General features: G+C 29.2%; 60 protein-coding genes across 62 annotated transcripts; 35 read left to right on the forward strand and 25 right to left on the reverse strand.

The window, feature by feature from the left end:
- Nucleotides 1-1,378: 1,378 nt before the first annotated feature.
- On the forward strand, nucleotides 1,379-8,590 carry OCT59_010472 (uncharacterized protein; the record flags this gene model as incomplete). Its single annotated transcript, XM_066133033.1, has 5 exons — nucleotides 1,379-1,436; nucleotides 1,512-1,730; nucleotides 1,817-2,117; nucleotides 2,196-2,469; nucleotides 2,546-8,590. 5 exons carry the CDS (start codon nucleotides 1,379-1,381, stop codon nucleotides 8,588-8,590), a joined length of 6,897 nt encoding a protein of 2,298 aa, XP_066000620.1.
- A 10,039-nt stretch (nucleotides 8,591-18,629) lies between these two features.
- On the forward strand, nucleotides 18,630-24,992 carry OCT59_010473 (uncharacterized protein; the record flags this gene model as incomplete). Its single annotated transcript, XM_025325741.2, has 2 exons — nucleotides 18,630-18,930; nucleotides 19,004-24,992. The coding sequence occupies 2 exons, from the start codon at nucleotides 18,630-18,632 to the stop codon at nucleotides 24,733-24,735; spliced, it is 6,033 nt and encodes a 2,010-aa protein (XP_025179768.1). The 3' UTR covers nucleotides 24,736-24,992.
- Nucleotides 24,993-25,392: 400 nt separating this feature from the next.
- Nucleotides 25,393-25,930, reverse strand: OCT59_010474 (uncharacterized protein; the record flags this gene model as incomplete). Its single annotated transcript, XM_066133034.1, has 4 exons — nucleotides 25,393-25,495; nucleotides 25,576-25,675; nucleotides 25,755-25,801; nucleotides 25,869-25,930. 4 exons carry the CDS (start codon nucleotides 25,928-25,930, stop codon nucleotides 25,393-25,395), a joined length of 312 nt encoding a protein of 103 aa, XP_066000621.1.
- Nucleotides 25,931-29,447: 3,517 nt separating this feature from the next.
- Nucleotides 29,448-29,792, forward strand: OCT59_010475 (uncharacterized protein; the record flags this gene model as incomplete). The annotated part of the gene is made up of 1 exon (XM_066133035.1): nucleotides 29,448-29,792. The coding sequence occupies one exon, from the start codon at nucleotides 29,448-29,450 to the stop codon at nucleotides 29,790-29,792; it is 345 nt and encodes a 114-aa protein (XP_066000622.1).
- Nucleotides 29,793-31,463: 1,671 nt separating this feature from the next.
- OCT59_010476 (uncharacterized protein) lies at nucleotides 31,464-33,561 on the reverse strand (the record flags this gene model as incomplete). The annotated part of the gene is made up of 7 exons (XM_025325740.2): nucleotides 31,464-31,924; nucleotides 32,013-32,074; nucleotides 32,140-32,359; nucleotides 32,430-32,764; nucleotides 32,837-32,972; nucleotides 33,045-33,308; nucleotides 33,394-33,561. 7 exons carry the CDS (start codon nucleotides 33,559-33,561, stop codon nucleotides 31,598-31,600), a joined length of 1,512 nt encoding a protein of 503 aa, XP_025179767.1. The 3' UTR covers nucleotides 31,464-31,597.
- A 2,238-nt stretch (nucleotides 33,562-35,799) lies between these two features.
- On the forward strand, nucleotides 35,800-37,234 carry OCT59_010477 (uncharacterized protein). The gene is made up of 5 exons (XM_025330317.2): nucleotides 35,800-36,089; nucleotides 36,163-36,460; nucleotides 36,567-36,789; nucleotides 36,871-36,946; nucleotides 37,031-37,234. Exons 1-5 carry the CDS (start codon nucleotides 35,909-35,911, stop codon nucleotides 37,183-37,185), a joined length of 933 nt encoding a protein of 310 aa, XP_025179766.1. The 5' UTR covers nucleotides 35,800-35,908; the 3' UTR covers nucleotides 37,186-37,234.
- Nucleotides 37,235-40,307: 3,073 nt separating this feature from the next.
- Nucleotides 40,308-42,781, forward strand: OCT59_010478 (uncharacterized protein; the record flags this gene model as incomplete). Its single annotated transcript, XM_066133037.1, has 5 exons — nucleotides 40,308-40,355; nucleotides 40,543-41,580; nucleotides 41,690-41,804; nucleotides 42,210-42,644; nucleotides 42,735-42,781. The coding sequence occupies 5 exons, from the start codon at nucleotides 40,308-40,310 to the stop codon at nucleotides 42,779-42,781; spliced, it is 1,683 nt and encodes a 560-aa protein (XP_066000623.1).
- Nucleotides 42,782-45,229: 2,448 nt separating this feature from the next.
- On the reverse strand, nucleotides 45,230-46,842 carry OCT59_010479 (uncharacterized protein; the record flags this gene model as incomplete). 2 transcript variants are annotated; one of them, XM_066133039.1, is made up of 1 exon in its annotated part: nucleotides 45,230-46,842. In XM_066133039.1, the coding sequence occupies one exon, from the start codon at nucleotides 46,840-46,842 to the stop codon at nucleotides 45,364-45,366; it is 1,479 nt and encodes a 492-aa protein (XP_066000625.1). In that variant the 3' UTR covers nucleotides 45,230-45,363. The 2 variants fall into 2 exon arrangements, with proteins under 2 accessions (XP_066000625.1, XP_066000624.1); XM_066133038.1 differs by having other exon boundaries at nucleotides 45,230-46,824.
- A 601-nt stretch (nucleotides 46,843-47,443) lies between these two features.
- OCT59_010480 (uncharacterized protein) lies at nucleotides 47,444-48,931 on the reverse strand (the record flags this gene model as incomplete). Its single annotated transcript, XM_066133040.1, has 1 exon — nucleotides 47,444-48,931. One exon carries the CDS (start codon nucleotides 48,929-48,931, stop codon nucleotides 47,444-47,446), a length of 1,488 nt encoding a protein of 495 aa, XP_066000626.1.
- A 434-nt stretch (nucleotides 48,932-49,365) lies between these two features.
- OCT59_010481 (uncharacterized protein) lies at nucleotides 49,366-50,874 on the reverse strand (the record flags this gene model as incomplete). Its single annotated transcript, XM_066133041.1, has 1 exon — nucleotides 49,366-50,874. The coding sequence occupies one exon, from the start codon at nucleotides 50,872-50,874 to the stop codon at nucleotides 49,366-49,368; it is 1,509 nt and encodes a 502-aa protein (XP_066000627.1).
- Nucleotides 50,875-62,010: 11,136 nt separating this feature from the next.
- Nucleotides 62,011-63,435, reverse strand: OCT59_010482 (uncharacterized protein; the record flags this gene model as incomplete). The annotated part of the gene is made up of 1 exon (XM_066133042.1): nucleotides 62,011-63,435. The coding sequence occupies exon 1, from the start codon at nucleotides 63,421-63,423 to the stop codon at nucleotides 62,011-62,013; it is 1,413 nt and encodes a 470-aa protein (XP_066000628.1). The 5' UTR covers nucleotides 63,424-63,435.
- An 8,444-nt stretch (nucleotides 63,436-71,879) lies between these two features.
- OCT59_010483 (uncharacterized protein) lies at nucleotides 71,880-72,698 on the forward strand (the record flags this gene model as incomplete). Its single annotated transcript, XM_066133043.1, has 3 exons — nucleotides 71,880-71,994; nucleotides 72,069-72,203; nucleotides 72,295-72,698. 3 exons carry the CDS (start codon nucleotides 71,880-71,882, stop codon nucleotides 72,696-72,698), a joined length of 654 nt encoding a protein of 217 aa, XP_066000629.1.
- Nucleotides 72,699-76,520: 3,822 nt separating this feature from the next.
- Nucleotides 76,521-77,499, forward strand: OCT59_010484 (uncharacterized protein; the record flags this gene model as incomplete). Its single annotated transcript, XM_025310697.1, has 3 exons — nucleotides 76,521-77,102; nucleotides 77,173-77,233; nucleotides 77,318-77,499. The coding sequence occupies 3 exons, from the start codon at nucleotides 76,521-76,523 to the stop codon at nucleotides 77,497-77,499; spliced, it is 825 nt and encodes a 274-aa protein (XP_025179758.1).
- A 1,909-nt stretch (nucleotides 77,500-79,408) lies between these two features.
- Nucleotides 79,409-80,755, forward strand: OCT59_010485 (uncharacterized protein). Its single transcript, XM_025316787.2, has 3 exons — nucleotides 79,409-80,147; nucleotides 80,216-80,276; nucleotides 80,350-80,755. The coding sequence occupies exons 1-3, from the start codon at nucleotides 79,542-79,544 to the stop codon at nucleotides 80,571-80,573; spliced, it is 891 nt and encodes a 296-aa protein (XP_025179757.2). The 5' UTR covers nucleotides 79,409-79,541; the 3' UTR covers nucleotides 80,574-80,755.
- Nucleotides 80,686-82,557, reverse strand: OCT59_010486 (uncharacterized protein; the record flags this gene model as incomplete). The annotated part of the gene is made up of 1 exon (XM_066133044.1): nucleotides 80,686-82,557. The coding sequence occupies one exon, from the start codon at nucleotides 82,555-82,557 to the stop codon at nucleotides 81,097-81,099; it is 1,461 nt and encodes a 486-aa protein (XP_066000630.1). The 3' UTR covers nucleotides 80,686-81,096.
- Nucleotides 82,558-84,457: 1,900 nt separating this feature from the next.
- On the forward strand, nucleotides 84,458-89,145 carry OCT59_010487 (uncharacterized protein; the record flags this gene model as incomplete). Its single annotated transcript, XM_025329850.2, has 10 exons — nucleotides 84,458-84,507; nucleotides 84,599-84,684; nucleotides 84,764-85,091; nucleotides 85,159-85,210; nucleotides 85,375-85,683; nucleotides 85,758-86,358; nucleotides 86,430-86,804; nucleotides 86,908-88,130; nucleotides 88,195-88,668; nucleotides 88,738-89,145. The coding sequence occupies 10 exons, from the start codon at nucleotides 84,458-84,460 to the stop codon at nucleotides 88,780-88,782; spliced, it is 3,543 nt and encodes a 1,180-aa protein (XP_025179756.1). The 3' UTR covers nucleotides 88,783-89,145.
- A 75-nt stretch (nucleotides 89,146-89,220) lies between these two features.
- Nucleotides 89,221-90,812, forward strand: OCT59_010488 (uncharacterized protein; the record flags this gene model as incomplete). Its single annotated transcript, XM_066133045.1, has 1 exon — nucleotides 89,221-90,812. Exon 1 carries the CDS (start codon nucleotides 89,292-89,294, stop codon nucleotides 90,810-90,812), a length of 1,521 nt encoding a protein of 506 aa, XP_066000631.1. The 5' UTR covers nucleotides 89,221-89,291.
- Nucleotides 90,813-92,635: 1,823 nt separating this feature from the next.
- On the forward strand, nucleotides 92,636-93,262 carry OCT59_010489 (uncharacterized protein; the record flags this gene model as incomplete). Its single annotated transcript, XM_066133046.1, has 2 exons — nucleotides 92,636-93,039; nucleotides 93,139-93,262. The coding sequence occupies 2 exons, from the start codon at nucleotides 92,636-92,638 to the stop codon at nucleotides 93,260-93,262; spliced, it is 528 nt and encodes a 175-aa protein (XP_066000632.1).
- A 924-nt stretch (nucleotides 93,263-94,186) lies between these two features.
- OCT59_010490 (uncharacterized protein) lies at nucleotides 94,187-96,165 on the reverse strand (the record flags this gene model as incomplete). The annotated part of the gene is made up of 3 exons (XM_025316785.2): nucleotides 94,187-95,573; nucleotides 95,738-95,792; nucleotides 95,877-96,165. The coding sequence occupies 3 exons, from the start codon at nucleotides 96,163-96,165 to the stop codon at nucleotides 94,307-94,309; spliced, it is 1,611 nt and encodes a 536-aa protein (XP_025179754.2). The 3' UTR covers nucleotides 94,187-94,306.
- A 2,226-nt stretch (nucleotides 96,166-98,391) lies between these two features.
- On the forward strand, nucleotides 98,392-100,040 carry OCT59_010491 (uncharacterized protein). The gene is made up of 2 exons (XM_066133047.1): nucleotides 98,392-98,416; nucleotides 98,525-100,040. The coding sequence occupies exons 1-2, from the start codon at nucleotides 98,414-98,416 to the stop codon at nucleotides 99,872-99,874; spliced, it is 1,353 nt and encodes a 450-aa protein (XP_066000633.1). The 5' UTR covers nucleotides 98,392-98,413; the 3' UTR covers nucleotides 99,875-100,040.
- A 2,068-nt stretch (nucleotides 100,041-102,108) lies between these two features.
- OCT59_010492 (uncharacterized protein) lies at nucleotides 102,109-103,467 on the forward strand. Its single transcript, XM_025316782.2, has one exon. It carries the CDS (start codon nucleotides 102,130-102,132, stop codon nucleotides 103,255-103,257), a length of 1,128 nt encoding a protein of 375 aa, XP_025179751.2. The 5' UTR covers nucleotides 102,109-102,129; the 3' UTR covers nucleotides 103,258-103,467.
- Nucleotides 103,468-107,475: 4,008 nt separating this feature from the next.
- On the reverse strand, nucleotides 107,476-109,380 carry OCT59_010493 (uncharacterized protein; the record flags this gene model as incomplete). The annotated part of the gene is made up of 4 exons (XM_025316781.2): nucleotides 107,476-107,503; nucleotides 107,603-107,620; nucleotides 107,796-107,868; nucleotides 108,276-109,380. The coding sequence occupies 4 exons, from the start codon at nucleotides 109,378-109,380 to the stop codon at nucleotides 107,476-107,478; spliced, it is 1,224 nt and encodes a 407-aa protein (XP_025179750.2).
- Nucleotides 109,381-114,221: 4,841 nt separating this feature from the next.
- Nucleotides 114,222-118,975, reverse strand: OCT59_010494 (uncharacterized protein; the record flags this gene model as incomplete). Its single annotated transcript, XM_066133049.1, has 2 exons — nucleotides 114,222-118,715; nucleotides 118,823-118,975. The coding sequence occupies 2 exons, from the start codon at nucleotides 118,973-118,975 to the stop codon at nucleotides 114,252-114,254; spliced, it is 4,617 nt and encodes a 1,538-aa protein (XP_066000634.1). The 3' UTR covers nucleotides 114,222-114,251.
- A 1,883-nt stretch (nucleotides 118,976-120,858) lies between these two features.
- OCT59_010495 (uncharacterized protein) lies at nucleotides 120,859-122,897 on the reverse strand. Its single transcript, XM_066133050.1, has 3 exons — nucleotides 122,625-122,897; nucleotides 122,471-122,531; nucleotides 120,859-122,389 (listed from the first exon to the last, which is right to left on the reverse strand). Exons 1-3 carry the CDS (start codon nucleotides 122,877-122,879, stop codon nucleotides 121,170-121,172), a joined length of 1,536 nt encoding a protein of 511 aa, XP_066000635.1. The 5' UTR covers nucleotides 122,880-122,897; the 3' UTR covers nucleotides 120,859-121,169.
- A 1,091-nt stretch (nucleotides 122,898-123,988) lies between these two features.
- Nucleotides 123,989-127,218, reverse strand: OCT59_010496 (uncharacterized protein). Its single transcript, XM_066133051.1, has 2 exons — nucleotides 124,779-127,218; nucleotides 123,989-124,685 (listed from the first exon to the last, which is right to left on the reverse strand). The coding sequence occupies exons 1-2, from the start codon at nucleotides 126,920-126,922 to the stop codon at nucleotides 124,319-124,321; spliced, it is 2,511 nt and encodes an 836-aa protein (XP_066000636.1). The 5' UTR covers nucleotides 126,923-127,218; the 3' UTR covers nucleotides 123,989-124,318.
- Nucleotides 127,219-132,460: 5,242 nt separating this feature from the next.
- OCT59_010497 (uncharacterized protein) lies at nucleotides 132,461-133,400 on the forward strand (the record flags this gene model as incomplete). The annotated part of the gene is made up of 5 exons (XM_066133052.1): nucleotides 132,461-132,478; nucleotides 132,567-132,575; nucleotides 132,737-132,869; nucleotides 132,966-133,060; nucleotides 133,314-133,400. The coding sequence occupies 5 exons, from the start codon at nucleotides 132,461-132,463 to the stop codon at nucleotides 133,398-133,400; spliced, it is 342 nt and encodes a 113-aa protein (XP_066000637.1).
- Nucleotides 133,401-134,774: 1,374 nt separating this feature from the next.
- On the forward strand, nucleotides 134,775-137,756 carry OCT59_010498 (uncharacterized protein; the record flags this gene model as incomplete). Its single annotated transcript, XM_025310696.2, has 3 exons — nucleotides 134,775-135,337; nucleotides 135,427-135,779; nucleotides 135,885-137,756. The coding sequence occupies 3 exons, from the start codon at nucleotides 134,775-134,777 to the stop codon at nucleotides 137,567-137,569; spliced, it is 2,601 nt and encodes an 866-aa protein (XP_025179745.1). The 3' UTR covers nucleotides 137,570-137,756.
- Nucleotides 137,757-138,873: 1,117 nt separating this feature from the next.
- OCT59_010499 (uncharacterized protein) lies at nucleotides 138,874-141,658 on the reverse strand. The gene is made up of 6 exons (XM_066133053.1): nucleotides 141,455-141,658; nucleotides 140,875-141,323; nucleotides 140,632-140,813; nucleotides 140,334-140,561; nucleotides 139,828-140,255; nucleotides 138,874-139,747 (listed from the first exon to the last, which is right to left on the reverse strand). Exons 1-6 carry the CDS (start codon nucleotides 141,518-141,520, stop codon nucleotides 139,181-139,183), a joined length of 1,920 nt encoding a protein of 639 aa, XP_066000638.1. The 5' UTR covers nucleotides 141,521-141,658; the 3' UTR covers nucleotides 138,874-139,180.
- A 1,429-nt stretch (nucleotides 141,659-143,087) lies between these two features.
- OCT59_010500 (uncharacterized protein) lies at nucleotides 143,088-143,599 on the forward strand (the record flags this gene model as incomplete). The annotated part of the gene is made up of 3 exons (XM_066133054.1): nucleotides 143,088-143,215; nucleotides 143,446-143,471; nucleotides 143,550-143,599. 3 exons carry the CDS (start codon nucleotides 143,088-143,090, stop codon nucleotides 143,597-143,599), a joined length of 204 nt encoding a protein of 67 aa, XP_066000639.1.
- A 557-nt stretch (nucleotides 143,600-144,156) lies between these two features.
- Nucleotides 144,157-146,100, forward strand: OCT59_010501 (uncharacterized protein). Its single transcript, XM_066133055.1, has one exon. It carries the CDS (start codon nucleotides 144,766-144,768, stop codon nucleotides 145,309-145,311), a length of 546 nt encoding a protein of 181 aa, XP_066000640.1. The 5' UTR covers nucleotides 144,157-144,765; the 3' UTR covers nucleotides 145,312-146,100.
- A 1,870-nt stretch (nucleotides 146,101-147,970) lies between these two features.
- OCT59_010502 (uncharacterized protein) lies at nucleotides 147,971-151,792 on the forward strand. The gene is made up of 5 exons (XM_025316776.2): nucleotides 147,971-148,135; nucleotides 148,214-148,320; nucleotides 148,405-148,619; nucleotides 148,699-149,061; nucleotides 149,146-151,792. Exons 1-5 carry the CDS (start codon nucleotides 148,056-148,058, stop codon nucleotides 149,881-149,883), a joined length of 1,503 nt encoding a protein of 500 aa, XP_025179742.1. The 5' UTR covers nucleotides 147,971-148,055; the 3' UTR covers nucleotides 149,884-151,792.
- Nucleotides 151,793-154,311: 2,519 nt separating this feature from the next.
- OCT59_010503 (uncharacterized protein) lies at nucleotides 154,312-156,947 on the forward strand. The gene is made up of 3 exons (XM_066133056.1): nucleotides 154,312-154,638; nucleotides 154,713-154,946; nucleotides 155,043-156,947. The coding sequence occupies exons 1-3, from the start codon at nucleotides 154,428-154,430 to the stop codon at nucleotides 156,632-156,634; spliced, it is 2,037 nt and encodes a 678-aa protein (XP_066000641.1). The 5' UTR covers nucleotides 154,312-154,427; the 3' UTR covers nucleotides 156,635-156,947.
- A 660-nt stretch (nucleotides 156,948-157,607) lies between these two features.
- On the forward strand, nucleotides 157,608-159,376 carry OCT59_010504 (uncharacterized protein). Its single transcript, XM_025316773.2, has one exon. The coding sequence runs from the start codon at nucleotides 157,644-157,646 to the stop codon at nucleotides 159,168-159,170; it is 1,527 nt and encodes a 508-aa protein (XP_025179739.2). The 5' UTR covers nucleotides 157,608-157,643; the 3' UTR covers nucleotides 159,171-159,376.
- Nucleotides 159,377-159,904: 528 nt separating this feature from the next.
- OCT59_010505 (uncharacterized protein) lies at nucleotides 159,905-161,598 on the reverse strand (the record flags this gene model as incomplete). Its single annotated transcript, XM_066133058.1, has 2 exons — nucleotides 159,905-159,947; nucleotides 160,028-161,598. 2 exons carry the CDS (start codon nucleotides 161,596-161,598, stop codon nucleotides 159,905-159,907), a joined length of 1,614 nt encoding a protein of 537 aa, XP_066000642.1.
- Nucleotides 161,599-162,942: 1,344 nt separating this feature from the next.
- On the forward strand, nucleotides 162,943-163,956 carry OCT59_010506 (uncharacterized protein). Its single transcript, XM_025316771.2, has 5 exons — nucleotides 162,943-163,125; nucleotides 163,194-163,278; nucleotides 163,356-163,376; nucleotides 163,452-163,638; nucleotides 163,717-163,956. The coding sequence occupies exons 1-5, from the start codon at nucleotides 162,970-162,972 to the stop codon at nucleotides 163,856-163,858; spliced, it is 591 nt and encodes a 196-aa protein (XP_025179737.1). The 5' UTR covers nucleotides 162,943-162,969; the 3' UTR covers nucleotides 163,859-163,956.
- Nucleotides 163,957-165,495: 1,539 nt separating this feature from the next.
- On the forward strand, nucleotides 165,496-166,382 carry OCT59_010507 (uncharacterized protein; the record flags this gene model as incomplete). Its single annotated transcript, XM_025316770.2, has 5 exons — nucleotides 165,496-165,651; nucleotides 165,717-165,801; nucleotides 165,870-165,890; nucleotides 165,977-166,148; nucleotides 166,241-166,382. 5 exons carry the CDS (start codon nucleotides 165,496-165,498, stop codon nucleotides 166,380-166,382), a joined length of 576 nt encoding a protein of 191 aa, XP_025179736.1.
- Nucleotides 166,383-166,785: 403 nt separating this feature from the next.
- Nucleotides 166,786-168,884, reverse strand: OCT59_010508 (uncharacterized protein; the record flags this gene model as incomplete). Its single annotated transcript, XM_025316769.2, has 5 exons — nucleotides 166,786-167,361; nucleotides 167,472-167,879; nucleotides 167,962-168,162; nucleotides 168,248-168,667; nucleotides 168,750-168,884. 5 exons carry the CDS (start codon nucleotides 168,882-168,884, stop codon nucleotides 166,921-166,923), a joined length of 1,605 nt encoding a protein of 534 aa, XP_025179735.2. The 3' UTR covers nucleotides 166,786-166,920.
- A 193-nt stretch (nucleotides 168,885-169,077) lies between these two features.
- On the reverse strand, nucleotides 169,078-170,397 carry OCT59_010509 (uncharacterized protein). Its single transcript, XM_025316768.2, has 2 exons — nucleotides 170,031-170,397; nucleotides 169,078-169,891 (listed from the first exon to the last, which is right to left on the reverse strand). Exons 1-2 carry the CDS (start codon nucleotides 170,373-170,375, stop codon nucleotides 169,115-169,117), a joined length of 1,122 nt encoding a protein of 373 aa, XP_025179734.1. The 5' UTR covers nucleotides 170,376-170,397; the 3' UTR covers nucleotides 169,078-169,114.
- Nucleotides 170,398-170,522: 125 nt separating this feature from the next.
- Nucleotides 170,523-172,718, forward strand: OCT59_010510 (uncharacterized protein; the record flags this gene model as incomplete). The annotated part of the gene is made up of 7 exons (XM_066133059.1): nucleotides 170,523-171,003; nucleotides 171,069-171,124; nucleotides 171,210-171,420; nucleotides 171,489-171,525; nucleotides 171,593-171,628; nucleotides 171,697-171,752; nucleotides 171,828-172,718. 7 exons carry the CDS (start codon nucleotides 170,523-170,525, stop codon nucleotides 172,658-172,660), a joined length of 1,710 nt encoding a protein of 569 aa, XP_066000643.1. The 3' UTR covers nucleotides 172,661-172,718.
- A 78-nt stretch (nucleotides 172,719-172,796) lies between these two features.
- OCT59_010511 (uncharacterized protein) lies at nucleotides 172,797-174,324 on the forward strand. The gene is made up of 5 exons (XM_025316767.2): nucleotides 172,797-173,181; nucleotides 173,290-173,369; nucleotides 173,463-173,617; nucleotides 173,690-173,784; nucleotides 173,853-174,324. The coding sequence occupies exons 1-5, from the start codon at nucleotides 172,844-172,846 to the stop codon at nucleotides 174,007-174,009; spliced, it is 825 nt and encodes a 274-aa protein (XP_025179732.1). The 5' UTR covers nucleotides 172,797-172,843; the 3' UTR covers nucleotides 174,010-174,324.
- Nucleotides 174,325-175,305: 981 nt separating this feature from the next.
- Nucleotides 175,306-176,185, forward strand: OCT59_010512 (uncharacterized protein; the record flags this gene model as incomplete). The annotated part of the gene is made up of 8 exons (XM_066133060.1): nucleotides 175,306-175,317; nucleotides 175,457-175,486; nucleotides 175,562-175,576; nucleotides 175,665-175,695; nucleotides 175,776-175,810; nucleotides 175,884-175,914; nucleotides 175,995-176,031; nucleotides 176,125-176,185. 8 exons carry the CDS (start codon nucleotides 175,306-175,308, stop codon nucleotides 176,183-176,185), a joined length of 252 nt encoding a protein of 83 aa, XP_066000644.1.
- A 3,866-nt stretch (nucleotides 176,186-180,051) lies between these two features.
- OCT59_010513 (uncharacterized protein) lies at nucleotides 180,052-180,654 on the reverse strand (the record flags this gene model as incomplete). Its single annotated transcript, XM_066133061.1, has 3 exons — nucleotides 180,052-180,143; nucleotides 180,206-180,347; nucleotides 180,493-180,654. The coding sequence occupies 3 exons, from the start codon at nucleotides 180,652-180,654 to the stop codon at nucleotides 180,052-180,054; spliced, it is 396 nt and encodes a 131-aa protein (XP_066000645.1).
- A 2,799-nt stretch (nucleotides 180,655-183,453) lies between these two features.
- OCT59_010514 (uncharacterized protein) lies at nucleotides 183,454-184,102 on the forward strand (the record flags this gene model as incomplete). The annotated part of the gene is made up of 3 exons (XM_066133065.1): nucleotides 183,454-183,488; nucleotides 183,554-183,654; nucleotides 183,729-184,102. 3 exons carry the CDS (start codon nucleotides 183,454-183,456, stop codon nucleotides 184,100-184,102), a joined length of 510 nt encoding a protein of 169 aa, XP_066000646.1.
- Nucleotides 184,103-189,040: 4,938 nt separating this feature from the next.
- Nucleotides 189,041-189,477, reverse strand: OCT59_010515 (uncharacterized protein; the record flags this gene model as incomplete). The annotated part of the gene is made up of 2 exons (XM_066133066.1): nucleotides 189,041-189,082; nucleotides 189,181-189,477. 2 exons carry the CDS (start codon nucleotides 189,475-189,477, stop codon nucleotides 189,041-189,043), a joined length of 339 nt encoding a protein of 112 aa, XP_066000647.1.
- A 12,969-nt stretch (nucleotides 189,478-202,446) lies between these two features.
- OCT59_010516 (uncharacterized protein) lies at nucleotides 202,447-203,803 on the forward strand (the record flags this gene model as incomplete). The annotated part of the gene is made up of 5 exons (XM_066133067.1): nucleotides 202,447-202,567; nucleotides 202,662-202,813; nucleotides 202,871-203,041; nucleotides 203,098-203,469; nucleotides 203,546-203,803. 5 exons carry the CDS (start codon nucleotides 202,447-202,449, stop codon nucleotides 203,801-203,803), a joined length of 1,074 nt encoding a protein of 357 aa, XP_066000648.1.
- A 2,179-nt stretch (nucleotides 203,804-205,982) lies between these two features.
- Nucleotides 205,983-206,677, reverse strand: OCT59_010517 (uncharacterized protein; the record flags this gene model as incomplete). The annotated part of the gene is made up of 2 exons (XM_066133068.1): nucleotides 205,983-206,116; nucleotides 206,314-206,677. The coding sequence occupies 2 exons, from the start codon at nucleotides 206,675-206,677 to the stop codon at nucleotides 205,983-205,985; spliced, it is 498 nt and encodes a 165-aa protein (XP_066000649.1).
- Nucleotides 206,678-211,179: 4,502 nt separating this feature from the next.
- On the forward strand, nucleotides 211,180-211,539 carry OCT59_010518 (uncharacterized protein; the record flags this gene model as incomplete). Its single annotated transcript, XM_066133069.1, has 1 exon — nucleotides 211,180-211,539. The coding sequence occupies one exon, from the start codon at nucleotides 211,180-211,182 to the stop codon at nucleotides 211,537-211,539; it is 360 nt and encodes a 119-aa protein (XP_066000650.1).
- A 2,868-nt stretch (nucleotides 211,540-214,407) lies between these two features.
- On the forward strand, nucleotides 214,408-216,054 carry OCT59_010519 (uncharacterized protein; the record flags this gene model as incomplete). Its single annotated transcript, XM_066133070.1, has 2 exons — nucleotides 214,408-215,574; nucleotides 215,707-216,054. The coding sequence occupies 2 exons, from the start codon at nucleotides 214,408-214,410 to the stop codon at nucleotides 216,052-216,054; spliced, it is 1,515 nt and encodes a 504-aa protein (XP_066000651.1).
- A 323-nt stretch (nucleotides 216,055-216,377) lies between these two features.
- Nucleotides 216,378-216,848, forward strand: OCT59_010520 (uncharacterized protein; the record flags this gene model as incomplete). Its single annotated transcript, XM_025332552.2, has 1 exon — nucleotides 216,378-216,848. One exon carries the CDS (start codon nucleotides 216,378-216,380, stop codon nucleotides 216,846-216,848), a length of 471 nt encoding a protein of 156 aa, XP_025170462.2.
- Nucleotides 216,849-216,941: 93 nt separating this feature from the next.
- On the forward strand, nucleotides 216,942-217,292 carry OCT59_010521 (uncharacterized protein; the record flags this gene model as incomplete). Its single annotated transcript, XM_025327604.2, has 1 exon — nucleotides 216,942-217,292. The coding sequence occupies one exon, from the start codon at nucleotides 216,942-216,944 to the stop codon at nucleotides 217,290-217,292; it is 351 nt and encodes a 116-aa protein (XP_025170463.2).
- A 17,839-nt stretch (nucleotides 217,293-235,131) lies between these two features.
- On the reverse strand, nucleotides 235,132-235,698 carry OCT59_010522 (uncharacterized protein; the record flags this gene model as incomplete). Its single annotated transcript, XM_025327932.2, has 2 exons — nucleotides 235,132-235,426; nucleotides 235,511-235,698. The coding sequence occupies 2 exons, from the start codon at nucleotides 235,696-235,698 to the stop codon at nucleotides 235,132-235,134; spliced, it is 483 nt and encodes a 160-aa protein (XP_025168876.2).
- Nucleotides 235,699-237,114: 1,416 nt separating this feature from the next.
- On the reverse strand, nucleotides 237,115-240,014 carry OCT59_010523 (uncharacterized protein). Its single transcript, XM_066133072.1, has 11 exons — nucleotides 239,826-240,014; nucleotides 239,385-239,549; nucleotides 239,280-239,312; nucleotides 239,078-239,161; nucleotides 238,911-238,989; nucleotides 238,788-238,830; nucleotides 238,549-238,714; nucleotides 238,352-238,491; nucleotides 237,801-238,286; nucleotides 237,590-237,732; nucleotides 237,115-237,521 (listed from the first exon to the last, which is right to left on the reverse strand). The coding sequence occupies exons 1-9, from the start codon at nucleotides 239,886-239,888 to the stop codon at nucleotides 238,169-238,171; spliced, it is 891 nt and encodes a 296-aa protein (XP_066000652.1). The 5' UTR covers nucleotides 239,889-240,014; the 3' UTR covers nucleotides 237,115-237,521; nucleotides 237,590-237,732; nucleotides 237,801-238,168.
- A 553-nt stretch (nucleotides 240,015-240,567) lies between these two features.
- On the forward strand, nucleotides 240,568-243,792 carry OCT59_010524 (uncharacterized protein; the record flags this gene model as incomplete). Its single annotated transcript, XM_066133073.1, has 7 exons — nucleotides 240,568-241,648; nucleotides 241,733-242,039; nucleotides 242,108-242,528; nucleotides 242,596-242,673; nucleotides 242,756-243,134; nucleotides 243,208-243,375; nucleotides 243,539-243,792. The coding sequence occupies 7 exons, from the start codon at nucleotides 240,568-240,570 to the stop codon at nucleotides 243,790-243,792; spliced, it is 2,688 nt and encodes an 895-aa protein (XP_066000653.1).
- A 2,912-nt stretch (nucleotides 243,793-246,704) lies between these two features.
- OCT59_010525 (uncharacterized protein) lies at nucleotides 246,705-249,280 on the reverse strand (the record flags this gene model as incomplete). 2 transcript variants are annotated; one of them, XM_025327929.1, is made up of 9 exons in its annotated part: nucleotides 246,705-247,289; nucleotides 247,361-247,469; nucleotides 247,548-247,638; nucleotides 247,722-247,822; nucleotides 247,882-248,251; nucleotides 248,329-248,385; nucleotides 248,448-249,055; nucleotides 249,136-249,195; nucleotides 249,267-249,280. In XM_025327929.1, the coding sequence occupies 9 exons, from the start codon at nucleotides 249,278-249,280 to the stop codon at nucleotides 246,705-246,707; spliced, it is 1,995 nt and encodes a 664-aa protein (XP_025168872.1). The 2 variants fall into 2 exon arrangements, with proteins under 2 accessions (XP_025168872.1, XP_066000654.1); XM_066133074.1 differs by lacking the exons at nucleotides 247,361-247,469; nucleotides 247,548-247,638; nucleotides 247,722-247,822; ... (3 more) ...; nucleotides 249,136-249,195; nucleotides 249,267-249,280 and having other exon boundaries at nucleotides 246,705-247,265.
- Nucleotides 249,281-249,974: 694 nt separating this feature from the next.
- Nucleotides 249,975-251,018, forward strand: OCT59_010526 (uncharacterized protein; the record flags this gene model as incomplete). Its single annotated transcript, XM_025311720.1, has 1 exon — nucleotides 249,975-251,018. One exon carries the CDS (start codon nucleotides 249,975-249,977, stop codon nucleotides 251,016-251,018), a length of 1,044 nt encoding a protein of 347 aa, XP_025168871.1.
- A 6,218-nt stretch (nucleotides 251,019-257,236) lies between these two features.
- OCT59_010527 (uncharacterized protein) lies at nucleotides 257,237-258,405 on the reverse strand (the record flags this gene model as incomplete). The annotated part of the gene is made up of 4 exons (XM_066133075.1): nucleotides 257,237-257,341; nucleotides 257,412-257,777; nucleotides 257,853-258,002; nucleotides 258,265-258,405. The coding sequence occupies 4 exons, from the start codon at nucleotides 258,403-258,405 to the stop codon at nucleotides 257,237-257,239; spliced, it is 762 nt and encodes a 253-aa protein (XP_066000655.1).
- A 306-nt stretch (nucleotides 258,406-258,711) lies between these two features.
- OCT59_010528 (uncharacterized protein) lies at nucleotides 258,712-259,886 on the forward strand (the record flags this gene model as incomplete). The annotated part of the gene is made up of 2 exons (XM_066133076.1): nucleotides 258,712-258,822; nucleotides 259,122-259,886. The coding sequence occupies 2 exons, from the start codon at nucleotides 258,712-258,714 to the stop codon at nucleotides 259,884-259,886; spliced, it is 876 nt and encodes a 291-aa protein (XP_066000656.1).
- A 382-nt stretch (nucleotides 259,887-260,268) lies between these two features.
- On the forward strand, nucleotides 260,269-260,969 carry OCT59_010529 (uncharacterized protein; the record flags this gene model as incomplete). The annotated part of the gene is made up of 2 exons (XM_066133077.1): nucleotides 260,269-260,894; nucleotides 260,963-260,969. The coding sequence occupies 2 exons, from the start codon at nucleotides 260,269-260,271 to the stop codon at nucleotides 260,967-260,969; spliced, it is 633 nt and encodes a 210-aa protein (XP_066000657.1).
- A 2,954-nt stretch (nucleotides 260,970-263,923) lies between these two features.
- OCT59_010530 (uncharacterized protein) lies at nucleotides 263,924-265,229 on the reverse strand (the record flags this gene model as incomplete). The annotated part of the gene is made up of 4 exons (XM_066133078.1): nucleotides 263,924-264,369; nucleotides 264,438-264,776; nucleotides 264,870-265,136; nucleotides 265,214-265,229. The coding sequence occupies 4 exons, from the start codon at nucleotides 265,227-265,229 to the stop codon at nucleotides 263,924-263,926; spliced, it is 1,068 nt and encodes a 355-aa protein (XP_066000658.1).
- An 18,004-nt stretch (nucleotides 265,230-283,233) lies between these two features.
- On the reverse strand, nucleotides 283,234-283,660 carry OCT59_010531 (uncharacterized protein; the record flags this gene model as incomplete). The annotated part of the gene is made up of 3 exons (XM_066133080.1): nucleotides 283,234-283,237; nucleotides 283,361-283,430; nucleotides 283,528-283,660. 3 exons carry the CDS (start codon nucleotides 283,658-283,660, stop codon nucleotides 283,234-283,236), a joined length of 207 nt encoding a protein of 68 aa, XP_066000659.1.
- Nucleotides 283,661-288,358: the final 4,698 nt, after the last annotated feature.

Consider the following 288,358-nt stretch of genomic DNA (forward strand, 5'->3'; position numbering starts at 1 on the left):
ATTAAACCGAAAATCCGGATGAAAATCCGCAATTTCGGATAATCATTAACAATTGCAGTAGGTAACTCAAAATATTTCTGAAACCAATGATCTGATTTAACAGTTGATAGTTTTTAATGTTGCGCATATAATAGTAGGACAAATAATTTTTTTTTTATCCGGATTTTCATTAAATTAAAAGTTTTCATCCGGATTTCATCACACGGATTTGAAGTACTATCTACTCTGTTAAAACGTGACTTACTTTTTTTTTGAAGACTTACTGGGGTTACTTCAACAACAGTAAGGGAACTTAATTTTAGGAAATGTTAAAATTATAAATTCTGGTCGGCATTTAAGCCTTTTACTAATTTTCCAAAAGGGAAATGTGTAACATCATCTTCCACGTCCCTTTTTCCCCAACAATGGTTAAGAAATCATAGTTGGGATATAGAATATGAACAAATAACGGGATTTATCAAACTTGCTAATATTTGTATGTAGACGGGTGAGTATTTGCGAAATTATTAATTTTAATAATTCAAAAAAAAAAAAAATATTTTTAACAGATTTCTCAGTATTAAATTAATTGTTTCTATCCCAACAAATGTTTGACCAAGATTTCAACGTCATGCGTGTATCCACAGCATTTTAGGAAAATTTTAGTAAATTTTAAATTTATCATAAACAGTAAACAGTAAACAAAAATTATTTTATGCACCAATTAAAAGTTTAAAATTCCGTCATTTGTGCAGCAATAATTGGTTATCAAAGATATGCGTTTGTTTATCAAATTAACATAATAGATAAATAATAATAATAACTATTGATATGCATCAAATTAATTTATTGAACTACAGATTGCCGTTGAAAGTTTAACCTTAAAAGTTCTTGAATTTTATTGGTAAAAGTTTTAATTAATAGTTTTTGACAATTTTTACGTTGAAAATTTCTCTAATAATTTTTTTTTTATTTTATTTTCATTCTTTTTCCTCCGCATTTTTTTATAGAAAAAAAAATAATAAATAATACTACGCATACCTTTTTTAAACTTTACCCTTTCAATTAATCTCATATTCCATATTTTTCAATAGAATTTTAATTTATTTGATCTAGACTTTATAGAAACCAATAATAAATTATTTATTTTAAACCCATTTTTTTTACCAATATCTTTTTTTAGATTTGTTGACTTAAAATCTTTTTCTACATTTCGGGCAGGTACCCGGCATAAATCAAATAATCATACAAACTGGATTCTGTTTTGAATAAAATTTTAATCCCATATTCCCAACTTGTAGTTACCTTACTATTAATCCACATTCCTTTTTTTCAATATCTACTTTCCTTTATAAATTGTATTTATCCTTCTACCAAAAAGAATATTGTTCGTATTAATATGTCCAATAACAACACAGATAATATTAGCGAAATTAAAGAAATTAAAGTGCAAGTTGGTAAGTTAAAAGGAAATTTTTTTTTGAATATTTAGGCAAGTAATATATTATTAACAATGAATCTACTACATAAAGCTCTTCGTATAAGACCCTTGTCCGCTGAAGAGTTAGTTAGGATACCATCAAGATTACAGAGAAATGTTATTTCCACAACACCTTTTACGCCGAATCAAGTTGTTATCCAAGGTGAAAAGAAACAATCATTCACCTTTGATCATGTCTTTGGTCCGGAAACAACACAAAAAGAGATTTATGACAAAACTGTCATGAAATTAATAGACCAATTCTTAGAAGGTATGTTATATAAATTTATAAATTTTTTAAAAATATTAATATTTTTTTTTTTTGAAGTATTAATCGATTATTTTCGTGTGGCGCAGGAAACAACGTGACTGTACTAACATTTGGACATACATCATCTGGCAAATCATATACGATGGGAACAACAGAAAAATCAACTCATGAATCAAAGGGAATAATTCCAAGATCAATTACAACATTATTGTCTTGTGTAAATTCAACTCAATATAAAACACGTAAACCTTTCATGAAAGTTTCTTTCGTGGAAATATATAACGATGAATCAACAGATTTGCTTTGCGAAGGCGGTGATAGAAAATTAAACACTTCTTTAACTGGATTACAAGAAATTAGAGTTAATAGTGCTGAAGAAGTTACGGGGTAAGTATACTTTATGAAAAATTATAGGTATATATTGTACTTGATTCATTAATTTAATTAATCTTTTTTTTTTTAAAGCCTTTTATCCTTAGGACAGTTGAATCGAAGATCAAACGCGCAAGATTTAAATCGACATGATCCTGATAACTCACACGTAATTGTTACTTTCACCTTGACTCAACAAAAATTCATACCAAATAATGGACCTTCCACGGGTTCTTCAGATACACCTCCGTCAACTCCGTCAACTCCAAATAAGGTTTTTTCTCCAAAATTAAATAAACAATTTGATGGTGAATGGGTTACGGTAACAAGTAAATTTCATTTCGTTGATTTAGCTGGTAACGAAATGGTACGTCATAATTATTATTTTATTTTTTTTTTATTCAAAAATTTGTGTAACAGTTTTTTTTTTTCTTACATTATAGGAAAAAGGTAGCTTCGGGTTAGAACATAAATTAAAAGAACATTTTACGTCAACCAATGAATTAACGACCAAAGTCGCGATTGGTAATGCAATTTGTGCTCTTGGAGATCCATCAGAAAATTCAACATTTTTACCTTATAAAGGCAGTAAACTTACTAGAATATTACAAAATTATCTTTGTAATAATATTCAAGCTTTAATTATAGCTTGCGTTTCACCAATAGAATATAATATTAAAGAAACTGTTAATACATTAGAATACGCTAAACATGCTCGTAAAATAAAATATACTCATATAAATCATCAAGAAGATCAAGTAGAAGAAAAAGAAGAAGAGGAAGGTTGGAATAATTTGGAACATTTACAAAATTTAGTATTAAAATTAAGATCTGAAATCAAAGCCTTAAAAGGTGCTTTGACATTTTCATTTGATAATGATTTGGAATCTGGAACAATTTCAAATGATCAATCAAGTTTATCTTCTTCAAATAATGAAAAAGAAATCAATTCACTTGAAAATAAATTTATTATACTTAAACGTTCTTTTAATGATCTTTCAAAAGAATTTGTAAAATCAAAGACTTCGGATTCGATTACTGAAGAAAATATTGACGATTCTAATTCGGAGGAAGATGCTGATAATGTTACTTTGGTTCAAGATGATAATAGTTCTACTCATTCAAAAGATGAATCAAGATCAAAACAAAATAATGATAAATCTTTTATTAAAAATGTTTGGCCAAGTTTTCAGAAAGCTGTTGGACCTCTTATTCAAGAGTATGAAAAATCTATCTCTTCCCTTGAAAATCAATTATCATTGGTTCGTGCAGCTTTAACTCATTCAGAATCAAAAATGCAAGTTCAAGAACGTAAACTTAATGAAGCTGAAGAATCTAATGAACATAGTAAAACGAAGATAGATGATTTAAAACATAAAATTTCAAAACTTCATGAAAGAGAAGAAACTACCGAAAATTATATTAAAGATCTTGAGGCAAAATTGAATTCCGATTCTAACGAAATAAAGAAAGATAAATTAATTATTAATGATTTAAAAAATTATGTAGAAAAATTATCTGGTAACGAACAATCTGCCGAGAGTTTTATTAGAGATCTTGAATCTCGTATAGAAGAAAATGAAAATAAAAATTTAGAAATGAGTAGACTTGATTCTCAACTTGAAAAAGAATTACAAATTAAAGAAGAGAAATATCTTGCCCTCGTAGAACAATTTAAAAAGCAAAAAAATGTTGATAAAGAAGAAAATAAATGGTTATTAGGAGAAATAAGAGTTCGTGATAATAAAATTTTACGACTTGAGAAAAATGTTGAAAATCTTATCAATGAAATTGAAAATATGAAAAAATTAAAAATTGAGGTAACTTCACATTCAAGAAATAATCATTCAAAATCTTCTTCTATCTCTTCTATTATGGATACTCCTTCCTTTTTAAGACCGAATAAAATTAGGGAATTCCCTTCAGTTACTCCAGTTTCTCCAATTTCCGTTTTCGATCAATTTGATGATATTCAAATAATGCACGAAAAAACACTAACAGAATTAGATGAAGTTAAGAATAAATATGAGAAATCTCTTGCCGAACTTAATGAACTTCGTTCCAAATTATCAGATACGCAATTAGAAAGAAAAGCTAAAATCACTACCTCTTCAATGATTCAAAATCTTCAAGTTGAATCAAACAAATTAGAAAATGTGCACGCTGATAAAGATTCTGATTTAGATTCCATCAAAAATGAATTTAATAATCTTAAAACAAATTATTCTGAAACTCTTGAAATCGTTGAAAATCTTCGTGAAGAAATCAAAAGAAGAGATACGCTTGCGCAACTTGAAGTTATGTCCGGAAAAGAAACTGAATTCTCTTATGAAAGTAGTTCAGTAGCTGCAAATGAACAACAAGACGAACTTGTACAAAGACTTCGAGAAGAGGTTAAAAGACATAAAGATAAACAACGTAAATTATTGGAAATTCTTGCAGAGAAAGAAAAAATTCCAAATATCCATTTAATTACGATAATTGAAAAACATATTTCCGGTCTTAAATATGAATTGAATCAAGATGTGAATAATGAAACTATTCGTGATTTGCAAATCATCATAACAGCGCTTGAGGATCAACTTATTAAATTCCAGAAAAGTTCTATCGAATCTTCAAAGGACGAAATTTCTGAATCGGTACAAACAGAACAAAACATGATTTCAGAACTTCAAAATTTGGTCGATAAAATTCAAAAAGAGATGATAGTAAAAAGTCATATAATAGCATCTTTATTATTCCCTTCAGTTAATTATGAGGATTCCATACAAAAACTTGAAAACGAACTCGAAGAAACAAAACAAGAATTCAGACGTAGGTCTCAAGAAAGTATAAGATTTTCTGGTGTTAAAATTGGTGAAAATACTAGTGATCGCTTAGTACAAAATTCTAATGATCAATTAAAAGAATTGGAAGATAAAGTTAAAAGTCTTGAAGATCAATTATCAAAGGCAAAACTTGCTCAACAAGATACAATTATACAAATTCCTTTATCAGATCTTTCACAAAAATCTATCAAAGAATTCCAAGAAAAACTCGATTATCTACAAAAAGAATTATTTAACAAATCCGAAACAATTGAAAATTTACAAGTGGAACGAGATATTGTAATGATGCTTCAAGAACAACTAAAGAATCTTAAAACCGAAATAACAAATAAACATGAATTGATTGAATCCATAAAAAAAGATCTTACAAATGATGTTACATTAGAAAAGAAATTAAGACAAAAGGAAGCGCAGACTTTAAGTTTGAAAATGAATCTTTTCCAAGTCCAAAAACAAGAAGAAGCTTTACAAAAAGAATTATCTGAACTTAGAAAGAGCCTTGAGAATGGGGAAGCAGATCAAGTTCGTCAATCAGAATTGGATAGATTACGAAAAGAGCTAAAAATTGCACATGAACGAGAAATTATGGCTCTTGAAAGAATTCGCGTATTGAAAGCAAGATTAGGAAACGATTCCGAAGAATCGCAATTACAAGAACAATTGGATTATTCGCATTATGTTGAAATCATACAAAAAAATAAAATTCTTGAACTGGAAAACCGAATTTCTGAAAAAGGAACTCGAGTAGATGAATATTTAATTCAATTAAAATCTGATCTAGCTATAACTAAAGAGTCCATGACATCTCATATAAAAATCATTGAAACATTAGAAACAAAATTGAAGAATGTAGAGCATAGTTCTCAATTATTTATTCTTGAACAACAAATACAAGATTTGAAATTAAAAGAATCTGAACAACTTCAAAAAATTCAATCTCTTGAAATTCAATTGAATGATCAAAATTTTAACGATTTTGATCAGATAAAACATTCGCTAGAAGAAGTTAAAAAAGTTATCGAGCAAGAACAAAATCCGGAATATGAATTTGACACAATTACAAATTCCTTAGAAGAATTTAAAGAAGATTCTCTGATCAATTCAATAAAGAATGAAGTTGATGAGTTAAAATATTCAAAAACTGATTTGTGTAAAAAAGTTCAAGAATTGCAAACACAACTTATTATTTCAGAAGAAAAACTTTTAATAGTTGAAGGGTTGCAAGAAGAAATCCTACACTTAAAAAATTTGAATAATGAACAAAAGATATCAATCCAACAATTACACCTTCAACTTAATCAAATGCGAGACTCAAAGGAATCTACTGTTAAAGAATTAATGACGTTGAAAGAGAATTTTAATCTTCAAAAAGAGGTTGTGAAATTCCTTGAAGATGAAATGAAAAACATGAAAGAAGAATTAGTTGTTGCTCATGAAACTCATACTTCTTTAACTCAAGAATATGAAAAAGTTTCAAGTTTATTAAATACTACACAAAAACAATGTGCGAATGAAAAGAAACAAAAAGAAACATTAGAAATTGAAGTCGAAACTTTCAAGCTAGCAGGAAATTCTGGGGATAAGAATGTTAATTCTTTACGAGAAGCTTTAACGAAAACTAAACTTGAGATGGTCGCTCAAAATGAAATTTTGAACGAACTTGAATCTGAAATGATGAACATTGAAAAGGACCGTGATCATCATGTTAAATTATCAAAAGAACTTACCGCAACTCTTGAAGAAAATGAATCGAAGCATCAAGAAACTGTAAAAGAACTAAAATCTAAAATGTTAATTTTAGAAGAAGAACTTGCTTTAGCTAAAGAATCATCAAAACTTAATGGTGATATCATTACAAATCATAAAGAAAAACTTTTTGATATCCAAACTCAACTTGAAAATACAAATAATTCTGATAAAGATCAATCCAAGATTATTAAAGAAATGGAGGTAAAATTAAATAAAGCAAATAGTTCCTTGTCACGAAGAGAAGATAAATTGATGAAACAAAATCTCCAAATTAATGAATTAGAAGCTGCAATTGAGAAATCTAATCTTGAATTACAAAAAGCTATAACGTCTAAAGCTGAGGCAGAGAAACGTATAAAAGAATTAGAATCAAAAATTGCAGAAACTGAGATAGAACTAGTTAAAGAAACTAATGAAAGCCAATCAACACGTGTTAAAGAACTTGAAGGATTATTATCAAAGGCTCAACAGAATGAAAATCACGAGAATAATACTGCCGAATTAATAGCAGAATTGGAAAAAGCTAAAGAAGCTGAAGCTATAAGAATTAAATTCATTAAAGAATTAGAAACTAAATTGGAAGAGAAAAATAATTATGTGGATGAATTGGAAGAAGCAGTAGAATTATCTAATGCGGAACTTATGAAACTTCAAGAATCCGAGAACAAGCATATTGAGCTTGTTAACAAGTTAGAAAATAAATTAAAGAATATCCAAAAAGTAAAAGAAATTCCTAATACGAGCAGAGAAATTAAACCACTCAAAGTATCGCAAAAATCCTCGAATACTTTCTTCGACGCACAAGATTCCGGAACCAAAAAATTTGCAATTGATGAAATTAATAACTCTAATGAATTGTTAAAGAAAAATAATGATAGCTTGATCGCTGAAATTATTGAATTGGAAGCTCGTGCCACAATCTTGACAAAAGAAAGCGAGAATTTACATGATGAAATATCGAAACATAATTCATATGATGCCGATTCATTAATGGAAATGAAGGTCAAGATCAAGGAATTACAAACCGTCAAAGATGAATTAGAAAATAAGAATGAAAATTACTTTGAAAAATGCAGTAAACTTGAAGAAAAAGTTCAGTCTTTAATGAAACAATTATGGGCACTTGGAAATGATGGAAATACAATGGCACTTCAAGTTACCGATCTTAATAGCCAGATAATGGATCGTGAAAAAGAAATAACTAGTTTGAAACAAAAATCTACGACAGGTCATAAAGAAATTTCACGACTTTCAAAAGAAAATGAGTCCTTGAAAGAAAAAATCAAAAATCTTTCTGCACAAGCATCTAGAGGAATAAATGATGCTTTAGTACGTAATTTATCTAAGGAAACTAATTCGGATAAAGACGAAAATTTAATTCCAAAATTATTACAGCACGAAAGTAAAATCAAGAAACAAAATGATCTTATCAAAAATCTCCAGGAACATATTTCGGAGTTAGAACAGTTACTAGATGAATCTTGCAGAGATATTGAAGGAGTAAATAATGCTAATAATAATCAACTCTCAACAGAAATACAAAAATTAAATAAGAAGATAATGAGTAAAGAGGGTGAGAATTTGAAAAATAAACAATTTATTAAAAATCTTGAGACTAAATTTAAAGAAAATGAATCACATTTACAAAAGACTAAGGAAGAATTGAATGAGGTTTTAAATCAAAAACAAGAATTATCTAAATATGTTAGTGAATTAAAATCCATATTAGATGATGCTAGAACTGAAATAGAAAATACTAAATCTTCAGTCGAAAATCAAAAAGTGCATATGGAAAAAGCATTGGAAGAAGAAAGGAAAGCTAAGGAAAAATCCGAAAAAGCTAGACTTGCTCTTGAAAGCCGAGTTGAAAGACTTATGGCTAAGAAAAATAATAAATTTATGTGCTTTTAATAGTTTTTATTTTTTTTAAAATATAACTGAGATATAATATATATATATATAGATAACTTTTATATTTATAATTATTTTTTCGAACACTTTTTTTTTATTTTTATTATTTATTTATTATTATTATTTTATATATTATTTATTATTTATTTGTAATTAATTAATATTTCACCCGTTGCAAGACAATGGGTTCAAATTTACCATTGCACAATAAAATTTTCGAAAACTTTGCTTTGAAATTGTTTCGCATTTCCTTAAAAAAGTTATTCATACAAATCACATGTCACGAGGTGCGTTATATTTTAGACTCCGCTATAAATTCTCGACGTGGTGATACAAAACGCCTGCTCGTAGCATGAGTCGATGGATGATTGGTTCAGTTATGGTTTGATTTATGCTCCGGACATAATGGTCTTCGTCTCGTGGTAAGAACTGTTACATTATACAAAATAGGTAATCTAAATTCTAAAAGTTAACATTTTATTAATTTATGATATTATCAAAGTAAAAATAAACAAGATAAATGAAACTCATGGGTGAATATGCATATAAAGTCGATTTTTACAATTTATAATGTAAGATACTTGTTTTAGATACACTAAGAATGGGTTAAGGTGTAAAGTTTGTTCCCATGTATAACAAGAAATAATGTTATTTCAAAATCAGCCTAAATAAATAAATCTTGGAAAGTTCTGTGAATTAGAGAACAATTGGGAACAACAAAAATTGATTTCTTAGAATCGAAACAATAAGATGTATAATATTTATTATAATTAATAAAAGATTCATATAAACTGAGACAATAAGAGAAAGTGAATACTAAGAAATTCCATATTTCCTTAGCAGTAGGTTTGATAAAAATGTATTCTAATAATTAAATATGATATGATGAGTAGATTTAGAACTAATAATAATCTATTAATCTATCTAATACTAATCTAATATAGTAATATGTAATTTTAGCTTTATTATAAGCAGTATCTGGTATATAACAGATAATACATATTTCGAATTAAATAAACTAACAATAACGTAAACGATTAGTCGTTAATGATATCAATCGACAATCGGTGTCTAAAATTTCGTGTGCTGGTACTAATTTAAAAATGAAAAAATTTATGATGTATTATTTTTTGAGGTCCTGTCTTCGATTAATATTTGCGGCTGATAAATTCGATAAATTGAATCTTTTAAAAAGTATTTCTTTTTAATTGAAATGAGATCCGTTAAATAATTGTTGTACATATAAATTATCAGAATTCTGAAAAGTGAGTCGCGAAATTCTGAATAAGGTATCATTGTAATTTCTTCGATAAATTTGATTAATAATTCTTTGACGGCGAATTTTCCTTCTATTAAAAGAATGTTGTCTATATTGATTTGAGAAAGACATTGTACAGTATTTCTCGTGTTTAATGTCTATTGGTTTTGTTATTATTGTTTTTTTTTTTAACATCTTGATAGAAAAATTGCCATGTCTTTCTTATATATATATTTTAGATCGTACAAAAAATATTTATTCTGCATAAATCTCGAATCACATTCTAAGGTGGCTGGAAGATATTATTTGCCTTTATCTTCTTTTTAGCTGATTACGGACATAAAAGTAAATAAACATTAGTATCATTCATTCCTATATTCGGAAAAGTATAAAAGATTGAGTTTACTAAGTAATTCTGTAGAGTAAAAGCTTTTAGTAGTAAAATATACCGCGATTTTTGTCAGGATTTTAAAATGGAGTATTCATTTTCAATGAAACAAAGGTGCATCCACAATTATCTTTGAAAACCATTCCTTTGGCGTGTACCTATTTTTAGAAAAATTTCTCCAATGACGTAATTGAAAATTTAAATTTTTTGACAAAGAAATGTTTGTGTATATGTGTGTGTATGTAAAACATGTGAAAAATTACGCGTATCATTATCGTCCTTTTTTTTTTGTTCGATAAATAAATCTTTATTATTTTATGAGTTACATATATTTTGATATATTTGATAAGGATAATAACCGATTTATATGATTTGTTAACCTAAATAATCATAAATATCACCGACTGCGGAATAATGATTATCATAAATTTGATTTCCCCTGAAAGAACAATATTAATGTTCGTATTCTTTATTAATTTACGATAAAAAACTGGGAAATTTCTTCGATTTATGACGATTTATGATAAAAAAGGTCAAAATTTACATAATAAATACTATATATATCTCGAACGATCCTCTTGTTAATCGTTTTGGATAATATTTTGGTAACAAGATCGAAATCATAAAATATTCATTGAATCATTATTCATTGAATCATTTGTGTTAAAATCATGTGAAACAAATAAATGTGTAATTTAATGTTTTAGCATTTTTGTATAGTTTTATTGATTTATACGAAAAGAATTTTTGTAATACCCCTTTGTCATACCAAATGTAATCATTATATTAGCCGCGATTGATATGGTTGATATGATGATGCATATTACAGATTTATATGAGGTAAAGTGCTAGAATATTGTTGATAATGAATGATTTGGATTTAAATGTTTAAATTGGAATTTCTGTATTGATTGTATTGATTGGTCACAATGTTATAAAATTTGGTTTTTTTATCCCAGCAACTTTATGTAATGATCAGGTCATATGACGATCTTGTTATAATTTTGTTTGAATTATATGTAAATATTATATTAATATATAAAAATATACCGTGATTAAATTTGAACAAGCATTAAAGATTCAATTTTAAATCTAAAAAAAAGAACTGAAAATTTTCGCTTCAATTTCCTAGCAAATCAAAATGAAATTCAGTTTGATGTTGGAAAAAAATATGGCTGATGTTTTTTCAAAATATTATCTAAGCATATCAAGTGATTTATAGACGTCACCTCGCATCAATCCAGTACAAAAAAAGTTACGGACTAAAATCATGAATTTCACACGTCTAAAATTATTATTTGATCGACATTCAACTACCTTTCTTAGTATAGTAAGGAAATTTCTAATATTTAACGAATACCTTTCATAGTTTTTGTTTTTGAATTGTAAGATTAAATTATTTAAATTAAAATTATAGTCAACTCTCCATAAATGCACCCTCTATAAATGCTATTTACTCTATAAATGCACTCTCTTTCTAAATGCATATATTAAATTAAAAAAATCAATTATTTTAATATCCTTATATTATATCCATTACCACTGATGGATTACTATTTTGACCATTATTAAAAATGACATATAAACACGTAAACACGTTTCTACGGTAGAATTAATGCATCTCGTATATCTCGTATTCTCTAATGTTTCCGAAACACTAAAATATGTATTACCACAAAAAACGATCTAACTTTTTATGTACAATCAAAAAAATTTTTGCGCACCGTAAAGGTACTTTAATAATTAGTTTAGATGAATAATTATAATATTACAGTATATTAATCTCCCTCGTTCGTTTTATGATCATAGAATAAGCAGTTAATCACTTAATGTTTCTATTTATATCGTTTCAAAAAAAAAATAATGATGATTTTATTACAAATTCTTAAAAAAGATCGGATCGGCAGACCACTAAAAGAATTCCATGTAGCCAAGTGGAACACATCTTACTTGTAAATTGCATTTGCTAACTTTTCGTATTAAGTATCTTAAACCAAAAACAGATTAAGTTATTTTTTTATTATCATAACAAATATATGAATTTCGGTACGGACCGACTATCGAGTCACCAAAAATCTAAATTTAGTATTTTAAATCGGGTTCAGAACGAAATATACTGAATTGGTCATATACACATACATTATACATACATATATATATATATTAACCATTATTAAATCAGTAAAAATTGCCAGAAAAAAAAAACGCGTTACAGTACTATATAATATACTATTATACTGTATATACTATATAGTATTTAAGAGATAAACACGGTTCATTGTAGAACTAAACATTCAACAAAATGATAGTTGTACATATTACGCGGCCTACGAATTATTACACCTGCATTACCTGCATTAAATATTAATATAATAGAACGGACAATAGCGACATATATTCTTATTTTAAGATCAGATCCGAGCACGTTGTGTTGAATCAATGTCGAGTTACATATAGATGAACGCCATCTAAAGATAAACCTTAATTTTCTATTTAAAAGTAGTATGATTCAAATATGGGAATGAATGATTATTGAAAGAAAAAATTTTTTCTAAACTCTTTATTATATTGCCAATTTAATATTCACAAAGATTAAAGTAAAAGAAAGATTTTAAAGATTTTTTACTTAAAATATATGGCTCATATTTGTCAATAAAATTTAATAAAATGTATAATCCACGAAATTATTCTTACCATGCTAATTCTGTTGTCAATCAAAGAAGACTAAGACAAAGGAGGTACCTACGCCAACGTTTAAATTTGTATAGAACTTGTCATGGTATACGCACTCAAACTAATGATGCAATTTTTTTGAGTATGATAATTCGTCTTCCTCCTCAGTCAAGTAATGATCACTATGTGAACGAGTTCTTCAATGGTTCTTCGTTTCCTTGAATAAGAAGAACAATAGAGAATGTCAAGATTTGGCATATTAAGCATATTATTAAGTGCATTTCTATAAAATATATATATATATTTTTATATAATTACTCTTATTATTATAGATATAAACTTGTTATTATAGATATAGATTCAGTTTATTTATTACAGATTGTTCTTACAAGAGAAACTATTTACAAAATCGAAACGTTTCGCCCTCATAAGTCCGAAACTATCGTACAGTATTTGACTATCCGAAACCTCCGAAACCTTAATTTGGAAATACTTTTGTAGATCAAATTGGACGAAACCAACACTGTTAATAATTGATAGATATAGATGTATTTTAGTTTTAAATGTATAAATGTACAATCTGTAAATATAATTTTTTGTTTTCAATTTTATTACTTTTATATAGTTAGAAATGTAATAGAAAATTTCAATAAAGTTTAATGCTTTTAATGAAACAAAAAAAAAAAATCTTTTTTTTTAGATCGATTTGTTTTGTCACACCCTCACACAACAACCTTGATACTACGTGAGGATGGAGTAAAATAAACACACGTGATGTCGTATGTTGCACACTCCAAACAAATAAAAGGAATCACACAAAGCCGACAAAGGTTAAAAAAAGTCCTATTGTCCTTTGTCCTTGTCCGTAATGATAAAATTTTTATCTCAATTATTTGCTACTAAAGATTAATATTTCGAACAAAGAAAATTTAATAAAAATATTTATAACAAACATAAACAAAATATTCATTTCCTTTAAATAAGGGTGCATTAGTTTTATTAGATGCATCAAGTCGCAGAGTTTACAAGCCGCCGTAAACGTTAAATTAAGTTAGAAAATTTCCCTTTTATGATAAATTATTAATTTAATTACAATATTAAGTAATTTATTAAAAATATTGAAAAAAATTTAATGATTTAATTCTAAAAATCTCTTTAGATAGAAAATTAAATCTCAAATCCGGTAGGTTTTTTCACAAATATTTATATTATTCAACTATTTAAAGGATAACGGGTGGAACAGATTACAATGCAATTATTTGAACACAATTCAAAAATTGTAACACGTATTAATATTAAAAGAAATAAAACTAAATTATAAAAGTTTTAATTAAATGTAATAAATCGGCAAAAATTGACCGTAACGCCCAGAATGTTTCGGCAGATTTCTTTTCTGGAAACGCGGTACGGGCAATGTACATACATAATAGTACAAATATATTGTCGAAATATGTATGATACGGACATCCTCTTTTGAAAATTATGAATTACCGTATTGCGGGGATATAGTACCCGAGTATGAGATATATACATATATAATACCCTGCAAAATACGGTAAATTACCATATTTTGGATAAGATTAAGCATATATTGATATATTTAATATATCCGATGACTGAACGTCCTTTAACATAACTGAATCAGCTTATTAAAACTGCCGAAAAAGTAAAATAGAATGGGATGTCATAACCTGTGTAATCCTTACCTAATTAAGTTAATCAAACATGGATCATATGCAATTTATGCATTAGAATGTTTTTAGCGATTGGTATATTTTAATCACTAGCAAGATAATTCGGATATCGACCATTAGCGTCTGATTTGGATTGATTTTCGGCTTAAAACAGAAGACAATTAATGATCAGCATGTAAACAAAAACAAAAAGACATTTCCATGAAAAATCCAGATTTCTTTTAGTTTTTAATTATTAAAATATAAAGTTATAATCTTAAAAGATTTTATAATTTAAAATGAATAACAATGACATGTTAGAACATATTCAAATTCTTATAAGGTCTATTTCTAAATTACTTATAAGAAACCTAATAAACGAATTAATAAATACCTTAATTAATTCAATTTAACTCTTTATTATAGCAAGGTGATGATCCGGTTGGAGGATCAGGATCTTTTATATACTATGACAGTAAAAAAAGCTTCCTTTCTATATATACTGTTTAATTTATATTGAATTTAATTTCATTCATTTTTTTTAGGTGTTGATGCTGATAGAAACTATTCTGAAAATGGTGTACTTTTGTAAGTTTTTAATTAACAAAATTTATCGTCAAATTATTGACTTTTTTAAATAATTTCATTCCTTTATTTGTAGTATTTGCAGTCATTATCGTCGTTATCGCCGAGACCTTTATGAAAATTTTTGACCGGATTTGGCCGATTGTTATTATTATTGTTGTTCTAAAGTTTCTCAATGCTAAAAAATAATACTTATAAAATAAAATTACATTGAGTTTTAAAATAAATTCTTGTTCCGAAAAAAATACCAAGTTGAATATACCACTTCAAAAAGAAATTGTCTAGAATATAACAACAAATTTTTAATACATACAATATTTTATTTGTCCAACTTTCAATGCTGAATATGCTGAATGTAATCATTTTATTTATGGATGTTCTGTGGCACCTCTATTTGAAGACAATTATCATCAGGGATGGAAAAAGTTTCGATTTTGGAGTGTTGGAACCATTTTCGAGCTGAACCGAGCAGCTCGAGTAGAACAAACAATTCCATGAAAGTCGATGTTTCGAAAATGGTTCTCGACTTATTTTACCAAACAATAAAACTAATTTCTTTTGTTTAATTATACATAATTATGATATATTGATTGTATGTGCTTGATAGTAAAAGTTAATAAATATAGTTAAATAATAAAACAACAATCAATATTAATAATGTAATAACAAACAAACAAACATTTAATGATAATAAAAATATCAATTTACTAAAATTTATTGAATAATTTGACTAATTTATTTAAATAATAATTCATTTTTTAAATAAATTAAAAAATTTAATATTTTATTTCATATCAGAACCAGTTCCTGGTATGTTCCTCGTAGAACCGGAGCCGAACTGATGGAGTCGTCCCACATCATAGACATGTACTGTAAGTTACTCAATTTAGTGACTTTATATATGGAAAGTTAATTAGATAAGTTGTTAATACGCGACAAACTAATAAAATTATGTCACATCATGTGATTTCTTTTGTAAAGGAGGCGCGTGATTATATTCACCCCTTCGTCACATACGCTAAATTTATCGTTTATTCTTCTACTAGGTATATGTAAAAAAGTGCCTAAATTTTGTTTCTTAGTAAAAATTACTTACAATTAAAATCGGTAGTCTATATATCCATTCCGTTTAATGGTTTTCTTTAATTGCTACTTATCATTATTATATTAATGACAAAGTACTACGGCCCTACCACAGAGGGACTTCCTAAGAAGTGTACTATGCTCCTCCCATAAAAATTACGCATAGCACCATGCCGTTCCACAACCAACCGGTCCTATCGCAGGACTGCAGCAATAAGCTGGTACCCACGAGCTTACTGAAGTAAGCGCCTATGCTCCAACCCTCGCATAGTACTATACCGCTCCAAAAAATTCCCAACCAGCCCTACTGTGAGACTGCAGCAAAAGCTGGTACTCACAGGCTTACAAAGTAAGCATGCTATGCTCCCGCCCATGCATAGCATCATGCTGCTCCAACAAAAGTACCCAAATAATAAGGAAAGAATGGATATGAATGAGATGTAGGGAGGGAAGTGTGTAAAAGGAACAGAAGGATATATTAACTATAAAAATATATATAAGAAATACTATATAAAATATATAAATAAAAAAAGGATATAAGAGAAGAACGAGTGATAAAAGAAATAAGGGAAATGAAGTGAAAGTAAGAGAGAAGGGTAATGATACGAATATACTAAAAATTTTTGGAAAGGCTATTTATATAAATTTTAGTTATTAGTCCAGAGTATTTTTTCCCGCAAAAGAGATGACTCATGATTATTGATCTTGAGTATATTTACCAATTTTATAATTAAAATTTCACCACACGTGACCGGTGACATTTAAGGGAGTGTGAAAAAATAAGTGCTCAGCCGATAAATATAAACAGGTGAAAACGCGGTGGGCGGTGATGAATATTATTAGGTCACGTGTGGGTGAAAAATTGGGGAGTTATATAAATACACGTGAAAATTTCAAAATAAAGGCCCGCTTATAAGATTTTTAGTTATGATAAATATAATGAAAAAACAGTCTAATTCTTATGATGGAAGCGGTGATATATTGAATTGGTGTATGACTAATTTTATATTAAAGAGTTTCATATTTGTTAGCTACCTTTTGGCGAAATCAATCAGCGTTAGTTTTAGAAATTAATTTTTGCTGATGATGATTATAAGCTTCTTTAACTCGGTTGGCTACCTGATAAGTTTTTAATATTTATCCAAAATTGTGAGGGATGGGTGATCATCCTTCGTCAACAATTTCCTCTTCGTTATTAAACTGAAGATCAGGGTGTTTCATAGATTTAAGTTTTCGTTTCTTGGATTTTGATGTACCTCTAGGATGTTTGATATCGATTATGTCTACGATGAGCTTTTTTCCGTGAGAATAAGTTATGAAAGTATGCGATTGCATTTTAATTTTAAGCAATTAATATGATGAATATATTTTTTTAAAAATTGAGTAACTGTTCAGATAAATGTTTATGGGTTGTAAGGACGTCTTTAGGAAGGTGTTGTTTCCTTTATGGACATTTGACAATATAAATTCAAATAACAAAATTTAACATTTTAACTAAGTTATTTTGACGAACAAAAATTAATTGATAATATAAAGCTGTAAAGAAATCATTTTAACTAAATTTGTTAACCAGTAATTTACTATTGTAAATATTTTATTAAATTTTAATTTAAATTAATTGTTTTATTTACTAGGGAACAGTAACCATTGGGAATCCGGAGCGAAAGCAAAATCTTAATTAAACTTAATTAAACACGGTAAATTTAATTGAAATATCAAAAAAAAGGATGTTTCGTCATTATAAAATTCAGTTTAAACAAAATTATCATTTATTTTCGTTATTTTTCGAATAAATAGGTTTTATTTTTATCATGCATAAACAAAGAATAACGTATATCAGAAGAACCAATACGAATGGATGGCCATCGACTCACACAGTGAGCGGGCGGACAACGGGACATTTGTGAAACCGACACGAATAGTATTTAGTCCGGAGCGAAGCGAAGGACTAATAAATTGTTAGGCTGAAAGATTATCACTGATTATCACTGGAGTTACTTGAAATGTTTAGACCGATGACAGCCACCATAGCTACAGTCAAATCACTCGAATAACGCGGAATAGTAATCGAATAAGGATTTTTAATATCCGGAAAACTTACAACATTTTGTTTACTGCGATGTACTGCGTGCTACTGCGTATAATAATGAATAGATTTGCATTGTTTTTTTTTTGTTTTTCTTCTATACTGTATAAATTAGGTTTAGATTTTGTAGATTTTGTGAAATGTAAATAAAAATGTACATCTTTTTGAATGAATATTATCATTTAGATCGTAATATTTATAAATGAGGACTGTACTTTTTAAACTTGTATGAAAAAAAAAAGAATTTTTTTTTTTTTAACTTAAACTATTTGGAGTCCTACAATACGTTATAAATGGATGATACAATTGATGTGTCGGGTTCTCACGGACATGATGCTTCAGATGGATATGGAAATGGCGCAAATGCGGGTCAAGCCGGTATAGGTTCAGATGGTGGGAATATAGATGTTACCTTATCATCTGTTCCGTATTCAAATGAACCCGGTCTTATTAATATTTATGGCACAGAAACTTATTCAAATGGGCATGTGGAATACATTAATAGTAATTATAATCTTGGTACAGAAGGATTAATTCATTTTACGTCTGTTGGAGGTAACGGAGGAAATGGAGGAAATGGTGCAAATGGTTATGGTACGTTTAAATTATTATTTATACTTACAAATTTTATTATTGCGAAACTTAATATAATTATTTATTATAATAGATGGTTATAATGGGAGTAACGGAATTGATGCAACCATGTCTACAATTGGCACAGATGGTGAACGAGGAGGTGATGGTGGTGATGGAGGACGAGGAAGTTCAGGTGGTAATGGTGGTAATGGTGGTCATATTAAAATAAGTGTGAATGAATATGATGCTCATTTACTTATGCTAATTGGTGAGTTTGAAGTATCAGGAGGTATTGGTGGTAACCCTGGGTATCATGGAATAGGTGGAAAAGGTGGTAGTGGTGGGATGGGTGGTCAATCATATTCTTGGACGGAAACTATACCTGCAGTATATGAATATCCAAGTAACAATGCCTTAACCAGATATGATCCGGACACTGTTGATGCTACTATCCATTTTCGTGGAATTGAAGAAACCAAGTATAGAATAAGAAACACAGGAGACAGCTGGGAGCAATCATGTTATTATGATGCTAGAATTTCAATTGATTCTGGTGATTCTAATGCATTAACAAGATATAATGGACCTCCTATCGAATATTATAGTACCGAAGAAACTTATCATTATGATAGAGGATTTGGAGAAGCCGACATCTATCATCTTAGACAAGATGATATCTATCTACATGGTACAGTAAATGCTAATTATCATGATAATTTTAGATTAATCGAGCCAGCTGAACCTCCTGAACCTCCCGAACCTATATTAATTATTCCTGAAGAAATTATCACTCATACAAATCCTGGAGGGATTGATGGAGATAATGGGTGTGATGGGTATACTCCTACAGAATTTTTAAATGGAGGATATATGGGAACAAATGGTAGTTTTGAATTTGGTGTTATAAATGAATATGGCAAATGGCAACGTAGAGATGAAAAATTTTGTAAATTAGAAATCAATTCGGTTGAATGTGTAATACAAAATAATTCTGGAATCTTTGAACCTGGAAGCTCTATTAATGTTGGTATGGAAATTTTTAATACAGGATGTCCAACACCAAAACATACTCCTATTAGAATTGAACTTGATGAATATAATACTTGGATTGTAAATAATCCAAAGGTTGATGCACCATTAAATTTGCTAGACTATGATTCAAAAAATATTGGAAGCGATCAAGGAATGACGATAAAAATTAATGATCCAAAAATTGTAACAAACGGAATACCATTGTCCGTACCTATAAATTTAAATAAATTTAAAGCAACAATGACAAAAATTGAAAGGCCCGTACCAATCTTAACTCATTCATCAATTTCTTTTGTTATTCAACAACCGATTAATATAAGTGAAGTAATATCCATACGTTCTCCTGGTAGTTTGCAATATGAAGTATTTTGGTTCGTTAATAATATTAGTTATTTAAGCTTCGGACAAGATTCAACATTTAAACGATTAATCAGAACCAAATTAACTAGAGGGGAATCAACTGGTATTGAAATTGATAACCAAGAAATTAGATATATAGAAGCATATCAATCTATTCAAATTACAAGTAAACTTTCACTTGATCAAGATTATAACGGAATTCAACAATTTACCGTAACTTTACAGATTGGTGATAATGACGATCGACCTAATATTCTCAAATCCATTCAAACTCGTAAATTTACGATTCAACCACCATTAGCAGAAAATATACCACATTTATTTCTTGATGTAACAAAAAATGAATGTATTAATCTCGCTGGTTCTAACATCTCATATTGTAAAGATAATGGATCGATTAATTTAACTTTATCAAAAGAAATTCATTATTCTGTCAAAGGTTCAATCAAATTTGGGGATGGTACATTAATTCTGTTAGATCATAATTTTAATTTTGATAAAGATGCTTTTATTTATATTACACAAAAAACTTCTCCAATGAGATGTGATGTAAATCTTATCACAGACGAAAATGAATCTCATATATTTGCTTTGATAGCAAATACATTTGAAGATAGAAGCAACAAAATTGATTGGAAATTTCAAACAATTAATAGAATTAATAACAATATTAATACATATTCTACGCCTTTTAAACTTCGGGTTGAACATATTATTCATTATATTGATCATGGTACAAAAATTTTTGAACCAAATTGTAAAGGATTTATTGAAAAAGTCATAGTATTTAATGAAGGTGAAATGCCTTCACCAAATAATCAAGATATTATCATTTCACTTTCACAAACGAGTAATATAATTCCTGATAATTCATTTTTTAGAATTAATAAGTCAATTCCTTATTGTGGAACGTTTGAATCAGAGAACATAAATTTGAGATTTTCTATCAAAAATAATGAAAATGGATTTAATAATATTATTCCTTTACGTATTAAAGATCATATTAAATTCAATACTAATATTAAATCAATTAATCATACAATACAAAATTTTGATAATTTTCCAATACAAGAAATTACCATTCAATATCCTATTGAGATGGGAGAATATTTGGGTTACAGAAATCCTTCTGCAACAGAAGAAATTTATAGTTTATATTGGAAAATTAAGAATATTAGTAATGTAGAATTTGGTAAATCTTCAAATATTGGTCGTCTTATAGTTACTTCAGTAGATAATAATATTCCAAATAATGTCTTACATATAAAAGAAATTGAATCTTTAATGAGTGAAAACTATTCATTAGAAACGACCAAAATTAAAATCAGTGATGAAACCTTACTCGACCCATTTAATTTTAAATTATACTTAGGTTCAATAGAAACACCTGAAACATTATTGCCGATTCAATCATATCCATTCCATTTATTACCATTATCACGAGAAGATACTTATAAAAAATTTGATTTGGTATTTGATTTAAATGAAGGACGGTTAGCTTTGAATAATCAACAATTAAATGATTACATCCAACCTGGAAATTTTAAATTTACAATATCTACACCAAAATCAAAAGATGTTAAAGTTGGGGATGTTGAAATTCAAGGAAAATTACAATATACGAACGGTTGGATGATTAAGATTAATGAACGGTTCACTTTGGACATATCCGGTTGGATATACTTGTATACAAATGGAAAAGACAATATTTCCACCGGATCAATTAATATTAAGGTCGCACAAGAAGATACACATCTTCTTTATTTAATTGATAAATCTTGTTTAGAAAAATGTGATGATCAATTATATCGAGTGATAGATAATAATAGAAATCTCGAATATAATAGAATATATCAATTTACTTTAGTTAATTATGATTGTACTCCAGCAGATGATAGTGGAATATATGAACCTGGAGGTCGAATAGTTATACGTAAAATTGAAGTTGAAAATACTGGTGGTATGCCAACTCCAATCAGTCATGATGTTGAAATCTCCATTAATCTTTTAAATTCAACTGAAATTTCTTTACCAAATGATAATAGCTTAAAATTACCTAAACCTATTGAAAATTCTGTGAAAAAAATATTAAGTCCAATTAAAAGTGACGATGAATTATGCTTGGAATTTCAAATAAATCAACAAAGTAAAGCTTCGAGGGATAGACCATTAAATATAACAGGAAAGATAAATTTAAAAGCCATAATGTTTGGAATTAATCGGGAAATAAAAAATTTTACATTACCGAAACAATTTAATATACAATATCCGATTCAAATTTGTCCTGATACTAAAATTCAAGATATTCCATATAAAAACATAACAAGAATTACTTGGAGATTAAATAATATTAGTCGAATTGATTTTGGATCAGAATCAAAATTAAAAAGGGTTATTAAAGTTCAAGTTAAAATTGAAAAAATGTCACCAGAAAATAGTTTGAAATTCAAAACTGACCGAGGTTTAAATGATATTTTTGAACAAGAAATTTCATTATTAGAAGCTAAACAATCAAAAGATACGTTTTGTGAATTGGTTAGAACATTAAAAAATCAACATTCAACGGTTATAGATGCAAACCTATCTATTACACTTTTTATTGGTTCCATACAATTACCTGATAGAGAATTTGATATTGAAATACGAAACAAATATATTGAAGTTTTTCCAAGTTATGAATCAAATAGCGATTCCGACGTTTTACTTGTAGCAAATGCTAAAACCACTAAAAAAGATACCATTTATTGGGATGAGTTATGTCGAAAATTTGGATTATCAATGTCTATTTGGAATATTAAAAGAGAAGGACATTTTGATTTATTTGAATCTAGTATAATTAAAGATTATTTAGGGAAATCTATAGTCATACTTAATGATGAATTAAATGGGAACAAATATATAAATCAAATCATAAATTATCTTGATCCTACCCAGTTTTATCAAACTGTTAAATATTATAATATCAAATTTTTTGTAATCGGAATGAATGTTAGTGATCAAAAAATCAAAGAATTATTTATACCAATAGAGATGATTAATAGCAAACCTATAGCATCATATGAAAGAGTTAAACGTTATATAAAAAGTACGAAGAAGTTGATAATAAGCGAAGATATGAAATATGAAAAATCCGAAGAAAAAAAGTTTCAAAATCTTAAAAGAACGTTAGATTTGGAGTGTATTAATACTCATTTATTACCAGGAGATATGAATTGTTTTGCATCAGAAGAATCATATAGAATGAATAAATTACGAAAATTATCAAAATCTTTACAAAAACTTTATCCGGGAGATCAACATATTATTTTATCAACTATCAGTAATAATAGTGATTATGATCAAATTACTTTATGTAAAACCACCAATAGGACAAAACAATATTTAACGTATAATTCCGTTCAACTAGATGATATCGATGATCATCAGATTGAAAGGATGTCTATGATTGGATTATTATCTTGTATTCCATTTTCGAAAAGGCTTGAAAAATTACGACAATTTTTATTTGACCCTATACAAGATGCAGATCAGAAAAAAGTGCTTAAAAGTTTGATTGAAGCTGATCTAGCAATGGAATTAAATGGGTTATGTGGATCGAATATAATTTCAAAGAAAATGAGATTAATGATATCAGATATTTTATTAATACAATTAGAATTATTTGGAAAATTTTGTGAATTTGTTAAATTTATAATTTCAAAAGAAAATTCATTTTCTGGTGAACATACAAAATGGGCATTAAGTGTTTTTGCAAAATTAAAAATTTTGCTTCATTATTCTAATAATATATTATTTTTTAGAAATAATACTCGAATTTATGAACTGAAACAAATTATTTATGATGGTTATTTAAAAGCTTTTGAAAAATGTAATAATCAATATTATCCTTTATTACATTATTTAAAAATTAAGGCTAAAAGTATAAAAAAGAATTGGAAAAATAATTTTGAATTAAAGCATGATAAAAAAGAAAAATTGAAGCTTTTTAGAGGTTATATGATAGGAATTTTAATATCAAATAATTTAAAAACTGACAATGAATTATTTAATGATGATTTAGATATTATTATATCAGATGATGATTATAAGATTATTGAACAAACCCATAAAAATACTATTAATAGAATCGGAAAAATAAAAACAAAACATCAAGAACAGATTGAATTATTAGAACATCAAGCTAATTTCGAAAATTTGAGATCAGATTCTAATCATGGAATTGAAGTAAATAATATTGGTTCCGCTGAAGATTTTACTGAAACTGCAAATCAAGGATTAGAAGCATCTAATTTTGGGTCCGAAGATATTACCGTGATTACGAATCAAGGATTAGAAGCATCTAATTTCGGGTCTGAAGATACTACCGTGATTATGAATCAAGGATTGGAAGCATCTAATTTCGGGTCTGAAATTGGGACTGAAAATTCATGATATTTTTTATATAGCAATTATATGTCGTTATTGTTCTAAAAAAAATATTATTCTAATTTTCTTTCATAGAAAGTTTATACATTAATGTTTTATGGAAAGATGTTGAAATTTTAAAGAAAATGCCACTTATATATAAAATATAACAACGAATTTTGTTTCTGTTTGAAAGGTAGCCATAATTTGTTAGCCAATTAATATATCCTATTTCATAGTGGATACGGACGAAATCATAAAGGAGTTAAATTAAAATAATTTCATTTAGTTGTATTGTTTTCGTCTCATTCTTATGATTGATATATAATGCTTCCCAAAACTGTTTTACAAATTACAAAAGCAGGGCGGATATTTTTAAAATATCCGGTAAAATTTTTTATTTTTCCGATTATATTAAAAATAAAATCAATACTCAATTATTATTGATTTTCATCAAAATAATTTCGACTTGTTAAAATTGACTTAAAGGCTGAAAGGATGCTCATCGTATTGTTTACCTTCACCTTGAAACAGAATTATAATTGAAATAGTTTTAACTTTGTTAAATCACTAAGATCTGAGTAATTGTACTCTACTAAAATCATTTTATATATAGGTTGTCATAAGTAAATATATTATTCATATCAGTCATATAAATAAAAGTTGGAAAACTCTCTTGCAGTATTAACAGTTAAAGAAAATGTCATTGCTTATTTGAAAACTTCTTCCTATAGCAATCCAGAAACGATCCGTGTCAGTGAGAATATCGACATTTTGCAACGTGATGCTATAGAAAGAATGGAAGAAAACAAACGGTTAGCATATGATTCTGCAGATCGTGATTTCTCGAGAGAAAAAAATATTTACTAGAAGCAATGACAATTATGTTCTTTCAACTGCTGCATGGTTCGATATACTCTGGTAGTCTTTTCAGATGCACGTGGACCATGTAGAGCTACGTGTTCATCTTTCAAGAGATTCTCTCCACAAAATTCGCGTTAGTTTCCTGCATAATAGACATTAGTTCTTTGTTCTGGAGCAATCACTCCATTGACTCTCTATCTTCTGACAACGGAATATGGTATTATATTGGCTATCAAATATTACAAGGGTGAGTACTGGAGAAATGAATAATAAAGTTTTATATTACACGTTCTTACAATCTTCTGCAGCCTTCCTTTCCAAGTGCTAAGATAGTAATATGTAAATTAAGATTTGGCATTAATAAATATATTACAATGCCGATGACAATGAGACAGCGGCTAATGAAAATTAAGACACATTAACTAAATCTATTACGACTCACTTACCAGTAGCACCAGGTTGCTCTACGATAACATGAATCTATCTACGATAACGTGAATGTGATTTTTGGGTGGGTTTGACGATAAGAAGCAGAAAAGAAAAGCACAAGATTAAGTAAGTATTCAGCATTATTGACAAATATGACAGCCTTCTTCGATATTGCCCTTAAGTATAAAAGCTTAGCATTATTTTGGGTAGGACATAAGAAATTTTTCCTTGTTGGTGAGATATTCAAACAAACGAACCAGTTCATTTCATTTAATGCATTAGTTTCTTTAGTAAGACTGTGGACAATATTAAGAATTCTATCGGTTGAAAAAATTAGTTTCACAAGTGGTTCGAAAAAGAAATTGATATTTTTTTTGCAGGATATACTGTATATACAGTATATGAAAACCGATTGTCGCACAGATTTGATCTGACTCATCATGATCGGCAGCGTAGTTGCTATACCACAATTGCGAATTTAAATTTATTGCCTGAACTGTTGCAGGTAAGACAATATTCTGTTCCATTTCTATACCACTATTTCCTCTCTCTTTCCCCTCACTCTTTCACTTTCCCCTTCCTTTCCTTTCCCTTATTCTCTTTCACTTTCCCCTTCTTTTCCTTTCCCTTATTCTCTTTCACTTTCCCCTTTCTCTTTTCCTTCCTTTCCTTTTCTGATCTCCTTTTCTCGCTTCCCTTTTCCCCTTTCCCTTTCCCTTATTCCCTCGCTCTCTCCCCTTCCCCCTGATCAATGTTGCTGCACCTCAACGTTGGTGATCAGGTGACTACAAGTTTTTTAAAATAACTTGGCCAAGTTAGCAATAAATAGTTACGATTTGTTTCATTTTATTAATATAATTATAAAATTAAGAATAAATTTTATGTTTAATTTCTCATCTATATGATTATTCGATTTTAATTTTTACAAACGTATTAATAATATAGTCCAAAGATTATTAATTAGTATATTTAAAATTTATTGTAACTTTAGTTAAACATAGGTCATTTATACTTTATTGTAGCTTTTAACAATTGTAACAGTTAGTTAAAACTAAAATAATAAATGTTAAAACAATTTTAACATTTGGTTTCGGCATCACTAGACGTACTCTTGAATTTGTATTATAAAAAATGCGACGAAGAGATCACTATTACAGGATGATTATAAAAGTTGCATTGACTGTCTACATTCCAGATGATTTCGTTCACTATCGTATGCTAAGTTCGGAGATGGAGAGCACCCCACGAGGCCACTATGAATTTTAATAATATTTTTGATGGAAACAACAATCTCTCCTCCTTTTAGTCTTTTCAAGTTTCATTCATAATTTTCATTTATTATTGCGAAAATAAGGAAAGACTTAAATAAATTTATATCCGCTACAGATTTTTTCATTCATCAAATTTATTTAAGGAACTAGTAATTGTGGAACAATAGTAAGCTAATGTTATTATTGCAACCGAAATTATTATGTTTCATCATTAGATCCGCTTTCGATATCGGTCTATTTGGTCATACTTACAAAATTGGCTACTATATATTTCTTTGTTGGTTTGCCCCTTTTGGTTATTTTATTATTGGCGTTTATTTCTTTTGGGAATTTTACTTAGTCCAATTTGGCTAACCATACTCCTTAGTAATACTAACGTATTTCGAATATAAATGGATAATGTATAATCGTATTCTTTTCATTCTTTTTCAAATCAATAAAAAAGCCGATGCTCACAAATATTTCTTATAGGGAAAACTATAAAAAAGATTTTCCATCAGAGTTTTCTGAAGAAACAAAAAAATAACTTACTTTATGGCATAATATAATTCTAAATGATGAAATTTTTATAACTATTATTAATGATCAAGTCTTGTCAGCCAAAATATCTCAGATTCGTCAACATCGTCGACATTAAATTCAAGTTTTTTTAATAATTTTTTTATTTTTATATATTTTTAGTTTAATATATTTATTTTTTTTATTTTTTTACATTCATTTTTATATTTTTATATATACATATATTTTCATACATAATGCCATATTTATACCACATTTCCTAATATTCGTCTGTGATTTTCCTTATTGATATTTTTTTGGGTGATGGATAAGCTAAAAAAGTGTACGGGACGTTAGTTTCTGTAGTTATTTCATGGATCAGCTTTGATATCCACTATTACATATTATACATCAAAATTTCAACCTGAGAACTCACTTAAATCGGGGTATGAAAATTTAAAAAGACTATTGGAAAGAATCCCCAGAAAGATTTCCTACACATACACCAACTCTTCATGATGAACGTATTCATGAAGAATTGTCAGATGAGTTCGGGCTGGCTGAACGTAACTATTTATTATTTAATTGATTTTTTTTATTTAATTTATCACATTTATATTTAACTAATTGTTTTATTTTAAGCACGAGTCTAGTCTATTTTAATTAGAAGAACTCCCAACTATATTCCTATCACATTTCCGAAGGTACACCCGCCACAATCAAATTCGGTTATTGCATTCAATAGTATGCAACCACTGGACGATGCTATTGTATGATTATTTGAAAGGTATAGTAATGACGGCAAGTTGGATGAGTATATGTCGTGGAATTTCGCAGGGCCAATATGTTTGATGTTTTTGAACGAAGACGTGGTTTTTGGTTGATATATTTACTTTTCTATCTTAAATGGCTAGTAATGATATGTTCAGTTAACTGACAACACAGCCTATATGTCAGGAGATAAAAATGGTGCAATTGTTCTTTTCAATAGATTAACTGGATCTAATTCAGTACAAATTGGTTGCGGATTACCTTTTCAATTATTAGGAATTTATAATATTTAGTAGAGGGAGTGCTTAAAATATTTTTTTTTGTATATTTTGAAAGTCAAGCTTATGCTAATATTTGTTAACCTTAGTATACTTAGTATATAAATAAAATAAGTGCGAACTGAATCATTTTTGTGGAATTTATGTGTGTTGTCTTACTATCGTTCATGAACAATGCGAATGAAGATTCACAAGCTTTATATATGTTTTTATTTATATATTGTTGTCTCAGCAACATTTTTTAAGGCCTGCCTGCTCAAAGTCAGAAAAAAAATAAAAAATATTTTTTTTTTTTCAATTTTATCTCTTGAAGCCTACGGCTGATGTAGTTATTCCAGAGCACCTTCGAGAATTTGTTCTTATTAAGTAAACTTAAAAATTTAAATACTTACGTAATCATTGTAATGCTAATCAGGTAATATTTTTTCAAAAAAAAATTTTTCCGACTTATGAGAAGAGTGTTTCACAAATGATCTAACATATTTTGCTATTGATCAGATTCATATAGGTATTTTCATCATGTTCCTCGTCCCATTCTAATTTTTTTCTCTCAAAAGCGGTGTCCAGTAATCGCCTCTCTAAATGTAATAGCTGTTATCTCTAGGGTGGGCTTATATCTGCTGATTTAATGCATATACAGTACATCAAAGCAAACAAGTTTAATTACTTACTTTACCGTTTTCTTTCATACCTGGAATATGTAGCCCAAAAGTTTACATCACTAATACGTAGAATTGACGAATTAGGATCAGGTGTTGATAAGTCATCTAATTCATCAAAATCATCAGCGGTTTTGGAAATGTTAATCTTAGGCGCGTTTGAAATGTCAGTCTTAAACATCAATCTTAGGGATATTGGAATTAATAGTCTTAGATCAGTTAGACGTATTATAATCGTTAGTATTGGGCACGTATCATTGGTGGAAGGAGTCTTGGAATTGATAGTAAGTATTGCTCATTTTTACGTTCCCTAAAATATAGTGTGGGCAACGTTAATGCTAACTCACCTTACGACCAAAACTTTCCTATTTATAATGTTTTATTCGCTTGACCAAACCTAGAAAGACAGGTCTTAAGTAAATCACTAGTCGATAAAGCATATAACGCCAGGCAAATGTAATTTAACCTCTTTTTGACGAACTCATGCAAGTGTAAAGTTAATCATCAAAAAATTTCCTTTATCGCTAGCAATACAATTTTCAGAAACAATATATTGCAAATATATGTTCCTCGTGATTAAGTATCGTTCAGGTCTGGAGTATACAAACAATTGTTTTGCTACATATTATAATATAGGATGTAGAAATGGTAATTATGATGGGGTAAGTTTTTCCCGATTGATAATATTATGCCGAATATAATAATATAATTTCCCTTGTCTGAATATATCATAAGAATAAAATATTTATTTCTAAGATCAAGATCCATATATAAATCGTTCGAATCCATTTTCGTCATCATGGATATTGTACTAACATTAACGTATGAAATTATTTGTACAGGTTTGAATCTTCGAACAAAAACAAAAACATGAAGAATACGATATACTACTATTGTGATGGCCACCCTGAATAGAGGAACGAAACTATAAAATCAGTTCAAGATCACGTGATACTGTAAACTCGGTTCACAGTTTATCTGTAAAAAGTACCAATATTTATATTTATGTAGTCATCTGTACCACTCACCTTGTTATATAACAAATATAATACCATTTATAAATATTGTTTTACCGTAGATCGATATCCAAGTAATTGTACACTTATTATGGGATTGCCTCTATTTCACAATGCTATTTCAGTATACAATATTCCTTTTATGACGGTAGTCCATTGTTACCGGCGTATAAGTATGGAAATGACATCATATCAGGAATTATCAATTGATATTTTAACGGAGCTTCTTCACCAACAATAAAAGAGTTGTACCAATCTTAGAAGTTGAATCAGATTCGTCGGTTAATCGGCAACCTATTTTATAAACGAAATAGATAATTTACAATATGAAATATTTTGTTTTGTTAATAATATTAATAATTTAAGTTTCGGTCAAGATTCAAAGATTTAAAAAACTAAATTAATTAGAGGTGAATCAGTAACGGATAATTAAAGAAATTAATTATTTAGAAGCAAAACATTCGATTCAAATTACAAAATTACAAGTAAACTTTTATTTTGATCGAAATAATAATGAAATTCAACAATTTACCGTACAGTTCCTTTACGTATTAACATCGATAGTACTTTTGAATCATTTAATCATACTTTACAAAATTTTAGTAATGGTTCACAGGTTCACAAGAAACTTATCATGCAATATCTTATTGACAATACATCTTGTAACGAATATAACGAATATACAATTCCACACCTGACAGTATTTACGTATGACACTTTTAGTGAAAAAAATACGAACTCTTTAATAGATTAAATTTCTTTTTCATTATCATCTGAGTGGTCTGATAAGCAGGACGTGCCTATCTAGCTAATAGAATAATTGGATGATAAACAATACTTTTGTAGTATTTGTATATCCAGAGGATATTACTTTAAGAGTCTTGTCTATATTATAAAACAATTGTCCGAACAATAAAGTCGATTTCTGTTCTAAGTTTTAAAATTATGATAAAAAGAACAATATGAATTATTTTATTAACGTAAAAATTTTATTTCCTGGCATTCTTTAAAAGAATTATGGGATTTCGAATAAAAAGAATTTAAAATTTTTAAAATTTTAAAATTACAATATTAAAACAATAAATAATAAATGTTGAGCATTATTAAGCTTCAACTTTAGAAATAACTAATTCCAGATGGGGATGAGGTTTATTAACTATATCATTTTTTCTCTTTATATGCAATCCTTCAACTGGCTGAAAGACGAAATTCCTAATTAACATACTCAGCAATATTTTAAATTCAGTCATAGCCAATTTATTGCCTATACAAGATCTTGGTCCAGTATGAAAAGGTAAATAGTTAAAATTTGTTACATTTTTAATTAAGGAAGAATTTAACCATCTTTTTGGATCAAAATCATCGGCCGTTGGTCCCCAAATTGATGGTAATCTATTAAGTGCCACAATTGGAATTACGACTATTGTACCCTAATAGGAAAAAAAAAAATTTTTTTATTATTAAATCTCGGTAAACAGTAATTTATTATCTTTTTTTTTTCAAATTATGTAAACATACCTTCGGAATGAAATAATCACCAAACTCCGTATCTTTTAAATTAGTTCTGAAAATATTTGTAGCTAAAATAATAAAAGATTTACATTAATAAAATTATTATTTTGAAAAAATTCTCAAGTAAACATACCTGGCGGAATCAATCTTAAAGTTTCTTTAGCTATACTATTTAAATATTCCAAAGAATTAATTACATCAAATGTAGGATTAAAATTTAATTTATCAGGAAAAGCTTTAACTAATTCTTCACGTAATAAATTTTGTTCGTCGGGATGTTGTGCAAGTAAGTATAAAGCCCAACTAATTGCAACACTTGTAGTTTCATGTCCTGCCGCTAAAAATGTCATAATCTAAAAAAAAAAATATGCATAAAAAAATGAATTAATTATATTACTAGAAAAGAATTTATATGTTTATTACCTGAAATTTTAATTCTTCATCAGTCATTTTATCTTCAATTGGTAAATCTTGATTGATCATGATTAATAAAGAGAGTAGATCTTTTCCAACCAATTTATTATCTTTAACTTCTTGACGTCTCTCTTCATACAATTTCATTGATATGCGTTCAACAACTTTAATAGCATTATTAAATCTTATATTAGTAGATATTGGAATTTGTCTAATAAATGGAATAACGGTTGATAAGAGAGTAATGGTAATGGCTAAAGGTGTTGAATTGAAATTCCAAATAGTATCATAAGCTTCAGCTAATTCATTCTTAGACGTTAGAGAGTTAAATTCATAATTAAAACCTAAAGAAGAAAAAAATTCTAAGATTATAAACACGTAATATGAAAAATTAACAGTTTTTTTTTTATTATTACCAACTAAGCCAATAATATCTAGAGTTGCTTTTGACAAATAAGGTGAAATAATAATTCTTGATTCTCCTTTATTTACTTTATCTTCAATTAAATCTTTTAACGTTGAAGCTACGCGAATAAAAGTTGGTACCATTTCCTAAAATATATATGTATAAATCAATTTTTAATCATTTATTTTATAATAATTATTATATTTAGGATAAAATACTTTAATATTATTATGGGAGAACGCTGGAGTCATCATTTTTCTTTGTCTCTTATGAGTTTCTCCTTCTGAAAATCCAATTCCTTTGCCAAGGATTCTCATGAGAGCATCCAATAAAGAAGGTTTAGGATAGTCATAGGTTTGATTTAAAGCAATATCTTGTATAGCTTTAGTATCTGTTACTAGAATAATGGGTTTATTTAATACCCCATAATATTTTAATATACTTCCATACTTTTTCACCCATCGGATTTGTGGTTCACCAGACTATCGAACAAAAAAAAAAAATAATAATAATAAATGATAATTATTTTTCATTAAGAAATACGTTTTAAAAAAGTTAAATATTAACCTCTTCTGCGAATAATTTAATAAAATTTCCAAAAATGAAACTTTCGGATGGTGGACCAGGAATTTTTCTTAAAGGAGAAATATAATACGGCCAAATATATACTTTATAAGTAAACCATCCTAGAACTCCAAATAAAAAGCCACTAACTAAGAAACTCGAATCAATCATTTTTTTTTAACGAGAGTGGGAAAAAATTGAAAGGGTCGATTATGGTCGATTATTATAAAAATAACCAAAATTGGACTAACGTAAATCATTGTATCAATGAAAAAATTTTTTTCTTTGTTTATTTAACATAAATGTTTACAAGAATTTACGAAGTTAAATCCTCGTAACACGAACGCGCAGTTAATCATAAACAAAATCAACGTGATGCACTGACACAAGCTCATCGCATTTCAATCAACTTCCATTGAAAAGAAATCTTAGGAGTATGCGAGATTTTATGACTATTTAGTCCATTTCAAATCCTGTTACAACATAAATGATAAACCTGACATTCAAATCATAATCCGACACTCCGACACATTATCTGAAAATATTACCGTTACATCAATCATGTGATTTTACAGAATTTTTGATTGGCTAATTTTTTCAAAAGAATAACTGAAAATAAAATTTTATTTAATTTATTAATACTAGCGACAAAATACACGATTACCAAAGTATCAAACCTGACCCGTTCAAAAAGGTGAAACCCCGAAAAAATGAAAAAAAAGATTGGTCAATAAAAATGACTGAAACATAAAACTTACCGTTTACTAAAATGTTGAACTAGAACTTTAAAATCTAAGAAAATAATTATGCTAAAATGTTGAACTAGAACTTTAAATCTAAGAAAATAATTAAGGAATTGAGGAATAAAAAACAGAATAAATAAAACAAGGTGCTACGGCAGATGTAAACAAATAATAAATGAAGGTGGCACATAATAATCGTAAACAATGTATGGCCATATTATATGTCATTATGTCATATAATTGTGTAATAAGAACAAAAGAAAAAAAGAAAAAAAGAAAAAAGAAAATGAAACATTTTTGCGAAATAACGTTGGGACAATGAGTATCGGGAATAATTATTATGGTATTGTCAAAGTCGGGTTGTGTTATTGATCGTCGGGACTTTGAATGGTTCCCTTCTGTGAGACATCCAATATTCTTGAGTCAATAGAGGATGAATAAATGCTTAAGAGAGATAAATTAACATTTTTAACGTTAGAAAGTAATTTACGAAAGGTAAAATTTTAAGAAATATAATAGTTGATGTCTTGTTCGTGCGTGGATTATCTAAACAACTTAACTATTTTGATTCTAATTTATCCTTCAATTAAATCTTTTCAATGTCAAAACTATACGAACTAGGTAGCATAGAATCTGGAGGGATTATTAGTAACTACTCACGAACAAAGTATTTTTTAGGTCCATCTGTCAACTGATATTTAACCGGCTGCCCATCAATAATCGTCGAAGATTTAATTGAAAACCTTAGTGGACCATATCATATTTAGTGTAAGAAACACATTGCTCATTGATTTCTCCTTCAACAAGTACAAGTTTTTATCTAAGAATTGTCAAAATGCATCACTGAAACCAATCATTTCAGACTAAATCTGATCGGTTCGCTCAATAATATCGGTTAGAAACCGAATAAGCAAATGATTTCAACATATTTTGATTTCGTGTTATATAATTAACAAGTTGATTCATAGAATTTCTTCAAATTAAACCGGTCCAATTAATTCTACGTTTAACAAATTCAGATTCTCTCTCTTTTTTTTTAATTGGTACGGCTAGGTTTGTTTCTAGAAAGTTTGTTTATGGTACTAATGTATAAGTTTGCAGATCGTTATAATTACGTATTTATTTACAAGAAAATATTAAAAGATTTTTCGGGGTACTAGTAAAATTTTATTTAATATCAGATATGCATAAATTATTACATACACGTGATACGAGGTGAAACCTTATGCAGGACAAAATCCGAACGCCCGAAGCTGTCATCCTCATAAACCCTTTGGGTTAATAAATAATATGTCGTGTCACGTGTAATTAATTTGAAAACGCTCGGGAGACAAGAATAAAGTTAATTTTGTTTAAGAGTTTTTTTTTTTTGTACTTTATTTTGATTACTAAATACGAAATCATTACGGTTAATTCTTTTCGCATTGCATGCGGATGTGATTTTTAAATTTATTGTTAAAAATATAACTTCTAAATGGACTTCTACTGTGTTCTTTTTTTATTTATTAGGTTAGAACATTAAGTCAATTTCAAACTTTACGGGTTATTTGTTTTTACATATATATACAACAATAACTACATAGATACAATTACTTTTAAGATCAAATTTGAATATTGTCTCTCTGAGAACTGATATAAATTTCACTCATTTACAATCTGGTCGTTTGTAATAAATTCCTTCCTTAATAAATATTATCTTTTAAACTATACAATCTGGTCGTAAAGCGTTAATAATTTTTTCATTATAAATATTATTTTTTTAAAAAAACTAAAAGATGCAATCTCAAACTGTTATAATTATTGAGAACAGTAACAGGTTTACTGCAGAATCGACAATCTCTTTGATTCTCACTTCCATTAACATTATAAGTTGTTCGTATGTTCTAAGTCGATTATATTTTATACGTCGATTAAAAGGTGTTGAAATCAAATATCCAACTTGCTTTGCAATTACATGTAAGTTACCCTGCACGTGATTTATTTTACTGAGACTAAGTTTTAATATGTTATCATTTTTTTTAATTTTTAGGTTTGATTTATTCTATAATACAAATTATAAATTTTTTTATAAATAATTCAAATTTTCAAAATTATCGAACTGGAATATTTGGCAGAATCTTTGAGAAATTTTATCCAACATTCTTAACTGCAAATCTGTTATTAATTGGATTCTTAGAATTAACAACTTTATCGAAAATGAAAAATAAAATTGATAATAATAATGATAAAACTGAAAGATATGATAATTATATGTGGCAAGAAATGTTTTTATTATCTTGGATTGCTTCCATCTTTAGAATAAATCGTTATGAACCATTGGAATTAAAGTACGTATCATTTTTTTTTTTTGAATTTTCTTTTTTTTTCACGATTGATAAATTTTCCTGCGTTATATATGCTATATATTGATCTAACTTTCTTTTAAAATCATAGTCATATACCTCCCAAACATGTAATATTCGAATATCATTTCAATGCTATTATAATATTCATTGTTATTATAAGCGCAATTTTTTATCTATCTGAATTAAAAAAAAATTTACATAAAGTTATTTCACGAGAACTTTTAATAAAAAGATTGAAAACCTGCGATTATATGAATCCTAATGTTATTAGGGCTTATATATTTTGTATTATCCCTTTTCTTTTTCAATGGGTGAGTAAATTTATTATTCGCATAGCATTTAATATTGAAATATATTAAATTATTTTAATTATATATTTATTTATTTTTTAGTCTTTGATCTTATTTTATAATATTATGAAATCAATTGGAATAAATGATTTATCTTTGAACATTCTATTGATAATTGGTAAGTACCTTATATAACTTATTTTATATACATATTTATAATTATACTGCATATACTCAAATTTTATGAAATTTTTTGTTTTAGCTGTAAATATTGGAGGAATTGGATATGGAATATCATACTTTATTTATGAACGAAAATATCTTTACACTAATTTCTCAAATGACAATCCAATAATACTTTCATATGGCACTTTATTACCAACAGACGACCAATTAATTTCTGTATCAACACAATAGACTCCCTACTTTAAACTTTCTTTTTCAATAAAAATCTTAAAATTATTCGTATCATTTTATTGATATAAATTTCTAACATGTACGATTAATTAATTTGAAAGTTGTTCGCTACATTTTTTATTGGTGAAACATAAATTAATTTAACACTGTGCATGATGATAGCCTGATAAGTTAAGGCGTAGTATGACATTCACTTAAATTTCAGTGATGAGCTCAATTTATTTATTATTTGTATTAATAACAGATTATTAAAACTCGAAAATCATTTATTTATTTTTTTTTAAAAAAAAAATCTCTTACCAAATCTCCTTTGTCAGAAAATATTTATAAAATCTTGTTTTTTTCGGTAGATACAGAATAGACGCCAACGCTTGTGAGCGTCAGGATAGGAATATCAAACGTTTGACATATGTTAGGGTTTAACTGGCTGATGTTGTGGTTACATGGATTACATATTGTATTTTTGTTGGCGTCGGTAAGATCCCCATATGTAGTGCCTATTTTAAATTTTAAATTTAGCTACACGAGCATCCCTAGATTATCACGATCATTTGATAATGTTTTTATTCAATCTTATCACATCGAATCGTTTGGCAAGTAACAAATTTTATAGTAATTATATATATAAAATATACATTCCAGTAAATAGAAATCTCATAGTTCTTATGTTTCATAGCCGATTCTAAGTGGTAAAAAATATTACAAGTAGTAGTATCCATTATAATGCTAATTTATAATTTATAATTTATAATCTACTTTTACACTAAAACGTTCATTCATGAATCTTAAAGCGTTATAGATTTCTCACAGGGAGAGTCATAAAAGCAATACTCCTCAATAAAAGCAATACTCCTGTGAATTGTGTAAGAAGACTAGTTATCACGAGTTTGGTGTAACCATTGATTTCCCGTATTTTTTTCTTGAGATTCATTCTTGCTTTACAGGTAAAATAGGGGTTACTTCCATTTGAACTATGATTGAAGTTTCTAATAATTTCTTTATAATAATACACATGTCTTTCGTGTCTTTCAGTGAATCCTTAATAATTATTTAAGATCAATTGAATAAAATATTTTTAACAATCATGATTCTTCGAATGTGATGTGGAAATTTGCGAGATTAAAAAATTGAATCCTGAAATTATAAGTTTAAAATTTTCTAATACTAAAAATATACTATCCAGTCGGATTTATCGGAATTTCATATAATTAAATTTGCCGACAATATAAAGTTTACAATAAGTCTATTGGATGAGTTTACATTATCATGCATAATTTTACATATTGACCAGGGGAGCGAAAAAATCTACATGGGGTAATTACTTATTAGGAGTAATTATATCCTTCTTTAGAATAAACTACTATATGTTGATAGAATTTATCACGGGAATAATAATATACAGCAATAATATTAATATGATCAGCATCGTAAAAATCATTCATCCTTAATGAACTTTTCCACTTTGATCCCTTTTTAATTTTTTTATTTTATTATTTTAACAATCTTACTTTTTAAAGATTGTCATCCGTTAAACTTATTTCACAATAAAAAACCTTAAACTTGATGTGATATATATATATATATTTTAACTCAAATGAAATTTAAAATAAAGTTTTTTTAGAAGATTTCGTTATAATTAAGATGCATCTGCGTGGCGAACAAGCTTTATTCCAATAAGTAGATCTTTTATATAGTGGCGTGAGAAAATTATACTTAGAAGGTTTATCTCATATTGAACTGCATAATTCTTATCTGTTGTGCATTTGATAGATTAATTCGATTCCATTTTAAATCGTTCAAATGGATCTAAAAACGAGAAAATAACAAGAAAAAACTAAATTTTTATTTTTTATTTCTTTTTTTTTTAAAAAAAAATCTCTTTTAATACTTTTTTAAATCATCTTTTGAATAAAACAAAAATTAAAATAGTGAAAGATAATCAGGATAAATGACTGATAATATTAAGCAGATACTGTATATACGATATCAGACATGTCAGTAGACAGCTGTATAATAACGTGCTCATAGAAATAATATCTCAGCCTTAAACTAAAACAAGCGATGATTAGATAAGCCGCAAAATGCAGACGCTATTTATTATTTAATACATCATAAACTGTTTCATATGATGTAAACATCCGTAAATACTGCGCCACACTTTAAAAATGGCGGGGAAAAGCACTTCACTAAAATGAAATCTTTCACGTTTTTATACATTTTTATAATTATTTTGAGTATAACAGATAATATATTTCATTGTGTAAATCCTTTGTTAAGCTCGTGCAACGTCATACTTTTGATGTTTGTATAAAAACCGAAAAGTTATTGATTATCTTTTTAGGGTTCATTGTGTTTTATTTTCTTTTAAAGTAAAAGGCAATAAGGTGACATAAATTTTTGAACGGGTGATGGTGATCTCTTACAAGTTTGTGATCAAGCATTGTGGCCGTGCGGAAAACGAAGTCTCATTTATGCCCTAGGTGATTGAATTTTATGCATGTGTTTAAACAAGAAAAAAAAATTATTGTTATAAAACCCCTGAAAGTTCAATAATGATTGGTTTGTAAAACGTAAAAAAAAAAAATTTTTTTTTTATTATAGAGAAACATTTACACAGCATTTTTCTTTGATAAATACATATGTGAAACTTATGTTTATTATTGGCTGTCACAATTATTTTTTCATAGTTTTTTCATTTTCATTTTTTTTTTTTTTACCAGAATTATTTATTTTGTTCAACATAAAAAAAAAAAACTGATGATTTATCTTTTTTGTTTAGTGATTTTCTATTAAGGGGAGGGGGGGTTGAAAAATTCTTTAAATCATATTATTTGCCTATATATATGCTAGTCAATCCCAAAATCTCAGTTTTTTCTTTTTTTAAAAAAAAAAATTTTCTGCCCGAAAAAATTTTTTTTTTCAACCTAGTTAATAATAATAATTTTTTTTTAGAATAGAATATTATAATATACACACACAACACACTCATATATATATGTATATATATATTTAGAAATATAAAAAAGAAAAAGTCAAAAAAACCTAAACTAACGAAATAAGTAACAAAAAATTCCGACGAAAAAGAATCAACAAAAAAATTATCCAATAAGAATTTTCGTGTCATGACAATTAACGAAGCAATAAATACTCCAAAACGAAAGCAAACTATGGTATATATATTATATATTTTTAATAATGATATATATTGACGAATATCTTTTTTAAGAATGATATATATTGACATATATTGACAAATATCTTTTTAAGAATGATATATATTGACAAATATTTATATTGTTTATTATTTATTCCGATATTAAAAAATTTGTTTATCTTTTTCTTTTTATTTATAAATAGCAGGGGCAAGTGACAGCTAGTAAATCTTTAAAGTCTAAAAGTGCAATAAATACACCAATGTCTTCAAGTCCTCCTTCACCTAAACCTAAGCGTACTTATACACATAATCCAAGAAGTAAATCATTAACATTAAGAACTTCACCAAAAAAAGATTTAGAAAAATCAGAATTTATGTTTTCTTCCTCTCAATTTGATGATAAAGACACTACTACTACCACAACAACAACAACAGCAACCGAATCTATTGAATCCTTAGCGTCACCCGTTCATTCTGATCAAACTAATTTAGAAGAATCTGACCCAAATTCTGCTAGCATCATTACATCTCCAACGCAATCATTAGGAAATCATGAATCAATTGAACAAGCTATAAAATCATTAGAAGAAAAAATAAAATTGGATCAACAAGAACATGCTATACGTATTTTATCACGTCAAATACAACAACCTGAGTATAAAGATGATGTTAATGATCCAAACTCTTCAGGAAAGAAATCAATTCGATCTAATACTGTATCACCAAGACCAGTTGAAAGAAAACCACTCATAAAGCCAAAAGCTTATTCATATGGTGGTAGTGGTGGTTCACAATCATATGGTAATCCACAAAGATCACAACCAGTTAATAACGAATCACAACGTAAAGCTTCTATTTCTTCTATTAAACCAAAAAATCTTTGCACTTGTGGTGATGCTGATAGTTTTTGGTGTCAAGTATGTGAAAATCGGAGATTTAAATCTAGTTTTCCGAAATGGACAAGCGGGAATAAAATTATTGATACTTTTATTCAAGAAACTCAATTAACTACGGCTGGTCCGTTTAATTATCTTGAGTGGATACCGTTTGAAAGATTTCGTCATGTTAAAAGTTTTGGTGAAGGAGGTTATGGTACTCTTTCTACAGCTACTTGGTTGGATGGCCCAAGAAGTTTACGAGATGAAAAAATTCAAACAAAATGGAAACGAGATTCTAGAAAGAAAGTTATGTTGAAATTTTTACGTGACTCTGAACATATAACTCAAGAATTCCTTAATGAGGTATGTAATATAAATAAACGAGTAGGACATTTTTTTTTTAAAAAAAAAAATAAATTCATTTTCAATTTTTTATTTATTCTTTTTTATTTAAAGTAAACTTCTTTTTTAGTTTGCAGCTTATTATAAACGAATTGCATGGGATAACTGTATGTTACAATGTTATGGAATTTCACAAGACCCTAGCACAAAGAATTATATAATTGTTCAAGAATATGCGGAACATGGTAATTTAAGAAAATATTTATCAGAAAATACAGAAAATACGAGTTGGAAACTAAAATTAGCATTAGCTTGTGATATTGTCAAAGCATTGAAAACCATTCACGGAGCAAATTTAATACATCGTGATTTTCATTGTGGAAATATAATGATTACAAATGATATATATACTGCTATGGGGGATCTTGGATTATGTCATCCAATCGTTGAGGATGGAACATTTTATGGAGTCTTACCCTACCTCGCTCCTGAAGTTATTAAAGGGGAAAAATTTAGTAAAGCTTCAGACATTTATAGTTTCGCTTTTGTTATGTGGGAAATATCTTCTTGTGTGAAACCTTTTAATGACAGACCACATGATTCCGAATTGGCTTTTGATATAAGTATGGGAACACGTCCTAAGCCCGTAGAAGGAACTCCGCAAAGTTATATTAAATTAATGGAACAATGTTGGGATCCGGATCCTTCCAAAAGGCCAAGTGCGGAATCATTACACAGGACTTTATACGATTGGGCAAAAAAAGTTGTAGAGACACCAAAACTTCCTTATAAAGTTAATACAGAATTTGCTTTTGCTGAACAATGGCGGGTTAGAACTCATCCTCATCCATCTACCTCAACTAAAGATCATCCCGAAGCTAAATATACAAGCCAAGTTTTTGATTTTCATGATTTGGGTATTCCTGACATGGAAGAAGTAGCTTGTGATCCACCAGATTCCGAACATGCTCAATCTGAACTATCTCAGTCACCTTCCGCTGAAAGCGTTGGTAGTAATACTTTAGTTGAAGATTCTATCCAAAAATGTAAAAGTCCCGATAAACAATTAATGAACGATACAATAAGTATGTAAGGTATCTTTTCCATAAAAATATATTATTTTAAGGTCTTTTTTCTTTTTTTGAATACACGTATTAATTTAATTTTATTGATAGGTCAGAAAATTCTTCCGAATGAAAAACAAATGGAATTTGAATTTTAATTTTTGGACTAGTTACGTATTATTTATTTGTGGGATTATTCCTTCAATAAATTTATGAGACTTATCATTGAATGGACTTTGTTGATATAATAATTTTATTTTTTTGTTATTTTTTATTATTATTATTATTATTATTTTATTTTCTCTTTCTCTTTCTCTTTCTTTTTCTTTTTGTTCTGTTTTTGGCTTAATTACTATTGTTGATAAAGAGGGACAATTAATGACAATTTGTGAAATGATGAGGAATTTGTAATGGAGAGGATATTTCACGTTTGAATGTTTTTAACGATTACTTAATGAACGTTTTGTACAGTATAATAACACTTTACTTCATCGATGTAAATTACCTACCTTTTTTATTACATATTTTTTTTTTAAAAAAAAAAACCCCCACTTATTTTGAGAAATATTTTGACAATATTTTTTAGAATAAAATTATGAATAATTTTTTACTTATATAAAAAGAAAATTTCTTAAAAAAAACGGATTACTGTATATCAAGGTTTTTCTGGAAAAAAATTTTAAGTTTGTGATTGGTAGCGAGAAAGTTAGATTTCTGTATCATTGATTTATGATATTGAATTAGTATTGAAGCAATTACATCTTAATTTCGGGTGGAATTAAGATTAATTTTAAGTTTCGTCATTTATTAATGAATCAAATTGACTGATTTATTAGAATGGTTGTTTTGTTGTGATAATTTTAATCATAGAAAATATTTTCGCTGGATAATTACAAATTAAATTCGGGAGTAATGAATAATAATTTGTTAAATTTACAAAAATAATAAACTTAACGTATTTAACATTGTTTATAACATTAAATTAGATAGTGTTATGACTTAAATAATATTCATAATAGTTATAAACCTCATTTTTCTTCATGTTTTGCTAATTAAAGATTTTATTTATTTTAGGCGTATAAAGATTATCTATCAAATTACAATTCATATCTGGAAAAATTATAAAGTAACCATAATTGACGATATCCTTTAATTGGTACAATTTTTCTGGTGAATTGTTTTTCAGAGAATGTGTTCCAAGGGACAGCGAAATTAATGAAGTTATTTTATATAACAAATCTGCACTGTCCGACGTCTTTACTTCCCAAATTTCAAATGTGTAATGTATTGACCATCCCATCTGAGATCATCTGTCCTCGCGGTGTTATTTCATTATTTATGGAGCTTTGTAAACTCATTACAATGGAGAATGATGAACCGACGTTCACGGGTTAAAAAAGAATGTCTTTCTTTGCTTCCTAACAATTGGCAAACATATATCTGTAAGACTGTTAGCCACAAATTTTAATCTAAATGTTGTAATGTTACTATAATATAGTATACTAAAAATATAATTTTACATGCCATTTTTTTTATTCGTATGAACTTAACTGCGCGAGAATGAAGACCAGGCCCATGATATTCGGCATTTCACATAAAACAAAAATTCGTGATTAATTTGATCGCTACAAAATTGTACATATGCCAAAATTGCACGTAATTGGCAAAATTTACTTCAATTGAGCTCTTGTACTTTCTCTTTGACCTCTTGTATTGCATTCTCTAATACATTTAGATTATTCTCTACTTATTTTTAATTTTTTGAATGGACTCATTCATTTTTTGTAAAATTATTCAACTGTAGAATTATCTTTATACGATCAACGTTGAAAAATTATACACGACAAATTATCAAAATTATGCATATCACGTGATTTTTTTCGCATAGACGTAGTTTTATTCGCGTTTTAATTTAACTCTCATTTATTTTGGTGCTCTGTATAAGTAATCCCCTACGTAAAATTTTTGAATTACTCATTCAAAATACTTTAAATTGTTATATTTTTGCAAAACTTTCCACATACGATATAAATAATTTTTTGTATGAATCCCTTTTGAGTCATGTGGCATATTGAAGTTATACTGTGAACTTTTGTGATGGTTACGGTATATTTCGCCAAAACATTTCGCCGAAGAGATGTTTCGCCGAAAGAAAGTTTCACCAAAAGTGCATTTATCGAATCCATTTCACCAAATCGTCACCAAAAGTGCATTTATCGAATCTATTTCACCGAATCGACACCGAACGTCCATTTCACCGAATTCCATTTCACTCGCCGAATGGATATTTCGTCGAAAATGGTAGCGATTAACATATTTATTCATCGCGCAATGAAAATAAAAAATATTCTAGAAAAGATTTCATGTATTTAGTATAAAAAAAATAACATAACCAAATGAAATAAATAATTGTTCGGCGAAATGGAATTCGGTGAAATGGTATTTTGTTGAAACGTTCCTTCGGCTGAATGGGCTTCAGCGAGATGGGTTTTGGATGGATATCGGCGAAAAATCCCATTACCTTTGTCTTTAAGGTTATTATCTTCGATAAATTATAAATATTATAATTAATTGTATAACCCACAAATAGTATATAACCACAAATAGACAAATGCAAATGTTAATTAATGCTTTATTTTACGGAAATGTATAAAATAATAAATAATAATATTAATATTATTAATATTATACAAAATAAATTAAATAAATAAAATCGAAATTAAATTACTTTAATTTCTATCTAATCTTCTTCAAACTTTTTAGTTTTAAATTTCTTAATAACACCCATTTTAATATATCTTTCAATTATTTTCATATTTTCAACTTTTAATTCTAAACTAATACAATCATAACTTTTAATTACAATTAATGAGAGAGGTTTTTGTGATAACCGATTCTTCCAATTTATAAAGAATTTTTCTAAATCTTCAAAAGATATTTTTGATCTTGCTTTATAAGCATAAAATATTTCTAATTCATAAAAATTTTTAGGAGAATGTTTTGCAAAAATTTCCAAAATTTCTTTTTCATTTAAATAACCATCACCACACCAAATATTAATAGTTTCTAAATATTGACAATTATTTAAAATTAATTTCAATGTTCCTATTTCTTCCTCTAAAAATATTGAAGATAAACTTTTAAGATTTGGACAAAATTTAGCAATAACTAAATTTAATGAAGCATCATATTCCCCTATATATAATTCATTCAAATTTTTTCCATTAATTTCTAAAAATTTAATTAACATTTCAACTTTTGGAATTGCATATAAAAATTTTAAAATTTTTAAATGAGAAAAAGTAATATATTGTAATTGATTAAAATCATCAAATCCATTTAATTCCAATGAAAAAATAAGTTCTTGTAAATTTATGTATAAAGATATAAATGATAAAGGAATATAAGATTCTTTTATTTTTAATTTAATTAATGTTAAAGAAAATTTAGTTAAAGAAGTTATAATATCTGAACCATTTTCACTTTCATAAGAATAATATATTAATGTTACACTTTTTAAATTATTTTGTAAAGAAATTAAATCTGTTAATCCATTTGAAATAATATCTCCAAATTCTATAGTTAAAGTTCGTATATTATGACATATTTGTGATAATTGATAAAAAAAATCAGAATAAATATCTGAACTACATCTCAATTCTGATAAATCTTTTAAACAATTTTTTGCTTCAGGTAAATAAGTAAACATAACACTTTGAACTTTTTTTGAATATCCAGTATCATAATCCAAAGATTTTAAGGTTGAAATTTCATTCATAAACATTTTTAATATTTCTTGTGATAATAAATATTTATTATAATTTAAACTTCGTGCAGTAATGGATCGTTGATTTTCAAGAACATGTTGAATCATTCTATCAATTTCATAAATTGAAAGAACTTTACAAAATGATGCATAATTAAATAATGAAGGTTTCCAAGTTGGAGTTGCAATAAAAATTCCATTTTTATATAAAAGATTTTTTGATTCATCAGGTAAGCAAGCAATTAAAGTACCAATAATTGCTAATGGTACATGCGTTCGATATGGATTATAATTTACACTGTATTGAAAACTCCAAACATTCCTCCATAAAATTCTAACTGCAATTTCACACCAAAGACGATTAACTAATAAGCATGAACGTAATGTAATTTTATCTTCATCTAAATATTCAAATATTTCATTAAGACAATCAGTAGGGAGTTGACAGGGCATACTGTTTAAATTTAAATAGGATTAATTAATAAATAAAACCATGCTTTTTTTCAAAAAAAATAAAAATAAAAAATAAAATGAAATTCAACGTGTTTTTTAACTATTGTTCAATTTATATTTGAAACTGTGTAACAGTTGTTGTTTTACATATTTGGTTAATACATGAGTCAAACTCTGCGAAGATCTTGTCATTTTGCAGGAATGTAATAAAACAGCATATATATATTCGGTTAAATTATGTTTTATTTTGGCTTACGAAAAAAAATGTTTTATGATATTAAATAAATAATAATGCTATTCTAATCATTATTATTTTTTTATGTTGCTCTTTTAGTATTAATTTTTTTAATAAAACAAATTTTGATTAAATATTGCATATGCAGCGCATAATTAATATATATATATATATTATAATTAAAAATTCTATAATATTTTGAAATAGAAGAACCGATAAGAGAAAATTTATTTATCTCTGATATCGCTGATCTATCCTATAGATTATCCTAATTTCTTAAATAATTTCCCATTAAAATTAATTTTAATCAAAAAAATTCGTCGTCAATACATAAAGTATCAGCGTACGAGCGAATTATTTATTTATTCAGTCCATACTCCAAATTCCTAAATTCCTTGATAAAAATAAATCATTTAATTTAAATTTCTTAATAATTCCCATTTTCATATATTTTTTAATTATTTTCATATTTTCATCATTTACTTTTAAACTTATAAAATCAGAATATTTATCAATTATTATTAATGAAAGTGGTTTTTGTGGTATACGAGATTTCCAACTTAAGAAAAAATTTTCTAAATCATCAGAAGGTACTTCTAAACTTACTTTATAAGCATAAAATATTTCTAATTTATAAAAATTTTTAGGTGAATATTTAGCAAAAACTTCTAAAAAATCCTTTTCATTTAAATAATAATCGCCACACCAAATTTTAATAGATTCTAAATATTGACAATTATTTAAAATTAATTTTAAATTTTCTATTTCATCATCCATAAATATAGTAAATAATGATTTTAAATTTGGACAAAATTTAGCTATAATTAAATTTAATATTTTATCATTATTATGCATATATAATTCATTTAAATTCTTTCCATTGATTTCTAAAAATTTAATCATCACTTCAACTTCAGGATATTCATCTAAAAATTTTAAAACTTTTAATTGAGGAAAATTAACATATTGTAATTGATTAAAATCATAAAATCCACTTAATTCTAATGATAAAACAAGTTCTTGTAAATTTGTAAACATAGCTATAAATGATAATGGTATATAATATCCTTTTATTTTTAATTTTGTTAATGATGAAGAAAATTTAGTTAATGAGGATACTATAATTTCTGTTCCATCTTTATCTTCAGATTTTAATGTTACATTTTTTAAATTATTTTGTAATGAAATTAAATCTATTAATCCATTTGAAATAATATCTTTAAATTCTATAGTTAATGATTGTATATTATGACATATTTGTGATAATTGAAAGAAAAATTCAGAATAAATATCTGAACTACATTTTAATTTTGTAAGATCTTTTAAACAATTCTTTGTTTCAGAAAGATGAACAAACATAATATTTTCATTTTTTGAACGTTCTGAATAATATTCCAAAGATTTTAAGGATGAGATTTCATTCATAAACATTTTTAATATTTCTTGTGATAATAAATATTTATTATAATCTAAACTTTGCGGTGAAGTAATAGCGAATTGATGATTTTCTAGAACACGTTTGATCATTTGATCAATTTCATGAATTGAAAGAACTTTACAAAATGATGCATAATTAAATAATGAAGATTTCCAAGTTGAAGAAGTTGAAATAAAAATTCCATTCTTAGATAAAAGTTGTTTCGATTCATTAGGAAGACAAGAAATCAAAGTATTGAAGATTTTTAATTGTATATCTGATCTGTGTATGAAACTCCAAATATTTCTCCATAAAATTTTGACTGAAAGTTCACACCAAAAACGATTAACTAGTAAACATGAACGTAAAGTAACTTTGTCATTCTCGAAATATTCAAAAATTTCACTAAAACAATCAGCGGGAAGTTGACGAGACATATTTATTTCATTAAAATATTCGGGGAGGGGGAGGGATGTTTTATAAATACAGTCATTTTTATTTTAATGTACCTCGGATGAAAACGGGTAGCCCGAATGTAAGTCAAATTTGTGCATCTATTTTGTAGTCCAGGATGATCCACCTTTAGGGCCGGTGTTATCCAAAAAAGAAAGATCTTCGAAAATTTTTCGTCCATTCTACCTTTTTATGTATATTTCGGATTTAAATGAACCAATAGGAATTATAACTTATTCCACATTTTTTACAAAATTTGAATTCATATTCATTATCATTTATTTTTATTATTCGTAAGCAAGAACCAGTAATCCATAGAGACCGGATAATTTTTAAACCGGGATTAAAATATGACACGTTTTCTAATTTTAAGAAAAATATTATTGAATTATGATTGTTGAAAAAAATATGATATTTATTATTTATTAAAATTATAATCATCATCATAACAATGCATTATTTTAGTCTTAAATTTTTTAACAAGACCTATTTCTAAATATTTTTCAATTATTTTCATATTATCTCTGTTTACTTCTAAACTAATACAATCATCATAATTCTTGATAATAATTATTGATAATGATTGTTGTGGTTGACGATTTTTCCAATTTGTAAAAAATTCTTCTAATTCTTCAGGGAGTACTTCTAATTGTACATCATAAATATAATACATTTCTAATTCACGAAAATTTTTAGGGGAATATTTCGCAATAATTTGTAATAATTTTTTTTCATTTAAATATTCATCACCACACCAAACATTAATACCTTTTAAATGTTTACAATTATTTAAAATTATTTTCAATGTTTCTATTTCAGAATCCATAAATACAGTAGATAATTTTTCAAGATTTGGACAAAATCTAGATATAGATAAATTTAATGAATTATTATTATTCCCTACATATAATTCTTTTAAATTTTTTCCATTAAGTTCTAAAAATTTCATTAACATTTCAGCTTTTGGACATTCATCTAAAAATTTTAAAACTTTCAAATATGGAAATGTAACGTACTGTAATTGAACAAAATCGTCTAATCCATCTTTAAAATCAAATGATAAAATAAGTTCTTGTAAATTTATGAACATAGCTATGAATGATAATGGTATATAATATTCTTTTATTATTAATTTTGTTAATGTTGAAGAAAATTTAGTTAATGAGGATGCTATGACTTCCGTTCCATCTTTATCTTCAGATTTTAATGTTACACTTTTTAAATTATTTTGTAAAGAAATTAAATCTGTTAATCCATTTGAAATAATATCCCCAAATTCTATAGTTAAGATTTGTATATTATGACATATTTGTGATAATTGATAATAAAATTCAGAATAAATATCTGAACTACAATTTAATTCTGTAAGATCTTTTAAACAATTTTTTGTTCCAGGTAAACAAGTAAACATAATATTTTCAACATCTTTTGTTCGTCCTGAACAATAATCTAAAGATTTTAAAGATGAAATTTCATTTATAAACATCTTTAATATTTCTTGTGTTAATAAATATTTATTATAACTTAAACTTCGTGAAGGAATTGTTGTTGATGGTTTTTTTTCAAGAACATTTTGGATCATTTTATCTAATGAATAAATTGAAAGAGCTTTGCAAAGTGATACATAATTAAATATTGGAGGTTTAAAAGTTGGCGAAGAAATAGAAATTCCATTCTTAAGTAAGAGTTTTTTTGATTCATCAGGTAAACAAGCGATTAAAGTACCAATAATAGATAACGGTACGTGTGTTGGGTATGGATTATATTGTACGTTATATTGAAACCTCCAGATATTTCTCCATAAAATTCTAACAGCTACTTCACACCAAAGTCGATTGACTAATAAGCATGAATGTAACGTAATTTTATCTTCTTCCAAGTATTCAAATATTTCATTAAGACAATCTGCAAGAAGCTGACCAGGCATTTTTATTTTTCAATAAAAAAAAAAAAAAAAATTTAGACTGATTTTTAAATGAAAGTGATGATCTATATTTATAAAGATTTATGCTGTATCACAAACATTTTTTATAGGTTCGTTGTTTTACATATTTGGTTAATGTAATATTAAATTTTTGTGATTATTATTAGACAGCATACATAAATTATGAACGGGATAATTACCAATGATTCATGTTGAATGCGACCTTTTCTAATTATAAGGATGATTTAATATCCAAAAATTTAATATGGAAGAAAATTTCTAATTTGTTTTTTTTAAAAAAAATGTATTATCCAATTAATAAATTATATATATATATTATATATATATATTGATCGCAGTAATTCTTAATAATATGACTATATTACCATTAACTAATATTAATTGTTATATCATTATTGTTCTTTTTTTACTATTTATAAACATAGTAGAATTCTTTTAAGATTTATGTTTCAACTTTTACAAAAATTTTATTAAATTTAACAAGCTATGATTTATTTCTATTCTTTTATTTTTTAAGGTTAGTTAGGTAATTTTAATTAATGACAATTATCATTCCCGTCCCATTTCTTTGTACTTAATGTTACATACTTTAAATTAATATTTTGAACATCCATTAGATTTCCTAAATTATTATAATATAAAGACGGTTATTAGTCTGTGCTTCGCAAAGTAATGGATTGTTGTTCTTCAAGAACAAGAACATGCTAAAACATATTATGAAACTTAATAATTAAAAAACCTTGTAAAGTGAAACATATTTAAACTGTTTAGGTTTTGAATTTGGAATCGAAAGTTCGAAACATTTTTAATATTATAATGATAAAGGTCTCGGTCTTTCTAATGAATAATAATTGCAGACTTTTATTAATTGTGTATACAATTGATAATTCTCTCTAAAATATTAATGTTATCTTTCGTTGAAATGATCATCGGGAAAATTTATTCTTAAGGTGTTACTAACCTTCAAACCTTGTCCACCATATTTGTTGACGTAAATCAGTTCTTTGGAATAAATCAGACGATGATCCCGGATAATTGTTGATTTTACGCACCACGTATCTCTTTAACTTATGATTCCGATACACAATACTTTTTTTAGGGTAACATAAATGAACCAATAGAATCAAAACATCATCAAAAAGAAGAAATTTCAACGCGTAGATTTCTACATAAAGAATTTAGCTTTCTGCGATTTATAGAAAGGATTTACAGTGTTTTGTATAAAAAAAATTTTGTTTATTTTCGTGATCGGGATAAATTTTAGCATATATGATAATCTTTTACGTTTTGATTGTGGAACAGATAACAGATTTCACGTGGTGGATTGAAACATGAAACCTGGCCGGGATTCTGGATCTCTTCGTTGTAAGACAACATAAATGAATTAATTTATTTTATATATACTGAAATGAGAAAAATAATAACAACACCAACAACAATAATAATATAAACTATAATTCTAAATTTTGCACTATAGTAAATTTTCAATTGCTGGTGTTGCGAAACTTTTTTTTTTTTATAATTCTTTCATTCAAACCATCAAATTTTAATTATTTCCTAAAGTTATTTAAAATAATTTAAATATTTCAATTCCATATTTTAGTATCATAATTATTGACTTTCTTAAAAAATGTTTCATCACCATAAAACTTACGAGAAAGATTCTTCCTCACTTATGACGTCTTGTAAAGTATTAACTTTATCATTTTCATCAATACTTAAACTAAGAAGTTGAGTAAAGCATGACTCCTAGGAATGATAATAAAGGTTTTCAGATCAGATTGGCAATCTATATAAATCATTAAAGAAGTAATTTTACCATAATCTCAACTATTCAGGACGATAATGCTGTACATATTGCTAAAAGCTTTTATTTATGGGTATAATGAATGGAATCCATACCACTTTTTCTGGTATTAGATTAAAGTTTATTAGATATCTAGAAAAGGTAAAAAAAAAAAATACCGTTAGTATGGTTGGTACCAGGTGGAGAAGCGCCCTTATACATTGATAATAATAGAAGCTATAAAGTAATAAAATGAGAAAGAAGTGTATTTCGCAACGAGAGAGCACCGAAAACTTCAGCAAAACCTCCGGATCGTACTATACCGTAAATTTAACTACGACTCAGAAGCGCCTGATAATAGAAGCTATAAAATAATAAAATGAGGAGAAAGTCTATTTTTTTTTTAAAAAAAAAAGAAAGAAGTTTAAAGTAAGTTTGAAGCTTTGAGGTACTTGAGAGATTTGAAGGTGCGTATACTTGTAAATATAATCACAGACTAATAATAAGATAGATACTTGATCGGTGACCTGTTATGATGACGATATAAGTACTTTTGAAAAAAGTAAAAAATGTAATATAACAGTAAAAAAAATTATGTGATTAATAATGTTGTTTGCATGAAAAAATTTTCGTAATATTTATAAGAGTATATGGATCGAGAGTTACATTTATCACATCGATCGATTCCTAATTTGCTGAAACTAATAATATATTGCGTAATATCATTATATCATACCATAAAATTATAACGATCATAATACCGTAATCGTTAAATTTTTCTTAGCATGTAAAAAAAAAAAATAATTAGTTAAATTATTCCAACGCGAAGTACGCACGATAATAGACTAATATTGATAGGACAGATATTACTACGCTTGCTACTACTCTTGCTACGTTTACGCTTCGGACAATTAGCTGCAGGTAACTCCGCGTGACCATTTTTTTCAGTAATGACACGGTGACCGTAATGTCTGAGTTACGAGTTTCAATCTTAAATTTTTTTTTATTGTGAAAAAGTAACATTGTAATTTATAAAATCAAATTCATTAGTATTAATAAGTTTGAAAATACAGTAGCTATAATAATGGTGATGTGTAAGATCTTTTGAACGGTATCGGGACTTTTCGCTGAAGCCATTTCGCTGAAGGGATGTTTTTCCGAAGGAATATTTCTCCGAAGGGACGTTTCACCGAAATACCGTTTCACCGAAACCCCATTTCACCGAATTTCATTTCGCCGAAGTCATTTTACTGAAGAAAGTTTATAGAGATGATACGATTAGTGTTGGATGATTATTTTTAAAAAAAATTTTCAAAAATTATTTAATGAATATTTTAAAAATCCTCTAAAATTCTTTTATTTAATATCCACTACCACAAGATATTAATCCTACGTTTTTGATTCGCTGTCTAAGATTTGAACAAAACTATATTCAAATTTAATTATTATTTCTTGGTTCTTGCCTAAAATTCTTTTCTATAAATTTGATAATATCTTTTTGAATTATATTAAATAACTCTTAAAACTTTAGTAATCCTTGGCTAATCAATTAGAGTATACTCATACTGAATGTGTTATGTAGATTACCATTATAAATAAATAGTAATATAGTAAAAATAATATAATTTATCTATAAATCAAAAACTAAAAAAAAATTCACATTTTTTAATAATTAAATCGATTAAATTTTATAAGCTACGCGTTTAATTTTTAATTTCATTTTATAATCGAGGAACAATGCTCAAAAAACATTTTATCTAACCAATCCAATTATATATAAGATTTACACAACTTGTACGCCTAATTTTTTTAATTGCAGTAAAATAGATGGAATTGCAGTAAATTAGATGGATAGTCCTCAAAATAACAAACTGTACCTACTGATGCTAAGTTCAGCGCAATAATTTAAAAATATGATAATTATATTGAGAGAGATAAAGTTCTCCCATACTGTGTATAATGAATGAATTGTTGTAAGATAATGCATTTGTTGTAGTCGGGTACGACGGAAACATGTAGTGTAAGTAACCTAAATTACTCTATCTCTGGCATCATCTATTAACACATGTAATCCATTCATACAAACATTAAAACTGCGGTAAAAGACATTTATTTTTGTCAGCTGATGATGGCACATGGCTATTTTATTGATACAACAGGTATGAAACCAGCTACAAATGTACTACTTATCAATCAGCATGTGATAATCTTTATAATGCCCCTTTTATGAAGTCTTTTATAAACTGGGCGCTACTTCTCTTTGGTGAGAACAATTTTTTTAAAAAAAATATATAGAATGGAGACGGGAGAAAATGTTGTATGGGAAGGTTCTTCTGTAACTTCTATTCAACATGAGACAAAAATTGGTACTTCTAATGATGAAATAGCCGTTCCAAATAATCTATTAAATAATTTAGTCGAAAATTTGGAAGAATTTGAAGAACGAATGAACTTTGATATAGAACAAGTTTATAAAAAATTTGAAGAAAAGATTGTTACTCAATCAAAGTTAATTGAATCTTTGAGAGCTCGTATTGAATATTTGGAAATTGATTCTGTTGCTAAAGATGAAGATATTAAGAAACTTCGACATGAAATTCATGAAACAATTATAATCGCAAAAACGAAAAATACTATGAATGAAAATGAATTAAATGTTCAATTTACCGAACCGTTGAATGTAGAATCTCATTATAATATTCAAAATAAATCAGAAACAACAATAGAATGTAAAAAATGTGGAAAAAAATTTCAGGATTACGCAAAATATCATAAACATAATAAAGAAAATCATAATAAATATAAATGTATAGTCTGTCAACAAGCGTTTCCAACTAAAAAGGGACGTAAAAGGCATATGAGAAAAAATCACAAAAAAGATTTTCCCTGTAATTTATGTAAGAAGAAATTTTATTTAATAGCTGGGTTAAGAGAGCATTTTCGTGCGAAGCATTCAGGTGGAAAATTTTTTCCAAAAGCTCCAAGAGCATCACATCCACCATCAACATCAGTGACATCACCACTCGCTGTTGTAGAATTTATTCATGAAATTTTACCTTACCAACTTCCAACAAACAAAATGCCTCCTTATCAATTGAGATGCAAAATTTGCAAAGAAATATTTGATACTCATTCAAAATTTAACACTCATGCTAAAAGTTTACATGATTGTAAATTCGCATGTCCCGACTGTTCTCAAGTATTTCTTTCAAAAGGTTTGAGGAAGAGTCATGTGAAAAAATCTTATAGATGCCAAGTTTGTAATAAAAGTGTCATTAGTGAAGGAGGTTTGATAAGTCATTGTAGACAAAAACATGGTCAAATGAGTATAGTAGACATTTATTACGCAGCAATGGGAATTCAACTTTCCACTTCGCAAAGTCTATTTTCCGAACAAGAAATCATTTTGAATGAATTGGAGATTACGCATGAAGGAGGTGATAACGGATCATTTGACAATGATCATACAGATGAAGAATCTAATGATGATGATTATGCAGAAGAGGAGGAAAATGAAAGATCTGATGATACTGAAGATGAAAATGATTATACCGAAGAGGAAAACGGAAGATCTGATTACGATGATACTGAAGACGAAAATGAAAAATCCGATGAGAATGATAGAGGATTTTGAAATTTTGACGCGAGAAAACCTTAGAACCCGTACTAAAAACATTTCATTAAGATATAAAATTGCGCAAAACAAACAATGTATTTATTTTATTTTTAATTACATTATATTTGTATAATATTATTTCTCTGATAAATAAATTTATAATTCTAAAAAAAGATTCTTCGTAAAAAAAACTCAATCTAGTAATTATAATATTCGGGAAATTTGGTAGATGCCTAATATTAATTATATTATGTAAATACTAAAGATAATCGGATTAGCAGTTGATCCATGTTTCTTTGCATATTCACGGAATTTATGACGTCAAATCGTGGAATTATTTTCCTCTCCATAGTTTGTCATGTGAACTGGACATATGACACCAATTTTGGTTGCTGGATCGAAGATGACCTAGAAGTAGTACTAAGAAGGACATTAAAAAGCATAAAGATAAATGTTCTGGTTTTCGGATAAAAAAAATTGTTGATTTATTTTTATTATCACATGTAGTGAATTTGAAAAAGGAGGAAGAGTATTGTTAAGAATAAAAATCCTGACGTGTTTATATTTTATTAATTAAAAAAAAAGGGGTAAGATTAGAGGGATTTAATATGAAAAAATGTGTCTATATATGTGTTCTGTAATTTTTTTTTATAATTTCTTAATAAATAAACAAAACGATGATTTAAAAGCTAACGATAATACCGTATATTACGGGCCATAGTAGTATAGTACACCCCCATGTATTAATGTACCCTCAAAAAAGAAGTCACTTTCTCCATTGATTTTATTATTTAAATAATCCAACAAATAAATATCTTAGGTGTGACGACTGTGACGTGTAACAATACTCTAATTATTTTATAAGTCCTCTATTAATAGGTCGGTGGGTTGTCCCTCACATAAATTATGAATCGGTCGAAGTAATCGGACTGCAATTGTGCTTCGTCATAATGGTCCAGTAATGAGAAGAGGTTGAGCTCCTCCTCACCCGATGTCCATCGCCCAGGCTTTCAATTTTCGTAAGGAAGCTGGATTTGGAACTTTTTGTCCGGAAATCGGGCTTGGAGTAAAAATTCGCGTAAATGGGGGGGATACAGGGCCAAACCTCCGAAATTTGCAAGATACCCGGCCCGCGATATACGGTAATAACAATATAAAATCGCTGATATGCCTATACACCTAATTGTATAAGTTTTTAAATTCGAAAAATTTTTTAAATATCCAGAAATCTAACGAGGGAAGATCACCGGTAGAAGAGTTAGATGAAAGAGAGTAAAGAGGCAGTCCATGTTATTGTGTGCGCTACTAATTTCAAATATAATTGTATTTTTTTAGTATATTTCTGTAATGTATGAATTGTCTCACGTCTCCAATAAAAAAAAAATTCAGATATCTAATAAATCGGGAAATTTTATACATATACATATCATTAATAAAGCAGTGAGAACGGAAAATATTTTTGGATTTAACAATTGTTAATTAGTATAGATCTTTGTTAAACTTCGAGTATAGTAGTATGTAATACCGACGAATGTCAGGAAATCCGGATATACGATTCTTAAAAATGACAGATTGGTTAATTATAATTTTTTCTTTACAATAAATACTTATCATATTTCCATAATATAATATTTTGGGGGTTGTTAATTGTGGCTTTTATACAACAATCTGAGAACAATTAAAAAATTGCGTGACACGCAAAAAGGGGCTTATATATTTGTCTAAATTTAACGAATTGACTTCCTTTTTCCTTTTTTCCTTTTTTTTCCTTTTTTGTTTATTCAATTGAAATATTCTTTTATAAATATCACATTTAAATATTCCTCTCACTTTGAGATTTGGTGTAATTACTGTATAAACATATTCTTACAATATTCTAATAAATAATATAATTTAACTGCTATTGTGATATGGTTGCTACCTCTTTGAAGAAATTTTCTTTCTTTTATACTTATTTTATATATATAAATACTGAGTTAGCCTAACTAATAAATATTACAAAGATACTATTGATATCCTAATACAGTATAGTATATCCATCATTTTCACAAGAGCCCCTTTTTCTAGTATTAACAAATTTCATATACAATTCAGAAAAAGTTTGCAAGTAAAATGTGCAAAATCACTTTATTTGATGAAAGATTCTGAAATTTTGAAATATGGTCGGTAAAGAGGGTTTACTGAAAATATTGAAAGAACAAAGGTATTCATTACTCACTAAAAATTAGTGAAACAGATGATGATGACAATCTAAATGTCTCATATGTATATATAATTCAAGTACAATACCAACTATTTAACTTATTGTTAAATTAAATATATACAAAATAAAAATCTACAGTTTTAATTTTCATTATATAATTAGAAAAAAAATCTAAAAATCAACAATTTTTCTGAAGAATCTGAATCAGAGATTAACACAAAATACTTATATATTTAAAATAAGAAGTTTAAAGAATAACTGATAAAAAAAAAACCAATAATTCAAAATAATAATATTACAGATATTATGAATTAAAAATTACTTTAAGAATATATAGATCTTGGAATAAAGCTAACATTAATTCTCAATCTTTACTTTCTCAATAAGAATAATTACTTTTTTTTAAAAATAGAAAACTTAAAGTGATTACAACTTATAGCCTTTCCAATTATTTTTAAGTTGAAGATGGGATTGATCAAAGAAAAATAATTTTATTCTAGTATAAAATCTAGTCTCACTTATATAAAATAGTTTTTGCCAATTCCAATTTATGAACAAAAACAAATTTGGAATCAAATATTTCAAAATATAAATGTTAACCATCCAAACTTCGTCTCGACTAAAAAACAATGCAGAAATAAGTAAAATTCACTAAAGTCAGAATTTGAAAATTTAAAAAGAATACTATATATTTAAAAATAAGAAATCTAAAGAATAACTGATAAAAAAAAAATAATAATTCAAAATAATAATGGATATTATGAATTAAAAATTACTTTAAGAATGTATAGACCTTGGAATAAAGCTAACATTAATCCTCAATCTTTACTTTCTCAATAAAAATAATTATTTTTTCTAAAAATAGGAAACTTGGAGTGATTACAGCTTACAGTCTTTCTAATTATTTTCAAATTAAAGATGGGATTGATCAAAGGAAAATAATTTTATTCTAGCATAAAATCTAGCTTCACTTATATAAAATGGTTTTTGCCAACTCTTAACTAGTATAATCAATAGAATTAGAAATGAATTTAAGTATTAATGAATGATAACAAATTTTTGAGAAATGCAAATAGAACCTTTAGTAATCTGCCAGTTATGGTTACTATAATGTTAATAATACACATTAAATATCTATTAAAACTCTTTTATTTTAGATATGAGAGGTACTAATTACTAAAGGTGCAAAACATGCAAAAGGTGCAGAAGGTGTAGAAAGTGCAAAAAGTGCAAAAGGCTTAAAAAAAGTAAACGTGTTTTAGATCGTTCTGCTACATATTATTAATAGCCAAACTATTTAGAAGGAATGAAAGATAAATATTTAGCAAGATTATTACAAATAGTAATGAAATACATTATAAAATAAGATTTTACTGTAAAATCAAAAATGTATTTCATGAATGAATTTTTGAATTCATTATATATTTGTTTTGGCATTAAATACCAATTATTAACTGCTTATAGATTACAGACCAATAGATTAACAGAATATTTTAATTGAATATTATATGAAATTTTGGTTAAATATTTAGTGAAAGATTAATTGAATTGGAATTTATATTTACCATCTACTTTATTTGCATATAGGATGGTACTTGTTATAATATTGAAATCTAGAGAGAAAATTTTTTTGATATTAGCAAAAAATGTATCATCAAGAACAAAATGCTAGTACTGTTATAGAAAATATTTCTGGTGTTTTCTGAAGAGATATAAAAAATGAAAGTAACTTTACTCACAATCAGAAGTATCTTAATTCAAAAGGAATAGTTAAGCAAATTTCTTGGACTAACATATATTAATTGAAATTATTAGCAATTCATATAAATTAATTCATTATAAATAGTTCAGATTAGCGTCAAAATACATGATTGAAATAATTGAACAATTAGAAAAATGATACAGAAATGATATATTAGTATTTTAATTAAACTATTAACATGTTTAATTGAATACACAAATACTTGTAATTTACTTATAAATATAAAAAAGTTGGAAATAAAGATTTATCAATAAAATCATCTACTACATATATCAAAGTATATATATATGTAAAATTTAATTAAATTTATTTTTATTTATTATATTTTGTATAAAACTTAACAAGGGATGATTTAAGTTAAAAGATATAGAATAAAAGCTGGTAAAAAATTATTGACAAAATTTTGCTTTAAAAATATTTAATAGTCAATTACACTACTGAGCAGTATAGAGAAAAATTTCAAAATTAAATCAGAGATCATATGGTAAAAAAATTACAGAAATGTTGGATATATTTATGAAAGACTGCAAAAAGCAGTTAATATATTAGAATTTTATTTAGTGAATGGTTAACAGAAGATGAAAGGTATGGTTAAATAATTGGAATATCAAGAAATAGTGGTTTTTACTTTCAATGCTGCTAATATACATTGGCCAAAGCTTTATAAACTTATACTATATAGTGAAAACCTGTTATTAACTACATTTTTATTGACACTGACAGTAAAGATGAAATAAATGAATTTGAAATTAATTCATATAATAATTATTACATATATATTTCTTTTTAATAATTATTAAAAAATATATTCATTAATTTATGATTTTATTTAATTTCTATATTATATACAAATGATTTATAGGATAAATAGGGGTAATTTATTTATTTTTTCTATAATTTGATTTCCTTTTTTCATTATTTTTTATTTGATTTATTATTATTAGGTTTTGATTTTCTATATCTTTGATTTTTTTTTATTCAGTTTATTTCTTTTGAATCTAATCTTCTTTTTTTTACATTTTACTTTTAAAATTTATTTATTTTATTTGATTCTGTTTTTTATTTTCATTATATATATAATATTTAAAATAGGTTTTAGTTCATATAACTTTGCCTTTAAATAAGGAACGCTATTTCCTTTAAATATAATATAATAAAAAAAAAAATTATATACAATATATTGTAAGAAATGTAATATAATTATAAAGGCAAAAAGATAACATATGTTTTTTAAACAAATTTACAAAATGTCATTACAAAGAATAATAAATAGAATGTTATCTACCAGAATTAATATTGGTAACAAATAAACATAATAAAGTTAAAAGTTTTTTTTGCTATCCAATATAGTGTGATTTTTTTTTTACTAAGCAATCTGTTATGCATTTCAAGTAAGGGTAATGATATTGTTCCAAATTCTTATACTGTATTCTTTTCACATTTAAGAAACTGAACTTTACAGAGAAAATTCATCATGAATGTGGCCTAAAAATGTTTAAAAAAAAAATGTAGCAGATTTTTGATTGAAATACATGCTAATGACATATAATATTATGGTAATCATTATAGTATTAATATTCAGTTTTGCTTACAATGATTTCTTTACTGATTCAGTTAATCATTTTTTATTGACTAAAATTACATTTTTTGTAAAATTCCTTGCCTTATAATATGGAATATATACATATATATATGTGTAAAATATAAATGGAATAAAAATAAAAATTAAAAATGAAATAATCTAAATTTTTCTAATCTTCTTTTTCATCATAAATTTTAATTCTAAATTTAATAAGTTTCATTTCAACATATTTTTCAATTAATTTCATAGTTTCTACATTTACTTCCAAACAAATACTTTTAATAATAACTAAAGAAAGTGATCTTCGTGGCATATGAATTTTCCAATTTATAAAAAATTCTTCCAACTCATCAGGATGTATTTGATCGAAAATATAATAAATTTTTAATTCAGAAAAATTTTTTGGTGTATTTTTTGCCAAAACTTCCAAAAATCTTTTTTTATCAATATAATTACACCAAATATTAATACTTTCTAAATATTGACAACTTTTTAAAATTATTCCTAATGTATCTAATCCAACATTTATAAACATAACAAATAAAATTTTAAGATTTGAACAAAATTCTGCAATAGCTAAATTTAATGATCTATCATATTCTCCAGTATATAATTCATCCAAATTCTTTCCATTAATTTCCAAAAATTTAATTAACATATCAACTTTTGGTATCATATATAAAAATTTTAAAACTTTTAATCGTGGAAATTTAATATATTGTAATTGATCAAAATCATTAAGTCCATCATCATATTCATATGATAATATAAGTTCTTGTAAATTAATGAAACAAGATATAAATGATAATGGTATACAATATTCTATTATTTTTAATCTAGTTAATGTTAAAGAAAAATTAGATAATGAGGAAGTTATTATTTCCATACCAGAAGTTCTATTTAATAAAGATATATAAGAATATATTAACGTTACATTTTTTAAATTATGTTGTAAAGAAATTAAATCTTTTAATCCGTTTGAAATAAAATCACCAAATTCTACAGTTAAAGATTGTATATTATGACATATTGGTGATAATTCTGAATATTTGTCTGTTGAACAACAACTTAATTCTGTAAGATTCATTAAACAATCTTTTGCTCCAGGAAAATTAATTAATTTAACATTCATAGGACATTTTGAATAATCCAAAGATTTTAAGGATGAAATTTGACTCATTAAAACCTTTAATATTTCTTGTAATATTAATTCCTTATCAGAGTTCAAGTTTTGTAAAAAAGCATTTTGAATCATTTGATCAATTTTATTAATTGAGAGAATTTTACAATATGATGCGTAATTAAATAGTGGAGGTTTCCAAGTTGAAGTTTTAAAAAAGATTCCATTCTTATATAAAAGATCTTTTGATTCATTAGGAAGACATGCGATTATAGGTGATAATAATGATAGTACAACCCTTGGACACGGAGTAGAAGAACAAAAGACATCCTTCCATAAAATTCTAACTGCAATTTCACACCAAAGTCGATTAACTAATAAACATGAATATAAAGTGATTTTATCATTTTCTAAATAATCAAATATTTCATTAAGACAATCAGCAGGAAGTTGACGAGGCATGGTTTTTTTTTTAAAAAAAAAAAAAAAAAATTCACTTAACAAAATTAGTAAATCATTTAATTATTTATATTCGAAAACTCGTGTCACAATATCAGATCTTTTATACCAATTCGGATGATATTTTGTCCGATCCAATAACCGGTGTTAATCAAATGCTCCAAAGTCCAAATGTTTGAAACATCAAAAATACAGTATCAAAGATAGCAAATATAAAGTAATTTTTTATTCAAATGTTGAAATATTTAACGCAGTAAGAAACTGATTAACTGAGCGTTGCATTTTTATAAAATAAAGTAATACTAAAATATCGATATTAATTTAATTCAGCGCTGCGATATCATAATAGTAGGATCAATAAATATATTTTCATTAAAAGAAATTATCTCTAAAGAAACAGAGGCGAATTAGAAAATGCAACTAATTCAATCAGGTTCGTTCCCATTGTATGTAATTAATTCTTTACCTTTTTTAATTATTTCCTGACAAAATTTTACGTGAAATCAAGAAATCCTCTAATTTTTAAAATTTTCTATCCCCATTTAGAAACCCCACCCCTTGATTTAGTTTCGCTATAAAAATAGTGACCCGGTTCTCCATTTTTAGATTCAAGAATCAGAAAATGATCTTTGTTATTTGGTGATGGAATATGTTGACAGTGGTACCATTCGCCCAATATTTGTTGAAGTTACTGGAAAAAAAATCCATTTTTAATAAGTAAATCAAATAATATATTGGAATCATATTTACCAGAATAAATATTATTAGCGAACAAAAAGAAAAAAAAATATGAAATCAAAAGACATTTCGAAAAATTCTTGAAAAAAAATGAGAATAGGAAATTTATTTGTTGAAGAGTAATAGTTATTCGTAATTTACATGTAAATTGCGATTCTAAAAATATCTTTCTAACAAATTTCATATTACATAGGATTCCTATTTAAATATATTAATCCTTCACAAAAATATTATATGTATACGTCGACTTCTTTCATCGTTAGAAGATATTTTGGTAATGGTATTTATTGTGATTTTCTAATTGTTTATTATCTCTAAAATAAAGTTGACATTCTTCACATTTAGGAAAATTAACTCCATCATCTGCGTCATCTCCATTGTCGGCAGATTTTTCATCGTCAATATCATCATCATCATCAAACGAATATAAGTCACTATCATCATCTGAATCCTTTTCAGTCCCATTTTTCATATTATCCAATTCGTTCTCCTCTTGAATCTGATTTTCTTTCACGTTATTTCCGTTAGCTGATTCAATTATATTTTCTATATTAAGATCTTGTAAATTTTCTTCTTGGGCGGAATGATATTCTCTTAGTTTTGAATAAACAGAATGAATAGCTTCTTCCACATTATGCTTTTTGGCTTTGCAATGACTTATTAAACCATCTCCATTACGGAACTCTTTATCACAAGTTTGACATTTATGAATATGATCTTCTTTCATATGTTTATTCCTAGGAGCTTTCTGGTGAAATAACTGACAACAGTAGATACATAATAATTTATATCCATGTTTTGATTTAGCATGCTTAATAAATGTTGTATAAGTATTAAATAAAGCTCCACAAATTTTACATTTCAATTGAAAAGGAGGTACATGTTTTGTTGGAAATTTGTAAGGTATAATTTCATGAATAAATTTTCCAAATGTGGTTTGTGGTGTTGTTAATGGAATTGACGATTGCGATGGTTGCGATGGGATGGATGATTGCGATGGTTGCGATGGGATGGATGATTGGGATGGGACGGATGTTAATGGAACGAATGGTTGTAGTCGTAATGGAAAAGATGATCGTGATAGAATAGAAGGTTGTGATGGAATAGATGGTTGAGTTGGTGGAAAGGTCGAACCAGGATGTTTTGCACGAAAATGCTCTCTTAATCCAGTTATATCATAACATGCCTTTGTACATAAAGTGCAAGAATAATCTTTTTTATGATTTTTTCTCATATGAATGCCACGATCCCTTCCAGATAAAAATACTTGATAACAAACTAAACATAACCACTTATATTGATGTTTTTCTTTAGCATGATACATAAATCTTACATGATTTCTAAAGTTTTTACCACATTCTTTACATCTTAAAATTATTGACCCAGATCTAGTTTCAATAGTTTCATGCAAGAAAATTGCACCATCTCCATTTATTTCATTAATAGAATCGTTAAAAGATTCCAAATTTAATATTTCGCTAAATTGATCAGTTAAAGAATCACGTCTCTGATATTTTTCATTATCTTGTTCTGATAAAGTTTTAACAGATTCATTAAATTCATTACGAAGAATTTTAATATCTTGATCTTTTACAATAGAATCAGTTTCTAATTCTTCAATACGAGCTTTAAGAGATTCAATTAATTGTGATTGTAAAATAATCTTTTCTTCAAATTCTTTACAAACTTTTTCTATTTCATTATAACCATTTTTCACTTTATTCATCCCTTTTTGTCGATTCAAATATTCTTTATAAAAATTTTGTAAATCCAAACTCATTCTTTTTCCAAATTCTTCAAATTCTTTTGCTTGTCTTTCAATTAAATCATAAAGAGGATTATTTGGTGAAGCGAAATTATAATTAGAAGTTTCTATTTCCAAATTTTTTTTTGTTTTATCATTAATAAAAGATTCGGTAGAATCTTCTACTACCACATTTTCTTGAGTAGCCATTTTTTTTTATTTTTTTTTGTGAAAAAAGAAAAAAAAGTACCTAAATTTTCATAAAAAAATTCCCAAAAGAAAGGGGTATAATGGGATATCACATGTTGACTGATGCTGAGTGCTTTTAAATGTATTTATGGTTAGTCTCGCCGTAACAAATGGATCATATGGTTCATATGATATGACTTTTTTGTCCTTGTCACCGTCAGCTGATTAACCCAAAAATTCGGTAGTTTTTTGTCTGACAAAAATACGTGATCTCGTTTTATTTATCACACTAGATTAAATATCACGCCACTGTTAGTCCAAAATACGTGATCATCGAAAGTGTAGTTCTTTCAAAAAAAATTCTTTGGGAATAGAGGCGTGGGATAACGATAATCTAGAAAAACATATTAACATAATATTATTATTAATATACTTTTATTTACATACATTTTCAATTAAAAATTTAAAATGCTAAGAGAACACGATAAAATTGTTAACATTGGATTAGACACATAATAACAGAAAGATTGAAGAAAAAAATGTCAAGATACTTTTATTATAACAAGTTATAACAAGAATTTAGAACTTTAACTTAATACATTTTATATATATAAACAACAATTACTTACTTTACTGCGCCAAGTTCAACGATCTTCGTAAAGCTTCATCGCACAAAAGCAAATCCGAATAGTAAAGGATTGGTTTTTTTTTTTGGCGTAAAAGGACAATGACTTTTTGTCGATCAAAATGATTGGCTTACTGACAGGTTATTGTTCAATTTCCGGTTTGACAATCAAATGATTGAGAATCGAACGATTTTTGAAATATTCCTGATTTAATGTTGATAATTAGAATTTTCAAAAGGGACATTTTTTGATTATGTATTTCATCATGTGCTAAATTTTTTTATTATTAATGAAAATAGGTTTAATATATGGGATATAGTTAATATGAAGAAAATACTTTTTCAAAATTGAAAATCCCGGAACGATACTTTAAAAAATTTTAAATAGTAATCCCTAAAAATTCGGGAGAACGCATCAATAAATAAATCTTGTGGAAAAAGAATGTTGATTTTAGAAATTGAATGAGTGAAAATCAAAAATAACAATCACGTACCATTATTTTTCTTATTCTGTAGCACCTTCTCATTTAACATTTCATAATTCCGAAAGAGTGACTCCCACTTCAAAGATCAGTCTAACTTAGTAACTTATAGCTGGAATGAAAACATATTTCCAACATTTGAATGAGAGATTTTGAATGTGAGATTGATAATTAATAATATAATTCAAACATTCTAACTTAGCTTGAGCAAATATATTCAATTACCAAATATACAATTATTCGTGCAAGCTTATAAAATGTATGAAATGAATGATAGATGAATTAATATATATTTTTATTATCGGAAATAATAAAAAATAATAAAAATAAATGAAATACAGAATTTAAACATATAAGTAAATTATCTTATTCAGGTTAAGGATTAATTAATAAAAAAAATATAGTTCTATTAATATTAAAATTTGTTTTTTATTAAATACTTAATACATTGAAGTTATCGTTAAACAAACCGGAAACATTCCATCATGATGATTCATACATAATCCTCTAAATTTGAATAAGGTAAATTATTATTATAAAATAGTTATTAAATAAAATGGGGATGTCATAGACTCCATAGTATCAAATAGATATCATTTTGTGTTATAATAATAAATTAACATTATTAATTAATTAGTATGAATAAATATATTTATTTTATTCGTTTCAAACATTTGTTTATAACCTTAAATTGAATTTCATTGAGATCAATAACATCCGCAGTGTACAATAGCGCTGACATCTAAAACTTTGATTAGAGACTTGAATCAGTTTTCATGCGAATCATCAATACACTTACATCTATAACTTATTATTATGATATCATTGAAACTAACCAATAATAACCAAGTTAATAGCGCAACGCCCCTAAAAATTCTAAGTATAGGCTGACAATGATTTCCATTATGATAATCGTTGAGAAATAAAATATTCTTTTCAATTAAGTTATAATAGATACTATTAAAGGGACCCGGGGCTTTAAAATGCTTAGTATGAACCTGCCTAATTTTATATATTGACAGATGTTGATCGATCACGCATTTCCTAATTTCGGTACCGGAATGGAAGTACCTTAATTGGTTAAATTTGACCTAAAGTCATAGTAACTATTAATGTTTCCGGTTTAGATTTTTTAAAAAGTAATTTGATAGAAACTATCGATTGAAATTTATCAAACTATGTTTAGTTAATGACTTTCTAAAAAAGTAAATATATTTAAGTATTCTTTCATCAATATATTAAAAAACGAAATCTGTTATGCATAATATCAAAAAATGTAGACCATGAAAACGAATCTTTTCCTTCTTTTTTTTCAAATGAATATTCTTTTATGGTTTAAATAATTTATTTATTTAAAAAACATTGATTCATGAAATTATTAGATATTAAACGTATATATATGCTCCCATTTCTCTTTTTTTCATGCTTAAAATTTTTTTTTAACGAATTTCATAATTTACAAAAATTCTTATATAAATAATATTTTTATATACTGTATACAATATATAATATATATATAATATATATATCCTTATATTCTATAATATGAATTCAAAAATTATTTTGTTTTTGATTGTATTATTCTTTACATTAACATACACATACGCTTATCCAGTATTTGAACCCGATCTTGATCGTAAGTATTCTTATTTTATCGAGAATCTTATAATAAAAATATAAATCTTATATTAATAATTTTAAAACAAATTTAGAATTAATGGGATCCATAATATTCTAAACGTATCAACTTATTAAAGATGTTAATCATGAATTCTTACAATTTTGATTCTTCAATTAATTTGTTTAACCTTTTATTAAATTTTTATATTTTAATAATTTGTGGAATTTTATTGTTAATTATTTTAAAAAATTTCGGAATTATTAAATTAGAAGATAAAGTAATTCATCTTTCTGAATTTAGGGTTAATGTAAAAAATCATGATTTTATGTTAGTTTAAGAAACATCCCTTATTTTCTTTTTTTTTCAAAATTTTGTAAATATTCTTTTATCTCATTAGTTAAATAAGAAATTAAATTATATATATTATCATTTTCTAGTAAAAAAAAAAAAAGTTGTTGAAAAAAATTTTTAAGGTGGGGGAGTGGCTTTTTTAAAAGCTTTTTCAGGTTACTTTCCCGTACACATCAAATATAGATTAGTCAACAATTTATGTAATCAATTAATGGTATTAGTCACTATAAAATAAATTAGTATTGTATATATATATATATATATTTTTAAATTTTTAAAATAACTACTGTATATATTTATGATTGTAATACAGAAAAATTACGCGATACCCGTTTATTATAACGGTAATTCTGATAATCGTTCACAATTATCAAGATTGCATGAGTTACTATTATAATTGGAGTAACCAACAGTAATTGTTTTTTCACAGCTGAATTAATATTTAAATTTGAATTTGTATTTTGAATTTAAATTAATTCAGCCGGAGTTAAGTCATAATTTCCAGCTATAGCATTTGATAAATTCAGTCACATGATTTTCAGAAAGTCGTGATATACAATATGCGATATTCCGATATACAACATACAATATACAATATGCGAAATGCCTATACCTCCCGCATAAATCATAAGCGATTATTATAAGGAGTAATAAAATAATTACATCTAAAAATAAGCTACTAGCTAGATAAATTCGGCTATATTTCCAGCACACTAAGATCACAAATAAATCACGGTAACTAAAAACCCTCGAAATCGCTGCTGCACAGTGTTATAATTATACGACATATGAAGTTAGACCTATACCACCATTGAAAAGTGTATGTTAAAATCCCGAAATTTGGATTATTTGTAATATGTATAATCCCTTTAAATTGAAATAAAATAAATAAGTTTAATACAATTATTAAAGCAAATGATTTAGAAATTTAATAAAAATATATTACAAATTATTCATAAATTTCCATTTATCTTTCCTTTGGGCAAATTAATTAAAAGCCTCAATCTCATAATCAAAATTATAAGGATGCTATTCCACGATCTCCCGATTATCAATAATCTTCTTTATTAATCAAGCTCTCATCACGAAGAATACATCAGCTTGAACATCTACTTGTTTCTATTCTTTTTGTGATATCACAAGCTCACAAACTTTCCTGTTTTAAAAAAATCGATTTTCTGACTATGCATACTTTAAAAAAAAAATACAATACAAAAATACATTAATTGGAATTGTAAAACTTTTAAGACTCGCATCATTTTTTAAAATATAATACGCTTAATTTAAGAAATTAAATTTTTTTTTTTTAAAAAAAAAAACTTCAGGATTTGACTGTCAGAATTATGACTTTTGAGATTTTGATCTGGGAGACTAGGACTGTCCCGATTTTAGTGTCAAGATTATTGACTGTAAAGGTTATGGATGTGGTCGTTTTCGTTATACTGCGTCAAAAGCATTCAATAACTGCAAAGCTGCAGATAACGTGTAAGAAAGAAAATAAGAAATTATTTATATAACAAGGAATCACTAACCAAGCTCTTTTTGTAGTGGTCCAAAACATCTAATTGCTGAAATATAGTCTTGACCATTAATTTACCCTATTAAGTATCGTTGCGGAAATGTGATTAACCAAATTAATAAATAACTTTAAATTACAAAAATTGCGAGCATAGCCCGATTGATGCATGCATGATACGTTTTTCTTTAACTTTTTATGCTTTAGTACCCAAAAAGATAGTTATACGATTGACTAGGAACAAAAATTTCCATATGCTAATTTCAAATGGGAGATAACGGCGGTAAAATTTAATAGAAAAATAAAAATACAATAATTGTAGCCTTTGAATATCATTAGACAGCTGATAATATCATTAAATAATTCAGACAACTAACTCGTGAATTTGATCAATAACTTCATACTTCAAGTAGATTCTTGTTCTATAAAATGTTGAACTACTTATAATTCGCAAAGATAGTATATTCATGGGAATTAGTCTGCACGTAGTTGTTTTTGATGGACGTATGCTAGGTCACTTAGAGTCGCGTGTGATGGATCAATACAGAGACCTACGTATTTGTGTATTACTAAGATGCGTATTAAAGGGTATTTGCCCTCGTTTTTTACACGATTCTGGAATTTTTACTAATTTTTAATGTTATAGATGACCGTGGATTTTCTCTTTATTGTACGTCAGAGGTTTTTTTGCAAGACAAAATTTATGATGTGAAGGAGAATATGATCAAAACCTGGGCGGGGGCAAAATTTCGAAACATAAGAATGGTAAAAAAGAAGAACAGAAAAATCCAAGTAATCATTATAATCAATGGCTTAAAATACATTAAACGAATCCAAACCGCAAAGTTAAGGGCTTAATTTCTAACCAAATGATTCAAAATTAAGTTAGTCATTTACACTTTCAAATGAAAGAATAAGCAGTACTACAAATTTGTTAGCCATATTCCTAAATTTTGGCCAGAGCTATACTTGCCGCCCATATTAATGGGATTGGGTGCCGAAAAATTTTGGAAACTCGAAATTTTGAAAATTTTTATACCGATCGTTTCGGAATTAAGGAATAATTGTGGGGTGGGATGGCAAAACAATTTGACACGTAATTACATAAATCATTTTTATTATAAATCATATTACTCATTATATTAAATTTTTAAATTTTATTGATATTTATTATATTTATTAATAACGTAAAAATGGATGTAAAAATGGATAACGTTAACTTTGGCTCTACTAGCTCTATTTTCGATAACGTAAATCTTCATGCCAAACCAATGGACTCCTCCACTAACGGAATGGACACTAGACGAGGTAATTTTTAGCTGTTTATAAGAAACAGGAAAAAAAAATTCTTAAGTAATTCTCACTCTAGATCTGGGAGACAGGTGAAATTACTTATCAGCACCAAGACCAAATCTGTCAATGGATAACTATAATAGAACACAATCGCGACAGGCAACCAACAACAGTCAACGTTTCCTGGAAATCAAACCAGGGAAGGATTATAAGCCCTGCATTTGGTGCATAAATTACAACTTGCAGTTTGGAAGACAGGGAAGATTTATGTGCACTCCGGCAGATGAACGACCATTATCTTCTTCCTCGGATTAGTATGGAAATGTGATTCCGAAAATAGAGCATTGGGAGTTCGGGAGCTGCTCGGAGATGAATGCCTGGACCTCTTTATGCCAGTGGAGACCAGATCTCCAAATCAAGTCTCGAACAATATCAGCATACAAAAGAGAAATAAAGGAACCATGCAAACATTGCAAAGCTATTCAGAATTGGTTGATGCATTAAAGAATGATCGTGAGTTTCATGAATTCCATAAATCTACAGATGAGTGGCTAATTGATCAAGAAAATAAAGAATACTTCAAGAAAACATATGATATCACCAATATTCACCCACTGTTTGTAGACCAATATGGAATGACTGTTCTGTTTTTAGATGATCGTGGTATTTTATTTGCATGGTGCGAAATGACAAAAGACACTGGATATCTTAAGAATTAATAACATGGAGGGTCTCGCGAACTACCTCTACCACCCAGAAAAGGTGCGTGCCATTATGGAGGACACCGGTGTAGAGTGGAACTTAAACGTCGCGTAAAGGAAAAGAGGGCAAAGGAGAAGTTGGAAAAGGAAAAGTTGGCGGAGAAAAATAGGGAAAAAAGGTTGGTAAAGAAAAAAAGGTTGGCAGAGAAAAAGCAAAAGTGATATGGGCGTTTCACTGTAAAAAATACATGTTTTGCCATTGATCTTTCTGATCTGTATGATCTTCAGGTTATTAAAACTATATTCTCGGTTGGTTATTACCATTATCACGTGATCTTATGCCTTGTTTTTTTACGTGTCTTGGATTTTTTTTTTGCTGAACATTATTGTATACAGTATATGTGAGATGTGCTTTGCGATTTTATTGTACTAAATAACAATATTAAAAAATAAATTAGCTTGTTTTCACTAAAAAACCTTACATTTTTATTTTCCGATAAAAGCCCGATATGGACAAAAAACTTTATTTAATGCTTTTTTATGTTTAAATAATAAAATCGCATTAAAGCCATTTTCTAAGAAAAATAAAATCATGTGTCCACATGTTTTGTCAAGAAAATTTTTATTAATACAGAAATAAAAGATTCAGGACTTTGCCCGTAGTACATGACGAAGTTTCTATGCTAGTGCTCTATCCTACAGAAAAATACAAATCCGGGACATGACGTCTATGCTATTGTACACGATTACTCCTGTTTTTCGAAATACCCTGAACCCGTTGTTTTTTCATTACCGGTTCTCTCTCAACATCCACCCTATCCTTCAATAATCCAACAATAACCTCCATCACCCGCTTCACATTTTTATGCAACTCCTTTTCTTCCTCCGAACCTTCTTTCAAAGCAGACTCGCTGAATCGGATATTGAGCGGATTTTTACTCGTGCATGAAATACCATCCGATGCAAATAAGATAAAATACCATTCCTAACGATCCCATAAATATAGTCGTAGTCATCCCAAGTGCTTCGCCCGACTTACGCTTTCTCTTATTTTTATTCACCTGTAATGCACTTTCACATTGGAAGCGAAACCCATGACCACGTTGAACAACTTTCCTTCCGTGATACAAATTAATTCCTCGAGGGCCCTGATTGCGAAATCTACACGTCCGGTGTTTTCTTCGAACTGGGGGACCAAGGTAAGTTCTTTTTTGTGACGATATAGAGCGAAGCGTGAAGAATGGCCGAAATATATTCACACCGCATAGCTTCGTTGCTATCAGCAAGTACGGTTCCCATATTCCCCAACCGGCGCTTTACACATTGTAGCAATTCCTCATCATCATCTTTGAGTGGATAGGTTGCTTAGAATGGAATGAAGAGTTAGCAAACACTCTCACATACTAATTCATGGTTAATAAGACAGACCTACTTGGTGAAAATTGACGGATTGTGCCTATCCCATTACCATCAACACCATGCTTCGCTAGCACCTCTTTCAAGTCATTCTGGGTCTTGTATGTGGAGAATGAGCGCTTCTTTTTCTCCTTACACTCCTTAGCCGCTTAGCGAAGTCCGCAAGCCTTGTCGCAAGTCCTCCCTTCATACCATATTCTCGAAATCTTTGCTTGTGGTCTTGAGAAAGTTCCGGCCATTAACCTCTTCATTTTCTAAAATTTTGAGAGCTTCTTCGCTAAGCCTTAAGTCCTGTTCCTGCAAAAAAAGAGATAAGTCTAAGCTGTATCATATTTTTTAACTTCGTCCAGTGGAGGCAGGTGTATTAGTTTCAGACATAGCGAATATTTATACGTGTTTTAGCTCGGATAAAAAATAGTGTTACGTTCCGGAAGGATAAAATTTTACTTCTGAAAAAGCGGAAAAAGCGTTAATATATGTTTTTATGTCGCACAGGCATTGCATCATTGCATGTGATCCGTTTCTCGATTAGATAATACTTTTATTTATGAAATAAAAAACGTTGCCCGAAGCGACAACTAATACATAAAAAAATGACACAGAGAAAACACTGCTTACTATTGAAGTGTTTGAATATTTAAATATATTATAATATAAATATCTTTTTTAGTAGGTTGCTTGGGGAAATGATCAATATATCATACATCGGAATCAACGCCCGTCCTGTCTACGCTTTGCAGTACTCCTTCAGCATTAACCGATGCTATCACTTTATCTGAATTTAATTCAATCCCACGGATTTCAAATCCAATAATTGGAATATCATCGAATCGGGGTTTATGTTCTTTTTAATTTGCGATCCGAGAAAATGGACAAATTCTTCGTTGTTAATTTTGATTGTAACAACATGCTGTTGTGTGATTCCCAACCGAATCGCTAGGAACAGCAAGACAATTAAGCTTAATTTCTGGCATTTTGCTTTTCCTAAATATAAAGACCCATAGTGAATAAAATTTCGTTCGTATGCAAAAATACTTCGAATATAATAAGTATACTGTATAATAAGTTACATACCCGTAAATTTTGCGGGAAAGTTGAACCGAAAACATAGGGATAAAAATAATCTCACATTAAAGAAATATTTTACAACTGAATATCCACTTTTGATATATTAAATCATATCTTAGATATTATAATTATAAAATTTATTTTTCCATTTTCTTTCATCTGCTCATGATCTTTTCTCTATCCACTTATACATGCTGATTTACTTTATAAACTATCAAGGAGTGGACTTGTCATTTTTCTATAGATTTCGCCCACGTTGAGCTCTTTTTATTAACTTTATGTATTTGTGTTATAAGTTTGGTGTGGGGTGTGACATGTAACCGTGTATCGAAAAAAAAAGCTATATTGATGTTTGCTATCAATTAGATATGATGTCATATGATGTCGAAGTATAAGAGAGATCTTGCAATAAAATGAATCGTTGATAAATTTAAAAATTAGATATATAATCCTTATGTAAATATAATATGTTGACGAATAACCCCAGAGCAGCAGTGTGTCACGATAAAGCGATTTTTTTATTAAGATTTATTTTATATATGAACATATAAAAATCGTTATATTAAACATAAAAATTTCGATATAGCGATTTTTTTTCAGTGAATCGGAGAGTTCGTTATATCGGGTTTCGGGTTCTGACTATAATCATATTTCTTTTTATAAGCGTCTCCCAAATAAGATATTTGGCTTAAAAGTGCATCTTTTGGATCAATTCGAGTCGAACACCTAAGTTGTTTAGCAGGCAGGATGATAAAACAACATATTCTTAATTTTTCGCGTGCTTTATATCAAAAAAGGTTACCACCCCTGATAATCTGCAAATAAAGTGATACTATGCGTGTCGATGTGTCTTTTAAATATTAAGATGAAATAAAACTCAGGTCAGATGCAAATAATATATGCTGTAACACTATGAATTCAGCCGCATGAATGCGTTCATGAATTATATATATTCCATTTTCAGAAATTTTTTCTTTTATAAAAAATTAATCTCTAATACTGTTAACAACCTAAGTACTTTTAAACCGGAAATCTATAACTTCACTTTTATAAAATTTACATTTTTATAAAAATGTATCAAAAAATTGGTTCGGCCGCGGGCGAATAATAATAATGTAAGCGATGGTTACATGTACTCAGTAACACCTAATTAACATTTACTTGGCAGTTTCTTATAAATACCTCCGTTGATTAAAAAAACGTAATCTTTCTAATTCATTATTGTTACCTTCATTGAATGCAACTATCCATTTCCCTGTCTGATTCTATATTTTACTCCACATATTTCATCGACCGAATTTTTTTATTTAAACAATATATATTTTTGTTGATTTAGAACCGGTGGTTTTACTTACAATGGGAGATAGTAAATGTAGATATGGTATATGCGAGTGTCAACGTTATAAAGCACAAGCTGGGAAAGATGTATGTTTATTCTGCAGTCACAGTATTGGATTTCATGAAATTCCATTCTCAAATATAAATATTGAGGAACATCCGTACGGACAATGCCAAGAATGTCGTTATTGCCAAATTTACAAAGAAGGTACTCCTGATAAGTGTGTCTATTGTGGTCACTATCAAGGTTACCATCGTAGTTGGCCAACTACTTCAATTACAACATCAAGTTCTTCCATACTCATACCACCAACTTCATCAAATACAAGAAATTTTCGTAATGTTGGCAGACCTGTATCTGATAGTGTAACAATAAATCATTTAGTATTTCTTGATAAAGAATCATCAAATAAGATTCCAAAAAAAGGAACAGATTTATGGAATATTATGATGAATAAAGGACATATCAAAGAAAATGTTTCAATTTCTAAAGCTGATAATATATTAGACAAAGTCCGTAATTTATATGGAATAAACGATCAAAGAGTGAAATTGAAATTATATAGTCCAAAAGGAGGAAAACCAATCGAAATTAATGATGTGAGTAACAAAATTATTTTTCAAATTAAATTTTTATTCATTTATTAAGTTTGAAAATTTCTCTTTTTAGGAACTCAGTTTTGATTTGATTAAATCAAGTATAACTAAAGCAAATCGAAGATTATATATTGGTATGTAAAGTATATATGAATTAATATATATATAATTTCTTTTTTTTATTTTCTTATATTAAATTAAAATTACTTTTTTTTTAGGTCCTGATATCAATTCATCAATAAATTTGAATTTTTCATCTTCGAGTAATACGGATAATCTTGTTAATGGTGGTACATCTAGTGAAGAATACCTTGAAATAATTGAGAATTTGCCGCCCCAATTATTAAATAATAACAGTTTTGAGAATACTTATACTTTCTTTAACGGCACTTATTTTTAATATTAAATATTACCGTATTTAATAATTAATATTTTTAAGCCACTTCTTAATTTAATTGTTTACTCCGAAATTTATGTTATGAGCGGATGAATTATAACGTAATAATAAATTATAGATTTAAGGTTTTTATTTTAATAAGGACAATAACATATTTTTTTTATTTTTATTTATTTATTTATTTATTTATTTTTAAGTATTTTTATTGCCTATAAAACGTGTGGAGCCGTGAGAGGAGTCTAACGACAAGTTAGACAAGTACCATTAATCCTATTTATTAGCTGACCTTTTGTATTTTTAATTCAACATTCTTTCGTGTATACGATTTATAAAAAATAAGGTGCGACTAAAGGTGATAAAAATCAGCGAAAGTGCTTTTTGGAGATGATGTTAAATTTTTGTATAATCCGTACTTTAATACTTTAGTAATTAGATTGAAAATAATTATTGTCACGCGAGATTTCACGACATAAAGAACAATTACTCGTTCTATATCTTATATTGTTAAAAAGTGATAAAATTTATTCATCTTGTTTTACAAGATTTATACTAATATTTAATTAAATCTCGCGTTTCACAATATCATTCATGTCATCCCAAAGATGCATTGATGCATTGCGATTTCTCGCATAAATCTTAGATAAAAGAGAACGGAAATGCTTGAATCGGGAAAATCATTATATCTGGTGTTGATGTACCAGCAATGGTATTTTTTTTTTTTGGTAAATGAAATACTTTATTAATTATATGCTGTAAATCTTCCGGAAGAAATTAATTCGCAATATATATTTACTGCAATATAGGCTAAAGAGAATTCTAGAAAGAGCTAAGTTGTACAATTATCTTTTGCAAATTTAAAATCTGCATCTATAAAATTTATCTAAATATATACTAAGATTATCCAATATTTTGGTTTATGGGCACCGTTTTACTTCTTATCACGCTGTAACTTACACTTTATCATTTTATATGGACGGGCAAATCCTGAATAGTTTTTGCTTAAATATGAGCCATCTTTAAATGTTCTTACTCCGTACAAAATATATTACTGAATTTTTAATGTTAATAATTAAAATATTCTATTCAAAATAAATGCCAATTTGGCGAATGGTAAGATCATACAGAAAGTTAATCTGATCATGTGATATACGTAACAGATTATTATGTATACTTTTAAGGACATGCACCCCTTCGTGTTACTTTCTTGCCCCCATATATTGAGTTATATATAGAAGGATCATGAAAGGATGTCGTACAGAATCAAAGAAGGTGATATTTGATACGATAACATGCAAAATGACATAATGTATGTTAATTAAATGTCTAAATATAAATCTGAGAAAAAATCAAATCTGGGATAAAAACACAGATTTGAAGAGTTTAATCCCAGATGGTGATCAGACAAAGTCTGGGGGTTAAAAATACATGCATAAAACTTGTCATCTTATTATCAAAAAAAATACATAAATAAATCTAATAAATCAGTTGGAGAATTTTTTTCCTCAACAAGTAGAAGAAATTTTAATATACCTCTAAAGCGAATGATTAAAAAATTCGAACCATTATATTAGTCTATGACATTTATTATTTATTTTCAATGGCCAATAGGCCAACGATGACAAATTCGATTGAAATTGTCGTGGTTTCAGTTTTCAGTATTTCTTAAGATTAATTTCATTTTTGATGTTGCTTTCAAAATTTAATAAAACGAATGGCTCGGTTCATTTAACCGAATTTTGTAAGCGAATGACATTGAAAGTTTCGATAATCGAAGTTCGTTTTTTATAATTTTGTGCCGTTATTAACAAATATAATAATGGTTTCAATTAACTCATATTAACTATTTGTTACCTGTAGTTGTAACACCTAATCAACCATTAAACCCCAGATGACGAACCTATGTAGTACGACAGTTTTTATAAATTTACTCCTCAGTTCCCGTTATCACTCCTTTTGAATTTTAGTTGACAAAACAAAAAACTAAATAAAATTACATAAACGCATTTTATTTAAGTATTTCATATTTTATATTTACTTTTAGTATAATGGATAATAAATGTAAAAAACGGGGATGTCCCTGTCTACGCTATCGAGCAAAAGAAAACGAAAAGGATGAATGTGTTTTCTGTAACCATAGCATCGGATTTCATGAATTTCCATCTGTAAATATAAATGAACATCCGTACGGACGATGCAACGAAGATGATTGCGATTGTCAACGTTATAAAGAAGAAACTTTATATAAGTGTACTTATTGTGGTCATCCATTAGGTTTCCATCATCGTTGGAATCATGATAATACTCAAATTACTTCAATTGCTGTTCCAAGTTCTACCATTACCACACAAATAACACCGCTTCCACACGCAAGAAATATTAGTCGTAATGCCGGTAGACCTAGAACTGATAGAGTAACTATAAAACATTTAATATGCTTTGATAAAGCATTATCAAATAGGATCCCAAAAAAAGGGACGAGCTTATGGCTTAATTTGAAAAATAAAAATCTTATTAAAGAAAATATCAAAATTTTTAAAGCCACACCAGAAGAAATATACAACAATATTCTTAATTTGTTTAGTGAAGAATTAAATGGCCAAGGATGGATATTATACAGTGCAAGTTCTGGACAACCGATTAAGGTTAATGGTGTAAGTAACAAAATTTCGTTATTTCGAATTATATATTAAAATTATTAAAATCAAAATTTTATTTTTAGGAAATTAGTTTTGATTTGATTAAATCGCATACAACCAAAGCCATGAAAAAGCTATATATTGGTATGTATAGCCTCTCTTAATTTTCAAATTAAAGATTATTTAAATTTAATTATTTACTTGATTTTAAAATTAGGTCCTAGTGATTATAATATCGCCAATGATGATTCGAATTTATTACTACCTCAGGTTAATATGGATAATTCCGTTGATGTCGGAAATGCTGGCACTTCCGCAAACATGCAAAACATGCAAATTATTAATCTCCCGCTTCAGTCAAGTTCTGTTCCCGAAGTGGACGATTTCTTCAATGGATTTGAAGACGAGTTTGATAATTATATCACACTTCCTTCATCGTAGTGATTATTACTTCCACAACAAATCTCTATATCATTCAATACGCTCGTCAATCACATTTATAGACATTTTAAATATTTAGAAATTAAAACTTGAGAAAGGACTATAATTATTTAATTATATTGATGTAATTCATATCTTCTAGATGAAAGGACAATTTAATTATAATATAATTGTAATAATTTAAAAAAAATATTTTTTTTTTCTGCTTGTAATTTAAATTTCCATTATTCAAATATATATAGAAATCTTAAATCAAATTTACAAAATTTTGCTATAGATGCATTTAATGAATTGTTATCATTATTTGTATATATTTGTATATATTAATTTCTTTAAATCATCTTCTATTTGACTAAATAAAAAATTCTTAAGATTTTAAGAATTTCTATATTAATGATATTCTATCCCATATTCGCATACTTGAGACTTTTGATCCGGACAGGAGCTGAGCCATCTAAGCCGTGATTTTGAAGCTGATCAACGATAAATACTAAGAATCGATCACAATCAACTGGCCACTATTTTATTCTTCACTAAAATTTTCGATTTCAAATTTCTTTATAATACCCAATTTTTTATATTTTTCAATTACTTTCATATTTTCTTTTTTATTCTCAAAACTTTTTACGCAATATCCCTTAAGAATGAAAGAAAGGGATTTTCTTGGTATGCGATTTTTCCAATTTATAAAAAATTCCTCCAGTTCCTCTGGAAATATTTCTGATGGTCCATCATAAACGTAACATATTCTTAGTTCATTAAAATTTTTTGATGAATATTTTACCAAAATTTCCAAAAAATCCTTTTCATTTAAATATTCACCATCACACCAAACTCCAATGCTTTCTAAATATTGACAATTACTTAAAATTACTTTTAAAGTTTCAACTTCATCATCCTTAAATATTGTATATAATGATTTTAGATTTATACACAATTTAGCTATATTTAAATTTAACAAATTATCATTATTCTCCACATATAATTCTTCTAAATTCTTTCCGTTGATTTCTAAAAATTTAATTAAAATTTCAACTCTTGGACATTCATCTAAGAATTTTAAAACCTTTAATCTTGGAAACGTAACGTATTGTAATTGATCGAAATTATTTAAAAATGCTTCTTCGGATTTAAATGATAAAACGAGTTCTTGTAAGGTTGTAAAATTATCTATGAATGATAGTGGTACATTTTCTAAATGTGAACATAGGTATAATGTTGTTAATTCGATAGGATGTTTTGTTAAAGAAGGTATAATTTCGGTCCAACATACACCATCAGGATCTTGTATTAATTTTAAATGTTTTAGTTTTTTTTGAGAAGAAATTAGATTTTCCAATCCATCTGAGATGACATCTTTAAATTTTATAGTTAAAGTTTGAATTTTTTGACATATCTGAGATATTTCATAAAAAAATTTGTAATAAATATCTGAACTACAATACAATTCTGAAAGATTCTTTAAATACTCTTTTGTTCCGGAAAAACTGGAAAAATAAATATAATAATCACGTTCCGGATATCCTCCTGAATAATAATCCAATGATTTTAAGGATATAATTTGATTCATCATAAACATTTTTAATATTTCTTCCAATAATAAGTATTTTTTAGATTTTGCAATCTGTTGATTTTCTAGAACATATTCAATCATTTGATCAATTTTACGAATTGAAAGAACTTTGCAATATGATGCATAATTGTACAACGGAGGTTTACAAGTTGGTGTCGCAATAAAGATTCCATTCTTACATAAAAGATTTTTTGATCTATTGGGAAGACAAGCGACTAGAGTACTGAGAATTCGTGAAATTACATCCACTCGATTACTATATTTAAAATTCCAAATATTTCTCCATAAAATTCCAACAGAAGCTTCACGCCATAAGCGATTAACTAATAAACATGAATGCAAAGTAAATTTATCTTCTTCCAAGTTTTCAAATATTTTATTAAGGCAATCATAAATAAGTTGACAAGGCATCTTGTTTATTTTTATAGTATAATATTTTTAAAGTTTATATAAAATTGTAGAAAAGAGAAGAAAAGCGATATCACTTATTTTAGGATGAAACAATGTATGAATGAATTTAGCTTTGCTACGGGTCTTTTTTTAAATGCTTACAGATTTTATAAGTTTATACCACTTTGTTGGTTTTTACAAATTTGGGTATGAAAATCTTTTTACATAAATAATGAACGTCATAAAAGTACTATTGTTGCGGTGGAGTTTACCGAAACAGTTCTCTCTCGAAATTACGATTAAAAATAGAACACCTTCCTAGATTCATTTTTTTTTTATGCATAATAATAGAAGAATTTTCCGAAATATTCCTTTTGATTTATTACATAACAACGTTAATTTTTATTAATAATGTTGAGTAAATTTGATTAATACTACGCGCATAGATACTGTACAAGATCTACACGTTATTTACAAATAATAGCTGCGCGCGTTCACTAAAATCGCTACGCCAATGGCATTTCAGCCAATCATTAACCTCCGTCTTTCCCAATTCCGAATTTTGAATCGGAGATTTTATCCCTCCCTTTCATCGTTGTTTAAAATTTGACGATGATTATTCTTTTTAGAAAAGTTTTAATTTAGTCTGATTAGAACTCCACATTTTTTCTTTCACATTTAGAAACATAGATTATTGTATAACATAATCTAGGCTATATTGTAATAGGGTCGATTCCTTTTTAAGAATATAAATATTTAAACCTTCATTTAAGTAATAAATTGTATAAAATATGTTTTATGAATCCTTTTTTTTTCAAAAATGGTATTGTATGATCTGTAATACTAGCCAACACTTTATGAAATTCGAATCCACTACTTCAAATTTTGAACCCTGATTTTAATGAAACAATTCATATTGCATTAAATTACGACTAACAGTAAAGAAACATCGCGAAAATTGCACTTCAAATACTTCAAATCTTAATTAATTTACTATTAGACTTTTGTGTCACCTCTTTAATTGGTTAGAACACATAAAAAATAGTCATTATATGATTATATAGCATTTATATCTATATGCTGATGTTGATCACGTTTTTCTTGCATAAGTTGATTACATGATTGCATTGAAATAATAACGTTTTTGTGACTTTATATTCATAATTTTTGTCTCATGCCTTGTGCAAATCTTGAAAACATTCATTAAAAATTACAATTTATCTTTGACAAGAATGAAACGAAAATAAATCACAAAATATTATTTTTAGTCCCCAAAATTTTTATTTATAGTCTATATGGGAGAAATTTACTGTCTATAGGAAAGGAATATGAATAAAGGATTTAGCATTAGATACAAGATAATGTGACTTCAATCTTAATAACAAGGGTTATGTAGGTTATGTGAAAAAATTTTGAGGTAATTACGCGGTCTTGGCTTAAATTCCCCATACTTCTAGGACCTCGCTCTCTTGAAATTTGAAAACATTATTTATTTATTTAGTTCGTCAACTCTGTACAAGTGCCTGAACAAATTTCATGACGCGCGTGACGTACGAGATGTTGTTTGAACAGTCAGATGACCCTTCATTGATTATCATATGAATTCTTTCCCTGGTACGTACTAATTGACATCTGTGATCATACCCCCTAAATCCCTAAATATGGTATGTGGCAAAATTTTGTAATCATATGTAATGAAAATCTTGTACCCAAAATTTAAGACTTTTGCTTTTAGATCCGAAATTTTTTTTTATTGATTTTTTCCTGATTTTTCGTATAATTAAGTTCCTTTTTTCATTAAAGAAATATGTTTGTGCCAATGGCTGAGCTTCCAAATAAAACGTGTATCATCTAATATCTATATAGTATAAAAGAGCATAATTTCTACGTTGCGAACAATAAAAAATCATTTTTACATACTATGAAATTTGGAAAGACTTTATTAAGAAATCAAATTCCAGAATGGTCAAGGTAAATATAAATTAATTATTAGTAACTTTGTTATCAATCGCGTTTATATTTTGAGAATTTTATTTTTTATTTTATTTTATTTAATTATTAGAAATTATATTTCTTATAAAGTTTTAAAAAAGCTCATAAATAATGCTGCTAAAGCAGACGAAACGGCTGTTGAGGATGTTGTAATAGGTATTATTATTTAATTTAAAATCTTACATGTTCCTTCTTTAAAAATCCTTTGATTTTAACAATAATTATCATCAATTAGGTTTCTTTTTTGAAGTTGACCGTGAACTTGAAAAAGTAAACAACTTTTTCTTGTATAAACGTACTGAAATGGAACGTCGGTTAAGAACTTTATCGGAAAAATATCGGTGCTTTAATATTTCTATTCCAAATAGTCCATCTATTATTAACATTAACCCAATTGACAGTGGAGTCAATGTACCTGGACTAAGCGCATATATCAACCCTAATTTTGATCCATATGCTGATGAAGAGTTTTTGGTTGTGATAAAGGAAACTAAAGATCAAATTCATAAGGTTCTTCGTTTTGCTGATATGAATAAGAAAGGATTTATCAAAATTCTAAAAAAGTAAGAAATATTAATATATATATTGTATTTTATTTTGTTTTATTAAATTGACTTTTTTGGTTTATAGATTTGAAAAGAAGCTAGGAAGACAGGTTAAAGATCGTTATTTAGAAACAAAGGTTTGTAATTATTATTGTTCGGACTTCGGAGATAAGAATGAGAATTCGGAGGAAAAGCATATAAATGAAATTTCGGATTTCATTTATGAATCTTGAAACCATATCATTAAATGCCTTATTATATGCAGAAAGAAAGATCTCATATTTTATTATTTCATTCGTAGGTAAATATACTTCCGTTTGCATCGAGCTCATTATTTACCGAAATGCTGGATTCCATCGAACATTGGATTCAAGAAGTTCATCGTCGAGTGGCAGATTATAAACAACATGTTCATCAAGATAACGAATTCACAACAAAAGCTCGTCTTCGTCGGATAAATTTGACCGAAGAACAAGATAAAATATTGTCGAATTCAATTTCTGATGATGATGCAGAAGCCCTTAAAGATTTGATAAATCAACTAGCATCAAACTTAAATAATAAAAAGGACTCAAATATATCGTCTATTCAAATATCACCTATAAAGAAGGTATATTCATATCTACATATTTTTTTCATTTTATTTTATTTTATTTATTGATATTTTTTTAATGTCATTATTAGACTTTAACATCGATGCTTTACAAAGCATGTAATTCTCGAGCTATGAGATGTATAAAATTACTTCTCAATTCCGGAGCCAGTATACACGAGGATGAAGATATCAATGAACGTTCATTGATTCATAAATTAGTGATTCATGGTGGTAAATTACCGAAGGATAAATCTTCTTCGACGAATAGCAACGTTATTGGTTTAGAAGGATCACAAATGACATATTTTGCTACAGTATTTCACATGCAAAAAGATTTCAAAAGTATCTATTCTAAAACAAACAATGTTAGTGAAGATGTAAGTTTAATATCCTGGATTCTTGAACATATTCCTCAAATAGAAAATTCAAAGGTTTCATTTAGAGATGCTTTTGGTAGAAGTCCTTTGCATTATGCTGCCATTAATGGATTTGAAAACTGCACCAAAATACTTTTGGAATTTTTAATTAGAACCGAACAATTTCCTTTACAACAAGGGTTCAACGATCCTTCCTGGTTCGATAATGATGGGTTTACACCGCTACTTTATGCAGTCTTATGTGGGCACACTACGGTGGTGAATTGTATTATTAAAGCGGGCAAAATAAAAAATGTCGATGCTATCAGTAACGGTATGTAAGAATAATAAGAATAATAGAAAACAGTCTTTCGTATTTAAATTTATCAACCACTTATTATTTAGCAGATGATTCGTCTTCGGTCACCACCGTTAGCCCTGCTTTACCACATAATATTTCGCATAGTCATACGCAGACTCCACTTGCTATAGCTTGTAAATTTGGTCAAACTGTAACGGCAAGACTTTTACTCGCATATGGTGCAGATCCTGATATCCAGGATGAGGAGGGAGAAACTCCATTACATTTGGCTACTCGTAATGGATTTGATGATTGTGTGAGATTATTAGTTGGTTTAGATGATTATAAAGAAGAACATTATACAGAAGAACATCAAATATTATCTGATGATATCAAAATTATTCTCAAGTCTAATTTAAAAAAAGCAAATACAGAAATCAAAGAAAATTTTTATGGATGGACTCCTTTATCTTTAGCAGGTGGGATATATTTATAATTTTTGGAAAAATAATTCATAGTAGTAATAATAATAATTACAACAAAAAAAAAAATCAAATTTTAATCAATTTAACATTTAAATAGCTGTGGAAGGCCATATTGCATGTGTCAAAACGTTAATACAAGCGGGCGCTGATCCTAATGTAAAGGATAACTCTGGCTGGACTCCACATATACACGCAGTGTTTCGAGGATATACTGCAGTTAAAGAAATTTTACGTCCTCTAACCGCGTTTCAAGAACCTAGTCCACTTTTTTCTACAGAGATTAGCAAGAATAATTCAAAATCATTTAACAAACCTGAAGGGGCATCAGCTGAATTGGCCTATGGTCATAGATATTTACAAGATCAATCTTTGATTCTTGTAACACTTGGAAATACCGATACGCGCAATAGCGTTAGCCCTGTAGACCTTTATAATACTTATATTTCATCAACTTCCATTCCGGTGACTTCAGTTTCACTTGTTGTTTCTACTAAGAATGCGACCGGGGAACCAGCAATTATTGACCTTCCAATTAATAACACATCCGCCATTGATCCGATCATGTTTTATTCATCTGATATAGATGAGGTTATTTTGACTTTCGACCTTATACCCACTTATGAGACAAAAAAACAATTTATTGGACGTGCAACTGCATTGCTTTCGTCCGTAAAAACTTCTTCAGGTCCACAACATAGTTCCTTAATGGGTTCCGTTACTGTTCCAATTCTTAGTAAAGATTCACTAGATGTAATTGGAAGAGTAGTTTTTGAGTTTTTAATTATAAAACCTTTCAAACACGAAAACCTTGCTGTTGGTAGTAAACACACGTACTGGACTTCCACAAAAGTTATTGGACATCGTGGATCTGGTATGAATAGAATGGAGACTCCTAATTTACAATTAGGAGAAAATACGCTCATTAGTTTCATTACAGCTGCATCACTTGGAGCAGAGTATGTTGAATTTGATGTTCAACTTACTAAAGATCATGTTCCAGTTATTTATCACGATTGGACTATTACTGAAACCGGATATGATATTCCAATTCACGCCATTACTCTTCAACAATACCTGAAAATCAAACAACAGTTTGTATCTGAACAATTTTTGGTACGAGAACATAATATTCGTAAAGAATTCCAACATCCTTCCGATAATAATGATGGTAAACGAAATGAGAATCGAGAAAAAAAGAGAAGATCTCATAGCGTACCTGTTAATACTTTTGTTCCTTCAGAAAAGAAGGAGGGGAAATTAAAAGGAAATAGTGATGGTACCATTCAGGCACCTTTTGCGACTTTAGTAGAAACATTTAAGGTAAATTGAAATAATTTGTATTTATTACAACCCAACAAATATTAAATAGGTTTTTTTTTAATAGCAAGTGCCGATTCACATCGGGTTTAATATTGAAGTTAAATATCCAATGATAGACGAGGCAGAAGCAGATAGTTTACCAGCATATCACACCGAATTAAACCTTTTTGTAGACACAATCCTTCAGTGTGTATATGATCATGCTCAGGAACGTAATATTATATTTTCATCATTTCATCCTGATATATGCCTCATGCTGGCTTTTAAACAACCAAATTATCCAGTATTTTTCTTAACTGATTGTGGTGAGGAAAAAATGGCGGATGCAAGATGCAATTCTCTTCAAGTAGCAATTAGATTTGCCAAATTTGCAGATTTATTAGGGATAGTGACTAAAAGTGTTCCTATAATTGAAGCGCCAATATTAGTAAAGACAATTAAAGAAACGGGATTATTACTCTTTACTTATGGGTCCATGAATAATGATGTAACCAATGTACGATTGCAAAGAAAAGCTGGTGTAGATGCCGTTATTGTGGTATGTATAATTGTAAAATTATTTTATTTTATTTTTTTTTTCTAAACTAAATCAATTTAATTTTTTTAGGACTCAGTGTTGGCCGTAAGAAATGGGCTTCAACAAAATGATTAAATCATTAAATATGTACATAATTAACATTAATGATGAAATTAGAATGTAAAAAAATAATTAATTTATTAAATAGATAATTATTTCTTATATTTATTTGTCCTGGTTTTTTTTTGGATTTATACATCATTTTCAATGGAACTACCTAAAAATCTATTGGGGTATAATTTAACCAAAATATTTTAGAAATATTTTAAATTAATCCATTTAAAATTCATTGACGCCACTTTAACACAAGAATTCAAATTACTAACATTTTTTTGGTTTAATTATCTTTGGTTCCAACTTAATGCCACGTTACAAAAGCACGTGATAAACTAATATAATTGATTACATGAATTATCACCAATAAAAACGAATAATTTCAGTGTAACTGAAGATTAATTTTTTTATTGGTATATTAAAATATTTTTATTTTGAAAACAAAATCAAATAAATTTCGCGCTCATTCTCTCTTCCACTTTTTTTTTTTAAAAAAAAAATATATACCCTTTAAATCTTTAATTCTAATAATGGAAACATTAGCATTACCTGTAGAATGTCTTACAATTATATTCGAAAATTTGAGTTATGAAAAATTAGGAGTAAAAAACTACAGTTTTACTATATTACATTCGTGTATTTTAGTAAATAAAATTTGGTGTGCTACGGCTATTCCAATTCTTTGGAGAAATCCTTGGAATTGGTTAATAGAAGGATTATATTTAAATAGGTTAACATTATTAACAGCAACATTTATATCATGTTTACCAAAAGAAATTAAAAATATGATAACAAAAAATCATATTAAAATGAAGAAATGGATGAAAAATGGAACAAGTTTTGATTACCCATATTTTATGAATGGACTTGATTATTCATGGTTATATTTTTCAATTAATATATTTCTTAAAGAAAATTTCAAAATTAGAAAAGAAATTTTTAAAAATGAATATAAAACAATTCTTTTAAAAGAACTTTGTAAATTATTTATGAAAAGAAGTTATAATTTAAATCAACTTAATTATAATAATCAATATCAAAAAAGATATGATTATTATAATAAAATAAGGGTAGATGATTATATAAATTTAATATATTTACCAGGAGCAACACAAACACTTTATAATTTAAAAAAATTTTATATAACAGGATGGATACCATCAGAAATTATTTTTGGTATATCAAAAATTTGTAAAAATATTGAAGAAATTAGGATAAATAATTTTCATATAGATGATGATGAAGAAATTATAATAACACTTATTCAAGAACAAAAATTTTTAAAAAAATTTAGTTTTGAAATAAAATTTGAAGATAAATTTATAGAATTTTCATTTTTAAGATTTGAAAAAATTTTAAAATCAAAATCAAAAAATCTTGAATTATTAAAATTATCACCAATTTGTTTTTGTATGGATACTTTTATTGAATGTTATAATCTTAAAGAATTAAATCTTATAGATGAAAGATTACAATTTAATGAAAATATTTTAGAAAATTTTTCAAAAAATTCCAAATTATCAAAACTTTTAAAATTAGATATTGATATAAATTTTATATCATTTAAACAAATTTCTTCATTAATTAGAAATACAAATCATAATCTTGAAATTATTACAATAATTTGGTTAGAAGGAATTGATGAAATAGAATATTATAAAATTTTTATTGAAACTATTATATTTAATTGTCCTAATTTAAAAGAATTTTATGGAAAATTTGATTATAATTATATTCCATTACTTTGTAAAAATTGTATTCATTTAAAAAAATTACAATTTAAAGATTTTAATATATTAGATTTTAGTAAGATATTAAAACAAATTGGTGATGTAATACCTATTAATTTATCAAAATTTTATTTACCTTTATGTTGGAATTTTAATAGTGATTCTTTAGAATATTTTCTCAAAAAATGTTTAATTAGATTAAATAATCCTTTATATTTTAATATTTATGAGGGTGAAAAACATGAGAAAATCATCAAAAGTTTTAAAGAATTAAATGTATTAGTAAAAAAGGATGATATCTTATATAGTATAATGGTATAAAAAGTAATATATTTTGATATAATATATTTGATATTAGTAATATTTGATATTTATTAATAATAAAACATTATAATCCGAAGCGTAAGCAGAGGACTTATTTATTAATTTATTAATATAAACAAAAAAATTTCAAACGAAATATTGAAAAATTATAAGTCATATGATAATATAAACTAATAAGTACATGCACTTTGGGTCCCCCCAGTTCCCGTTAATACATAGTTCGCGTGGCAAATTAAGAGATGATCCCAAATTCCCAAATTCGTAGCATTGATTAAAAAGTCAAATGATACCACTATTATTAATCTGACATAGTTTATCTTAGTTTGAACCATACATTTTCCGAAGTCTCTTTCATACACATTTATGTAATAAATGTAAACGATTTTCGAAATTATTGGGATTGTGGGCTAAAGTGTACGTATAATAACATACTGTTCAAATACTGATAGGAGGCGTAAAAAATTAACAAAGATAGATAATAATTCCTTCTTAGATTGCACCATACATTTTTCGAGTTCTCGTTAAAAATTCACACGCAATTATGTAATGAATTAAAATGATTTGTCCTATTATGCATTGTAATTCTCAATGTTCAATGTTAAAAGGAACTTTTATAATCGGTTAAACATTTTTGGAAAACAGGACTAAGGGAGGATTAAGGTATCAAAAATATAATAAAAATGTAATTTCCTTTTTAGGAAAAAAACCGGTAAAAAACAACAACGACGACGAACCTCACGCTTTGATTTTCTTTTTACAAAGAATTTTGATTATAATGTCCTTGTTAGTTTTGTTAGTTGTTGTTTACCTTTTTGCCACGCTTACCGCAATAGTGTTTGAAATGGAAGATAATCTGATTTGTTTCCGATCTTTTGACATCATGCATGAATTCGTTTGACGTTTTTGTTTTTCATTGTATTTTGAGACTTAAAAAAGTAATGTCTTTGTCTTCGATTTCTCACAAGCCACGGTAGTACAAATGTGTTCAATTTACCTGTTTAACATTTTTAACAATAATTTTGTCAATCAGTTATAAAAAATTTAAAAAATTAATTTTAATATATTTAATTTTCTTAAAATCGAATCATTCTTTTATGTTAATCAATCATATTTAAATGATATATGTAAAATGTATAAATGTGTACCCATTATTACTTGATTTGCAAACTAAAAGTAGTTACTGTAATTTCTGTAATTACATTTCTGTATCACAACCACTCGAAAAGTAAATAGTTCAATTCCCCTTATTTGGAAGACAGCATTCACTAATGATCATTTTCGGAAACTTATGGTAACAAAGATAATAAGGTTTATTTTTTTTTTTTTTAATGAGTGAAACGCCCAATTGTAATTTAGAAACGGATTTGCAAAAAAATTATATAAATGTACAGTACATGGAATTTTACTTTATTCTACGAACAAAGGATTAAGTTTCATTTTTTTTTCACTTTTTTTCGTTGTTGTTTGTCGCCATCCTTACCTCCTTCCCTCCCTATCATCACCTCTTCTCTACCCCTTTATTTCCTTAAAAAAGGTGTGATTTTATTTTATCCTTATTATTTATATAAGTTGGTTGTCTTTGAACTTTAATTTTTTCATCTGAGAGAATTGAAAGCTCTGGCAGCTAATCATTAATATTTTGATTCTCTTATTCAAATTTTCCATTTACTTTTTTCATTTTTTCTTCAATTTTAACGAGTTCAAAGAAATCATAAAACACACCTTTTCTCTTTGAAAAATACATTAACACTCATTTTTTTTGTATTTTTCTTTTATCCTACATTTTTTTTTATCTCTTCTATCAAAAAATCGAGAGCATAATGTATAAATTAAACATTATCATAATATTTTTCTTGTGTATAGCCGCAATTTTTACAAACGCTGCACCTCTCAATACAGTACCACAAAATCCCTCATCATCATTAACGGCACGTTCAGCGTTAAATCTTAATTCAGATGCGTCAGCTATATATCATGCTAAAAAAAGAAGAGGTATAATAATTCCTGAATTGGACTTATCAGATTCTGATACGATTAGACCAAAGATTATTAAGAACAGAATGATAAAAAGAAATCCCATTAATTATAATGCTGCTAATCATTCTACAAAAGATGCTGTTTCTCAAGAAAAACGAGCTCAAGACAAAAAACGAGCTCAAAAGAAAGAAAGAAGGTCTATCGTTTGGAAAGTTGATGAGAATATATTATTCAAGAGAAATGAAAAGTAATGGTTAATAATTAAGTTTCTCGTGATTTTATGAAAGGAAATGATATTTTCCTTTTGTATAGTAATGAATGAGATTACCATCAACAATACCATTAGTCCAACCATATACAATTTGGATTTAACGAGTCCATTACCAAACATCACGACTTTTGGATTTGGCGACAATAAATTACGACAACGACAACGACAACGACAACAACAACAATTTTCATATACATAGCATTTACATACACATCATTTTTGCATTTCATCATCATCATCATTCATCATTCATCATTTTGCATTTGTATCATATCCATAGATTTCTCTTCCTATAGATTCCATTAATGATTCTATACATTTTTAGAATTAATACATACATTGTAAACTTCCTGTATAGTTTTGTGATTACTGTTGTAAAGGTGAAGAATTTGTTCATAAGTTTTATGAATAGTTAAATAGTTGAAACTTTTTTCATTTGATTTTTTTTTGTTTTATAAATCGAGTAAATATCTTTTTATTTTTATTCTTCTTTTTTGATAAAAGTCACAAAAAAAAAATCATTATTTTTTTTCATATTTATTTTTTTATTATTTCTTTAATCTTGTATAAAGCAATCACAAAAAAGATTGAATAAAAATTAAGATTAACATTTTTCAAAAATATTGAGCGAGTATATTAACAGTATAATTAATTAATTAATGCGTGATTATCGTTTGATATGAGTGTTATTAACAGTATAATTAATTGTATATATGCATATTGTCGAGAGGAAATAATACGCATATTGTCGAGTGTTCTTAACATACAATTAATTGTATATAGGAAATAATACGCATATTGTCGAGTGTAGTATAATTAATTGTATATAGGAAAATAATCCGTGTGTTATCGAGTGTTATTAACAGTATAATTAATTGTATATAGGAAATAATACGCATATTGTCGAGAAGGAAATAAACCTCCGATGTCCGATACTGATCTTTTATTGAAGTAATCCAATTAATTGATTATTTTTTCATTAAATCATATTTGATAGAAGAATCTTATCGAATTCAAGTTCTTTTACACAAGATAATGTAAATAATGGCAAATATTTTTTTTATTATTGAAAATCCTAGTTTACCATAAACATTTCACATAATATTTATTACCTAAAAAAAGTATAAAAAATCAAATTGAATAGATTTTATTGGATTAAAAAAAAAATTTCTTGATTTCTATTTTTAGAGGGATTTACATATTAATTATGTATAATTACATAAAAAAATTTAAGGTTATTTATTTAGTGTATCGTTTTTATATAACTAACTAATCTATCAAGTACCAATCGAGTTTGTTCTTGATAAACACTATCTTTATAATGTACAGCATCACCTGAATATTCACATATTGGTTGGGTGGTTCCAAAAAAATCTAATAAATCTATATTATTGTAACCATCTTTTTGACTTTTATCAACATATTTCTTTAATAATTCATTAACTTTTGTTATCCTAAAATTATTTCTTATTAAATATTGATTTTTATAATATTCTGGTATTTTATTTATATTAACGACATTAGTGGTAATAAATGTAAGTTTTTCTCTATAATTCGCATCATGAATTTGCTGAAATATTTTTTCAAGATATTTATCATTACTCTCAACATTCCATCCTGGAGTATGAGATCCAATAGATATAAATGTATAATCTGCTTGTTTTGTTGAACAAATATTTTTTGAACTAATAGTATTTGAATCACATTGTATATTTTCCATACATTTATCATATTGTTTACAAGATTGTTCAAATGTGTTACTTAATAAAGTTTCCAAACTATAATTACTTTCCGGAAAATACCATTCATAAGTTAAATAAATTTCTCTTGGACGAGGATCTTTTTCTCCAAGAAAATCTGTTTGTGTATAATTTGCTTTGCAAAAGTATTGGGTATTTTTACTCTTATTTTGACCATCTTTTATCGCAATACATGAACCTCCTATTTTACCTTGAACTTTATTAAATAATCTTCTTGTATTTGAATCTCCCAAGAATCTTATCCAAGTATATCTAAAAGGTAAATTATTATAATCAATAAATTTTGGATATCCTTTGTTAAAAACTTGGATTTCTAAAAAGTTCTTATCAGGATTTTTTGGTATAATACAATTATATGGTATAAATTGTGAAAGATCTCCAGTCCATCTTCCTCTCAATATGGAAATATCAGAACATGAATCAGGTAATTCAGGTTTTAATCTATCCCATAGAGGAGATTGTTCAACTTTAAATGTGAAACTTCCATTTACAATAACACGATCAATTATTTTTACTTTTGGAGATAATCTTGGATCTGGTATTTCATCAGATTCGAAAGAATAAATTTCTGTATAATCATAAAATGTTAATCGTACTTGTACTTTATAATCTCCCTGATCCATTAATGGGGCTTCATATACGAGAACTGATGAATTTGAGGATGAAATTAATTGTGGTGTAAAAATTGTTGTTCCAGTTATTGTAACTCTAAAGAATGTTGATTCTAATTTATTTGCTAATGATGGATGACTATTGTAAAAAAGAAAGTTCATAATTAGTTAGAGCTTAGAGGTTTAAACGTGCTGATGCACTATACGTATACTTCTTTGACACTTTCGTGTTACTGTATATATTGTGTTACGTCAAAGTAATTTTTGCGTAAATGTTGTAAAATTTTACAATGTTAAACTTACCGAGGTTCTATTATAATTCGAATAATGTCCATAACTTGATAAACCGCCTTTATTTCTAATTAAAAATAAAAAAAGATAAAAATATGAATAAATTATTTTTTGAATTATCGAATATATATATATATATATATTTATATACCATCAAGTTTAACGCGAAATTTATATTCATGATTCTCAGTAAATAATGGGTCAATCTCGACATCATCATTTACATTTGTTATAGGAATAGTAGGAACAGGGGGAATAACGGGAACAGTAGGGATAGTTGGAGTATTTGGCGTAGGAAAGACTATTTCATATGTTATTTCAACAAAATATTTATAACATATTAACAATCCAATTATAAATAATAATGGTATAACTCTTTTTAATAAAGCTCCTTTTGTATTTTGATGAAATAATGGTGAAATTATTTTAGGGTTAAGCATATTTTATGATTGAAAAGAAGGAGGGAGAATATATATATATATATATATATACAGGGATATTCGAAAGTTTAAAAATAAATATGAATATTTTGTGTCTTTTCCTAATAAAGATTGTTAATAAAAAAGAGTGTATTGTTTTTTAACGAAAATATTTCAGCTAATTGCAAAACATTGATATTTTAAACGCATCTTATATAAATTGTTGCCCGACGAAATACACGTGACTTTTTGTTAAAAGCCCACTTGTGTAAAAATCATGAACTATGTAAAATGTACAGAAAAGTCAATTGTTATGAATTACACGAAATAACTAAACTAAACTTTATAATAGACAAGGAAATTATTATGCATTTTATGCATTTCTATCTTAGATATACTGTATCGTATCTATAAAATATTCTGTATTTGGTCGTTTCCTAAATTAATGCGACAACGTAAAATATCAAAAAAACTATAAATCTTTTATGCATATTGCCGAATACACAACGTATTTATTATTGTTCCCTTGTAATATTATTATGCATTTATGTGTTCGCTCGTTCGCTTATAAATTATTAAATTTTAATTTACTCAAATGAAAATGATTTTAAAAGAATTATCATGTAATGTAATACGTTATAGACGTTATCCAACAAAAGAAAATACTTTTTACTAGTCATATGGCGTTAAATCAAAAGAAATTCTACAAATAATACATCTATCCTATTAAAATGAGGTAATTATTTATTTTATGATTACGGAAAGTGTTTGAATAGCAAAAGATATTGTTATTTGGAAATGGATATTTCTCCCATCCAATAATAATTGCTCGAGATTAATTCGAAATATCTACAATCCAATCATGATAAAATAATTGATGTCTTAAAGTCCATAAAGTTTTAATGTTTGAACGTTAATTACGATAATTACGATAATTATGGTTGTTCTTGTTTATTTATTATATAAATTAGGAACCCAGAAACTTTTCCCCGTCTCCGTCTCCCCGTTAGCGATTTTCGATAATTAAATTTCGCAGTTAACAAATATGGTGAATAAAGTTTATGACGTATTATTTTACATTAAGTAATTTCCTATTTAGTCGAATCAATATTTAATTATTTGGTAAAAATTTTGAAACGCCTTTTCAAATTTCTATTAAGAAATTTCCAAATTTAATTAAGCTTTAAAAAAAAGCCATGTCTTATTATTATTAAAAAAACCATTTCCAAAATCGTTATTTAAATTTAATATTTAATTACATTGTTTGAACCCTTTTTTTTATTTTGATCATCTGTTTATCATAAAAATTAAATTTCTAGATTTCCATTTTACGAACGCCTGCGTGAATCTAACCTTTTTTTTTCTCCTTAAATATTTGAATATTAAAACTATTATATAATTGATTTTCCAGAATCCTCGAATCCCGATATTTTATAAATTTTACAGTTTCTTTTTTCTTCCTCATTTTGATTTCTTATTTTGACTTCTTATTAGAAATTTTTAATTTAAAAAACTTTCGTAATGAAGTACTAAAAGAAAATTTTTCGATAACCAATTTAGGTAAGTTCAATTACTGCGACTCGGATTTCGTGTAAATTACGTGGGTATTGCTGGTACTACTACGCAATTCGTACAACTTTGTACAACTTGACAGAGTCATATTATTGGCTAAGAATTGCATAAAAGCGAAAAAAAGATGTTATTATTGTTATTATTTTGCGGCGCAAAAAAAAAAAGATAGATATAAATATAGTTTAACCTTAAAAAAATAATTCATTTTTTGGGGGGAGGATCATGAAAATTGTGATAAAACAAATCAAAGGACAAAGGATTCAATCTCGCCTTAAAAATTTCTTTGATTACCTTTTCACAGTTATATTTTTGGTGATTCACATTGTTTCACTGATATACAATGTATTCTAATTTTGGCTTATCAAAGGTAGTACTCTTTTTTACTAAAAGAACAACGGCTTTTTTTGCGCATAATAAGACGACATAAAGAAAAAAAGCTTGAAAATCTACAACTAAATATATCAATGATATATGTTGCATCATTTGAACCCCATATGGATAGTGTTTCAAAAAGGGTAAATTCCACGTGAGAGGTATAATTAACCCAAATTTGAATTATTATTTTTTTTTTTTATGTAATAATTATTATATAATCCACTCCCTCATTTTTTTTTACAGATTTTGAATTTTATAAAATTACTTTTTTGTATTTTTTTTTTTTTTTTTTTTTTTTTTAAAATTAATTTATTATAACAAAATGGTAAGAAATATGGATATAATATTTACTCTATTTTACTCTATATAGTTTTTATATAAATTTCAATTAAATTAAATTACTTTCATTATAATGAATCATATTCTCTCTTAGCATGTTCACGATAATGAGTTAGGGAAAAAAACAATATTGGCTATCGGAGGAACAGGAACTGGTAAGAGTACGTTTGGAAGAATAGTTTTTGGAGTAAATGCTATACCAGGAGGAGGGTCAGATTCAATAACAAAACAAACAGTTTTATATGAAAATGATAAATATAGATATATAGATACTCCAGGATTTTCTGATAGTGGAGGTAGTGATGATTCAGAAATATTTCGTAATATGTTAACTTTAATGCAAAAGAATTCAGTAAATAACAAATTTAAGATTGATTTTATATTATGGTTTTGTTTGGAAAGTGAACGTTGTGATCAAACTTTACAACGTGGTGCTAGTTTTATACAAAATTTAGTTGAATATGCTGATTTAAATGAATTTGATGGTAATATTTGGAAAAGTGTTTTAATTATTATTAAAGGTCCAATGTTATCTCCAAGTTTATGTGAAGGTTCTAAAATAGCTGCTAAATTGGCTATGATGAAATTTATTAATGAAAAAAATCTTGATGTTGATGAATGTAATATTAAAGTTGATCATTTAGCTTGTTGGATTTTTGATTTAAATGATAATTCAAGTGATATTTATAAAACTATGTCTATTGAACAAAGATTAAGTTGGAATGTTTATTTAAAAGATGAAATTGGTGAAAAAGTTAGAAATAGAATCTCTTACTTACCTTTTGGTGTGGAAATTTTTTTTATACAAGCAAAATGTAAAAGATGTAATTGTTTAGGAGATCCTAGATTATTTGATAAACATTGTCATCCAAATATTAACCCTTCTCCAAGACATAATATTCATGTTGAACGTTATCATCCTAATAATTTAATTAGAGATCATTCAGGTCCAGTTATTCTTGTTCATTCTGATAGACCTAGATCTTCTACAGGAAAAATCTTACCTACTATGATTTCTGGTGCAATAACAGGTGCTGCAGCAGCTGCTAGGCCCGCATCTGCTGCCGGTCCGGCTGGATTAGCCGCGGGAACGATCGCTGGTGGTATCGTAGGAGCCGCTGCCGGTGTCATTTTATCATCTAATGAAAAATGTAGGGATTGTCATCGTTCTTTTTTAGAACAAGGATGTGTTAAACAATGTTCAGGTTGTAATAGATTTTGGGGTGAAAGTGGTTGTAGATGGAAATATACTTGTTGTGGATGGGAAGAAACTAAATCTGGTTGCGAAACGAGACATATTTGTGGAACTCCTGAATGTGATATAGAAATTGATCCTTGTATTTGTGGTGCTTGTGGAATGTTATTAGGAACGGAAGGTTGTACGAAAGATATCGAACATGATGTAGTTTGTAATGATGAAGGAAGTGATACCGAATCATTTTAAAAATATATATATATATATATAATATAAATTATAATTAATATATATAATTTAGTCTTTATTTAGTATACATATATAATTAGATAGCCCTAATCCTTGTTTCATAAAAAAAAATATATATAATTATTTATACTATTTAAACTGTATATCTGAACTTTATTTTAGATAGTATATATATATTTTATTTATATTTATAATTACTATTTTGTATAATAAATATAGTATTAATAAGCGTAATGTTGTTGCCACAATGGCACAGTAAAAAACTGCGTTCTATATGATCTATAATACCTAATAGGTATTATCGGAGAATTGGCTTAATTACATCATCGACTTGGCATTTTCTTGCGTATTATGTGTATTATGTCACAATTGTATTAATTGTTAAACTTTTTTTTTTTGATAATTGGACCACATCCGTGTATATTATTAGACAGATTCTCCAGACGAACGCGCTATTGGAATTATTACTTTTATTACAGAATATTCTAAATATAATTCTATACAATTATTAACACTCGGTTAACGCGCCATACAACGCTATGTTCGCAAAATAATTCATTATAATCAAATCATTGTATCATTATTTCTAAATCTTGGCATCTTTTTCCTTGGCATCTTCTCAAATTCTAATATCTTCTCAAAGTTAAAAAATGGTTCATATTTGTAACTTCACATGAATCTGAAAAAATATGTATATTGGATTGTTTTCCATTCGAATGAATCTCTTTTCATTCTGAAATTCTCGGATGTAAAAAGACCTGTGCGAAAAAATTTTAATAATAATGCACATTTTTATTTCACATAAACCGTTTCAAAGACAATCAAGAAAAAACTTTGTTTTATAAAAAAAAAAGGGTAAAACATTTTCCTGAATTTAATAATGGTATAACGCATCTATGAACGTTAAATACTAGCATACTAATATATACGTGTTTTTGTTCCTTTCTGTGTCTTCATAATTTGTAATCAGCCATTTTACCATTCATCATTTCACCATTTAAAAATTGGTAACACGTGATTAGAGATGTGCCATGCGCATTATGCGTTACATGATGTGATGCGTATAATGCGCATTATGCGCATGATAAATTTTGTTTTATTATATCGTAATTTTGGTAAAAATTATACCTTAACTCTAGCTAGAATTATAAATGTTATTTAGATTTTTTACAAAAAAAAATTGTTTTTTTTTGTAGCAAAAAGATATCTATCTGTTCCAACATTCACATTCATCTGCTGCATCTGAGAAGAAATTGGTTGGCTTTTGCATATATTCATGATATATTGAAATGATCGTATTTTTTTTTGACCTTATGCGCATAGTCTCTACATGTGATAAATAAAATTTTTACTGCGATTAATAAACGATAATCATGCAAGATAAAGTTAATAACTAACTAAATTTCGATAAACTATAATTATAATCAGTCTATATAGAGTATATATAGAGTATAAAATTACAGGTTTCTGATATTTTTGACCAAAAGAAATCAGAAATCTTTACAGAAGAAAGAAATTTCCTTCTTGAATAAATGCGCTGTATAACACAAATTCCAACAATGATAAAAGTAAAAAATTTCATTCAATAAATAAATAAGTACAGATTACTTTGATAAAAAACAAAGATTTTAAATGGTGCAACATAATAATATAATTAAGTTAAGAATAAATGAAGTAATCAATCTGCAAGAATAATTACCAAATTTTATATATCAATACATGTGGATCGGTGTTCTATATAACATCCAAAGTAAGAAAAACAACATAAAATTATACTCAAAATATACTCAAAATATACTCAAAATTTACTCAAATTTACTCAAAATATACTTGGAATACACATTTAAAAATTTTAAATTACGCTAAGTGTAATTCAAGTATATTTTAAATCTACTAGAATATTTAAAGCAATTTTCTTTTGATAGGGAAAAACCGCAATATAAGAATATCGATAAAATATAAAAAGTACAAACTAGTAATCAACAAAAATTTTTTGTAAATGCATGCAGATTTCATTTTCAAAATTCCATACACGTTTTCTTTTTTTTCTATCAAATATTATATAAAAAGTATAATCACAATTGTATTACGGCGCACATTTTAGATTAACTTTGTTTATTTGTTATTCAAATTACTATTGTGTACTTCAAACTGCTTTGAATAAATAATTTATACGTTATATTAAAAAAAAAAAAAGGAATATAAACAACGGCTTTTCCGTTCATTTTTAACCCATTTTTATAAAAAAAAAAAGAATGAAAAATTATTATTCATTAAAAACTCCAAAAAGTACACAAATTCTTGATAAAAATATTAAAGTTGATAAAACGATTAGACCTCATATACCCATTGAAACACAAATTTCAAATGTATTTGAAATCGAGACTGAAAAAATTCACGCATATACAAGTGAAAGTATTACTGTACTTGAAAAAATGCAATGTCGTCACGGATTAGTGGCAGCAGTATTGCAAGCTTATAATGGACATCAACATTTATGTTTTTCACCTGATGATATTTGGTTAACAATAGCTCAAGGTGTCAACTCTCATATTAATTTATATTCTGATAAATATAAAAATAAGTTTGTAAAATTTAACGAAAACCAAAAAATCGTTTTAAATGATGATAATTCATTAAAAAGAGATTGGTCAAAATGTATAAAAGATCTCGTTAAAGAAACTTCCAATCATATCGAAAAAATTGATTTAAAATCTTTATTGGAATGCGATTTTTCTACAAGTACTTCAACTACAATCACCGCAAGTCGTGTAATATTACTTGATTCTATAAAAAATTATTTTTCTTATAATATAGAAATGTTTTGTGGTATACCTAAAATTACCTTAGAAGGTAAACTTGAAGATTGGTTACTAATTCAAGAAAAATTGATTCAATTACGTAATTTAAATTTGGATTTGGATTTTTGGTTAAATGATTTGGATTCAATCATTCGTCAATTTATTGAAACTTTTAAAGGAAATGTTGATGAACAATTTTGGAAAAATATTGCAAGAGAAGAATATGGATGTGGTGGTCCTCCTGAATTAAATGGTTGGATTACAAAATTCTTTCCTTATGATTGTGAAGGAAACTTGGTCGATAATTGGTTAGATGAATCCACTTTACCAGATGGTAGAATTACTATTAAATTTAACATTGAAAAGAAGGGAGAAGAAGAAGAAGAAGAAGAAGAAGAAGAATTAATTTTCGTAACCGGATTTTTAGGTGTAAGACAACAAATTATTGAAAATTCAGATGGTGAAGTTATCGTAAAACCAGTTATTGGTTGGGCTATTATTGATGATATTGATGAAGATTTTGAAAATAATTTAATAATGCATGATAATATTAGTAAAAAAACCAAATTATTTTGGTGTTAAAAACAAAATTTTGTATATAAATCAATGATTTTCTTTTTTTTTGTATATACAGAAAGTTTTTTTTTTCTCTTTTCTTGGTGTAACATTTATTTTTTACAATTTGTGGAAATATGATAAGATGATAAGGTGGGAACAATATAAAAGTTGTACTTTTATTAGTTATTTTTTAGTGGTTATTTCATATATTTTTAATAAAAAATGACATGAACGAATAAAAGTTTAAGAAATTTTCTAATGGAGTAACTTAAAAAAGAAATGAGCGTAACTCGTAACGTAACTAGGTAACGCGATTCACGGTGATGTAACATAAAATTATACAGATGCAGTAAGTGGGAGTTCGCGACCACATTAATTGGTAAGATGAAGATGTTTATAGATAGTACCTAAGACTTCTTAGCAGTGATGTGCTCTTGGAAGTTTGGAAGCTCTATTGGAAGCTCCTTTGGAAAGATTGGGGCCTGTAAAAAAAGTCGATCCGTTTTTTATATTCTTCTTTTTTTCCGTAAAAGGCTCATATTTCCGGAATTAATAACCTTATATCACGGAATTTATCGAATCATTTACATTTTCTGTGAATGAATCCGGGAAAGGCTCATTTTTGCGGAGTTGTTACAGAAATAACGGATAAAATTTTTTATAGACAGTTTTTTAATTATACGGCAGCATTTCTCTGGTTAAATTATTGACAATTTTTTTTAAAAAAATTTCGGAGTAGCAATGACTACATAGAAACTTATTACAAGAGTCTGATAGTAGTACCAATGAAAACTGAACAACTACGTCGCCCGGGGACCACTTTACTCCGATAATTTATTGATAATTTCACAATTAATATATAAATAAACGTTTGTCACGTGAACATCGAACGTTCGCAAGATAAGAAATACGCACCATTGCTATGTTGTTATCCCAAAAATAGATAAAATTTTTCTTTTTTGTCCTGTTTAAACATGTTTTATTTTTTTTGTTTAGACCGTCAGGCCAATCAACAAATACTGCATAATCTATAAGGATAATATATTGTCTCGTATATTATTTTTGATTATATTGATATCATATGAAATTGTGATAACGATGTTTTAAAAATAGATTATTTTGGTAAAATCGATTTTTATTTGGATTAATCGACGCGTATCTGACTAGTGCAATATTTTTTAGTAGTGCATTGACTACATTCATAAACGATTATATAAATTTTCTAATTGGACATAACGAACGTAATTCATTCGTAACATAACGTACTGTAACTTGTAGGTAACGTGATTCACAGTAACATAAAATCATTGATAACTTAACACATAATATTTGAAATAAAAAACGTTCCATTCTGCAAGATAAATGATACGATGAAATGAAATGGTACCATTGTCATCATGCTATTTTAAAAATAGATGAACATTTTTCTTTTTTTATCCTGTTTAAACATGTTTAATTTCCAAAAGATAGTCAAAGTTTCCCAAGCCATCAGACTCCATGTGTTTGTAAATATTTGTTACTGCATATCAGGTAAATTCATAAGATAACGAAACTTGACAATTCTTTTTTTACACTTGGAACAAAGAATGTACTTTATAACTATAAGGATGATATATATTATATTGATATCATATTAATAAATAGTTTTATTTGTGAAAAGTAGGATTAATCAACGTGTATCTGCCTAGCTAGTATAGACTAATGGCAAATAAATGGATTAATACCATTTGCAATATTTTTTAGTACATTGACTACATTCATATATTTTAATAACCGATTAGTTACTAATTGGACATACGTACTGTAATTCATTCATAACGTAAAGTAACTTGTAGGTAACGTGATTCAAAGTAACATAACATAAAATCATTGATAACTTAACGCATTATATTTGAAATAAACATAAACATTGAACGTTCCGTCTGCAAAATAAATGATACGATGAAATGAAACGGTACCATTGCTATCATGCTATTTTAAAAATAGATGAAAATTTTTCTTTTTTATCCTGTTTAAACATGTTTAATTTCCAAAAAAATTTTTAAGATCGTCAAAGTTTCCCAAGCCATCAGACTCCATGTGTTTGTAAATATTTGTTATCAAGTTATCCAACAAATACTGCATATCAGGTAAATTCATAAGATAACAGAACTTGACAATTCTTTTTTTTACACTTGGAACAAAGAATGTACTTTTATAACTATAAGGATAATATATATTATATTGATATCATATGAAATTGTGATAACGATGTTAAATTGAATATTTTGATGATAGAAAAAAATAAATCGATTTTTTTTGTATACATAGAAAGTTTTATTTGTGAAAAGTAGGATTAATCAACGCGTATCTGCCTAGCTAATATAGACTAATGGTAATAAATGGATTAATACCATTCGCAATATTTTTTAGTACATTGACTACATTCATATATTTTTAATAACCGATTAGTTACTAATTGGACATACGTACTGTAATTCATTCATAACGTAAAGTAACTTGTAGGTAACGTGATTCACAGTAACATAACATAAAATCATTGATAACTTAACACATTATATTTGAAATAAACATGAATATTGAACGTTCCGTCTGCAAAATAAATGATACGATGAAATGAAACGGACCATTGCTATCATCTATTCTAAAAATAGATGAAAAATTTTCTTTTTTATCTTGTTTAAACATGTTTAATTTCCAAAATTTTGTAAATATTTTACAAATAACCATTATCAAATTATGTAAATCAATACTGCATATCAGGTAACACGAGAAGCCACTCGAAACTTGGCAATTCTTTTTCTTATACTTAGTATATAATTGTCTCGTATATTATATTGATATCATATGAAATTGTGATAACGGAATGTTAAATAATTTTTTTGGTTAAAAATATTAAAAAAAAATTTTTGACGAGAAATGATTTCATTCTCACAATTATGCAACATTGGGTTAATCAACACGTAAACACGCAAATCCGTCTAATAGTAATAAATGGAATTGTACATTTTGCAATATTTTTAGTAGCACATTCATATATCAGTTTAATAAACCGTGTAAGGTTATACGAACGTAATTCATTCGTAACGTAACTTGCAGGTAACGTGATTCACAGTGACGTGATTGTAATTTAACACAATCATAAACAAATAAACATGAACATTGAACGTAACATTACTATCTATGCAAGTAAGTGATACAGTGAAACGGTACCGTTGGTACCGTTACTAAAAACAATGTTATTCTTTTTATCCTGTTTAAACATGTTTAAAAATTTTTTTTTTTTTTCCAAAAAATTTTTAGTTTCCCAAACACAATGTGTTAATGTGTTGTGAATATTTTATTGGAGTAAAGAAATAACTGTTATCAAGTTATGCTTATCGAGGAGCCGCTCGAACTTGGCAATTCTTTTTTTTAAACTTGGCAAAAAAAAGAAAAAATTTCGTTAATCTAATAAATATATATTGTTTTTGGTTATATTGAAATTGTGATAACGGAATGTTAATTTTTTTAGTTAAAGTAGTATTAAAAAAAATTTAATGAAAAAAGATTTCATATTTTTACAATCTTTTTTTTTCTTTTTAATCAATTATGCAATATTAATAAATGAACGATAATATTAGCAAAAAAAAAAATTATTTTGATTAAATTTTCCAATTTGGATTAATTAACCCGTAAATACGTAATCTGCCTAAGGATAGGCCTATAGTAATAAATGTTTCAACAAACAATTATATCAAATATAAATAAAAGTTCCGTCAATGAAACCGGTACTAACATATTATGACAATGAATGCTATTTTTTTTTTATCCTGTTTAAATTTTTTTTTCATAGAACTTCAAGCCATCAGACATCATGTGCTGTAAATATTTTCTTGGGACAAAGAAATAACCTTATCAAGGTTATCAAGTTATGCAAATCAATCCAACAAATACTACATATCAGGTAACATGAGGAGGCGCTCGAACTTGGCAATACACTTGAAACAAACAATACACCTTTTTAATTTTTTAAAGTGTTTGAAATTTTATTTACTAAAAAAAAAAATTCGTATTGCCTCGTACATATATTGTATTGACTTCATATTAAATTGTGATACCGGTTTTTGGTTAAAGTATTAAAAAAAATTTGCTGAGAAAATATTTCACTTTTACAATCTTTTTTTTATGCAATATTAATAAATGAATGATAATATTAGCAAAAAAAAACGAGTAAAAAAATATTAAATTTACCAATTTGGATTAATCAACGCGTAAATACGTAATCTGTCTAAATAGTAATAAATGGAATATAAAAGTTTAGTAGTACATTCATACAAACAATTATATATAAAATCAGATAATTTCAATCAAATATAAATAAACGTACCGTCTTAGCGTTATTATGCTGCAAGATATGTAACCGGTAACATATTATGACAATGTATGCTATTCTTTTTTATCCTGTTTAAAAAATTTTTTTTCATAGAACTTTATAAAGTTCCCAAGCCATCAGACATCATGTGCTATAAATATTTTCTTTGGGAAAAGATAACCGTCATCAAGTTATGTAAATCAAATACCTTACATCAGGATAAGTGCGTAAGGATTTTCCTCGAAATAAATTATGAACCACACTTTCAAACTTAGTATACACTTTGAATAAAAATTATAATTTTTCTATTTTTAAATGATTGAAATTTTATTTACAAAAAAAGAAAATTTTTTTCGTTAAAACTATAATGATAATATAAATGTCTCGTATATTGTTTTTTGATTATATTAATTTTCATATGAAACGGAATATTTGTCAATATTTTTAGTTAAAGATTTAAAAAAATTCGATGAGAAATAGATTTCATCATCTATTATTACAATAAAATCTTAATTTAATCATAAATTATGCAATAAAATGGTGATCTTATGATTGAACAATATTAAATCATATCTTTTTGTTCTACCGGAGAGATTATGCCTGAAGGCTGAGTAAACTAAATATTTTTTTTTTAAATTTACACAATATAAATTATATTATATTTTAGTAATGTTTTACATAAACCAACTTCTCACAAATGCTTTTGAGCAAAATGATTTTGTCTTACTATCTTCAACAACCGCCCATCCAATAACTGGTGATACCACTGATTCACCATTTTCTTCCACATCTTGCCTTACTCCTAAGAACCCTGATACTAATTTTAAAGAAGGTCCTCCTTTTACATTAAAGGGGATGATTATTTTTCCATCAGGTAAATCACATTCATTTATTAAACTACCCACTATCTGTTTGTCATGGCGATCATATGGTAAGAAAGCTGTTATCCATCCGCTTAAAGTTGAGGTTGTCTGTGGTACGCAACAAGTACCACTAAATTCATGTGCTATCCTCTTCCAAAATCTTTCGTTTATATCTCCACGATAAGTATTCACCAATTGCCAAATGATTGGTTCTAAACGATCCAGCCAAAAATCTAAATCTAAGGATAATTTTCTTAGAGTTTTAATCTTATTTTGAATACGTTCCCAATCTTCTAATTTTCCTTCTAAAGTAATTTTTGGTATACCACAAGTCCAATCAATATTCGTTTGAGAATTTTCTCGAAGAGGATTTAATAAAACGATTCGACTTGCAGTTATTGATGTAGTCGTACTTGTAGAGTAATCACATTCTAATAATTTCATCAAATCAATTTTTTCCATTTGTTTATCAGCTACTTCAGTTAATATTCGTACACATTCTGGCCAATTACCAACAATTCTTTTTGACCAACGTTCTTTATCAAATATTCCACTAGCATTGATTGAAATTTGACTTCGTCGTCGTTTATTTTGAGCGAAGAGATGGGTATATTTTTCTTCATTTAAATTTATATGCCGAGAAACTCCTTGAGCTATCGTTAACCAAACATCATCGGGTGTTATACGTAAATGTTGATGCCTATTATAAGCTTCTAATACTGTCGCTATAAAACCGTTACTACATTGAACATTTTCCAATACTGTCTTATTAATATAAGGAGAATATTCGTAGTCTACGGATACGGCATGTACCATTTCATTTTCAAATAGTCGTTCTATTTGAGTTTCAATAGGTATGAGAGCTTTTATTCGATTATCAGGTTTAAGTTTTGAATTTAAAATTTGAGTTCTACGATTACCACCCTTCATTTTTGTTAAATATATTATTATTTTTTTTTATTTATTGTAAAGAAGAAAATTTTTATTTTTTTTTTAAAAAAAAAATCATTTTTTTGGGTTTGGGATCGGTTTATTTAAATAAAAATTTTTTTTTTTTTATGTATAAAATATAAAATATTCAGCCTTTCATTATAAAAAAATTTAATTTACTTTTTATGAGTGAGTACATGCTGAATACATTAATTAAATGCAATCTTTTTTTGCACAGACAATTTTCCCCACATTAAGATACGATTAATCTAAATTTATAAAAAAGTGATATAGTAATAATGTAATAAATATGTAAATAATTTTTTTTTTTAACCAAAATGAACTTAAAGATATCTGATTATCACGCATTTTGTCTTTTTTTTATTGTGTGAAAGAAAATATTACGGGAAAAGATATTCCGCGATCTCCCAGTAATCCAGTGTCTTCGAAGTTCATGTTTTTCTGATTCACTAAGAGGTTGGTCCGGGTTTGTACACTATTTTGTAATGCAAAATACATTTATCATACGCTAGAATAAAGGAATATTAGATATATTTTAACGTCAATCTGTCATTTCTAACAATTTGCGGGGTATAGAATTTTTAATCGTTGTAAATTAAGTAAATTATAAATTGTCCTATTATTGTAGATCCAAATGCAGGTGTGAATTTGAAATTAACGAATGATCTAAATTGATTTAAACATGATCTGATAAACATAAATATTACTGACGTATAAGTTTATATTAAGTTTAATGGCTGATAAGAAAAATTTTATTATCAGGATTATTGAAGATTTATCTAAATTTAGTTATCTTTTTGTTTATATTTTATAAACACCAATAATCTGCTCACGCTTAAAACAACAATTATATAATTGGGATCGATCTAATGAAATTTCAAATCTTCTTTAAATTATAAATTAGGTTAGTTAAACTTTAATATTTTACAAAATTGTAAATCTTAATTAATAAAAATGACCGAGAAAGGGTCATAATTCTTTTTCATGTGCTTTAATCAAAACCTGAAAGCATCGAAAATCATGTTCGATATGTCATATATTATTGGATTATTTGACATATTCGTGGTAAAAGTAACGATTTATATTGGATTATTTTCTTGTGAAACCTTTTAGTTTTAATAAACTTAAATGGCATTTAAATCCGAATAATGAAATAAATTTTTCGGATATCTTCGGATTTGTTAGAAACCTTAAAAATTTTTTTCTTAATAAAGTTGGGATTATTTGTGATTATTTGATACTTTTGATACTTAAGGATTTTTTACCTTATATGATACATTTAACCATTACCAGTAAAATTTATTAAGTACTTTATCTTTACAAATCATAAAAATAAAAGAAATGTTTGGGATTTGTTAATAATGGCGTAATGTTTATATTTTGCCCATTATTTCTCAGATGAAATCTGGTTTTAACCGGATCAATTCGGAATTAAAAATAATGTTTATCTTTGATATTTATTAAAACACGTTTTTTTTCATTTTTTTTCAAGAAAAAGGACAAGTATTTCAATTATTTCTTCCTCCTCCTTTTTTTTTATCGTATCATTGTTTCCTACGTAAACAATTGGTTCGATTGTTTCAAATTTCGAATTTTCTCGTTTACTTTGATAGTTGACCTTTTTTAATAGATAGAAAATAAACAAACCCGCATATGAATGTGATAACAAAGATAACATATGAATGTGATATATTTGATATGTTAATATTTACTTTATATTTTTTGGGAAATTTTATAAAATTTCCCAAAGTTCATTATATTTACTAGTTTTGTTACTTGCTTTTTTCTTGGGAATTTTTTTTTTTTTTTTCAGCGGGAAAATAACAATGAAATGTGGGGTGCTGATTTAAATACTGATTAAGAAAATGATTATATTAACTGTTAATATGTACTTTTTTGGTGAATTAAATCTTTGATATGACTATATCCGTAATTCTTTGTTAAAAAAAAAATAATTATGTAACATTTGAAATTCTGAAATATTTTGAAAAGCTTTGAACTACATTTAAATTTAATATTTAAAACTTTTTTTTTTTTTAAAAAAAAAATAATATTTAAATATGATCTTCATTGCCTATACATTGAACATGGGATCATGAAAGTTAGAGGGCAATCAAAAGCATTTAAGGAATATTCATACACTGATAAACGGTTGTTATGCACTAAAGATGTCGTTGTATCACGTGAATTAAAAATTGCAGCTGGAAAGAATGGAATGTTAATGTTTAAACGTTTTTCATCAAAATAATTTCATTTGTCGAGTACGAATTTCTAATCAAAGAAAAAGTTCTTAATAAGAAAGTTATAAAAGTTCCGATATAAGAATGAATTCTTAAATAGGTTAGTTACATAAAATGGAGACTTAAACAAGAAAGGTATAAAAGAGTATCATATTTAAAGTTACAATATATTAATATATTAATATATAGGATGTGTTCTATAACATTCTATACTTCTATGATCCTTTCCTTTTCGACATTTTAATTCTTTTTTTCCTTTTTCTTCGAAGAAAAAGCCATTCAATTTCTTTTTTCCTTTTTCTTTGAAGTAAAAAGTCTTTTTTCTTCGACAAATGAATTTTTATATAGAAACAATATCACCCGTCAATTGGCGATAGAACAACATTCTAATTTCTTTAATTGATCCGTAATTCTAATAGCTACGGTAACTCTAAATAATCCCTGTTCGGTGTTTCGCTATCTTGTTTTCTTAGAAAGGAACAAATATATATATAGTATTCGTTATCTATACAAAACGCAGGATTTGGCGTTGACAATGACCATAGATTTACCTGCCCGGCTGCCACCATCACTAGAAAGGATTTTAAGGATTTTGAAGCTGGTCGACCAGTGATATATGTAGTAAACGTGATATCACATGCGTAATGTAATGATTAATCGAATAAAAAAATTAATCAGGTGTAAGTAAACTTTTAATTATTGGTTTACTTTCATTTTTTAAAAAACATCTGATATATAATTAATAGACTTTCTTTTGGAACATAACTAATGTTCTTTCCTGTTTCTTTTTAGGTTGGAATCCTTCTGGAACAGTCCTTAATGAGGTGGTGAATCTGTTAGAATATGTTCCTTTTCTTTTTGGAAATATACCTAATTTCCTTTTCTCTTGAATTTCTCTGAGACAGTTCTGTAATATTCTGATAGTGGCAATGTCTTTCTCATTTCTAGAAAGTTCCTTCTTACTAAGCGGTCGTTTACGGACACATACTCTGATTTTTGTCATTTAGATTGCTAGGAAGTAGGAACGCTATGTGGTAGAGAGTAAGTGTTACCACGTGTTTTGATACGCGTTTAAAGATCGCCTTGGTGATTGTATTTATTGAAGTTCCTCTTCCTCTTCTTGTGCTGACGTTGACGTTGTTTCAAATTGTTGTTGTTGCAATGTCAATGTAGGAAGTGTAGAAGCACGACCTCGACCTTGAGCAGGCGCAAACATTTGAAGGGAAGAGTCCAAATTTATAGTTTATAGATCGTTTGAGCTAAAAAAAAAGTAAAAAAAAAGTCCTCAATTTGAAAAATCGAAATTATTGTCCGACGTAAGTTGTTTGGCTAAGGCACTTGTTTGGTCAAGGCGGGTATAACACATTTTTTGTTAGGTTAAAACGTCTAGCTTATACATCCTTTATACGCTTCGTTGTTGGATTCTTGAATTCTTAATTACAGCGATTCTTTTAGAATGAATAATTAAACAATTATTTGAGGTAAGTTGGTCAGTTTATTTTCTCGTCAGATTTTTGAGCTCATACACAATTAAAAGGATATCAAATAAAAATATTTCATGTGAAAAAATTAACTTACTACTTTGAAATAATTATTACCGTAGTGTATAATTATGGAGAACTGATTAATAGATAGGCGTATCTGTTGGAACCTAAAAAACTGGCGTGGGCATAAAAATTAATAAAGATCATTAAAATCAACTAGTCAGATTTTTTTTACATAATATTTACTCTATTTATATTCACCTGAGTGATATTAAATATTCTTGTTCATCTTTATATCACCTAATATATCTTTTGGATAGCCGTTGACCTCAACGGTTGTAATTTCAGGTGAATATGCAGCAAGATGATTAGAAACACCCAAAGGATAACTGAGAATTTTCTATGCGCAAGGAAATTGACTTTGACTCCCTTTTGGATAGCTTATAATATATTGTACCTCTTTTATGTCATCACTCCATATGCCTGCAATCCTTCCCATATACTTGCTACCCAATATTGCACGTACCTTACTTTATTCTCTAATTCGTTACCATGTCTAGTAAATTTTTTTTTTTGATATGGTTTACATTATATTACAACAGCTCGATAACAATAATAAAAGATAAAGTCAGTTGACTGTTTGCATAATAACAAAAATCAAGGTTTCTCGATAACAAAAAATCAAAGAATTCTCAGATTCAAAAGATCACTATCCCTATTTATTCCATCTCACAAAGTACTTGATCATTTATCAAGAAAGGAGAAAATAATTAATTATTAAATAAAAAGTATAAAAAAAAAACTATTTTTTTTTATTATTTATACAATATAAATATATATATATATATATATAAAAAAAAAAAAAAAAATATGATACAAAAAAAAACAATAATATAAAATAAAAAAAAAATAATAATGATAATTTCTAAAAAAAAAACTGTACTACTAAAAAGAAAAAAGAAAAAGAAAAAAAATAATAATAAAAAAATATGTCTAATATATTTTCGTTCTGTATTAAAGAAAAATTAATAAAATGGTTTATGTTGTTTTTTTTTAAAAAAAAATATAATACATATAAACAAAATTTTTTTTTTTTTTTAATTAATAATTACTCTAAAATTACTTTTCATGCTGATTCAATCTTCTTTTTTAATTCTAAAGCAGTGGCGTTATCAGGCTCAGATTTTAATATGGTTTGTACATCTTTAAGAGCATCATTAAATCTATCCATAGCATGATAAGTTAAACTTCTTTCGGTTAAAGCAGGAATATTATTAGGTTCTCTTAATAAGACCTTATTAAAATCAAGTAATGCTGGACTATATCTACCCAAAGTACGATGCACTGCACCTCTATTACATAAAGCTTTAGTTTCATAATCAATATTAAAAGCTTTGTCTCTTATATTTTGTAAAGCACGATCCAAATCAAACAAAGCTAATGTGTTAGATCCTATAGAACGATAAACAGCACCACGTAAAGCTAAAGGATACCCCCAATCAGGTAAATCTTGTAATACCCTATTCAGATCATTTAATGCATCATCATAACGACCTAATGCGGCCAAAACTTCTCCTCGGTATGTTAAAGCCCAAACATTAGTTGGTTCTAATTCGATAGCCAAATTCAAGTCCTCATAAGCTCTATCATATCTTTTTAATACATTTAATAATGCACCCCGAGTTTCTAAAGCAAATATATGTTTAGGATCTAAATTTAAAGCTTTATCTAAGTCAATTAAAGCTTCATAATATCTTTTTAACATATAATAAACGGCACCCCGATTTGTTAAAGCAAATACACTATCAGGATTTAAATAAATAGCTTCATCTAAATCTCTTAATGCTTCTTCATAACGTCGGAAAGTTCTATTAACAGCACCACGACTTTCTCTTGCCATAACATTTTCAGGTTCTAATCTAACAGCTTCATCTAAATCGATTAACGATTGTGGACCTTGTTTTAACATACGATACACTTCACCTCTTCTTGTAAGTGCAAATACGTTTGATGGTTCAATTTCCAAAGCTCTAGTAAAATCTGATATAGCCTTATCAAATTCTTGTGTTAATCTATAAATTTCACCACGATTTCTTAACATTTCAGAATCATTTGGATTAATATTTAATCCAACGGTATAATCCATTACGGCATCATCATAAAAACCAAGTGATTGTGATATTTCACCCCTACATTTTATTAAAGGAAAATTATTTGGTTCTAATTGAATAGCAACATTTAAATTAACCAAAGCTTCATCTTTTTTATCAAGTGCTAATAATATTTCCGCACGATTTTTATGAGCGAGGAAACTTCTTGGAGTTAATTGAATTATTCTTTCAAAATCAGCCAAAGCTTCATGTTCTCTTCCCATCATTCTTAATACAGCACCACGTCTTTCTAATGCCAAACTAGTCTCTTCTCTTTCTAAAGATTTATTTAAATCATTTAAAGCATTATCTAACCTATGAGTTAATCTATAAATTTCACCACGATTTGCCAATATAATAGAAGCATAAGATGAATCTATTGATAAAGCTTTAGTTAAATCATTAATAGCATCATCATAAAGTTTAAGTGAACAATAAACTTTTGCCCTTCTTATTAAAGTAAAAATATTTTTTGGTTCCATTTCCAAAGCAGCATCTAAATCGGATAAAGCATCAGAATATTTTCTAAGAGAACTATAAACTTCTGCTCTAGATCTAAGAGCGAAAGGATGTCTTTGAATTTTTAAGGATTTATTTAAATCTGATATAGCTTTATCAGTATCATTTAATAAACGATTAACTTCACCACGAAGAGAGTAAGCTTTTGGTTTCTTTGGTTTACGATTAATAGCTATAGTTAAATCATTTATAGCTCTTGTCCATTCTTCCAATTGATAAGCAGCATAAGCTCTATCACATCTAATCGAATAACTATGTGGATAAGCAATAAGTACTTGACTAAATAAACGAATAGCTTCATTATATCTTAATTCTCCTAATTCTTTGATAGCCTGTATATAAGTTGGATTTGTATTTTTTGATTTTTTGAAAAAATTCATAGTAAAACGTTTATTATTCGTTGTTGAAATAATTGGTTTAGGTTGAAGAGGCATTGAAGTAGGTCTCTGTTTTGATTTTGAACCTTTAGTTGAAAGTTCTTCATTATTCTTATTATTATTTGATTGAAAATTAGGAAAATTTTGAGAAAATTGAATGTAACCATTATTATTATTATTATTATCGAACATATTAGCATCATCAGATAGAAAAGAACTTTTACTACGTTTATTAATTAATGAATTTGTCTTATCATCACTATTATAAGAGAAAGGGCGTTTACTATTATTATCGTCGGTAGAAAGAGAATTTGTACTATCATCCTTAGAATAAGAGAAAGGATAACTACCACTTATAAAATTTGTTGGAGAAATTTTTTTATCGTTATCATTATCATTATTAGTAAAAGTATTAAGACTAATTCTGTTATGATGAGAATTATCACTACCAACAGTATTAAAACCATTATTAATAATCATTGGTTTTAATGGAACACCAGGATGAGGAGATTCTTTCCTGGGAATTTGATTACCACTAAGAAGATGATTACCAATATGACCATTATGAAGAAGATGATTATCATGATGATTTCCAAAATGATTACTACTATTCTGATTATAATTAGATATATTTGAACTTGTAGTAGTAGTATGATTAGAATTTTGTGATAAATAATTAACTGGTAAATCCGGAGGGGTATGAGATGATATATCATTATTATTAACAACATTATCATTTGTAGTAGGAATGGTAATTGGATTAGATGAATGATTGTTATTACCACCATATTCTAGGTTTCTAGTATTATAAAATGGAAAGGATTCATGATTTTGAAATGAACTTTGAGGAGTAGATTGATCCTGAGGAGTATAAGTATCCATCCTTTTAAATGAATTCTGTTGTACATGTTGTATAGGTTTGTTATCTTGAGGAAGAGGAGGAGGAGGAAGAAGATTAGGATTCGTATCAATTATTGACATATCTGTTGTTGTCGTTGTTGTTGTAGTAGTCGTTGTCGTCGTTGTCGTCGTTATTACCTCGTTTGTATGAGAATCATTTTCCGGTGGAGAACTGAATGAAATATTACTAATCCTGTTTCTTATATCATTAAATCCTTGAGTAATTGGAGAAAGATAATTATATGAACTATCATCATCATCATCATCATCATCATCATCATCATCGTCATTACTATTAGCATCTTCTTCGGGTATATTATCTAATTTTGAATCATCATCATCATCATTATCGTCGTTGTCGTCGTCGTGGTGATCGTCGTGGTGATCGTCGTGGTGGTTAACATCATTTTTATCAACAACTGCAGTATTGGAATCACTATTAACAGGAAGATAATTGTCAGTAGTAACGGGTTCAATAATGAGTGGTTTGTAATCATCGGTAGTGACGGGTTTATCAGGATGATAATCGTCAGTAGTGACGGATTTACCGGAATGATAATTATCATTAATGACGGGTTTACCAGAACGATATTTATCATTAATTACGGATCTCCCGGAACGATATTTATTATTAGTAACGGATTTACCGGAATGATAATTATCAGTTAAGATTGTCTCAGTTAACTGAACCTTAAAAGGAGCAGTTTTTGGTTGCTTTAATAAACCGGTAATATTTTTTCCACTTTCAAATGGTTTACTACTTTGAGGTATTGAAGGAGGTTTTGAATATTGTGTAAATGAAGAAGATTCCTGCGACGAAGGAGTTGAATGTGTAAGAGAATGTCTTTTAAGATATTCATTTTTAATATCATTTGCTGGTGAATTAATAATATTTGTTGAAAAAGAATTATTATGAACCTTTTCGGTAAGATTTTCATCACTCCCATTCGGAGGAGTAAATTGAAGAGGATGTTTTGAATAATTACTACTACTAGTTAAATCACTATTACTGTTATTGGTCTCATTATTATTATGATTTAAAGTATTTTCATTATTATTATTAACATCAGAGACGACTTCATATTGATTATTAGCGGTAGCGGACTTGTATCTTTGTAAAGTAGTAGTATTAGTAGGTAAAATGCTATGAGTTGGAGCATCCATCATAATAGATGAGGAATTAGAAGCATCAAATGAAGAATCATTTAAATAATCCGGTTCATTAAATTCATTTGTACCACTTTGAAAATAATCATATCGTTGAGAATAATCAGAAGAAGATTGAGAATTTAAAGGTTGGAGTTGCTGATCATCATCTTGTTGATGTTGATGTTGATGTTGATTATAATGTTGCTGATGTTGTAGTTGTCGTTGTTTACGCCTTCGAGTTAATTGATGTGATTGTTGTTGTTGATATGATTGTTGATTTGATTGTTGTTGATATAATTGTTGTTGGTATGATTGTTGATATGATTGATGTTGGTATAATAGATGTTGCTGTGATGGTTGTAGCGGTGGTAATGGTTTATCTAAATCAGGTTCATTAAACTGTTCGTTTCCATATTGCGAGCCACCACCACCATACAAACTATTATTATAACCTCCATTATATAAACTATTACTATAATATCCGGTATTAGAACCCTAATTTTAAAATAGCGATTAGTAAATATTGATTAGCAATTAGCAATTAGAAATTAGTCAAATTAGCAAAATTTTTTTAACCGATTTAAAAAAAAAAAAATTTTTACCCGCTGTACTGGATAATTATTATGTGGTAAATAATTATACGGATTTTGTAGTGGAGGATTTTGTGGTTGTTGATTTGGTATATATAAATTATTCAATAGCTTTATTGGTTTTTGTTTTTTCTGATCCTTTTTATCCTTTTTTGACGACAACATGATATTTTTATAAAAAACAAACTTTTTTCAAAAAAAAAAAAAAAAAAAAAAAAGTTTTTATTCGAATCTTTGATATATATTGTATTTGATATTGTATTGTGTTGTAAAATGTATAACTCTTTTTTTTATAATATATATATATAAAAAAAAAAATTTTTTAAGAATTTTTTATTCTTATTCTAATCAATTATAATATTTACTTTATTCGTTTTATTTTCTTTCTTAAAAAATTTATTTGAATATATAAATCTTTTTTTTTTTTAAAAAAAAAAAAAGAGAAAAAAAATTTTTAAGAGAAAGAAAAAAAAAATGAGGATAAAAAAAAATCAATATAAAAGAAAAAAAAGAGAAAAAAAAACGATGATAAAAATATTTATTGTTTATTTTGTATATTTATACATTCATTTTGGATTATTATATATATTTTTTATGTATTTCAAAAGTATAACAAGTATAACAACTATGTTTACACTAACATTCCTAAAATTAACTTCTTAACCGGTTTAAGAAGTATAATCTGAAAATCAATATGAAATCAACTTGGTAAGCTACACATCAAAAGAGTTAAACTTTTTTTAGGTCGTACTAATTATAGAAACTAAATGGATCAAAAATATTGGTTTATTTCGATACGCATTTTTTAATAAAAATTAATATTAATCATCATTATACGGAACAATTTTAAGGAGTTTACAAATCCGACTGGATAAACTGGATAAATTGGATATAAACCAACCCTAACCAACCCTAACCAACCCTAATAAACCCTAATAAACCCTAATAAACCCTAACAAACCTTAATAAACTCATACCAACTTAAATCCTACCTGTACGGTTTATTAATAACCTATTAATTTCGATATAGATTTTTCTAAATGATCTAAACTAAATTTAAACATTTATTTAATTATATAAGAAATATTTTTATTCTAGAAAATTACTGTAAACTTTATCAATGAGATTGATGTACTACGACAGGACAACAAAGAAATTACGATTTTCAGCTGAAATAATTGAAATCATTAGATATTATGTAATATTATGACAATGTTTCATTATACTCCTTTTAAATCAAAAGAAATTTTATTATTATTCATTATCTTTCGTTGGGATTATCAAACGAATGTGTAACAAAAAAATTTATTAAAAATTACTAATTTCACTAAATCCTACATAAAATAGTTGAATTTTTTCATAAACCGGAGTTCCTTTTGCATATTTATTTATTTATATGGAAAGTTTGTAGTACAAACTATAAAATGATGACATTATTTTGGTAAAAAGGCTCGAATTAACTATTAATAGCGTTAGCCCTCTGGAAAAAAAAAAAGACATTTTTAAATATTTTTTTTTTTTCAAATTCTTTGATTTTATATGATACTATTTATATTAATTTCAAACTTTTAAAAAAGAATAAAAAAAGAATAATATTAATAATATTAATTAATATTTCATTTTTTCAATTTCAACATTTTAATATACAAATGATTACGCATGCATGGTGAGAGATCTATTTATAGAATGATTTATTATTAGAAATAATGATGAATCGGAATAATAATAACCAGGAACCATTTCCAATTTTTTGGGAACTTGATTTAAATCTTGGTTGTTTATACAATGAGATTTTTTGATCATTCACAAAAAAGTTATAATAATAATAATAATAATAATTTTTTTTTTCGTCATTTTTAAGGAAATCAAATATTTTATTTAAAAAGGTTTCATTTAATAAATACATATAATTATCCTCTATTTGGATATTACTTGCCGATTCTGAATTTCATTCTACAATAGTGATTATAATCTATCGATTTTAGGTAATTGCTTTAATTTACCTTTTTATTCATTTAGAATGAATCATATTTGATCGACGTACATTTACTTTGACCGAAATTTACCGAAATATTTATTATTTATAAGACCAAACTTTTTCTTTTAATTTACATTATGGTCAATAGTATGAGAACTCTATGAATTTTATATTTCATAGATGATTTACAATTTTTACTATGAGAAATCAAATTGAATTTCAAATCCTATTTGATAATTTTTTTTAAAAAATTAATTATATATAATTTTGTTCTATAGAGAATAACTATCGTACAGGAAAAAAAAAATAAATGTAAAATAATTTAATTTGTTTAAATAATTAATTGTTTTCATATTTTTTCTTATCGTCCATAAATTCTTATTAACCGGAAAAATTTTTTTGGAATGGATATTTATTACCATTAAATATAAAATTATCATCAATATCATTCGGTATATCAACTAAAGGACTGGTGCTAGAAACTAATTGAAATTGATAATTCTCGTTATTATTATTATTATTTGAAAATGGATCTAAAAATCCTCCATTAAAGTGTGTAGCTGCATTTTTATTGTAAGGTGGATTAATGTTAGCTAAAAGTTCATTATAACCTCCATTTGTGCATGTACCAACATCGGTTATAAACCTATCTTCTGGAATTAACTCATATATAACGTCTCTAATTTTAATAAAATCACCACTTTCTGGTATATTATCTACTCTAAATGATAGATATTTAGTGCCATCAATTGTATAACGATTAATCCCACCCGATAATTCACGACTTGATTGATTACTAACGTTCCCATTTGTAAATGTACCCCCATAACTACCATTGAGGTTATGATTCATAAGTCCTTCATTTGTAGAATTAGAATAAAATGAATTTGTTCCACTTGGTAATCCGTTTGTGTGTCCACTATTTATAACGCTTCCAATTGTAGAAGTACTAGCACCATTAAAGCCATTGAGTGTAAAAGTATTTGCAGTATTAACCGAGCCAATAAAAGGAAATGTGGGTATACGAGAAGTGGTAATACCAGCACCAACCGATAATTCATTGGTGTATCCACTTCTTGACTGATTATTAACGTTCCCATTTAAAAAATTATTAACAAAACTACCATCGAGGTTGCGATTCATAAATTCTTCATTTGTAGAAGTAGAATAAAATGAATTTGATCCACTTGGTAATCCGTTTCCAATTGTAGAAGTACTAGCATAATTAAGGTCATTAGGGCCATTTCCAATTGTAAAAGCATTTGAAGAAGTACCAGTATTAACATTAACTGACCCAATAAAATTGCGAGATGAGTCTGAAGCAGGAAATGCGGGTGCATCAACAGATAATTCATTGGTGTATCCACTTCTTGACTGATTATTAAAGTCTCCGTTTATAGAAGTACCAGCATTTATGTTATTAGTAGAATTAGGCGAATTGTAAGGATTACTACCAGGGAGTGTGTGACTACGATCGATCATTGTAGTGGGTGATCCGTTGACGTGATCACTTGGTTGATTACTAACTTCATTTGTAAAAGTTTCATCATCATCATTATTATTGGATGAAACGGTATCTTTGATATCGTGCGTATCAGGTCCTATAATGTAAAAAATAAAATAAAATTAAATTTTATGTATTAATAAAAGTAAAAGGGATTGATTATAAATGCTATTCATACCAACATATAATCTTCGATTTTTCTTAGCCATATTTGATTTAATTGACGTAAAATTGAGTTCCTAAAAAAAAAAAAAAATTAAAAAATCTCAATCATTATTTTTTATTATGAATAATAAAAGATATAATTCAAAAAATAAATTTTGTTTACTAACCCCATTAACTTCAATCGGTTTCCCACTTTTCACTTTATATAATTTCAACCCTTGGTTTAAGTTAAATTCTTTACAAATTTTTTCTTTTATATTATCAGTTTTGTAAATTGTAATTTTTTTAATATGTTTTTTTTGCAACCTAATCCAAAAAGAACGACCATATTTCGGAATCGTATTTGGTGATACTTTTTTAAAACACACTACAGTTAATTTTATCATTTCAGCTTCAGGTCTTCCAGGCTTACGAGCATTCATTATAAAGTAAACAATATTAAAAAAAAAAAAAAAAATTTATTAATTATTTGAATGGGGGGGAAATTGGGAAACTTGGTCAAAATAATAATTCAAAAAATTCAAAGGGTTATTTATCAAAGAGAAAGGTATTACAATTCTTGATTGATTGCATGTATCGCATGTGAGTAACTGGGTTAAAATTCATTTCCATATAGTTTTTCTGGTACGCCAAACTAACTTATTAGCGTAAAAATTATAAAGCGATTTATAAATAAATATATTCTTAAATACTTTCCTATGATAAAAAGTGAATTTTTAAATACTTTTAAAAAGATCAACGGTAACATTTGCATAATTGTAATACCACATGAGTCGGACACATAGTTATTAAACGTAATTACACGGAAGAGGCCGTTATGTGAAGTATTGCATATTTACTCGTTTTTTCAGAAATAAGATTTTTTTTTTTAAAAAAAATTATCTTTCAACTTATATCGAAAATTTGATAAAGGTAGAAAGGTAGAAACCATTAGACCCGATTTTTTATAGGAGAATTTCAGTATGAAACAAAAGTGGCGAAAAAATAATAAGGGTTTATACATGCAGACCAATCGGAATTAATTTTCCTTTGTCGGGGAATCGGAATAATGATATATTGTATAGTCCGTTGAAATTTTATTATCTTTTCTTATATAGAAATTAAATATTTGTAACGCCCATTTTTCGGGGGGAAAGCAATTTAAGAAGAAATTAATAAAAAAAAAATATATTTTTATTTTTATTAAATTAAACTTATCGGATTTTTTTTTATTAATGGAAAAAAATGTTGTTATAATATTTCTCTAATAAAATTTTGTGGTTTAATTTACAACTTGTACAAGTCACGCTTTCGATGGGACAAACAACAATGGGAAAGTAACACAATATATATGTACCGTATTAAAAAAGTGATTTGTTTTATATATGTATTAAATATTATTTAGCGATGAATCTGCCGATGAAAAAAATTGCGAGATTCTATAACGACTAATTCAATAAATTTAAATTCATGAATTTATGATTTGTGTCTTTTATCAATTATTTTGATGCTGAAAAACTAAGCTGACTTAATTGTAATGGTCCAATCAATTCGTTAGAAATCAGGTAATCATTGATTATTTATTTGTTTGTTTAAGGTTTTTAAATCGATTATCTTACAACCTTTAATCTTAAATTTAAATATGATGTTTTCTCTAGAGCATTTATCTCTAATAAATCTCTAAGAAACCATTGAAAAGAATTTTTTCTATATTTACAAAAACAAATAATTAAATTTGAAATTTTAAACTAATAATGTAAAATCGCAAAATATTAATCACTAAATATTAACTCACTAAATTATTATAATAAAGTCCATTAAATCACTACCATATAATCCATTAAATCACTAATTATTAAATCTATTCTATTTAATACGTTTATTAAGCAATAATAAAGAATGAGAAACTCATTGTTCCAACCAAAAAACTTAATGCAATACTCCATATTGCATGATTTACTTCCAAGATAATAGTACTATTATTATCAATATCTGTAGGTTCAGGTGGTAGGGGCGATGTTACTTTCTTTACGATGACAACTGTACTCGGTGGTATATATGTAGAAAAGGTTGTAGGCTCTCCTTTATCATTTGTCGTCGTTATGAACATTGTTGAACCAGGGATAACTGATGTGAATGTTGTTATAAATGTTGTAAATGGTGGAGGATTATTAGCTTTTGCCTTGCCCCCATTATTGGGTAATTTAGTAATAGTTTCGTCGGGTACAGTGATAGTAGGTAATACTCCACTATAAATTTTTTTAAAATAAATAAATAAAAGTGAATACAAATTTTATACAGAATGAGATAAATTATTTAACATAATCAATTCTTATTCTTACTCATTAAAAACTTGAGATTGCTTTGCAGGAACGTCCTTTTGAGGATCCTCCACAGGAACTTGCTTCGGCACAGGGGGATTCGGATTAGGAGTATCTTGATTTGGTGCGGGAGGATCTTTAGGAGGGTCTTGTTTTGGTACAGGGTCCTTAGGGACATCTTCTGGTTTCGGTACATTAGGAATATCTTGCTTTGTTATAGGAACATCTTGTTTCGGAACATTAGGAGTATCTTGATTTGGTGCAGGAGGATCTTTAGCATCTTGATTTGGTAAAGGAGTAGGATCCTTAGGAACGTTCTCTTTTGGCACATTAGGAGTATCTTGATTTGATGGAGGAGGATCGTTAGGAGTGTCTTGTTTTGGTAAAGGTATATCCTTAGGAACATTTGGATTCGGAACGTTAGGAATATCTTGCTTCGTTACAGGAGCATCGGGAGCATCTTGTTTTGGCACATTAGTAGTATCTTGATTTGGTGCGGAAGGTTCTTTAGGAGTATCTTGATTTGGTGCGGAAGGTTCTTTAGGAGCATCTTGATTTGGCACAGGAGTAGGATCTTTAGGAGTATCCTGATTTGGTGTGGGAGGTTCCTTAGAATTATCTTGAGGAGTAGGAACATTATCCTTAGGGGCGTCTTTTGGAGTATCCTTGGGAACATTTTGTTTTGGTACATTAGGAATATCTTGCTTTGTTATAGGAGCATCATCTTTAGGAGCGTCTTTTGGAGCATCCTTAGGTGTATCTTTTGGAGCATCCTTAGGAGCGTCCTTAGGAGCATCTTTTGGAGCATCCTTAGGTGCGTCCTTAGGAGCATCTTTTGGAGCATCCTTAGGAGCGTCTTTAGGAACATCTTGTTTTGGTATATTAGGAATATCTTGCTTTGTTATAGAGTCATCCTCGGGAACATCTTTGGGAACTTCCTTGAGGGCATCTTTTGGAACATCTTTTGGAGCATCTTTTGGAGCATCTTTTGGAGCATCTTTTGGAGCATCCTTAGGAGCGTCCTTAGGAGCATCTTTTGGAACATCTTTCGGGGCATCTTTTGGAGCATCTTTTGGAGCGTCCTTAGGAGCATCTTTTGGAACATCTTTTGGAACATCTTTTGGAGCACCCTTAGGAACATCTTGTTTTGGTACATTAGGAATATCTTGCTTTGTTATAGGAGCATCATTGGGAGCATCATTGGGATCGCCCTTGGGAGCATCTTTTGGAGCATCTTTTGGAGCATCCTTGGGAATATCTTTGGGAGCATCTTTTGGAGCATCATTAGAAGCGTCTTTAGGAGCATCTTTTGGAGCATCCTTAGGTGCGTCCTTAGGAGCATCTTTTGGAGCATCCTTGGGAATATCTTTAGGAGCGTCCTTAGGAGCATCTTTTGGAACATCCTTTGGAACATCTTTTGGAGCATCATTAGAAGCGTCTTTTGGAGCATCTTTTGGAGCATCCTTAGGAGCGTCCTTAGGAGCATCTTTTGGAGCATCCTTAGGAGCGTCCTTAGGAGCATCTTTTGGAGCATCCTTAGGAGCGCCCTTAGGAACATCTTGTTTTGGTACATTAGGAATATCTTGCTTTGTTATAGGTGCATCCTTAGGAACATCTTTGGGAACTTCCTTGGGGGCATCTTTTGGAACATCTTTTGGAGCATCATTAGAAGCGTCCTTAGGAGCATCTTTCGGAGCGTTATTAGCAGCATCCTTGGTAGCATCTTTTGGAGCGTCTTTGGGAGCGTCCTTAGGTGCGTCTTTTGGAACATCTTTTGGAGCATCCTTAGGTGCGTCCTTAGGAGCATCTTTCGGAGAGTCATTAGCAGCATCCTTAGGAGCATCTTTTGGAGCGTCTTTGGGAGCGTCCTTAGGTGCGTCTTTTGGAGCATCCTTAGGTGCGTCTTTAGGAGCATCCTTAGGAGCATCTTTTGGGGCGTCTTTTTGAGCATCTTTTGGAGATGGAACATCATTTTTTTTTGGTGCAGGGGAAGCATCATCTTTCTTCGGTGCATTATCTTGTTTGGGTATATCTTGTCGTTTTTGTAATGTTTTTCTACTCATAATTCGATTATTAGAAACCGATGAAGTTCTCGCATTTGTAATTGTCAAAATCGATATCAATATTAACAAGAAAACTAAAGTCCATTTTTTACTTCTCTTCATATTTATTAATTTTTTCTGATTCTATTTTCCCTTTTAATTTTAACAACAAAGTTTTTATCATTAAATATTAAAGTTCGATGATCCCTTTCTATATTAAACTTTGTCAAATTAAAATGGAAAATTAAACGAGAAAAAAAATAAAGTATATACCAGCTATACTTATATACAAAAAAAAAAGTATATTTGATTACCAATAATATATGCCAAATAATTTTATTTAATAATAAAGAATGTATTTATCAAATTTATCAAATTGAACACGAAAAAATAAAAAATTTGAACAACAAAAATCGCACATAATTACAACAACATATAAAGGCTTTATTTATATAGAAAAACACCTATTTCATTACTATTATAGATAAAATTTTCTGAAGATTGTGACAAAGTGCATAATGTTAGACATCAAACATTTATCCTGTTGTCTGAAAACGGGTCCGATTCGGTTTTAATGCATTCTTTTTTTGAAAATTCGTATATATATTACTAGTTATAGACGCCATTTGCATTTATTTGGGAAAAAAAAAATCAATATAAAGATTTTCTCCGTACTATTTGAGCAGTTGCACTAAATGTATTGAAACATAAGTTTTTATTCTTGATGTCATTTTTTTGGTATTATAACAAAAAGCGGTAGTGTAACTCGTGTAACCTTGCGGCATCCGAGACTTATTCACATTTGATTTAAAACTAATCTTTGATCCCCTATATGATCTACCTGTCGTACGAATATTGTTTCTGCTAACTTTTTTTTATCAACAATAGCAGCGTTTCAAACGTGATACAATATGATTATATGTAAATTATATAGTAGATAAAATAATTTAAGGAAAAGAAAAAAAAGTTTCAGTTATTGGAAATTTGGCTTCAATGGTGATCAATTCTGGTTAAGAATTTACAGATTCGGTAAATTCCGTTAAAACAATTTTATATTGGAAGCAAAATTTTTCGCGCAGTGAATTTATGACGCAGCATACCAAATTTGGTAGTAGTTTTTTCTCCAAGGATGTTATTCCTTTGAATTATTCTATGTTGCACCAACCACGCATAAATATTTGATAAATTCGATAATAAATATTTCTAAAAAAATAATATTAAATTATTAATCTATAAAAGGGTATGTAGAGAAACTGGTTATATGCGAGCGAACCAATGAAATTGCTCCACTAACAGTGAAGTTGGTACCTGGTAGATGACATAACGAGTTGTCATCGTGTCAAAAGTCAATTCTTTATAATAGAGACTTATTCGGTAGTCTAATAAAGATTAAAAAAAAGAAAATTATTTAAATGCCTTAAAATAGCTACTAAATACCCGAAATAGCGCACCGATAGATTGAAAATTTTAAGATTTCCATATACTGTAAGTTGATATACAAAAGTGTAACTTCTCTAAATAATTTAATGTTATTTAGTACCCGATATGATCGTAATACTTGTATTTAATATTCGATCTACCGATTTGTATTGTTGCATGATAAATTACAATGGATATATTGTAGTTACAATGAATGTTACTGGTCTCACTGTTTAAGTGATTTTGATTTTTGAATTATTCATTCAGATATTATAATTAAATAAGAACTTTGGAAAAAAAAGTTTTCTTCGTAACAAAAACAAGTTGAAAATTTACGAAAGAAAAGGTATTGAAAATGCTCTGAAACTATTGAAATTTACGTAAATGTATATTTTAAATCTCTCTTCATCATAAATTTTCAACTATTTTTAAACCATTTGTCCGAACCGGAAGAAACTTCCTACAGTAAATATTATAAGATTAAAAAAAAAAACTATTTAAAGGGCAAAGATTGGGCTTAATAAGAAAAAAAAATTCTTTTTTATGTTTCGTAACGATTATTTTTCGTTCTTCCCCACAAAGATAAAATATTTTTCGGTCTTTGGAAATTTGGAATGAGATTGGAAATTCTTCTTCGGACCTTTCCTACACTCTCTTAAATTTATACTTGTATTTGTACAACAATGACCGGATCGGATTTTATCCGAAATTTTTTTCGTATACCTTTTTTGTTTTATACGTTTTGTAACGATTTCTTGAGAAAAAGGAAAAAATATTCGAACAAACGTTTAATAAAAGAGATAAACTGAACAAATTAAGAAATTTATGATCAAAATGCGAACCATAAATTTTTGTAATAATGTAGTTACGGGAATAATTTGTTACAATACCAGGAGAGGATCGTTACATATTTTCTAATGACGATTATCGGTAGTGTTATCGATAACAGTGTATGATTAATACACAAAGCATATACAAAATATGGAGATTTCAGGATCTACGTTAACAATCGTTGCTAAAAAAAGAGTAACACCGTTAAAATTACTTGACTACCATCATTACCAGAAAAGAATAACCGTTACCAGAAAAGAAAAGATAATTACCAAAAAATCTTGTACAAATTACTCGTTACTAAAAAGAGTAACATCAATTGTCTGCTAAAACATATTGCGCATTGCGTTACCAACAAAGAGAAACATCGTTACCTAATAACACATAACACAACACTGTTGTCTACTATCTTATACACGTGTCTGTTATTGACAACGTAGTCTTATGTTTTCCCAATATGCAACATCCTTCTATCGTGATTTTTAAAATATATGTTAGAGAATTTTTTAACTATTTACTATACAATTTTAATAAAGCTTTTATCTGCTCTCTTTCGCAATCTGCTTAAAAACTCAGATGATTAAATTTTGATTATTCAAAGTTGTGTAGCAAAAAATGTAAAGACTTGCTTTATTAATACAGAGTTAAAAATATCGGGACTTTACCAATAATCCAGGAAACAATCATCACAGCATGGAATTTTTCTGAAATTTATCTAAATTAAGTAGCCGGAACCGTAAGTTTTGAAATTTTTGGCCGGAATTAAGCGGTGCGGTGACGGTGACAATTAGCAATGCCCAAATAAATATCTTATACCATGGAATATTTGTTTTAACGTTGCTTGACCAGACTCCAATTGCAGCATCACTTCGAAAAATAAAAAGAAACCCATAATCCCCATAGTCTCCATTCGCAAGCAAGTTCGCAACTATTGCCGCTGCGTCTGAGCTGCAATTCCGTTGCGACCTGGATTTGCAGGATCATGGTTGAAACCTAAATTATATTCCAATCAAAAAGTATCACTGACATTTCGTTATTGTTTTTGATTGAATGGAAAACGATAGTGTTGGTCTTCGTAAATAGTTGTAAATCCAAAAGTCAAGTAAGTATAATGATTGCAAATCAGAATTACCAAACCACAATAGTGTAGTATTTACAGCCAATTTACAGCTTACGTTTATAATATTACAACCGCTAAAGGTTATAATAATCGATACTTACGGCAACCAACCTTAGAGGACGATTTAGCTGTCTGTGGATTTTGTAATGCAATTGGAAGAGCTGCAGGAGCTAAATGTAAAAATTTATAGTTAATATACTTATGAAAATAATTTAATTGCTGATTTTTATTACTTGCCTAAAGAACACTTTCTTGCGAGTTTGACTAAATAAATAAATTGTTTTTGTTTGATATTTGCCTTTGAGTTCTTTGACGGATAAATGTAAGAATATTAGACATATTAAACAGAGGTAGATACAGTATAAATTATTAAAATTATTTAAAAATCGTTAAAATAATCAGAGCGGATTTATTATCATTGTTGGGGAATTGGGCCTTAATCAATACCTCAAAATACCCAAAATTATTAATGTTAATTGATTTGACCGATTTAAAGATTCTAAAGTTTCTAGGTTCTGGAACAATATAATAAAAACGGGGTAATGAGTTTATTTTAGGGGTACTTTTAGTTTTTATGAGGTGCTTCCTGATCAATAATCCAATAATCATGTGAAAAAATGAGCAATAACCTTTTATATAACGTTTTACCATTTTCTGAAGTCTAGTGTATATTAACATAAAAACTTTATTATCATGGGCTACATCCCAAACTTTGTATTACAGTATTTTTTGCGTGTATTAATAAAAAATTTTCTTGATTTAAATCACAGTAATTTGTATAAGCATTTACTTATAATTTTATAATATAGGGCGTATAAAGTTATTTATTTAATTAAATGATGTAGAGTAATTGGCATAACGAACTGAGTTATACACTTGCACGTGATAGCGGTAATCGGCGTTAATATCAATTGTGTGTATCATAGTAATGCAGGCCGACATTAAAATTTGCGAATCGTATATTGGCTGACTTTATGTAATTCGTTGATGATCACTATTTACACCAATTGTGGATTTTAGGTGAAACCGAATTTGATAAAAAAAGACGCGTAACTATCATATCATTTTTTTCAATTGGAATATGTCTCGAGTCTCGACTTAGAATATAGTATTAACGTGTTAAAAAAAATTTTATTGCATAATGGCACGATCTGGAATTTGTTCTTTAAGTGCTATTAGGAACAGATTTGCTAAATATTTCGAGGAAGTTTCTTGAGTGGGAACGTACGTCTTTTCAGGAATAGTTTATAGTAGTGCTAATGAAAAAGGAACCCACAGATGAGGCAGTGTTGTACATTTCTTTCTATGCAGTGGTATTTGTGCAATTCAGACATTTAGAGTATTGGATTCGGAATACAACGAATTAAGTTGCAGACTTTCATGCAAAATTCGTTTTTCTGGAGGACAAAGCTATTCAAGGGAGGTCTAAATGTTATACGGGTTTCCTCTTAATTTTTTCGTAATATTGTTGAGCGTTTGTTGATAATGTGTGAAGCTTAACAATAGAATCAAAATAATATTATTCGTCCTTGAGTCGAGAAGAGGGAAGAAAAAATCGGATCTTTGATAGTACGAGTGACTATGTTAAAGTATTAAGAATAATGGTTATATCAACATCAATATATGAGATACATCAAACGACTAGTACGTAAATTATAAGAGAAGAGAACATGAAGAGGGATGAAAGTTTTTCCATTGCGAAAAAATAGCTTAATGGCTTCCGGATTATCATTGAAGGTGTTGATTTTTCACTTAAACAAAATTGGGATAGTTCCGCAGAAATGATACACTATCACTACGACCAAAATTACGGATAAAATAGTTTTATTCGAATAGGAGTGTTAAGAAAATGTATAAAATATTCGTCCACATGAGCGACGCAAATGATGTAATCAACCTTAATCTAATGCTACAAATGCAGTGATGCGCAGTATTAATAATTCAGCATATTTCTCTGATTAACTACAAGGAGAAAATATTGTTTCTTGGATCATCTCACAAACAACAAAAAAGTTAACCGTATTTTGACATGATGATTATTTCGTATTTTATTTTGTATATAAATACAATCCTTGCTAAAAAATGGGATATCTAATGATGACAGAAGAACGCCCAACCGACCTTCCTGAAACACGTTAAACAATTTCTCGAAGAGCATTTGAACTATTCAAGAATGATAAAAATGATATTAAAAAAATCTGAAAACAAAAAGTCGATGGTTACGCTTTCTTCACCGACTGACTTTAGAAATCCCATCCCTCTTCTCCCTTGAAGTATTCTTTTAACGTGATATGGAAAGATTGTTGAAGGTACACCTGTGTCTATAACACATTCATATTTTTTTATTATTGTTGTGGGTATCATAAAAATCATAATCAATCAGAGCAATTAATTCAGGATCTTCCGGTCTTCTGATGCGAGCTCTGACCGTTATTTGAAAAAAATCACTGTTTTGAGGACTACATAAATTCTTATGTACTAAAACTTATAAAAGGTAACCTAATTTTTTTTAATTTTTCAAATATATATTCAAACCTTGTGGTCATTCTCATAACTAATACGCTTAGCAGTTACCATCTTTCTTTTTTACCAGGTGGCAAACATTTTTGATTAATCGGCAATTTGCAACAACAGGTAGAAAAGAATCCTTCAGTGTACAAGAAACAACAGATTTAATTAACCCAAGTCCGACCAAATCACGTAAGTATGTCACATAGATACCCATAAGAGAATCAATCATCTACTAATTTATTATCGTAACAAAAACTCATTGTATACATTGCTTGCAAAATATAGCTATAAAAGTCCATGAGGGCCATAATAGACTGCGACCCGGTCTTTTTCATAGACCGACGATGGTCTTTATACCAATGTCCCTCCTTACCACAAAGGTGCGTTTTTGAAACACAACGGAAACTGGTCAATTTTTTTTTATGAAGAATATGCCGAATGGAGACAATGAAATATGGCGGGATACTTTTTTCTTAACCCTTAAACTAATTCAGGATGGCAAACTGGGAATGATTCCTTCGTAAAATTTAAAAATAACATATACCCTTATTCTTTGTACAATGATTTTTTAAGTCATGTAGATTTTCAATTGAAATCAAAACTAGCGCGAATTAATAATTTCAATATACTTAGATTCCGATTTGCGAAATCTATAAAACGACTTCCCCAAATACAGTGCTAGTATTGGGGATCATTAAGAAACTGCGTACGACGAGGTAACGTAAGCGTTTCATAATTTACAGTAAAGACACCTCGTGACCACGTGAAAGCTCAGTTTACTTGTGCAAAAAATTTTACAAAGTTGCTTGTTATATAACTAAATGTGTCCGGTACTGTCGAATTTTTTCAAATGGGTTTACATTGTTCAAACAAATATGAATAAAGTTTTATAAATATAAGTTTTTATATTACATTTCCAATTAATTAATTTAATTAAGCATAATACAAATACAAATCTTTCATTTAAAAAATTACCATTTTCATGAAATGCAGATTACGTAAAACTTTAGGATTAGTATTTATTTAATTTGAAACCCTATTTTCCGCACATTACTTAGAAGTGGATTGGGTTATTACATAGCTAAAAAAAATTAAGTACTGACTCTAAAATATGGGATTCAATCGGTTTTTTATATTCTGGGCATAGAATTATAAAATTACATCCAAGCAAAACGATTGAAATCCGGAAAAAAATTTTCATGATATTGAAATATATATTTATCTTACAATTGTGAACTTTCGAATCTTCGAATCTTAAAAAAAAAATACCGATAAAGTTAAGTGAAACTTTTTTTCACACGTTTAAGATAATTATGTACATCTTATTTACTAAAGTTTCTTATGTCGAAGCATTTACAAAATAAGTATTCAAAGGAGTATCATAATTAAATTTGGACTACAAATCAAAAAAACGAAACCCGGATAAATTGATTGTATGGAATGTGGAAAGCATATGATGTGTTTAGTATCAGGAGTTTATAAACAATGTTTATGTCGTTATAAACATGTAGAAAATTAAATATTACATATTTCGTTGTTTAAAATTTTAATTTCTCGACAAATGCTATCTCAACACGTGACTTGAAACAATGATAACCTTTCAGACGTATATATGACAAAATTTTTCACGCCCATATATATACTATATATACTACAGCGTTACTCCGATTGTTGATGAACATGACCGAACTATAATAGTATATTAAGTAACATTATATGTTATTACATATGAAAATTGTCAAAACTTGGTTAACAAAACAATTAGTCTTTATATAAAATTTAATGATCGAACCTTTTTTGCTTTTTAATATTTTCATTTTCCTCGATTTTTATTTTCCCCCTTTGCTTTTTTATTTAAGAGGAAGAAAATCTACCCTTTTTCTTTTTTTTTTAATTTGATCCTGATAGATTACCCTGGTGGTTGATCTCATGTTCTAAGGAAAAGAAATAAAAAAAACAAGTTTACACATCCCTTATAAATTACGCCTCACTCCTTTAATGCCACTTTTTTTTTTCTTTTTTATAAATATTTCTTTTGCCTGAGTACAAACCACCAAACATACTAAAAGGTAAAAACAATAGGATCATAAATTAATGTCTTTGGAACAACCTCTTCCCAAAATTGGTACAAATAATACAAATAATGGCGTTGAACGTCATTCACCCCCTCTTATAAATAAATCAAATATAAACGATGATGAGAAATATCGTGGATTAGCTTATAGCTCTGACAATATTTCACCTTCACACCAAAACGATTTATCTCCTCCCACTAATAATAACCCATATCCATATAATATATATAAGAATAATAATACAAGTAGTACAAGTCAAAGTAGCCAAGATAGTGCAAAAAGTAACGATAATTTATTCCGTGATTTCAATTCTCTTCCATCCCCTCCAAAGAATTATCATACATATCCACAAACAACTGAGCTACATCCATCACGTGATTTGGATTCTGAGGAAATAAATAGGAACCCCGCTGAACCAGCAAAGAAAGGATTCTTTCGTAATAAGAAGAAAGCTTACTGCTGTATTTGTTGCGGTCTTATAATCCTTATTATTATAATAATGATTCCATTAACGCTTAAAGTGATAGCTCCTTCTATAGCGCAGGGAGCCGTGACAGGAAGTAAATTGTCTTTTTCTAGTGCGTAAGTATAGTAAAAAAGAATATATATATATATATAATTATTTTTTTTTTCGTATATAATAAATAATGAACGTATATTATCTTCTTTAGAAAACTTACTCAATTATCAGAAGATGATTTTATGATGAGTGTCTCAGGAGAAGTAACGGGTACTGGTCCTCTCAAAGCTACGATTCAAGTACCTGATGGCGTCAAAGTTTCATGGAATCAATTATTAATTGGGCAATTACCTTTGGATACTATAACCGCTCAACCTTTTACTGGTGCTAAAATCGAATCATCACAGAAATTCAAAGTCTTAAATAAAACTGCTTTTGCTGAATTTAATAAATTTATGTTGAAAGAACGTGAATTTACGTGGCATCTGGAAGGAATAGCTTCAGTCGAAGCTGCAGGACTCAATCTTCAAGGAATTGTATTATCAAAAGACGTTACGATGGGAGGTAATATTATTAAGAAATTTTAATACTTAAAAAAGTCATTGATTTTTTTTTTATTTATAAAGTCTCCCATTAATAAAACATTTTATTTAATTTATGATCTTATAGGCATGCAAAATTTCCCATCAGTAAAAATAGATAGTTTTAATGCTCCAGCAGAACACCCTGATGGTGGAATTGAAATTGAGATCAATTCAACATTGGGAAATCCTTCACCAATTAATGTTGAATTGGGAGATTTAGTTTTCGATGTTGAATACCTTGGTCATATTGTAGGTGAAGTTGGTGCAACAGGAGTTACATTGGTATCTGGTGATAATAAGCTTGACCTTAAAGGTCGTTTAATTCCTCAAAATAGCACTGAAGCATTAGCAGCGGTTGGAGACTTGTTCTCTAAATTTATTACTGGACAAAATGCGACAACTAGTGTGATAGCAAAATCAGTTAGACCAAATAACGAGAGTGCACCAATAAGTTGGCTCCAATCTGCTTTTGTAGGGACTAAATTATCAGTTGTATTACAAGGTGGAAAAGATTTAAAAATTATTAGTAGCGTTGATATTAATGCACTGGATTTACAATTCAACAATGAGAATCCATATATTCCTATGGCAAGTTCTTCTTCGCTCACAGCAGGGTTCAGCATTCCATTTGGATTCCCGTTGGAAATGAAACAAATTTCTCAACAAATCACAATGTTTGACGGCGATAAGGAATTAGCAAGTTTAGGTTCACCATTCACTGCCGCAACAGGAGATTCAAAATCTGGGAAAATTGAGACTAGTTTTGCCCCTACACCTTTCAAAGTCGCTAAAGGATCTGAAGAATTATTTGATGATTTCAGTAAAAGATTGACATTAGAAAAGAGTGTTTCACTTAAAATGAAAGGTGTTGCAAATTCTATCGCGAAAACTCCTGTTGGTGAGGTGGAAATTCAAGGGATCGAATTTGAAGTGCAAACCACATTGCCAGGTATTCAAGGATTAAAGACGAAACCTGCTGTTGTCAATTCTCTTGTTGTTACAGGGGGAACCGCGGAAAATATGTTAATCAAATTATCAGTTACATTATTTAACCCATCAAATGTTAAGATTTCAATGGGTGATGTAATATTCGATTTATTATTTCAAGATCAACCCATGGGTAAAGTAATAATGGAAAATTTCGTATTGGATCGTGGTGAAAACAATGTAAATGTTATTGCACAATTTGGACCAAAAGGTGATGAAGCTAATAAAGCCGGTCGTGAATTACTTGATAATTTCATCATTGGAAAATCGAATACGGTTGGAATTAAAGGATCCGCTCAATCAACTCCTATTGCTCCGTTACAAAAGGCATTGGCTGCTTTGGAATTAACGACTACAATGCCTGGACTGAAATCTCCGAAACCTATAATAGAACAAGCAAGATTTGCCATTGGATTAAATACAATATTTGATTCAAAAGGAACTGCTTCAATTGATGCATTTAATCCATTCGATACTACTATCAAATTCTTAAATATTAAATCAAACATACAAGTAAAAGATGATGAAATTGGCAATATTGATCAAGACTTAAGTGCGGATCCTGTCATTATTCCATCTGGAAAAACCGTTACGACTAAAGATTTTGATTTAAATCTAAAGATTAGTGGAGCTGCTATTAAGAGTCTATTTGATTCTTTGGCAGGAAATTTGAAAACTAATATTGCCGCCACTATTGGAGTTGCTATTGGAGATTTTGTGACCGAAATTGATTATAGTCAAAATGATGTACCAACTAGTTTGGGGAAGGGTGCCGGACAATAATTATAATTATAATATTATATATATATACATATAGACAAACAACTTTTTTTTTTCTTTACTGATAATGTAATATAAAATTGTAATTTAAAAATTTTCTGTTAGTTAGTAATAATACTAAAATACAAGAAGAATAAAATATTTAATTCACTAATGCCAAAATAAAAAGAATTGTAGAATATTAATTCTGAAAAAATATTATCACATGAAAGTTCAAAGTTTTTTAATCACATCTTTAGTTCTTCAAATATCTAATTGACGATTTGACACATCACAAGGATGGGCCTCATCCTTTTTTGCTGTATTATATTATATACTCTTTAGGTAATTTTGAGAAACAGTGTACTTGGGAAAAGAGTGAGGTAAATTATACTAGATCATCAGATGATGCTCTTGCTTGGTAAACTTAGAATTCAAAGAGAATACACCCAAAACCTCGAACATATCCAAGAATGATCTTTTGTGTTGACCCCAAGTACACAACTTTTCTTAAAATCTTGATCTAATCATGCTCAGTTATCTTCCATGAAGAAGCTTACTTTGTTGCGTCCAAACAACCTTCTTGTCTTGTTTCACATTCGCTGTTATAATCATATAACAAAGGCATAGACTATCGAACAAAAAGAATTAGAAGCTTTTATCAATTAGAAAATAGAAATAACTTGCTTATATCATTGAAGTGATGACTGAGATTTTCTCCCTAACGTGTAATTCATCCAGATAAAAATATCATCCAATAGGCGTTTGCGGTTGCATACTTTTGGTTTGTATTCTCATTTTTAACAAGCTTAGGTGCGAGCGTAGGTATAAATCAGCATCTATATATTTTTATCACGATTAGAAAATAGAAAATAACCCATGATGAATTTTTTTCATCCCGATTTTGACAAGTATTGATAAAGGCTGTGAAGTCCTGGGATCAATGGTATCAGAATATAATGTACTTTGGATACATGGAAAAAAAAAATTTGGTGTCTATCAAATTGACTGCAAAGAATTCAAATATTGTACGCGATTAAATTATTAATTGAGTTTCAGATAAAGCCTCTAGATAGATTTGGTTACGCAAAGAATGATTCCATCGAAGTTTTCCCGGATTTTATTTTCGGGTTTTTTTGCGATTTTGTGATACTTTTCGATGAATCGTAGATCTGACAAACAATTTTGCGTATATTTTTTTCGTAATTACGTTTGTTCTTTATAAGGAAATAATTTTAATTCATCTAAATTTTATTGTCTTGTTTTTAAAATTTATTAAATTTATTTGTTTCTATAGTTTCAATATTTCAATGACAATGCCAATATAATTGTAGTAGAACTTGTGACTTTTGTGCTTTGTGAATAGTTTATTTTTTTTTATGATTTTTACGTTCAAAATACAACGCATATTGAACAATTCTTATTCTCTCTTTTTAAATTTATTATACAATTATGATTTTTGAATAGTTCTCCCCACACAAAAAAAAAAGAAAGGAATTTGAAAAAATTCTTTGAAGCACCAATAATAATTTACGTATATACTATATACAAATCAAGAAATGGATATAAACTTTTGTTTCTTTTTGTTTCAAAAATTATAATACATTAAATATAAAAAATATGATAAAAATATATTTATACTTCAGGGAAATCCTCAACCCATTTAATTGTAATATCAGTATGAGCAACATTTTTCATGCCTTGGAAAGTTTTATAAAAAGAACCATCTTTAAAAGGTCTATCAAAAGGATAACCAAAAGGTTTGATATCAGGAACTTTATCCGTCCATTTTTCACCTCCGCATAATAGTGTGCTACCACATTGCGTATCAGTCCTTACCAAATCATTCGTACCATCGGAAACATAAACGAAAAGTTTAAATGTTGATCCTTTTTTACTTCCACGTGGTATAATTAAATTATAAGGCCATCCACAATCACAGAATAATTTTTCCGCGACTTGAGCAAAATTAAATTGATCTAATTTTTCTTTTTGCCATGGTGTGATTGCTGTATCATCCATTTGTTTTGTCGTTTTTTGTGCTGGCTTACGAATTACCACCGCATGATCACATCTTTGAGAAACGACAGTTTTTTCATAAGGTCCTAAAGTTCTTTTGAATTTATCAATTTCAATCCAATAAGCATGTTTATCTATCAAATCAATTGGCGCAATCCAAATACGGAACGTTAATGTCACAGGCTACATAAGGTAAATTAATTAATTAATCGATCAAAAAAGAATGAAATAAAACATATAAATTCATCTTATTTATAACTTACTTTTGGTGAAACATTCTGAGCACGAACAAACCATATCCAATCCCTTGGATATAAATATTGAATTTTTTCATGATCTTGACCATCTTCCAACCAGACGTAATCTCGGATCTTCATTTTAGTTTGTAATGTTTTCGTGACCATGGGATGATTTGAAAGATCTTTATCAAAATATTTACCACCAAATTTCTCGTTCGCGTATTTAACCCACGTATCATTCACTCCACTCTTATCAACTTCAAGTAATATATCGGTAAATGAAAGAATTATATCTTTTTCTCTGATGGTTACTGGTGGCATATCATCACTAAAATCACGAGGTCCTAATAAATTCTGCCACTTGGCATAAATGTTGTCAATATGACGATGCCATCTCCAAAATAATGGATCACGCGTTCCGGCACGAGCGCCGACAAGAACACTTGGTACGGCTATTAGATTAATCATTTTAAAAATAAAATATTTAGTTTTTTTTTTTTGAAAGATTTTTTTTTATGAAAAGGACTTACCATGTAATGTATAAGGATGCATAATATAACCAAGCATGTTGTGACCAATATTATGTAAGACGACTTCGATATCACCGCCCAAGCTTGTTGCTTCATCGTCAGTTAAGTTTAATTTAGATGGATGCACCTCATCTGTTTTACCGTCAATCCATATTTCAATTTCGTCCAGTATATTTGTTAAATCTTTAACGGCGAATACAGTTTCGGTGTTATCATCACCCATTGTAACTATAATATCAAATAATTTTTTTTTAAAAAAAAACCCCAATAAATTTACTAGAATTTAAAAAGAATTTACCAATATCGCGAAAGACCTGATTAGGAGGACGAGCAGGGAAAGGAACCCGTACACCATCCGGTCGTCCATCAATAGACTGTGATAAGAATGGAGGAGGATAAAAAGCTTCAGGTATCGGATGAACGTAATCAATCAATGGATCGACGAGCGGCATTCCAAGACACCAACGATTCGCGTCATATCTAACAAAGGTTGAATTTAGTTTCACAATTTTAAAGAAAAGTTTTTTATTTAGAAAATTACCTGGCCAACATGTGTCTGTGCATATAAATAAAATTCTCTCCTTCTCTATCTTTTGAAGTCCCATTGTGTTCTCCGGAAGGCATAACTATGTGCCAATGTTCATGATGTTGATTTAATACTGGGTCATTACGCCACCAAAACATTTTATCTCTGGCAGGATCATAAATATTTTTATCCGGCCATCCGTCAGCCATTATTTTTACTTGTGGTGGATCTTTGAATAATTCTTGAAAGTTGGGTTTCTTTCTCTTTTCCTCCTCTTTTTTTGTTGTATCATCTGTATCCCTTTTTTCTGCAAAATTCTCTTTTTTAAATTGCACAATTCCATAAAGATTTAATTCTTCTTGAAATGCTGATCTCTTTTGAAATGTGGTCCGTTTCGTCCATGGAGATTGTAACCTTTTCTCAAAAATGTTATGAGAATTCTCTTTAAAATGTCTTATACATAGCTGCGATTAAAAAGAAAGGATTAAAAATTGTGTCAACTTCGATTTTATCACGTTATATCACGTGAGTATAGCCTTCAATTCTCATTCCGAAAAATAAAAAAAAAATAATCAAAATTCTGTTTGACACTTACCGGAGAAAGTTCAGCAATATGGCTGCTACTACGGACTTGGTTATAACAATAATTAGAAACTGACATAACTCTCAAAAGAAGTAAATAAAAAAAAATTTTTTTTATTTAATTTTTTTTATGAGTCAAAAAAAAAAAAATAGTCATAAAGTCTCGTTTAAGAAAGAAGAGAAAAAAAAGAAGCACGTAAATTAAAGAAAAAAAATCAAAAACTGAATAAAAGAAATAGGGATCCCTTTTATTATTTCTAGTGGCTGTGTAATGTCACAATTGTAAAAATATTATGGTAAGTTTACAAGTGGCTATTGATACAAGATATATATATATATATATATAATTCAAAGAAATAATGACACGATTATTAAAACATATTTTGAAGAATGGTATTTTTTTATGAATTTTTCTAAATTTATCCTGGAATTTTTTTTAAGGTAATTTGATAGTGGATAGATCGACACGCCAAGATGTAATTTACCAAATTTGCCCAAATTATTTATCTTAATATTCGGTAAATTACAAAATTAAATATTCATCCAAGCAATTTCCTTTTTTCTCTCTTCCCATAATATTTTGTCGAAGTATAAAACTACACCAAATTCCAATTCTTTTACAACCGAAAAAATTAGAAATCGGATGACTTTTTTTTTCTTCAAATTTAGGGAAATTTATATATTTCCTGTTAAAAAATTTTTTTTTTTAATTATATTAAATTATATAAATTACATAGATTACATGAATTTACATAAACAAGATATATTGATATATTCATAGAAAGTTTTATATAGATGTCAATATTTTAATAAAAAAAAAATTAAATTTTTGATTTTTTTTTTTACACGAAATTAAACCTTTTTTTAAAAAAATTAATTGCATAACAATGTAACTTAATTTTCTGATAATCAGCCTAAGGATCTACAATTTATTAGCCATATCACATAATTATGTTGTAACTCAATATGAATTTACTATTTCAGGCAAGTTTGAATAAATAATAAAATCATTTTTTGACAATGAATTTCCCATTAAAAGTAATTTAATAGTAAACCATTCTTTCAGTTTGTAATTTCTATTTTTAAAAATAATTTCTAAAATTATATTGATATCAAAACGTGGCGCAGGAGAAAATCACACAGCCATTCGATGGCTTTGTTAACAAAGCCACGAATGAACGGCTACTTCTCTTTTAATTTTTACTATCGGAATTATCGGAACTTAAATCAAATAGAACTTTATATGCCATACATTTAAATGTTGATTGCGTTATAATTTCCTTATATGTATTTTTCATCAATTTACTTTTTATGTATGCATTCATAGGGAGTAGTATATTTTTAGGTACATATATGAAGTCTGAATTTTTCCCGAACTTTGTATGAAATTATCAAATTTATTGGGGGTTTTTCCTAAAATTATTCTTTTATAGCGGAAAGAATTTTAACATTTTTAGTGCGCATGTAAAATTTGATGTTCACGCAAATGTTCGTTCCCGCTAAGCCTCCTTGAGAAACTAGTTGGCTTTAAAAGTGGCTTAAAAAATTGTAAATATTCTTTTTGTGATAAAAAAATCTTGTTAATAACGACATCAAATCTCTTATTGTCCCGCAATCATATGATTCAATTTCATTTGAGTTCAACAATGGGTAAGATGATAATATCAAAAAGGCCTAATATGGGCTCTCATAGTTTTAAGGGGAATATATGGAAATTACGTTTGAGCATGACATATCATGTGATTCTTTTTCATCATTCGTCTAAATATAAACGGTAATGCGGGCACATATCGCTTAAGGATATCGATGGTTTAGAAAGAGAGGTAGATTTTCGTTACTTTTCTCTTTTTTTTTAGGTAGTCGATTCATTGGATCTTTGGATGCGAGAATCGGCTACTTTTTTTTTAAAAAAAAAAATTTAGGCGGCCGGTTCATCGGATCTTTGAAGGTGGGAATCGACCATTTTTTTAAGGAAACGTTTCGTTATTTTTCTTTTTTTTTTAGGCGGCCGGCTCATCGAATCTTTGAAGGTGGGAAACGGCCATTTTTTTAAAAAACAATCTCTCTCTTTTTTTAACGAAACGGATATTAACGTTATTTTTTTTAAGCCGTCGGTTCATCAGATCTTTGGATGTGGGAATCAGCTACTCTTTTTTAAAAAGGATATTAGCGTTTCTTTATTTTTCTTTTTAGGTGGCCGGTTCATCGGCCGGTTCATCAGATCTTTGTCTTTTTTTTTTAACGAAACGTCTCATTTTTTTTATAAGGACCGGTTCTTTGGGCCTCCTTTATTAATTAACCGTAACATTGTTAAATTTATCCCGCATCTCATCAATTTGTAACGGGTTTCTTCTTTGTGTTTATAATTGATTGTTAGATTTATGTCTTTAATCCTGTGAGTGTCTTTGACCGACTATACTTTTAAATAGAATAAATTAAATTATAAAAGATCTTTAATAGTGAGTCGACGTATTAGTACGACTTTTTAAAATTGTCTTATTGGTTGAGGATGAGTTGGTAGCGAAGGCTTTTATTTTATTGGTTGATTAAGACAATCATTACTATCCATAGGTTCATATGACTTTAATCGTTTTAATTATTTCCATAAAAGATATTGTATTAGTATAAATGGTAATAATTTATCCTTTTGAGAAGGACATTCAAAATTTGAACAATATTAGGACTATTTATAAAGTTTATTTGAAATTCTTTTTTAACAAACCTTTTTCTTTTTGTAAAATAAATTCTTGTCAATGAAGCCAGTTTTGTTCACAATGAATTAAATTTTTATTAAAGTCCGTAAATAGAAAATTGAAACAAAGGAACATGAAGCATTTGAAACATTTTTGAGATTATATGTATTGTTCGTACTTCCGATAATTCAGAACTGCGCCTAGAAAATAAATACTTTTATATTGTTCTCTGCCTCTCTTGTTAATACTTGGTTTTTTTTTTATTTTTCATTTTTCATTTTACAAACAATATTTTGGACGAATTCTTGCATTTGTTTTTTCAAAAGTACTTTTATGGTCACGAGATTGGATTAAAATACGCAGTAAAGTAACTTTTTAATTTCCGCACTTTAAAAAAACGATTTTAAAATCAGCCAATCAATATAATTAATATAATCAATATATTCGATGATTTGATTCGATTCTTCATCTTTTTTCCATTCAAACGATACGATCATTTTTTTTTAACTTGAATTTCTTTTCTTTCCTTTTTTTTTAAAAAAAAAAAAAAATACTGATAATTAATAATCATATTTTGACTTATTCTTTGTCATCTATAATCACATTTATTCTATCGGAGCCACAATAGAAAATGTATTCAGAAGATTTATCACCATTATTAGATTCTTTTGACACATCACCAACAATTTCAGAAACATCAATTAATGAAAAATTTAATATGGAAACGGAAACTTCGACCTCTTTTAATTCACCGACGGAAAAAAAAGAACAAATTTCAAATATTATTCAACGTGCCAATGAATTACAATTCGTTGTGCAAAATTTAATTAAAACTCACGCACCAGAAAAGAATGGTTCTTTATTATTTCCTTCATTAAATGAAACGGTAAATGTTAAAGGTTCTTTAAATTTCAACGAATCTAATACTAATAATAATAACAACAACATTTTATTAAATTTTAATGAGAATGAAAATCAATTATTATTAAAAGATCAAACTGATATAATTTCATCACAATATGATTATGATAATATAAAAGATATCTTGAATAAATCATTATTCTATAGTGATATTTGTATTATGCCACAATATTTTAAGGAAATTTATGATACTGCATATCAGGATGGTTTATTAAATGTTGGGATTGATATTGAAGATTTTTTTATCATGAATTAATGGGTATTTTAGTCTGTAATTATAGATTATGAAATATATATATATGAACATTTAGACATCATTTAATAATGTAATTCTTATAATAAATTGAATCTGATATTTACTTTATTTCAAATTTTATAATAAGTTGAATCAAATATTTACTTATCAATTATATACACTAATTCTAGTCATCTTATAAGTGAATCCATGAATCGTTGATAAATATAAACAATTAAAAATATACTATTCCTTTAACTAAAAAGTGATTCTTACACACTAACTAATTTATTATCTAACATTCTAGCAATGGCATTATGCATCCTATGGGATTTGCACTAAGAGATTGATTAATAACACTATTTTACATAAGATTTTAGAAATACACCGACTTTAAGGCTTATATGTTGCTTTTTTAATGCTTTCGCCTTTCGGGACGGATGTTGCCATTTAAATCTTTACCACCAATCTTCAAGATTCCACTTAAGATTATGAAGACTGTTGAATATTATTTGGTTTGCTTCACTATCTTGTGAGTTTTTGCATTTATTCCGATGCTTCCTCACAAAAATTTTTAAATTAGCTCCAATTTTTGATCTTATAATTAAACCAAAAAACACTGTAATTCAGCAACAATTTAAATGTATTAATTGAAAAATTCTTTGCTTTAAAGTTTTCCTGAGTTTAAATTTTATTCAACTTTTCATAATACTATATAATCAACTTTTAAACAAACTTCCAATTCTCTTATATACTATCAAATAGTAAAATTATTATATGATAATTTTGGTTAATTGTTGATAATATCATAAGGAGAAATAGTGTTTAATTGTATATACAGTAATATATATATACAGTAATGTTACACGTATTCATTCAGTTCTTTGATATCTTATTATATACAGTATTACTAATAACTTGCTGTTTTCGATTAAGGCCATTTGACAGGCGTAAGTGGCACATTAAAACAAGCAATGCATAAAGACCTATACAATAAGTGTTTATTATATAGACTCTCAAGATCATAATATATTTGTAATTTATATACATTCATTTACTATATAAATCCCAAATTTAAAAGCATGTGTACTTGTTTCGTTAAACTTCGGATAATATGAGAAAAAAGGCACGCGCTATTTTTAAAACATGCATGTGAAATCACGGAAATTGAACAAGTGAGTGGTCAGACCATTTATCTTATATAAGGCACAGAACGTAAAACATTTATACTTTATGTTCCGTACCACCAACAATGTGAACTCCGAAACTCAAATCCGACTGGCCCAAATTATCATCATAATCCGACAAAATCTTAATCATTAAACGGTGTCAAAAATTGAAATCATAGTAAATTAAATACAAAAAATACATTCTAATCGTGTTCTTACATTTCAAATTTCTTGAAGTTAAAAATTTATCTTTTTTTAAAAAAAAACTTATTTAGCTCAAGATGGTATAAAATTTAAATACTAATATAAATGTAGCTTGAAATTTCTATAATTTTATATGTTTTTTATATAACTTTACTTTCCGGGTGATTGTACATCTAAAACCTTAAATATTTACAAAAGAAGATTGCACTATAACCATATTAAGTATTTTATAAAAAGTATTTATAGAACTGTGAAGATTTGTTACGGTGTTATTATACTGATTATTATACTTTGGATCGTCATAAAAGATTACTTAACGACTAAAGCATTTCTCGCGATTCGACTGAGCATCGTCAGAATGCTCTTGTATGGCGAAGATGCAAATCTGCCAATTCGAGAAAGAAACAATTTGTTAGTCAAACAGGTCTATGTTAATCATATATAACCGTGTAAGGTACGATTAATTTATTAAAGATACAGACCCACCTATATCTATAATTTATTAGCATAATATATAAATCAAACCATAATTAGTTATCATTATCATATTTAATTAGAAGTAATGTGTCAGAGCAAAGAATTTTAGAACGTTACACCTTTGGAAAGATTCTTTGAAGAGTCCTAATCCGACTACAATTCTTAATATAATATACATATTTAAACACATAAAAAGATACTGTGCATGCACAAAGATTACAAAAACATGTGTTTATTTATGTAATGTATGAAATGTAGCAGGAAGATCGACCACGGCCAAAATTCAAAATTATAAGATTATATTTATATATACTCCATAAAAATCTTTTTAATTTTCTTTGGTTTTGTTGGATGATGAGTGAATATATTAATTGACTTCTTATTTAAGTTCTATCGATTCACCATTAAATATTTTTTTTGTCAATCACCAAAAATCTGCAACTCATTTCCTATAAATAATTCTGTCAGCCCAAATCGCTCGGTTCAAATACTTATTTTGGTTTAGCAATTTCGGTAAAATAATTTGTCAAGATTTTTTATTTGTTGCTGCATAAAACCAGATGATCCAGCATTTCTGACTTACGATAATTGTTTAAATGATCAAATGACCCAGATCATCATCATAAAAGATTATTAATATTATTTTTCATAATTATGACATATTATCTGGGAAATTCAATCGGTCTGTTTGTTTTCATTTAAGGTTCGGAAATTCGGGCCACACAGATTTATATATTATATTTTAATCGACAGGAGTACAAAACGTATCAGCCGATTTTTTAGTGGGGACCAAAATATTTTAAGTTTCGTCCCTTTTTTTTTATTTAATTGACCATAAAATGTTAATAATAGAAGTTTTACCAGAAATATTTCTTTCTATAATTGTTGATTAATAAAATTTTATAGGAAAAAAAAATGGAGTCTAATGACAAAGAAAATAATTGTACTTGGTCACTTAATACTAAAGGATCATCGTCTCATAATCATGAAAAGCAGTAAATACTAAATTTTTTATTTTATTTTTTTATTTTATTTAAATTTTATGATATTTACATTATTTTCTTTTATAAAAGCTTACCAGAACCTCCGATTCTCGACACTATCCTTGATCATATCGGAAATACTCCGCTTGTGAGAATTAATAATATCACGAAATCAGAAGGAATCGAATGTGAAATATGTAAAATATCAAAACTTTATTCGTATTTTTGATATTTTAGTTTATAAATTAATATACTAACTTGTTTTTGTCAAATTTAAATAGTGGCAAAATGCGAATATTTCAATGCTGGTGGATCTGTAAAGGATCGTATTGGTAAACGTATGATTGATGAAGCTGAGAAAGCAGGAATACTTAAACCAGGATATACAATTATTGAGCCAACTTCTGGAAATACCGGAATTGGTCTTGCATTAGCGGCTGCTATCAAAGGATATCGAACAATTATTACTCTTCCAGAAAAAATGAGCCAGGAAAAGGTGAAAAAAGTCCCTTCATTGAGAATATATAATGTAAATAAAATAAATATTTAACCATTTTGTTATTTTTTTAATATAGGTTGATGTGCTTAAAGCTCTTGGAGCAGAAATTGTTCGTACACCAACTGAAGCATCATATGATTCACCTGAATCACATATTGGAGTTGCTAAAAGGCTTAATAAAGAGATTCCTAATTCTGTGATTTTGGATCAATATTCTAATCCATATAATCCTATAGCTCATTATGATCATACAGCTGAAGAAATATTAAGTTCTTGTGATGGAAAAGTTGATGTATTTGTAGCAGGAGCAGGAACTGGAGGAACAATTACAGGAGTGGCTAGAAAATTGAAAGAGAGATGTCCTAATGTTAAAATTATAGGCGTAGATCCCGAAGGGTCACTTCTCGCAAATGGCCATTCATCAGTTTGTTCATATCTCGTACGTAAAAAAAAAAAAATATTCTTTTTGTAAAGTTTTAAATATCTTTTTTAAAATCAATGATATTAATTTGTTATTTTATAGGTTGAAGGAATTGGATATGATTTCATTCCAGAAGCACTTGATTGCTCTTTAGTTGACGAATGGATAAAATCAAATGACAAAAATTCTTTCATTTATGCACGTCGTTTAATCCGTGAAGAAGGAATTCTTTGTGGTGGATCATCTGGTTCAGCAATGTGGGCAGCAATTCAAGTTGCAAAATCTCTCAAAAAAGGACAAAGAATTGTTGTGTTGTTTGCAGATTCCGTTCGAAATTATATGACAAAATTCTTGAATGATGATTGGATGAAAGAACACGGATTTATTGATGATGCTACTAAGAAAGAGGAAGAAATAAAAATTCAACAATGGAAAGGAGCTACTATTAAAGACCTTAATTTAAAAGTAGCTGTCACTATTGATTCAAGAGCATTTTGTAGAGAAGCCATTGAAATTCTTGAAAAAAATGGATTTGATCAATTACCAGTTACTTCTTCACCTAATAAAAAATTAGTTGGATTAGTTACTCTTGGTAATTTGTTGTCTAGGATATCTAAAGGAAGAGCGACTCCTGATTCTCCTGTTAAAGATGTAATGTTTAAATTTGTTAGAGCAAAGAATTTCGAAGAGATTGCACCAGATACACCCTTGGAAAAATTAACTAGGTTCTTTGAGAAGCATAGTTCGGCTGTTGTTACTGAATATACTAATGATGGCGCGCTTGTTCCAAAACATGTTGTTACTAAAGTTGATCTATTATCTTATTTAGTTAAAAACTAAAGTTATACGTTGGATAATATAATTTTTTTAATATTTATCAATTTAAACTTTGATTAAGTTTTTTTATGACACTTTTTAGGAAATACATTATTTATACATATAATTTTAATAAACTGTTATTAGTAAATCCTTATAAATTATGGAGTTGTCGGTTGTTATTTTATGGCTGAAATTCTGGCGGGGTATTACAAAATTATGAATTATTTTTTTAAATTGGTAAAGCGAATCAAAGTTCTTTTCAAGTTATTTCTTAATTAGTTGGTAACAATACAAAATTAATTATTAATGCAGATTGTCATTAGTTGATTTAGCAGATAGAGCAATAATAGATCATAATTGCTGAACTATAGCATTATAGAATAACAAGTTAGATGCTAGAATTATAATATTCAGCTACTTTTTAAGTAAAAATTGTTTTTATGATTTTGTAATAAACTTACTAGACATTGTTTCTTATTAATATTCAAATAGTCAGAATCTATTCATGATTTTTGTGAATTATAATAATTTGAAGCAAATTTAATCAAAAACGATTTAATTCCATTACTTTTTATTTTGTTTACATATTATGAGTCTTGTAAAGATTCCAAGAGATGGTACCCTTTATTTTACAAGGAAGGCGTGCATGTAAACACACATTTTTTATCATGGAAAAAGATATCAGCAAAGTCTTTTAAAAACTTATTGCCACCTGATCACCAAGGTTGGGATGCAGCAACATTGATCAGGATCTCGCAAAAAGGGAAAGGGATAAGGATACTATAGAAGGAGCATTGTGCCTTTAAGGGTGTTTGAAGTTTCCAATGGCTGCTACAGCCCTTTTAGGTAAAACTAATTTGGAAATTAATAATATGAACCTTCCTCCCTGTATTTTTTCATTCCTCCGTTTACTTGCTTAATAATAATTCGTTGTGTGTTATCTAGCGATCACGTCGTCTGGAAACATTTTTTAGACGTATACACTTACCTATATCATACAAACTTTGACACTATATTGAAGTATCCAAAATAACAAGCCGTTATTATATAAACAGGTGGATTTAAAGTACAACTTAATGCTGACCTCGTGTAGACTACAATTTGCCTTTTCAGATTGACCCGAAATGTTGATCAGACTTCAAAATCTCTTAATGAAGTTGCTAACGATCTTACAAAAGTAATCTGTGAAAACCCCATAGTGTCTTTTTTATAAAGTTACTGTTAATGCAATAGGAATTTTGAGAATATGGGATATTGCCTAAGTCTTTCAAATAAATATTTCTATAAGTGAAGTATTCTGGAACGCGCCAATTTCCACATGTCCACCCAACTGGTCAGTGAAGAGCCTTGAATGAAGAAGTCCCCTGTCACGCTACTATTTTTCACATATAAAACTATCTATCAAGGAGACACCTTTGTTTTTATTTGCACCTCCCTTCCTCACATTAACAATGGCTCTTAATGATTTGAGGTAACGGCTTCAAATGTTTCTATACCGCATTCATTTAGAAAATCTATAATATAGACTTACGTTCAAAGTATTTGTCTCTATGCACCATTTTATTTTTTTATTTACTTAGTTATCAGAGAAACACATTATCAGTAGGAGCTACAGGAAATTAAATATAATTTCGTAAAATAGGACGTGATATAAAGCCACCTGTTGGCGACATTTCTCTGGTGGAAGAGGGGCCGTATTACGCGTAACGATGAAAAGCATCTGATGAAAGCAAATTTATCGTTCTTGACCTGTGCGACGGGTCTGACACTCTGACTTGATCCGCATAATATATTTTACAATAGGGTGGTCAAGTTGCAGTTTGCCCCACGAAAACCTTTTCGGCTTATTGATGCAGTAAATAAATTATATGATTCGACTGTGATACAAGTGAAATGACATTTCCATTTTTTATTTTTTTCGATTAACATCACCACGTAAGAAATAAAGCCCGGTGTGGGTTGAAAACTATTAATTATGAAAGCGGATCCTAGGCCATTTAATGCATCACATTATTTCTTTTGGTCTCGTATTTATGCAGTGGCACAATGTTAGCTAATCATTCAACACCACCTCCCGTTAACTATAACACTAGAAATTTCGAACCTATGTATAATAAATTCGGGAGATTAGCAATTAAGGTAATAAATAAGTGACTTTCACCTGATTCACACTTACCTCTATACTTAATTTTCATAATAGTCAGCTCCGCCTCGTATTTAAGAAATTTGTTCTTAGTCTTTTTATCACCAGTATGATACTGCGCCGGAAAATTTATTAGATATACTGCGACAAATTTTGTTGAGACGCGAGATTCATATGAATAATTTCACTGTGTCTAACTGTATATTGTACGGACGTCTAATATAACAAAGATTTGTAAGGAGTTGGGTTGACTCGAATAGGAATATGCAGGATATTAATGGGCATATTCATTAGGAATACTGCGGTGACCAATAGGAATTAATACTACTAATCTGACAGTTAATCGACCAATAGCTCATCCAATAACTATTTATTATTACAAGTTAACTTGTATTAATATAAGTCCCTTAGCTTTTTAACATTTATATTATTCTTATATAGAATAAGAGTAATGCGAGCGGGAATAGAAAAATCGGTCGATATCCTACTAAAACTTAATTATCGGTCGTACAGTACATTCCCAATCGACTGGACAATTAGATTACTGCACTTATTAATTGGAATATGAAAAGAAGTTTAGGAATTCTTAATGATCTGATATAAATTTTCTATATTGCCTACATATTCTATTTATATTACAATTGGTAATGAAAATTATTTACATTACTAATTCTCATCTTTTATAATTAATAATCGTTCGATTTGTATTATTAAGATAGTTGCAGCATTATAAATGATTTAATTCATTAGAACGGACAAAGTATTCGATGTGAAATGTCAGTTTATATGACTTTACATGATGTTAATTTATACATAACAAATTATGAATATTAAAATTTTAAGTACTATAGATCTAACAGGTTTTGATTATCATTTATATAAGTATCAAATTATTATTAATAAGAAAATAATATATTTTTTAAGCATCATGAAAATTTTATGTAAATGGAAGAATTTTATTGGAAATAAGGAATTTTAGCTTTATAATGCCACGCATGCACGCATGATTAAAAAGTGTTAAAACAATTATTATTATATCATTTCCTTTTAAATCATTATTGGTTTGAAACATTTAAATTTCTCCTTTTCTAATGCAACAATTACGCCATTTTTCTTTTCCTTTTTGACTTCCTTGTTTGATAAAATCTTTGAATAATGAATAAATGAATAATTTGTTTGTAATTGTATTGTAATTTTGTTCAATATTTAAAGACACTAATAAATAAATATATTTTGAACAATATACTTTATACTTTATAAATTTAACCTATCTTAAATTCTTGATTCTTGGGAAATTTCTTTGCTTCAAATACATTATTTTATATTACACATTGATTTTTGTTTTGAAACTCATTCTAGAAGGTTTTATAATAAAAAGAATCGATTACAAGTATTTAACTTAATATAGCAAATAAATTCGGATAGCCATTAAAATTAATTTCGGCATTTCGGATCCACTAATAAAGTAAGGAAATTCGGACCATCTTTTTAAATTCTATGCTAGAAAAAGTATGGAAAATATTTAAAAAAAGATGTACCGATGAATGCACCAATGATATACAATTTTCTCAAAGAAATTTTTTTTCTTTTTTCTCACCTGGAAAACCTTTAAAACATTTTCCACGTATTTCTATAGAAAAATAAATTAATTAAAACATAAAAACATATAAATGTTTCGTAAAACATCATATTATATTATTCATTATGTATATCAGTATATGTCTCTATATTATAATCCTTATAGCGATTCCAAATTCTGAACATCAATAATAATCACGACTAATCAAAATCTTCCTTTTTTGAGTAAATCAGTTAAAATTGTTTGTTTGTTTATCGTTATACTTTATAAATAATAATGTAAAAAACTTGAGATTTTCTTGTATATCATTATAATTTCATATATTTTACAATTAATACAATTTAATTTAATTTAAGCTTGACAATTGTCGTGAAAATTTAAATGTAATATTAATTTTAATACGTATAAAAAGTTACGGATTTACGGAAATTAATCTCTGATTGAATGATTAAAATATTATTATTATTACGAAATTATATTATGTAATATAATACTAACGCGACTTTCATTATTTTCTCAAAATAATTGGTACCTAATGATTTGATTACACGGGTTAAAATTTTTTTCAGTCTAAAATCTATCGGCAAAACTTTACTCAAATAAGATAATTAGGCACATGTAAACGTCCCACTCGCCCCATTTTTTTACTAACTTTGTAATATTCATTTCCAAAAAAAAAAATAATAAGCTTATATAAATATAAGTACATTCGACTTTTTTTTTCAATTTATTTTTGAAATTTTTAACTTTTATATAAATAGGAGGGAATAGATTGTAAATAATTTTTAATCGTTTAGAAAAAAAAAAAAAAGATATTCCAAAACTTTTATATAATTATTATCCATGTCTCGATCAAAATCCGCCTCGATTATTTCATCTTCAATAAAAACAAATTCAAATTTTAAACCATTAAAAAAGAAATTCAGTTTATTTAGTTTTTTAAGTGAGAAGAGAAGTATAAAGAAAAAACAAAAAAGAGATGTTGAACAATCTATAACTATAGGTGAAACTTATCTTATAGTTCACTTATACGTTAATGAATTAGTTAAAAGAGGTAACGTATTAACGTATCTTCGTGTGACGATGAAATTTATTAGAATTAATTCCGAGAATATACTGTGAAATTAGGATTAACGGATCCCAATATCTTTGGCCCTGGTCCTGTTCAAACTGACAATGAAAATGATGAGGTCCGTTTCCTTATTAATTGTCTATTAAGAGATAATCGTGTAGAGTTTGAAGAAGAATTGAAATATCAATCCATAAATAATATTATTATTGGTATAAGGATGGCATTAAGAAATTGTACTTCTATCATAATTTCCTACGAAAATTATGAGGATTTCGTTAAACACGAAATAGGTATTTTGAAATTTTTTTTATTTTTTATTTTTTTTTTTTTACCGTACGTCACGTGATGATACCCGTATATTAAAACTTTCTTCTATTATATTATAGAATGGCAATATGATCCAAAAATTGGTTCATTTAATCAATTCCTTTCGTATCTTCCATATAAAAATCAAGGAATTCTCGTGGAATTATTTGATTTTTTCGCAATGACTATGGAAGTTTCTCATATAAATCACGTCCATCCAAGACGAATTCTAAAATCAATGTCACTTCACTTATTTAATGAATCACTTTCAAAATCTTATGAAAATTTTCATTTAGCTTATCAAGATTGGTTAAAATATTCAAATGCATTAACTCATCTATTTTTGGCTTATATGAGGGAAAGATCTTATTCAACTAATTTACCTGATAGGTTAAATATATTATTAAAAGATTATGTTGAATGTAGGGAGAAATGTATAAGAAATAGTGTTACTAATGAATATGGAAATGAAATTATTTTTAAGGAACATATTTTACCTGATATTACTATGGAAAATTTAGATGACGCTATTATATCAATGGAACAATTTGATATTAATCCTATCCAAAGATCAAGCATGTTAAAAAGAAATGTTAAAAAAATTCAGAAAAAGATCAGCAGAAGATTCAGAAATTCTTTTTATCCAACATTTCCCGAAAAATTTATCTTAAAACGTAAAGAAAATATTAAACCTTCTTCTTTCCCTAATATAACTAAGATTGATGATCCAGAAACTGTCGAAATTAAATGGGATGAGTTACAAAGTAGAGGTTTATATATATTATCTGAAGAAGCTTTGAAATTATTATTTATTTATGATAATTTTAGATTTACTAATTTTGAAAATAGAAAGAATAAAAAAATAGAAAAAAATGAACGATATAATATATCAGGTCCATTGGAATTCATTAATGATCCGATAAATAATGATGTTAAGAATGTTTATTCAATTTATTCAGTTGATAATGAAAATATTGAATGTAATGATTTTATAAAAGAAGAATTTCATGATTCAATAATCAGCAATTCAAATATATTCAGTTCAACTTCAACACTTAACCCTTCTGATAATGGAACTAATTCAACAACTATTGAGTATAATAAAATTATGACTTCAAATGAGATAGAAGAACGAAAAAAAATTCGTACTTGTTATAAACTTTCATGTTTCAAATGTCATGAAATAAATTATTCAAGTTGGGGCGATTGGAATTGGGATGGTTGGCAAAATATAGAAAAATCTAATTATCTATCCCATGATAATTTAACAAAATCTCAACAACATTATTTAGAAGACGACGAGCAATTATATGAAAATTTTCAACAAAATGATGATCAATATCAATATCAAGATGATTATGATGAAAAAGCATCGCAATCATGTCAATCTGATCAGTCAGTATTTGAACGATATTCTGTTATACGTGGTAAAGAATTTCCTTATCCACTTACTCCAACGAGATCTAATCGTCAATCTCCAATTCCAGGGAGTAGAGGTTCTTTATTTAATAGACAGATTCGAGTTGCTAGTCAAATTCCTAATTTAATAAATACAGATAGAATTGAAGAAATTGTAGAAATTATTATTAACCATAATCTTAACAACAACAATCTGCAACAGATTACAGAATCTGAAACTATCATTCCATATTCATCCATTAATTACGAATGAATTAAGTGTTTAAGTAGGAAGAATATATGGGAGACACTAAAAATAACATATATGGCACATTTATAAGTTACTTACTCGTGACGTTGTAATTTAATGCGCCTTTTTAATGATTTTCAACGTGAAATTGACTCAAAATCAGACCGAACTGGTAACGATAAATCCTTATATCATTAAGTTTTCTAACCAAATATGAGTTTTCAATTACCGGTTATTTATATATTATAAAATTTTTACTTATATATATTGTATTTATTATACTTTGTATTTAAATTATTATTAAAAATTAAAATTCCTTTATCGGTTCCATAACTTTATAATATTTATATTATGTCACTTAAGTAATTGTTCTCAGAAATAACTACATTTATTTTTGAGATTCACATAATTGAAACCGAAAACTAAAGATAAATACTGCACATAATAATACGCAACAAATAAATAATAAATATGAGCGGAATTCGAAAGTTAATAGCAACTAAACTTTATTAAATTGTAATTCCTAATTTAAGTTAAAATACCGTAACACTTTTTGCTAAAGGGAGGTTCATTATGTTTTATTAATGTCCATTGTGTATGCCTAAAAAGGAGATCGTCCAGATTCCAGAAAACATTATCCGTTTCATATATGGTAGTATTTTTTGATTTACTTTTGATCCGGAAAATTTGATCCGTTTCCTATTTATTTTACTTTATCGATAAAAACTATAATTAAATAATTATAATTTTTTTACACTTATTATCGATTTGACGAAATGATTTAATCTGACGACATCTTATGAACCTTACGACATAAGAATTTCATATATTAAATCATTATGGGCTAATTCATATGGATTTGCCTAATATAACCTAATTGAATAATTACAAATCCATAAAGTTATGTAATCAATTTTTCAGATATTATAGGGAATTTTAATGAACATCACAATTCAATTTAGCATAAATAAGGTAATCGAAACGCCTCAAAAAATTATTTTCTCTCTTTTTATTAACCAAAGAAAAAAAAAATATGATTGAAGAACGAACGGAACTTTCATCTTTACCAACAGAAAGTTTATGTGAAATTTTTCATTATTTAGAAGAGGATTTTCGCACGTTATATTCATGTCTTCAAGTGAATAGATTTTGGTGTAAACAAATAGTTACAATTCTTTGGCAAAATCCTATGCCAAATACTTATTCATCCATAAATTTGGGTGTATTCATTAATTCTTTTGAGGAAGAAATAAGATTGGAATTGGAACAAAATCATGGAATAAATGTTAATGAGTTACCTAAACCTTTATTTAATTATGAAAAATATTTAAAAATTTTAAATTTAAGGGGAGTTAGACATGCGGTATTTTATTGGTTAAAAAATTATCGACTTTCTAAAAATCCATTCTTTGATGAATGTATTAATTTTAATCAAAATCCAACAATTGATATTATTGAAAAATCTTTAATGAAATTAATATTAAAAAATTCTTATAGGATTGATCATTTGATATTGGATTTATCTCGTAGATATGGGGATATATTGGAAGTTGAAATTTTTACCAATGAAGAATATTCTGGTATTAGAAATATTACGAAATTTTCTTTTGTTAATAATACTTCAGAAATATGTTATAATAATATTAAAAATCTTTTGCAAGTTTTACCAACATTATGTACCAAGATTGAGATATTCAAATTTTATAATTTAATTTATTTACATGATGAATATGAAACAAGATTGGTTAACTTCATTAAAAATCAAAATCAATTAACTTCATTTGATTTATCAAAAGGTTATATTAATATTTCAAGAATGATTATGGCTTTAAAATATCAAGCAACTAGTTTAAAAAGATTAACTTTTAACAAAATTAGTTTTATTGATTTTTCTTATTTCTCATTTGATCATTTGATTAATTTAGAATATCTTGAAATTGAAGGTACTTATCCTATTGAATTTATTTTATTCCCTTTAAGTAAGGCTAATTTAAAACTTAAATCTTTTATGGCTAAATTTATTGAAATTGATTATAATCTTAAAGAATCTATTTTAAAATCTTCAAAAAATACTTTGGAAGAATTATATTTAGAAATTTATATTCCTAGGATTAATGGAAAATCTCCACTTTGTAATATATGTCCAAATTTATCTCATTTAACAATTTCATTATGTATTTTTGATAAGATTCATGATCATATTATAATCTTTTTAAATTATATTAATAATTTAAAAAATTTATCTCACCTTTTAATTGAATTTTCTTGTACTTCAAATAATGAAATTTTAGATAAATTTAATGAAGTTAATTTACCTTGTTTAAAATATTTTTCTTTTAAATTTAATGATTATTCATTTATTTCACTTAAAAGATGGGTAAAATATTTTTTTTATAATATTTATTTTAATAAGATAATTTTTTATTTTAAGGATTGTTATTTAAATATTGAACAAATGAATCTTTTAAATAATTTTTATATTAAAAATAAGAAAAATAATTTTTCATTGGTTTGTTCTGATAATTTTAAATTTGTAGCTATTAAAAATCCAGAATTTTAAAATTACTGTATTTTGGGATTGGGAATTGGAATTTGGAATTGGGATAAATAGGGAGGTTCTTTTTATTTATTAAAGTTATTATTTACTAAGATTTTTTGATATTTAAGAATCTGAATATTTATATTCAGTTTGTATTCGTAGATTTCATTCATTTTTTTTTTTTTTTTGAAAATAAAATGCTTTTTTTACATAAATATGATAACGACAAATAAAATTTGTATAATACGTATATATGTGAATCTTTTTATTAAATATAATCATATAGACATCGACATTATTCAAAAATTTTCAATTCTTAATTTAGCAGATATCGGCCCACTTCTGGTAAATTATTAAATTCACGACGAGGAAAAAACAAATGATATATTTTTTAACGAAATTCTTTTTTTATTTATTTTGATTTTTTTTTTCTTGCATTTTGCATAAAACTTGTAAAACAAATAATCTATATATAAACTTTTAAAATTCTATTCTTTTTTAAAAAAATCCCCTTCTTTAAGTAGCTCTTTTAAATATATTTTAAACACATTTCTCTTATTTTTTTTTAAAAAAAAAATTCTTCCAAAAATCCAACTTCTAAATATTCTTCTTTTTAAATTTTCTTTCTTTCAAAAAATCAAACTCTTTTTTGAATTATTTGTTAATATATATCCAAAAAAAAAGAAAAAAAAAACTTACATAAAAAAAGAGATCTCATAAAATTCTTCCACAATTTTCCAGATCAATTATATCATTTAAATATTGTTCATTATAGCTAAATTATTTACAACAGAAGAACTATAAAAATTATGTTTACTAAATTCACATTTAAAAATTAATATAAATAAATAATTATTTATATTTATTAAAAAACTTACTTGTTTAACATATATATAGAATCATCAAACCATGCTCTAATGACTTCACAAGAATCAATACTTTCTATACGAAAATAAGGAATAACTTGTAATGCTTCATTAATAACTACATCACTTAAATTCGTACTTCTATCATTATCCAAAGCCACATACTTTAATTGTGAATTTCTCTGAGCATATCCTATAATAACTTTAATGTGATCATCACTTATATTAGGACACCATGATAATGTTAAAGATTCAAGATTAGCTGTTAAATTTAATAAGAATTGTTCAAAAGATTCAGCTGAAGTATCAACACAAATTTCAAGATGTCGTAAAGTAGGAGTCAAAATCTTTCCAAGTTGTGAAAGTTGATTAGAATTAAGAATTAATCCATCTTCACTGTCAATTGATAAACATTCTAATCTATTAAAAGATTCTAAAGCACGAAAAGCCGCGTCCAATTCTGCATCTATGTTAGCCCAAAATGCGAAACATGTAACATTCTTACAATTCACCAATATTTCCGTAAACATTGTTAAATCTTCTTGTGGTGTCATACATGGTAAGAAAACTTTTGATAAATTCTTTTGACTATTCTTTACGATCGTTGTTACCTTTTCTACATCTAAATATACCACTCCAACAAATGATAGAATTTCCAAGTTTGGAAAAGTTACATTACACCAAGAAGTTGCTTGATCTTCAGGAAAATCACAATTATGAAATTCTAAATTTTTTAAATTTTGACAAATTCCCAAATAATCAAAGAGGTTATAAAAAGAAAAATTACATTCAGAAAATCTAATGGTATGAAGGGTCTTATATTGAGTGGATAAAGCTGATATGATCTCTATTGGAACTCCAAGCCATTCACATCTTGGTCCGTATAATCGAAAATCTTTTAAAGAATTTTGAAGTTTTATCAAATGTGATAAAGAATCAAGTTGTACACCAGAAATTAAAGGACCTATCCATATCTCTTCTAAAGTGACACAATTTATTCGTGTTAAATATGATAAAATATGATTATCATATTTAATTTCAATTTGTAAAGATCGTAAAAATTTCGGATATTTAGGTGAATATTCTATGTGTTGTCCACGTAAACTTTGAAAATTTTCTAAAGAACAATGAATAATATTTTGTACTGATGTAAAATTTTTAATAAGTAATGAATATAAATGACAAACCAATTCAACTTTATTAAAATCAAAGAATAATCCTTCTAATTCGCTTTCAAATTGATTTTCCATCCCGTTAACCCAATCTTTAATACTTATTGTTAAAAATTTAGTTCTTAAATCTTTCAAATATATTGAATATTTAAAGAATGGTCGAGATAAATTCTTGATATATTTAGTTAATCTCACTTCACTTTCCAGTTGATCAAAGACGTTAGCTATATAAGTATGAATAAGTTTCACGGAAGGTTTATTTAATAATAAAAAAGGTCGTCTCCATAATATAGGTATTGCTGTAATACACCATGAACGATTAACAAGAATACATGAATGTAATGTTATTTTGTCGTCGTGTAAATTTTCAAAAATTTCTTCAAAAATTTCTAGGGGTAAAAATGAGGACATCTCTCTATATATATAAATTTTTTTTTTTTAATTAAGATGATGATGATTAAATGATGATGATTAAATAGAAAAAATTTTTTTTTAAAGTTATATTTGATTAGCCTTTTATTACATATAAATTTTTTTTTTTAAAAAAAAAAATTTTGAAAAGAAAAATTGAATTAAGAAAATTTCTGCACAGAATGCTAAAAGGAAAATCTTTTTTGTAACCTTTATTTTAAACTAAAAAAAAATCGTGTAACCGGGATGGTAATAGCCGATACAGGGAATACAGGAAAAATACCATCCGATCTTCCGAACTCATCGATGATCTAAACTATATCCGCAGAACAAATTCGGATAGCGCCACAGGAATTAAAAGAATTTATACTCAAATTTCCTAGAAATAACGCTTCCGATAAAGATGAAATTATCATGGATATAAACGGGAATGACGGAAGGCGTAACATCATTATTCTCACGAAAAATCATCATCTTTGAAAAAAGTGCATCGTACCAATTATTAATTTGAACGTCATAAAAATTTCTGAAAACGATTAATTTGATTGACAACTAACTATCTCCAGTAACTATCACATTTACAAATGGGCACAAAGTTCTAAATAATATATGGTTATTAAAAGTTAAATTAAAATGATATGCTTAACTATTCGCAGCTTCTTAGTATAATATTTCCATATGCGGGGAGATCATTTACCATTTACAGGGCGACTATATCAATCTTATTTTATAAGGCAATTTTTTGATGGTATTTTCGACTAAATCGCTTACCGACTTTTATTTCTATTATCCGTAATTGATAGCTACCATTTTTTATTATATCCGTAGTATCCTGGATCATTGTTTTCCGGCCAAAGGGCAAAAGATATACGAGTAATTTGAGATGAATCTCGATAAAGTTGAATATCGACGCAGTCTCTTTTAAATTTTAGAAAAACTGTAATAATAAATAGATCAAAATCACCATTAGTTATGAAAGAGTAAATGACTTTTAAATGATTTACAGTTTACGATCAAAAATCTCTGATTTTTTTTTATGTAACATGCAAAGGAATTTGGAATTCTTCCGAAATTAGTTATTTTCTTCCTTTTTAAAAAAAACTGATGAAACTTTGCGCTAAAAAAAGTCGTACAATAATAATTAATCCGGATTTTGTTTCATTGAAAAGTCGGATTATTAAAACCAAAAGTTCTAGGAAGTATCTGAGTAATCACATGGGATTTGCAGGATTACTTATTCATCACATTATTAATAGTATTACTAATTGCATTCTTGACGATCTTTACTCACATATTCATAACAGATGAGTATAAAAATAGCCCTTTTCGCTATAATTCTACTTTAAGTTCTTTACATTTATTAAAAAACCAATGTCTGTGTTTAAAATTGCAGGAATATGCGGATCACTTCGTAAAGATAGCTTTAATAAAAAATTACTTCTTCGTACACAACAATTATGTTCTGAACATATCAAAGGAGCTACTATCGAAATTATCGATTGGAGTCAAGTGCCCATTTATAATCAGGTGCTCGGTGCTTTACATCTTTAAAAAAAAAAACTCCGAATTAACATTTATATTACTTTAAATATAAGGATCTCGAATCTAATCCTCCACAATCGGTACTTGATTTCAAAAATTCTCTCGCTGACCATGATGCAATCATAATTTCTACACCGGGTAAACATAATAACAGTTTTAAATCTTTTATAAATTTTTTTATTGACAAAAATTTTTTATTTTTATCCTTATTTTAGAATATAACTACAGTATTCCGGGTAAATAAAATTAAAGAAATTCTCAGTAAATAATAAATAAAAGTTATTTTATATATATTTTTTATTTTTTATTAGGTCCATTGAAAAATGCAATAGATTGGGCAAGTAGGCCCGTTGGCGATCGTGGGCAAGTATTTGCGGGTAAGGCTGTAGCAATAATAGGTTCCGGTCCAGGTTCCGGTCCAGGTTCTTCGGGTTCTGGACGCGCCCAATTTGTTTTAAGAAAGTCTTTAGTTTTCTTGGATATGGTCCCAGTTAATAAGTAATTAACTTTTTTTTCCATTATATATACATGTGTGTATTATACATTAAATTTTAATTAAAATTATTTATTTATTAGACCTTTGATTACGATTACTGACGCAGGCCATGCTTTTAATGAAGATGGTAGCTTAATTAATAAGCATTTTGAAAATAATATTATTAAAGTATTGCAAAATCTCGTTAAATTAGGTAAACAATTAAAAATTGATCCAGAATAATATAATAGCAATAGTTCCAAAAATAATATTGATCTTGTAATTTTAAAAATCTTCATGTCTAAATTACAAATAAAGTTATAATTATTTAAACGTCCTGCAAATTTATTAGTTTTCTTGTATAAAATCCTATTTCCCGTAAAGGTTAATTATATTATGTACGAGATACTCAGTACAGTTAAATTATCAAATCTTGGCCGGAAAATAATTACCTTGATTTATAGTATCAGCTAATCTTAATTTTAAAATAATTGGTTGTTCTTTATTTTGAAATTTGAAAGAACCTATTTGATAGAATTTCGTGGTAATACTTTTTTTTATCGTTACCCAATTTTTAAATTTCATTATGCTAATTAACATTATAAAACCTTGTCTTTTAGGAAATGTTTTGCAAAAAATGATTTTTTTATATAATTTTATGAATTTTTGACATTGGATTGTTCCGTCGAAAGCATTTTTTTAGACTTTCTTTTTCTTTCAATCTCTTGATGATTTCGGTAAAATAATTCTAAACATCTTCTCATAGATTCTAATGACTCATATATTATTAATTCTTGTGTTATTAAATTTAATATATGAAGTAAGAAGTGGAATTTTTAATAAAAGTATGAAAATGTATATCAAAATTTAAGGTCATAAAGTCTAGTCTATTAAATATTATTATTAAAAAAAAATTTTCAAATTATTGTTATTTTTTTTTTGATCAGTTTTATAATTTGTACTTACGAAATGAAAATCTGGTACGTCCTTTATCTTTTCCAATACAACAGCATTCTTTCTAGAAGATTCATATTTTCCATACGAATTAATGTTGTATCAAATATTATTTCAGTTTTATCATGTTTTCAATCCATTTACACGAAATTTGAATTATATAAAATAATTCGTCTTCGTTCAAAGTTTTTAAAGCTTCCATCATCTTACTATCATTCCTTGGAGCACAAATAATTAATGCGAAAAACTCTTCAAAAAAAAAAGAAAAGAAAAAATCTAAAAAACCTTTAATTGAAGATGAAGCTCTTTAAATAATATATGGTTATTAAAATTAAATTAAAAAGATATACTAACTATTCGTAGCTTCCTCATGTTAATCATATAGAGTTGCAAGGGAGATCATTTACCATTTATAGGAAGCGACCAGATATTGTATCCTGGATCATTGTTTTTCCGGCTACTTTAAAATATTACCAATATTACAGAAAAGAGTATACGAATAATTTGAGATGAATCTCGATAAAGTTAAATATCGACGCAGCCTCTTTTGAATTTTAGAAAAACTGTAATAATAAATAGAGATCCAAATCACGGATGTTCAATTAGCATATAAAAAGGTAAAATGGTAAATGACTTTTAAATAATTTCAGTTTACGATCGGGTTTGGTTAATCAAATTCACGATATTACATAATTAATCCGGATTTGTTTTTATGAAATAACTCCTAAGTCGGATTATTAAACCAAAGGCCCAAGGTTCTAGGAAAATGTCTGAGTAATCACATAAGATTTGCAGATTACTTTTTGTGCACATTATAATTACCAATGCATTCTTGGTACCCATGTATTTTTATGACTTCGAACCCGCCACAAAACATATAAAGAGATGAGTATAAAAATAGACCTTTTCGCTATAATTCTATTATAATGTCTGTGTTTAAAATTGCAGGAATATGCGGATCACTTCGTAAAGATAGCTGTAATAAAAAATTACTTCTTCGTACACAACAATTATGTTCTGAACATATCAAAGGAGCTACTATCGAAATCATCGATTGGGGTCAAGTGCCCATTTATAATCAGGTGCTCACTGCTTTACATCTTAAAAAAAAAACTCCGAATTTAACATTATTACTTAAATATATAAGGATCTCGAATCTAATCCTCCACAATCGGTACTTGATTTCAAAAATTCTCTCGCTGACCATGATGCAATCATATTTTCTACACCAGGTAAACGTAATAATAGTTTAAATCTTTTATAAATTTTTTTTATTGACAAAATTTTATCCTTATTTTAGAATATAACTACAGTATTCCGGGTAAATAAAATTAAATTTTCAGTAAATAATAAATAAAAAGTATTTTATATATATTTTTTACTTTTTATGTACTGTATATACAATAGGTCCATTGAAAAATGCAATAGATTGGGCAAGTAGGCCCGTTGGAGATCGTGGACATGTATTTGCGGGTAAGGTTGCAGCAATAATAGGTGCTGCAGGTTCTTCGGGTTCTGGACGCGCTCAATTTGTTTTAAGACAGTCTTTAGTTTTCTTGGATATGGTTCCGGTTAATAAGTAAATAACTTTTTCATTATATATGATATGTGTATGTATATTTAATATGTGTATTATATATTAAATTTTTATTAAAATTATTTATTTATTAGACCTTTGATTACGATTGCTGACGCTGTCCATGCTTTTAATGAAGATGGTAGCTTAGTTGACAAGCACTTTGAAAATAAGATTATTAAAGTATTGCAAAATCTCGTTAAATTAGGAAAACAATTAAAAATTGACCCAGGATAATATAATAGCAAAAGTTCCAAAAATTATGTGAAGTAATATAAATCTTATGGATCTTGTAATTTTAAAAATTTTCATTTGCTAAACGTCAAATTTAAAACACTTTTCTTGTGATAAAATCCCATTTCCCGTAAAGGTTAATTAAATATTATGTACGACACACACAATACAGTTAATCTGGCCCAAATTATCAAATTTTGGCAAAATAATTAGTATTAGTTAGTCTTCAGTTCTTTATTTTGGAATTTGTTCATAAGTAGTTTGAAAGAATCTATTAATTTCGTGGTAAACTGGAAATGATAATTTTTTTTTTATCGTTAATTTTTTTTAATTTCATTATGCTAATTGGCATTATAAAACCTTGTCTTTTAGGAACAAAAAATAAAAGATGAATTTTTCATTGTTTCATTGAAGTAATCTGTATAATCTACATATTTTAATTAAATGTTTTGCAAAAACGTTGATTTTTTTTATATAATTTTATGAATTTTTGACATTTGAGGTTTCAGCGTACTAGATTAAAATAAAATACATAAAAAAATTAATTGACATCCGCCATTTTTTCTCGCTCTTTATTTGTGTCATCATCATTATCTAATTCGGCATGCACATCATTATCATATTCATCCATATCAATATTTGCTTCATCTAATATAGGATTTTCATTTTCTTCCCCAAAAAAGCTAAATAATTCTACTGAATAAATAGGTATATCACCATCATTTAACCAATAATTGTTCTTCTTCCCATTATCTCTTGATTGTTCCGTCGAAAGCATTTTTTCAGACTTTCTTTTTCTTTCAATCTCTTGATGATTTCGGTGAAATAATTCTAAACATCCTCTCATAGATTCCAATGACTCATATATTGTTAATTCTTGTGTTATTAAATTTGATATATGAGTAAGAAGCGGATGGAATTTTTTGGAAATAATAAAATTAGGAAAATGTATATCAAAAATTAAGGTCATAAAATCTATAGCCTATTAAATATTATTATTAAAAAAAAAAAGATTATAATATTTCAAATTATTATATTATTATTATTATTATTATTTGTTAAATAATAATCAGCTTTATAATTTGTACTTACGAAATGAAAATCTGGTACGTCCTTTATCTTTTTCAATACAGCAACCTTCTTACTAGAAAATTCATATTTTCCATACGCCTCAATTAATGTTGTATCAAATATTATTTCAGTTTTATCATGTTTTTCAATCCATTTACACAAAATTTGAATTATATAAAATAATTCGTCTTCATTCAAAGTTTTTAAAGCTTCCATCATCTTACTATCATTCCTTGGAGCACAAATAATTAATGCGAAAAACTCTTCAATTGAAGGTTTTTTAGATTTTTTCTTTTCTTTTTTTGAAGATGATGAGCTCTTTGATACCAATTGTTTTGAGGATGATAGTGATATCAAGTATTTCAATAGGTATACAAGATCTTTTTCAGGTATATCGGTAACATGAATTATAGCAAGTTTCATTATACCCTATCAATTTATGAAATTCTGTCAATAAATAGAACAATGAAATTAACATTTTTTTTAAAAAAAGAGAAATTTTAAAATTTACCCATGAATTTCTTTCGATAAAAGCTTTGACGATTCCATCTTTCACATAACTGTCGGATAAGAGATTTTTCTCAATAAGATATTGAAATAAAGAAGCAGACCAAAAATTCATATTAGGAGTTCCATCCGGGTTTAGCGATATGCAATATGATACTACTTTTTTGATAAAATCATTCGAAAATATAGGTATACGTGTATTCATCTAAGTTTTTCAGGATGATGTAAGAATGATTGATTTATAAGACTTTTTAAAATGGTTGATATATGACAAAAAAATGGTTATTTACCTTGGCGAATTCTCTTGACTTCATTTCTATATATTCGGATTGCAGTGATACATTTTGTCCTTCCTCCATTTCTTTTTGCCATGAAGATAATGTGAATATATTATCTTCGTTATTATCTATATTATTTAAAACAATATCCTGGTCTTTAGTGCTTTGATTATCATTACGAGATTGTTTTAAATAAATTTTTAGGTATTCATCATATTTTTTAGGTTCAATTGAATGGTTTTTTAATTTAGATTTTAAATATTGTGATTCGCTTTTCGCTGCGAAGTTTTCAATTTTTTTTTCAATCTCCTTTCCAGTAGGAGTTAAAGTAGGATCTAGAATATCAGCAAGTAAATTAGATTCGTTTTGCAAATAACTCTGATTTTTCTTTTTAGTATTTTTGTTAGCAAGCTCTGGTTTAATTCCGTTCACCTAAGAATATATTTTAAAGATAAGGCATTATTAAAAAGTATCTAAATAAAAACTTATACCTGAATAAAACATATGACACTACCTGTTTGTCAATTCCATTTTCTGTGATACTTGCGTCTCTAATTTCCTTCTCTTCTATTACCAAACTCCCGTCTGTTTCATTTAAGCGATTTAGTGCTTCCAACAACGTCATTGATAAAAGATTTCTAGAAAACATTATGAATACTAAGAGTGAGTTTATGACGAAAAAAATTAAAAAAAAAAATATTAATAAATAAGCAAAAGTGTTCAATACCTTTGATCAAGGATCAGTTAAAAATAGATTGTCAAAAAAAAAAAATGTTTTATGCGAGCAAAAACCACGTGACCGTGGCGCAGCAAAATAACGGTTCACTTAATCACGTGAAATATTTTAAAATAACAGATAATCATTCTGATTTTTATTATTTAAAATAAACTTGCTTGATTCATAACTTCTTTAGCAAAATCTCCTTCCGATTTTTTTATTCCTTCCCCACGCTCCCATCTTCTAAAATCTATTATTTCAATCGCAACTCCTAACTCTTTTTCTATTTTCCCTATAACATCTTTTACACTGCCACCTCCAATTAAAAAATCTTGATTTAATAAAACATTTTCTTTTATATAATCATCCCTATTAATTCCATCTTGAATTGCTTTAATGTCATTTTTGCTAATGTACTTGGGATTAAATCCAACAACCTGTCTGGATAAATTTCTCAATAATTTAGCTATATGTTCTGAAGAGTATAGGGAATTTTGATTTTGTTTTGCAGGTCTACCTAATAATTTTATAACAACTAATCCTCCAATTCTTCCTGTATATGAATCATCACCATGAACATAACCACCCGTCAAAATGTAACTATTTTCATTTGAAGATTCGTTATTATCTGGAAACATTACGGCTTCAGCTCTACGTAAACTAATGTTTTCACCTAATTTAGTTACAAGTTCTGATATAGATTCTTGAATGGTAGTTAAAGAAAGATTAGCAAAAGATGATGAAGTTGATGGATGAGGAAGCAGAGGTGAAGATTGGAGAAGTGAAAGTGGTATTGATTGAATGAATGGGGCAGAATTGGAAGATGACGAATAAATAGGCGCAATATCGGAAGATAGTAAAAGAGATGTAGATGCGATTTGAGTAACAAATTGTTGGAAAAGAGTATTACGCGAAACAAAGTCAGTTTCGCAATTTACCTATAATTTTAGTATAATTCGTGAATAATTTATGAATTAATATACATATATACATAGCAATAATAATTTTTTGTGAGAGGAAAAAAAAAATTTACTTAAAAAAAATAGTTGTATACAATAATAAAAAATTTTTTAATACCTCAACAATTGCACCTCTCGTATTTCCCATAACTTCTTTTCCTTTTGTTAATACAATTCCAATCAATCCTTCTTTAGCAACTCTTCCTTTAAGTTTTTCAGCTTTAGCAACACCACTAGTTTTAGAATCTTCTAAAATCCACGATAATGCTACGTCATAATCATTATCATGCTTTGTTAACGCTTCTTTTGCTTTTGTAATACTAACTTGCGTTTCTTGGCGTAATTGTTGTAAAAGTTTTAAATTTGGTTTTACAGTTGTATAAAACCTATATGCAATTGTGGAAGAAGGAAAGCCAAACGAGGATAGAAATGCTAAAGGGAGTTTTTGAGAAACTCTAAACATGTTTACGAATGAATTTCTTATCAAAAAAGTTATCTAAGATAATCAAATATCAATTACTATTTTAGAAAGTATACAAATTACACCCGTTTTTTGATCATCCATCATTCTCTCAGTTTAATTTCTAGAATTCATAAAACTTTTAAAAACATGACTTTAAACTTTGTATGGAAAGCATGGGAAGGAGATATCTGGCGCAAATCTTTAAGGAATTTATCCTTTATAGCAAACACTTCTAGTAATACGCGACGAAATTTGAAATTGCAATACAGAAAGTTAGACTCTCGAACTTTATATAATTCTAATAAAAATTCTAATGTACAAACTCATCAATCAATTCGTGTTAAACAACATACTGGTAGATTCTTACGTTCTAAACTAACCATAATTAGTTTTCCTCCTGACGAAAAAAACGAATCATCCAAAATATCTAATGAACCGAAAATGACATACGAGCACTTACCATTACGTTCCATTAAAAAAACCTCAATTAATGACTTAATTTTAGAAGGAAAAAGACAAATGATTAAGGCATTTATGCCAAAAGGATATCCAGATTCAGTTACTAAAAATTACTGGGGATTTGTAAAATGGCAATTCCTTCATAATGTAGCAGGATCAGTTACGGGAGGTAAGTTTAATTGAATGTCAAACTGTATAATAATAACAATAACGTTGATCGTTAGCTTTACATAGTTCTGTCGACGCAGTCCTTGCTATACGCTATGGGACTTGGAGCAAAGTCAATTCCTGTATGTCAAATCAAGTTACAATAGTGCAATATGCGGCTTTGTCGGAGAGAATAAAATATCTAATATATCAATTTCATCCACAAAGCTCGCTGCAGCATTGAATTGGATCATTAAAGATGGTTTAGGTCAATTAGGCGGTGTAATTTATGCCGCGTTCATTAGTGACCGTTTTGATTCTGAACCAAAACGTCATCGCTTTCAAGCAACTGTCGCAATGCAAATTGCTTCAATCTTGGAATTATTGGCTCCATTATGGCCGGGCTCGTTTTTGCTAATTGCTTCAATTTCAAATATAGGTAAATCTTGCGATGATATACATAAAGTAATATAAGAATTGTCAATTTAACAAATTTACTGCACATAGGTAAAAATATTGCATGGTTAGCTGGGTCTGCAACAAGGTAATTTGCACAAATATTTTATTACTTGACATATTAAGGATATTTATTTAGTTTTATATTTATTTAGAGCACAGATGCATAAAACATTCGCGTTAAGAGATAAGTAAGTTAAATTCTAGCTACGATTTTGTTGCGGCAGGAAATTAAATTAACTGTCATTCGTTGTAATAGTTTAGGAGACATTACCGGAAAGTCAGGATCGCAAACTACGGCAGCAAGTTTAATAGGCATGTTAGCTTTATTATAGTTTATTCATGTTTGTTTCCATACTTTAACGTTCGATTTTATATAAAATTAAACAGGAACGGCACTTGGTGTTGTCATAAGCGGTACTATCACCAAATATAATCCAGATATTACTGCTGCAACATCTGCCGTTCAACCTATTATTCCAATCTTTCTTGCGTTTGGTCCATTTTCATTTTTCAACATTTATGGTAATTATAGATCTAGTCTCTATGTAACTACTAGTACCTTAAATGTCCCACGTGCAGAAATGATTCTATATGGCTTGTTAAATCAACTTGATGGAGCAACAACATTGTCAAAGATCAAGTGTGACATTAGAGATCTTATATCGTCGCCAAAAAAAGTTTCATCTGAGGAGATATTTGTTGGACGTTATCATTCTCCATTTGAAATACCATTGGAAATAGAACCAGCTTTGCATCATTATACTTCTAAAAAGCATGTCCATGATTTGCATGCTGCGTTGAAACAAAAGGGGTTACTTCACTCTGAGGAATACTTCCTTTTACATGTTCCTTATCACCATTTGTTTGGCAATTTAAGGAAAATGAAACGTCCTATACAACAAAATTCTCACCGACATAAACACCATACTCAGCTGCCTGGTAGCAGACAACATCTTTCATTATGGTTTTCGCAAAATGCTAACACTAGAGACATGATTAAGGGATTTTGTCACGCATGTGCGATTAGACATGCTCTGGAATATGTCGATCCTGCTACGTCCGAAGATAAAGATCAAGTGTTAGATATTATCCGAGATACTCATATCTTAGTGGAGAATTCATTTGAGAGTCTTATTAGTGCACTTGAGAGTAAAGAGTGGGAAACTGAACATGTTTTCTTTACAGAAAGAGATGATGGAAGACTATTTGTTGAAAAATAAAAATTCATTATTCGTAATTTATTGTAATTAAAGACTTATTTATAGTAACTACTGACTCATAATACGAGAAGATCGTCACGTCACGTGAATAAATTTTTTTCGATTTTTGAAGAGCTCGAGTTTGTCGAGTTTAACTGTTGAGTTAACATTCGTTTGCTTCGCTCGCAATGAAGCTTATTGAATATGAGTTATAATTCTGAAAAATCTCCGCTTATACACTTCCTTGTAGTATTAGCACTACTTCTAGTTTTGGCTTTACTTATCACGCCAGTTTTTTGGTCTTTCATTGCAATCATCCACATTTTTGTTTCGATCCTTCAGCTTATAGCTAAGTTCTGTACGTCGTCTGTTGGAATATTATCGCTTATTGCAAAACGTGCTCTTAAAGCTGGCTCATCCTGTGCAAATACTAATGGCTATCGTGATGTTGTGAGAAATATAAATGGAGTACAAATACATTTAGTCCTCACAATTGGTGTTGGCTTCGGTGCGCACAGATTCTACAATCTAGTTGAAGAACGGTACGTGTTGATATTTGTAGAAGTTTTTACTTCGAATTTTGAAATGACATAAATAACATGTAAAAATACTTAGCATTCAAATATTAAATTTAATAATAATAATCATAGTCCAAAATTCCGTCTTCAATTATATATACCCGATGAACCAGAAATCATGCCAAGAAAAGAACAATCCGGGATGAGATTGAGTAAGTGAGAATAGAATTGAATTAATCATATAAGTGTTTCATTTAAAATATGTTTACTAATAAATTTTTTGGTCCTTATTATGAATGATAAAGAGACGCAATCTCTACCCATTTATATTAGGTATAGACCACATGTGCCATCACCACTCGGACCTAATTATATCGTAGAATGGAAAGAATTAATAGATTTTTATCTTTCTAAAAGATACGCCTCGGGAATTTCAAATGGAACAAGATTGTCTACAACAGTAAGTCTTCGTTGATGATTTGTGAATTCTATTATTTTTTTCCTAAATTCTAATAATAGTGATGACATGTAGAAAGAAATTAGTGAATTAATCGTTCGATCTAACAAGAATACACGTGGCTTTAGCGAAAAGAGAGTTGACATCCACAATGTAAAGGAATTTGATTCGTAAGTTATAATTTGATAAGATTTCTATTATTTTAATCGACTTATTTAATCGATTTATTTTTTTTTAGTATCGAGATTCCTGGAGTAAACCCTTGGATCAATGAGACAAGAAATAAGGTGGTTCAACAAAAGAGAAACAATTTAAGCCCCCAGGAGACTTTAAATGCGGCTCGCGCACAACTTAAGCTTCTATTAAGAAGTCACAAGAAGCGATGCAACTGTTAAACATAAATTTTCTCTGTTTATATATTTCGGAAAAAAAAATTATTTTCTCCGCAGAATATAATCTTGATAATTTAGAATAATATAGAATAGAATTTAGAATTCCCTTATAAATAAGAGTTGTTCTAGAGCTATATCTTTAAGGATTATATCTTAAAAGTAGTTTATATTAATCATTAATCTTAATTCTTTATTACAATAGAGAGAAAAGTAATTAGTAATTTAATTAGATAATATTATAATATCACGGGTAAAAACTTAGAGAAATTAAAAGTTTGAAAATAATACAAATTTCTAATAAGTAATTATATACTAGTATAAATTCCTAGTTCTTTTTCTATTATGGATTATAATTGTACAAAAAACTTTTTTTTTCTCTGTTTGCAGGTTCCGGGATGGAGGAAAAAAAAATCTCAATTTTTTTTCTCCATCTGCAGGTCCGAGTACATGACAATTACCATTATCAATGATATAATGAATTCTCGACTTACCGAACTTTTTTTAGAAACCGGTTCCATATTATTCAAAAAGAGAATGTAGGATTGCTAATATTTCTCGATCAGTTTTTCGTCCGGGATCCGAACTTGATAAATGCGCAGTATCATTCAAAAAACAACGTCACGGGAACAAGTAATAACTTCCCACATATACGCAAGCTTTTGCGTGTATTAATAATAAGAGTATCCGTGATCTGATTTTCGTGATGAATTATAATAACGTAATTTCCCCAAAGATTTATTCCAAAAATCGATCCTTAAACCCTATAAAAAATCTGATCCGTGTTTTATCTTTCCATGTTAATATTTCCGTGAATGTATCATTTTAATGGAATTTATAGCCATAAATCATGGAAATTTTCATCTCGCTAATATCATTTTCACGGAATTTTTATGGAAGACACGGAGAAATAACGGAAATATTCGGATAAAAATTTTTTATAGGGAAACCCACTAAACCCACTACAAATCATATAAAAAGGTGAGGCATTATTTAGCGAATCCATTTATCCGCCTTGTACAAATAAAACAAAAAGCGAAACATTCAAACTTACCATTATTTACATCACATATCAACAATCGAATAAACAAGTATAATCTGCAAAGTAAACATAAGGTATATTGGTTTTATAGTTCGGGTTAGCTTCTTGAAATGCCATCACAATGCAAATCGATTTCCCCGCCTATATAGATGTTCCAAAACAAAACGGACATATTACTTGCTATATATGGGCATTTCGATCTTCACCAGAAAATCTTTGACTACAAATTCCGCATTTTTTCTTTTTTTTATTTGAACAAAATGTTGACTAACGTTTCGATTTTCTTTTTTTTTTAGGGTTTTCGGATATCTGGATGGAATTTCGAAGGTACCTCTTCGAAATTTGCATTTTTTTTTCTTTTTTTATTTGAACGAAACGTTGATTAACGTTTTGATTTTCTTTCTTTTTTAGGGTTTTGGCTTTCTGGGCGGCATTTCGAAGGTGAAACTTCGAAAAAAAATTTTTTTTTATTTTATTTTAATGAATGTTAACTAACGTTTGTTCTTAATTTTGTAGGTCCAGAACACTAAAGTGCGGGGTTCCGATTTGGCTAAATCTTCGTATTTTCGAAACTTAATAAAAAAACATTAATTTTAATGTTTTTTATATTTTTTTATAGGAAATTGGCTCCAAATTGGCCAATCCTATAGGTAAAGTTTCAAAGTTTCTTCTAACTTTGAAACTTTCATAAAAAACGTTTAATTTTAACGTTTTTTATATTTTTTATAAGAAATCGACTCTGAATTGGCCAATCCTATAGGTAAAGTTTCAAAGTTCTTCTAACTTTGAAACTTTCATAAAAAATGTTTAATTTTAACGTTTTTTATATTTTTTATAGGAAATCGGCTCTGAATTGGCCAATTCTATAGGTAAAGTTTCATATTTTCAAAACTTAATAAAAAAATGTGTATTTTAACATTTTTTAATTTGTTATTATTTTTTTTTGCAGGGAAATTGACTCCAATTTGGATGCCAGAATCCCGCAGGTAAAGTTTTGATTTTTGAAACTTTTTGACAAAACTCAATAAAAAACATTTAATTTAATGTTTTTTTATTATATTTTATTAATTTTTTTGTAGGGAAATCAGCTCCGATTTTGGTATTACAGAAAGGAGTATGTCGGGTCAGCGTGATGAGTAGAGTATGGTGACATTTGGCAGTGAGTGCTACGGAAAGGAGTATGGTCGGGTCAGGGTGATGAGTAGAGTATGAACTCCTATGTGACAGTTTACTCAAGTGATAAATAACACGACGGGCCAAACACGTGATTTGGAGTGGGCTGAGATGCTATACATCACCTGAGTATGGTTCACACTCCACCGCCAAATGTCACCATACTCTACTCATCACCCTGACCCGACCATACTCCTTTCTGTAATAACGTTTGGCAGTGTATAACATAAGGGGTGTGAACCATACGCAGGTGATGTATAGCATCTCAGCCACTCCAAATCACGTGTTTGGCCCGTCATGTTATTTATCACTTGAGTAAACTGTCACATAGGGTTCCATACTCTACTCATCACGCTGACCCGACCATACTCCTTTCTATAGCACTCCTCCGATTTGCCATCTTACAGGTAACTTTTTGATTTTCAAAACTTGAAACTTAAAAAAAATGTTATTTTAACGTTTTTTCTTTTTTTTTTGTAGGAAAATCATCTACAATTTTAGAAACGAATGGGAATTAAGGAATTTAACATATACTGGATTTGTTAGAAAGTTGGGATGATTTTTGGTAAAATTGCTTTAAATGTATATATAATATTTTAAATTTCAGAATAAAATTTACTGTAATTTGCAATACAATTCAGAATAAATTTTACTATAATTCGAAATAAATTTTGCTACAAATTGGAATAAATTTTACTACAATTCAGAATAAATTTTTACTACAATTCAGAATAAATTTTACTATAGTTGGGGACATAACAAATCATCAAGTTGTTTCAAATTGAGATTTTAAAAAATCACGTGATATATATAACACTAATTTGCAATTGGTTAAAAATCAAACCATATCAGGAAATGTTTTACTTTATTAATCATCAATATTTTCAAAAATAAAATCTGGAACAAATCTTTCACAGCTTTTTTTCTTTTTTTGACAGTGTTATGCTTGTCTCTTTAGTCGTGCCATAGGAAAAAATTCTATGATCTGCATTACCTCTCAGTCAGTCATAGTTCTGGCCTAGTAAATTATAGAATTTTGTCAATTTCTGGCCAGAATTAGATGTTTCAAATCCTACTGTTTATTAAGAAAATACCGAACTTTGCAGGCTAATAACTTTTGATTTAGATCACCAATCAGGATAATCTCAACGTCATTTTGTAGTTTAAGTTAGTAACAATTAAACTATGTTGAGTTATTTTAAATATATATATCCAAAATATTTTTATTAAATTTCTAATTTGAACAATTTTATTTAATGAATTGTTGTATCCCAAACCATATAATTTAAAAAATTTTGTCACAAATTTACCATAATTTAGAATAAATTTGGTAAATTTATGAATATATTTTTTTAAACAATTTGGATTAAAAATACTAAGCAATTCAGATACAATTTGAATATTCTGATCGGCATCAATCAGCCTGCCAATTGGAACTTTACCTAAATTAATAAATCGGCCATCTTTATCACCAAATTTAGCTTAAAATCAGACATCCAATTTCTAGCTGATTTGGACTATTTTGACCAGTGATACTTTGAGAGCGTCTTGAATCTATAAAAAAAAGAATGAAAATATTAGCAAACGTTTTATTAAGTAAAATTAAAGAAAGTTTCTAACTCTCCTACTAAAATTCTCACACATTTAAAAGCTGAAAAACTAAAAAAAAAATAGTTTTGAAATTAGTTTATTAAGACAAAACAAGGAAATTAAAAACATTAAAAACTTACTGAAATACCATATCCAAAGAATGAAGTGTTACCTAAAAAGAAGGAAAAGTGAATGACGAAATAAAAGGGACGAAAGAAAAAGATGAAAAGCGAGAGGGAAAGGGAGACGAAAGAGTGAGTATAAAAGGGGAAGATAAAAGAGTGATGAAGGAGTGTGTAAAAAAGTAAAGTGAGTAAAAAGGGGAGAGACGAAAGTGTAAGAAAAATTTTATTTTATTTTATTTTATTTTATTTTTAAAATATAGACACGACTGAAGCATACACTGGTAAAAAAATGGTCTATCCTACACATATCCTACACATATCTTACATATATCGGGTACTCAAAATGTAGAAAATCATACACAAATAATACACATATCATACACATATCGGGTACTTATATATATAGTATACCTATCATAGTCACGATATATGTATGATATATATATTAGTACCCGATATGTGTATGATATGTGTATTATTTGTGTATGATTTTCTACATTTTAAGTACCCAATATGTGTAAGATATGTGTAGGATAAATCATTTTTTTACCAGTGATAATGTTACATAAGAATACTAATTATCACCTGGCTACTAATTGGTATTTAGGATTTTTTCTGCCAGTTATAAACTGGCGGATCAATTAGTATATCTAGGATGATAAAAAAGTTATTTACTGATCTAGTTTAGTATATAAATGGGCCATCATACTGCCATCATCCTTCAGATGATAACCTATTTATATACTACTAGATTAGTAAATAACTAATACTTATAAACTAATAGTCTACTAAATTCTAAGCTAATGATAAAATTCAACCTCTCGGGAGAAGCCTGAAGAAGTTGTCAAGTTGTCCTACCTGAAGAGATTTAAGGGACTCACGCATAATGTGGACCTCTAAATCTGCTCTTATACCAGTATCCATCTTATGGCAGGCGTAGTGCAATGGTAGTTCATTTTTATTCAAAGTTCTTAGAGACCTACCACTCATATACACTACACTAAGGCCATTCCAATAAACAATTATGTTTAACAAGAATCTTCTCTAAAAAAAAAGAGGGGGATGGGGTCAAAAAAAAAATTACAGATTTTTTTTTACAGTATTATTGAGCGTAAAAATTGAGGGGAGGAGTATTTATTATATTAATTTTTTTTACAATATTAAAAACTTTTAAAATAAGAGAGGATTTTATATTCTTTTTTTAAATGTAAAAAAGTAACTATTCTTTATTTTATATTTTAGTATTATTTTCAATTATACACATTGCTTTTTTTTCATTTGAAGTTTACCTTTTGTAAAAAAAGTTACACCATTTTCTTGACAAACCTCGCATAAAGGATATACTATTCTAAATCGGGATAAAACTTCTGGTGATGGGTTGATAAGATTATTCTCCTCACCACAATAGTAACAAACTTGTGAATGTTCAATTCTACATGAATAATAAGTCTACTCAATTGGTGAATCACAAGTCAAATTCATTCTAACAAACACCTTATTATATTTCTATAAAAACGTTTTGTTTATAAATTATACATAAAATAGTTACATAATGTTCAATGTGTTCATTATTCGCTCATAAATTAGCCATATTTTTAAAATTGCATTTTTTAAAATACTTAAAATGTCTAATAAATGTTTTGATATGTGTATAAGTAATGGAGAATTTTTACAAATATACAAAATATATCCAATAAATGTACATTTAAACAAATCATAAAATTGTAATTTGCAATTTATATAATATTTGTACAGCATTTATATAAACTTAACGTACAAAATATGTGCAGAATAGTGTTATTAAACCAAGTAGCTGAACTATTATAATGATCAATGAATTACTTCTCATAAGTTAGGTTCACTTATGAGGTTCTGATTATAATAATCATGTTTCATTCACAGGATCTAACCAGTGATCAGCCTAATAACACTTTCTTTACTCCCACCAATCTTTTTACAATTCTTTGATATTGTTTAATTAATATATTTTATAATATAATAATTATGTAGGATTAATAATTGTCTAAATTTTCTCCAAACTCTTTATCTACTATATAATATATTCCATTAAGATTAAAAAATCCTACACAATGATCAATTGCAAAGGCATCAATAAATTCATGCGCACCATACTTTTATGTTACAGTGAGACTTGATATCAAGTAATTTTAATGCACATGACATCTCATCTGATAGTTCTTCATCAAAGTCTAAAATTAAAACTAATTAGAATTTTGTTTAAAAACTCTTAATTAAACAGATGAAATCATACCAGACATATTTTCTAAAGAATCTTCAGAATCAGATGATTCATTAGTTGGAGAATCCGAAGTTAATTCATTTTCAACATCAGTAAAATTACATTTGTCATCACCCCTATCAACCATATTTGTCCAATTTTCATGTATAGAAAACTATTTTCTAAATTTATGTTAATATTATTAAGAGGTTCATCAAAGTTTACATTAGCATTGTTAAGAGGCTCATCAATTGGTTGAGATGATTTGCTTTCTGAACTACTAAAGTTTACATCTAAGAGACTTAAATTTGACCATTTACAGAGCTTAAAGAAGAATCTGAAATCACTGAGGTTTTTTTTTCTTTTTTCCGATGTCTAGTTCTAGCAGATTTAGAAATTAGGAGGCCAATACCTTGTTCTGTATCTTGTTGTTTACATTTTGAACAAGTACATAATACTTTATTTGATTTTTGTGATAACATAATAAAATAAAATTTTATTAGATATAATATTGTATTTAGTTGTAAATTATTATAATTATTAATTTATAATTGATTAGTTAAATTTTGGATTATTAATAATATAAAATAACTTAAACTAACGAACACGATAAAAAATAGTGAAATTTGGATTATAACTAATAAAAAAAATAGTTTAAACTGATGAACGTGAATAAATAGTAAAATTTGGATTATTAATAATAAAAATAGCTTAAACTGATGAACGCAATAAAAAATAGTAAATTTTATAGATAATAAAATAGTCTATAAATAGTATATTTTTAGCCTATTTTATCTATATAAGTAATCAATTATAATCACAAAAATAAATATTCTTTTACATTTAATTTTTTAAATATAATGGCTAGACAAAAAAATACTAATTCCAGTAGAATATAGTGAACCACATAGTTCAGGAGATAACTTGGAACTTAATAATTCTGAAGATAATAGTGATATATGAAAAACAACAGATGAAAAAGTGTTATCATCAATTTTATCTCGTATTGCTGCTTTAGAAAAAGAAAATAAAGAACTAAAAAATGAAGCAAATAAAAGAGTTGAAAAAGATAGTAAAGATAATGATATGGCTTCTAATCAGTATTAACTAATATTGTAGGTAAGAACGTTCAAAAGAATGTAAAGAAATGTGTACTAGAAGTATCAGACCAATCAAGTTCTGAAGAATCAGATAATATAGAGGTATATAATATTCTAAATATAGTGTATTCTGTATATAACTACATATTTAAAATAAATCTATACTTTTTAATTATTATATATCTTAAGGATGAGGAAGATATTAATGAATCTGGTCAGATCATTACTACGCCAATTCCAAAGCCACTAGTAGGAAAAGGCCAATTTGCAAATTTGCACTTAAATTTAAATTTAGAAAAAAGTGTATATGAAAGCTATAGGGTAAATACTAATAATAATACAAGTTAATAAAATTAAGTAATAAATACATAGGAATTATTATAATTATAATAACTATATACTTCTTTTTTTTTGTATTTTCAAACTGCTTTTTATGATCTTATTGATCGTTATGCTCCAAATGAAGTTCAATATAAACACCTCGACAAAAAAATTAGAGCAGCTATTATTCGTAAATTTAAAAAGAATAATCCGCACTTCCCACCTTGCATTGGCGATTGGGCTTTAACTTATCTTATGCGCCATAAGATAAATATAAAACGTATGTATTTTATAAAGCAAAACACTCAAAAAAATTATCAAAATTTTTCTGGGTTCGAAACTCAAGCCCCTTTTAAGCTATACATATATATGCAATTTACTTTTTTACCTTTTACAACTTTTATTTTAATAGAATATAACCATCGCCATCAAAACAAAAAAAGTGTAAACAATAGTATTAAAATAAGAGGTACAGTCCCCTCTCGATATAACGAACCCTAGGTTCCAGCTGATCAGGGCTTCGTTATAAGCAACTTCGTTAACACTATAACGAATTATTCGGTATTGTATAACGAATTCTTTGGTATAGGAATATCGGTTATACAGATCATATGACTTGTTGATCTGATTACCGATAATTTAACATTTTTTTTAATCTTTTTTTTATAGGGGTGCTTTCTAAACTTCAAAATAGATGCCTAGAATGAGAAGTAAGTGGGAACTGGGGGTTTTTTATATTAATTTCGTTTAAGAACATTTACTGATGTTCTTTTTTTATTTTTTTATTGTAGGGAACTTCCTGGACTTCGAAATGGACGCCTGAGACGAGAAGTAAGTGGGGAACTCAATTTTTTTTATTTAAGAACATTTACTAATATTCTTTTTTTATTTTTTTATTATAGGGAACTTCCTGGACTTCGAAATGGACGCTTGAGACAAGAAGTAAGTGGGGAACTCAATTTTTTTTATTAATTTCGTTTAAGAACATTTACTAATGTTCTTTTTTTTATTTGTTTAAGGGACTTGATTCAAAGTAAGGGCTTTCTTTAAGAACTCGAAATGGACGCTTGAGACAGTTAATGGGACAACTTTCATTTCTAATTCGTATTCGAAAGGACAGACTAATGTTCTTTTTTATTTTTTATTGTATTTTTTACGTTTTAAATGGACGTTTAAGTTGACAACTCAATTTTTTCTTTTTAATTTCCTAAGTTCTTTTTTATTTTTTTATACATACGAAGTAATGGGACAACTCAATTTTTTCTTTTAATTTCGTTTAAGAACATTTAATAATGTTCTTTTTTTATTTTTTTATTATAGGGAATGCTTCCTGAAGTGTTCTATATAAAAATGTTTATTATAATTCCTTTTTTTTGTAGGAATGCTGTTTAACAATAACTGACTATATAATAAATAAATTATTAATGATATATTAATTTAACTAGGAGTGTCCTTACCCCTGTGATAAATATAAATTAATAACAATTCACATCGAATCCTAATACAACTGAATTAATGTAAATTAATGTAATTCTGCCTAAATATTAAATAAAATAGCCAGAATTATTAATCCTGATACGATCCTGATACAATCCTGATCCATAATTTAAATATAAAACACAGGGGTGATATTTAATGTCATAATGCATCAATATTTATTAATAATTACATTTAATTATAAACTATAGAAATTCTTCGTTATAACTGAAAAAAAATTCGTTATAAAAAAAATCCGTTATATCGAGAGGCATTTTTATATAAGAAATTCACACTTTACTTCGTACTATGTTATACGGTAAATAAATAGTAAACTTCGTTATATCAAGGTTTTTTTCATATTTAAAATCGGTACCACACTGTATGATCCGTTATATCGTGTTATTCGCTATATCGAGGTTCGCTGTAGAGAGGGGTGACTGTATATCCTAACAAGTTTTATAACTAATATTTTATAATATAGTAGTAAACTTACTATATATTTAGACAAAGTAGATGATAAAAGAAATCATGCTCCAAAGAATGATAAAAACGCTGGTGAAAGTTCTATAAAATTAAATACAAGTAAGTTGTTATTTATCTTTAAAATAAAATTATATTATTTTGACACGTACTTATTATTTATTTAATTATAATAGGTAATGATTTTAATGATATTAATCAGAAAATCAAAGAGCTTTTAAAAAAATGGGAAGCTTTGCTTGTTGATGCAAGAAAAAAGAAGCAAAAAATAACAGATTTAATTTCTATAGATGTGCAAGATGGAAGGAATACTGCGGATATATTGCCATTTAATGCAGATGAACATGAAGATTCTGATATATCACCACTACTTAATAACAGAGATAACCAAGAATTAGAACTTTCTGGAAGTATTCTTGACGAACCTCAACTATCAAAAAAAGTAGCAAAAAAATCATATGTATTAAAGATGTTTATCTGGAATATGAAAAGTTCATCATATGGTGATAATATTAACTATTATTTAAAAATAACAGGAAGAGTAATTTGAAGCTAAATAAAACTGAACTTCAGAAGTCTTCAAGAATTAATAATAACAAGTCAAAAACAAAGAATTAAATGATCTTCTATAAATTTGTAACACGTTAGCAATATTTGTACGTAAAGACGTAAAGTCATAAAATATACATGTAGTGACACATATATTAAATGTAATAAACTACAATATACAAATAGTAAGTAATATTTGTACATATACTAGTGAACATATAGTAAACACTATTTTAGCCATAATTTGAACATAATTTGTTTAAATTGGGCCCATTTTTCTATACATTTGATACTCAAAATATGGATATAATATGTATATTCAGTAAACATTCATATAAATATTATTCATTGTACATTTGCTATACATAAAGTGGACAATATTTTTTTATAGGGTATAAAGGATGATTTTCTGGAACAATAGGCGAACTACATGTATATGCAAACGTTTCCATAGCTGTTTGCAATATTTCACTATCGGATTCTCTTAATACATATTTACTGAAGATCACTGGTAAAAAAATGATTTATCTTACACATATCTTACACATATTGGGTACTCAAAATGTAGAAAATCATACACAAATAATACACATATCATACACATATCGGGTACTAATATATATATTATACATATATCAGGTACCTGATAGGTATACTATATATATAAGTACCCGATATGTGTATGATATGTGTATTATTTGTGTATGATTTTCTACATTTTGAGTACCCGATATATGTAAGATATGTGTAGGATATGTGTAGGATAGACCATTTTTTTACCAGTGGATGCAGCGTAATTTTGTGCAAGATATACAAAGAGCAAAATTACGAACCTTTGCAGCAACTAACATTCCATCTGGTGCAAGCTCTTGACATACAAGGTTATTTTTTTTACTTGAAAGGTCAATTTCAGTAGTATTATGTCAGGACCCCAGAAAATGCTTATATATGTAAGGTACCAAGATGCTTAGCCAACATAGTAAAGTTTTATGATGTAAGAATTTTATAATGTTTAATTTTAAGAAAATTTTATACTATATAAGATAATTAAATTGCATATTTTTGGTATTATTTTAAAATACTAAGAGTTTTTAGTTGCTTATTTTTCATATTTATATAACTTTTTAAAATATTATATATTGAATTTATAATTAATTTTTATTTTATTTTCACTAACGGTAAGTGTTAATTTTGTACTACATTTCACAATTTTATATAAATACATAAACAAAAATTTTTTTTTTGATGAAATTATCTTTCAATAGTATCTTTTGAATTTTTATTAAATTCAGTGTATTATTTTTAATATAAAATTACTATATTATACATGTTTATTTTGTTAAATAAAATTACTATATATGTTTTACTTTAAAATATAATTTCACTACTCACCACTTTGGTTATATCAAATTATCTTTTATGTTTAAGTAAGTTTGTTCAGCAAGTTAAATCTACTTGTATTTTAAGGCTAAGTATGATATTTATATAGAAAAGCATATTTTTTTTAACAGTAATAACTTTTAAATTTTCACTTTTTTGTTTATAACTTCAGTGCGTAATTACACCACTTTAGTCAAATGAAATCGACTTTCTAAATTAATTGAAAGTTGTTCAGCAAGGTCGAAACTACTTATATATTAATTTTCATGAGTGTGGGTATAATACTTATGGAGAAAAGTGCATTTTTCATAACGGTACTAACTTCCGAATTTTTCGTTTCTCCGTTTACAACTTCAGAGCGTAATTACGCGTAATTACACCTCTTTGGTCAAATGAAATCGACTTTCTAAATTAATTGAAAATTGTTCAGCAAGATCGAAACTACCTACATATTAATTTATATGGGTGTAAGTATAATACTTATGGAGAAATTTACATTTTTTGTAATAGTATTAATTTTGAATTTTTCTTTTACTGTTTATTAACTTTATTAATTGAATATTGTTAATCTACTTGTATATTATGTTTAGTTTAGCTTCACAACATATTTAAAATTGGATTTAATAAAATATATTAATTAATAAATATATTTTATAAATTATATGTGTTATAATAAAAATTTAATTAGGTTAGAAGATTGATTTGCTTATTTTTATATAATTTTTAAGGTTAGATATCAACAATGCTTAGCGATCATAGTAAAAACCTATGCTTAGAGCTACTAATAAAAAATATTTTTGGGACCTTACCTATATAAGTATTTTCCGGGGTCCTATTATGTCCGTATAGTAAATTGAAATCTTTTTTTTTTTTTTTTTAAAAAACTTTATTATAGATGCGATCATGTCCTATTATAATCACACTTACTTACATATATAAACTTACAAAATATAAGATAAACAAATACATATAAGAATTAAGCATTATGAAACAAGACTACTTTTCATAAAGAACAAGTCGACCTGTTACCTAAACGATCACATCATTGTTAAAAACTATAATGCGACTTCAAATTCAAAGGTGACTATCATGATCTATTTAAAAATTTGCCCAATGACTGCCATGATGGAATGCCAAATCATTTCATTTATTCCAATTACTTTCTAACATATTACAGCCAACATTTTTAACACCCACTTCAGTGTGTTTACTATGTGACTTAGCTTTTTTATCTTTAACGCTAATACTGCACCGCTTTTCTTTCTTTATTTGTAACTCGTTCCTTGGTTCCCAAATAAGCACTTTGAATTCTAATAAAACTCTCCCAGTTATTTGTTTCAGTACCTTATACAACAATTTTTCTTCAGTTATTTTATAGCACTTTAATAATTCTATTAACTGACAACTAACTTAATTCTTCATTAAAAATGTAAAATCATATAAGCGTCCAATATCCTACATACTAAGCTCATTAATTTTAACATTTAATTCTTATATATCTATATCATCTCTTGAATACTTCTGTATAATTTTAGCTAAAAAAATTTTTAATCATATGAGTATATCTTGTACCACATTTTGAATCTTACTACATTTCCAAAAATGGGCAAAGGTTTCTTCTTCTATTTTGCAAAAATTACATCTCCAATTTTCATCATATAGATCTGGCTTTTACTTTTTTAAATTAGCACAAGTTGGTAATTCATTACAACAAATTTTAATCCTAAATGATTGTAAAAAATGATCCTCAAACAATGTATCATATTGATTTATGTTATTTAACTTTAAAGATATTTTCCAATCTGATTGTTTATAGACTTCATTACGGTGTAACATTAGGAATTCTTCTATAAATTGAGCGTCCTTTATTCCCTTTATCATAAGGATAGGGTTACGTTCTATAGGCATATCTCTCCAATAAACCGTACCATTGTGTAATAATAATTTATCCTCTATTATTAATATATTTTTCTCAGCACCAGATTTAGCGAGCTTATCTGCTTCTTTATTATAATCACAATCACTACTATGCGCTTTAACTTTAGTTATCTTTATTTTGAGGCTATAGATCCTAATTATCTTAAATAAACATAACCATAAAACTTTATAATTAACTTTTGATTTTTCTATATCTTTAATCGTCAAAAAGTTTAAATCATCAAATGTATTAACTACTCATTGAGAATCGCTATATATTTTGACATTTGCAGCTTTAGGACAGGTCATTAAACTTAGAATCACTGCTATTAATTCAGCCTTATTAGATGAAGGATTATCTGCAATTCCACAATTAAAACTTTTCTTTATGGGAATGCTAATTACAAATGCATAACCCATCATTATTTCGTTAGTTGCTATATTTTTTACTGACCCATCTATATAAATCTCTATATCAGCTTCTTGCGTTAAATTATTTGCAATTTCTATCAACGCATTACGATAATTACTTGGATGTATATATTTGAAAAACCATTCACTTTTTCAATAATACATTCATTCATAGACATTTTTCCGTAGTATTTACATTCCGCTTGAGCTAACGCCTTATAAATAGCCATATCTGCTATATAATGATCATTTTGTATTGAATTTGCATTAACTTTAACACAATTCTCTATACTAATATCTGCTATACACTTTACTTTAGTGTTACTTCTTTTATTTCTGATCTGATTCGTTTTCACTTCACATTTTCCACATTTTTTAAGGATTGGTAACTGTACTGATGGTGATATTTGATCATTTTCTAGATCTTGTATCCAATGTTCTATACGAATTTTGTCCTCTTTTGGCTTATCTAAAATACGCCCTATTATAGGTTTACCTATTTGATCATGAAAGGTTGTTATCCAATTTTTTGTTTTTAAACTATCAATTTTTGTATTTACACTATATATATTATATCCTAATTGATAATCAGTTTTCACTTTCTTAGATTTTAAAGGATCTTCAATAAGTTTAGTTTCTTAGTCCTATATTTCAAATCTTTATATCTCAGAAGACGTATACCATCTGACGACATTAACTGATTAATAAAATAAACATTTTTCCCTTTCAGTCCCTTACTAATTCCATTTGAAAATATTTCTTTATGTGTACATATTTCTACTATTGGTAATAATCCCCCTTGAATCTGATTAACTTTCACACCACTTGATTTTATGGTTAACATATTATCATATAAAAGTGTTAAAACGCGGGCTAATAAACAGTGTTTTACTTGTAAGTCTTTTAAACTGATATTCTATGTTGCTAATAGAGATTTATTAGACAATAATTTGCTTTGCAATTGTTTACAATCTATTTCAAAAATATCTTTCATCATACCCTTTGATATCACTTGATTATATAATCTACTTAATTGTCTTTGAGCTTGAATCGTATTAATATCTTTAATAGCGTAACCAATGATGAATATATAATACTATTAGGAGTAGTAAGTGGTAATGACGCTTTTCTTTTAAACATATATCTACAGGTAGAATTTAATTTTTCTGTTTGAGAATTTGTCCAAACTAACAATTGTGCTTTATAGTCAATACGAGGAATGATTACGTGATTATATATATATTTCATCTGTAAATCCGTTATTTGTTTGAAGCTAATTGTTTTATTATATCTTTTAATGATATCCTTGCACTGATTAAAGACATAATTAGTTTTCAAATCTAAATTAATCCAAACACCTAAAATTCTCACAGATTCTTTTGATGTTGATGGTTTAATCATTCTTTTTGACGATCCAAAATTAACTTCAATAATATCTTTATCTAACTTTTTGTTCGTTATCATTTCAAACTTATCATAATTTGTTTGTATATTATTCATAATGTTAAATTCATCTGCAATTTTCAAGATCTGCTCTAACTGACCTTTACTTTTAGTAATCCATGTGACGTCATCCATGTATGACTGTGATGATATATTGATCTTGAGTTTTTCTTCTTGGTCTGATTGTACATTACTTTTAAAGCAATGCTCAATTTCATATCCCATTTTTAATGAATTAATTTCTGCAAGCAATGGATTATAATAAATTATCCATAGCAGTAGTGAAATAACCTCACCTTGATCTATTCCTATGATAGACGTATATTGTTTCGTTATTCCTTTTTCTTTTATAACACTTTTTTTACTATTCGTAAATAAGTTAATTATCAAACAGATCAAAACCTTTGGGATCTTAATTCGTTGCAATGCTAATTTAAGCATCTTAATATCTACCCTATTATAAGCTTTAGAGAGGTCCTGAAAAGTCAACCATAACTCTTTATTATTCTTCTTTGTATCTTCGATATAAGTATTAATGATTCTTAGAGGCACCTCTATAGATCCACCAGGTAGTTCCGCATGATTACCTCCTTTTAATATATTACATTTCGCAATAACTTTAGATAATCTTTTTGTAACAATTTTTACTAACACTTTTCTCAAAGTTTCTAGGAGTATTATTGGTCTAGTTTTTGTTAATGAGTACTCCCAATCCATTGTCTTCGGAATAGAATACAATAACGCATGTCTCCATTCTTCAGGGATATCACCAACTTGTAAACATAAATTTGCTAATTTTAGCGTAGCACTTTTCATTAAAGTTCCCATATGTTTGAGCATTTCATTCGATATCTGGGAGATTCCTGGCGCTTTATCATTTGCTAGCTGTCTAATCATATGGTCCCATTCACTCTCACTAATAGGTTAAATAACCTCGTTATACCAATATTCATTTATATCTTGTTTAGGACTATATTGACGAATCCATCTTCCTTTTAACGTTTCATTTGAATTCAACTTTTTTCCCGCAAATGATTTGAAATGTTCGATCAACTTATTTTCTATCAATTCCTCATCTAAAATTAATTGTTTTACTGAATTTTTTTCTATCACTATTTTATCCAGGACAATTTTACTTCTTTTTCTATTCAACGTAGAATCTAGGAACCTTTTTTTATTGTCTTGTAGATCCTCACATCGTCGTTGGATATAAAACTTCATTTTCTCATCTTTATATATTTTACTTTCTTCAGCAAAATTCACCTGGACTAATTTAAAAGCTATCTTAACTATTTTTTTGAACTCTTTTATATTTTTATCGAGCAGTCCATCTATGTCTATTGCAAATTTAAAACATATTTCTGATATAATGCTTTTCTATAAATTTTTTACACTCTCTATAATTAGTTAAGTTCAAACTCATAATCTTTTTTTCCGTTAAATTTGTTAAGATATATGATAATTTATGTAAAAATCTCTTATAAAACACGATAGTTTTTGGTAATACTTCTTTATTCGGATTACCTTTCTTTTTTGGCAATTCATTATTAGCTTTTTTAAATGTATCTCGAATTGTGTTCCATATTCTATTTATATTATTGATCGAAATTTTTACGTTATCAATTATATCTTTTTCTTTATCCAATAACTTTCCTATTTTTTTTTCATATGTTTCCCATAATTGATTATCTATTTTCTTATAATCTACTTTCAAATTATTATTGTTATGTTTTTTCTTTTTAAATAATTGTTTTGTATGAAACAGATCATCTATTTGGAAATATACCGTAACAGCTAAATGATTAGTTTCAAATATGTGGACTTTATTCGTAGACGCGTAAATAGTATTTGGTACTATATCTTCTATGACCCATATGTAATCAATTCTAGATTTTTTATCTGATCTATTCCATGTATTCAACGGTTTATCATGGTAAATTAAATTAATATCAATCATAATGTTTTTTTTAAAATCTGAAAAATTCGATCTTTCCAGAAAATTTTTCGATTTGCTTTTTGTTGAGCTATCGCTGTATCATAACTTGCATTAAAATCTCCAATACAAACTATTTTAGCTTTTAATTTTTTCTCAGCTGTTAAAATTTCTTCTAATTTCGTATAAAATTCCAAAATTTTATTTTTATAACTATTATTCAAAAAGTTATAAATTGCGATAATTGTAAAACGAATCTTTCCTTTCAAAAGTAACGTAAGTTTTAGAGCTCGTCCTTCAATAATATCTTTTTTAATAACATATTTTGCGTAATCATTATTCATTATAATTCCAACTCCAGACGAAAAATAGTTGTCATCGTCGTATGACCACCAAGTCGTTATATCCTTATAATCTTTATAAATCATTTTCACACTAGCAGTTTGAAGTTTTGTTTCTGTAACTATTAAACAACTAATCTTATTAATTTTCATATAATTTAAAACTTGTTCTTGCTTAAGTGTTGTATTTAGTCCTGACACATTAATTGTTGTTATCTTAAATGTATTTTTAATGTTCATAATACCATCAATAGATGGTCAAATATCTATAGGTTGTACTATCATTTTTGATTATATTGGGGGTTGGTTGTTCCGTTATTGAATTCCCTAGCCCTATCTTCATTGATATATGGTGTTTGATTATTCATATAAAGGTCAAATTTTCCTGTCATATTTGTTAACATACTAAACGCCTGATCCATTTTAGCTTCAAAATTGTCTAATCTTTGTGTATTTCCTTCTTGACTACTTGGAGACGAAGGTGATGTATCCAACACAGTTGATGGTTCATATATGAACTTTTCTGTCTCAACTGTTTTATTTACTTTATTATCTTCTTCCATAGAAAATAATGTATGAGTTTGTACATTTGGTGAAACATTTTTTTCAGTATATACCTCACGTGTTTGTTGAAATTCTTTTACCCTCTTATTATTATTATTCATGAACGTATTATCATCTTTAGCGAACCTTAGATCTACTTGTCTATTACTCAACATCTCAGCTTGATTAATATGATTAATTTCTAGATTTGAAACTCTCTCATTCAATCTCTGTATCATATTCATAAATTTTTCCATCTGTCGTTCCAATCTATCCAGCCTATCACCCTCATTATTAACTGGTATAGGATTAATATTCTGTTGATTTCAAGGTTTTCTTACTGGTTCTCGTGTCTCTTGTTGTTTTCCTTTTCCTTTGTAAGATTGAGATGGACCTTGACTTGATGTTAAAACATTTGCTCATACATTAGGTACTGTCTTAATTTTCTTTGCAGCCTCAGCATAATTTGAGGGACCTTGTAATGGCATTTCTTGTTCGACTTGCTCATTCCAATTGTGCATACCTTCTGACTCATCAGATTGATATTGTGAATTTCTAGGGAATAATGGTCTGAACCCCATACTTGGTCTGGGTGCTTTTACTCCGTATCTACTATATAAATCTGTTGATATACTTCATGTGTTGATGACAAGTTTCTTTTTCTTTGATTTTCTGGACATGTTCTAACTTGATGATAAGAAGAACCACATATGTGACACGTGACTGCATCATAATTAACAAAAACTAAACCTTGATTGTTAAAAGAGAATTTTTTTCCTAGGGCATTATTAAAGTCATTCTTATTATCAAAAAAGACAAATGCAAACCTTTCTTTCTCATAATTTTTTGAAAACCTATTCTTAAGTATGAAACATGATTTTGCCTTTATTTGTATAATAATATCTTTCAAATCTGCAGCGTATGTACCTACAGGTAAATTAGCCAATTTCAACCCATATTTAAAACGTAAATTCCTTTCGTCCTTGGTTAAATTAGATGGAAAAATCCTAAACGCGTACTTGCAAAATCTTAATGACCATAAGTCTTTAAATTTTTTTTCTACTTGTTTACCGTTGAATCTAACTACTACTTCATAGTATAAATTTTTTACATCAAATTTGATGTTTTTAATTGGTCCAAAACTTTTCAAATATACTTCTAACATCTGCTTGTCTACATCTAGTGGAATATCCCAGATTTTAATTTCATAATCATTAAGATTATCATGTTGCTGATTGTTGATTACTTCCAATTTATTAGCAAATCTTACATCATTATCATCTGCAATTTTCTTGGCACAAACTTCAGCCACTTGTGCTTCTATTTCATATGTTGCTCGAATCACCTTAATACCTTTAATGGAAGTTGGTGCCAATGAGATTAGCCCAAGTACATCCGAAATTTTCCTATAGACAAAATTTTTCTTAGCAATAATATTATCGCCTGAAAGACTATCTTAAGGGATTAAGATACTAAAACATTGAGTCTTTTTAATAATAGTCCAACTATCGTCTTTCTTTGTTTCTTTAGAAGTTGTATTCTGACCAGTGTGACTTTCGTTAGTTTGAGCATGCATAGAGGTCTCGAGCCCTACGTTAATATTACTATTCGTCTGTATAGATTGCTGAGCTATTGAAGAACTCGTCGAAGCAGCTGAAATGCTACTTCCTGAAGGTTGGGTAAATTCTACCCCTTCCATATTACTCTTCCCAAATTCTATAATGAAAAAACAATATTTTCTATGACTTTAAATGATAATAAATGAAAAATATTTCTTCAAACTACTAGTGCGAAATTTGTGACTAAACGATCGGTGGGAAGAGTTTTCTTGGAAAGTTCAGTGAATTGAAATCTTGATAGTGATCGGTATCTAAATTAAATTTTGATAAATAAGAAAAACCAAAATTATTAAAAAATATAAAATTACCATACCACTTGAAATTTGTGGGTCTGGTATAAAGTGTAATTGATTAAAAATCTCCTGTGATAATCAAATACGACCACAAATAACACATTCATTTTTTCCGTACTTTTTGATCTTAAAAATAGCCAATATAAGTAAAAGTAATAATTTCAAAGAAAATAAATAATCTATAATGTAAAATCATACCTGGAATGAATATTCTCGAACTAAACAATGAGATTTAATAAATTCTTGTAAATCAACACAAGTATGAAGTTTATTTTTTGAAGTATTATTTTGAGTAACGGTAGGATCAACCTTCTTTAAAATCTATATTTTTACCCAATAAAATAGCAAAATTAAGCATGTATTGCTCATGTATCCATGTAAATACAAATCAAAATACTTACATCAAATAAATTATTAATTTCTTTGTGAGTAGCTGGGTCAATACACTTAAATTTCTGATTATGTAATTTCAATCAGGTAGTTCTATTTTGTAAAATTTCTTGAGTATCTTTGATAGCTATTTTCATTTCCTCGCTTAAAGTTTGATTGTATAATGCTGCATTTCGAATTTCTTTCATTGTTCCCAAATTTTTAAAAACTTTCTCAGAGTCAGAACTCATATCACTTCTCTTTAAGGCTACACCTTGTAATCCAAGATTTATAATTGACATTATACATTCTGCAGGATTTGACCATAAATGATATGGTGCTGTTCGAACTGCTGCTAAAAAATCAAAATTTCCTTCTAAAAACAGACAAATCATTGCAAGTTGAACAGAACCAAATGTAGTTCGATGGTCAGCACCACCATCAGTATAAATAACTAGCATTTCAAGCAAAATAGTATATTTTTCATGTAAACACTTTAACCATTCAGCAGAATGCCTAAGTGCTGAGCTAAGTTGAAAAACAGAGTCCTTATAGGATACATATACTTGCCCTTGATAGAAACTTTTGCTGATATCTTTAGGAATGTTACATAATAATGAAATCGATGGTGTTATTGAAAGTTTTGTAAAATCATGATCACATGATGTTAACTCCATATCAGCAAATGCTAATGTAACTTTATTGCGAACTCCTGTTAATGTTTCAACTATTTCTCCGATTGGAACTTTATGTTTGTCATCTGCAGATATAAAGCAGGTGAAATTTCGAAATTTGATAACAAAAAGCCTTGTATAACGAAATAATGCAGCACAATAATGTGCATCAGGATGAGATTTTTGGAGAAGTCTACTTTGCACTTTGTAAGAAATGTTAAATCATCCAGAATATTGTATAGCAGTTTTTGTATAGATGTTTTTAGGCCAAAATTGGAGTCTAATCCACTCACTGCTTGGATCTGAAATTGTTAAAAATTTTTCTTCATCATGCTTAGCTTTTAGGCATTCTATAATACTTTCACGTAGTTTTTAAATTGATATTGCAACTGGCATATACAAATTTGAGGTATGTCATCGATCATTACAGGTCGAAATGCTAAAAATCGGCAAAAAAAATAGCGCGAAAAGCAGTGGCTATTCTTGGCTATTCTTGGCTATTCTTAGCTGTTTTTGGCTATTTGCGAATTAACCTATACTATTTGTAAATAGTTTATACAAATTTGCGAATAGTTTATGCAATTCGCGCCATTTTTTTTTGCCTATTTTTGGTCATTTGACGTGTGCATGTACTGCTAAAACAATCTTTAAATAAAATCAAAATATTCATATTAATACTTTTAATATTAAATTGGATTATTAATTAAATTACTTACTTCATTAAAATATGCATCCATTTCGTTCCAAAATTCATCAAATTTAGTTCCTTTAAATCCTCCATTTTTTCGTAAATCAAATACAATATTTGGATCTTGAGTTTCATACATCAATTTTATGCGTTCTTGTACTTCTTGAGATATTAAATTTGAATTGTTTATCGCATTTCCAGTAAGATCTTGCATCAGGAAATTTTATAGCGCAAAAATTGCGTAAGTTTACAATTTTGTAAGTTTATGAAAGTTTATGGCATAATATTTCGAAAAATTTCAAAATATTACGTAAGTTTATAATTTCGTAAGATTTATGTGATATTACGGTTAAAATATTACATAAGTTTACAATATCGTAAGATTTACGCAATATTACGGTCAAAATATTCTGCAAATTTATGAAACTGTAAACCTGCGTAATATTACGGTTGAAATATTTCGAAAATTTACGAAACTGTAAACCTGCGTAATATTACAGTTGAAATATTTCAAAAATTTATGAGACTGTAAACCTGCGTAATATTACGGTTGAAATATTTTGAAAATTTACGAGACTGTAAACCTGCGTAATATTACGGTTAAAATATTTCGAAAATTTACGAAACTGTAAACCTGCGTAATATTACGGTTGAAATATTTCAAAAATTTACGAGACTGTAAACCTGCGTAATATTCCATTTCGAAAATTTACGAGATTGTAAACTGCGTATGCAGTAGAACGTATACAAGGGGCATGTGATACTATTGAATAATCAAAAATAATATAAACACCTTTTCTTTTATATAAACACCTTTTTTTTTAAGTTTGGGAAAGCAAATTTATTTTTATTTACGAATTTTTTATTATTTACAATTTTTATGTTAAAAATTAAAGTAAATTCTAATTTTTATTATAACTTAATAAAAAAATATACATTTGATACTTGTTCGCTACTATTTTATAAAATAGTACGAGGCTGTACAGGCGTGGACGTCAGTATCAGTCACAGCCCAAAAAAACGTGAGTCTCCAGCCGATATTTGGTACGGACTGGGCCTAGCTACTCACTTAATAAATAAAAAAATAAAAATAATTATCTTCTACGATACGTAGGTAAGTTTCTCCTTCTCCTACGATCATCACGCGTATCTAAAATTGATCAAATTTATCAAATTTAAAATGTGAACGTAAAATAGAATGTAATATTAATTATAAAATTTTATTATAGTATAATTACCCGGCCTCTCCCAAAATCTCGTTCTAAATTCGCGATAATATCTTTTGGCCGGTACGCGTCCACAGCCACCGCTCAGGCCGATCAGGGGTACCATTACGATAAAGGACATAGTTCTAAATATCAAAATCAGTTTGAATATTCGGTAAATACATTTAATTTAAATGAATGTAATTTTATTTATTTACTTACATGGTAATCCCTGACGAGGTTCCTCCACTTTTGGCTGCACTGTTGTCCGGAAACCCTTGTTCGAAATATTCTATTTATTCTGATTCAATTAAATGGATTGGTTAATTTGAATTTAAATTCTTTCTTAAAGAAAATTATAGATATTAGTCATATGAACCTATTGGCAACAGAGTCCCAAAAATCATGGCGGCTTCTACCATTAATATTATGGTAGGCGCGGTTTCTGTCGCGGCGTATGTCGACAAGTTCGTCCATCATAGCCCAGTTCCAATGGACATTATAGGAACGACGACGTGTTTGGCGAGGCATTATTAGATTTGATTTGATTTTTATAATTTGATTTTGGGATGAGTAAAAATTTGAAAGAAAGTCGTAAAATGTCACTTTAAATAAAATTTGAACAATACCTTTTTGGTTTGATTTTATTTCTCGTTTCAATTAAAATTTAATTTATTAGACTTTTCATCATTAAACATATTAATTAAATCTCATGCGGATATGGATTATCTAAATATAAATATCATGATTCTAAATATAGATATAAATCACTTAATTTATTTTAATTTTTTTTAAAAAAAAAAATCTTAGTTTGATTTCAATTAAAAATAATTAAAAATCATGTACATGTTTTGGTTATTTAAATATAAATATCAATATATTATATTTAAAAATAAAACAATTTATTATTAGCACATTCTATTGAATTTTAAAAAAAAAATCATCAATATATCATATTTAAAAATAAAACAATTATATTCTGATTAAATATTTTGCGTACATTTCTTAAAAAAATCATAAAAAAAATCTTGTACGTCGTACATGCAATTACTAAATATCATCCCCTTGTGATAAATAAAAAATTACGCAACACAAATTCAACACAAACTCAACACAAATTTAACAAATTTAACGAAATTTGGCCAAAATTAACAAATTTTTTACCAGAATTATCAACACAAATTGAACACAAATTTCAGTTACGATTTATTTATGTCACGCCCGTGTTGTTAATAATTAAATAAATAAATCTGCATTTTATTTATGATATGGAAAACGTGACCATAAATTCTTTTAAGGATATAATTTTATTAAAATAAATCAAAACTCCTATATCAAGTGACTAAAAAATATATTTATTTACGAAATATTCATTTTGTTTATCAAATCGGGGTACTATGTGAACGACACCATGTATAGACTCTATAGCTACAAAGTTATATAATTCTATCAATTTTAAGTGAGGACATCCATATAAATATGGGTTCCTTTTAGATTCAAAATCGTACCATTGAATTAATGCGAGATTTAGCGGTGGGTCTGTTAATACTTCTGCTAACAATAAGGCCTATAAATAATAAATATTTATTAATACTTTTATAATAAATTATTACATAAATTGGAAAAATACCTGTCCATAACAAAGTCCTTTGTCTGATATATAATCATTTGATTCTTCAGAATCCATTGAAATAGCTATGTCGCTAAACCATACTTTATTATGATACCTGTTTGTGGCACGCATTATGGCACCATTTTCCAGTGTTACCGATCCGTATATGTTTATTCGGGTTTCACCAATAATTGTGAAACCATCAAGTAAATCTAGATATAAATCCAGACAACTTATAAATCTAGCAAAACCAGTCTGCATTTTATTGTCTACGAAATCTTTTTTTTCATTAAAAAATGTATTTGCATCTTGTAAAGAGAATTCAAAGAGTCTTGCAGAAAATTTACAAGTGCGAGGTGTTTTTGCCGGATTCACTGAATGTTGAGACATTCTAATAGATATTGCTTGACATTTTATCTATTAATTTAATTTCCATCTTAAGTTATATAATAAATATATACAATAAATAAAATTTTCAAATACTTACAGTTCGTAAAATCTGAGGTTCGACATCTTTTTTATTGCTAATTCGGTAGGGTATTTTAACGAAATATTTGTGAAGACTTTCGTAAGTTTCTGTAGTATAGCCATTTATTGCGCCATAAGATCGTATTGAGTCAATAATATGATAAACCCATGAATGCAATTTAGGTAACTTCAAATTGGAAGGAGAAACAAATTTAAAAGCCTTGACAAACATCCGGGCCCATCTATGTATTGCATTCTAAAACTTAAATGTTAATTTAATTTATTTAATTTAAATTTTTAATTTTACTAAAATTTTAATACATACATTAAATTTCTCCAAGTCACTTTCACTAAATTCTTCATATCTACTTAAAATATACATTTCATTCCAATATTCGTACAATTTCGTAAGATCATCATTATTTACAAAATTATCTACTTCATTGTTATTTTCATCATATAAATTATCAATAACAAATATCATGACTTTCATCAAACTTTGATATTCATTAGCAGTTAATCTTGCAATTGACTGCAGTCCATTGGAAAAAATTTTAATGGCGGGAAAACGTGGGATTGCTGCTAGACGGCGATCTACTTCTTCAACTAATTTATTACCATTAACATGTTGCAATTTTAAGATATCGCACGTGAAGATAATTTGATAACGAAATAAACCTAAATCTAAATGATGCATTCTGTCAGGAACAGTAGCCAAGTAGATATTTATATTCCTTGATAATATAAATATTTATAATTAATAGATATATATGTTATTATAATTATTTCTACTTTTGCATACTTACGGTAAATCCCAAAAAAAATTATGTACAGATTTTATGCAAACAGATCTTTGTGTATCATTTTCAAAATGTTTACGCATTTCATCATGAGTTCTTAGTATTACATCGTTAACCGATAAGTCTATATTTGCAAGATTTTCCCTTTTAACTAAACAGGAGTGACATGGAAGGTTTGAATTGGAGGATTTATAAACTAAACAAAAACTTGCGGCCTCCGGCCAATCTGCAATAATAGTTGAAACTCTAGGATAAAACCAGGTATTTTCATTATTTATAAAAAGGTCTATACCATCTTTTAATAAAATAATAGGTTCTAGTAAATGACGTAAAGATTTATGAAAGGTATCACGAACCAGATCTTTATTTGCAGCTTCTAAAATTGGTAAATATCCCAAAAATTGCTTTGCATCCTGTTTATTACGACGCCATATTGGGATATTACCTAATGTAATATATATTGGATGCAATTGACTTTTTCCTAATGTATCTGTAGTTGTTGCATCTGAATATAAAATAATTGATAATAATTTGGAACCAGTAGGTAAGGATTCTTGCGTAGTTTTCCACCATTTTCCAGTGTTTTGTTCACTGTAAATACTTTCTCTATTATACTATAAAATAATATAAATAAATTAAAATAAATATTATTTAAATTATTGAATTAACTAATATTTACTATTTACCTAATAGTTTTCGTAAGATAGCGCAAAATTTTGTGTTATGTCAGGAACAGTTAAGATATTTTTGATGCACTGTATTAAGTTTTGATAATAAAGAAAATAATCTTTATCTTTATGTTTTGTTATAAGAACTTTACTAAATTCTAAATTAGAAAACTTCATATTATTCATAAATGCTCGTCCCTATTCGATATTTTTTGGTAATGGTGATTCTGTAAGATTTGAATGTTTATTAAAAAAACGTATTATTTCATTACCACCTTTATTATTTATTTTATATTTCGTTACTAATAACATTAGATCTTTATAAGCATCATTAGGAAATTCTGTGCAAGTTTTGGTATTGAGATTTTTGGGTTCTTCAAAAATTTCAGGCTCTTCAAAAATTTCAGGCTCTTCAGAAATTTCAAGCTCTTCAGATGAATCTAATATATTTTCAAAGTTACTATCTTCAAGGCTCATCTCTGATATTGCACTTCCAATACTGTCAAATGACATATTTTGTACATCATTATCATCATCCACCTAAAATTATAAACCAAAATGAGTTAGTATAATTTGAGCTTTTTTCTTAAGAGCTTTAAAAAGAATAATCTGGAATAACATAATTACCTCAACTTTATCATTTTCATATTCACTACTTAGATTACTTCTTGTATCCATTTCACTGCTATATTTTTCACTATCATTATTATCATCATCTTCTTCTACTTCTAATTCTACATTTTTTAAGCATTTTTGGGCGTGTTGAGTATATGCAAAGCGTTGACTAAATATTCGCATACAAAGGGGGCATTTGAAACTCATGTTGCTAAATTAACGCGTCAAATTTGATGAAAAGTATCAATTCACTATTCAATTTATAAGATTTTGTGTGCTAATAAAATTATATTGCAAATTTATTGTAAAAATTTAATGAATTATTGAATGGATTACAATTGATTGAGTTTTTTGAATAGATACAACTACGCAAATTTACGCATTAATGAATGGAACTGGCTGTAAGAATCTGATGGCTAATGTCGCGGAATAATTCGCAAATTTACGCATTATAGCAAAATTCAAAATATGCGAAACACTCAGCAATTTTGCTGCCAGTACAACTACGCAAATTTACGCATTAATGAATGGAACTGGCTGTAAGAATCTGGTGGCTAATGTCGCGGAATAATTCGCAAATTTACGCATTATAGCAAAATTTAAAATATGCGAAACACTCAGCAATTTTGCTGCCAGGAACTTGCCGAGTTCGTGGGCTGGCAAATTTTGAATTTGCTGTAACGGGCTGTAAGAATCCAGATGGCTAATACGGCTTATTCAATCGGCTAATCATCTGATAATCAGCCGCAAATTTATTGGCTTAACACATTTTACAATAATGGACGGATGATCAGCCACAAATTTATGCAATAATCAGTTATAAGCGTTCAAGATCACTATCAATCTAATCAGCCAAATGAATTCACTCGCTGCAACTTTTTTTTGCCATGCATACAAGCCCCAACATGTGTAACATGTTATTTTTTTATAAATGGATGTTGATTAATACTTCAATTGTACTATATGCTTTTACGAGAGTTTTTTTAAAAATTCTCTCATGAAAGCGTTACAATTTTTTTTTCGTAATATCACAATGCAAAATTTTTGCATTAGTTCATTCATTTTTCGTAATATTTCGCATTAGTTCATCCATTTTTCGCAATATTTCACAAGTTTTTTTTCTTTTTTAGTATAGAATGGCAGAAATGACGTTATGACAACTTGCCTCCTTTTTCTGAATCTCTGGTTCATGTATTCTCCCTTTTTCGTATTTTTAGTTCCTCATTTTCAAATTTCTGATTCATGTCTTTCCCCTTTTTCTCATATTTTTCTCCTTTCGTATTTCTAGTTCCTCTTCAAATTTCTAGTAATATCTTTTTCTCCCTTTCGAGTTTAGTTCATATCTCCTCCCTCACATATTATCCCAATGGCTACAAAACGTGGTAAAAAACGAAATATTGATGATAATGAAAGAATCTCAAGACGTAATACTGAGAAGAGTAGTGAAGCCGAGAAACGAATAAGATTATCAGACGATAATGTTGAAGGTATATATGACATGATATGTATCATATTTTTTATAAGAAATTATATAATATATAGTAATTATATTTTATTGTTAAAGTTAATAAAAAACAATAGAAAAACTATTAAGAACCAATTCGCAGATAATTTCTAAGCTTGAAATTCTTATTACCGGACAAAAAAATCTTGAAACCCGTCTCTCGGATATAGAAAAAAAGCTCAACGATGATAACAAAAATAATAATACAATAGATCCGGAGTATATAAAGGTAATAAAGATGAATATTATTTAATGTAAACCTGAAATGCTAACTTCATTTGATTAGGAGCTCGTTAAGAAGGTGTCAAAAATTTTATTTGAAAATTTTGTTTATCCTTCGCAAGAAGAGTACAGACTTGCTACCGAAAAATATTTAAAAGACGAAAATCCAGAATTTATACGCCAGTTCAAAAAAAATCAATGGATTCTTTTTTTCGAAAAAAAAATTGCCCCAACTGTAAGTTAAAGCAATTATGAATTTTATTAAATTTCATACTAATATTTTTTTAATAGTTAGTACAACAACATAGGAGTATAAGAGGGACGTTCACGTCCAGAGTAAAAGATGTAATGTATTCCGTTTATGAAGCAACTGGGCATAAATTACCATCCATTAACACTCAGGCTAGTCCGTCAAAGATTCAGGAATGGAAGAGTAAGCCGGAGGTGAAAAGATGTTACAACATCCTATTTAAAAAGGTTAAAGATGGACAACCTACGACATATATGTCGCTGATAATTGATAAGTTGCGAAAAGATAATAAAAATCCCTCAAAAACACAAATAGCGTATGCGATTAGCATATGTGAAACGTACTTAAATCCTAATAATCAAAACATTCAAATGAGTGAAAGTATAATAAAGTCGAAGATAATCAACAACTTAGTAAGTTTTTAATTTACAATTTGCAAAATGTGAATTATTTGAATTACAGTTTATTTATTTATTTGTTGATTTTTAGCAAAAGTTGGAAAATAGGGATAAATTTACACATTCGGACGACGATTCTCATGATGGTAATGATGTAGATGATGGTGGTAATGGAGCAGCTGACGATGGAGCAGGTGCTGCGACTAACGATGGAGCAGGTGCTGCGGTTAATGATGGCATAGCTGACGATGATATACTTTCTAGTGACTCTTATAATACAGAGGAGGAAGGTCGGTATGTAGATAGTTTATTAGAGAATTATGGGTTGCATAGGAAACAAAAGAAATAAATATTATTTTTTATATATATCACACGTAATAGCATTTTTTTTACTATAATAATATAGTTTTAATAAATAAAATAGTTATTAATTCTTAACAATACAGGTGTGACATAAATAAATCGTGGCTGAAATTTGTGTTCAATTTGTGTTGATAATTCTGGTAAAAAATTTGTTAATTTTGGCCAAATTTCGTTAAATTTGTTAAATTTGTGTTGAATTTGTGTTGATAATTTTTAATTTATTACGAGGGGATGATATTTAGTAATTGTTTTTCTGGCCAATCAAAATTAGGCTGATCCTTGCATGTGATTTAATCATTTAATCATGCACGCGTTTTTTGTCTTATTTATTTTTGTCTCTTATTTCTTTATTCTTTTGTTCAATATTTTTAATTTTTTTGTCTCTTCTTTCTATTATTTCTTTAATTATATACAAACAATATATTTACATATATTTCATAATTTATTGCTTTGCAGGTATAGAAATATTTGTTTATTAATACTAATTATTTTCATTTTTTTTTACCTCTTTGTTACTTTGTATCGTAATACTAACAATAATATCCATGTTTTCTTTATTCCTTTTTACTTGTACTTTAATACTAACGATACTAACAATACTAACAATACTAACAACATGTTTATTTTTTCCTTTCTCTTTATTTCTTTATTCTTTTGTTCAATTACTTTGCAGGTATAGAAATATTTATTTATTAATACTAATTATTTTAATATTAACGCATTTTTTTTACCTCTTTGTTACTTTATGTCGTAATACTAACAATACTATCTACGTTTCCTTTATTCCTTTTTACTTGTACTTTAATACTAACGATAATATCCATATTTCTTTTACTCCTTTTACTGTTTCTTTAACTCTTTTTACCTTAATACTAACAATATTTCTTTTATCTTTATATCTAATACTAACGTTACTATAGCTGTTTCTCTTCTTTTTACGTCTAATAATATTGTTACTCTTTACTCTTTCTTTTTTTACTTTTATGTATTCTGTATATTAATAAATACTTGTAATTTTTTATGGTTTAATAAAATTATATCTAATAAAACATACATTATATAAACTTATAGTACAGAAAATGAAGTATTATTTTTGAAACATTACGAAATATTAAGTTGTGTAAAATCACAGAATATTACGAATCGTCAAATTATGGAGCATTACGCATCATAGAATTTCGAAATATTTTAAAAAGTTGCGAAGTATTACGCAGTAAAATTACGGAATATTACGAATCGTAAAATTATGAAGCTTTGCATATAGTAATATTTCGAAATATTTTAAAAAGTTACAAAATATTACGCTTACGCAAACTTGCGGCAGGTCTGAAAACTTATGAAATATTATGTAAAATTACGAAATATTGCGAACCGCAAAATTACGGAATATTACAAATCGTAAAATTATGAAGCTTTGCATATCGTAATATTTCGAAATATTTTAAAAAGTTACGAAATATTACGCTTACGCAAACTTGCGGCGGGTCTGGAAGCTTACGAAATATTATGATGTGTAAACTTGCGCAACTTTTCGCACTATATAATTTCCTGATGTGATATAGTATACATAATATAGTAGGTGACAATCGTGTATAAAGTGAATACTATACAATATAAAAAAATTTTAAGCATTACATTTTGTTAAGATTTACTTAAAAAGTTTAATTTACTTTATTAATCACATTTTTTCTCATTTGCTGTGTACAGTATTTTGGTAATGACTCGTGCGCTTTTAGTAAAGATTGTGACTCTTTAGTTTTATCAAATAACTCAACGGTATCTGGTCTTTTCCAAATCCAATTTAAAGTACCAATATAATTCCCACTATAGTAACGATATAATATAATATTAAATGGAAGTTCTATTCCTTCCAAATATACAGCTTGAAAAACATTATGTGGAATAAGATCGTCAATGCAGATAGGATCATACTCAGCCTTATCTTGCATTAAATTAATAATATCAGTATATTTATTACTCATTGATGAAGTTTTATTAATATCTAATACTTTTATGTGATCAATCCCATTTCATATAGGTATACTACTGCTATGAATAATGCGCATCCTATTATTTACATTATCTAAATATTCTACATACTTTTTTGATATCGCACATAATTGAATAACTTTATCGATAAATTGTTCCCATTTTTTATCACTTGCCTACGGTTGAATTAATGAATTTTCTAGAACTTCTACATAACTTTTCAAAGTTTTTGCTTGAATTTCTATTTTTTTATGATGTGAATTATTATAGTATTGATTATAAGATGAACTTGCTTTATATTCTGGTAATTCTTTTATAAATTTTGGAAAATGATATGATTGTTGAATAAACTTGCTGCAATATAGATCAATATACCAGATAAGGTTACTCAAACAGGATACAAACTGTACCCCAGAAGTTGTGTGAGCGTTCCCAAACCACCCAAGTTTTTGGATTTTTAAAAGATCAATAACGTGATTATATAAAAGGTTATTTTGGTGGTTAAACCTTGTGCTAGAGGAAGATAAATATTTGTAGCATTACTTATTAAAATATTAAAGGCATTTTTGTGAATTTCTGCTTGAGAATTATTGATATCATCATAATCATCATTCCATATAAATCTAATATGTGTAGCCTTTAAAAAAATTAATATTTCTAAGTTTTCTTGAATTCCTTTTAATATTATATGCCAATCTTTTGAATTATCTTTTTGAAAGTCAACTGATATATTCGCGTTTGGTATATCATTAGTAGAAAAAGCCAACTTTAAAAGATCAGATAAAAGTCCAGGAGGTTCAATACTTATTGCTGAAGATTTGACAATTTGTTTCCCGTTTTGATATACAGAAACTAAAAGGTATAATCTCATGATTTTACACGAAATTTTATACTCAAAAAGGTACGTGTTTATTTAAAGAAATAACAACGAAAACAAAGAACTTGAGCGAAGAAAGAAAAAAAAATCTGTGAACAAAGAACCAGTAATATTACTTTAACAGGTAACACAACATTGCATAAAGGATAAAAAATGTTCTGAATATTGATATGCATTTATTGCATTAGCGATCATGTGAATTTATCAATTTATTGAACTTTTATATTTATTTTATAGTGAAAAAATTTAATATTAATATTTATACTTAAAAACTGAATATTCAGGGGGGAATATATTTACTTTGCATTTTTCTAGTATCTATATAAAATGTAAATTTTTGAGGGGGGGATTTTGTTAAACATAATTGTTAATTGGAATGGCCTAAGTATGAGTTGACTGCAATGTATCCAAGGCTCATGCAAATTGATAGACCACCATAGGTGGTTAGTACTCCTGCCTGTACTATTATATCTCCATAGAGTACTAAAATGCTTTTAACAAAGTCATAGGACTATCTGGCATATCAGATATACTAGAATTGCAGTATGGGACTATTATCCCTTGGTTATCTGAAGTCAAATGACCATTTCTAGGACTCGCTATACCAGTCTACCAATGATCATATCTACTACCTTACCATTCAGTAAACATCATTTCAGCTCTCCCTAAGGGTACGAGATCTTCAATGCAGTTGGTAGCTGTACACGCAGTAATATTCATAGCAATGATCGTTGGCTGAACGATCTGAACTTGTGTCCTATTAATTGGTCAGATCAATAGGAAGTGTAGACGCAGGACCCCGAACAATATATATATAGGTCAGATAAAAAATTCAAAATTTACTAAGGTCAATAAGCAAATATTTTTCATGTCTGCTAAGCAAACTTTTATCTAACCCATAAATTTTTTACACTGCTAAGCAATTTATTTTATGACATATATATATTTATATATAATTTTTTTTATAAAATATGTATATAAAAAAAACTAAAAAAACAAAAATTTTTGAAATAAAGTATGGATAAAGCTATTATTATTTTTTTGTAATATTACAACTTATAAATGTTTCTTATTAATATTTCGTATATCTGTTCTGTGACTTCAGAGCGTAATTTAGGCACTTTAGTCAAAGGAAACATCCAAAACCTTCTTAAGTAAAGTTGTTCAGCAGGTTCGAATCTACTTACATATAAATTTTTATCACGATTGAATAGATATTTATGGATTTATTTATGTTTTTTGTAACGCCACCAATACGCGGAATTTTTATTTTTAAAATTGGATAAATCTAATTGTAACAGCCTGTTACACGTCTTATTTGTAACAACCCCCAATTTTATCCAATTAAAATTTAAGATCAGACGTAATGTAAACAAAAACAAAAGATCAGTCGTGTAACTAAGACAAAAGAATTTTTTAAAAAATTTCAAGAAACTGCTTATAACTTAAAATTTTGTCTATGAAACTGTCTTAAATACATTAAGTAAAAGTTTTCCAAATTAAATTTTGCATATAAAAATTTTATTTGTGAAACACATATTAAATTTATTATTAAAAAAAAATAAAAAAAGGATGTTACAAATAAGATATGTAACAGGCTGTTACAAATACATTTTTTCTTTAAAATTTACTGTAAAATTTGTCAAAAAAAATATTTTTAAAAAATTTTCTAAGTAAAAATGAAATAACTTTTACTGATTATTACAAAAAATTATAGTGTAAAATTATAAAAAAAACAGAAAAACACTTATTTTTCTTGCTCTCATTTTTAATATATATTTTTTAACTGTTACACGGACGTGTATATGATTTATAATTTTAATGTTACGCGGACGCGTATTTGTTTTATCAAAAACACATTACACAATCACGTCTAAAAATAATTCCTGTATTACGTATACAATTAACTTATTCTTTGTATTAAAAATAGTAAATTTTTTTTACACAAACATGTTTATAACTTTGTTTACATATTTTATTAAATTTTTTTAATGTGAAAAATGTAAATATATATATATATATTAAAAAAATCTATCCTGCTACACAAATATATATCTGACTATTAATAATTTAATACTCTGCTACGCATAATTATATCTGACTATTTAAAAATTATGGTATCAAATAAGCAATAATAAATCTCACATAGGAAAAATTTTTATATGTTGGTTAAGCAAACTCAAAACCTACCTTTATATATATTGTTCGGGATCCTGTAGACGCTTTAGGCCATTACACTAGGAATACCAATCCCTCTATGTAAGAAAAAAAAAGTTTAAATAAGATTATTAGATTAATATATAGTATCACGTAATGCACATAATACATAATTACAAAATATCGACCAAAAAGTTATTGGTCAATTTTTTTTCATTAATTTTACCGATTTTTGCCATTAGTCAAAAAATGGTACAAATCACATGACCAATCAGCAAAAATCATGCCAAAAGCTCTTAACAGTTGAAAGTTTTAATTTCAACCAATAACAAGTATCCAATAGCAATTGGGTTCTTTTGGATGTATTTGAAGAAATTACATCCACATTCTTTAAAAGTAAAATGAAAGTTGGCACCAATTTTGAAATTTGGCTTAATTTAGTAAGAACAGAACAATTGGCTGATTATAAGAAAGATTCAACCATATGCGAAAAAGAAAAGAAATTTATGAAAGAAGTTAAGCTTAATATTGTTAAAGCATATTTTAGTGGAGTTGATGAAAATTTAAAGGATTTTATTGCTGATGATGACAAAATGTAGTTTTAACTCATTTATTAATTGTTTCTTTTTATTTGTTTCTTTTATTCTTGCGAAAAATAATGGATGTATCATAAAATTTGTATTATAATACTAAAAATACACCAAATAATTAAATAAATAAATAAAAATTTGCTTAATTCACTTTATTACATAAAATTATATATTGTTTATCAAAAAGAAAATTTTACTTTTTGTAAAAAATAATATAATGTATCAGTTTTTTGCAATAAACTTCATATATATAAAACCTGGTACTTGTTCGCTATCAATAATTACATTAATACCCAAGAAGGATATCAGTACCAACATAACTCGAAAAAAAAAAATTCATAATTTCTATAAAAGACAATAGCACATTAGTAAAAAGTAAATATCTGTTTCACAAATTTGTAATAATGAAATAATAAAAAAATTTGGGAGACGTTTAAATTACCCTCCATATAAATAATTTGAATTATGCAATGCATGATTTGTGTGCATTCTCATTTACACGATATTGAATTGTTCAGTGTGTGCATGCCATATTTTTGTTCTTGTCGAATTTGAATGGTAATGGAAGGTGGTTAGTTATTTATTAAAAAACTTTTAAAAATATCAAAAAAAGGAAAGAGAAAGTGTTGAAAAAATTAATGAAATAGATACAAAAAGTGATCAGAAAAGAAAAGCGATAGTAAATTAATTTCAAGTTGCAATGCAGCTGAAAAAAGAAAATTTGAAGATAATATCATGATCATATACACACACATAAATACGGGTTAATTCTACTTTAATATACTAACACGTGATCATATTACTATTGTTACAATTAATTCCTAATTAGAGTTCTGCAACCCAGCACATGCCCATGCCTAAAAAAAAAATTTTTAGGTACAGGTATAGGCATTACAATAGGCATTAATACCACAAATGTATCATTCTTATACGTGTATGACATACTATCTTATACGACCTATATTATGTGATATATTTGTCATATAAAAATATAGCACCTGATCGTATAAAAATAATATATTTGCACCAATGCCTGGCAAAAAATGGCTTGAATACTAGCATTGGCATTGATACTGGCACTAATACTTGGGCACAATATTAAGTAAATAGTACATATATTTTTTACTCAACAACGAAAAAAAATACAATTTTGCAAGAAAAAAATATTGACAACATCAACAACAATTATTAATACATAAATTAAAGAATATAAGTAATTTTTTCCAGAGTAATATTACGCTATTTCTGGCAAATTGTGTCATCGGGCTGGATGTGGGAGGTGCAAGCACCACCCACCTCCGGGTCTACGACCCGTTGCAGTACCTATATGGCCCCTACGGGGCTCAGGAATCCCCATATATCCGCCACAATCTGGGACAACATCTGGAACAAATATATATATCAAATAACTAGAAAACAATAGAAAAGGAAGCAATAACGGATATAATGAGAGGGTTGTCCCGGATGTGGCAGATGTGGCAGATGTTTCAGAAAAATTATGAGAGGACATCCCCCCAGAAAAAGTTTTATTTTTACCCCCCAGATCCGCCACATCCGGAACATATGGAACAAGTCAGGATTCCGTCTAATAATCTGTTGAAAGCAGTGAGATAGCAAACCAGGTAAGTTAGCAGGTAAGCCCCTAGAAGGTCTATAGAGCCAGTAAGACCAACCCCGTCCCGCCCCCATCAGAAAAAATAAGTAATTGAACAATGGGTATACCATAAGTAACCTATAAGGACAGATAACATGTATACCCCGCACGCAGTATCAGTAATCCCTAAACTTGTAGGCCATATCCTGGAACTCATTCCAAGTAGCAATTTTGGGCCACATCTTTTAGAAGTCAGCCCAATCTGGAAAGCCGAAGCTGAACGAGTACTCTGGAAGCGGCATAAAAAAGCTGAGGAGGCATACGACAGGGCAGTAGAAAAGAAGGAAAAAGCAAATGATGCTCTTGACCAATCATTGGATGAGGAGGGTATCCTCTGTGAACTTGAATGGGAGGCGTATCAAAAGGCTTGTAAAGAGTTAACGGACACTAGAAAAGAGCTAACTATAGTAAAAGGAGCTCTTGAGCGGTTTGGATTTCAGATATATGTAGTTTGAAAAAGGGGAAGGGAAGATTTAGAGCAGTCGTAAAGGTTCGTGGTTTATAGTTTTTTTTTTACCCCTAGAAGATAACCAGATATAACCGGAGGACCGCAAAATCGCAGGACCACAGGACTACAGGAGGATAACCTGGTAGGAGTGCAGATCTTTGGAAAAAATATTCGGCAATTGAAGATTAGGTAACTATAAATTAGTACTCGATTTGATAGAACAAAAAATGACTGCCCAAACTAGCACTCAAGCTCAAGTTATCCCCAAGTTTGGTGAACAGAAGAAGGCTTTTAGTATTGATGAGCTTAAACGGCTCATTAACGCTGCAAAGAATATGAGGGATCTCAATCAAGCTAAAGGTTATCTTTGCAGTTACTTTATCCCCCGCTCCAACCCGCATGGAGTCTTCATGTGGCGATCAGAAATCAAAAACCTCGAGCACATCCCCTGATAAAAATATTAATAAACTTATCCGTCCAATTACCAAAGTCTTTTACACACAATCTGAACAGGGTCCTTCACAAAAGGTTGAATTTAATATCAACAAATGGTTTATGATCGAATATAGTACTGTATGTGTAGCTACCTGCGACCCTCAAAAATCCCGTATCTTTAAACTAGGTGGCCAACTTTATCTCAATATCTTTCCAGGATTCCTCCATATCCTACGTCCGATATCCACTTTTGAATCTACAACCCACCTCGCAGTTAAATTTATCTTCTCTCACATTCAGGATATCTGGTGTTCAGGCGATTGGAATCTTACTGAGTATATCATAAAGTGGTTGGCCGGTGTGGCAGCCGGAAGGAAAATGTATTCGATTCTCTACCTGAAATCTGGACAGGGTTGGGGTAAGAGTATTATAACAGATTTCATTCAACGTAGTGTCTTAGGTACTCAACTTGTTTATAAGACCAGCGATCCTCAAACAATTCTTGGAAGTTTCAATGGGCAATTACAAGGTAAGGTTCTTCTCCTCCTTGAGGAAATGCCTACAGAAAAAAGCCAGTGGAATAATCTGTATCGATCGTTGAAGGATAAGGTAACAGGTGACATAATGGAAATCCATGAAAAATACAAGACGCCAACACATTACAAAAACTTTATATCCACCATTGTACTCACTAATGAAAATGCTCTCAGAAGGAGAATGACGATAGGCGCACAGTGTTTTTGGATGTGTCACCATCCCGCAAGGGAGACCTCAACTACTTTAAGAAACTCAGCTGACGCTATGAAATACCCAGGCGCCAGTGAGGCATTCTATGCTTACTTGAGAGCCATTGCAGATGCTTACCCGAGACTTCAATGGGAATCCACCACCTATGACAACATCTAAGCAGGATCACATCATATCGACTCTCCCACCCCTATTTCAATTCATAAAGGACACTTACCTCATAGTAAAAAATCATATAACCGACCTACCTGTTCAAGAATTTTATAGGGTATATACTTCATACTGTGAAACTCATTGCATTACACCCCTATCAAAGATAAACGCTTCTAGAATCCTATCAAATGAGTTGGGTATAAATAGCAGAAAAATACGTGTAGGTAAGGCAATACCACGAGTTTACAGTATATCCAGGGAGGACCTTTACAAGAAGTTTTTCACCAAAAAATGGATCCACGAAACAGATGAAATCAATATAGAAAGAATAGATGTAGAAACTCCTGAGAAGCCCGCATCTGATCCAAATGCCTTGGTGAAGTTCTTAGCAAATATATATAATCCGGCTAGTAAATCGCAAATAGATCAAGAGGAAGTGGAGCTAGTTGTTGAGAAACCTGTTGAAGAAAAACCTACTGAAGAGCAACCAGTTGCCAAAAAGGCTCCTCCACCAGTACCACCTAAACCTGATTGCTTGAAGGTAAAACCTGCACTTGTCATCAAAGAGGATCCTATTCCTGAAGAATCTCCAGCTCCCATAGAGTCAGATACTGATGAAATTATAGACAGTTTTTCAGACTGTTATCTATCTGATGAGGAACCTGATCAAGAAAATGAGCCGCCTGCTAAGGAACCTGCATTTGAAGCTGATGATGACTACGACGTTTTAGATGACTTGCTATCTGACTCAGATCCTACAACTGCAGACCAAGTTCCTGAGCAACAACCCGAGTCTCCTGCAGAATCTTCTGCAAAATCCAAATTTCTCGTAGATTCCAAATCTTCTACAGAACCTGTAGTAGAACTGACTCTCAAAGAGCAACCTATCCCAGAACCTGACACAGAACTAGAAGTTGACTGGGACCCTGAACCAAAGGAAGGTACTCAAGCACACTGGGCTTGGCATGAAAGGCACCGATGGGATCATAAGCCATGGGTCAAGAATTCAAAGGACCAGGTCTTCAATGATTTCTACAATACAGGTAAGGATTTATGGGCTAAGTACCAAAACGCATCAGACGAGTATGACTGGGAAATACTTGCGTTTGAAGTAGAGGAATGTCCCACAACGCGTATTGAGGACGAGTACCAGTATTACTTTAGGGAGGTAGTAGACCACTTCAAGGACTGGATCGAATATAATGGGAACTCACCTAAAACACCTAGCCGTAAAGAACTCGCAAATCTAATAAGAGTATACAAGGAGGATCGTGATGCCGAGATTATCCCTACTACCTCTGGTTATGAAACTATGAAGATGAATAAAGGTAAGGCACGAGAAATCCCAGAGGAACGTCCAAAAACTGATATAGAACGTGAATGGGAGGCCGCCAATGGAATCATCGATGACTGGGACGAAGAGGATACTGAGGGCGCTATCAACGACATATTGTAAGCGCTATTTGAGATTATTTCTTTTTTTTTCGTATATATATAGAAAGATATTATTTATAGTTGAAGACAAATCATATACATAAAAATGCAATACTCAAGAATCGCCCGCACTTTACCAACACGACCTGACATCAAGGAACTTCAGTATTCCGGTGCCCGCTTTTCCAGAGGAGCTATCGCCAGACTCGGTCAGACTCTCCAGGCGCGATTTCCAGATAGAAAGTTCCAGATCCTACTTCCCTATGAAAACTGGAAACCCGGTGGATGGACATCAGGAAACCAACCAGCCAGCCTCTTCTCACTCTTGGACCACTATGATGAAGCACAACTACCGGATGATACAGATCCTGATTACTTTGAACGATTCATAATTTATGTGAGAGATGCTCCACCGGTTGCAGGGGGATGCAATGGGAAGCTAAATGATTGCCTGTATGAATGCCTGAAGCATATCTATGGTATATTCTCTAAAATACCTGAAACTATAAAAAAGCCTGAATATATCAAAAAGGCATTAGGTCTCAATCGTGATGCTCCAGTTCCAGTCTCATATATGGATAAGGTTGAACAACTTGCAGGAAGCCTTGCACTTAATATTGTAGGGGATTCCACTCGAATTTCTAAGAGCAAATCTGACAGACGTGCAACCCTCATCCTGTCTGAAGGCTACTACTCTCTTGCACTGAATCCTGGAAGACTTCACCCTAGTAAATTAGATAGAAAACAAAAGTCTCCCTTTGTTTATCGTGAAGATGGGGTTAATAATGTAGTAACAATATACAATGGTAAGACAGTTAAGTCTCTTACAGTTGGACAGTTTCAGAAAGGTAAGAACTCTGATAGTTACTCCTTCATCCCTATTGAGAAGAATCGTAAAACTGGAATATATGAAACACTTGAGGAAACATACCAGAGGATCCATGAAGAGCGGGATTCCTTTCTACAGGCTACAAAGAAGTTCGGTCTAGGAATCGACTTATCTTACCACAACTGGTCGTACAAGAGAACTGCTCTCTGGCTTTTTGAACGGTTTAGTGTAGGAGTTCCAGCTAATGATCCTCTTGATCCAGTCGAAGCAGAGTGGATAAGTGATGCAATGATGGGAGGTCTTATCTGGGCAGATAATGAATGGAAGGGCTATGGAAGACAATACGACGTGACAAGTTTGTATCCAAGTATTCAGCAATCGAATGCTAACTTTCCAATCCAACAAGGTAAGTTTCAAATACTCAAAGACTTTGTAGACTACGAGGTTATGCCTTGTATGGATTATTTCAAATGCTAAGGTAAGTGGTAATGACATTCTCTTCCGACAGAATAAGAGGGGAGTCTATACATTCATTGACTTACAACGAGCAAAAAGAAACTTGGTCTTGATATACAGTTAATCCAGGATGGAAAGCCAAATGCCTTGATATATGACAGAGAAGCAAGAATTCCTGGGACTGTAATATTTGGTGAGTATGTTCACTTTCTCTTCAATATAAAGAACCAGGGTGGCGTGGCTGGTCGTGTTGCAAAGAGAGTTCTCAATATATTATGGGGAGCACTCTGCCAGAGGAAACGCAATTACAAGACACTCACCACAGATCAAACAGATCCATTCAAGTTTCTGGAAGGCCACACACTTGACTCCATCATACCAGTAGGATCTGACCAGTGGCGATTCCAATTCACAAACCCAGGTAGTCCCTCAAGGGTGAGTATCACAGGATTGCTCCATTCTTATTAGCACATGGACGGAAGATGACTTCAGAGTTATTAGAACCATATAAGGATAAAGTACGACGCATCCATACAGATGGATTTATTCTGAGAACAGCCGAGTAGTCCTACACTTATCACTTGTCCAGAAAATGCATCCAAAGCATTGAAAGCTCTCAAGTTTGAAACCGCAGGATACTGCCACGTAAAAAATGCAAACAAGGTTATCTGGACATGATTGGCAAGAATGCAGTTGGATTTACAGTAGGTATATATATTTTTTCTTGCTTGAATGTAAAGTCAATTTGAAGATTCCTATTTATTACAAAGTACAAAAAAGTATAAGGAATCATGTCAACATATACCGAATTAGCAAGCATTATTAACCGCACTGACAGCATTAGTGATGAAGTTATTTATGATGCATCATGCAATCAGTTCACCATTGTCTCTGATGAAACTGTCCTCAAGATTATCCGTGCATTAAAAGACACTATAGTAGTCGCATTAGTATCTGGGTTTAGCAAAACCAGCTACCTTGTCCAGAATCATGTGAAGTATATCAAGAGAATCCAGACAGCAAAGTCTCCTGTATCATATGTGAAGTTCGTGGCCAGAAAACTCTTCCCAGATAATGCAGCATATACTGCTAAGATAGCAAAGATTCGTGAATCATACAAGAATAAACAAGCTCTTTTAGACAAACTTGAGGCCCTCTTCGAGTTGTATTATAATGTAACTAAGGACTCATTAACAGGTCCCCCAAAGCGAGCTGTCACTATGAATGAGGCTGAGAAAACCTTAGCAGAACTTCTTGCATAAGCGGCTCCCGTACGAATTTAGTTTATATTTTTTATCCATTTGTAATGGGCATACAGTAATTGAAGATGGCTATAGTATAAGTAACATAACATCATGTTGGACCGATTACCAGTAGAAATAGTCGAACGCATTGTTGCAAAGATCCCAGATACTGACCTTATTGCAGCGAGTAAAGTAGATAGTGTGTGGTGGCGGGAGGTTCGTCAAGAAGCATATAAGAGATGGAAAAATTACGCTACTACAATTGGGCATGTCCAAGCTCTTGGAAAGCCGTTTGAAAAAGGGAATATTGACTGGATATCATTTGAAGATGTAAACGACTTCTATAAAAGATGGATAGACCGCCTCACCGAGGATCAGCTTTATATTATGGAGAAAATGCTTAGGAATGGGATGGTTGTGGACCCCCCAGGAAAGGGAAACCATAGAGCATGCATTAAGTGAACATAGATGGGGAGGCGATCCTTGGAGATTGGACTGGAAGTGGAATGATTGGACTCAACAGGAGTAAGCATTTTGTACTTGACTTTCGTAGGAATTACCCTGCAGAGTCATATTTTTTAGATCCGGCCGGCATTACCGCGTAATCCCGAATTACCGAAAAAGGAAATTTATGTTACACAAGGTTCCAAACGCATTCTTACCAAATCGATTTTTTGTGGAACGGGTATCGCCCAAAAAGGAAATGATCTACGTACCGCATGAAATCACGTGACACTCTACACATTTGTTCAGGGTATCACGTGACATGAACTCCGTTCACATTTTCTGTAATATAATCCATGAATGCATTCTAGGCCAATAACCCAGTAACTTATTTATCAGGTATCCTTGCATTTTTTCGACAAGGATTGATGACCATGTAACCTTATCATCAGGTATCCTTGCATTTTTGATAAGGACTGATGACCATGTAACCTCATCATCAGGTATTCTTGTATTTTTTGATAAGGACTGATACTGATGATAAGGACTGATAGATCTCTTACCGCCGATCTATTAACCAAAAATTTTCGGAAAGAAAATTTTATATCTTCGTACTAACAACTCTTATATTTTACCCATCTCATACCTTCTAACATGACTAGTAGAAACCTTGCTAGAAGAGGTGGCGGCAGCTATAATCCTAATAGTAATAAGGCTGCTCGTCAAGAAAAGAAAAATAACAAAAAACAACTCTCTGATAATTCTGGTTCTGATAGTGATAACAATACTCAAAAACGTTCCCGTATACTTACAAAAGACTCCATGGATGAAGACTATGAAGATTTCATTGCCGACGCGCCAGCTGACGGTGGTTTAGTTGGTTCAACTTCGACCGCTATTCCTCAACAAAATAATTCCTGCAGCACCGCCCAAGAAAATACTCAAGCTTCTACCCCGAATAATTCTGCTGCGCCTACTGCGCCTGGCCAAGACGCGTCCTCTGGAGCTAACGCGTCTATTCATGCACCAAGAAACAAAGAAAACAACTCATCCCCTAGCGCGTCCCCTAATATGGACGTAAATGATGGTACATCGCCCGATCAGGTTGTTGATCCCTCCCCCACCATTACCATTAATCGTCAAGATTTCCTGGCTGCGGCTGCGCCCAACTCCGCTCCCCAAACTCTAGAGAAACTCAAAACTAATAAGGCAATTATAGATGCCGTTAACAATTTATTTTTAGAAACGTACGAATCATATACCGGTCGGGCTCGTATGACTGGTTCAGGGGACGCTAAGCGTCTCATCATACATTTTCATACTGCGGAGGCTCGTGATTTGTGTGTTGGAAGCACACATTCCGATTTTCCGGACCTACAATTCCACCTGTACGATCCCAAACAACTCCGGTCCGATGAAGACCTCCGTGCAATTCAAGTTACGGATATACCGTTCTTCATTACTAAACTGCAACTCCACTCCTACTTCAAGAAATTCGGCAATCTCCTTGCCCTTCATCTCTACTCAAGGAAAGGTGCTAAGATGCAACAAGCTCGCATTGTCTATGATCATGCTGATGCCATCTCCCGTTTCTCTACTCAATGGGCAGTTTACTGCTTTTCCACCTGCTTACGTGTTACCCCATGCCATTACTCTTTGGATCAAAAAGCTGCTCGTAGAGTGTTTGTAGCTGTTCTCTCTGGACTTCCCGCTAATACCAAAGATATCCATCTCGCTCCTTTGGTCAAAGAACATGGAGCAAAAGCCATTAACATCCCCCTTTCCCTAAATTCTTATAAACCCAAACCTTGGGCTTATATTACCTTCAATTCGCAAGAGACAATGGATGCCGCTATGGAGCAGACTATTGGTTTCCAAGGTCGTACTCTTCGATGGGGTACATCCAACGATTCGAAAGCTCTTTGCCACCGATGTGGTAAACTTGGTTGTGCTTCTACCTCCTGTCCGCTTAACCAACGCCGTGGTCGTTCACGTACTCGTGACCCTGTGGCTGCTCTTAAAGAACGCTTCAATATTGGCCAAAGGCCCGCCCAACAAAGAACGCCGCGCAATAATTCTCGATCTCGATCTCGATCTAAATCTCGGGATCGTTCTGCTTCAACTCAACATTCTAATTCCAACTCCAATAGATCTAATAATAATAATTCCAATATTAATGCTAAGCCCTCCTCCTCTGGCTCAGCTAACTCCTCCTCAACTGCTCATGGACGTACACCTTCCAACAACCGTAAAGGCAAAGATAGATCTGTTTCCTTTTCGTCCAATGCTCGTGCTCCACTCCCGGATCCGAATTCTCCTAATGCTCTTGAGGCTGCCCTTAAGATTCTTAATGTTTTAAAGGATCTTCAACAAGATGTTGCTCGAGTGGAATCCCGCATCTCATCCCTTGAACTTAACAACCAACGGCTCTCTGCTATAGAAGCCCATTTAGGTATTAATCCTCCCTCTGCACCTGTCGTTAATACTGAACCTGATCGAATGGAAGAAGACCCTCCTGAAACCACTGGCACCTTAATCCAGCATCCCAATGCTCCTTTATCTGCTGGTTCAATGAAATCCTCTTCCCCTACATCTACATCCAACAAAGCCCCACACTCTGCTTCTGCATCCACTTCTAACCTTTCCCCGCAAGACGAATTGAACTCCGTTATTCAAAATCAAAAAGCGATTAAAGATACTTTACAATCGCTCACTGGTTCCATCCAAGGTTTTATTGCTTCTCTTGGTGGTTCTCCCTCCGATCGAGCTTCAGCTCCTTCGCAATAACTGATTTCTCAACTCTTTTCCCCGTTTATAATTATCATTGTGTTCTAATGATTGACAATTTTGATTATGATACGTTTGTTCGAAACCCCCCCAACTCTGTAGATATTTATAATTTTTCAGCACATGAATCTTTATTTACTACCTTAAATGTTTCTCCTATCCCTAATTCTTTTAATATTTCATCCTTTAATGTTAATGGTCTTCGCCATAATAGTCAAGTTAAAATTGAACAAATTTCAAACTTTTTCAACCTTAAACATATTTCTTTTGGAGGTATCGTAGATACCCATTTATCCCCCAAACAAATTCATTTTTTATCTAAACGCCTTCCTAATTATACTGTCTTTTCCTCTGACATAGATAAAACTAAACAAGTCAAATCTACTGGTGGCGTTTCCCTTTTTATTGAAAAATCTCTTGCTCCTCATGTACAAGATTTTGTTTCACATTCCTCACGTATTTTATCTGTTGACCTTTATTTTAAAGGCAACATTAAATTGCGTATTTTTGTTATATATATCCCTCCTATTTCTGATTCTAAATTACGATCTGAAACTATTGATCTCCTTTTACAATTATTAGTGCAAACTAAACAACAAAATTTTTATCACGCCATTTGTGGCGATTTTAATATGCACTTAGATACTTATTACCCTATTTATTTTAATCGCCCTTCTGTTGCTTCTCAACGGTCTTATCGTTTGTTGTATCATCTTTTATCTCATGGTTATGAAGAAACCATTCCTGTTAATGCTTCTGATTCCCTAGGCACCTTTCACCGTGATGACCAGATTATTCGCATAGACTATGTTTGGTCCTGCCCGATGCTAAAAAGCTTTGCTCTCACTTCCTACATATTCGACGCCCATGATACCTGCTCTTCTGATCACAATCCTGTCATCACGTATTTTGATGATTCACTCTTGGTTGCGTCTATCAAGGTTGCTCGTGCTAAACAACTTCAACGTCGAACTCGCCGCATTTTTAAATTTGATTCAGTCACTACTCAACAATGGGAATCTTTTTCCACTCACACTGACTCATTTTGCGGCGTTCTTCCTTCTACTTTTTCAACATGGCACATCAATCAACAATGTGAATACTTACATTCTCGTATCGTGAAAGCTGCTAATGCTTCTCTTCCATCTGTCACGGTCGGTAATCAACACACACCTCCGGTGCCTAAAGACTTGGAAGCTTTAACTCAACATTATCGTTTTCTCAGCCGTCTTTTGCATTCAATACGCTTATTGCGCAAATATCCTTCCACATATTTTAATAGATATGAACATGTTTGGTCCATTCATTTCATTCGACTTCAAAAAATTCTTCATCTTTATAAGAAGGTTATTCCTTCCCCCCTATTTTACCTACTTCTTTAACCACGTGTAGGCAAGACGGTTTTAATTCTTTATTAGAATCCTTAAAGACTATTTCCAGTGCCCTTTATGGCCTCCTTCTTCTCAAAGAAAAAGATTTTCAAGATTCTTCCATTCGTGCCAAATTGGATGATAGGGACAACAATTTTGAATCTGATATTTCCTCATTCATTAATTCAGCTCTCTCAAGGACTCGACGTCGTATCACATTGGATCGTGTCTTTATCGACCACCCTACACAACCTAAACTTCTAACGGACCTGCATGATATTGATGACGCTGTTATCAACCACTTCCAGAATTCCGTACCTATTAAATCATCTCCTCCTGATAACATTTCAGCTCTTCCTGAAAAATGGTCTTCTGCTTATCGCCCTATGGATGATGTGAATTCTTCTATTTATGATTCTTTGTTGGATCCTCCTACTCTTGAAGAATGGTTGTTTACGGTCTCTTCTATGCCCAATGACAAAGCTCCTGGTCCTTCTATGATTACTTATGAGATGCTTAAGCATTTGGGTTCAAACGCTTCTGCTCTGGTTTTAATCCTGGTCCAATCATGTTTCCACACTGCAGACATTCCTGATTTATGGCGTCAAGCTATGGTTTTCCCTATTCCTAAACCTCACGAATGGAAATGTCAACTCAAGAATACAAGACCTATTACTTTACTTGAAGTAATTAGGAAATCTTTGGTCAAACTCTTTTATAATCGTCTCGCTTCCATTTTGGCTTCGAATGAAGTTCTCAAAGGAGGAAACTTCGCCGGTCTCCCTGGTGGTTCTTGTCGCGACCCTATTGTCGTCTTGGAATCTATTATCCATGATGCTCATGTCAACAAATCGCCGCTTTGGATCCTTTCACAAGATATTTCAAAGGCTTTCGACTCAGTTGATCTCAAGATGTTGCGTTTTGCTTTAGAACGCATTAAACTTCCTGCTTCTGCTACCAAGTTTATTTTATCCCTTTTTATGAAACGCTCTAATCGCGTTTTTACTGCTCATGGAACTACACTTTCTTACCGCGTTCGTATTGGTATAGATCAAGGCGAAGTTATCTCTCCTTTACTCTGGGTTATATATATAGACCCTTTATTGACCGTTCTTAAGAATGAAATGATGGATCCATATATACTTCATGCTCCTTCTTTATCTGATCCCTTGGCTGAGTCAAGTCCAGATGGATTACGCATCAATAACTTGGTCTTTATGGACGATTCTACTTTAATTTCGTCATCTAAATCTGGAATGGAATCGATGCTTTCTATTACAGAAGAATTTTATCAGATTAATAATACTTCCGCTAATCACAACAAATATGTTTTAATTACTAATTCGTTGCCTCCCACTTCAGCTCCTTCGCCTTCTCCAGTCGTGTTTGACTTGCGATTATCTGGACTGAACAAAGTTCCTTCCATTTCTATTGTGCCTATTTCCATGAATAGTTCTTTTCGCTTCCTGGGCGTCTGGTTCAATGTCGCTGGATATCGTGATTTTGTCAGAAAGCAAGTTGCTCGAGAATGTAACTCTTTCGCTGCTACCGTTCGTCCTGCCAAATTATCTGCTAAACATGTAGTTTATTTACACAACACTGTCCTTATTCCGAAATTGGAATATCGCATGCAAGTCACACACCTCTCTGAATCTGAATGTGTCTCGGCAACCAGCAGTATCCGTTCCTTGGTTAAACATAAGGCCAATTTTTCACGTGTACTCCCAGATTCTATTTTGTTTTTATCTCAAGGCTTGGGATTGATTAATTTATTTTTTCACCAATCACAAACACATTTAACTAATTTGTTTTTATTAGCTAATTCTTCTTCTTTTTTTATGAAAAATTTATTTTTATATAGATTACGTTTAATTCAATTTTCTTTTTTGATTCCCATTTCTCCATTGTTAGTTAAAGATTGGACTTTATGGTCTAAACTTTTCGCTTTCAAACAGGATTATATCGCTTGCACTATTGCTCTCCTGACCACCACTCCTTTCAAGTTGTCACGTTCTTGACTTTCAACCTCGTCTGACCTCGCTATACCTGATGGTCATATGCCTTTATTTGAAGTAATGACTTCAAAAATTTTTATATCTTACTTCCGACGTCTAAGAAGTTTGCAACTCTATTACCTATCTCAATTCATCACGCCTCAAGGGACCCATATGATCACTTGGAATGTTTATTTATCCAATCTGTCAAGTAGGAAAGGCCATCGAGTCCTCCCGCATAAATGGTTCAATGACATCCACCAATGCGTCACTGTTCCTAATTCCAATTCTCTGCTCTTGGATCAATTTTCTTCTGAAGCTATCCCTTCAAACATTGACTTGGCCCCAGCCTTTGGTTCCTCTAGAAAATCCATGAAATGGATCGTGACTTTAGACGAAGATGGCTCTCCTCTTTTTGGAAAACAACTTAGCAAACAACAATATTCCTGCAAGATTGTCCATTGGACCTCTGATTGTGTGGCTCGACCTAATGATGTTATTACGCTTACTCCTTGTCCCGGTTGCTCTAAACATGTACCGGTTACCCATACTAAAAGCAACCCAACAGATGTTACTCCTCTATGTATCATCCCAAAACTTTCTCCTCTTAGAGCTTTACTTCTCCCAACAACGCAGGAGCGTATTAGACATGACACCACCACTATTACTTCTCCTTTTACTTGGGCGGACCTTGACGAGATTGTAAAATCCTATTATGGTCGTTTGGACATTCTACCTAATTTTTCACAAGAAGATGTAGTTACTCTCCCTTCTCCTTCTCCTTCTCCCTCCTTGGGTTCGGCTGCCTCTCTTGCTTTTGCTGCCTCACCGTTAGCGACTCCTCCTGATAATCATTATTGTTTTTATACTGATGGTTCTTTAATTAACCTTGGCACTCCTGAGGTTTCTATAGGTTGGTCTTGGGTACAAGTCCTTGATGGCGTTGGTTTTTTCCAATCTATTGCTGCTCACGCTCATGGAATTTTTCACAATTGGCCTTCTTCTACAAGAGCTGAAATCGCCGCTATACATGCTGCTCTTACAGTCACTCCTCCGTTTTCAACGGTCACTATTCATACTGACTCTCAATCTGCCATAGATGGTCTTCGCCTATGTGCTACCCTTTCTTATTCCAATAGTAGGCTTTATTACAAGACCACCAATTTTGAACTTTGGGCTATTATTGAACGTCTCATTTCCTCCAAATCTTTATCCGTCACGGCCGTTAAAGTGAAAGGTCACTCTGGTAATTTCTATAATGACTACGCGGATTCTCTGGCCATCTCTGCGCATACTTCTTCTTCAGCAATTCTTCTTTCTGATCTGGATCAAGTATCTCCTCACGATTTCTTATTAAAATATGATGATATTTTATGCGAATCCAACCCACGACGCCTATTTAAGCAATATTCGCAAATGCTGTGGATGCATAGATTAACGCGTTTATCGCGTTTTAACTTTACCATTGCTTTATCTTCCATCTCAGACTTCGTAATCGATTGGGATCTTACCTGGTTCACGTTAAATGCTGAACCTCAGCATGATGCTTCTTTTACTCGTGCTCATGCTTCCTCTCATCGAACCTTCAAATTCAAACTCTTTTTGGAAGATTTACCTATCTTGGAACATCTTAAAAGAATTCGCCCGGACTTGTATATCGACATCTTATTATGTCGTTCATGCCTCGACTCCAAGGAAGATTTCATGCACTTGTTTATGTGCAAATGTAGACGAATCGCTATAGAACAGATTCTCCTCTCCTACCAACATCACTTTATCAACAAACTTCAAGAAGCTGGTGATCTCGTTAAGAAAGATCCCTCTTTAATTATTAACAAATTTAAATCTCTTCCTTGTTGGTCCTTTTCTTCTTCAAATTGGACTTCATATAGTCTTGTTCGTGGCTGTCTTCCGAAATCCTTTGTCGAATTTTTTGAAGAACTTTCTATTCCACGTAACTCTGCGATGAAGGTTATCTCTGCTATCCACAATCACTTTATCCAAAAGATTAGAAAACGAATTTGGCTACCGCGCTCCTATGATAAATCTAAATGGGAAGACGCGATGAATATTACTCATAAACTCAAACTTTCTCGGCCTTCTAATTTGCCAAAGTCCACGTACTTACCCTTCTCAACTTTACCTCCTCCGACCCTTTCCGATGCCGCACGTGACTCTGACGTTGATTATTTAAAGAACTCGATGAAATATGGTTTGCCTTGGTTTAATCACTATTCAGGTTTTATGGGTCATCTAACGGTGCAACTTACTAACAGCTTTAGCAGGGTGGTGTGTCAATTTTAACAATGGGCGCATTGTTCGTTGGTTTGTTTGCATAGTTGCCTCTTCTTAGGTTGAAATATATTTAGGCGGGGGATCAGGATAGTTTTAGTGTTATGCGATTTTTTCCTTTTCGAATTAATTTTATAGCTTTATTACTGTTTTGGAGACTATATAGTTTTGTTTTTAGTTAATTTTTATTTTTCTTTTTTGTACTTTGAAAATTTCATTTTATTTTTGTAAGTTCGATAAATAAATTTAATAAAGATAAAGGCTACTATGCCATATTTGCCTTGATAAGGACTGATGACCATGTCACTTGGTTATTATAAATTGAAGAAAACTATTAGGTATGTAGACACATACAGAAAAAAAGATATGTCTTACCCTTATATAGCTAACCCTATAACTGGACGTCCAATTATTATCGGTGGAGATACCTTTAATCGAATAGTTATGGAATCCCATGATTATATTGATGGAAGGCTTGTCCGTAGACAAACTGCACCTCCACCTGAAGAGCAACCTGTATATTTAAATACAGATACAGGACGTTATGTTCGACATGGTACTAGAACATATCATAGACTGATTGAGAGTGACTATGAGGTAGTTGAGGATTACTACCTTGTCCATTATGAAGAAGAGGCGCTTATAGAGGAAATCATCAATGAAACACGCTATAATGAGGAAAATCTTGATGGGCAGCGGTTAACTTTCAATGATATACAACAAATCAGGACCGCTATTCAGGCTGACCAAGATGAATATGATGATTTTATCTTACAGCAAGATACGACTAACGGGACACCTTCCTCTGGTCCTTCCGGTCATCCACGAACTTTGGAGGACCATACCCCGAGACTTGCAGAGCTTAATATTGAGTTGTGTAGGGAATGTCTCATGCCTGTAAGTCCCAAGTGACTTAACGGACAAGTTGTGCAAGGACTGCTCCGAATAGTTACTTAATTTTGAATAATTCTTTTTTACATAAAGAAAGATAGCCATGTCAACATCAATCGTAATAAACCAGTGCCAAAACTATGGAGTAATCACTCCAAAAACAGCACATAGAGGATTATCCAGTGTATTATACAGACAGATTATAAAGAAGATTAGTGATGAGAATGGCCCTCTGACAAGCCTTGGGACTTGCTAGGGATAAGTTAGTTCAGATCATTCGTCGGGCAAGTAATGTGGACTTTACACAATTGTTTACACAAAGACTGGATATGAAAATTATGGATGGAGAGCCATATGAAGATATTAGGAAGTGGCTTCTCGAACAGCTTATAGCCATAGGTTGTGATAGTGGAGAAATTGCCTTATATCAATTTCTAAGGGATACATATCCAGATGGTATCGACGAGCCTTTCAATACATTCTATGAGAACTATGTAAATCATATAAGTAATTGAATGACTAAGAACTTTGCTTCTGCGTCCTTAGGAGCAATAGGGTTGAAGGCTAAGATGTTAAGGATTGACTTTGAAGGCCGTAAAAAAAGTGCTATGATTCTTAGAGCTTCTGCAGACGAATTACTTGATATTCTCACAAGATACTATTAATCCCTACTTGTAATGCTCGACGGTCCATGTGGCTCTTAGAAAAGATCTGTAAAAGGACTTCAATACCTTCTATTATTTTTTTATTATCCAGAGGGCGACTAGACTTCAGGGCTTCATATCGGGAGAATAACTCCTTTACATTCTCAGTTTTCAGAGTTTCAGTCTTTGCAGTCCTACCCTGCACTTTTGCTAAGAAGTCCTGAAAGTCAGCTCCTAGGGTCTTACCAGAGAGTCCATAAGCTTCCCGAAAGACAAATTTAATCCAGGTATCTGTATTCTTGGCTAAGACACCAGGTACAAGTAAATGTTGACGCTCTTTAGGGGATGGAAATACCTGAGCAAATTCAATCAAGTGTCCACCTTTTTTGCTTCAGATACAGCTTTCGACCATAGGGATAAACTTGGATCGAACTGTGATTAAACTGGGTTCAGACTGAGATCGAACTGGGTTCAAACTTGGATCAAACTGAGATTGAACTGAGATTGAACTAGGATTGAACTGAGATTGCTCTGTGATCAAACTGAGACTAGTATCCCATCTTACTCGAATGGACAGTGGATCACTTTTAGACCGTCTAGATCAAACACTACAAATTCACGTTGCAAAGTAAGATCATCAATTACTGGTGCTAATGACTCTGATTCTTCTGTATATAGGCGAATGATTCTCTTAGTATCTGTAAGGCTCCCATGAGCCTCCATGCAGTGAGATGTAGTTAACATTTTCTCGGAATAGCGCTTAGGAATGGCGAAAGAATCTTTGATTTCAGCCAAATACATGAAATATTTTTGTGTCGTCATGTGTAAAGTAACCAGTGATGAGATCCTGGATTTTTTTAGGTGCATCCATCAGATCCTCAAAGATTACCACAGTAGCTTGAGTAGGGTCGAAGGAGTCAATCTCTGGAATCTCACTATGGGTTACTGCAGTGAATGGGATCTTCTCCTCTTCGAAAAAATCATGTACAATGCCCACTTCGGCTCGTCAAGATATCTGCCAACTAAAAGTACTGCATCACATAGTACATACCGATTACCATCCTCCTTTGCCTTCTTGTCACCCATTAACAAGTTAATGATCATAGTTGTCTTACCTGAGTCTGAGCTACCTGCTACGGCTAATCGAAAGGGCCATGATGGAGCAAACTCATTGCCTTGTCTTGAGTCAGTCGTGTACTCGTCCAAATTGTATATATAAAGATCCATTTGAATTTTATTCTTACTTAGTTTAAATATTATGTCGACATCAACACCAATTCCAGTTTATACTCCTTCAGAACCTACTGGACCGCCTCCTGCACACTTGGCTAATGAAGAAGACGATGATGAATTAGTTAGAATACTAAAGGCTCATGCAAATTTATTGACTACCAGGGGTCGTTTAACTGTTGATTCAGAGATACAGGAGGCAAATAATCAAATCAAACATATTATTAATATATTAATGTATCGCCGTAAAGCAAAACATGAAGAACTTGGTATTACAAAAGATTTGTTAGTTTTTGACAGCAGTAAGATAAATGCATTTGATGAAACGTTTACTAATTTAGAACGTCAATTAGTTATTATACGTGCTGCCAATGATAATTTCATAGAAGAAAACCATAACCTGCAAAAAGATTATGATACTATGGTAGAGCTTCGTCGACGGGCTATAGGTGAACGTAATCAGGCACGACATGAACGTAATGTATTACAAGCAGATTATACTCAAGCAGTAATGGATCGTAATGAGACTCAAAATGCTGTGAATCGTGGTAATATCCTTCTAAATCATTGGCGGCTGAGGGCTACTTGGACTGGAGGACAACTTGTATTGGTTAATGCGCAACTTGGACAGGTTAATGCACAGCTAGCACATGCTAATAATAGGGTGCGTTTTGGAATTCAGACATTAGGGAGACTTAGGAATAGACTTTTCCAACAGATAGCTGCTCTTAGAATTCAGGTACAATGGTTTCGAATTAGACAATTGAACCCTCCTCCACCTCTTTTAAACAATCCACTAGAGACGATATGGCTACCACTGCGATAGGATTGCCGATTTTTGAGGGTAAAGCTACTGATGATATTGATACATTTGTTAGGCTTTATATGGGTTATCTTGATACTATTAATCTTAACCCATATGCTGCTGGAGGGCCACCAGAGTCTTGGAAAAGAGCTATGGGTATACTTAGAAGCTGCATGGCCGGTGAAGCGGCTGAATGGTTTGATCGAGAAATTACAGGAAAAAATTGGGAACTTTCTGGTATCTTCAGCTGGTGGAGCTAATTTAGCTGCTTTTGTAGCATTAGTGATACCAGAAGGTGTAGGAGGACCGAATGTAGGTACCTATGTAAATGGGTCTGAAGCACAAATCTATTCAAGAGATCCAGTTAATGCATTAGTAACTATTAGAGCAGCATTTATTCCTACTCATGATTTAATGGGTGGAGATGAAGCTTGGAAAAGAGCTGGTGCTCGTCCCACGGATAGAGCTGCTCCAGCTACTGCAGATGCTGGTGTTGCTGTTAATAATAATCATCCTATAGTTTTTCCAGGTATTAAACCTAATCAGGCGCTTTATTGGCTTAGAACACAATTTCCAACTGTTTTAGATGAAAAGAAACGTATCCGTTTTAACAGTCTTTACCAGGAAAATGAGCCAGTTGATGCATTTTATAGAACTGTAAAGAGGGCTGGAAAATTACTAAGACTAACTGATGATTTTATTATCGACCAGTTCTTTAGAGGTCTTTCGGCTGATAATATTTTTGAAGCAGAAAGGTTTCACAATCTTAATCCTGATGACTTGGTTAAACATCTGAGAAATTTAGAACGGAGAAGGGCTGAAATGCGCTTGGGGTTACAAGATAGAAATCGGCGACTTCGAGCAGATTACAGTGATGTAACTCAACCTCCATTAGGAAAACAGGAACCTGTCGTACTGACATCAAAGTCATCTGGGTTACTCAAGAACAATTACAAGAGTTACTTAAGGCTCAGGCTGAAGAACTTACCAAGAATTTCCAGGTGCAATTTAAACAATTACAGGCTCGGCCAGTTCGTAATCCACCAGTCTATAGACAGCAGATTAAACCTGTTCGACCAAAACCACAGAGACGTGTTGTTCAGGGATCTCAGGATCACTGATTGGGATGATGGTTATGTAGATCGTGATGTTGGTGATGGACCCTGATGCTTCCTGAATGGACTTTGGATGATCATCAAAATGCTATTGATCTTATTATGGGATATAAACGTGGGACGTCTAAAATACTTACAAATCAACTTCAGAAGGCTAAAGATAGACGTGATGATCTGGATTTGGCCCGAGCAATGAGAAACCTTGATCTTAACGATGATGCTATGGACATTGATACTGTGAGTTTTGGTGAAAAGGTAGAATTGAGAGAAAAAGATGGTGATGTCTATATGGTTCGTGTTGGGTCAAAAAAAAGTAGGTTCGAGTATCTCAAAACTTCTTAAGTCGTCCCCAAATAAGACAGCAGTTAGCTCTTCTAGTGTGCCATTGAAAGGCAAAGCAACCCCCTGCAAGATTCCCTGTCGATTCGGTAGTAAGTCTACACCTGCAAAAGCTCGTTACTAAGAATGACTTATTAAGCCATGTTAAGGTCTGCAGACTTTAGGAAATTACTCCGTGAGATTCTTCAGGAGGAGTTATTGTCTGCTAGAAAAGTCCCAGAGATTCCGGAGGACCTAGTTGAGGAGGAACAAGAAGAGGATATCAGGGTAAACGATCCTATGGATATTGACATAGCTCGTTTAGAGAATACTAAAGATCTTTTAGCACTGGATGGGAAGGTTAATGGAATAGCAATTCAGTGTTTAGCAGACACTTGTGCTAATGTGTCTTTTATTCGAGAGAAGCTGCTGAGGAATTAGGGTTGGATATCGACAAGAGTATTACATACAACATATCTGGCGCTTCAGGAACAGGTAGGACATTCGGCATGGTAAAGGGAGTGTCAATCAAACTTACCCCCTGATTATGCTATCACTGAGGATCTTGCAGTTTTAGATGGATACAAGCATAGGGAGATTGGGTTAAGCCGAACGTGTCTGAAACGTTACAATTATGATGTCCATGAATCACGTGAACATATAGCCTTTACCTGTGATGGGAAGAATGTTTTTATCCCGATAGTTCCTGATGCTAATCGAGGGGATAAAAAATAAGACCCTTTAATTCTTCTATTTTTTTTTTATTCCCAAAATTTGCGAATTAAGTCAGGGACATCCTCCTTCAACCAGTCAGCAGGTTCCCAAGTAGCCTCAGTGTCTGGATAGCGCTCCCACTTAACCAAATACTGGTCTTGACCTTTTCTAATGCGATGCCGAAGTATCTGCTCAGGGAGAACAAATCTTTCAGGTTGTCCTCTTATCAGCAGAGTCAGGTGGAGGCTTTTCATTAATAGGAACTACTTGCAATTCCTTTCGGGTATATGCACATCGGATACAGTATGTCGACCGATGTGGTCCATTAAGGAGATATGTAGGAGGCTGTTCGGGTGAGAGTATCATTTTTTTGATTACACGAATGTTTGGGTTCCATCTTATATCTCCTGTACGGAATTTTCCTGAAGTTTGTTGGGCCAAGTACAGAAATAGGTTCATCTAACTTGACTCTGACACGTGCTCCTTCAAAGAGGAGATCCGTCTTTTTTGACACTTTGGGTGACCCTGTCGGAATGTCTGGGGGATTTCTCTGCCAGAGTTCATTTACTTTACTCACTATATTATGGAAATCTTCTGACCATTCCACGGATGTCACCCCGGTTTTCAACTCCTGTGCTACCATTCATTTAAGAAGGGGTTCTTGGATGGCTTGGATAGCTCTTTCAGCATAAGATTGCTGTTTATGCCTTCCTGGCTCTCCGAACCTCATCATTACACCTAGGCTGTTCAGGAAAAAATCACGTACCTGGTCGTTAGTGAATTCTGATCCAGAGTCCGTCTCTATTCGATGTGTTGGTGGCTTAATGCGATTTCTTCTGTAGATTTTGACAAACCCGTTTAGAATCCCCCATTTCGCAGTCTTACCTGCGCTCTGCATCAACTCTTCCTGCAACTTCCACCACTACGAGAAAATAGCGGAATCCTTTGGGGCCAACTGGCATCTCTGCAAGATCTGCCTGATGTGTTGCATTTGGTTTCCATATAATTACCTTTGGGCGTTCTGTTGACTTTTCCTTTAGGGGCTTTTTGTATAGGTTGTAATCTTTCTTACCTTTTAAAATTCGTGCTGAGTCTTCTGGATAGACTGTAGTACTTGTAGTAATTCTCTAATTGTGACATATTACGACAAATTAAAGGAAAGATTTCAGACTTCAAATCTCAAGATGACACGATTTTACTGTCAAAGTGCAAGAAGGAAACTGAGACTGCTAGTGAAATACAAGATATGACTACAAATGGGCGTTATCGGCTACATGGTGACGCACAATTTGTGGTATGCATAAGAATACTTTTACTGGAGTAGACTGGGTTATCAAAAAGACTATAGGAGAAAAGAAAGAAACCGCTGCTAAGAGACATCAGACGGTTTACAATCGGCAATGCAAAAAACTTGGACAGAAAATCTTAGATTCTGATGACGCGTGTAAACAGTGTATTGATAAATGCCTTAAGGAAGCAAAAAAGAGGAAAACGGATTAGTACTGTCTTCTAAACTTATCTGAATATGTTCTATTCCCAATACCCATTGTTCAATTACTTATTTTTTCTGACGGGGGCAGGACGGGATTGGTCTTACTGGCTCTATAGACCTTCTAGGGGCTTACCTGCTAACTTACCTGGTTTGCTATCTCACTGCTTTCAACAGATTATTAGACGGAATCCTGACTTGTTCCAGATGTTCCGGATGTGGCGGATCTGGGGGGTAAAAATAAAACTTTTTCTGGGGGATGTCCTCTCATAATTTTTCTGAAACATCTGCCACATCTGCCACATCCGGGACAACCCTCTCATTATATCCGTTATTGCTTCCTTTTCTATTGTTTTCTAGTTATTTGATATATATATTTGTTCCAGATGTTGTCCCAGATTGTGGCGGATATATGGGGATTCCTGAGCCCCGTAGGGGCCATATAGGTACTGCGACGGGTCGTAGACCCGGAGGTGGGTGGTGCTTGCACCTTCCACATCCAGCCCGACGACATTGTTAAGAGAACTAAAATTTTTTGATTTTCTTTAAGTCATGAATGCATTAGTATTGTGAAAGTAACTGTTTTTTCATTAAGATTTGCTCTGTCATTAGTAATTATAAAGCCAGCTCTAGAAAATGCTCTTTCACTAATAACGCTTAAAGGTTGAATATTAAGATAGTCACGTGCCATCCTATTAAGAATTGGAAATCAGTTTGATAGTAACTTTCAATATAATATTCCATTATTATCATTTTTGAACTCTTCAAGTAGTTCCATTTCATATAATTCCAATTCATAGTCAATTGTATTTGTGTTAACTTAACGTCTTTTTATGATTCACTAAATGTTTTAACATTATTAACTATTGTAGTTAAAGTGATTGAGAGTGATATTGAATATCTTGTCCTATATAAAATTATTTTTTCATGAACACTATTAACATATTGATTTGCTTCATTTTCAGTATATTCTTCAACATCAATAATAGTTGCCCTCAAATATTTCATCTTATATCTTGGATCAAGAACATGTGCAATTAAAATGTGATCTGCTATTACATCTTAATATTTTTTTTTAATTTTTTTATCATTAAATTATTACTCCTAGCTTTGCTGATATGCTGTTTAATTTCTAATATTACTGTCAAATCATCTGAAATTGGATTTGATTGATCCTTAGAGAGGACTGCTGTGGCATCTTCAAATGGTTTGAGAATTTGACAAATTGATTCAAGTTCAGCCAATTCCTCTGTTTTTAAACAAGGTGGCATTGATGGTTCTTTTAGACACATTTCTTTAATTGCTAGATGCAATAAAATATACCTTTCAAACATAGCTAGTATTGAGTTCTAACGAGTATCATTTCAAGTATTGGTCGCAAGAAATCTATTCCAACAATAATTCCAGTCGTCCATTAGCTAAGGAATTAGCTAAATATTTTACAACCTTATGCACTTTTTATTGAAGTTGTTCTATTTTAATTAATCCTACTTTTACAATAAGATTAAAGATATGACACATACATCCTATAAATATTATGTTAACATTAGGCAACTCTCTTTGGAGCAATTGTGTAACTGCTTTATTTGTTGTGGTATTATCCATGGTAAGTGCAAATAATTTATTCTTAATATCATAATTGTTCAACGTATTCATTATTACTGATGTAATATCTTTTGCAGTTTGGCCTGATTTTTGGAAATTTAAAATAATATTAAGACGTAATCCGTCTAAGAACTACAGAAAATTACTATATAAATTCGGAAAAAAAATTAAAACCAAAAAAAGGCATTATCTTGTGATCCGGTGATTGGATTTTGATGATCCTTTTCGAGTTTATAGCTTTTCACGCACTCCTCAAAACAAAAAAAAGATATTCAAAATTGGACTGGTATATCACAATATAATTACAAAAAATGATTTTTTTCAGGTAAATCTTCCGAAGTTCCAGATAAATCTTCCGCTGCCCAGAAAAAATTATGGTTGCAATTATCTTGTGATGTATCAGTCCAATTTTAAATATCTTTTTTTTTTATTTTGAAGAGGGTACCATTAGCTACTAATTAGCAAAAGAATCATTAAAATTAAATCACTAGATCACAAGATAATGCCTTTTTTTGGTTTTAATTTTTTTTTCCGAATTTATATAGTAATTTTCTGTAGTTTTTAGGCGGATTACGTCTTAACCATTCTCCAATCATCACTTATTCATGATCCCGTAACAACAGTGTAATGACACCTATGAGCAGTTGAGTGCCACCCATCACAAGTTAATGAAATTCGTCCTGGCATTTTTGCTAAAAGATTCTTTATAAATCCAAATCTTGTTTCGTAAATATTTTCTGAAAGATAACGTGATATTGTTGTTGGATGAGGAACTTTGTATGAATTTGATACACAATGAAGTTTGCTAACCATTCTATGAAATAGCGAACTATTAAGAACATTAAAAGGCATCCCAGTGCCAACAACCAAATCAATAATTGAACTTCTTCTTTTGTGACTGGTTTAATAGAATTAGACTTTGTCATGTTGTTATTCAAACATGATAATGTATGATTTTTTAAATGTGTTCTGCTCGTATTACTTTGAATATTGTTTGACATTACAATGTAAATATAGCCAAATATTTTGATTACCATGTAATACCTCTGTCCAATGTTCTTTAGTACGGTATGTATTGTTAATGATTGTTTGTGTTATACTATCTTCATTGGCTATGCTATCTTCATTTTCTGACATGTTGTTAGGGTATATTGTTGTCAAAGCTTCCATTAGAAAGTAAATATAACAAAGGAATGTAAATATGAGCAAGGGTGGAATATAAATATAAAGGAAAAATCAGTTTTATTTGTTTTTTTTTAATTAGATAATTCACGAAATTAGAAGAGAAAAAAATAAAGTGATTAAGTGATTAACTTATTCATATTAGCTTGGCACGTGTCTAAATGTTAACGTGGCACAGGCAAGGCACATCAGATGCCGATTAAAAAAATGATGGGCACCAGCATCAGTACCCGGCAAAGTACCAGACAGTGCCTGGCATTGGCATTTGCAGAACGCTACTCCTGATGTATCCGTAGGTAGGGATGGTAAAGTCCTAGGTCCTGGACCTAAAGACCTGGTCCTAGGACCTGGTCTGCAGATCTTTAGGTCCAAATTTTGGACCAGAAGCGGACCAGGTCCTAAAAAGTCCTAGCCAATAAGGTTATAAGAGATCTATATGTTTAAATTATATATGTATAATTTGCTGTAAATTTGATTTTAAGTAATTATAAATTATAAAAAAGTGCACTGCAATATTGCAATACAATTTTTATATTATTAAAATCATATAAAAAATGAGTTGCGATATTGCGATTCACATTTTTATATTAAAATCAATATAAAAAAGTGAATCGCGATACCGCAACTCACTTTTTTTATATAAAATCAATATAAAAAAGTGAATCGCGATACCGCAACTCACTTTTTTTATATAAAATCAATATAAAAAAGTGAATCGCGATACCGCAACTCACTTTTTTTATATAAAATCAATATAAAAAAGTGAATCCCGATACCGCAACTCACTTTTTTTATATAAAATCAATATAAAAAAGTGAATCCCGATACCGCAACTCACTTTTTTTATATAAAATCAATATAAAAAAGTGAATCCCGATACCGCAACTCACTTTTTTTATATAAAATCAATATAAAAAAGTGAATCCCGATATCGCAACTCACTTTTTTTGTATTTAATTATTACTAAAATTCATAAAATCTATAAATAACTTAGTCAGGACCAGGTCCTGGGACCAGGTCCAGGACTGGTCCTAACAGGACCTGGTCCGCAGGTCCGTTCAATAGGACTTATAGGTCCCAGGACCAGGACCGGACCAGGACCGACCTAACCATCCCTATCCGTAGGGGTAACCTTAAAGAAAAGAGAAAGATTATCTGTTATGATGATCATATAAAATATTATTGATATTATTATATACATATATTCAAATAATTATAAATCATTATGTAATTGTGTAATTGTTAGACGAACAATCATGTGTACATAACTATTCTATCATGTGTACGAAAAAATTGATAGTTTACTATATACTCAAAATTTACACGTCAGTATCTGCTAGAAATATTAACTCCGATCAAATCATATGCGCGTGTACAATCGATTAGAAAAAAATCATGTGATTTGCCAAGAAAAAAATTTGATTCATTAGTTGTAGTAGGTCATCTCGTTATCTTGGATCAACCAAGCTTCGTATCACAATATATTGGTTTAGCAATAAAGTAAAAAATAATTACAAGTTCGGGAAATAGGCAATCAATCCGGCCATCATACATAATTACATTATTCTATTACATCCTATTATATATTATATCTATTTATTACTTTTCACTGATAACTATCATACAATAATTCTACTTAAAGATTATCACGCAATTTGCAATTTATTTTTCTTCTTTGGGCTTGCTGAAGGTATGCCAAATGATCCAAGTTGCTTATCATGTGCTGAATTTTTCCTCTTGCGATCTCTATGTGCACGTGAATTGGAAAGTGAGACATTGTTTGTATGATCGCAAATTGCCTTCAACGTGGCCTAAATGAGATGAACTGATAATGAGATGCTGTATAATATCAACTACAATGACAATGAGCATATAGTACCTTGACATCTGACATGATCGCATAAAAGCCTTCAAGAATTGCAAGCGATTTTTGGGTGTTTGGCAACCTGGTCTGGGAAAGTCTTCCAAGGCGTAATACGTTTGTGGCCTTACAGTCCATCCCGTACGTTTCGTGAACCCACCCTTAGCATGAAAACTAAAATATTAGTTACTAAAATTTTCAAATGTAATCATTATATTTGTCTGCTTACCCCAAGATTGGATCCCGAGAACATACGTGCGGTGGAGATCGTCTCCAGGTGCGTGCGAATTAGACTTGAAAAAATCATATAAAACGTCACGCATAGCCACGGAAAGATCAATACGATCCTCAAAAATCTTTTTGCGATGGGCGATCGGTAGACCCCCACTTCTGAGCCCAATAATTGCTTCGAGACTATTAACACTGTTTTTTAACGTACCACGAAAATCACATTTCTGGCCTATTCGTGCGCGAAGGACAATCAAACGCCCTTCATTCCTGCGTCGAGAAGAAGCCCAGCAGGCGATTTCACCACTACAAAAATTGGAAGAATAACGGGTTAATCAAATGAAGATCAGACCGTATTCCTGTCTATATTTACACATCCATTTTCAGATCTCGTTTTTCTAAGAATCGTTTTGTCAGCATGTTCGGAAAATCATTGTCAAAATCGCTCTCTGAGATGGGTAGTTCGAGTCCTTTTAGGTTTTCTGTACTGTGACAAGAATTGGAAAATGAATAATCAAAAGATATAAAGTAATCCTACATTGACTAACTTACTATGTTATTATAGCACGTCTGATGTTATCAACAATATCTTTCTCCTCTTTTGTTAGCTCAACATGATTATTCTTTTCAATTAATTCCGGAGATAAATTTTCGATTTCCCTAACAATGTTTTCGTTTTCTTGTTTTGTTATCTAAAAATGAATTGGTCAGCAACATTTAAAATGCTATAACAAGAAAACCTTACCAACCTTCTCTACTTCATTGAAAAAATATGTCACAACATCCGGTATATCTGATTCGATTAAAGTAACTTCCTTTTCGAAGCTTTCTGTTATCTCCTGCCAGTCATTCTTTGAAAAAAAAGATCTTATTAGGCCATCCTCAGTAAGATCAAGTATGTTCCAATAAGCGAGACTACGAGCGAAAAATCCCATGATTAAACATATTCATCAACATCCATTGGCCTTTGACAATTCAATAAACTCACTTTAAACATTTTTGGGCCTCCGGAATGGTTTCCACATATCTTGCTAATGTCTCTCCAACGTTAGTACCACTCCGGAGGATCCACGATCGACATGTTTTGACGTTGGTTTATGATCTTCTATACGTTCTACAAAATGATCTCCGGCATTTTCCTCCACTTCTATATACAGATCTGACGGATCGGAAGTTTGTGGTCGTTGATCCTGTGCATAAGAGTCATGGAGTAACAAGTGATGGAGGAATATTAACATTGGGATATCATTTTTAAAATACGAAAAAAAAAATACTTACATTAAGAATAAAATTTCCACTTCCCGGTGATACTTCTAGTACTGCTTTTGGTAGTGATGATGGCGTATTCTTTGTAGTTTCGGCCTGTCCACACAACAAATAGTAGAAAATGCTCGCATAAAAAATTTTATATCAAAAACTTTATTATTATATCCTAACCTTTGGTAGTGATAGATTTTTTTTTTCGCTTTTGTTGACGGACAGGCACAGGTTGGAAATCATCATCATCATCGGACTAAATGTATGAAGAAAGAATTATATCAGGCAGCCAAAATTCTGTCAATTCTCATAAATTACACATTCGTACCTTTTTTGACATAAATTTTACTTCGTTGTTTACACTTTCAAATGTTCCACCATTTATTTCATTTATTACAGTCCCCGCGTTTAGATTTGGTTGGTGGATATGAACCTGCTTCTTCATACGCTTCTCTTCCCATTCTTTTGCTTTGGTACGATCAGGTCTAGGTTCCTAGCGTGAAAATTCTGGAAATTAGTATTAAGTATTAATTTTCGACTAATATTTCCTATCTCACCGGAACATCAGCCGGACGAACAGTCCATCTGTGCCCAGTGGGTCCAGTGCTGGATAGACGAACAGTCTTTTTAGCAACAGACAAGCGAGCAGGTTATCTGCGCCCCATCACTGGTTTTGTGGCTCAACGAACAGTTTTAAATGACGAACAATCGAACAGATCCTTCGCCATGCCACATATTCCAACATTTCAAAAAAAAAGTCTTTACTTGCCTTCTTATAATTATCGTGGAGAAACTTTGCTCTATCAGCCCTTTTGCCTTGTTCGCTATCCATAATTGTCTCGAGAGATTTAAGATATCTATCTATCTTTTGTTTGAAAGGTTCTTCAATGGATTCGTTTAAAAAATCAACAATACTCCAGTCCTTAGGTGTTCTCTTGAAGTATTCGTGAACTCTTTCGTTAGGCATGATTTTATTGATTATCATTTTTATGATGTAATTGATGAACCCGTACGTTCTAGTAAAATTCCCTATCACGTGATCATAGTATAATATTTAGCAAATATATCGTTTTTGATTAAGGAGGTGATGCTTTTTGATTATAGAAGTTAGTTGTACAAACTGTTGTATCGTTTTTGATTATTGAAAAAATAAATGTATCATTTTTGATTATTGAAAAAAAAATTCTATCGTTTTTGATTATTGAAAAAAAATGTATCATTTTTGATTATTCGATAGTATCACGTTTTATTTATTTAATTTATACTTAACAAGTTAATGTATCATTGTATAACATTTAACGCGTTCACATAATACTTTTCACACGACAAATGGTTCAATTCTTTTTCTTTTCCAAAAATTTTGATTTCTCTTTTGATATTTTTTTCTTTATTATATAATAGTTTTTATAATATATTTTGCGTTTTATAACCTTGTTTATATTTTTTATGTGATAATTATTTGTAATAATTTTCTTTCTATAAATTTGTGTAACATTACTATATATTATAATATGGAAACTTACGAAAATCAAATCAAATACAACGATGATGGCTCAGTAAATGTACCATTTGGTCGTGCTGCAGAATGGTATATATCAAATGCAAATCTTTTAAAAAATTATCGCTTAAAAAATCAAAGTAGACAAGTTACTCCTAAACTTGTTAAAGCTGGAATCTTAACGGTAGAACGTGTACAAGGGGCAATAGATTACTTAGCATGGAAAACTAAAACTGGAACGGTAAAATCAACAAATCGTATTGATGATGTTTTAGTTTTAACCAGTTTAGGAAGAGATCTGGTTTCTCAAATTGAATTAGGATTAGCCAAAAACCAACAATGTTGGTATTGGGTTATGTATTGTTCAGGTGATGGAGGCAACTGTCAAAGATTATGTGGTAGTGTTGGAAAATGTAATGAAAATTGCGAAAATTATAATTTACGAAATAATTTGAAAAATGGAAATGATATGCACCATTGTAGTGTCAGAGTTATTTCTGAATGTCAGTTATCTTGGCTATCATTAGAAAATCCATTGCGAATTACCATTCAAGGAACTCATCGTACATTTTACAATAATAATATTCCTAAAATTTCAAGAATAAATTTAACTTATTCTGTCAGAGATTCGATAGCATTAAGCAGAAGAGCAGACCACAGGACAGCCAAAGGGATAAAAGCGAAATTATTAACATCACTTAATGGTGCATCAGAAGAAGTAATTAACAATGCATTAGCAAGCCAACGTATAATATGTAATAATGACAAACTCCGGCAATTTGTTGCCAGAGATGATAAGAAATTAAAGGATGATACTGGTCCTTGGACTCAGCTTGATAGTTTAGTAAATAATATATTAAAATCTCAAGGTTTTATATTATATTATCAAATAGCAGACATTAATCAACCAGCTGATTCACCTGACCGATATTATCAACTTACAATTTCTGATGAGTTTTGGTTAAAAAATGCTCATGATTACGGTAAAATCTGTATCGGAATAGATGGTAAATATGATTTAAATTTGGACCGTGCACCGGTATTATCAATTGTCACTGAGAATAGTGCTGGTTGCGGATTGCCTGTTGCATTTGGTAAGTAAAATTTAACATATATTAAATTATTTAGTATATAATTTATTGTAATTTATTAAATTGTAAATAAAATATATATATTAGCGCTATTTAATAAGAAAAATCATCATACTATAAAATTGGCTATTGACGCTATTAAAAAAAATATCCCATGCGATAACGAGTTCTGTGAACACAAGTGGTACTATGAAAATCTTTTATCTGGAAACGGATTTCAACGAGTTCGTGAATGTCAAAACAATAATTGGAAGCCATATATCTTAATTGATAAGCATAGACCATCTAAACTTGCTATCCAAAATGCTTCACATAAACCAATTTTATGTTGGTTTCATATTATGAAAACTTTTAGTGAAAATTTAAATAAATGGCAGATACCTGCAAAATTCAGGTAAGTTATATATTATATTAATTTTTTTTTATTAAAATTGATAACTAATTAATTATTTTATTGTTTAGATATCAAATAGCATTAGCGTTTAAAATTGTAGGTCGTAGTCGAACTGAAGAAACTGCCATTGAAATGGCTAAGAAATATATCGAATTTATTAACACTCTTCTATTGGAAAAAACTAAAAAAGATAAATTAATAGATGATTTATCTAAAAATTGGATGTGCACGGAGTGGAAATTAAGTTTTATTGATGCTGGTCATATTTCCAAAAACATTACAAACAGATTTCCATGGACTACGAACAATTTTACAGAACGGATCAATAGGACAATTGAAGCAGTATATAGTGGTAAACAAACACCATTGACATTTGTTGAACGAATGTATGGAATAAAATTTCAAAGTGAAACTATTGTAAGTCATGAAGATTTAAATAAGTTTGAATCTGGTTTAGTTACTTTATTCAATACTCAAACGATTGAACAGGTAAGAATTTTTTCGTTATCATTTTTAAATAATATTATTAAATTAATTTATTTTAAATTATTTATAGCAAACTAAAGATGATATGATATGTTGTGATAAACTTCGAAGATTAAATCAAGGAAGATTAGATTTTCTTCTTAATATGGTTAAGATATCATCAGACCAAAATACTTTTCTTGTTAAAAAAAAAATCTGATGATTTATTCGTATCTTCTTATGATGATAAGCCTTTGCATCTAGATGAGGAAATTGTACGAAAATTAAATGATATGATCAATTTTCTTATGAAATCTTTATTATCCGAAAATGTAATATTAGAACAAGGATTTCATATATGTAATGTTATTACTGGTGAATGTACATGCTGGGAATACATATGGAATAGTTCATTACGTGATAAATGTAGGCACTGTCATGCAGCCACTTTGCTTATAGAAACACAACAAAAAGGACATCTAGAAGTTGTAAACGAAGCAAAGAAAAATCTTGTTCTCTATTTTCGTAATAAGGAACGAGTAGTTCCCGCGTCTATAAAAAATAATGTAATATATCAAGGTGACATGGAAGATTCTTATCAAGAAATTATTAGATTATATAATATGCAAGGTAAGATGTTTGAAATAATTTTTTAAAAATTATTATTGTTATTTATTATATTAATCTTACTTTTGCTCATTAGGTAATAAAATATTTTATCCACTTAAACGGTCATCTCAGGAGATTAAAGATCCATTTCGGCCAGCAGAATTAAGTGAAAGAACAAAATCAAATTTAGGCGCACCTCCTAAATTATCTGCTAAACCTCGATCGTCCCATAGAATAAATTTACCAAACCAATCACAATCTGGTAATACGTTTTCTATACAACAAAGGAAAACAAAACAAATTCGAAATCTTAAACGAAAATGAGAAGATAATTTATCTTCAATTAGTACTGGTAAAGATATATATTTAACGTAATAACATTAATATCTGTATTATTAATTTCTTTACCTATATTTATTTAATAGATAGAAGAAGTACATCTTCATTTGCATCATCATCATCGTTTATAATGCCAAGCCCACCCCGCAATGTATTTCAATATCTTTCAGAACTGCCATCTAATGATGATTTAAACTTGGATTTAGAATTTGATTTAGTACCTAATTCTCACAATTTATGCCCCTATTGTGATAATATCCTACCAGATATTTTACCAGAAAAGATAAAAGACCAGTTACAAAATCTACAAAACAAGCCAATCACGGAAGAAGAACGTTAGTCTTTTTGTATAATGCATCATGGTGAATTGAATATTGTTTCACATGGATTATCAAAAGGATATCCTGAATATATCGATTTTAATGTACTTCCATCACGCATAATCAAATTTGAAAAAGATCTCATTGAAATTATTAACGGAAATATTTCAAGTTACTATTGGGATATTGCATCTTCAATATATAAAGAAGTCGGATATAATAAAGCCAAGGCGCCAATGATGCTCATGAATCGATTTGAAGTTTTTCAGGTTGGTAATTATCTGTTTGAATATAAATTTTGTTTATATTTTATTAATTAGCTTTACTAATTTACAGCCAGGTTATTATGGGTTTAATGGGTTATATACTATTATTAATACTTTAATAGAATTGTTTGTTAACTCTAATAATCTCACAAAAGACAAAACGTACCCATTAGACCCTATGGATTTTATTTACGAAGTTCTAGTACCAGAAGTAACATTACGTCTGATTCAAGAGGACCGTAATAATAGTATAACACTTGAAGATGCGAAAGAAATTTTAAATGATAGTATTGAATTTGGAGTTTATATGCATAGCAATGAAATAGATGATTGATTAATACTATTGTCTTTTAGTTGTAATAAAGACAAATTTTGAGAAAATAAGGATTAAATTTATGACATATGAATGTTGGCAATTCTTTGTTTTAAATGGCTTAATAAAAATATACAAGAAACAGTAAATAGTAAGGAAACAAAAATAACGATTAATAAGTTTAATAATTTGAAATTATTTAGTGGGTTATTAAAAATAAAGTCTCTGATATGCAAACGCAAGATACAGTATGTCGAATTTATGCATGTGACCATATGATACTATCGAATAATCAAAAATGATACATTTTTTTTCAATAATCAAAAATGATAGAATTTTTTTTTCAATAATCAAAAATGATACATTTATTTTTTCAATAATCAAAAATGATACATTTATTTTTTCAATAATCAAAAACGATACAACAGTTTGTACAACTAACTTCTATAATCAAAAAGCATCATCTCCTTAATCAAAAACGATATATTTGCTAATAGACCAATTCGCTTCAGATGAAATGGAAAGGTTTTGGCTAAATTCAAAAAATATCCAGGAATCTACTGTTACTGGATGCGAAGCGTTTCCTGGTGAAATGTTAAGACCTACTTCTGAAAATGTAGTATTATCACAATCGATGCTCGATTTAATGATCGATTATTATATTGCTATATATGAAATGTATAATTTCCGAAAACCATCTGATGCTATAGAGCAAAATGCGATAACTATTCATGTAAAAATGGATAAATTTGGAAGATGTCATATTGGATCTGAGGTGTTTGGCTCTGCGTTGTCATTTCGACATATAAAAAGTTCATATGTATTAGCCAAATTCATAACGACTGATGGAGAAGTCAATCGTTATCCTGGACAAGTCCAGTATTATTTCAAGCATGAAATTGTATCATTTTAGTATTGATGATACTGAAGAAACGGAAACATGCAATGTTGAATTATGGAAAACAGATTTTTTTCCTGAAAGTAGGGATTGTATTATTCCAGTACACAACATTCTTTGCCGATTTGTGCCCGCTAAATATAAAATTTCTTCTAACCGTAACGCAACTGAATATTTAGCGATAAATCCATTAAATCGCAAGTTTTACATTCGGTAATTTACTAAAAGCTACAGAATTTTTCTTTACAATAATTGTTTAACGAATTTTATGGAATTGGTTATTTAATAATAAATAATACGAATAAATTGATTTACAATAAAATTTGACGAATCTTTAACTTCAGTGTTTTCTTATTTTACTTATATGTCATTATTATTTATTGATATTAATTAAAATTAATTAAAAAATCGGTTAAAAATTGTCAAAAAAGTTTTAAGTCGATCGTTGTTATTAATAAAAATCGATAAAAAAGAAGTATTGGTCGATTTATGGTTTTTTTTATGTTACAGCTCAACCAAAAATCGACCAAAAATCGACCAGTTGATTTATGCTGAAATTTTTCCAAATTTTGTAATTAGCCGAATGTGTGACAAATCACGTGATGATGATGACGAACTTTTGACGAAAGGTATTAATGCCGAAAGAAATGATTTTGACCAGTGTTAGCTTTTTACTACAACTACAACATGCTTCTGATTATGAATACATGTAACTACTTTACCATTATATACTACCTAACTATGTAATCATATTTTTTTTTCATGACTACATGAGTACGTGAGCACAAAAATATAATTGACTACATTACCTATCATGTACTTATGTAGTTATGTAATCATAGACTACCTCAGCGTACCCTACAAAAATGTCATGAAACGGCCGGCATTAAGAGATTAAGAAATTAAACTATGTGACAAATAATGTGTGACAAATAGGATTTTATACTCGAAAAAATTCAAAGTCCCTCAGATACTTATGAACAAGGAAGGGTGTGGCGCATGTGACAAAAACAGTCACGTGATTTTTTCGTGACATTTTTGTAAGTAAAATTTACGTATAATGTAGTCGCTTTGCAGTATTGTGCTTACATGAGTCTATGACTACGGGATATCTATGACTACGTGGGAGTACGTGATATCATGTACTCGTAGTCACAACTGTATTGTAGTTGTAGTAATTAAATATATAATCTTTTGTGACTGTGTGGAAGATCTCATGTGATAATTTAGCCGAATTTAACCGAATCACGAGAAACATTATGTTCGGGAACGTAATCAGTGAAATTGCTAAAACTAACTACTATAATGGTTTTAAATTCTATAGTAGTTATGATCCAATAATAATATTAATTTTATTATATTATGCTAATACATAATAACTGATAATGAATAATATTATATTGTAATAAAAAAATCAAAAAAAAAAACAATATTGGTATCGTTAAATTATAATTATTAATTCTTAACCCTAGCATCTCTTTTCTTCTTCCAAGCTTCAATAATAATATTTTTAACCTTTTCCTCAGCGGCTTCTAACCAATTTTGTTTGGCTAATTTAATCATTAAGTCAATTTCCTCTTCATTGTAGGTAAACTTAGTCATAAAATATTCGACACAAGGCGCGAAATTTTTCTTGACCTTATCATTAGGTAAATAAGGTATATAGCAAAGTGTGCAAGGGTGAGCGGCGGAGGGTCCATCACTTTCCACATTTGGTAAGTAATTATAAATTTCACAATATTTACTTTCCAAATCACGTTCTTCGATTTTTATTCCTTTACGTGATGCAAGCTCTTCTTGTTTTTTTACAAAATCTTCGTGTTTATTTACTGTACCTGAAGAATCAAATGCTATGATTACATCCACTTTTCTACTTGAATGTACCAATGGATATAATGGCAAGTCGTTTGATACTCCAGAATCGAGTAATTCAAATCTTAATTTGCTAACCATAAATCCATGATAATGATTGTCTGCTGGCAGAAATATACTTGTTTCTTCAATTTTATCCTTCATATCGTCTCCTACAAGAACGGAAAACTTTAAATAGAGAGAAGAGATTTAGATGTGTTATGCGTATAAGACAAAAGAATTTTTATTACGAAACATACATCAGAATATAATTCAATCAATTTCTCCTTTGCCCAACCATCAGTTGCAACCTGTTTAAAAGTTTCAAGATATTCTTTAAAAGGTGCACATGGTGCTGAGCCAAACATTCTATGAAAAAATAGGGGAGGAAAAATATAAATTTATTGAAAAAGTAACAATTTAACCTTTATACATTTATATACTTACCCAAGTAACTGACTAATATTTTGTTCCGGTACTCGATTAACACTCTTTCCGGATTTAAATTCACGTCCAAAAGACCACGTGGGTATCCATGCTAAAAAAAAAAAATAAATGAAAAATATAAGTTGGTAGAAAATTGTCAAAATTTTTTATCGCTCAAAAATAAAGTTGTCTTACCACCATGTTCTTCACTACCAATTTCAAATGGCGTAAATTCATACCAATCGTAATGTTTTTTTAATCCCACTTTCTCTGTTTCCGCTTTATGTGATTCCACCCTAAATTAGGTTAAAATTTTAGATACTTTTCCCTTTAACACCATCTTAAAAATACGTACGCAGTGTATATAGGCATCATTTTCTTGCCATCTTTAAAAAATCGTTTTTGTTGACTTAATTTAAAATCCTGACGTTGGGGTTCCAGATCTTTCTCAAGTAATAGCTTGGCAGTTAATAAAGATCCAAAGGTATCAATTACTCTTGCTTTCAAATTTGCATGTTCTTTTTCAACCAATCCACCAAATGACAACTCAATCGCTGTTTCAAGTTGTGAAGTTTTTGATATTTCTTTTAAAAAGCCGAATGGATTTGCTATATGATCCGTTAAACGAATTTTAAAATCATCTAATAAATCTTGGATAGGATTGTCTTTTGTAGCGTGTAATGAAGAATATTGTTGCGCTAAACTCAAACAACATCCACTTACTCCTAAAAAAATATAATGGTGCGATTATTAAATGGAATAAAATAAACTTAATGATCTTTGGACTGGTTTATTAACTTACCAGCGAAATAAGTACCACAATCATATAATCCGGAGTCTTGCGTTGCTCTTATATAAGCTAGATAAAAATTTTTAAACTCTTAATCAATAAAACATTAGAACATCTTTTTTTCCTTTTACCTGTGTTGGCAATCATAGCTCTAAATCCGCCACCACTTCCAGCAAACGCAATTACAGGGATATCATCAACATCAATTTCTTTAACATCAACTCCAACATATTTTGCAAAACTTTCTTTTATATATTCTTTCCTCACTTTCAGAAAATCTTCTTCTTCTTTACATAAATCATTAGATTTTCTAATTTCTACATCCTCTTTAATTTCAGGATGAACTAATTCATCTTTAAATTTATCCTTAACTGTTGATTCTAATTTACTAAATGCATTAATAATATCAGAAAGATTTGAAATGCTTTTAACTGTACTTGTAGCTACTTCCATAGCTGCATTTTCAACATTTTCAACTATATCAGTCACTGCATCAGCTGCTTCAGCTACAATAGCCGCATTGGCTATATTTCCAGCTGCACTTTCAGCCACACTAGCTACATTTTCAGCTGCATTTTCAGCTGCATTTTCAGCTACACTAGCTATATTTCCAACTGCATGCATAGTTCGATCAAGTACACCAGATTCTGTTGTTTCCGCTGTTGTGGTAGTATTTTCATCTTTATCTTTGTTGGTTCCTGTTTTTCCATTAATGATGTATCTGCCTTTTTCCTTCGTTCTGGAATAATTAAATGAAAAAAAAATGCATTTAAAATTTCTTGATCCATTTCAACGAAAAATCATGTATATTATAAATACCCTTCTTTATCCGGGCTTATTTGCGAAAATATGTTAGAAAACCATGAATTTTTTTTGCTTCTGGAATAAATTCAATAAAAAAAAAGTTTTAGGAAATTCCTTGGTCAATTTGACGAAAAATTTATAAATACCCTTTGTCGGCCATGTTATTTAATCAATGCCTGATTAAATAAAAAAGAGAATGATGAAAAATTTTTTTTAGGGTATATTTATGTAAAAAATTTCTCGCGACTGTCGATCATCATCTCGCTGTACGACGCATATTTAATGTAATCCTTATCATAATCAGTGATGTACACTTGGAAGTTTGGAAGCACTTTTGGAAGCACTTTTGGAAAGATTGGAAACATAATTTTATAATAAATTTATTTGGATTGGAAGCTTCTAATCAAATTTTTGTACTAATTGGAGAACATCACTGCTTATGTTAATTTTCAATGAGTATTTTTTTTAGTCCGAGACATCACTGCTTATGTTAATTCTCAATGGGTATTTTTTTTAGTCCGAGACATCACTGCTTATGTTAATTCTCAATGAGTATTTTTTTTAGTCCGAGACATCACTGTTTATGTTGATTTTCAATAGATATTTTTTTTAGTCCGAGACATCACTGCTTATGTTAATTCTCAATGAGTATTTTTTTTTAGTCAAGAAGCATGAAGGGCCCACAAAAAAAGCCTAGGTAGTACAATTGGAAGGGTTGCAGTTTTTAATAATTGATAAACTGATCATCTAAATTAAAACCGGTTAAAAGATAGATTAGATTTACAATATTATGTAAAAAAAAAAAATATTATATATATCATGTATACACAAACAAAGTAAAAAATTGAGAAAAAATGAATAGGAAATTTGTAACTATTATTGCTATCATAACAGTTTCTGTTTTATTTCTAATATTGTTAATAAGTTCTGGAGGAGATGCAGGAAGGATACATATACCACAAGACAATGGAACTCACACCGGATTACCTGTTTGGCATCCTCCTATGGAAGGATACGACTACCAAAAAGTACAAGCAACGGTTATTTTCTCGGCGATAATGATGACCATTGGAGCGCACCTTTCATTTAAATGGACAAGCAAAGTTTCCAAAGAGTTTATAACATATTTCGTTGATGGGGAAGCAAACAGAACTCCTACTATTGAATTTGATCGTTTATTAGGATGGTATTCAGCAATTACATCCATAACGGGAATCGTAAATTTTATGGTTGATGTTGGTAAACTTTGGGTTACGGTTGGAGTATTACATAATGCCGTCGAAGTTACTATTTTATATACTTTGCATCAAGGAGGAAAGATTAAGTCTACAACAATTCCAGCTTGGATACTTTCATATATTATGCTTGCTGCGAGCTTAAGTTTCTTTTTAGATTGGCCTTTTGATGCACTTTGGTTTAAAATGCAAGGACTTGTTATTGATTACATATTATTCATTCAGTTTACACGTATGTACTTTGATACGCATAAAGGGTTCGGTGACGAAACTCAACGACTTGTTGATGTAGAAAGTACGAGCCGTGACCACTCAAGTGTAGAAAGTGATATTAATGATAAACCCGTTGGATATTTCCGTCCTCGTTATATTTTACTATTAGTGTTTGCTTCTTTCTTTCATATTTTTGGAAATGTTTATGTTACAATTTTGTTGTATAGCTCTCACGCATATCTTCTATTTGTCTTTTCTTATTGTATCACATTCCCCCTCTACACTTATTTTGTTTATTTAGATACTCATACAGTATCTATTTCTCCTGCTCAAAAACATATTGTATTACCTGATTCGAGTAAATTAAGTGTTATTTTTGTAATTTTACTCGCTCTTTTCCTTTCTGCTTTAACTGGAAAAATAAGTGTAATTTATCAAGGTTTTCATTAGTTGTTTGTTTTATTCTTAAATTATATCTTGGCGATAAGCAATTTATAGTTTTTTTTTTATCTTATTATATATTTTTTTAAAATGATATCGAAAGAAATATTTAAAAATAAATGTATTGGATAATTTAACGTTAATGGATTATCTATCAGGCGTAATATTGCAAAAATTTAAAAATTTAACAAAATACTTTTCCGCAAACTTACGAAATATTATCCACGTAATTTCGTAATACTTCGAATTATTTATGCTTACGTTTTTTTCTGAAAGTTTACAGGACTTTCCGTAAAGCATAATATTTTCGTAAATTATAAATTTAATTATGATAAATATTGTTTAATACTTAGTGGGATTGCCGCGGGCAGGGATTTTTTTTTCTATATATCGGTACACTCACTCATCTTCACTCCAAAGTCTCACCTCAGTTTTTTTTCATTTTTTGCGTCAATTCAGTTTGCGTACATATTGTTTGACATTAAACACCATATTGTTTGAATTTGAAGTACAAAGCATTTGGGATCCACCCGTTATTTTGCTATACAAACTTGCCTTTTTGAATTGATCGGGTCCTAATACAGAATCCAAATCAGAAAATAATTATTATTTATGTAAGGTCTAAATGACCAATAATATTTTTCATTGAAAATTCCCAAATCAGTTAAACTAAGAACTTGTGAGCTAACCATATAGTTAGTGATGACAATGCAAGATTACATGCGATGTACAAAATTCTAAATAATTGGTTTATTCCTATTTTGTAAATATTAACTAATGTACTTTGAGGCTAAAACCAGCCATGATTAGCACCGAGACTATTTTAGTAAAAACAAAGCCTCTTGCCATTTTCTTTTTATCAAAAAAATTTTTTCGAAAATTACATTATCATTATAAATAACGATAACCAAATATTTCGGATTTAAAAAAAAAATAATTTTTCTAAAAAGGGAAATTTTACACTATTTGAATTTTAACTAAATATGGAAATTTATTTCCACTTCGTCAAACTGTTTGACAGTATAAAGGTAAAGTTAAACTGTTTGGTAGTATTACAAAGTATTTGACAGTAAATCATTTGAATTTCATAGTTAACCTTAAATGTCAAACAACTTAGAATGAAAATATGTCGAATGTACACTTATTTTCATGCAGTCGGCAGTCGTACAGTCGCACAGATGACAATCATTTTTGCATTGGTGATTGTTTATTTTTCGGAAAATATATGCGCTATGGGTCGCACAAATGTATCAATTCAAAGTAAAATTCTTTATTATATTTTTCATAAAGAGAAAGGACCGGTCGGATAAGTAAAAGTGAGGATGGAATAATTAAGCAATAAAAAAAATATATAGGTTTCGTATATGTGTATAGTGGCGTATTGTGGTTGTGCAACAGAAAACTCTAGACTTTCCGCAACATTCTTGCTCACGAAAGAGATTACATTCTGGAAATCAATAAATGAGAAAGAACTCTAACCAAATCATCTGCGCACATTGGGATAACACAAATAGAATACGATAAAAAAATGCAGTAAGTGGTGATGACAGGAAACTTAATCGGAGAAGTCATATCGGTCACGTCGAAATGGAAACATGTGGGATATTTAACGAAGCTGAAGATCACGCCTCAATATATGGTGAAATGCTATGATATTTTGGTAATGAATAAAGATGCACCACGCAATTTCCTTTATTGTTGTGTACCATACTATGTGTTTGTGTGTCATTTTACATACTAAATTTTTCCATAATAATAAAAGCCTGTTTTAAAAATATATATATATATTTATTTTTTTACGATCATTAAACTTGAATAAATTTTTGAGTTTCGCAAACGTAGATTTTTATTCAACTTAATCAAATGATTATCTGTCAGATTATAATTTTTTTTCGGCTAATTTAATAATGATTCGGTTATTATATTCCCTTTTTTTTTTACTACGTGAATCATCATTCGTCATAATTTGTTTATGCTTTAATAATTTACAGAATTATGGCTTTTTTAACCATATGAAATTTAACCTTTTATGTCAATTATTACGAAAGTTTGAAAAATCGGCATCACGGGAAATATTTTTTTTGGACATTTTAAATCATTTATAAATATTTCTCTACCCTTAATATTAGTGCATTGCATACATAAATTTACGTTGAATTTATGACTCTCTTTATTAACATCGCAGATAATTTATTACTTTATAGTATTAGTAAAAATTTTGACCAGCTTCACTCATGTTACAATTCAATTTATTTATACACATGTTATTAATATATAAAGGTAGCACCATTGAATTTTCTATTTTTTATTGGTAACTGGAAATCAACTTTGAATTAGATAGTGTAACACTTCTCCAAATATGTCATTTCTAATTATAAACTGCGATTAAACATGTTTAAAAATCCTAAATAAATAGCCAATAGAAATTATGATCTTTTTTTATAAACTAAGATCATAATTACTATTGGCTAATTTATTATGTATAGATTTTAGGATATTTAACCATGCTCTACGATTAGCTATACCAAAGGTAGGTAGATTATGTGGGTTAAAAATTCTTTGTTGTTCGTTCACTGAAACAAATTTGGTCCTATTATTCAATATCATGCTGTACGGCAAAAGTATTGGACTTGACCCTTCTGGGGGTGTCATATATTTTACAATACTCTATGAATAGGATTGACAACATGCATGCAGGAGGGTCAAGTTAGCACCACGCCAGGCACTATAGATAATCACGATAATCACTAGGTTAGATTATTTATCGTGAACCGCGTAAAAAAAGTTATTTGAAACATTAACTGGTTACACGCTGTGCTGTGTGTAAGGATGGTCATCGGTCCTACCGGTCCTACTCGGTCCTGGACCAGTCAGTCCCAGGACTTGTAGGACTGGACCACAGTCTTGCATTTTTTTGTGGCACAGTAAGACCGGTCTTCATATAATAAATGATTTTTATATTGAATAAACCTATTAATCTGACAAAGGTCTTCATAAAATAATATAAAGACCGGCCATTTCCAAACCAATAAATAATGACAATCACTCTTCCCACTTGTAAAGTTGTTTGTCAAAACGCTGAAACTCCGAAACTCCAAAAAAAGCATTTAAGCGAAATATCTCGTCATCCAGTGATCATAAAAGAATGAAACTACCACCATTCGAATCGTCTCAGTGAGATGTGTCAAATGGTAACTAAATCATGATTTTGATACCATTTGATGTGCCGCAGTGAGATGATTCGAATGGTGGTAAAATCATCCTTTTACAATCACTGGATAGCGAGATATTGTGTTTTGAAGTATTTTTTCTCAAAGCTTTAAATTTTGCATGATGTTGTGATGATATCCAGGTGATTTGTAAAAAAAAAATTTATATTAAAAATCATCCCAATTAGTGTTCATTTATAAAACAAGGCTATTCCTAATAAAGTTACTAGGGAAGAAAATCTTTTTTTATTTGCAAAAAAAAGAAAAAAGACTGATCGGTTTTAAAAAGACTGCGATCCTTAAAAAGACTGATCGGTCTTAAAAAAACTGCGGTCCTTAAAAAGACCAACGGTTAGGGATGGTAAAGTCCTAGGTCCTGGACCTAAAGACCTGGTCCTAGGACCTGGTCTGCAGATCTTTAGGTCCAAATTTTGGACCAGAAGCGGACCAGGTCCTAAAAAGTCCTAGCCAATAAGGTTATAAGAGATCTATATGTTTAAATTATATATGTATAATTTGCTGTAAATTTGATTTTAAGTAATTATAAATTATAAAAAAGTGCACTGCAATATTGCAATACAATTTTTATATTATTAAAATCATATAAAAAATGAGTTGCGATATTGCGATTCACATTTTTATATTAAAATCAATATAAAAAAGTGAATCGCGATACCAAAACTCACTTTTTTTATATAAAATCAATATAAAAAAGTGAATCGCGATACCGCAACTCACTTTTTTTATATAAAATCAATATAAAAAAGTGAATCCCGATACCGCAACTCACTTTTTTTATATAAAATCAATATAAAAAAGTGAATCCCGATATCGCAACTCACTTTTTTTATATTTAATTATTACTAAAATTCATAAAATCTATAAATAACTTAGTCAGGACCAGGTCCTGGGACCAGGTCCAGGACTGGTCCTAACAGGACCTGGTCCGCAGGTCCGTTCAATAGGACTTATAGGTCCTAGGACCAGGACCGGACCAGGACCGACCTAACCATCCCTACCAACGGTCTTATTATATGTAATACAGGACTGAAAGACCGCGATCCTACACTAAGACGGACTGGTCTGTCTTTTTATGGTATAGAACTGTAGGACCGCAGTCTTCTAGGACTAATGACCATCTTTAGCTGTGTGTCAGACAGAATATTGGAAATTACTAAGTATTATGATGCGCAAAACATATATATCCACCAGGACCCCGGATATCACATATATAACTCATATTTGGGTTTTAGCAAATTCAATCAAAATTAGGTTAAACTCATAATTTTAGATAGAGCAAATTGATTGAAAATTAATTAATAGTCATAATTATGAGTTTTAGCAAATTGTGTTAATTTTACAAAGTTATATTTTATATTTGAGCAAATTGGTACTTTTTTTTGAATTTAACTTATCCTTTTTTTAACTTTTATTGATAATGTTTTTAAAAAGATTTTTACTTCAAATCACCAGAGGTGATCATCACTGTTGGCCAAAATTATAAATTTTTACCGGCACTATATTTTTTAATGCTGGTCAATCATCATAATTTCAGTCACCAGTGATCATTACCTCTGGTGATAGTTAGAAAAATTCTTTTAAAAATATTAATTTTAGGGTTCAGGTTATATTTTGGCCAAAATTAAATATAATTCTGGCTAAAATTAAGCATAATGCAGGCTAAAAACCGTCTGATTAGTTTCACAACATTTTATTTTTTAATAATTATTTATATTTAATTTATTATCTTTATTAAGAGTGAATTTATTTACCGCATCCTGCATTACATATAATGCATCCTTCCTTTTTTATAAATTGTTTATGTCGATCTTTAGTTTATACATCACACCCCCTTAAAATGGCAAATGATAAACATAAAAATATATATAAATTTGTAACGCAAGATGTAATAAATACATTATTTCTTTTATTAATTATTATTTTATCTATAATTTACACATTTTTAATTATAAATTATAAAAATTAATAGTTTAATTTATATTATTAATTATCTATTTATTATTGATAATAAAAAAAAAAAAATATTAAAAACTCTTTCTGCTACCATTCATGACCATTTTTTTACAAACATAAATTTTTTATCTTTTTTATTTTCACTTATATTTCTTTACTTAAATACACTTATACTTCAAGTTTATCTTGACAGAAATATTCTTTACGAATTTTAGTATAGTTATTTTATTATTTTTTCTTTTTTTTTCCCTTTTATTTACGTATTTTTACCTTGTACTTTGGGGCTTCTGTTCGTATCGATTATCTTTCCGTAGCAAAACAAGACAAAGATGACAACTTAAATATGTGAAAACTTCAAGAATATTAAGCAAACTCACCCACACGAACGGAAGCGATATGAAAAGATATACTCCTAATGAACTTTTCTTAGACGAAAAGTTTATACAATACACAAAATTGAATATGATGCGTAACATCTAAAGTCATCAACAGTCCAAAATTTCAAAATAATGATTATTACGTGACACTGGTCGAAATAGGACAATTCGACCTAAATTTGACCAGGTCGAATATAGGTCGAATGACGATCTAACCTGTGTCAAATTAAGGTCGAATTTTCGGGCGCATTTAGGGTGCCAATCGTCTCAAATTCAGAAAGGATATTCGGCTAAAATTAGACTCAAATTCGGAAAGGATATTTGGCTAAAATTAGACCTATATTAGGACGTTATTACATATTTGTTCGACCCTAAAAAAAAACCATATTCGACTACTATATGTAACCCGAATATTATTGATAAATAGAGTTTTCAAGGATGAATAATAAACCATAGTATAAGCAAATAAAACCCGTTTATTTTATATTTTATATATATTGACGTATAGTAATATAATTATATAAATCAACCCATGTACATAATAATATATAAACCCCAATAAACCAACCATATTAAGCCAAAAAAAGAAATATAAAATATACTAATAATACCATATAATAAAAAATAAACCCAATAAACCAACCAAAAAAAAGAAATATAAAATATACTAATAATATTCGTCGGCTTCAAAGATTTCATAAATTTCCTCGTCTTCTTTTGCTTCTTTTGTGGCTTTTTCTTTGCCTTTTCGACTCCTTTCGGCTCTTTGTTGCTAATATGATATAAACAAAATTAATTAGCGATATTTGCGATGTAAAAATATTAAAAACAATTCAACTTACTGTCGTCGAACTTTCACCAATCTCATCCAAATCTTCGGGTCTAATCGAATTCATTTCCGCTGAATTTAACAAGAAATCTGAATATGGCTCCGTTAAATTCGGCTCCATTGGCTCACAATCTTCGTAAGATTGAATCAAATCATCAATCACATCATCAGCTGCATCATATTCGCTAACGTCGTTTGTTTCGTTGGTTTCATCAGTTTCGTACATTTTCACTTTATCGAGCGCCCATTCGGGCGCATTCTTGAGAGGTTCACTAGACGTAAAATACATGTCATCATCATAAATTCTCTCTCTTTGCTTTTTTGCGTGTTGAATATATTCTGCTTCAGGGTCCAATACGTTTCGTAATAGGTGTTTTAACTATTTAAAACAAAAATAAACTTTATATATCGAATAAATATTAAAATAGGTTAATAGCAATAATCACTTTAATACTTTGTTCGAATGCCATTTCCGATCGTATACATGCAGGAACCGCTTGTTATTAGGCAATTTCTGTCTTGATTCGTCTTCGGAATCCGATTGCTCAATCGAATGACAATCATTCTGTAGGAGCATTGGTAATAATTCATCTTTATCGAATTCCTGTATGTTGGCATCATTTCTTTAGTATAATTTTATTGCGGCCTTTACTCGTCTATTTTTTTTCTGTCGAATATATAAAGATTAATTTCAAATGACTAAAAAAAAAAGAAGTGTATTAAAATAAAATACTTCTCACTTCGGACAATCGCGCATTTACATGCATTCTTCGATCTACTTTGTCTAATTGGCCTGATTGTCGTTTCCATTATCTATCTCTTTTATGCTTGTGCATCGATCGTAACCAGTCTGACAATTGGGTTACCGACGGATTATAATGTCCACTCATCAACTTCTTTAATTCAGGTATCAATTTTTCGTATATCTTTGCTGTCTGTTCACTGAAAGTCTTACTATAATCCAACCGATATTCTTCGGGTATTTGACCTTTCAAGAGGTTCTTCATTTCAGCCTAAACAATAAGAGGAAATAATAAAATAATAAAAGCTGTATATATACATTAACACAATTCGGCTGCAAATAGTCTTGTAAAATTCTTACTCTTGCATCTGTAGCGGCAACTTCATCAGGAGATTCCTCTTTCGATTTTAATATTTTATTGGGACGTTTTGGTGAATATTGCTACGGAGGATTAATAATCTTTTGAGGTATGTGAAGTTGTTTGGATTGTTGAAGTTCTTCTCGGAGAGCTTTATTTTCTTCACATAATTCATTCGATTCGTTACTAAAAATTTCATTAAAATCACGTAACATGGAGTTCTCCTCCTCGATCCTACAAACATGGTCTTCTAAATTATCTATTTTTCATTTCATTCCAGCTACTTTGGACTTTTCTTGTTTTAATTCGTTCTGTAGTCGAAGGGTTTCTTTTTTTAAATTTCCTAACTCAAAATTACCTATTTTAAATTATAAGGATATGTAACAAACAGATGTAATATAATAAATATCAAAATATAAAAATAACAAATTCGATTTACCCGCTTCTTCATTACTTGGTCGATCACTTCTTGGTGTTCCTTCTTCGTGATGTGAACGATAACTTTTTGGTACATTAATATTAGGATATTTTTAATAATATCTGAAGCCGTTAAATTTCGTTGAGATTGAGATTGAGTTCGACCTATTGAGGCTGAAATATCTGGCGGAATAACGAGTTTAAAGGGAGATGAAGAAACTGTAGTATTAGTATTTTGTGGTGTTAGTGTTGACGAAGTGGTAATATTACGTGTTGAAGAAGCAATATTTCGTGATGCTGATGCTGACGATCGTGATGCCAGTGTTGAAGTGGCAATATTTGGAGGTGTTGGTGTTGACGAAGTGGCAATATTTGGAGCTGTTGCTGTTGAAGAAGCAATATTTTGTGGTGTTAGTGTTGACGAAGTAGTAATATTTCGTGATGCTGATGTTGACGATCGTGATGCCGGTGTTGAAGAAGCAATATTTCGTGATGCTGATGCTGACGATCATGATGCCGGTGTTGAAGTGGCAATATTTGGAGGTGTTGGTGTTGACAAAGTGGCAATATTTGAAGCTGTTGCTGTTGAAGAAGCAATATTTTGTGGTGTTGATGTTGACGAAGTGGCAATATTTCGTGATGCTAATGCTGACGATCGTGATGCCGGTGTTGAAGTGGCAATATTTGGAGGTGTTGGTGTTGACGAAGTGGCAATATTTTGTGGTGCTGGTGTTGACGACTCAGCAATATTTGGTGGAGGAGTATTTGGTTTCGATGGTTTCTTACGAGTCATTATTGGTTTTTTTTTTCAAAAAAAAAAGAAAGAGATTTTTTGTACGGACGAGGAAATTGGTCCACCTTTTATATCTATTTTTTACTATCAAATTAGACTCTCAACAATCAACGATCAATTACACTTAAACATTTGTATCAAATTAGACTCTCAACAATCAACGATCAATTACACTTAAACTTTCGCATCAAATTAGACTTTCAATTAATTAAACAGATCAAATCAGACTTAAACTTTTTCATTAATCAGACTTAAACTTTCGCATCAAATTAGACTTTCAATTAATGAAACTGTTAAATCAAATTAAATAGTATGGTGATACGTATGTTTTATTTTTAAATTCCTATACTTATTCAATTTTCGTTCAATTTTTTGTCTATTTCGTCCAATTTTCGTATGGTTTTTTTAATTATACCATCAATATCACTTTAAAAATGGAATATAAAAAATCACAATATTACTAAAAATTCGACATCACTAAAAATTTGATATTAATAATTACAATTTTATTCAACGTAAAAACATATTACAACTTTATCATATCTGACTTTTATCAAAAAATGAATGACGAATATAATAATCTGAGTTCTTCAACCTCTGAACGAACTTATGCCGAATTTACAACCAGAAAACCAAGATCGAAGGTTCCATGCTATTGCAGCAATTGTAATGGGAAAATGATTGATCCGCGCACAAAGGAGAGACACGAGCAAATGAATTCTTTAGAACCATTAAATTCCGATAAGGCTCCAATGTCTCAAGAGTTAGTAGAACTGATTGATTTGACAATATCGTTAGAAGAACCACAAGATACGACAATACCGTTAGTAGAACCACAAGATACGACAATATCTATTGATACATATTCTGATAATGATACGTATGAGGAACAACAATATGTATTTCTTCCACGTAAAAAAAGGTCAAAAACAGGCATACTTCGTCATATTACTGAAGTTAAGCAAGTCGCTGAATCAACTGAATATGACACGGATGATATCTACACTAGTGAATCTTCGGCACAAGAAGATTCTCCTAATAATGATGATAACGAATTTTCAAGTAATTTTGAGAATTATTCTCATCCTATGTTCGACATACCAGATATTTCAGACACACCGAATATTTCAGAATTACCAACAGATGAACTAATTAAGGGAATTTTGATATGGATTATGAAGTTCAGGTCGAGTCGTAACATACCAAATACCGCAATTGAAGAATTAATACAATTTATTAAAATAATATTGAAAGTGTGTAAAAATATCAATCCCGAATCATTTCCAAATTCATTATATATGTTAAGAAAAGCGTTAGGACTTATCGATCGATTTACGCAATTTGCAGCTTGCCAAAAATGCCACAAATTATACAAAAAAGAGGATATAATATCAAATGATGATAATACTATTATGAAATGCAGCCATGTCAAATTTCCAAATTCGGCCACAAAGAGATTAAAGCAATGTCAAACTCCTTTAGGAAAGAAAATTTCTTTAAATAATAGTATATCAATTGTTCCTGAATTAATTTATCCGGTCTCGAGTATACAACAGCAGCTTTCTAGTATGTTCAAGCGACCAGGATTTGAAGAATTATTGCGGCATTGGACTCATCGTTCAGTAATTGATAATATTTTATCAGACATATACGACGGGCAAATTTGGCAAAATCTTAAGGAATCAAACGAACAAGGGTCAAATAACTTTTTCCGACCGGACAAGGCTGATACTCATCTAGGATTAATGATAAATTTGGATTGGTTCCAGCCGTACGAAGGAACGATTTACAGTACAGGTGTAATATACGCAATAATATGTAATCTACCTCGGGATGTTCGATTTAAGCCTGAAAATATGCTTATACTTGGCATATTACCGGGACCCAATGAGGTTAAATTACATAGAGTAAATCATTACCTTTCACCAATAATCACAGAATTAGAATCACTTTGGGAAGGCGTGATTCTTAATCGCACTTATGAATGTCCAAATGGCAAAGATATTCGAGCTGCATTAATAATTGCTTTGTGCGATATTCCTGGAGCTCGAAAATTATGCGGGCACATCTCTGCCCTTGCATCATGCCATCGATGCAAAAAAAGGGCCAATAATCGCAATTTTGGTGGTATGGCGGATATGAGCGACTGGTTTATCATGAAAGATCCAGTCGAGCATCATCAAAAGGCTTTAGAATGGCGACGATGCAAATCTAACGCAGAAAGAGAGAGATTCGTCAAGGAGAATGGCGTAAGGTGGTCTGAAATATTAAGACTGCCGTATTTTGATTTGATTCGTTTTGTTGTTGTAGATCCGATGTATTGCCTTTTTCTAGGAATCGCTAAATGGATAACAAAACGAATATGGATTGACGAAGGTGTATTAACAGAAAAAGATCTTCAATCAATTCAAAAGAAAATAGATGAATTTAAAGTACCATCAGATTTGGGACGAATTCCTGGTAAAATCCATTGTGGTGAAGGGTTTTCTAACTTTACCGCTGACCAATGGCGCAACTTTTTCCTAATATATGCCACTGTTGCTTTATGGAATCATCTTCCGGGTAAAGATCGCAAAATTCTTACGTATTTCGTAAGAGTTTGTACGATTTTGGTTAGACGAATTGTGGAGATTAACGATATGAAAGAAGTCCATGAACTTTTGATAAAGATAATTAAATTGATCGAAGAATGCTATGGCGAAGAAAAAATAACGCCAAACCTCCACCTATCATTACATCTATGCGAGTGCTCTTACGATTACGGACCTCTGTATTCGTTCTGGTGCTTTAGCTTTGAACGAATGAATGGCTTATTAGGTAATTCAAATTTAATTGTGTCGATTTTTCGAATTATATTATTTCATTTAGCAAAGATTAATAATAAATTATTTATTAGGATCTTTGCCTAATAGCCACCGCCAAATCGAACCTGAACTAATGCGTCGATTGATGACCGAAGCGCAAATAAATGATATTATTAATAGTTCAAGTTCAGAAGTAATAGGACTCGAATTACTCGATAAATGACCTTCTGTTGGTTCTCTTTCTGAATTTCCAACAGATGAAATGTATCGATTTTTGATGAATTCCAGAAATATATCAGAGTCACCAATTACTGGTTGCGAGGAATTTCCGGATAAATTTTTAGCACCGCAATCCAAAGATATTCATCTTGAGGAACAAATCTACGATTTACTTATCGAATATTATGAGGATACATATGTAGATTCTATATTCAGAAAACTGTTCACGGAAAATTTACCCAATTCAACGATCATTATCAACAGAGCGAATCGATATGGAAGATGTCAAATCTGTGCAGAAACTTTTGGATCTGCTGCTGCAACATGACATATTAAGAGCTCATTCGTCTTAGCTAAATTTATTAATCGTGATGGGAATAGCTTTGATACTTACCCAGGTCAAATCCAATTTTTTTTCGAACATAGCGTTCATTTATCTTCCCGTAATTTGACACACAAATTGGCTTACATCAAATGGTACAAACTGGCAAATTTGACATCTCGATTCCATTTCAGTATTGACGATGATGTCGAAACTTGCAACGTCGAATTATGGGAAGATAGTTTCTACCCAAGCAGTAGAGATAATATAATCCTGATACACAACATTTTAGGTCAGTTTATACCTCTAAAATACAAAAAATCGGATCAATCTAATGCCAGGGAATATTTAGCCGTTATTCCTATAAATAGAAAGTTCCATTTGCGTTGATTTAATATAACATTCGAACTGGTATTTACACCAATTCGAATTTCAAAACATTTTTTAACAAATTATTTTTTTATTATATTTAGTATTATTAATATAGTATAACCACTATTTTATCTAGAAAAGTGAATAAAAAAAGCATGCAATTCGGCCATTATTTTTTATATTTTTTGTAAAAAAAAAAGTTATAGTTCGACCATTATTCTGTTAGGTTGAATATAGTTTAATTTTATTATACGCATTTCGACCATCATTCTGCAGGATCGAATCAGTGTCGAATATAGATTGAATTGTATATCATTACTAATTTAGGTCGATTTTTTTTAAAATTGGCCGAATTTAGGCTGAATTTTTTAAAGGTCGAATATTCCTATTTCGACTAGTGTGATTTATCATGTGCAACAATTTTTATTGGATAAAGATAGCTTATACAAATGAATTTCGTTACATCGTTACATAAAAAAAAAATCATTAAAAACAAATTTAATCATTTGTAAATTTATTTAACTCTTCCAAAACACACTCTGGAATTCTTCTGTAAGATTTATATTTTTTTATAGTATACTCCACCAATTTTCCATCAATACCTTTTCTATAAAAGTCTATATAACGCCAAATTTTTCTTGAGAACTTTCTAATAGTTGTTAAGTTTACCAAATTAAGACTTTCAGGAACAATTTTTTGTAACCTCTCCCACAAATAATCACAATTTTCACGCGAATATCTTTTAGCAGCATCCCAATACCTCTCAATAAAGTTTAATTCGCAGTGAAATTTAGGGAAAAAAATGCATTTATGGCCTGCATTTTCAATTAATTCCTCAATAGTGCCTTTTTGAGCAATAAAATCTGGTTCCAAAGATATTACCCGATGTGCACAACAGGTAGTTCTTGAAATGTCTTGAATCTTTTCTTTGCATTCTTTGCAGTCTAATATTAATTCTCCAGGTAACCATTTTCACGCTCTATTAATACTTGTTTAATTCCCTTAGGTTTACCATAAAGTTTTTCATCATGATATGTTATTGGAAACACCATTGTTTGTAACTGATTATTTGGCCCAAAGTAAGTATTTCGCATAACTGGTTGTTTACCGCCTGGGTTTAGGTTCATTCGGCTTGCAACTAAGGCATCTTTGCTAAAAGCAGTATGATTGGAAATATTATCAAAAGCAAACACAGCTATGCAATCTGGATATAAAGCTTCAAAAATAGGGATTGCTTTACATTCAATTTGTTCAAGAAGATGTTTTGCTGTCCAATAACCCTTTTGATTTATGCCAGGTTTTAAAAAACATTGTGCTTCTTCAGTTATATAGGGATGCTTTTCTATATCAGCTTGTTTCAAATGTAGGCATCCATCAATCTCAGTTAGAAATTCACTTACCATTATAGATCTTCAGTTTCCTTTTTTTCGAAGTGGCATCTTACCATTTTTAGTCCATAATTCATGTTTTCTATCATTTAAATAAAAAATGCATTCATCATGAACTACAAGAACTCTTTCTTTTTCTCCTTCAGGTAAGTTAAGGTATATCTGATCCATAAATTCACCTTCATATTTGGACATGTATTTCTCATGATTAAATATATTTTCTAGAAATTCTTTTCGATATTGTAAAACATCTTCTCTTTCATGTCCATCATAGTAGATTCCACAATGGTATTGTTGAAATGAGTAACCAAGAACCTTAAGCCCTTTATTTTTATATAACCAACAAATTTATTAATATTAATTAATATAATACTTGCATATTTAATTTTAGAATACTTACACCTCGTTGCAGTCATTATAGTAAATTAGTAATAGATTTTTTTCTAGCAATTCCAATAGCAGGAAATAATTCATTTTCAACAAATTTTTTAAATGTAGCTGGTGTAGTATTGAAGTTTTGTTTTCGAATCCAAATACGACATCTTTCTACAACATCTTCATCATCAATTACTCTGATCGTTTTTTGATGTTTTTCACGTCTAAATTCTGGAAGTTTATTATTAAGTAACCAGTACTTTGTAAAGTTTCAAATTTTTCATACTATTGCATGTCTGAAATGTGTGTTAAGTTGATGGCGCAATGTGGCACAGCTAGTGTTCTGAACGGGTCAGATTAATTCAGATAACCTGTCAAATTGACCTGAAAATTTTGGGTCAAGTCATTAAATTCATGACCTGACTTCAGGTCAGGTCACAGTTTGACCTAACCTGTTTGACCTATTTAACCTGTTACTTAAAAATGTTAAACTTGACGCTTTCATTAGTTTGATGTTTTCGTTAAAAAAGAATGGATTTTTTTAATTGAGAATGTCAAACCTGATGTTTTTAATTAAAAAAACCAAAAAAAAAATTTTTTTAATGAAAAACGTCAAATCTGACATTTTTATTAAAAAAAAATAAAAAAAAATGGTTTTTTTAATTGAAAACATCAAACCTGATGTTTTTAGTTAAAAAATAAAAAAAAATCAGGGGTTTTTTAATGAAAAATGTCAAATCTGACATTTTTTTAGTTAATGGAAAAATAAAAAACTAATCAAAAAAAAATGTTTTTAGCGTTTTTTTTTAATAATATTATATGAAAAAATGCCAAAAACGTTTTCAGCATTTTTTTTAAATAATATTATCCAAAAACATTTTTTTATAATAATTAATACAAAAAAAAACGTTTCAGAATTTTTTTTACATATTTGTTCCATCTGATCTGAAATATTATGTTAGGTCAAACAGGTCAAGCGGATCAGGTTAGGTAAGATGTGTTACTTAACCAGATCTGACCCAATTTTTTTTTTAGGTCAGGTAAGACGAATTACCCGACCTGACCTGACCCGTTTGGAACACGAGGCACAGCAATTTTCCAAAAAAATTAAATTGCAATTTTTTTTTATTTAAAATAAAACTTTTAAATTTCTGCATTAGAGCATGTACAGGTGGTTTAGAAGGTCATTTTCGAGTTATTTAACAAAAACTGTTTTTTCAACAAATCCAATTTTAGAAATGATTGGCAAAGACGATAAAATTGGTTGTTATATATTAAAGTCACAATCTACTCCCAAAACTAGAGATGCGATCCAAAATCTGAAAATTCAGATCATCTGCCAATTCATCTGATCCAAACAGATAATGGATACATCTGGATAGATTAATATCCGTTTTAATCCAAAATAGCATTCAATGATCGTATAGAGATGCACAATAGCTCATTCGAATCATCGTAATGAGACGATTTGAATGAGCTATTGTGCATCTCTGTACGATCACTGGATGCCAAGATATTCGGCAAAATGTCAAACATCAGCATTTTCATTTTATGATTATGCAAAATTTTACATTTTTCTGAATATCTCAGCATCCAGTGATCGTACAGAGATGCACAATAATTCATTCAAATCTTCTCAATGCAACAATTCGAATGAGCTACAGTGCATCCCTGTACAATTATTGGATGCCAAGATATTCGGCAAAATGTCAAAAATCAGCATTTTTATTTTATGATTATGCAAAATTTTACGTTTTGCATGATCGTAAAATAAAAATGCTGATATTCCACATTTTGCCAATTATCTTGGCATCCAATGATCATACAGAGATGTACTATGGCTCATTTGAATTGTCTCATTGCAACGATTCAAATGAACTATAGTGCATCTCTATACGATCATTGGGTACCAAGATACCCAAAAATTTGAAGTTAATCTGAATTATTCAGATTTAATCTTATGATAATCTGGATTGATCCGGGCGGATCACGGATTGTAAAATTTCATCTGGATCGCATCTCTACCCAAAACCTCCTTTCATTTATAAGTGAATTTTGTAAAACAGATGAAAATACATCTTATGTGTAAATTTGAAAGCTTTACATTAAAAAAAAATCTTTAACTTAAATCTTTTTGAAATTACTGCACCACACTGCACCGTCAACCTGGCACACATTTTAGATATGCTATACTATTTTCTTATGATAAAAAAGTACTTTAACATAAATTCCTTTATCATTTGATATATGTGAAACGTGTGAATTTAATTATTCAGTTAATCAGAATGTACATTATCATATAAGTGAAGGGTTCATAAAAGTGTGTAAGATGTATTAATTTGGGAATAATAAAATATAAACTTTCATAACGAGAACTATCAACGTTTAGAAGTTGAAAGAAAGATGAAATATCATGGTAAGAGCTATCGCAGTTTGAAAATTAAGTAGAAATATAAATCTAAACCAAGCATATTAACATTTTGTTGAGAGTAAATATAATAGAGCAATTTCTTCTATTTATCAACGGATAGCAAATATTGAATTTCCCTATTATATTTACTTTTAACAAAATGTTAATATGCTTAGTTTAGATTTATATTCCTATTTAACTTTCAAACTGCGATAGCTCTTGTCATGATATTTCATTCTTCTTTCAACTTCTAAACGTCAATAGTTCTCGTTATGAAAGTTTATATTTTATTATTTCCAAATTAATACATCTTATACATTTTTATGAATCCTTCACTTATATGATAATATACATTCTGACTAACTGAATAATTAAATTCACACGTTTCACATATATCAAATGATAAAGAAATTTATATTAAAGTACTTTTTTATCATAAGAAAATAGTATAGCACATCTGAAATGTGTGCCAGGTTGATGGCACAGTGTAGCGCAGTAATTTTAAAAAAATTTAAGTTAAAGATTTTCTTTTTAATGTAAAGCTTTCAAATTTACACATAAAATGTATTTTCATCTATTTTACAAAATTCACTTATAAATGAAAGGAGGTTTTGAAAGTAAATTGTGACTTTAATATATAACAACCGATTTTATCATCTTTGCTGATCATTTTCAAAATTGGATTTATCGAAAAAACAGTTTTTGTTAAATAACTCAAAAATGGTTTTTTAAACCATCTGTATATGCTTTAAGTAAATTTGCAAAGTGGACGAAAATACATCTAGTACAGGAATTTAAAAGTTTTATTTTAAGAAAAAATGTATTTGTAACAACCTATTACATATTTTATTTGTAACATCCTTTTTTTATTTTTTTTTAATAATAAATTTAATATATGTTTCACAAATAAAATTTTTATATGCAAAATTTAATTTGGAAAACTTTTACTTAATGTATTTAAGACAGTTTCATAAACAAAATTTTAAGTTATAAGCAGTTTCTTGAAATTTTTTAAAAAATTCTTTTGTCTTAGTTATACAACTGATCTTTTGTTTTGTTTACATTATGCCTGATCAGGACCCCGGATATCTCCAAAACAGGTCATAAGTCACACTTTCGAGCAAACATGGCATAGCAGCCTTTATCTTTATTAATTATTTATCAAACTTTACCAAATTACATAAGAGAAAAAGAAAAATAAAATAAAAACTAACTAAAAACAAAGCTATATAGTCTCCTAGAAAGAAATTAAAATTAAAAGAAAATTCAAAAGAAAAATCGCTAATACTAACACTTCCTAGATCTCCCCTTGATATATCCCAATCAAAGTAGAAGCAACTATGCTAACATAATAACGAATGATGCGTCCACTATTAAAATCGACACTCCATCCTGCAAAAGCGGTTATTAAGTAGCACCGTTAGACGACCCATAAAACCCGAAATGTGATTAAACCAAGATAATCCATATTGCATCGAGTTTTTTAACCAATCGGTTCCAGAGTCACGTGAATCAATTTGGGTCGGAGGTGGCAAAGATGAGTAAGGTAGATAAGAAGATTTAGACAAACCTTTAGGCCTTGGAGACTGTTTAAGTGTTGAAGTAATGTTCATCGCATGTTCCCATAATCCTTTATCATACGAACGCGGATTCCAAATTCGTTTACGGAATTTGTTGATAAAATTGTTATGTATGGCGGCAACCACATTCATAGCAGCGAGGCGAGGAATACATAAGGTTTCAAAAACTTCCAGAAAGGCGGTGGGCAAACAGCCATGAACCAGACTATAGGATGACCAGTTACGAGATGAGAAAGACCAACAAGGAAGGGAAGTGATTCTATCCACTAGAGAAGAATAGTCACAATTGGCATTATCACCCGCTTCTTTGATTTTTTGGGTAAGGTGGTGAAGATAAGATGTTAAGAGTTGATGTAATCTATCACGACGCTTATTGCATAAAAATAAATGCATAAAATCTTCTAAATGGTCTTCACAGGAACGACAAGTTAGAATTTCCACGTATAAATCAGGTCGTGTCCTTTTCAGTGATTCCAAAGTGGGTAGGTCTTCCAGAAAGAGTTGGAATTTTAATGTATGATGTCTAGAAACATTTTCCTTAGTGAAAGAGTTATCAAATTTGGGTTGAAACATTAACGTATGCCAAGTAAGAACCCAGTCAATCATATATCCAGAAGGATCCGTTAAGAGAGAAATAAAACGGAAACGCGAAAGAGCTAAAAGGTCTTTCATATACAACATTTGATGATATTGTTTAAACAAATGTCTGGGGTTGGATTCGCAGATTATGTCATCATAGAACATAATATAATCATGAACTGCTGCGAGATCGAGACGGGAGATGAGAACAGCATCATCAGATGTATGGGCAGTATTGGCAAGAGAATCAGCAAAGTCATTCCAGTAAAAATTAGAGTGAGCTTTAACTTTGAAAGGCAAAACCGAGAGTTGTTTATCCACAATTAGTTGTTGGATGACAGCCCAAAGTTCAAAATTGGTAGTCTTATAATAAAGACGAGAATCTGAATAAGCAGATAAGAAACAATGTTTCAAATCCTCAATGGAAGACTGTGAATCTGTATAAATATGAACAACAGAGTTGGCAGGGGAGGCTGATAAAGCAGCATAAATAGCAGCAGCTTCAGCACGCGAAGAAGAAGGCCAATCACGAATAATACCCGCTTATAAGTGGCAATAGAATTAAGAAAGCCAGAGTCTTTGACAATTTGAACCCAGCCCCATCCCATAGAAACATCACTAGTTCCTAAATTAATAAGAGAGCCATCAGTGTAAAAGGTGTAATGTGAATCTGGAGAAAGCACAACCGATGATGATGCAGCAACATCGCCAGCTGTAAATAAGCGTGGAGTAGGTAAAGCTATATCGACAGTGTTGAAAGAGGAATTGAGAATATCAACAGCTAACACTGAGTCAGTTGAAGGATTGTAATTTGAAGTAACAAAATCCTTGATTTCCGCCCATGACACTGTAGCAGTCAAGCTGGAAGTATGACTCGTAATGGATGATTGCTTCATAGGTAAAATCCATGAGTGACTAAGAGAGACCGAGTAAGAGCAGGACACAGAGCTAGTGGCAACAAATTTCTTTGAATACGAAGATTTATTTATATTCAAGTTGCAGCCAGGACAAAGTTGTAGAGTGATCAAATCACTCGGACGAAATAAGCAGTCTGAGATCCAATGCACAATAGTACAGGTGGAATGCTTGGGTTGAAGCTGAATCTGTTTACCGAATATGGGGGAGCTATCATCATTCATCGTGACAATCCAATTCTTCTTATAACCAGAAGGAGGAGTACAAGGAGAAAGTTCTTTCGCGATATGACTCACAGGGCATTGATTAGTCATAAATTGATCTTTTAATAAACCAAATTTATCTGGAACTGTGACATTAACAGAAAGATTTTTGTACCAATTGGGAAGACAGGCATTACCACGCTTTTGAGAAGAATTAGCATATATGACAGGCCAAGAAAGTAAATGTGTTCCCTGGGGTGTCAACAGTTGCGAAAGGTAGAAAAGGCAACATTTTCGGAGTCTTGTTAAATTGGCCTTAAATACATCCAAAGAAAGACATTCGATAAATGGGAGTACAGACCATAGGACAAGCTTAAATCAAAAGGCACAGGCGATAAATTAGCACGTGACAGACGGAAAGGAGTTGAGAGCAGTGAAGCTAAAGTATTAGCAATATAATCTTGTTTAAAGATTATAAGAGAAGACCAATAAGACCAATCCAAAACCATCAAAGGAGAAATAGGAATTAAACAATAAAATTGAATAAACCTCAATCTATAATTAAAAAGTAACTTCATAAAAACAGAAGAAGAATTTGCTAACAAAAATAAATTAGTAAAATGACTTTGTTGTTGAAATGAAAATAAATTGATCAAACTCAAAGCTTGTGTTAAATATAACACCACATTAGGAACAGAACGTGATAGTTTGGCCTTATGTTTAACTAAAGCACGAATTGGAGAAGTAATAGTAGAACATTCAACCTCAGATAAATGCGTAACTTGCATACGATAATCCAATTTCGGGATCAAAACAGTATTATAAAGATAAACCACTTGTTGAACAGTCAATTTCGCCGGGCGGAGAATTGCAGAAAAAGAATTACATTCTCGTTTGAGCTGTTGTCGGATAAAATTCCTAGAGCCGTTAATATTAAACCAAACGCCCAAAAAATGGAAAGACGAGGACATAAGGATAGGAGTAACTGTAATATTGGTTGTAGTGTTGAGTGATGAAGTCAATAAATTAAAGGCTATAGGAGATAAATCTCGAGAAGTAGCAACTGCATTGGTGGCTAAAACATATTTGTTATGGTTGGCTGAGGTGTTGTTCAAACGATAAAATTCTTCAGTGATGAACAACATATGTTCCATTTCCTTTTTAGAAGAAGAAATCAGAGTAGAATCATCCATAAACACCAAATTATTAATCTTTAAAACATCCAAAGAACGAGAGTTTGGTGAAACAAGATCGGAAGCCATAGGAGAAACCAAACAATAAGGGTCTTTCTTTTCATTTTTCAGGACTGTGAGCAAAGGGTCTAAATAAATAACCCATAAAAGCGGAGAGATAACTTCACCTTGGTCTATACCAATTCTAACTCTATATGGCGGAGTAGGGCCATGTGCAGTAATGACACGATTAGAATGTGACATAAATAAAGAAAGTAAGAATTGAATAGCATTTTCTGGTAGACGTAAGCGTTGGAGAGCAAAACGCAACATGGATAGATCAACAGAATCAAACGCCTTTGAAATGTCTTGAGAGAGAATCCATAAGGGTTGTTTAGTGACTACTGAATCGTGGATAATAGATTCCAGTGTAATAATAGGATCGTGGCAAGAACCTCCAGGTAAACCTGCGAAGTTTCCTCCTTGAAGAACATGGTGGGAAGCGAGCAAAGGAGCAAGGCGATTGTAAAAGAGCTTAACCAAAGCCTTGCGAATCACTTCTAATAAAGTAATAGGATGAGTATTTTTGAGTTGGCATTTCCATTCATGCAGTTTCGGAATAGGAAAGACAGTAGCTTGTCTCCATAAATCAGGGATATTTGCATCTGATAGACAGGCACAAATTAGGTTAAAAAGAAGAGCAGAAGCAGAGAATCCTAAATGTTTCAACATCTTATATGAGATCATAGAAGGTCCTGGGGCTTTATAATTAGGCATGGAGGAAATCGTTAAAGACCATTCATCAAGGGTAGGAGGATCCATAAGTGAATCAAAAATAGCTGGAGAGACTTCAGCAAGCGGCGCATAAGCGTTAGACCATCGATCTGGCAAATCCTGTATGGAAGAAGGAGGAGTGGAGGTAATTGGAACAAAATTTTGAAAATGTTCAATGACTTCTTGATCAATAGCATCTGGAGAAGTTAATAAAGTAGGGCGTGTTGGATGATCAATAAAGACACGATCAAGAATGATTCGTCGTCTGGTTCGTGACAAGGCAGATTCAATAAAAGTAGAGATATCATTGGTGAAGTTATCATTCCGAGCATCAATTTTTGCCTGAATAGAAGAAGCTTGAAATTCTTTTTCTTTAAGCAAAAGTAGGCTTCGCAAAAGCAAAGTCATATTCTCTAACATTTGAAGTAAATTAGCAAAATCATCAATTCGTTCATCACGAAGAGAGGAAGGAAGAACAGTAGAAGTAACAAAAATTTGTTTATAACTAAAAAGGAGTTGATTAAGACGTAAATAATATGAAGACCATTTGGACTCAAAACGAACAGAATATAAAGCAGGGTTTTTGTGAAGGGAGCGAATAATCTTCGCCACTTTAGACAAAAATCGATAAGATTGACATAAAGTTTCTAGATCTTTAGGCTTTTTCGGAGCATAGGTATTGCCCACAGTAACTGAGGGCAGCTGGGATTTTGCAGCTTTAATAATTCTAGAATGAAGATATTCACATTTCTGATTAAGAGGCCAAGTATCGAAGACAAGTGGATCAATTGGGCATAACTTATCCAAGTCATCAGCAAAGGCAGTCCACTGTTCCATAGAAATAGAATCATATTTAAAAATGCGTCAAGTATTATGACCAAGTTGACGAGCACGAGCAGATTTAATAGCATCTGACAGTAAAGAGATGTCAAAATAGGTGATAATAGGGTTGTGATCAGAAATGTGTAAATCGTAGGCATCAAAGATAGTTGATGTTAACATATAACGGCAAAGAAGCGGGCAGGACCAAACGAAGTCAATACGGGTAATAGTGTCCAAGTGGTAATAAGTACCCAAGGTACTAGATAAATTAAGGGGAGTACAATCCTCATAATTATGAGAAAGCAAATAATGAAATAATTTATGAACTTTTTTAGCGGCAACCTGAGGTTGATGCAAAAATATGGGGTAAAATTTCTCCAAATTCATGTTGAAATCACCACAAATAGCATGGTGGAAATTTTGTGAAGAAGTTTGAGAAATAAGAGAAATTAATTGATCAATGACTTCGTATCGAAGAACAAGATCATTTGTAGGAGGAATATAAACTACAAATATACGCAATTTAACATTGCCTTTAAAAAATAAGTCTACAGAGAGAATTCGGGAAGAATGGGATTGATAAAACTGGACATGAGTAGCTAAAGAGTTGTGTATGAACAAAGAGACACCACCAGAAGAACGGCCGTGTTTAGTAGAATCCAAATCAGAATGGAAAGAAGTATAATCACAAACACGCTTAGATAAAAATTTCATTTGTTTAGGTGATAAATGAGTATCAACAATACCACCAAAAGAAATATGGTTATGGGAAAAAAAGGAAAAAATTTGGTCCATTTTAAACGAACTATGACCAGGAGTTTTAAGACTATTAACATTGAAGGAAGAAATATTAAAGGAATTGGGGATGGGTGAAGTAGAAGAAGAAGAAGAAAAGAATGTATCAGATAAAGGATCATTAAAAATATCACTAAAATCAACAGGGTTGGGGGGTTTCGCACAAAGGTATCATAATCTATGTTATTGTTCATCATTATTACACTATGATAGAAACTGCGGGGTGAAAGAGGAGGATAACAAATTAATCAGACGAAGTCTTATTGACTAAGTCCGAGGAAGAGCCACCAGAAATGGAGCTAATAAATCTATTAATAGAGCCGGATAAGTGATCAAATTTGTTATCTAGAGATCGTTGGAAGGAATAAATTTCAGCACGTTCTTTATTGATGGTAGCTTCATCGGCAGTTTCAGGGATGGGGGAGGAGGAAATAGTAGAACGGGAAACAGGGGACCATTGGTGGAGGGAGAACCGGGCCGGAAAAGGGCTTGGTCGAGGGGGCGGGTTGGATTGTGTTATATAAGGGGGGTGCGTTGGTGATCGTCAACAAGCATATGTGAAGAATCATTGGGATCAGGTGGGAGAACATCATCTTGCATATGTCCAAAAACACGGAGTTCCAGCCGAGACATCCTCTGATCAGCTAGTTCAAGAGCATGAATTCTAGCACGTACACTAGCCATATCTTCTTGAAGGCTTTTAAGCACTGAAAGGATCTCTTGAATTTGGGAACAATTAGGATCCACCAAGGGAGGTTTATGACCAGATGAATTGGGAGTAAAGGTACTATTACGTTGGAAAGTGGAAAAAGAAACTGAATGCTCTTTGCCTTTACGCTCGTTAGATCGAGGTCGTGGTGCAGATTGGGTAGAATTATTGGAGTTAAGAGAATTGGGCGAAGAAGCATTATTATTATAATTATTGTTTCATCCAGTGTTATTGGCTGAATGATTACGTTGTCGAGAATTGGAACGATCTTTGGATTGAGAACGGGAATGATGTCTACTGCGATTAGCAGAAGAGTTTTGGTTGTTTGATTGTCCAATATTAAAATGTTCTTTTAAGTGTGCGACAGGATTACGGGTGCGCGAGCGACCTCGAGAGTTGTTCAACGGGCAAGCAGTAGGAGCGCAACCAAGTTTACCGCATCTATGGCAAAGCTTGTTTGTATTCTCAGGAAGTTCCCATTGGAGCCTATGGCCTTGCAAAGCAATTGATTGTTCCATTGCATTGTCCATCATTTGCTGTGATTTAAAAGTAATATAAGCCCATCATTTAGGTTTATAAGAATTAAGAGACAGGGTGATATTAACAGCCATAGCACCAATTGCTCGCACCAAGGGTGCTAAATGCACGTCTTTAGTGTTAGGAGGGAGCTGAGATAGTACAGCGACGAATTCACGTCGTGATTTCTTTTGATCAAGGAAGAGAGAGCACGGCGTAATGCGCAAACAAGTGGAATAACAATAGATCGCCCACTGTTTGTCCACGAAACGTTGAATGGGTGAAGCATCATCATAAATGATACGAGCCTGTTGGACCTTAGCATTGGCACATGTATGGAGGCGACAGGATTGTATGTTACCATACTTTTTGAAAAGAGCAATGATATCATCTTTTTTGATGAAAAATGGGATGTCAGTAACTTGAATAGCCTGGAGATCTTCATCGGTTCGGAGTTGCTGAGGGTCGTGCAGAAAAAATTTTAGATCAGCAAGATCATCATGTTAGAGGGAAAGGCAGGCGTTACGTTCAGTGGTCGAATTAAAATGAATAACCAATCATTTAAGGTCACCAGAACCAGGACATGCGAGCACGGCCAGTGTAAGAATGATAAGTTTCCAAAAGGAGATTGTTGACAGCATCAATCATAGCCCGATTGGTAGGATACTTTTTGACAAATTCGGGAGAAGTATTAGGCGCCGCAGCAGCCTGATAATCATGCCTAAGAATAGTAATAGTGGGCGTGTCAGGGGGAAGAGGAGAAGTATCATTGGTATCCATAATATCCTTATTAGGAGACACGTTTAAGGGGGAAGTTTCTTTGTCTTTTGGAGCATGCATGGACGCGTCAGTACCAGATGTAACAGAACCAGGCGCAGAAGGCGCAGTATTATCTTCAGGAGGAGGAGACGAAAAATTGTCAGCATTATTTTGTTGAGGAGGAGTAGTATTGCTACCTCCAGCATCAGCCGCTGAGTCGGCGACGTAGTCTTCTTCCATAGGATTATCAGGAAGCGTACGGGTACGTTTGGAAGGTTGTTTTTATTGTTTGTTTGTTCATTATCAGAGTTTGAAACGTCAGAGCCAGAGTCTTTATTTTTGTTCCGTTTGTCTTGTCGCTTGGCAGGTCCCCATTAGGGTTATTGCCAGCTTTTTTGTTACCTTTGGGAGGCATTTTAATAGTAAAATAAGAGATGTGTTGATATGAAGAATAAAAAATTTCTTCCGCGAAATTTTTGACCAAGGATCTACAAGAAAGAGTTGGCAGATCGGGATCAAGTCACACTTTCGGCAGATTGGCCCATTTTTCAAGGGGCTCAAAAAATCGTTTTTTGTAAATATCTCGGCATCCAGTGGTCCAATTTTGATGAACTTTTTTTTAAATTGTAGAGCTAAATGAGGGCTACAAAATAAAAAATAGTTCATTAAAATTGAATTACTGGATGCTGAGATATTTACAAAAAACGATTTTTTGAGTTTCAGCAAAAAGGGGTGTTTTTGGCCAAAAGTCCATTATGACCTTTATATTAGATATCCAGGGTCCTGCCTGATCTTAAATTTTAATTGGATAAAATTGGGAATTGTTACAAATAAGATGCGTAATAGACTGTTACAATTAGATTTATCCTTATTTTAAATAAAAAAAAAGAGAATTATAATTTGTCGCATATGCGATTTATCGCTATATCCTATTTGTCATGTGATTTAGTCAATTTGATTATATAATAAGATTAGCATAATCATTTTATTGTAATGATGTAAAATAAACTATAATCACATGAATTATATTTTTAATAAACTTTTGATTATCAAGTAGATCAGTATTTTCCACGGCTTTTTCTCTCTCTCTATCGAAATATTTTCATTTTAACTATACCTAAAGTTGCTTGCTGAAACCTAGGGTTTTAGGCAAGATGGCATTTCACCGAAAAGTGAAATTCTGCCAAAACTATATTAAAGTTATATTAAAAAACTGTTGAAACTTTGGAGAATGGCGAAACTGCCAAAACTTATTATAAATGCCGAAACTGCTGAAACTCTCCAAAACTATAATAAATCTATAGTAAAATTTTGACGAAACTAATCGTATGATTTTGAAGAGGTTTAGACAAGCAACCTTAACTATACATTTTATTAATATTTAAACATAAACTCTGTTTTTTCACTAATATTGAATATAAACATACCTTTTTTTCATTAATATCGAATGTAAACTACTTTATTACTACTTTATGGAAAATATGGAAGAAGAGTTGAGCGAAGATATTCAAAACTCAGAATTTACATATGGTATGTATAGCTTAGGGTTAGAGGTTAGGATTAGGGTTAGGTTAGGTTGGATTAGAGTAGTTTTTGGGTTTGAGTTAGAGTTAGGGTTAGGTTTTGGGTTATTAGGGTTAGGTTAAGTTAGGAATGCAGATTTAGAGTCAGATTTTAGTATTACTATTTCTAATTTTGTATTTTTTTTTTGTAGATAATTGTAATAATAAGGCAATTTTGTCTAATGAAGATGAACATGTACTACTATATACAGGGAAGAGATTTGAATTATGGGATGATTGTGAAGATTTTGTAAGTGCATGGGCTAAATAACAAGATTTTCGAATTATTAAAGATCGTGTAGTTGGTGATGGAGGAGTTATTCACCACTGTACATATATTTGTTCTCATGGACGTACCTATGATTCCACTTCAGCTAAAGATACTATTACAAAAAAAATTGGTTGTCTATTTATTATCAATGCTTCATACCCGAAATTAAAGAATCCTGAAGGTTTTGTAATTACCAACAAAATTGTTGACTAACATAATCATCTATTAAATGTATCAATAATTGAATTTGAGGATTCTAGAAAATTTACCAATTTAATGTTTGAGGATATTAAATTTATGACTATGTCTTGCAAATTTGGAGCAACGGCACAATGAAAATTTCTTGAAGGTAAATATCCAACTCATCCAGTATATTCACAAGAACTTTATAAAGCTATTTAAAAATTTCGGCCTACAAAGAATTCATTATCAAGTGATGCTACTGATATTTCAAATTGGCTTGATAGTTAAAATAAAGCTGATTCTAAATGGGTTGTATATTGAGGTTGGGATGAAGACAATACTCTCACTCACTTACTCTGGATGACGCCTTCTCAAGTTGAGAATTGAGTACAATATTCTAATTGCGTTATAAATGATGTTATGCACAAGACTAATTGATATAGTATGGCGTTATTTTTGATTGTTGGATTTAATAATGACTGCTAAAATATATTGTTTGCTCAAGAGTTATTAATCGATGAAAGTCTTGACTTACACACTTAGATGTTTAGCAATATTATTAAAGCTACTGGTATACAACCTGTTGTTATTATCACAGATTCTGATCCAGCTGTAGATGCAGCAATCTGTCAAGTACTTCCATTTACTTATTCGATTCACTGTACCTTTCACATTTCTCAAAACTTGAATAAAAATCTGAAAAAATTATTAGATAGTGAATACCAGAGTTTTATTCATGATTTTTATAGCTGTCGTAATTGTATTGTTGAAAACATTTTTCAACAACGTTTTAACAAGCTCATAGAAAACTACCCTAAAGCAAAGAATTATCTGGAACATCTTTATAAAACAAAAGAATATTGGGCTCATTGTTACATTAAGCATCATTTTACAGGAGAAATGATAGCCAGTTTTAGGGTTGAATCAGTTAATGCTTGTTTAAAGCGTTTGTTGAATAATTCTAATATTTCATTATACGTTCTTATGTTTGAAATTCATCAATAGGATAAAGAAAAGGAATATGAATATTGGCATTTATCAATTCCTAATATAAGAAGGCAAACTAATACGAATTTTTTATTTACAAACATTATTCAGCTAAATGTAATTATTGTGCTTAAACATGGTTTAGAGAAAAACCAAAAATTTTGAAATTATATTTAGCATATATTGTAATGAAACACCATTTAATGTTAAATTAGAACATATGAAAATATTGGCAACCCCAAGTGCATCTACTAATAGAAGATAGATTTCTGATATCAATTCATTAACTAAAGTTAGTTTTTGTAGAAGTAATAATATTGATCAAACATTAATTCAATTTTTTGTATGTTGTAAAATTCCATTCTTTACTATTGGTCACCTTTATTTTATGAATTTTATTCAAAATCTCTGTTTTTGTTATAATTCTTCTAAAAAACAACTCTTTTAATAGCTACTTTAAATAAAGAAATTTCTGTAGTTTTAGATAAAGTTAATGAAGAACTGAACTTAAATATAAAGAAAATTTAACTTTAGATTTAATATTATATATTATACTTCATGAAGCTTTTAAAGAACATGTTTGGAAATCGCGATGTAAAATGATGAATGAACTAGAAGAATCATTGCATATTACACCTTAGGACAAGTGTAAGACCTCAAGGACACATAAGGAGGACGTAGAAACTCAACGCGATCACTATCGATATACTCTAACTGCATTTCGTAAACGAAAGGCATCAAAATATAATGAAGGCTTACGTTGATGCAAAGATCATCTATACCATTTGGAATAACTGGTTTATTGCCTCCCTGGAAGTCTAGAAAAATTTCTGTTTAACATAAAAATAATAATAATAATAATAATAATAATAAAAATTATGATAAAGTTGCAGCGTAGTGGGTCCCGTGATCACCAGACATTGAAGATAAGGCCTTTATGGCTAAGATAACCTATTACTAAACGAAGTCTACCTACGGAGTCAAATGATCACTCGACAGTGCACACGTGGGGTACTACCAGTATGACGAGTGGTTTGTAGTTTAATTATATTAGAGTAGTTAAAGTCAACTCCCTCTATAGTCACTCCCATTATAGTCACATTTTACTATATAGTCACACCAGTTGAATGTTCAAAACACTTTATTATTAAAAACTATCCTATATAGTCACAATCTATCTATAGTCACTATCACACCTATCCTCAAAAATCTTATATTAAAAAGAATCGTTTATAATCACAGTTATATAAAAAATATATTAAATAACTTGGCATTTAATAATCGTACAAAGATGTATCATAGCTTGTTAGAATCGTCTCACTGAGATGAATCGAATGGTGGTATTTTTATCCCTTTGCGATCACTGGCTGATGAGTTATTCAACAAAATGTTAAACATCAGCATTATTATATTTCTTGATTTACGTTTACTGTGCCATTTAACATTTTGCTAAATTTCTCGGTACTTAGTGATTGTAAAAGGACGATTAATAGCTCGTTGGAATCGCCTCATCAAGACGAATCGAATGGTGGTAAGCTCATCTCTCTGTGATCAATATTGACGGAGTTACTACTTAAAAACTATTTAATATTTTTTAATTTTGGAAATTGATCTAGTGATTGGATTTCAATGTATTTTATACCATTAGATTCGCCGCATTAAGATGAATCGAATAGTAGTAAGATTGTCTCTCTAGAATCAATATTGGCAGAGTTATTACACAAAAACCATTAATATTTTTTTAATTTCAGAAATTAATCTAGTGATTGGATTTCGATGTATTTTATACCATTAGAACCGTCTTATTAAGACGAATCGAATGGCAGTAAAATCGTCTCTCTAGAATCAATATTGGCAGAGTTATTACACAAAAACCATTAATATTTTTTTAATTTCAGAAATTAATCTAGTGATTGGATTTCTATGTATTTTATACCATTAGAACTATTTCATCAAGACGAATTGAATGGAGTAAGATCATCTCTCTACAATTAATATTGGCAGAGTTATGATACAATAAAGTTTTGAGTATAATTTTGGCTAAAATTATGTTAATTTTTGGCCGGAATTATGATATACTAATATAAGAAATTTTTTATATAGTCACATCTTTTTATAATCACCAAATATGGACTATCCCAAATGTGTGACTATAAAGAGAGTTGACTGTATTAGGAAATTTTACTTTGTATATATTTTTTATTTTTTTTACTTTAATAAAACTGCAAATGTGCTGCGGAAAAAAAAAAAAAAAAAAATATTATATATTATACTTATGTGTTTTTTTTAATAATTTTAATTTAATAAATTCTATTTTATATACTAGCTGTTGATAGATGGTCTGATTTTTTAGGAAAATCTATCTATACCCTTGTAATTATTACTTCAAGTAAAAAATAATACATTCACACTTTAATCGATGTCTCAAACAAGCTTATACTAATTCCTTTAATACAACTGAAATTGAAAAAGTTTTATCATCAATTGGTCTAAAAAAATTTGTAGCTGTGGTATCAGATGCTGAAGCAGGTAGCTATGCAAATGGCAAGACGATTAATTAGTGAAAAATATCCTAATATTTTATCCATATACTGTATGGCATACCATTTAAATCTTGTTACAACAGATCTTATTAAATTGAATTTTACTAAAAACATGTTAAGAAAATGTCAAAATATTATAACTTTTTTTAAATCATATCATGCAGATGCACTCCTTTATGATAATATTATTCAATTTATAATAAAAGGTGATAGTTTAAAAACATCAGTTAAAATAAAGTGGTCTACAGCATAAGATTGCTGTGATTTAATTTTTTGTTTAAAAAATAGCCTTAAAAATGTAGATAACATTTTTACAATTAAAAATTAAATTTAGTTAAATTTCTTATATTATATTTATTATTATTATAATTTAAGTTTTTAAAATTCAGCCTAAAATTTTTTGTGTCAGTTTTAGCAAAATGTAGAGCAAATTTGAACAGTAGTTCTTGCCTGCTAAAAGAGTAATTAAAGCTGTTGAAGCTAAAGCAAGCAATATAGCATCAGTTTTTTTAGAATTAATCAAAATGGCAATTGCTATCAAAAGCATTTCAAACTCCTTAAATTCTGATTTAGAAAATAATGCATTGGTATTTTTAATAAACATTGGGCGCAATTTGATATTAATATATTTTTTCTTGCTTTTTTTTTTCATCCAAAGTACTGAGGTAAATTTAATTATTTCAAATTTTCATTTATTATTAGTTTATTTAATTTTTATTTAAAATTATTTAGATAAAGGCTTTACAGATAGTACATTTCATAAAGTATGTTTAAATGCTATGAAAATCTGAAAAAATTTTGCAAATGGTGGTGAAAACAGTTGCTGTATTTTATTGCATATGGGCCGATCCTTGGAATCTAATTTTTTTACACAAAAATAATTTTATTAAAGCAAATATAAATTATCATTTATATAAGAATAATAAATTTATACTAGATAATGCAAAAAAAACTAATTAATTATATAATTTTTAATTTTTTTTTAATATAAGATATCATTAAAATTTAAAAGATCAAATATAACCCTCATGACAAAATCATTGATAATTCTTCATAGAAATAAGCTATACAAATAAATTTACATTCATTTGAAAGAGAAAATCGAGATCTATCTAATGAATCTAAAATCAAGTAAATTGAATCACTAGTTGTTCAGTAATCACGTTCAGTATATTTATTGAATTTTATCTAAATTTGATCATTAATTACTTCACATGTAGTGATTCAATTTGAATGATCTTTGCTCCCTAAGGTGATGCCAACTTTTATCTTTAAAATAAATTTAAAATAATTCGTTTAATATATGTAGATGTTTAGGAATTATCAATTATATTATTAATATAAAATTTTATAAGTTTGATAAAATCTGATATAAAAAAATTTATTAAATACCTGTAGATGCAAGCTACACGAATGAAATTATATTCATTTGAAAGAGAAAATTGAGGTCTATCTAATAAGCCTAAAATTGAATGAATTGAATCACTGGATTGTGAATAATTATGTCTAATATATTTATTTTAATTTTTAAATTTGATTTGACTTTGATCGTTAATTACGCCTCATCCAGTGATCCAATTTTCCTGATCTTTGATTCTTACGATAGAGCAAATTCTCAGCTTTCAAATGAATGTAAAATGATGACGTTAGCATATCTCCAGGAATAATAATGCATGATTTTGTCACCTGCATAAAGTCCGATCTGAAAATTTTATTTCTTACCAAAAAATGCTTTTATAAGAGAATCCCAAATTCTTTTACTTTATTTAAAAGATTTTATTTGCCATTTAAGGATTTTAATAGAATAAATCTAATAAAATAATTTTAAAAGATAAAAAACAAATATATAATTAGTTATTTTGAAAAAAAAAGAATATCTTATTATTCATTTTACAACTATTTTACATTATAATTATTTTTTATTTGCATGTATTTTTTACAAAGAAAAAACAATAAATTAAAGCTAAAAATTATGAAAAAATATGTCTTATCTATGTATATAAAATATTAAGTTTTTTCTTTTACTTACCACTTAAAAATAACTGCTATATTTGCTTATAAACTTTTTTGTCATATTTAATAAAAGTGAATAGAAAAATGATGGAAAAGTGATGGGCAGTGATGGGGAAAAAGAAGTGGTTATTACCGTTATTTTTGAATATTGATTAAAAAAATTTTTTTTATTTTTTATTAAATCTGAGTTACGTAAATATGTAACACATATTTAATTTAGATTTGTGTAATGTTAATCTTACTAAAATATTAAATTTTATAAAAATCTTAATTTAGACTAATTCCAAAAATCGGCACATATGGTTTTAACTTCAAAAATATTCTAAGTATAAACCTCCTTATGATATGGAACACTGGTAAAAAAATGATTTATCTTACACATATTTTACACATATTGGACACTCAAAATGTAGAAAATCATACACAAATAATACACATATCATACACATATCGGGTACTAATATATATATCATACATATATCAGGTACCTGATAGGTATACTATATATAAGTACCCGATATGTGTATGATATGTGTATTATTTGTGTATGATTTTCTACATTTTGAGTACCCGATATATGTAAGATATGTGTAGGATATGTGTAGGATAGACCATTTTTTTACCAGTGGAATATACTAATGATTATGATATATCTGAAATTTGGTGGCCAACTTGCCAACAGTTAGATAATTATATTCAAAAATTAGTTTTAAAGATATTTGCTATTACTTCTTATCAACCTGTATGCGAATAGATCTTTTCGATATTAAATTGGATGACAGGAAAAAGAAAAATAAAGTATTCTTTATATTTATAAAATTTTTATAAATGTTATTGAATAAACTAATAAAGTATGATTTAAACATGTTATTTTAGATTAGATATCGCACAGCTTAAATCTATGGTCCAATTACACTCATATTACATCACAAATGCAAAATCTGAATTAAGATTTAGTAGCAGTAATATGAACGTTGATGAACTTGAAACTGAAATCCAGAAAGTTATTACAGCTATGATCAATAATAACGATCTTAGTAATGTTTTTTGTCTTTTTATAAGCCCAACTATACCACCAGTTGTTACTAATTAGTAAACATATCTGATCCTGAACTTTCTTTTCCACTCTATAGCATTTTAATAAAATGAGATTTTCATTTAATAAGTTTTCAGACTGCATAGGAATTAACTCAAATGAAATATCATCGAGTATTACAATATGATCTTCCTGTAAATCTGGTAAATTATTCTTTTTTGATTGTTGTTTATCCTGTTTTGAATGGTTAATCTCATCAGCAAGTTTTAAAAGTGTTGCTTTACATAATTTTAATGTTAATTAACATTAAGAAGTTATTTAATATGATATAACCTATTGTTTAATACTGTATACTGTAATGATTAACACTGAATGGTGTTATATACGTATAATTTTACAAGTTTTTTTATGTTGTTTAATGTCAAGTATAGTTCAATATGATATGCAATGTAGTTTAATGTCATCAATCAATGTAAACAAACACAAAATGTTGTTTTATTAAAATTTAGTATAAAAAAACACTAGTTATTATTTCTATTTATTAATACTATACATATTTTTCAACACATAATGTAGTTTAATATATTGTTAAATGTTAATAAGCGATATATATAAATACAAAGTTTGTTATATTGCAATTTAATATAAAAATACATCCATTTTTATTAGTGTTTTTTAACATTATATATATTTTTTAATATCAGGTGTAATTTAATATGTATATTGTGTTGTTTAATATTAATAATTAATGTATATAAATACACATCAAACCTTACTACTGAAGACTCCCTTTTTTTATCACTATATATAAAATAAAGCTGAGGAGAGCAACGTGCTCTCCCCCTATAGGTACATTTCCTTTTTATGACTTACCTATTTATAGAGGAGGGGCTTTTCGTAAAGTATTAAAGTTAATAGATAGATATATATATATATAAGCATATATATATATCTATTAAAAAAAATATAAAAAAAAAATTTTGGGAAAAAGCCTCCTATTTATATAAATCCACATATTATGTGTATCACGTGATACTGAATTAATAATTACCGCTGCGCTTGCTGCGGTGCTGTGATATTGCGAAAAAAAAAATTAAGCTTTTTTTAGTAGCAAATGCTTAATTTTTTCCTCATGACTTTTCTTTTCTCTTTTTCGTTCTCCCCTTCCCTTTCTCTTTTATTATCCCCTTCCCTTTTCTCCCACTTCCCAAATGGTAAGTTTTGAAGCGTTTGCTTCAAAACTTTTTTTAAGCTTTTTTTTATAATTTCTTTTTTCTCCCTTTTGTTTCCCCTTCCCTTTTCGCTTCTCCTTCTCTTTCTCTTTCGTTCTCTCCTTTTCTTTTCGCTTTTTCTCCTTCCTTCCATTTCCAAAATGGTAAGTTTTGAAGCATTTGCTTCGAAACTTTTTTTAAACTTTTTTTAAAAATTTCTTTTTTCGCCCTTCATTTTTCCTCCTCTCCTTTCCTTTCGTTTTCTCTTCTCTTTTCTTTTTCTCTTTCGTTACTCTCTTCCCTTTCATTTTCTCGTTTCCCAAATGGTAAGTTTTGAAAGCTTCAAAACTTTTGTAAATTATATTTTTTTAATCCTTTTAGTTTAGGAAACTGACGTTTCCTATAATTTTTTTTTGTAAGACTTAGCGTATTCAATTAAAAAACGAAATGGTAAACTTTTTTTAAAAAATTTTTTAATTTCTTTTAGAAAATGGCACTAATGTATCCTATAATTTTTTTTGTAGGTGTTCGACTTCAGATCTTGGATATAGTAGTGGAATGGTAGGTTTTGAAAAGTTTCACTTCAAACCTTTTAAAATTGATTTCGAAACTTAAATAACTTTTTAAAATAGAATTTTTATTAGGAACTGTTTTAACTGATCCTTTATTTTTTGTAGGTTCAAGAATATCCAGTATTGGATACGGGTTTTAAAACGGTAAGTTTTGTACGTTTCGTTACGAAACTACTGTTGTTTGTTTGTTTTTTTTAAAAATTAGGAAATGTTTACTAATATTTCCTTTTTCTTTTATTTATCTAGGTTAGTGTTCCAATCTGAGGATATCTGTCACCATTTTATCCGATCTGATTAGTATTATTCAGATCATTCAGATCATCCTTAAGGATTATCTGAATTATCCATTAATACCATTAAAATTTGTATATTATATAATTCCAGCCAGCATTAACTGATCAGCACCAGAATTTCCTTTTTTAGATACTTGTATAACAAGAATTCCAATTTTCACAGAAATTAAAATTTTCTTTTTTGGAAATTTGTGTAATGTTATATGATTTGGCGGGATCTGAATCATTATAAATTAAATTTGTCAGATATCTGTCAGATGAATCTGTTATTATCTGTAATCTGAGAAATCTGATCTGTTATTATCCGTCATCTGTGTGATCTGATCCGTTAACTTATCCGTTATCTGTATAACTGCCAATATCTGGATATTTGTCAAAAAATCCAGATAGCGGCTAATCGAATTGGAACACTAATCTAGATATATAATAGAATTCGTTGGTTTAGTATCAGATAGTAAGTTTCGAAGAGATTCACTTTGAAACTTTTAAAATCTATTTTTTTTTTAAATTTTTATTAGGAAACGTTTACTAACGTTTCCTTTATCTTTTTTGTAGGATCAGATCGGAGTGTTATCTCAGATCGGGAATGCGCTGAAAACGTTTAAAATGTAAGTTTCACAACATCCTGTTGTGAAGTAATTGTTTTTTTTTATTTATTTAATTAGAAATGCTAGCTAACGTTTCTATTTTACTTTCTTTTGTAGGTTTCAAATATGGAATGCGTTAGAATGCATTGGGAATGTTTAAACTGCAAATTTTGTTGCGAAAGAGACAGAAATAGCTACCTGCTAGAACTGGTAAAGATAATAATAATAGAATGACTGTCACTAATACAGCCAATGCAAACAGAGGCATACGGTGAAATGAAATACCCAGAGTTCGCATATTTAAGATGGTTGTTATGAAGTTTATGGCACCAAGCATAGAAGAGATACCAGCAAGGCGAAACGAATTATAATCAGTTCCGCCTTCAGGATGGTAAGTTTCAAATTTTAAAATAAAACTTATTTTATTTTTTTTATAAGAAACTTTTTCAATGTTTCTTTTTTTTTATTTTTATTATAAGTCCTGAAGTTTCGAATCAGTGTATTAGAACTGAAACCGTAAGTTTCTTTATGAGACTATTTTATTTATTTTTTTTTATTATTATTTTTAATGTTTTTTTTTTCTTTTTTTTTGTAGGTTTCAAATAGAATTTTTAGTAAGATATTTTTTGATTAGTGTGATTTGTTCTAACAATCTACAAAAATCAGTGAAAACGTGAA

This window comes from Rhizophagus irregularis, chromosome 18 (assembly GCF_026210795.1).
Source record: "Rhizophagus irregularis chromosome 18, complete sequence".
Classification (NCBI taxonomy): Eukaryota; Fungi; Glomeromycota; class Glomeromycetes; order Glomerales; family Glomeraceae; genus Rhizophagus; species Rhizophagus irregularis.

Coding starts and splice junctions, on each gene's coding strand:
- OCT59_010477 (XM_025330317.2), top strand. CDS start 35,909: ATGCAATCTCAAACTGTTATAATTATTGAGAACAGTAACAGGTTTACT. Junction 36,461..36,566: donor TATGAACCATTGGAATTAAA/GTACGTATCATT, acceptor TTAAAATCATAG/TCATATACCTCCCAAACATG. Junction 36,790..36,870: donor TCCCTTTTCTTTTTCAATGG/GTGAGTAAATTT, acceptor TTTATTTTTTAG/TCTTTGATCTTATTTTATAA.
- OCT59_010485 (XM_025316787.2), top strand. CDS start 79,542: ATGGATAATAAATGTAAAAAACGGGGATGTCCCTGTCTACGCTATCGA. Junction 80,148..80,215: donor AACCGATTAAGGTTAATGGT/GTAAGTAACAAA, acceptor TTTTATTTTTAG/GAAATTAGTTTTGATTTGAT. Junction 80,277..80,349: donor CATGAAAAAGCTATATATTG/GTATGTATAGCC, acceptor TTTTAAAATTAG/GTCCTAGTGATTATAATATC.
- OCT59_010492 (XM_025316782.2), top strand. CDS start 102,130: ATGAAAAATTATTATTCATTAAAAACTCCAAAAAGTACACAAATTCTT.
- OCT59_010495 (XM_066133050.1), bottom strand. CDS start 122,879: ATGAATGCTCGTAAGCCTGGAAGACCTGAAGCTGAAATGATAAAATTA. Junction 122,532..122,624: donor AACCGATTGAAGTTAATGGG/GTTAGTAAACAA, acceptor TTTTTTTTTTAG/GAACTCAATTTTACGTCAAT. Junction 122,390..122,470: donor AAATCGAAGATTATATGTTG/GTATGAATAGCA, acceptor TTTACATTATAG/GACCTGATACGCACGATATC.
- OCT59_010496 (XM_066133051.1), bottom strand. CDS start 126,922: ATGAAGAGAAGTAAAAAATGGACTTTAGTTTTCTTGTTAATATTGATA. Junction 124,686..124,778: donor CAATCTCAAGTTTTTAATGA/GTAAGAATAAGA, acceptor AAAAATTTATAG/TGGAGTATTACCTACTATCA.
- OCT59_010499 (XM_066133053.1), bottom strand. CDS start 141,520: ATGTCAGTTTCTAATTATTGTTATAACCAAGTCCGTAGTAGCAGCCAT. Junction 140,814..140,874: donor CACAGACACATGTTGGCCAG/GTAATTTTCTAA, acceptor AACCTTTGTTAG/ATATGACGCGAATCGTTGGT. Junction 139,748..139,827: donor CTCAGAATGTTTCACCAAAA/GTAAGTTATAAA, acceptor TACCTTATGTAG/CCTGTGACATTAACGTTCCG.
- OCT59_010501 (XM_066133055.1), top strand. CDS start 144,766: ATGTATTCAGAAGATTTATCACCATTATTAGATTCTTTTGACACATCA.
- OCT59_010502 (XM_025316776.2), top strand. CDS start 148,056: ATGGAGTCTAATGACAAAGAAAATAATTGTACTTGGTCACTTAATACT. Junction 148,321..148,404: donor AGGAATCGAATGTGAAATAT/GTAAAATATCAA, acceptor AAATTTAAATAG/TGGCAAAATGCGAATATTTC. Junction 148,620..148,698: donor AAAAAATGAGCCAGGAAAAG/GTGAAAAAAGTC, acceptor TTTTTAATATAG/GTTGATGTGCTTAAAGCTCT.
- OCT59_010503 (XM_066133056.1), top strand. CDS start 154,428: ATGTCTCGATCAAAATCCGCCTCGATTATTTCATCTTCAATAAAAACA. Junction 154,639..154,712: donor TAATGAATTAGTTAAAAGAG/GTAACGTATTAA, acceptor CTGTGAAATTAG/GATTAACGGATCCCAATATC. Junction 154,947..155,042: donor TTTCGTTAAACACGAAATAG/GTATTTTGAAAT, acceptor ATTATATTATAG/AATGGCAATATGATCCAAAA.
- OCT59_010504 (XM_025316773.2), top strand. CDS start 157,644: ATGATTGAAGAACGAACGGAACTTTCATCTTTACCAACAGAAAGTTTA.
- OCT59_010506 (XM_025316771.2), top strand. CDS start 162,970: ATGTCTGTGTTTAAAATTGCAGGAATATGCGGATCACTTCGTAAAGAT. Junction 163,377..163,451: donor ATATAACTACAGTATTCCGG/GTAAATAAAATT, acceptor ATTTTTTATTAG/GTCCATTGAAAAATGCAATA. Junction 163,639..163,716: donor GATATGGTCCCAGTTAATAA/GTAATTAACTTT, acceptor TTTATTTATTAG/ACCTTTGATTACGATTACTG.
- OCT59_010509 (XM_025316768.2), bottom strand. CDS start 170,375: ATGTTTAGAGTTTCTCAAAAACTCCCTTTAGCATTTCTATCCTCGTTT. Junction 169,892..170,030: donor CGAGAGGTGCAATTGTTGAG/GTATTAAAAAAT, acceptor CTAAAATTATAG/GTAAATTGCGAAACTGACTT.
- OCT59_010511 (XM_025316767.2), top strand. CDS start 172,844: ATGAGTTATAATTCTGAAAAATCTCCGCTTATACACTTCCTTGTAGTA. Junction 173,370..173,462: donor ACAATCCGGGATGAGATTGA/GTAAGTGAGAAT, acceptor TGAATGATAAAG/AGACGCAATCTCTACCCATT. Junction 173,785..173,852: donor AATGTAAAGGAATTTGATTC/GTAAGTTATAAT, acceptor ATTTTTTTTTAG/TATCGAGATTCCTGGAGTAA.
- OCT59_010523 (XM_066133072.1), bottom strand. CDS start 239,888: ATGGATAGCGAACAAGGCAAAAGGGCTGATAGAGCAAAGTTTCTCCAC. Junction 239,162..239,279: donor ATGATTTCCAACCTGTGCCT/GTCCGTCAACAA, acceptor TTGTGTGGACAG/GCCGAAACTACAAAGAATAC. Junction 238,287..238,351: donor AGACGTGCTATAATAACATA/GTAAGTTAGTCA, acceptor TTCTTGTCACAG/TACAGAAAACCTAAAAGGAC.